We start from the raw sequence: 270,953 nt of genomic DNA, 5'->3' as shown, positions 1-270,953 counted from the left end.
GTTTTCATCGCTTCTTTTCTTGATGTTATCTTGCTGTTGCTTCGACGCGTGCCTACGAAAAGGCAGTGTGTGTGTCCTCCCTAAATGTTCCGTCTTTTTTTTTTGCGGTGGTAAATCTATATTGTACATCTTTTTCCTTTGAGAGTACATTGGGCCAGCGCTGTCGGCCAAGCACGGTTGCGGACTGCCTGTTTCTTTTTTTTTTTTTCACCTCCCGGCCGCTGCTGTTTCGCCTGTTTGCCTTGCCAGCAGCGTGTAAGAGCGCGGCCATGCGTTCGTATTGCAAGATTAGCGGCCACTCTGCTTCGAACTGCTGCTAGTACACAACTCTTCACCTCCCTGTTTTTTTCCACCGCGGCGCGGTTTCACTCTCTGCCGTTTCCGGTCGTTCTGAGCGCAGATGTTTCTTTTATCCATATCTTTACGTGCTTGAGTGTTTGTGTGTGTGTGTGTGGGGGGGGGGGGGTGCTGTATCGTTTGGAGAGCGCCGCGGCTTCTAAAGACGTCACCGATTTCACTACGCGAGGACACACTTCTCCAGAAAAGGATATAGCAGCAGCGCCGAGCGAGCAAGCGTGCTCAAAGTTCGAAGTCCACGTTGACGTCGTGTAGTGTTTTTTGAACGAAGAAACAGAGCTAGAACAAGGACGAAGACGAGGGGAGACAGAGATGGCGCTGACTAACAACCATATCTTATTGCGTTTGCACGTCAATATATACAGGGGAAACACAATCAGTATATACATCGGGGAACAAGATATCGCTGTAACATTGCGAAATCAGCGTTTTCAAAGGTACAACGTTTCATTTTTGCGAAGCGATAGCGACGCTGCGCTGACACAACATTCTCCACTTATCTGTATGCAAACAGCCTCAAAGATCTCACGTTGGCGTTGCTGTGCATAAATGCCTAGTACTTCACATTCATTGAAAACTGGTTCGCAATCACATTTCCTACAATGATCTACTCGATGACTACTCACTGACCCTTTTAGCGAGTACGCATATTCACGTAACCTCTCATTGACACATCGGCCGGTTTGGCCGATGTAGCACCGTCCGCAGAGACTACTTAAAGCAGTTTTTCCTTTCACCTTGCTTTCTAATGTTGCTGAGCAAATGATGGGAACATTATTATCACCAAGAAACAAAAATAAAGAAGAGGACCCTCATAGATGTACTGTGGTGATACCACACGTTCATAAAGTGTCGCGCAACCTAAAGAAAGTGGCACAAAAATCTGGAGATAGTCTTCAGCGCCCGTCATAAGCTATGCAGTCTCTGCAAGAGGATTAATGGTGAACAAGTACGAACGCTTTGCAGAAAGAAGCAGACGCAACAATTCGTTGGATACCGAGGGAACGTTGTTTATAAGATCCCCCTCACTTGCGGACGGTGCTACATGGGCCAAACCGGCCGATGTACACTCTAAACAGAAAAACGCCCAGATGGGAGTTTTTGGCTTGTCCTCTAGAACACTCCCATCTGTACATCTTTCTACGCCCTCAGAAAGGGCGTAAAAAAATAACTCCCATAAGAGGGCGTGTATAGAGTGTACGTTGGGCATAAATGTTACTCCTTTTGTGTTTGAATAGAATATTTCCACGAGAGACAAAGGGGGTTATGTCGTTCTCATTAGGGAGGGTTTTCGGTGTAATAATGGTGGCATATAAATCCCTTAGATGGGCATTTATAGGGATTACGTCGGGCATATGTTTTACTCCCTTTGTGCACGAATAAAATATTTTGCGAGGGACAATGGGGGGTTTTATCGTTCTTATTAGGGAGCATTTAAGGAGTAATGCAGTCGTTTCTAGGGGGGGAAATGGGAGTATTTGTTATTAAGCGAGCACGTTGTTTTGTTTTTTCTTAAGTTTGGGAGTGAATTCGGTGCTTTTAGGGTACTTTAGTTTACTCCTCTGGGGAGTGCTTGCGGTAGTAAACGGGAGTAACCTTTGCTGCATAACTCCCTTTAGAGCTTCTATGCCATTTCTAAATTGCCAAAATACAGTCTCGCGAAAACTGAAGCCATGCTAGCATTCTTGCAAAACTGTATCTCGACAATTTAGACATGAATAAAAGCTTTGGGGGGAGGGGGGATTTTCAGCAGAAGTGGCGATGCAGAACTTCCGAAAGGGTTCCTGCTTGCGCCGTTGAAGACACACACAAAACATTGACAAAAATATTTATTGTAGGTAAATGTCCAATAGCATATATAATACAAGTCTAGTGTTGAATTTCCGGCAGTGAGAACTTCTGCGGACAGAAACATACAAAATGCAGGTACTGTATAGCAGTGCCTTAACTGCCAGTAAATGATAAGCCTATATAAATGTAAAAGAAGGTGGCCCTATCAGATATCGATATCACACATTCATGACATTTCTAAAAACTGAAACAGCTAATTGCGCAGTACTATGTGTAAAGCACTTTCACACATGACTAGAGATCTGTGCTGTCAACTAAATTTAACAGCAATTTTCACGGCTGCAATTATTCTGTTCACCATGACTTAGCACAATGAAATAAATCGTGAATACCTTAAAAATATACTGAGACAGGCAACTGATCACATTTGTTTCATGACAAAAAGACTGTCAAACTTATAAACATGGATACCTTAAATATAACCTATAATATATGGCTACCACATATACCATACACAAACAATACAAATGCAAATAAGATACCTGTAGTCACCATTTTATCACTCATGATGTCATAACATTCAAAAGTGACTAGGCTTTCTCACTGAATACTCAAGACCTGGGTGGCCCATCTAAAAATTGCAATGGTGGATAAAACATTTTAGAGCAAGTATCCAACCTGCGAGGCCATGGGCACATTGTTGACATCACAAAATGAAAATTATTTTTATAAATGCTGCCAGGCATGGTTTAATAATAAAAAAAATTTAAGAAAGGGAAAATAGACAACCACCCATTTGTAGCCTGAAGCGACAAGGAAATCCATATGGATTTTTCAGAAAGAAAAGCTTTTTAGTTGCCGAAAAATTCATTCTTTTCTGGGGTCCCAGACCCCGGAGCAGGAAAAATTTTTCGGCAACTAAAAAGCTATGAGTTCTGTGGAATCCCGCAAGGTGGAGGAAAGGTGAAGAAAGCGAAAACAGATAACCACCCGTTTGTAGCACGAAGCCACAAGGCAATCCATACGGATTTATCCGAAAGAAAAGCTTCCTCGTTGCCGAAAAATTCGTCCTGGTCCGGGACCCCGAACTAGGACGAATTTTTCGGCAACGAGGAAGCTTTTTTTCCCCAAGAAAGCTGCATGAATTTTCTGGTGGCTTCATGATACAAACAGGTGGTTGTCTATTTTCCCTTTCTTAATCTTTCCTCCACCTTGCGGAATACCGCAGAACTACCGCAGCGAGAGAAAGGAAAATGAATGTGCACAAAAAAGGACTTGCCACAGGTGAGAAACACACACAATCTACTGCAGCAGCCATCCTTTAGTTTCCTTGTGATATATGTTCAGTTAACTCTGGGAATGTCATCCTGTGCCAGTGAGGGCCAAGGAAGCAGGCAAACATCTATTAAATGCAAAGCATTTCTCAGCAAACCAAATGCACTTTAACTGCTTAATGCACTTTAAAAGCCGCGTATGCCAGGGCGCTCTCGTGGTCATCTCCTTGCCGTGGCACATACCGAAATTAGCATATGAAATCGTAAGTATATGATAGACACGATTCACAGCTGATGTTTTGAACAAATGAACAGCACCAAAGAACAAGGACAAACAAAAGATGCTAAAAATGGCACAGGTTCTCATTTGGCTCTTCATTGTCGCAAAAGTGCTTGTAATCCACGTTTAGATAGGACAGAAATTTTGCATCGGCACAAGGATCAGCACATGCGAGAAATCATGGAAGCTTTTTACATGTCACTGGAAGGTCACAAGTGTATCAGCCAACCTTCGGTAGCCTTATCACAGGCAGATGTGTCATATCTCAGGAATAGTTTGCCTCATGTTCATGCATAATCAGCCACTTGGATATTTTTGTTACTTTTGTTACCTTGTGCATGCATGATGATTGTTTATAATCCTTCTCCAGTTGCTAATTCCGTTCATTTCAGAATAACGCTTTTAGTTGTGAGTTAGCACCATTGTCTGTCGTTTCTTTCATTCGTCCTTGTTCTTTCGCACTGTTTATTCGTTCAAGATGGAAGTGCACTAACTTGGCCAGTTAAATGTTCTGATGTCACAGCTAATGTCCTGAATAATGTGATAACTGGTCAACTACAGTAAAAGCACGTTAATGCAAACTCAAAGGGGACTATAAAACCGTTCCAACTAAGCGGAGTTCGAATTAGTGTGCGGGCACTACATTGAACAGATATTGTGCCACACCGTGTGGAGAGAACCCAGAGAAGCCACCTCTGGATTTGTTCCCGCATATTAGGCGATATTACACATTTGTGGCAGGTAATTTCGTAAGTTAAGTTCATGCTCAAACAACCAACCGAATTTATTGATCAGTCAGTGATATGCCAGAAACAAGCAGGCACTTACATTCACGTGAGCAGTGAGCCTTAATGCCAAAATATACGATGCTATTTGTGCTGCAAAACACGTTCATTTACATGGCACAGTTAACACAATCAAAATTTAAGGTCTTTCTTTCTTAGTTTAGTTATAGAACAATATTGAAATTGTCCAAGGGGACACGGCTAAAGGCAAACACTGCCTGACTGGGCCATGCCACCCATACAGCAGTAGCAGCAGACAGACGACATTTGCAACCATAAAATCATACATGGAAATCAATCACTACACTTGTTTTACAGATGAAAGTAATGAGTAATTTGGGTGATCATTCTGGGCCGATTTCTATGAGGAGGAACGAAAGCCAGAGGGCTCCCAGTATGAATTCACCATTGTAAATACCAACGCGTTTGAATTATCGGGAGTTTTCGCCGATAGAAATACATAGGGCTGTGCCGGAACCAGGGCATCAGTTCAAACTAACCAAGTTTGAATTAACGAGCTTTTACTGTACCTCATTAAACTCTTCCCACCAGCAACATGTGGCACATGCCTGCATACCACAGCCTGTGGTATCACAGGTGATACACTGTCTTTACTAGCGACAGTGAGAATAGACTTTGAAAATGTTAACATGATAGTGCTAAAGCGAAAACCATGTGCCGGCATTCAAGGCTTGAGCCAGAATCAAACCCAGGCATTCGGCACAGCATTTAAGTATTCTACCAGAGACACCAGTGCCCCAAGCTCTTTTGGAAAAAGACGCTGCAGAAGCATCATGTCAGGGCAATGCTAATTATGGTTGCAGTGCCTACGATCCACTTTTATAATAGCGTCGTAACCATTACATATGTACTCCTGCGACTCGGCAAGGTACGGTCAAGCATTGCTCAAATATGCCAGTCAATCACAACGCAGTGTGGACTTCATTGCAATGAAAGTGACATCTACGTTGTAACAATGTTACATAGAACCATGAGCTCACATTATTCTTGTCATTACCGATGAATCGTACTTTTCATACACTCATGTCTTCCAATGCCAATTTTAGTGTCTACCAAGGAGACATGATCACAAGAGTACCACGACATAGGGGGGTAGGTAGATAGGTAGGCAGATGAAACAGTCAAAGTGCCTGTGGTTCGCGAAGAAATGCGTTGCAGTTAAATAGCGCACAGAAAGAAAACATGCTGCAAGTGGAAGCTGCATCCACCAATCAAACATGTAGTACATGCCAAGCAGGTGAATAATAGGAACTGGGCTCAGGTCGCGCATGCATCAGCATTTTTTTATATACTTTCAGTTCACTATTATTTTTGTATTTAACTATCAATCATACATAATCGTGTAACCATGCTTCGCTTGGATTCACTGACTGCATTTTTACAGTTGCAAATAAACGTTCAAGCTCCTGGTCTCCTCCTTGCTTATTATATATTCTATCCTCAAAGTTGGCAGTATTAATGCCAAACGAGGATTCATCCTTAGTATTATTGACAGGAGGATAGCAATAAAGTAAAGTGGAGAACCTGAACACGGTGGATATTTCAGTAAAGCACAACACGAATTTGAACAATGCGCATTTGGCTGCTACTTGCAGAAAGCTGCCTTTTCATCCAGTTTGACTGCACTTTAGCTTATTTCGAATGAGAGTTTCCTAATCCCTTCTTTGGCATCATTGTTTTCGCCTTGCATGAACAGCCAATAAATATATCAGCGAGTATTTTTAAGGAGTTGAAGATATCCCACATTTACAAGGCAAATGAAGTTGTATGAATATTTGGACTTATCCACATTGCTGCACTGACTGAAGCACATGTCTTGGTGATTAGATGAACGCTAGTACTCTATTTCCTCAACCATGATTCTGTTTTTTACTAATGCATTGCAGTATCAGTCGATTGTTGTGCTCTGGTCTACATCCTTTATCACTGTTGAGAAGGTTTGACCCAGTACTCATCCCGAAGTACCATCCAGTTTTCATATCATATTTCATCACTGGAGCATAAACCCATGTTATCCTGTGATAAAAATGACACTGCAATTATGCCTGAGATACACAGGAGCCACTAAAACAGACAAACAAAAAAGAAAGCAAAGGGTCTTGCTCGAACTTACCACTGCCTCAGTTCCAAGAAATGGAAACAGTAAAAGAGCATCCGACAGGGTGAGGCTGCGAAGCTCTTTATGCCTGTCCAGTGCTGTTGCCCGCAACCTTGGCCTTCCTGTTGCTTCATCGTGGCAGGCTGCATTATTCTGGTGCCTTTCGTTATGAAATTGCAAGGACTCAACGGTTTCTCCATACGTAGTAAGATGGCTGCAGTCCTGAAATGCAAGAAAAATAAAATGAAATGGCGCAGTGCAACTACAAGAATGCAGACAATCACTCATCCAAAAATTCAACAGGTCCCACGCATCACGGGAATCTGTTTCATGCGAAGCAGACAGCAAGCAGCTGTCTATGCTGCTGTGTTTTTGGCTTTGTGTGAAGCATTACGAGGTGGACTGCCATGTTTTTGTAAATGAAGTAGTTGTGTGCAAATCGTGCTCTTACTGGGCAGGCTGACTACAGTGACGTTTATTGGGCCTGAGGTAAAGTCAGCACTCATGTTAGAGCAACTTGGGGGTTGACTTGGGGCCAGCCTTGCGGTTTTCCTGCGGTTGTGTGACCGCCTCCCCCCCTCCCAAGTCGCTGCTGCGGGCAATGAAAGGGTTTGAGGGCGGCTGCATGAGTCCGGGGGTCTTGCCCGCACGAGACTGCACGCATTGTCACACGAGGAGTGAAGAGCGTCACGTTTATGCCTGGCCAGGTAGCAGAGCGGCACAACTTTTGGAAAGTCTTACGGCCACTCGCATGTCCGGCCAACCGCGAGTCGTGGAAATAGCCGAGGGTGACTTTCCTTAGACTGCGGGGTACCCCCACCTTAAAAGACTCCTGGGGAGCTTCCTCTGGTGGGATGTGGAGCGCAGGAGAACTCCGCCGGCGACAAACAGATGCGAATCCAACGTGCCCGCAGCAGTACCAGACTGCGTAAACGGCACACGGCGCCGACAGCAATACCACACTGTCAATACGCGCCAGCTCCTTGGGAGCACGGCTCTTGGAGCCCAAAACGGATCGCACTGCTGTGCCTTTGGTGTCTCTTCTCTGCTTAACAGGATACCGGCTGAAGTGACGTGCTCACCCGAGGCGGTCGACTCGAAAGTGAATTCGCCGTCGGGGTTCGCTCCTTTCGACCCATTTGAGCCAGAGGCCCCGGAGTCTACTCGGTGCGATTGCTCTCGGGAGAGGCGGACACAAGTGTCACACCGAAACGGGGGCACGCGACAAGGCGTGAGCCACGACGTTTAAACTCCCTTTCCGGTAGCGCACAACAAATTTGTATCGCTGCAAAGTCAATGCCCAGCGCGCGAGGACGAGCGCCATGGGGTCCGTTTCCTCCACCAATGGCACTCCCTTGACATAGCAGACAAGCTTCCGGCGAGCGAATTCTCGTGTGGCGTGCCGTACTTAAAGGCAGCGGTAGCCACTACGAGGGTTGCAAATGGTTGTAGGGCGCCGAAAGGGACGACCCTGTAGCCACCGCTTGGGAAGTCAATCACGATACCCGTGCGCGCGAGAAAGACGCGACCGAGAATCACGGGCGGCGAAAGACCCGGGAGATGCACAAAGCGCTGTGGGCGCGCGCGATTCTCCCAGCGCACAACCAACCGCGAAGCGCCGCAAGAAACAGCAGTTATGCCATGAGTTCTGCTCGCGAGATGGAAGGCAATGTTTTGCTGGAGCCGTGCCGCAGTTGTGTGCAGCGCTGATTGCTCCGAGGCAGGTGCCGCTGTTGTAGGGTCGTGCGCCTGTTCTCCGCCATGCACGCCATACCCAAAGGGACCAATTAACGGCACAGAGAAGAAGGGTTTCCGCACCGACGGATGCATGATGCCTCATGCGACAGGCAAACGAATCGACAACGGAGCACGGTGGCTCACATTTGCCGAAAGCGTCGCCAAGGCGCGCATGAGGAAAATGATCGTCGGAAAACGCGGCGACGGTGTCGCCTATGCGAGCTGGCTCGCGGACGACACTGTCAACCCTTCACGCTCGTTACAACGATGGGACAGCGAGCGTGTGAATGCCAGCACCATGTGGCCTAAGTAGGGACGCTCCGGTGCGGCGGTTTGGTTACTCAGCTGCGCTGCTAACCAAGGAAGGCCAGCGAGCGGAGACGACGCATTGGAGGGGCCCGAAAGCACGTACTCCGCGTGTGTCTCGAACAGCTGAGAAAACCCGAAACTGGCTAGGCTAGGACTGTAGTCCACATTCGAGCGGTTATCACCAAAGGAGTCCCCAAAACGGGATCTCTCCCGGTGGCCGAAAGCCGAGGGCCGCTAAGGCGAGCTTACCTCGGGCTGCCGGCGTCGTCCGCATCGAACGAGATCAAGTCCGTCGCCACGGGATCCAGCAGGAACGAGCGCCTCGAGAGGCACTGCTCCGCTGCCATTCCGAAACCAAGTTGGGCGCCAGTTATGTGGAGATAGGTTTAGCACAAAGCTTACCCTACGAGGCGACCGTGAAGGGACGCGACGTTCTCCACTGCCGCAGCGAACAAAGACGCTACGGCCGGGTTCGTCGACTCCGGCACGGCGCAGAAAAGGCACTCGAAGCAGGATGTCAACAAACAACACGGGTTTACTAACCCAAGGTGCAGCACAGTACGACAGTCACGGGCTTGCAGGCTCTAAAGGGAACTCCGCAAGACCGATCGAGTACGCTTGCCAGCGGCGCTACGACTATCATACAAAGGGCAGCAGTCGAGCACACGAACGAGAAGCCGCCTGCTAGAGCAGCGCGTCAACCTCTCATGCTAGCCTGGGAGCATCTCCCGCGGGCAAGCCCGCGCGAGACAGAAGCGAGCTCAAGGGGGAAGGGGGTTGTCACTGGCGGCCAATGAAGACAGGCGTTGCGCAGTGACGAAAGCTAGCTTGGTGGCGTGAGCATGTGAGCATGTCGAGGCATGCCCGGACGCGTGCCCGCGCGCCGGTAAGCCGACGCATGGCTCGCACCAGACAAAGAGGCCTGGCGCTGCCGATTAACGGCGGTCCCCGGCGCTCGAGCCGCGCGGGGCCAACACACGCGCTAGCTGGAAAACGAGGCGCGAAAAAGGGGAGGGCGCGCTCGATTCCCACAATATACAAAGTTCCACTGTAGAGTGATGTGTACATTTCAGTAGACTAATGCAGAAAAGTGCATAATATCACAAGTATTAACGCGTTGCTCGTAATGAGAATTATTAAACCCACGTACACGATGCCGCACTAAATAGGTCTATGATGCTGTGTATATAGGAGGGTGATTCCACGTAAGATCGAACAAACGATGGCTGGTCGACCTCTCAAATTTATTTCAAAATTTTATATGTTATTGCCTGATGAGTGGAAAGAAGAGATCCGCAATTTGTTTTGCCGCCAAAAATTTTTTCGAACCACAGGAAATCAATAATGACGAAGAGGTGGAGTGGAGCGCTCATCCGCTCGGCTGTTTTGGCCAACTTTCGTTATGAATTTCACAAAATATATTAAAGTTAGGTAGCTGAAATTTATTTACCTAAATATATGCATGTTTTTGCTTCTGCTCAGGTATTTTTAGTTTTTATGTGTAGTGTAGATGTTTTTACAAAAAACCTCAAAATGGCCCAATCAGCAAAATTTTCTTTACTTTGAAGGTCTTCATCTCAAAAAAGGCTTGTAGCAGAGCGACAAAAATTCTGCATTACGTTCTTCGCATGCTTATCTACCAAACTGCCAAATCTTGTATTTATATAGCTTTTCAGTAAAGAGATATGATCGGGCTAAGTTCAAGAAAACACCGAACAATGGAAACTTCTGACGACAATTAAAAAAAAAACCCATTTTTTAAATTTCTTAACCTTTGTCCACTCATTCTCCTCCCCATCAGCTTTCACAATCATTAAAAACATGTTGCATAATGTCGTTGCACTACTAGTTACGACCCCTCCAATGAGACCCTTAGGCAAGGATGGGCAATTCCGACTTCTTGCCCAGCAAGTGTATAAAATGCAGGCAGGATTGAATTTCTTTTTATTAAAAGGCCAGCAGGTACCTAAAAAGGTGTCGCCGGCACTGAAGACGTTAATTTTGAAATATTTTGGTCACTGCAGCGGCCACGAGCGCGGAGCTACCGAGTAGGCGCGCGCGCACCCGAGATGCTCGTTGTAAGATACGGCGCAGTGAGAGCTCGTTCTCGCGTCCTCAGACCGATTGAGTTCGAAACAGCAACACCTCTCGGGTGACTTGAACGCACGCGCACCGGTAGTCGCAGTGATCTGGTTAATTGTGTCGATTTCTTTTTCAGGGGGCATAAGAATGTCATCGTTAAACTGTGCGTTCCGTGAAGATCTTTCATTGCAGTGGTAGCAAAAGCACGCGTAGCACAAGTAGTCCGTCTCACTGACAGTCACTGATCTTTCAGGCGTTAAACGTTCCTTCAAAGCATTTATGTCTAGGTCGGTAACTCTGCGAAATTTTGGCTTCTTTGCAATAATTAAAGGAGTACTGACACGATTTTGAGACATCGCAAAATGGACATTTTTTGCTTCGTTGGTATGCATGTGTCCACGCTGTCCACACACTGGAGTCGGAGAACACGTATAAAATATTTAATTTGACTTTGAAGTTTTCGTCGCTGAGCATTTGCAAGCCAGCCACACTGCAAGGACATTATCCCGACGAGTCAAGACAGTTTCTCCGACTTCGCGAGTTCTGCGTCCTGCATGCAGCCTAAATCGTAGAAATCACTGTCAGGGTCACTGGACGACAATTCACTCATCGTTGTCTATTGCACCACGAGCAGATGACGGATTTCCCACTAGTACGTCGCGAATTTCTGTATCTCCGTGACGACACACTGCTATGAAACGATACTGAGAAGCCACCCCCTCGATATCGAAACCGAAAGTGTCTTTTTAAGGTGGCGCTAATTAAAATATATAGGATGCATTCCCAGGCACCACAATAGTCGTTTTAGGTTTCTCGACACCAGTATTTTTATTTAGAGCAACAATCCCAAATTTTTTAAAATTCGTGTCAGTACTCCTTTAAGCTTCTTGTGCTTCGAAAGGTAGTCTCCTCAGTAGACTCATTCAGAGCTATACTTTCTCGTCATGAGACGCACAGGAGGGGTAGTGTAAGAGCAAAGCACAAGAACTATCCGCGCCGAATGAAGTGTGAACAGCGCACCGAACGCGAGGCCAGTTCACGCCGTCTGCTGCCGACATCTAATATAGACAAGCGCATCCGGTTACCGATAGTTTTTCTTTTCTTTCCTTTGACAATCCATATTTTGCTTTGCCACTGGAGCGCCACGTTCATGCTTTCCACTGATCGCAACTGGCGCAGCGCAGTTTCTGTGGCAGCAGCGTGCGTGAAGCGAGCGCTCATAGCTCCCTTATAGAGTTTTCATCTTGCTTCCATCTCCGCCGTGTTATCAGCGCCTAGCTGAGATGCGAACAGAGGGCGGATAGAATAGCGAAGCTCCAGTGCACGTGCGTTCAAGTCACCCAAGAGGTGTTGCTGTTTCGAACTCAATCGGTCTGAGGACGCGAGAACGAGCTCTCACTGCGCCGTCTCTTACAACGAACATCTCGGGTGCGCGCGCGCCTACTCGGTAGCTCCGCGCTCGTGGCCGCTGCAGTGACCAAAATATTTCAAAATTAACGTCTTCAGTGCCGGCGACACCTTTTTAGGTACCTGCTGGCCTTTTAATAAAAAGAAATTCAATCCTGCCTGCATTTTATACACTTGCTGGGCAAGAAGTCGGAATTGCCCATCCTTGCCTAAGGGTCTCATTGGAGGGGCCGTAACTATTAGTGAAACGACACTATGCAACATGTTTTTAATGACTGTGAAAGCTGATGTGGAGGAGAATAAGTGGACAAAGTTTAAGAAATTTAAAAAATGGGTTTTTTTTTAATTGTCGTCAGAAGTTTCCATTGTTCGGTGTTTTCTTGAACTTAGCCCGATCATATCTCTTTACTGAAAAGTTATATAAATACAAGATTTGGCAGTTTGGTAGATAAGAATGCGAGGAACGTAATGCAGAATTTTTGTCGCTCTGCTACAAGGCTTTTTTGAGATAAAGACCTTCAAAGTAAAGAAAATTTTGCCGATTGGGCCATTTTTGAGGTTTTTTATAAAAACATCTACACTACACATAAAAACTAAAAATACCTGAGCAGAAGCAAAAACATGCATATATTTAGGTAAATAAATTTCAGCTACCTAACTTTAATATATTTTGTGCAATTCATAACGAAAGTTGGCCAAAACAGCAGAGCGGATGAGCGCTCCACTCCACCTCTTCGTCATTACTGATTTCCTGTGGTTCGAAAAAATTTTTGGCGGCAAAACAAATTGCGGATCTCTTCTTTCCACTCATCAGGCAATAATATATAAAATTTTAAAATAAATTTGAGAGGTCGACCAGCCATCGTTTGTTCGATCTTACGTGGAATCACCCAGGAGGCTAAGGGAAAGAATACGCGCCACGACTCTCGAGGATAAGCCATTGGCTTACTTTATGGAAACCACACAAACGCATTGACTGAAACAATGTTATACGCAGTTACACAATACAGCGGCACAAAGGCAACAAACATATTTTCACACTCAAATGGAAAGTCTGAGGCTGTGGGCCACTCGCCAAGGAATGCAACAGACACTGGAGTGCACTCACTGAAGTAGATTTATTTACAGGTTCATAAAACTTCTTACATTTAATACCACTTGAAAGAAAGGAAGGTAATCGTGCAGTCCCACGGGCTACATGAGAGTTTCTAAAAATTCAAATGTTTTTCGTCGCGCTTTCCTTTGTTGTGGGAGCCTGTTGACACGTCGAGAGCGGTGGTGTTGCGTTGAAGTGTTGGCTGGCTCGTGGACGTCACCATGGGCCTACCATGGCACAGCACGACTTGGAGACGCAGCAGCGACAATAATCCCTCCACTGTAGCTTCAGGAGTTGCACAGAAGCTCCAGACGCTATGCTCGTTACTGGCAACAAGACCAGAAAAGCAGCAGTCACTCGCAACTGCAACCCGTACGCCAGCTAGAGCAGACTCTTGCCATTCGCTACCCCGAAAGAGTGAGCCGCCTGCGACCCCGTCTGGCTCAGGATTAGTTGAGCATCTTGCCTACATGGTGCCCTGGTACAGTAGACCACTTCGCCTTGTCCCTGGAACAGTTTCCGAACAGGAGAACAGCCTTTCAATTCTTAACAGCAGCATGTTGACATCTGGCTCTCTATTTTAGTCATTTATATATGAATAAACTGAGGAAATTTAGCATGCAGATGTGATTTGTCATACCGATGTCATAACCGATATTGGTTTTGAAAAATATCATAGTTCATACTTAATAGACTCTGTCATATCCAGATGAATTAGACACACGTTCTTCAAGATGGCTTTGGGTTGCATCACCATATTCCCAAAGGGCCCATTCTGTGCTATGATGCTATTGATTTACGTTTAGATGTTAAAATAAGCAAGAAAATATTCCTCAAACAACCTACACGTGCACAGAAAAATGGACAACTTTAGTACTCATCAATATGTCAGGATCTAAGTGCAAAGAAAGAAATGATGTTTTCTTTATTACACTGAAACAGGGCGTTACTAGAAAAAGGACAAAAGGACTGCACAGGACATGTGGTACACAGCTGAAATTTATTTTGTAAAATGCATGTACTTTATATGCGTAATTGTAACGTGTGGTAGGCAAAACAAAGGAAAATCAAAGGTAATAAAAGTTTGTACGTTGACGGCAAGAAGAATCTAAGCCAGGCCTATTAGGTTTTCTCTATCACATAGGGCCAGAGAGGGATGCTTAACTGAATATTTATCTCTCCTTACAATTTGGAAGGCTTCAACCATCGTGCGTGTTCTCAATTACTGCGTATAAATAAAACGTGCGTCAGCAAAACTTGCGCACCAACAACATTTGCAGCAATGCTTTGTCAAGGATTAGTGTCTGTCACTCCCTATATTGCTTTGGTGCTCACTAAGACACGTGTTCACAAGCCACCCAGTTTGGCCTATGTAGACAGCACTGCATGTAAAAATATACACTGCATGACCCCGGAATGGCAAGGGACATATTGAACAGAGCGTTTAATATCACGTCCAGTCCCTGGTGTCTACCTGACGCCGACGTTTTTCTATAAGGTTGAGCAGAGGTTTCAGAGCTTGTTAGAATATGTCTGTGATGATGTGGATTGTGTGGCCCGTGACGGGGCGAAGAGGGAACGACAGTTCTGCTCTGCGGTACGCCTTGGAGGGGAAGACGACGAAAAGGAAGCGCGAGCGGGGCGTGCGGCTCGACCAGTTGGAGCGCGACACGGTTGGAACGGCAGCCGCTGGTCGGCGGTTCAGGTCGCGACATCGCTTAACCAGGCGTCCGGCAGCCTTGCGGACCTGGTGAGCCTGGCTTCCTGCTTCGGGCTGCGTCACTCAACCAGGCGTCCGGCAGCCATGTGGACCTGGTGAGCCTGTTTCCCGCTCTGTGCCCGGTGCTGACACGGAGACCGGCAGCCTAGTCTGTTCCTGGCCTGAGGTCCTGGGGCCCGAGTGGTGTTGGCGACGGGCAGCTAACCTGCGCTGCAGGGGCCTGGTGATCTACCGGCCTGCAGTGCCACCATCACCACCACACCACCTCGCCACGGTCAAGGCAGCGTGACTGTTGACTGCACAAGGAACACCGGTGACGACCGACCTCGCCGCAGCGGCAACAGGCATAACGGCGAGTTGGACAGTTTGTGTGCCGAGGCGCGTAGGACGTTTAAAATGTAGATAAGGAATGCTGTAGTGTGTTGCGTGTAAATCGTCAGTTATCGGTTGTGTTAAAGTCTGTGTTGTGTGTACAGAATCACCTGACTGCCGGTCGAGTTATTTCGGATCCTGGGCCCACATTACACCATCACAATGTCCTCTGCACTTTCTTCCTGTCCCTTGTATAGTAACGCACTGTTTGAACAAAATGAAGTTCAACGAGCTTGCCCAACTTACCCTATTGATTTTATTTTCATTTGTGGCGGATTGGTACAGGGATGACTAGCAACTCCACAAAAAATGAAACTGAGCAAACAAAGCTCAAAGGTAGAAACAGAGCTAAGAATGAAGCTGGTTTTCTTTTCAGTAAAGACGGCACAGTGGTTATCCTCAGCTCTTATCCCTCCTCTATTCAATGATGCGAGGATGGCAGCGATATCTCAAGGGAAAGCTGCAAGATTTGCAGTGCAGTAGCTCGATTTCCTCAAAGTTCTTCATGACAGCACACTAGTAGAGCCCTGTTTTCTCAATTCCTACTGCATATTTTGTTCTAATATTTCACTACAACCTAAAAGAAAGCCCAAGGGTCACAAAAAAAGAAGAAATCGAGAAACAGAAAATGTACACCAAACTTATCATTACCGCTGCCACATCCGCCCTTAAGTTCACGAGACATAAATGCTACAGTGAGAAGACAAAAGCAGAATGAAAACTCGCTTTTTTATTTTGAGTGAGTCCTACATTTAAGTGGTCTGGGCAAACCTCCTTTGTCATTGCAGCGAATGTGCTTGTGGTCTGGGCAAACCTCCTTTTGTGTTTGCAGCGAACAACGCAATGCCACAATGCATCTGCATTTTCGTGCAACACCAGAAGAGAGCAGGGCTGTCCGCGCAATTCACCACGCACATGGCCGTTCTTTATTTGATCTCAAGAAACATAAATAAAAAAGTCACAGTTTCGCCGCAACAGCGAAGCAATGAATGCGATAGCAATAAATTGGAACGTAACGCGAAGAACGGAAAGCAGCTCGAAATTGTCAGCGCGTCGATCGAGCGCAAAGGACGCACGAAAAAAACGAATACAGGACGACCGCAAACTAATGCGTCACAACTCGACACTTGAAGCGCACTGCTCAAACATAAAGCAGGACGCACGAAACGAACGAACAGGTACACACAAAACGAACGCGAACTAATGTCACAGTTGTTATTTATTTCTGTTTGAAGAGCGCACTCCTTTCGCAAACGCGGCCGCTGCAGCGAGCGCAGTAACCTTCGTGCCCCCCACTCTACCCTAGAGGCCGCCCCTTCTTTCCTAGAGATAAGCGCACGAAGGCGACCACGCCCTGTAGGGCGAACAGCAACGGCGTCCGCAGGAGCGGGGCGATGATGTTTAAAGCATAGAGTTTCCTACAATACTTACTAGAGGGAACTCTGGCGCTAGTGTCTATGGGAGCTGCAATGCATCGCGCTTCAGCCAGCATGGGAATCATGGGTAGTACACGGATTTGTCTAAACTTCGTTCTTTCGGCTCCGTTTGGCTCCGCGTCGCCTGCATCCGCTTTGTCGCAAAACGAAGTTCAGCAAAAATCAGCAGTTTCACTTCACCACTTTAACTTCTTTAGGCTCACTGATTCAAATCTGGTAACGAAGTTCACAACGATCCATTCTTTTATCCGAAAGAAAACCAAAACATAGCAATAAACAAAGCCACAAGTGCGTTCGAAGCCCACAAGCACGAAGACTAGGCAAATCCGTGTACTACCCATCATTCCCATGGTGGCTGAACGATCGCAGCGCCAGAGTTCCCTCTAGGTCATTTTAGGAAACTCTATGGTTTAAAGCGCGCCACGCGCGCACGTCGCGCCATCTATGTGTTCACTAAGAAAGCATGCTGAAGTAGGTATGGTATGGTATGGTATGCTATGGAAAAACTTTTTTTAGGTCCGTCGGGGCGTGAACTAGCACGTAGCGGGCCGCTCCCACGTTAGAGTGACCTAGAATAGGGGGAGTGTCCAAAGCGCCGCGCGAATACATGGGAGGAGCGAGGGCCTTTTTCGGTGAACTTCCGCGCCGCGGCGCTGCCGTGCCGGACCCGTGGGCTTTCTCCGCGGCGGAAGCCGCGTCAAAGCGGCGAGCGTCTGCTACGCGCTTGATATTTTGGCCGCTATTAGCTAAAATTGTGGAAATTTGGGCAACATTTAATACTGGGTCACTGAAACGTAATACTGTAGCGACCTATCACACAGAGAACGCGTTTGTGTGTTGTGAAACGGTGTTTTTGTATATATCCTTGCAGCTGGTTTATCACCGCATTGGTCCACACTTCCGCGGCTGTTCCAGGAACGCATCCTGCGCGCACTTCATCATGAGAAAAGGCGCTTAGCTTACTTTCGTGTGGAATGACGAACGTAAACTTGCTGCAGGAGAGAATAAACTGGAGATAACCAGGAGAACGTAGCACATATTGCACATAGTAACTAGCTCATGCATGCTAACGCGTTTGCACCCTTCATATCCTATCTTTTATTTCGTGCATTCGATTTGTTTTACAAGGCTGCCTCCGGCGCTCTGCTGTTTCAAGCCATTTCATGCGAAGCCGAATGTGTCAGTCGGCGTGGCCGCGGTACGAAAAGTAAAAAAAATTGGGGGACGCTTAAGCTTCGCCTTTAAGAGTTGAACGCGATAGCAATATCGTGCCCCTAGTGCGCACTTCGAACACTACGAGTGTTTAACGGAATGCGCGCAATAAGGTGTGTGCCTTATGTAATGGGTAGCATGCTTTAAACCAGGAGCAATTATGCGCGAGAACCTTTTTCGAAGCTGCGATGCACCCACTACGGGGTCTTAAGGGAATACGCGCAGTAATGTGTGTGCCTTTTGTAATGGGTGGCTTTCTTTAAACCACCAAGTCGTTATGATATTGACGTAATGTGACGCCCGATGGCAATGTACGCTTGTACCACGCAATATTACTGCCATATTACATCTCGTACTGTGACACCTGTATACAGGACGCGTATTTTTGGGAAGCATCAAAGTTACTTTCAGTGCAGCTCCAAGCAGAGGCGTGGCTGTGTGGTAGAACACCTGCTTTCCACGCAGACGGCCTGGGTTCGATTCTCACTCGGACCGAGCATTTTTATTTTATTTGCAGGTTTTTCGATTTTTCGGTCACGGACAAGATGATGATTTATCGCTCACAACCAACGGTGCTGGCGCCGACGCCGACGGCGGAATTTCTGCGATACGAGCTCTTTAAGCGCGTTAAAATTACTCGCGTAACTCGCGTCTCGTTCACTTGGTATACACGAAAATTGGCACGGAGGGGCACGAATGTACGCATGCCCAACACGACCGATAGGTCATGGCATCACAAACTTTACATGCTTGCCATTTGCGCAACGACTAACAATAATGACATGGTGTGTGGCGCGCAAACCCGCTTTCTGTAACCAGAAATAATTATGACGATGTGTGGTCTGGCGATTTGTTTCGGTCAGGTTATAAAAAAACGTGGTGGTCACCTGTATCGATGTAAACATGTTAGACTTACCCATACATTTTGAAGAACTGACCGCATAGGTAAAATGTATGCGAAAAATTTACATGAAAAAAAAAAAAAACATTATGCATTCGCCTGAGATGACTCGAAAACGAAAGCCATCCTTTTCGTCAGTCGATGCATTGATCCTCCCTCGCCCCTCTCCGAAAGCTTTCTTCTGTACGTAACGTGCTTTTGGATTGCCGACAGGATCGAAGGCATTCCAAGCTTTCTGCACCTCACCTGCTTTTACATTGCCTCTGTGTACATTGCCGGCCCCGAACACGGAGGCAATGCAAAGCGACCGTGTCATGTGATGGCGTCATCATATGATGTCACGTTGAATGACGTCATAGTAACGTCACAAGTTCTGTCGACGTCATCGCGTGATGATACTGTGCATTACTCGTGTTGGCTACGCAGGACGCCGACGGTCAATTTTCGTGTTCCATGAGGCATCTAGGCATTAGCGTTAAAAAAAAGACAAACCAGAGAGAATGAAGCGATAACAGTGCAACATCGTGTATGCCTCACTTCATGTTACGAACGATCGCCCGAAAACAAACGTGATTCTCAGTTCAGAGCAGCTGATTGCACACGTCTGCGGGACAAAAGAGGCTTGCTTTACTCGTCTGGTCATCTCTTTATATTTATTGAACAGATGAGCAGACTCGCTATTTAAGTACTCCGGAGCTTCAGCACGAAATTGTGGTGGACGCTATATTGAGGTCATCAGGAAAAAGCGGGAAATTGCGGTCGGGTGCCCTATTGGCGCGCACTCAACTGCCGCAGAAACTTGTATTTTATGTAACTACTCGTCCACATCTTTTCGTAATGTCCCTGAACCGGGCGAACGCTAACCTCCGAGAACCGTGAAAACATCTGAAGTTGAGAATGAGTTGTTTGAAACTGTTTTCATTTCGTATGGTGATGGCTTGAAGCAATGCACGCATCTCGCGCGAACAATTCATACTGACGTTCAGCGATGCAGTGCAACATGCGATTTTATATATATATATATATATATATATATATATATATATATATATATATATATATATAGAGAGAGAGAGAGAGAGAGAGAGAGAGAGAGCCTTGTTTTACGCTTGTTGTACGCTACCTCAGAAACAAAAATAAGCCAACAGCATTGCGGTCGTATGGCCGTCTCTACTCTTTTTTATCTTTTTTTTTGTTTCCCTTGCGTCTTCCCGGTGTGCTACGTACATAATAAAGAGCTTGTGGAGGCTAATGAATTGTCAAATAAAGCGGTGTGCATAGGGCTAGCAAACCAGTGGCGACTATGAGCAAAAAGCTCGTGAAGTCACTGCGCGCAAGTATTTCAGCTGACTGCGCGTGCAATTTACTTTTTTTATTACTCTTATTTCGTTCATGCGTGATGCTATTGCCCGATTACTCGTGCGAATAGGGTTTTTTTTTGTTTTCGTTCTTTGCGTGTGCGTGTCCGTTTTGCGCGTTTTTACACAGGCACCAACGTTTTCGAACTCTGTGACCGGAACTATAGCCACGCTGATGCCGCTTGACACATGATTTTTTTCCAATCTGTTGTTGCCCCAGCACTAACACAACGCTTAAAGATGGATAAGCTTCATTCCACACCGCATTACTAAAGTTAAGTAGACTTTAAGTGCCCTGTGTAGAAACGCGGCGCAAAAAACTACAGCGCGTAGCAGACGCCCCTCGCTTTCCGCGCGCTTCCCGAGCGCGGAAAGCCCACGGGTCCGGCACAGCAGCGGCGCGGCGCGGGAGTTCACGGCAAAAGGCCCACATGGGAGCCGGCGCTTTGGACACTCCCCCTATTCTAGGTCACTCTACCCACGTCGGGACAGATAGGCCTAACTAGAGTGCCTCGATGCGCGCGCCCCCGCTTAGAGTGGTGTCAGCTTTTGAAAGGGCGGGTGCCGCCTCCTCGGCCTTGGTGACAGCGTGGCCGCCATTTTGAATCCCCCGCCCGGTCTCTTGTGCGTGGCGCGCGTGCTGTTTTACAGCGAAAGCTGTTATGAGGTCATTTCACCGGCCGTTTTTGATGCCGTAGTTGTCAGCCGCCGCCGCCGCCGGTGTCCGTAACCAGTATCGCTCGAAATAAGAAAAAAAAAACTATATAAGAAAAAAATTCCAGGATGGAACGAGGTTCGAACCTGGGCCCTCTGCGTGGGAGCCCAGTATTTAACCTCTGAGCCATGCCGGTGCTTGAAACTGCTTTGCAAAAAGGTCCTATACAGGCTTCATGTCGGACAGGAACCACATTAGCATATGCAATATAGCGTGGTAAAAGAGTAGAATAAGCACCAAGCGTCGCACAACGCGAATTCTGTAACCAGGCGTCACACAATGCGAATTGCGCAACGAGTAGGTTGTTTAATGCTTCCAACCCATTACAAAGAGCTCTTCCATAATTCTTCATCGTCATCACGCACGGCATCAACAAAGTGCGCATAATGCCTTACATGCGTTTAGCAGGTACCACGGCTGTCTGTAGAATGACGAAAAATGGCACAGTGCCTACTGCCCTACTTCTCAAAAATTACAATGATTTATAGCGTAGTGGGTTCCTCGCAAGTGCACTTCTGTCGGTTGCCAAGGAAGCCCATAAGGCTCCCATGATCCATTTCCTCAGGGTCTCAATAAAGTCAATTCTCTCTCTCTCTCGCTCTACGTTTCTCTGGTTAAAGTGTGTTATAAAGCGTGGTGGGACAGTTAAATAACGACCGGGCGTCACAAAATATGCATTACGTAACTAGTGGGTCGTTTAAAGCTTCCAACCAATTACAAAGGGCGCAACCATAATTATTCATCGTCATCAACCGCCGCATCAACAAACTGCACATAATCGCTTACATATGGTACCTCGCTTCTCCGCAGAACAACGAATAATGTCGTGCTGGGTGCTTCCCAACTTCCCAAAAATTACGCTTTGTTGCGTAGTGGGTACGTTGCTAATGTACCTGTATTAGTAGCCACCGGAGAGTTTATAACAGGCTCTAGAAATGCTGCTCTTCCAGCTTTCGCTGTGACTGTGCTGCGCTTTCCGCGCAGGCCTGGCGTTTTTTTGTATCTGCAGTTTCTTTCTCTGTATCTGCAGGTTTTCTCGCATGCCCAATTGCATACACATTTTATTGAGTGTTTCCAACCCTGTTTTACACTTCGTGCGGCAGATTCAGGGCGTCCCTTATTTGTCTCTTTTATTAATAATAAAATCTGGGGTTTTACTTGCCAGAACCATGATATGATTATGAGGCACGCCGTAGTGGAGGGCTCCATAAATTTTGACCATCTGGTGTTCTTTAACCTGCACTGACATCGCACAGTACACGGGCCTCTAGCATTTCGCCTCCACCTAAATGCGACCGCCGCGGCCGGGATGGAACCCGTGACTTTCGGGTCAGCAGCCGAGCTCCGTCACCACTATACCACCGTGGCGGACGTATTTTTTAAGGCGAACGCCTTAAATGCCTCATCAAACGCGAAATTTGATCGTCGGCGTCCCGCCTCTATGGCGTCAGCGCACCACGACGTCGGGGACGAGGGATGAAAAAAGTCATCGTCACGTGATGACGTCACCATATAACGTCATCATGGCTTCAGAAACTTGGGCGTGACGTCATATGATGCCGTTATCACATGATATCGTAGCTTGGTCAAAAGTGGGCAAATCACGGAGGCAGTGCAAAACCAGGTTAGGTGCCTCCGATCTTGGAGGCAATGCAAAATTGCGCTAAGTGCGCAAAAAAATTAAGAAGATGGCTTTCGCTTTCGAGCCGTCTTAAACGAACGCATAAGGGACCCCGTGAGTTTTTATTTCATTAACTGGTTTTTCATGACGTACTCATTGTACAACTTGACTTTGTTTCTTGTATTTTTTTACTGACATAGCGTGTCTACTGTACACAATGCTTCCCCGTCTTCTTGTTGTTTTCATGCGTCTTCTTTGTATAAACGCTTCGCGAGAACTGTTTGTATGCGAATTCCTGTATGAGCCTTCAGGGCTTACATAATTAATAAATAAATAGATTATGCTTGCTCAAAGAAATAAAATACTGAATGTGTGTGTGTTTGTGTGTGTGCGCGCGTTAATATCCAGTGTACAGGCCATTTATTTGTGCGCATTAATGCTGCGCTGACAGAAGCAACTGCACAAATAAAACGCAAATTACACAATAAAACACAACTGCCACTAGTAGATTCACAGTGATCGTAAATAATTAAAAAAACAGGAACTGCGTAATTATTTAAGAAAGGACGAAAATGTAACCTTGAAACACAGAAACAGGGAAGGATAAAAAACATTTAACTGCACACATACATACGTGGGGATCAGACCAGCACAGAAGGCGTACTTGAAACACGGAAAGGAATACAAAAAACAAGAGCCCGCCGTGGCTTTAGTTATGGTGCTTGACTGGTGACCTGAAGGTTGCGGGATCGAATACCGTCTGCAGCAGCCCCATTTCGATGGAGGTGAAATGAAAGAGGCCCGCGTACTTAGATTTAGGTATACGTTAAAGAACAACAGATGGTGAAAATTTCTGGAGCCTTCCACTATATACGGCGCCTCTCATAATCATATCGGATTCTTGGGACGTAAATTTTCACAAATAATTATTATTAGGAAAAACGAAGGATTTCATTTGCAGACAAACACGCATAATATATTCCATGATACATTTCAAATCACGAGAATAGCGAAAGCAAAAATCAAAGGCAGATACAGGACCAACCAAGTGCAGTAAAGAATGTTTGCGAAGAAAAATGCAGGATTCATGCACACGTGAACCAAAGCTTTTTAAGCATGCAGCTGATATCAGTGCGTCCATTTATTACGCAAGGTTAACACCGGCAGAAGTTATCCTTGCATGTGCATTCGAAATACCGGCCGGAAACTTACGCTGCAAGTGCATAATGTGTTCTTCGGATGCCGCTTGTCACATTTGATTTTTACAGTCCAAAGAAACCTCGTATCTTCTAAAACGATACAGCTCCCGGCGTTTCTGGAATGATTGGTGAACTGCGGCACGCAACACCCGGCCATGGTGACTGTAGCGAGCGCATAAAACTGGAGGGAAACGAGCGCCGACCTAAAAAAACGCCAGGCCTGCGCGGAAAGCGCAGCACAGTCACAGCGAAAGCTGGAAGAGCGGCATTTCTAGAGCCTGTTATAAACTCTCCTGTGGCTACTAATACAGGTACATTAGCAACGTGCCCACTACGCAACAAAGCGTAATTTTTGGGAAGTTGGGAAGCACCCAGCACGACATTATTCGTTGTTCTGCGGAGAAGCGAGGTACCATATGTAAGCGATTATGTGCAGTTTGTTGATGCGGCGGTTGATGACGATGAATAATTATGGTTGCGCCCTTTGTAATTGGTTGGAAGCTTTAAACGACCCACTAGTTACGTAATGCATATTTTGTGACGCCCGGTCGTTATTTAACTGTCCCACCACGCTTTATAACACACTTTAACCAGAGAAACGTAGAGCGAGAGAGAGAGAGAATTGACTTTATTGAGACCCTGAGGAAATGGATCATGGGAGCCTTATGGGCTTCCTTGGCAACCGACAGAAGTGCACTTGCGAGGAACCCACTACGCTATAAATCATTGTAATTTTTGAGAAGTAGGGCAGTAGGCACTGTACCATTTTTCGTCATTCTACAGACAGCCGTGGTACCTGCTAAACGCATGTAAGGCATTATGCGCACTTTGTTGATGCCGTGCGTGATGACGATGAAGAATTATGGAAGAGCTCTTTGTAATGGGTTGGAAGCATTAAACAACCTACTCGTTGCGCAATTCGCATTGTGTGACGCCTGGTTACAGAATTCGCGTTGTGCGACGCTTGGTGCTTATTCTACTCTTTTACCACGCTATATTGCATATGCTAATGTGGTTCCTTCCCGACATGAAGCCTGTATAGGACCTTTTTGCAAAGCAGTTTCAAGCACCGGCATGGCTCAGAGGTTGAATAATGGGCTCCCACGCAGAGGGCCCAGGTTCGAACCTCGTTCCATGCTGGAATTTTTTTCTTATAGTTTTTTTTTCTTATTTCGAGCGATACTGGTTACGGACACCGGCGGCGGCGGCGGCGGCGGCGGACAACTACGGCATCAAAAACGGCCGGTGAAATGACCTCATAACAGCTTTCGCTGTAAAAGAAGGAAGAACGCACTGATACTGCGCGCATGCAATGTTTTACGGCACACTACTCAACGACGTATTCATCGTTTTGATAAGGACTCAAGGTGCAACTCGAGTGCCGATACAGTAGCGGCTACAGATTGTGAGCAAGAAATGTCAGCAATAATAATGATAAAGAAGCTTTCGTTTCATTTTAGCAGGATATTCGCACCGTACTGCCCCTCGGCCCTTTATTCTGTGTACATGTATGATGCCATTTATAATAAACGAGTAAATTGTTTGCAAACTTAGCAAAATGAGCCAACTTATTCGCGCTTAGGTAGCTTCGCAACACTAAATTGTGTGTGTTCAAGTACATATGCTTCTGCTGTTGACATGTATACAAATACTTTAAACGATTATTTGTGTATATGAAATGCAGAGCTTACGGGAAAATTAAGTAAGGCTTTAGACTTTGTCGTTTCCGGCGTAATGATGGAAGCGGATTCGTTTTCAACATAACAGAGTCCACGTCTACCTCTCACGCATAACACATGCACAGGCCGCCAGCTTACATGAATTACATGCTTCCTTAATAGACATTTAGGCGACAATAGCAATAAAAGCTGCTCAAGCTTCAAAAAAGAAAAGAAAAAGATAAAGCTCACTAGCGCGCACTTATTTGCGGACGTATCCGCGCGCCGCAAGCGCTTTGTGTAGCGCGTTTCGCATGCTGCCGAGCTGCGGCGGGATTCCCAATGGCGGCCGTCGTAGCAGACGACGCGCCTGTCCTCACCCTCAGCGGAGCGCGCGGGCATCAGGGCACCCTAGGCCTCACCTGTCCGCCACGTCGTGGGCCCGTTAGACTGCCCATAGCTGCGTCCTGAAATCCGTACTGCGTAGCGCAGCATTCCACTTTGACGATGTAACGTGTTGAACCCGTAACGCAGGGTGGTTTATATAAATAGCTCGCCGTTATCAGGCTGTAAGACGTTGCTGTGCGTGGCCTGTAATAAAGTAAAAATAAAGTTGCTGTTCGTGGCCTAACGTCTAACGCCGCGCGCTGGCAAGCGAGAGCTCGCACGTTAGAGTACGCGCGTCGGACAGTTTCTCTGAATTATTTTGCTTTGTGGCTTTTATATTATATATATATATATATATATATATATATATATATATATATATATATATATATATATATTATTACGGTGAATGACGTGAATTTACGGTGGCCGCCGTCATTTTCATTACGGTGAATGACGGCGGCCACCGATGGCAAAAATCAGCCGAGACTCTCCATATGATTGCTATCTCAATTAAACTAGATACACCTCCAGAAACCAAGATCCGAAATGTAAGGAACATACTTCAGTTGTCATAAATCTTGCCAATAGATTTATGTTGATGGTGTGCACTTTCTCGCAATCCTTCATCCACTAGCAAAACTTCTTCCATGAAGACATGCAGATGCATTGAATCATCAAGCAGTTTTCCTGTCCTTAAATTAGCACCGTGGAAGAAGCAATCTATCAGCTGGAACTCTCGAAATCCCATTGTTGTTATTATGGGCACGCTTTTGTAGAGCAACGACAAACGCCCCAGCAATGAGCAGTGCTGGGCAAAGATACTTTGAAATTGTATCGCGTGTTACGGGGGGTTTATTGAGGATTCTACGAGAGCGACGATCGCAGCAGCAGGGAGCTTAGCAAGAGTGCGAATTGTCGGTGTGTGCCAGCCGATGGCGATGGACCTCCGTGCTTGCCAATCTTCATCCTCACAATCAACCCGTCATGGAGAGGTAGCCATCCTGGCGATCTAGATATACGCCAGAGGATCATATGCCTTGAGGCGGTCAATATGGACTGTCTCTCGCCCACGACGACGGAGATCGGAAGGTGGCCTAACGGGTTCGACCACAAATGACAGTGGAGGTTTGCGCAACCACGCGGTAGGGGCCGTGGTACTTTGGAAGGAGCTTAGATGATAGGCCGGGAGCAGCAACTGGATGCACCCAAAGCCACACGGGGGAGTCTATAGGAAAAGGGTCCGGAGGTGGCTTGTAGTCATGGCGCAGTTTTTGGCGACGCTGTTCATTATAGGTGAAAGATCGGGCAAGTTCTCGGCATCTCTCAGCATGCTGGGCGAGCTCAGACACAGGTTGGCAGTCGGCAGGGTCTGGTTGATACTGAAGAATTGTATCAATCGTGCTGGAGGGCTCGCGGCCATAAAGCAAAAATAATAGTGAGAATCCGGTAGTGGCTTCGCAGGCCATAATACTCTTAAGCTTTTCCTAAATCTATTCATTTACTTGGAATAACCAAAGGGCCCTCAAAGCGGCTTTGCATAAGGGAAAATAAGTTAATAATCGGCTGTCGCAAAGTGTCCTCTTTACACTGCCTGCACACAACCTTTGAATAGGAAGGCTGCTGGATATCTGCATGAGACTGAAACGTTTGCAAGTGCATAACCATGCGACATACCGGGCCTTTTGTTTTGCCCCCTGGAATCTTCATATAGTATTCCGTTCCAAATACGCAGACTTTGGGGTTTCCTTGACAACTCGAAACGGCACAACGTCCAGAGAGATTCAGCACCCGGAGTGGATCATGGAGAAGACGACATTGGCTGAAAATAAACAATAAAGACGATTTAATGAGGGCGCCTAGTTTTATGCATGGCAGAGGGCAATGTCAAATCTATATTTAGTTTGTTTTTGTGTAATGGAAGCAAAGAAACTTTAAAATGCGCTGCCTCTGTCAAGAAATTTTGGCTCTCCTCAACGAGAATAAGAATTATTATAATGATAAGTCACCCAGACTTTTTTGTGTGGTTTGAAGAAGTAACAACGTCAAAAAAGCACCATTTTCGATTGGACCTCGGGACTTTATTATAATACGACAAAAAGCTCGGCGCTGACGCATCAGCATCTCATATACAGAGTTCGACATCAGGCCTATGCCTTGCTCTAGACGTCTAATTCACACTTCTAGCAGGACCACGGATGGCGCACACGGCCGTTTACCGACATGGAGTACATTCACACTGCAAATAGTGTCTCGTGTTGCGCACGTTCGCTTTTTCAATGTTCAAAAATGCACAGATGCATACAAAACAAAAGCCCAAGCGCTGCTCTGCCTGGAATTCAAAGCATTTATGTAAACAGCACAGGGGCAGACATTAATCTTTTTATAAGTCACGATTAGCTTGCATGCGCGGTTCTAATTGTGACTGAAGCCGAAAAAGTAACAGTGAAGTTCCTATTACATTTACCAAAATTTTTGAAGCACGCGTCATGTCCTGGTAATCAGAAGAGCACTCCACTCAAACCGAAATAAATCAGTGCCAGGAAAACTCTGAACCGGTAACCAGAAAAATGATAACCCGATCTTCAATACCGCGAAATCGTTTGTCCTGTGTTGCACTAACCCTAACTGAAAACAAGTCGTTCTGCCGGGTTACTACTGCGTTTTTCAATGCTAAATCAACGCGCATAGCGACACATTAAAAAGCAATCAATACATACTTAAATTTAGACGACTAGTTGAGGTCTCTTGATGTCCGCACAGCATACCTCTCGTTGACGGCAGTCATAGACTTCTCATTCGGCTCATCGTCTGACTTTAGGTAGCCGTGGGAGTAGCCGTCTTCATGAGTATGTAACCCTTGGAGGTATTTTTCGATCACATTCTGTCGGTCAGAACAGTCGCGAATCGTTGCATTCCGCGCCTCCGGCCACAAGCGAAACAAGGCACCGTGAACGAAACTCGCTCCGCAAACCGAGAGAGAGAAAGAGGGAGACAGAAAAAAGAAAAAAAAAACAAAAATGGTGACCACCGCGCCGCCAAACGGAGAGAAAAAAAGAAAGAAAATGGTGCCTACGTCATCGAGGCGAGGCCCCGCCCTGCGCGGATTTGTTGTAAAAACAGTCTCACCCGCGGCGACGCAGCGCCGTGACTACGCCGGAGATATACAGCTCGGCGTCGCGAGGTGTCGAGACCAGCTCCAGATTTAATGGGTGCGGCGAGACGTAGAAACAGCACGACACGCTCATCCACGCAAACGTGTATATCAAAGGACTGAGGCGTAGTTGCTAGATCGGCGAACTCTCCGAGTGCGACACAATCGCCAACAGGCCAGCTCGAACACAAGCGGGAAGACTGACCCGAGCGAGGAGAACGGTTAGTTGCCTTGACAACGGTTTGCACACGGAACGTATCTCTGCACACGGCCTGCATCTCCCGCGCGCTTCATCCCTATGCAGACTAACTGGTCTGCGCACGGCACGCCTCCCTCTGCGTTTGCTCCTCGGTGGTCTATCCTAGAGTTACTGTATATGCTACCTTTAGGTAGCAGAGTTGCGCATAGGTCTGTCAAGCAACCACAGCTATACGGCGAAGCCGCTCTCCCTTTTTGCAGGCGGCATGTCTACCGCGTCGCCGATCGACATGTTTGGCTTGTCGAATGCCAGTGATTAGCTTAAGCGTCGATGTCTGATGTCAATCCGATTCGCTGCAGCGGCGGCGTAGAGAAATACAAAAACTGACCCAAGCGGCAGCTTCTCCGCAATGCATGGTTGCTAGCGGCGTTTGGAAGACAGATGCGCAACTCTGCTACCTAATTTTGCCGTAATTTCGCCATAGAGCGTACGAGGCGACCGTGAAGGGAGGCGACGTTCTGCACTACCACAGCGAACAAAGACGCTACAGCCGGTTCCGTCGATTCTCCGACAAGGCACTGAAAAGGCACTCGAGGCAGGTTGTCAAGAAACACGGGTTTACTAACCCAATATTCAGTACAGTGCGACAATCACGGGCTTGCAGACCGTATAGGGAAACTCAGCAAGACCGGCCGAGTACGCTTGCCAGCGGCGCTACGACTAAAACACAAAGGGCAGCAGTCGAGCGCACGGACGAGAAGCCGCCTGCGAGAACAGCGCGTCAACGTCTCGTGCAAGCCTGACAGCACCTGACGCGAGCAAGCAGAAGCGAGCTCATGGTTTGAAAGGGGGGTTTTCACTGGCTGCCAATGAGGACAGGCGTTGCGCAGTCACGTAGGCTAGCGTGGTAGCGCGAGCATTGTCCAGACAAGTCTGGACGCCTGCACGCGCGCCAGGAAGCCGACGCATGGCTCGCACCAGATAAAGAGGCCTGGCGCCGCCGCCATGGTCGCCATGCCGCCGATTAACGGTGGTTCCCGGCGCTCGAGCCGTACGGAGCCAGCACACGCGCTAGCTGGGGACCGAGGCGCCAAACGGGAGGGCGCGCTCTGTTCTCACAACGGCCACATAAAGGTGAAAGACGGGGCATTAAAACTAACGTTTACAAAAAGTATACAGACAGGCAGCAATACTTTCCCTTTGATAGTTGTCACCGTCGTCACTACAAGACGAGCATCCCATGCACGTAGCCATACCGTTTCAGAATTCGCCCTCGTATCGAAGACTTTGAGGCTAACGTAGAGAACTTGCGCAACGTAATTTCAAGGCAACATTAACACCCTCCTATAGTCAATGGCACCATACGTAAAGCGGCAAACCTAGATCGCCGGCAGCTGCTGTACCAGCACAAAGAAATACAACAAGAGGGACGGAAAAACTTGATTGTAACGCTTAGAAGTAACCCTCACAACGTGAACGCAACTCCAAAGAGACGCTTTAGCATCTTATAACAGAGTGTACCGCTATCTTGAATCTTCCCTTCCCTCCGAGAGTTGCATATAGACGCCCCAAATATACTAAGAACTGTCTTGTACGTTTAAAAACAAATAACACACCCATAAATGGAGTTCAACCATGCGGCAAGGCTCGCTGCAAGATACGCAAACACATAGAGAAAACCAGCATGGCTTAAAGCACACATTTCAATTTCAAATACTCTATTCATTCCAACCTTAACTGCGACAGCTGTAGTATATATAACTTTTCAGTTGCGGAGTATCCAGTATTCAATACATCGGTCAGACTGACACGGCCTTCCGCAGCCGCTTTAATCACCGTCGTTCTCATGTTCATTCGCTCCTGGATATGCCTCTGGCTAACAATAATATTCCGAAAACCACCCAAAGTTACACTCTTACAAGTTTACACTTTTACAAAGTGGTTTCTCCAGTACAAGGGAGCGTGAACCATAGGTCGGCAAACTCACTCATGAGTCTGCTCCCTCAGACTCACTCAGACTCAGATCAAGTTGTGATTCCGAGTCTAAGTGAGTCCGAGTGAGTAATATTTTTGTGAGTTTGAGTCCGAGTGAGTCCGCTGGAGAAAATAGTTAGTGAGTACGCTAGATGGAAGTTTTGGTGAGTCTGAGTCTGACTGAGCCCTAAGCACAAGATATATTTCGTGAGTGAGTCTGAGTGAGCTCCATACTTTTTTGCCGACTGGTAGTTTTATCTACACAACTTCAGCATTACTATCACACTTATGTAGGCTCACGTTTACACTCGCGCCGACTCACACATACTTGCAAAGCACAAGCATTCATACTGATACCAGACAGCGTCGCTGTGTGAAAGAGGAAGACGACGTCGTCTTCCTCTGTGTGTGGTATCACGTGCTCTGCTGGCTAGCTTCACTCAAGGATCCCACAGGACGACTTGCTCTCTGGGCACTACGCCTGCAAGAATACACGTTCTCTGTAACGTATAAAACAGGGCGATTGCATGAGGATGCGCATTGTTTATCCCGCTACCCTGTGGAGGAAGCAGCCGATACTAACACCATCGCAGACGTTTTTTCTGTGTCGCAGCTGCTCAAAATTGGCGAAGAACACGCCGGGATGCATCTTTACGAGCCATCATTGACCAACTTGAGTCAGCACCTCGTGACGCGCATCTACGAACGTATCTCGTCAAAGACGGGATCCCATACCGCCGCAACCTCGATACACTCGGCTCCGACTTTCTCCCCGTCATACCGGCACATCTGCGATCGACTGTCCTTCACCAACTTCATGACGCTCCCTTGGCGGGCCACTTGGGCGTTTCCCGCACATACGACCGTCTACGTCGTCGGTTTTTTTGGCCTGGACTTGCCCGTTCTGTTCGACGCTATGTCGCCGCTTGTGAGCCCTGCCAGCGCCGCAAAAAGCCGTCTGGCCTTCCAGCTGGCTGCCTTCAGCCGATCGAGGTTCCCGCTGAACCTTTTTTCCGAGTCGATCTCGACCTGCTTGGCCCTTTCCCACTTTCCAGCTGCGGAAATAAATAGATTGCTGTCGCCACAGACTACGCGACGCGGTACGCTATCGCACGAGCAGTTCCGACGAGTTGCGCTACCGACGTTACGGACTTTCTGTTGTACGACATAATTTTAGTGCACGGAGCCCCACGCCAACTTCTCACTGATCGTCGCCGCACCTTCTTCTCAGCTGTCGTTGAAGAAATCCTGCGGTCTTGCAATACCAAGCACAAGTTTACAACTTCGTACCATCCACAGACGAACGGTATCACGGAGCGCCTCAACAGGACCATAACCGACATGCTCGCGAAATACGTTGCGGCTGATCACCAGGACTGTGACATTCATTTGCCATATGTGACGTTCGCCTACTATTCCTCGCGTCACGACACTGCCGGCTACTCGCCATTCTATCTCCTATACGGACGAGAACCCGCGCTACCCTTGGACACTATGCTGCCCTCCGCCACCGAATATGCCGCCGAAGCCATCGCCCGCTTCGACCACGCGCGCCAACTCGCCCGTAACCGCCTAGAAGCTTCGCAGGAGCACCAAAGACAGCTCTATGATTGTCATCATAGAGACGTGCACTTTTCCCCCGGTTCTCTTGTGCTTCTCTGGTCACCCACTCAGCGTGTGGGGCTTTCTGAGAAACTGCTGTCACGGTACACTGGACCATACCGTGTCGTTCGCCAGGTGAATGACGTCACGTATGAGATCATCCCAGTTGATCCAATGACGTCATCGTCAGCTACGTGCGACATCGTTCACGTGGCTCGGCTCAAGCCTTATTACCCTCCTTCGACCACATGTCTGTAGATTAAGCACCGAGACGGTGCTTCTACCGCCGGGGGGTTATGATACGAGACAGCGTGGCTGTATGAAAGAGGAAGACGACGTCGCTTTCTGGTTGTTGCTGGACTACCGCCATCTTGTCCACCCTGCGCTGTGTATTGTGAATAGTTATTAAACAAGGTACCTGTAACATTATGCCAGCTCAGTATTTATTAATCAGAGGCGTGAGTTACGTAGAAGGGGGGGGGGGAAGGGGCAGGTCTAGCTCTCCCCCTCCCCCCCCCCTGCTGTTGAAAGGGGTATGAGTTACCCCTTTCAACAAAAATGTTCTTACTGGATTGTAACCACTGATAACTCATATTTGAAAGTTCGTGATCAAAAGGCGCCAAGTAGAGCACCAAATATGCGAGATATTGGTGTTCAAGAGCATTGACACCATTGTCAAAAAAGCCAAATATACGCTAACCGACTCATGAGTCGACTCACTCAGACTCAGATAGAGCCGTGAGTATGAGTCTGAGTGAGTCCGAGCGAGTAATATTTTGGTGAGAGTGAGTCCGAATGAGTCTGGCTCAGAAATATTTCAGCGAGGCTGGGTCCGAGTGAGTCCAGGCAAGGAAAAGTTTTGGTGAGTCTGAGTCCGAGTGACCTCTAAGGGCAAACTACATTTCATGAGTGAGTCTGAGCGAGCTCCACATTTCTCCCGACCTCTGGCGCGAACAGCGCGAATGAAATATTAGTTATAAATTTAACACGTTGCAGGCAGGACTAAGTGTCAGTCCGGGCATACTGTCTTCCATACGAGCTCTTGAAGATGCAAGATGATAATAATGTCAACTGACGCTCTTCCTTTGATATCGGATATCGACAAGAGTACACTTAACACCCGCACGCTCATTGCGAGAAAGAGTGGGGTGTTAGCTTTGAAACAATCCCCGTTACTACGAGACCACCACCCCGACGCTCGAGTAAATGAAAGAATAGACCCCCAGGAAAAATATCAGCAAAGTGGATTTTCCATTTATTCACAGTTCACTTATTCACAAAACTCCTACAGGCTACAGCCGGAATATTGTGTGAGGGGGTATTTATAGTGTATAAGATAACATAAGTAGATGCATTAAAACGCGATTACACATGTTATGGTATATAAAAGTGTAATACAACGTTTATGTAATTGTTATTATATGATATACATCACATAACTATAACATATTATACAATAGTTAGCGAAGAGCTGATATATATGCTTTAATAAACGGTAGAAGTCACTAGTCATGAAAAAAATGGTGGTTACTTCGTGACGAAACAATATAGGATTATGAATGTTAACAACATTATCGGGAAGACCATTCCATATTTCAAGTGATACTGGCAATGCTGATGAGTTGAATGCGTTAGTGCGTCCGAAAATGCGTTTGAAGGAACGGTTATTGTGTAAACAACGGGACGTTCGTGTCGGTTGGTAAAAGGGGAGGGCGGTTACTTGCTTAGCGGAGGCTATTTTGCGAAATAAGCAGATCAAAGCGATGTTTCTGCGGGAATCTAACGAAGGCAATGGTAGCGAACATTTATTCATGAGTGATACTCGAATCTCAGCTGTAATCTTTAGCAATGAAGTGCGCGGCGCGGTTTCGAACAGGTTCAAAGGCGTTGATTAGGCGGCCCTGATGAGGTGACCAAATTGATGAGGCAAATTCAATAAGGCAAATGTTAGATATGCAAGTGCTTCAGTCGATGGGGGAGCGTCATTAAAGGGACACTAACGCAAATATGAAGTCGACTTGATTTTTGAAATAGCGGTCCAGAAACCTCGTAGTGCTACTTTTATGCCAAGGAAGTGCTAATTTTGAAATAAAATCACGTTTTAGTGGTCCGCATCACGTTAGCACACTTCAAATCACCCGCCTGAAAGCGGTATTTCACACGCACTGTTGCCGTGCCCAACGTTGCCCGCCTTTACTGCGCGGCGGCGTGCACTGGCGGCGTGCACTGGCGGCGTGCACTATTCGGGCATCCCGCAACATCACATGCATGCGGTATTTTGACGAACTTTCTGTCAGAGCGACTTTCACGAGCGTTCAAAAGACGCGGCAGTACGCGATACCGAAACTGCCACTGCGACGCGACCGCGTGAGCGAAGCCGGGCGAAGCGCAGTTCGGCGAAAGCGGAACTTTAGAACCACGCGCGCCGTTCCCCATGGCAACGCCAAAGAGGTTCTTTTTTCCATGAATGAAACAGAAACGAACCAAGCATCAATTTATAACGTGTCTTGATGCACGGGAGGTTCTTTTTTTTATTGCAGCTAGTTTGATTACTGGTGAATAATTGTATTCAGACTCTGCCACGTCATCGGGATCACTTCCAAAATGTCCCACTCGTAGCGCTCATCGTGTGATACATTTTGCCTAATTTCTCGGTAAGTAGGGCACTGCTGTTGGTAATACTGCCGTTTTAGACGTTGTCATACACTGAGCTTTCACTCTGACATAAATTGCCATTTGCCTTTTGTGTCCCTTTGGGATTACGTTCGATGTAGCCGAGAGTGCGGGATGCCTGTGCTGAAACTTTATTTACATGCGTAGTCCATGATAGTATGGATGAAAGATGCACGCCAAGGTATTTGTAAGATGATGTGCCTGTTACATGATAGTTATTGAGGGTATAATTAAAGAGTGGAAACGATTTGTTGCGGGTGAAGGTCATTAGCTTACGCTTATCATTATTGAGTGCCATTTGCCAGCGTGAGCACCAATTATTATCGCGATAGCAATTATATGGACAGTCTCAACAGATTTTTGCTGTCGCCGTTGCCATCGCCGTCATGTCCTTCCGGTACAAAGCGCGGAAGCGGGGGCGACGAACGCGGCCGAAGCAGACAGGAAACGCCCCGCCCGTCTTTAACGAGCCTTAAGAGACGCGGAGACGCGATGGGGGGGGGGGGGGGTGTCGCGCGAGGAGCAATTTTGAATCTAAGAGCGCGGTCGCGATCGCTGGCGGGCGCGCTATCTCGAAAGCCATCATAGCGGGCGGCTCGTATACTTTTCTACGTGCTGCGCTCTCAACGCGAAGTGACTATGCGGAGAGCATCTCTCCCTGGATCGGCCGTATTCTCTTACACCAGCGTTTCGTAGTTACGCGAGATTGGATACAAAAGAGTTAGCTGCCAGCCTCACTTCGTGTAACACAACAATTTGCTTCTATCGCATTCATTGTTTCGCCCTTGCGGTGAAACTGCGACTTTTTTATGAGATATAGGTCTTCTTGAAGAGCGAGATGATCTGATGACGAATTTATCTTACGGCAGATTATGCAATCGTATGCGATAAGTCGCATATTAGAGGAGATATGCGATGGTGGGTCATTAATGTAAATTGAGGATAACAAGGGAACCAAAACACTACCTTGGGGGACGCTGGAGGTTACACCAGTTAGAAGGGATGAGAAAGAATTCGTAACGCTATACTGCTTGCGTAATGAAAGCTTTTGAGCCAGGATAAAGTTAAGGAACCTAGGTTTAGTGACGACAGTTCAGATACTACACAACAATGCCGGACACGATCTAAAGGCTTAGAGAAATCGACGAATATGCACTCAGTGTCAAGGTACTCATCCATGTCCATAAACAAATCATTGGTGAATGCTATTAGTTGAGCACCACATGAAAGTCGTTTTCTCAACCCATGTTGGTTTTGAGAAAAGAAATTGTTAGCTTCTAGGTCCTGAGCGATGTTAGAGGCAATTACATGTTCAAGCAGTTTGCACGGGACACTTTTTAGAGATATGGGGCGATAATTACCAACGTTATATTTATTGTCTGATTTGAATACAGGCACAATTTCGCCCATTTTCCATTCATGCGGTATTTCGCTCGTTCACAATGATTCTTTGAAGATGTGGGCAATTGTGGTACTAGAAAATATAATGGTCTGTTTAGGAAATTTAGCATTAGTACTACCAACTCTGACACGTGTTGATATCCTCAGATTTTTATTGAGTGCTAAAATTCCGGCAGTATTAACCGATTGTGGGATCCATGTCCCTGTAATAAACTTCTTCCGCACATGCAATGTTGGAATGGCCTTTTTTAGTAAAAAACACTCGTAAAATAATTAATGAACGCGGTTCCAAAATCGTTGGGGTTAACGTTTATTCCATCATCATCCACCAGTCAAATGTCATCAACGGTGTTAGTAGGGGAGATTGATTTCCAAAACTCCCTCGGGTTATTTTATTAAGCGATTGAAGCTTGCATATGGAGTAGGCTTCATGAATATAACATAAGACGATATTTGCACCGGTCAAAAACACAACACCAATCACTGGGGCGCGATACCACTAAAATGTTTCTATTCGAGCTCTTGACACACAAGCAGCAATCCAAATAACTAACCTGGATGAGTGAACAAGGTGAGTGCTTCATCCCAGCAGTGGTATCGAGCTCCGCTGGTTCCCGCTTGAGAAGCGCCTTATGTAGCGTCCAGCAAGTGCCAATAGCCGTATCTGTTCCTGTAGATGGTGCTGATTGTCATGACTGTGTATATTGAAATGGACTTCGTTAAATAATTAAATGCCAAGTGAATTTCTCCAAGAGAAGACGTTGCCAGACAGTGTGAATTCGAAGCCGCCCCCGTGAACAGGCCCCCCGAATCGTACAGCAGAAGGCGAAGTTGCCCCCTGCACAGGCTCCACTGTCCCGGTGCCGGGCAAAGTTCAGTATAAACGCCGCGCGCACAGGCGCGGCAGGAAGACAGGCTCCTCCCCTACAGTCGACCCCGAAGGAATCTCGGGAGAGGGCAGCAAACTTTTGAAGAAGCTAACCTACAGCTTCGGGCAGTCGAACCTTGGCTCCGGAGAAAAACGCACAGTGACTGTCTGAACCAACATCCGCTATGTTCCGGTCACTGGTTTCAAGCCGTTCCCCCGGCTACGCACCGAGGGCTCCAGCAAGTGTCAAGTGCAACCGCGGACGCCAGCTGCCACCAACAAAAGTAAGTTCGAGCTTTATTGTTTTTGTTACGTGCAGCGAAATTAAATCTTTATTTGGACTCCTAATTAGTAATGCCGAATCAGCCATTAGAGATGTAATATTTATGACAGTACACTTTGTGTGTATATTTTTATGCTCGTTCAAAAACTAAATGGTTCAAGTGAAATGTATATGTGTCCATCCCTCTGGTTTCCTTCATTCTACGAACGGTGACACTGATTGCCAAGTTGGTGTCAAGGAATGCATGGTTAGATTAGTTAACTTAGTTAGGAACGGCTGGGTTCTCGGTATAAACTACATCTATAGCTAAAGTCCAGAAATGTAGCTCTTTTTGTATCTCACTCTAAGATTGCGACTTGGACCCTTGGTTTGCCATTAGAATGCACAAAGTTACGCGAATGAGGCATGGACAGAAGAGAGACACGATTGCACACACGAAGCGCCGATTTACAACATTTGTATTTCGAAAATTGCGCGGCCTTTTGCATGCATGCCACCAAAACACTACGCATGTCCCGAAATTTCACATTACACATGAGCTCTGCCACTAAAATACGCTCTATCAGAGACTGTACCAATGTCTTTCATTGACTGCACCTAAGCTCTACACACTTCTCAGACTGTACTAAGCTTGTAAACCGTAGATCCTTTTTAAACGTTTATCCCATCTTGTGAAGCCTCACCTACTAATGCTCACGAGCAAATGAAGAGGGTGCAGCCGGAGAGGTGGGGCTTGACGATGGACGAAAGGAATGTACTTGGGGGATTATATATATATATGTAGAAGGTCTTCCTGGATTCGGTAGAATTATAGATGATCAAGTGAAGTGGACGAACGAACTAAAAACAATGCTTTATTGCCAACGTTGCGGCCGCGGACCGGCCTTCGTCAGGGCACACATGCATATTACTGTAATGCGTACGTCTTAAATAAGGACATGGCAGGGGGCGCCCCCATTGTGCATATTCACTGCTAACAAATTTTTACACAGAGGCATTCACTGTTAACAGACAGATATGCAGACATGCGCAGTATTTTGTATGGTGATAGCATAAATAGCGGAGTAGCAGTACATATTGAAATATGACAAAGCTAAGTAAACCCAAACATAAAATAGAGATAGTATGTAGGGCTGTTGAAATATCACCACAATTGTGACACAGTGAAAAAATAACAATGAAATCTGTACAATGTTGATAAGTCACATTTGTTTGCAACGAAATGTACACGAGCAAAATACCAGCGTCGACGTCACATTATGATATCAAGTTTACGTGCTCTTTCTGGTCACCTGAATGATTGGGCTGATGTCACCGAAGATTCGATCACGGCAGCAAACAACCGTGCAAGCGCACTACGATGATTAATTTATCTCTTTTACTGGCGAAAATGTTAACCTGCCTGGATTCTCGTTGATCCCAGATGCTATGGCATTAAATTTATGAATAAAAAAGATTCGCAAACTTCCCTTGCGTAGTGCGATTTAAACCCGGATTCGAGTATTGTGGCGGTTAGGTTGTCAAAAGAGTGGCCTGGCGTAGCGACGTGCTTGGACAGGGGAAGGCTAGGCAGGCTCAAAACATCCGACTTATGATTATTAAAGCGCAATCGGAAAGGTGTCTCCGTTTGGCCAATGTATTGAAGGTTACACGTTGAGCATTCTAGCAAGTAAATTACATTGCTCGTGTCGCAGTCGAAATTGCCTTTTATTCTTAAAGTAAAGTTTGATGCAGCGCTCCTAACTATTTGCGATGTCGTCATGTGGGGGCACACCATGCAACGGGTCTTGTTACACGGATGACGTCTCACGTGGACAGGCGTTGTTACTTTAGATAATGTTAGTATCTCCCGTAGGTTTCTCGATGGTCGATAGACTGCTCGTGGAGGCTCCGGAAAGACGTCTTTGAAGACGATTACTCTGCACTAGCGTGTTATACTGCTTTTTAAGGATGACGTTAACATTTGGAATCGACGCAGAATGTGTCAAAACTAAATTGGTGTGTTTTCGTTGCACAGTTTGTTCACCCGGTTTTAGAAGCGCCCTGCGGTCCATCGCATCGGCGCGCATGATCGCGTCATTCACTATCTGAGGCGGATATTTTTGTTCAGTTAGGGCATCGCGTAGCCTATCCCAGTTTTTAGCAAAGTCCACATTTTCAGAGCACAGCCTCTTGAAGCGAAGTGCTTGACTGTAGGGTATACTAGTCTTACAATGTTTAACATGGCTGCTTTTAAAATGAAGATATCGGTGAACGTCGGTTGGTTTCCCGTATACCTTCGTAACTATTTTTTCGCCACATAGCGACACTGTGACATCCAGGAAACATATGGATTTCATCAAGTACGATTGTGAGAATGAAATGGACGGATGAACCTTGTTGAAATCTGCAATAAAAGTCAGGAGTTCTGCTTCGCCATGGTGCCAGATGAGGAAAATGTCGTCTATAAAACGTTTATAATAGTAGGGCTGTAATTTACGCGTTGAAAGAAAACGAGTTTCTAGTTGGCCCATAAATATATTCGCGTAATTGGGACCGATTTCGGTGCCTATTGAAGTGCCACTGACTTGCACGTAGTGTACACCGTCGAACTCAAAATTGTTAAGCTCTAGGATGAGTTTTAGTAATGTGGCTAACGTAGAGCTATCAAGAGATTTGTCAAGCGATGAGTCGTCGTAAGCATCTACCACTGCACGAATGCCGTCGTCATGCGGAATGTTAGTGTAAAGTGAGGCGACATCTAATGTTACCAGCAGTGAGTCACCAGGCACATTTAGGTCGATAATGTCAGCCAGGAAATGGGAAGTGTCCTTAAAATAAGATAGAAAAGTGGGAGGAAGCATACTAATAAGGCTATCGACATAGCTTGAAAGCAGTTCAGTAACAGTACCAATGCCTGACACAATAGGGCGACCGGGGTTATTTGGCTTATGTATTTTAGGCAATAAGTAAAACCTTCCTGGAACAGGGCTGAGAGGGACTAGTGAATGTTTGCCTCATCGGGAAGTTTGTCGTCCAACATTAAGTGTTTGATTGTGTAAGTAGCAATGTCCTTAAACTGGTCGGTCGGGTTGTCATCGAGTCGTTTGTAAAATGTGTCATAATCTAGTTGCCTCCGAGCCTCACAGATGTAGTCCGTCGTGTTCATTATCACTACTGCGCCTCCTTTATCGGCGGGTTTAATAACGATGTCTGGGCGTTCTTGTAAGTTTTTAATTGCATTTCGTTCTTTGAGGGTCAGGTTCCCTTTGAATGAAATGCGGTTCCCATAAGCCTGTAGTATGTCACGTTGGACAGCGTAAATGTACATATCGAGGAATTTATCGCGCTGTGTTGGCGGCTTCCAGTGTTGACGGGAAGACATATTGCTCTTGGAAGAGGATCGTTGATGGAAAAATTCGCTTAATCTCGTATTTCGCGCGAATTCATCTAAGTCTTTTACCAAGTTAAATTCATTATATCCACCAGTGGCAGGGCGGAAATTTAAGCCTCGAGAAAGCACACTCATTTCTGAGTCGGATAAAACCGCGTTTGAAACGTTTACTACGTTAGGACTAGTTGATGGGCTATCTTATCTAAAATGGGATGGTTCGACGGGAACTGAAACATCACTCGTCAGCGGTTGCGGAAGGATGATATGGTCACGTAGCAACTTTTTCGCTTTCTTCTCTTCAATTTCTAACTGTTTCCTCTGTTCGTACTTAACGAGCGAGGGCGATTCAGAAGGATCCAACATGTGAGTTTTACGTAACTGTTGTTCACTGTTTAGTAGGGTGATTCCACGTGAGATCGAACATGCCCGTCCGGTCGCAATTTTTGTTCTGCCTGGGTTTTATATATGTTATGTGGGCACATTCAAATTGCACGGAAATGCAAATTTTATTTCCGAGGAACGCTCCCAGCGCGCCAAAAAAATATTTGAAGGTGGCGGCGCGGGTCTCCTGTTTTTGCTCACTGCAATGTTCTCGGATTTCCCGGCCGATTTTACCGCGAACTATAAATGATATATCAAAAATGTTTTTGCTGATTTTAATACGCATTACTGTGAATTGCATCCATGCTTTTTTATGCCGTCCTCAAAAAGACGAAAATGTGAAAAAATGGCAAACACGGCCGAAATCAAAAAAGGGCCCTAAATTTGAGGCGTCTTGGCGCCTTTGCTATTTCAGACAGAAACTTGAAAACAGCGTCAACTATAAAAAAGAGCCTTTGCAACATTTATGCGGAAGATCATTTTCCTACGGATAGCGCAAAAAAATAAAAAAATAGTTAAAGAAGCAAGTTTTTTTCGAAAAAGTGCATTTTCAAAAAATAAAATAAAAAAACTCCGGTCTCAATTTTGACGACAATTTTTTATCGAAGAGCTCTTATGTCAGTGAACACACGGTTTTAATATCATATGTCCTCATTTGCTTTCTTTACGAGATATAACTGGCCAAAATGGCCCTTGCTGTGTGTGCTCACTTCAGTGCGACTGATGGTTGTTATTAGCTTGCATTGTGCGTAAATCGCAGTTTTAATTATTCTGCTGCAGCAATACCTTGCTCTGGTGGCTTTTCGTCAAGAAAAATGTGTTCTCAGATTTTATTTGTGTCTAGCGTGTGCAAAAGTGGGCTGCTGCCGCCCTCTAAAGTGTGATTCCACGAGAGATCGAACATGCCTGTCCGGTCGATATTTTTGTTTTGCCTGGGTTTTTATATGTTATGTGGGCACATTCAAAGTGCACGGAACCGAAAATTTTATTTCCAAGAAACGCTCCCAGCGTGCCAAAAAATATCTGAAGGTGGCGGCGCGGACCTCCTGTTTTTGTTCACTGCAATGTTCTCGGATTTCACGGCTGAATTTAACGCGAACTATAAATGATGTGTCGAAAATTTTTTGTTGGTTTTAATACGCATTACTGTGAATTACATCCATGCTTTTTTCCAAGTATTTCAAGGAGCCTTTGCAACATTTATGCGGAAGATCGTTTTCCTACAGGCAGCGCTAAATAAGAAGAAAATAGTTAAAGAAGCGAGTTTTTTCAAAAAAGTACATTTTCAAAAAATAAAAAAACTCAGGCCTCAATTTTGACATTTTTTTTGTCGAAGAGCGCTTATGTCAGTGAAAACACCGTGTTAATATGTATGTCCTCATTTGCTTTGTTCACGAGATTTAACGGGCCGAAATTACTCTTGCTGTGTGTGCTCACTTCAGTGCGATTGATAGTTGTCATCAGCTTGTATTGCACGCAAATATAGTTTTAATTATTTTCCTGCAGTAAAACTTTGCTCTGGTGTCTTGTCGTCAAGACAAATGTATTCGTAAACTTTATTTGTGTCTAGCGTGCGCGAGGGTGGGCTGCTGCTGCTCTCTAAAGGGCTAAATCGTACGCAGTTTGCAGCTTATAACCTCAACTTACCCCGCCAGTATTCGCTAATCAGAAGCACACTTGACACCGCGAACACATGGTTTAGGTCACTTTGTCAATACTCTCCTTGCACACAGAATAAATCATCTGTATGCAGCGAAGGCCAACTTAATCTGTAACTAAATGCCACAATCAACAGGCGCGCTGCTATGTAGTTGTTTTCTCACTGCCTGCTTGCTTCCCTTCCATTACGTGCGTTGTACGCTCTAACCATCTACCCCATTCGACGCACACTGTGCCTAAATAACATTTGTAAAAAGTTAGCTCAATCATTTCCGATCCATTTATTTCACTTCCCGCTATCACATGTTTTCGGCGTCGCAGATAACGTCTTCCTGTATCATCTCGACCTTTACCTCAGCGTTTCAGCAGCCAGAAAACGTTCGGTGCGGCATGATTAAGCCATGAGTGGTCGAGGCTGCCCAATTTATGATGTTTTGTTGCCACTTTACTAAAGTGCTTTCCCACGTCGAGGACAGCAGAGGTCATTGGTGGCGCCAGACGGACATTACCCTTAGTTTCGACAACGAGAGCGGCTTACAAATTAAATATTACAGCCCAAAGCGCTTAGACACCCTTGGTCATAAAATGTTAAACCGTGAGCAGTTCTGGAAAGGCATTCATGACAGCTGCGCAGATGTGAGATAATTGTGCGGCGCCTTTCAGTATAAACGTTTCGACTTGCTCTAGGTCTAGCTGTTCACTACACGCGATTCGCGCGGCACATGGCTACGTCCGATTATTCTGTGCCGATTATTTACGCGTTTACAAAAAGAAGATTCCTGAGGAAAACGTTTTCGTTCCGCAAATTTTTTTTCTTTGCTCTTTTTGTTGTTGTCTACCTCCAGAAGCTACTGTCATAGGCTGAGGATCTTCGCGACACCTGCGAGGTCTACTTGCATTGCTTTACGCTCATCAAGGAAAACCTGTCTACATCTAACCGCGATGAGGTAGACCAGCCATTCCTTCAGGAAGAAGAAGCGATTGATATCTTGAACAGGCGCGCCCATCTTTCCTCTGATGATTGTAGGCGAGGTTGTAGGCTGCAAACTGTTTACACGTTAGCCATTTAGAGGGCGGCAGCAGCCCACTTTTGCACACGCTAGACTCAAATAAAATCTGAGAACACATTTTTCTTGACAAAAAGCCACCAGAGCAAGGTTTTGCCGCAGCAGAATAATTAAAACTGCGATTTACGCACAATGCAAGCTAATAACAACCATCAGTCGCTCTGAAGTGAGCACACACAGCAAGGGTCATATTGGCCAGTTATATCTCGTAAACAAAGCAAATGAGGACATATGATATTAAAACCGTGTGTTCACTGACATAAGAGCTCTTCGATAAAAAATTGTTGTGAAAATCGAGACCGGAGTTTTCTTTATTTTATTTTTTGAAAGTACTTTTTCGAAAAAAAAACTTGCTTCTTTAACTATTTTTTTCTTTCTTGCGCTACCCGTAGGAAAATGATCTTCCGTATAAATGTTGCGAAGGCTCTTTTCTATAGTTGACGCTGTTTTCAAGTTTCTGTTTAAAATAGCAAAGGCGCCAAGACGCCTCAAACTTAGGACCCTTTTTAAGTGCGAATGCACTTTATAAGCGACCCTGAATCCGCCGTCCCATAGCAACGGCGCGAGGAGCGGAGAGGAGCGTCTGTAGCAACGGCGCAGCGACGTCACGCCCCACGTGACTGCGCGCGCTCCGCCCTCCGCTCCGTGGCTGCGCGCGCCCCACGCATTGCCTGTGGTGATGAAGGCCGGCGGCGAGACGCCGAACGAAAGCGTGCGAAGCGAGCCGAGCACCCCGAAGGCGATCTGGCGCGGGGACGCGCGATGCGTGATCGAGCGCGGGCCATCGAATTCGATCGGCCGGACGCGCGCTTCAAGCGAGACTTCCTGGACCGCAGCTTCGGATATAGCTGCGCGGTGTGCTGATATAGCTGCGCGATCGACTGTGGTTCGACAACAACCTGAGCCCCATCTCGGGCGTGCGCAACGCCGCCAACAAGTTGAACGCGTTGCGGGTTCTTTGGAACGAGTTCGGAAGACAGATCATCATCATCAGTAAAAGTGCTTTGCACTTAAAAACGGCCAGACCTCCGTGGGTCGGCTGGCGCGTGCTCTCTCGCTGCCGTCTCCTTCGCTCGGCTCTGCAGTTTAGTCGCGCGTGCCCCCTCATAGCATCACTCCGTGCTTCGCACTTCCTCATACTCCCCTTCGGTGAAATGCAGGTTTTTTTTATTTGGGCCGTGTTTGCAATTTTTTCACATTTTCTTCTTTTTGAGGACGGCATAAAAAAGCATGGATGTAATTCACAGTAATGCGTATTAAAACCAGCAAAAAAATTTTTTACACATCGTTTATAGTTCGCGATAAATTCGGCCGTGAAATCCGAAAACAATTGCAGTAAGCAAAAACACGAGGCTCGCGCCGCCACCTTCAAATATCTTTTTTAGCGCGCTGGGAGCCCCCCCCCCCCCCCGGTTCTTGGAAATAAAATTTTCAGTTCCATGCACTTTGAATGTGCCCACACAACATGTAAAAAACCCAGGCAAAACAAAAATTGCGACCGGACAGGCATGTTCGATCTCGCGTGGAATCACCCACTAGCGTTTTGACAGCAGAATTATAATGGTCGATGATGACGCGCATGAGAGCTAGAGCGGCGTTGGCCCCGCCACGGTGGTCTAGTGGTTATGGCGCTCGACTGCTGACCCGAAGGTGGCGGGATCGAATCCCGGCCGCGGCGGCTGCATTTTCGATGGAGGCGAAAATGTTTGAGGCCCGTGTACTTAGATTTAGGTGCACGTTAAAGAACCCCAGGTGGTCGAAATTTCCGGAGCCCTCCACTACGGCGTCTCTCATAATCAAATCGTGGTTTTGGGACGTTAAACTCTTATTATAGCGGCGTTGTTTAACGTTTCGTTCCATTTTTCGACGTTGCTTTGTGACATTTTGGGAGTTGCTGGTTGGAGCGAAATCAGAAGTCCTTGTGGCACAGTCAATGCATTTAAATAAGTATTTAGCGTAGATGCGTGACGTTTGTATTTCACGCGTTTTTCTATTATTTTCCTAATGTTAAGGAAGCCACGACAGTGGACAGCGTTGTCTGTATCAGGCGGTATCAGTCAATCCTTCGAAGGTACAGTACGTTTCTCGCGATTACAATTTCTTAAAGGGTAGCGGTGAGACAAAGAAGCACTTCCAGACCTTTTTCGTGGTGAGCGTCCTTGATTCCTTGGTTCAGCAGCAACTGTGGCGTATGTAGAGTTCCGTTGCGCAAGTGGCTCGGTACAGCATTCTGGCACATGCAGTTGACGAGGAGAAGGTACACGGGGCGAGGACGCATGTTCCCCAAGACCAGGTTGGCAGGCGTCAGGGGCTTGCTTCATAGGACCACTGGGCATGTGGTCTAGCCAGGAGGAAGACGAAGCATCAGTCGCGTTCCGGAAGCACAGCTGTTTGATGTGGCCAGCCATCAGTGCAACGCCCTCGAAGTTTGGGTGAAGGCAGTCCGCCGCGAGGACGCGCACCAACGGAAGCCATTCCAAGGCATGGTCCAGAAAGAACACCCGGGGAGAGTGACGGCAGAAGCTCCGTTGGCGCTCGTTGAAATCGCATGCTTCACGGTTGCAATGGCGGACAAGGCTTCATTATGTTTGTCGTGACGGCGGTTGGTACCTCGGAGGAGTAACAAAGTTGCATAAATCCTGCCTATCTTCGGGTGTTCCGCCAGAATGAGTTCCAGCAGGGACTTGTACTTGTAGAATGTTACACGTCCGGTATTTTCAGCCAAATCGTTTGTTCCGATGTGAAGAACCAGATTTGTTGTTGAAGGCGGCACGAAGTCTAAAAGGCCTTGTACATCGCGTATCACAGCGCCAAACTGTGTGATGAACGCAGGAGTACCCTCTCGAAGAGGGTCAAAGTACTGGAACAGGTACTTGGTTTGGGAGTCGCCTATCACAGCAGTAGAAACTCTCGTCTTCGGAAATTTCCACTTGATTGTTTTCGATGTCGTCCTGCCAGAATCCATAGACACGTGGCTTGAAGCTCAAGACACGTGTCTTCGCGGGTCGTCGGCACTGCGGGTCTCTTCAACCAAGGAACGCCGTCCACGCTTCCTCGATCATGGACTCCATGACCCACCTGCTGCTGCAGCTCCCCATCGAACCACCCGCTGACGGCGTCCATGCGTCTTCGGTAGCTTCAGGGTACGACCTGACAGGCACCGTGCCACAACCTTCGTCTGAGAATGCGCACAACCTCATCTCGTCTAGGAACTTCGCATACGCTTTCCCTGGGATGCATCCCATGCCCAGGACTCTACCAACGTGTGAGCCTCCAAGGGACGCCGTTCAGGCTTCCTTGCACGTAGATGTGTCCGCCGTGAGTACTGGTACCACCCCATACTCTGCAGACGTGAACCATCGCTGTCTGGGCGTCCTATCCGACAGTGCCTTGGAGCTGGTGCGTACAATCAGGCAAGTCCGCGTCGAGATTAACGCATGGACAACGTCAATTTCCGAGCCAGCTGCTTCTATGTTGGTAGCATTGTGCACCATCAACGCCATGTTGGATGCAGCCGCCTCACAAGGTCTTGAGGCCAACTCACCCGAGTAACGCAGAGAGTTGTGGTGTACCCTCACGCAGCTATCCAACCAACTGGGCTGCTTGTCGTGCACGCTGTCAAGTATTTTGCCTGTCATCCCAACACCGCTGACGGCCTGCGAACTACCAGAGTTAATGGTTTTCAGGACGACGCGCCGGCAACTGGGTAGCGACCATCAATGCTACAAAAGAGATACAAACGAGGTAGCGCGCGCACTCTGGGCACCAGTAAGTGCAACGAGTGTACGAGCCTTTTCCATCGCCTGACGCAGTGAACGAGGTTGCTTCTGAAGGAAAAAATTGTAGCGCAAAGCAACACACGGACAGACAGAGAGGACGGGACTGGCGCTGTTGCAAAACGTATTGCAAAACGAGGTTGCTTCTGTCGAAACATTACAGCTGTGCGTGAATCGGTATTCGATTACTCCAGTCGACGCTCATTAAACTGCGTCTTGTCTATTTTGCTTAGAGGTGAAACTAATACAGCCAATGGCACTACGTTGGATTTGCATAAGTGTATAGTTTTTATTGCAATAACAATTATATGGACACTCTCGGCGGATTTTTGCCGTCGCCGTCATGTCCCAGATATATATATATATATATATATATATATATATATATAAAGGCACAAAGCAAAATAAAGCAGAAGAAAAAAATCTGAAGTGCCCGACCGGAGATTCGAACCAGCGACCCCTTGCTCCCTAGCGCGCTGCGTTAGACAACTCAACCACACCCCATGTATGCACCCGCGAAATAATAGCGAGCTATTTATGCTCACCATTTACCACTAGTGGTACGCCGATCTCGTAGGAGCTTGAGCGTGTTTTCTATCACGCATCGCTCCTACAGTTTGTTTCATTTTGAAAACTGCTCTTGAGACGCGCACGACAAAGTCGCCCCTTTCTGCACCCACTCGTGATGTGGAATGAAAAAAAAGAACACCGGGCACACCTCGCGTCAGACGCCCCCGTGTAGCAGGAGACGCAGAGGGGTCACTCCACGCGCCGCGGTTTAAAAGAAAAAAAATGCACAGCATATCCACGGGGTGAATGATGATGAGTAGGGCGAAGCTCCGGAGGAAATCCTCGGTAAATCGTGAATACACCGAGTAATTCGCCCAGTATATGATCAAGTAAACACGTGAGAAACACTGTGTATGTATTAAACATCACACTTTTATTGTATTGTTGGTTTACGTGGTCCCTTCATTACAACGGTCCCCCTAGCGTACGTCGCCGCACTAAATCGAACGATTGCCTTCCACCAATGACACGCGCCATATGTGAATCTTCCGCGAATTCTGCCTAGTACATCATCAACGACGTGAGATCGGGCGCGTTTATACTAAAGGACCGATGAGAGTCATGGCGACTTGCAGCTCACTTTAATTTTACATGTACGCTTTGAATTTTTATTTAATCACACACAGGAGAAATCTCACACAGGCACTACCTTGGAGGTCAAAATCCAGTGCCTATATATACGGGGTGGTCAGTGAACGGTTGTGCAGCGCGAGCAGTCGGTTTTTTCAATCAAGAAACTCGCTAGGAGACGCTTCCTGCGTCGGCCTCGCGAGGCGAGAGAATGGGGGGGACTAGAGCACGCACCTCCAACGCAGCGAGCGCCTCCGCGCCATCTAGGGATCTTTCTGAGAACTATGGATGGATGGATGGATGCTATGAGCGTCCCCTTTATAACGGGGCGGTGACAAGTGTGCCACCAGGCTCGAAAAAAAAAAAACATTTACTCTTTTTTTTAGCGTTGGCCTAGTGTCTTTACTTCAATTAAAACTATTTTACTCCAGAAGAAAAAAAAAACCTTAAGTTTTCAGCTCCGTTCTGTGCCCTTTACGGCAGAATGTCCTTATTTTTTTCTCATTATCTATTTTTGTCCTTTCTCTCTAGTTTTCTCTAGTTTTCTGCCACCAATACTCTAACCGTCTCTTACTTATTTCAATCGCGGGTGTGTTCAGCTTTCCATTGTCTCTAAAACCCAAGGCGTCATGTAGGCTCGTGCCCAAACGTACACCTGGGTGGATGTCTCCACATTCAATCAGAACCTGCTCCGCCGTTTCCTGATCTTCCCCGCAGCACGTGCATTGTTCTTCTTCTTTACTGAATCTCGCTTTATAACTACCCGTTCTAAGGCAACCCGATCTCGCTTCAAACAGTAAAGCACTTCCCATTGAATTGTCGTAAAATGCCTCCTTTCTTATTTCATTTTTGCCCTTTCGGTAGTTACTCAAAGCCGGTTTTTTCTCCATAGCTGCCATCCAGTAAATCCTCTCCGCCTCTCTGACATTTCGCTTAACGCTCTTTGTTGACATACTGCTTACACTGCCAGCCGTATATTTACTAGTGAGCCTCCTAGTTCTTTTTCTCCACTGTGTGTCCACGCTCTTCCTATACAAGTAACGGAACACCTTCTCTGCCCATCTACTCTCCTTCATATTCCTTAGCCTTTCTTCGAACCTTATTTTGCTCTGAGCCTCCCTCGCCTCAAAACCTGCCCATCCCATATCGCCCTTTACAGCCTCATTTGTCGTCTTCCCGTGAGCACCCAACGCGAGCCGTCCCACAGTCCTTTGATATATATCCATTCCCGATTGCACCTCTGCCCTCATGCACACCACTGAGTTCCCAAAAGTAAGCCCCGGAGCCATTACACCTTTCCACAGACCTCGAAGCACCTCGTACCTATTGCATCCCCACAATGCTCTGTGCTTCATTATTGCAGCATTCATCTTTCCTTTTGCTGCTGAGGCTTTTTCCTGTACCTCCATGTACCTGTCACCCTCATTTATCCATACTCCGAGGTACTTGTATTCGCTCACCCTCGGTATTTCTTGGCCCTGTATTGACACCGCCTGATCACAAGGGTCATTGAATACCATCAATCCACATTTTGTTACACTAAATCCTAGTCCTAGAGCTTCCCCTTCTCTTCCGCATATATCCGCCAGCTGCTGTATATCCTCTCGACTGTCAGCAGCATTGTCGACACTAGAGGTGGCTACGACAGCGCCATCTTGTGAACACTCCAAGAACTAGAGGTGGCTACCTACTACTTCTACTACTACTACTACATACTACAGAGGAGGGACAGACCCATACCCAAAGGAGCTTCGCCCCTAAAAGGAATATATAAGAGCGTCTAATTCTCTTTTGTCGACACGCAGTCTTGGCCAATCCCTCAGAGCGGGTATGTGCCATAATTTTGAGGAAACAAACAAACATTGTCGACACTTGCAGCGCGTTGCTCAAGCACAAAGACGTAACTGGGACAGTTGTTATTTCACGCTTGTCCTGTGTATACCTGTGCATTCATTTCAAGAGTACTTCGTGCTTCAGCGGTGCTCTGCAAGTATCGAGCTGCTTGTCGCTCTTCATGTGACATTCCAATTTCTTGCTATCGCATTTATCGCGACATTTTCTTTCAAAAGCAAGGACAGCTCCTCCCCGCAAATCCAGCATCAATCAGGAGACGATCGAACGCATCTTCAGCTATTACCCACCTGGTCAACACAAGCATTACTTGCATAAAAACGTAAGCCAGTTAAGTACCATACTCTTCTTCAAATATACTGGAACCGTATCATGACCTGGTGACAATGGTACGGAAAGCAACCACAGAGCTATCACTGGGCTGTGTGACGGACTTTGAACGCACAGTGAACGCTGTCGAGTGTTCCCGCATCTCTCCTTCCTAGTACATTTCTTCTCCCCTTTCCCCAGCATAATGGGGCAAGCAAGCTCTAGCCATGTTAAATGCCCCCCCTTTTCTGTCACTGACAAAAAAAACAAACAAAAACAAATTCGACATCGCAGCAGCCAGCGGCTAGCCGGGGGCCCCAGCGGGTTCTCCCCGGCTATTCCCCGAGGACTTCATTAAAGTTATTTGTCTGTCTGTCTTGGGTACTACGCGCTAAAAAAGCTAGAGGATTACAGAGGCGGTGTAGTGCGGGGCTACGGATTACTTTCGACCATTTTGGATTTTTCAAAGTGCTTCTAAATTTCAGCATCTAGATGTTCGTTCATTTCGTTCGTCCTCATCTAAATAATGCCGCGCTGGCCAGAATTCGAACTCGTGTCACCGAGATTACAAGAGCGATACCTTGTCCGCTAAGATAAGGCAGCGGATTCTCTTAGGAGCCATTCACGACAAAGATCAAAGCTAGCGCAAACGCCAATACACACGGGAAGTCCGGTCACTTCACCATCTAAGCGGGCGAAAAACCAGGTGGTGTGCTGCGGTTGGTATCAGACCGACTTCTGTGTCAGACGAGAAGCGCAATGGCTGCACCGGCATGTAAAAATCTGTTAACGAATAAACAACGGCGAAAATGTTGGGGGTGATTGCTATCATTGCAGCAACTATACCCGGTCCTGCACGAAGAAACTGACGGCCTCTACAAGGAAGTGTTTCTTAAGAGTCTGATACGGATGAAGAGGGCCGAGGAGATGGGAATTATCAGGAGGCACAGAAGGAATGCGTTGCCGTGTTCCAACATATCTCCTTTTACAGAGCCAGGCCATTCCAGAGCCGGCCGCTGCTAGCGGGGTGTCTGGCTATTTAGTTTCTAGCGATTTCTATCCAGAAAATGTTAAAACTGTTTCTTCGCGTTGCTGTACATGCGTAGCTAAAATTCGGTACGAAATAAAAGGCTCAGGAAAGATGCGAAATTACATGTATTCACTATAAAGCATTAGGTAGAAGTTGAGACAACAGCGGCAGAACACGTGTCGACTTCTTGAAAGAACGAGGAAAAGCTCTTCTTCTCGTTTAGTCTTTTCGCTGTCCCGCTAATTTCAATTATCATCTCTTTCACATCAACACCAGCGGTTCACGTTCTGAAATTATTATTCTTTTAGTATTTATTTACTTTTCCAAAAATACATCAAATTCTATGATTGTGATAGTGCTGGGACTAAATAGGCTCAAACACACCTGGCTGGAATCCTACCGCTACAGGATTACGAGAGGAACAAACAGAAATATAAATATTGACGCAGCTACGCATTAGTACTATGAAAACTGAGGAAGCAGCGGAGCTGGTCGCGTTGCACTGCTCCTTTCCCCCTCCTCACTCTCACTTTCCTTTCCCACCCATTGATATACTATAATATACAAGACTATTCATGATTTACCCTCTCACCTCTTCCTTTACCTCCTCCTCGCTCTAACTTTCCATTCCCACTTCTTGCTACACTATACTTTACATGGCTATGCTTGCTCTCTCTTTTATATCTCTCTTTTTGTGTCTGTTTCTTTCTATCTCTTTCCTTCTATGTCTCTTTCTTTGCCTTTCTACCTTTTCGCTCTTTCTTTTCTTTCTTTCAATCTATTTCTCTGTCTTTCTCTCTCTCTCTCTCCGTACTCGTTCTCACGCTTTCTATCTTTTTCTATCTTTCTTTCGTTTTTCTCTCTATTTCTACCTTTCTTTCGAATTCTTTCTTTCTCTCTCTGTGTACCCATTCTGTCGCCTATCAGAGTTATTGCACTCCACGCCGGACAATTCGGCCCATGTGTTCTGGGAGCGAAGCAGAAGATGAAGACGACGAAGATGAAGAAAGGTTCACGATGATGATAGTCTTCTTTTGTTGCCTCACGGCATAGTGAAAAGCTTAACAGCTCCGCTGTAATATTCCTAAGAAATACACACGATAGGCCCACAGCATACAGCAGCTTTCATACAATATCACATGGAACACTATTGTTTTTAAATACGCATAATGATCCAGGCCTCTGCACAAAGTGTAACACTGAGCTCAAGAGCAAGTCAACAACTTCACATAGGCAAAAAGAAACAATATACTCCAAGAATAAGTACAGACAATCTCGAAAGCACAATTTTGATCGCCTCCTGACTGCAAACAGAGAAAATCTTGTACAATGATGCCCATTAATGAAGTATGATTACCTAGTAAATTTGGAGCATGTCGTTTTATTAACTGAGTGGGATAGCTTGTTATAGTTCGCGTCATTGAAAATGTCCCGGTTCTAAAAACATTTATTGACTGTGTGTATGTAAAAAATTAGGAGAGAATCAGATATGTGAAGGTGGATTACCAGCCAAGTTGTTCAGCACACGAAGCAGAGGTCGCACTGAACTTTCAATGAAGGTATGAACTCGTTTATTCCCTTCATCGGCATTGGGCGGCATGGGCACGGCGTGTTCTTTCAAGGGTTCATCAGCTTCTTGAGCTAGCCCTTAAAAGGCGCATCGCGCGACCACCGAAACGCATGTTTGGCATAAAGTTGTCGCAAAGCTACCCCGAAAATCAATGAAGCCTTCACAGAAAGTATTTGATTTCTGCATTTCTTTTGCGCCACGGGTGCAACGAATTCGTATGGTTCAGATGTGATCACTTTCAGAAGGCATGGATATCTAGCCCAGTGGTCAAGACACTCATATTCGGAGCCTAAGGGCCCGAGTTGAAGTGCGGCCTCGCCAAAGAAATTTATATATGAAAGTTTTTTTTAACACACAGGGAAAAATACACGGAACTCTAGCTACATACAACTTGACTGTAAAACAATTATAGCGACCTGGGAGTCGCTCCCTGGAATGTTAAATTGCCGACGGAAAGCAGAAAAGCACACTGAACATGATGAAAAAGAACTTCAGTTTTAATAACGTGACTAACAAATGCGTTGTAAATCACAAGTGGTTCCTACATTGATGTTTGACACACTACAGGTGTTATGGTTACCTGCTTATGAGGTTTCGCACATTAGAACGCGTGAATTGCTTACAAATTCCACATAGAAGTGCTGACACACTCTTATTCCACCGGCTGAAGAACGCCAAAGTTACAAAGTGATAATTTTATGTTTGCAAATAGGAAAAAACAAAACAAGAACAATTTAAGTAAGAACAATTTACGTGAAATGGAGTCTAAGAGGACAGACTTTTGGGCTAGTTGGTTTGTTACGTTCATTGAAGCCATAGCGCTGATAAGACAGGGACCACGGAAAGAGGACAGGACGTGCGCTCGTCCTGTACTCTTTCTGTGGTCCCTGTCTTATCAGCGCTATGGCTTCAATGTACGTGAAATGGAGTCATTTGAACGAATTATTTCAATATTCAGTGGCTCAAACCTACTGGATGCTCGGAACGCAGGCAGCCTAAAGGCAATCGCACACACATTTACACAATGGAGCTCCATTGCGCTTTTCATATAATAGGCACCGTCAAAATTGCATATGCAATAAAATGTAGTAAATAAATGTTATCACTGGACTCTAATGAGAACTAAGACAAAAATGCCAAGGAAAGTATAGGGGGTGTTATTTGTAGCAATGAGGATATAAATGCGAAGAAAGTAAAGTGGAGGAAAGGATAACTTGCCGCCGGCAGGGACCTGCGCCAAATATAAACGAGCCTTTCAAATTCGTGTTCTTTCCTTCATTCATAGCGAGGGTCTCGTTCCGACAGACTTGATGCCTTCAGGTAGTATGCCAGGCATTATTGGTCTGCTGCCGGCTCGTAAAAAACATCACGTGCTACATGACGCCAACAGGCAGAAAAAGAGTGTTCACCACTCTCGCCACCATGGCTGCGATCGGCGCTGACGAACACTCCTAGGTTTAAATGCACTTATATACCCCAGAAAGCGGACGCAAGGATGACCACCGCCGTAGCTAGTGGCAGATCATCAGACGTGTCATTCGAAGGTCGCAGGTTCGGTCCGTCCCGGCGGCAAGTTATCTTTTCGTCCACATTACTTTCTTCACATTTATATCCTAATGACTACAAAAGAACACCCCCTATACTTTCGTTGACATTATTGTCTGTTAGGTCTCTAATATTGTGTCTAACAAAGGAAAACGAGCCCTTAAAAGTCGCCTTCTTTCCATCACTGGATTCTATTTGATGAAAACAGTAAAGCTTATAGATTTGTGACTAGTCTCAAAATACACCATTTCCGCTATGTAGGATAACGGATACAATCAGTGTCTTCCGATGGCACTGAAATTATAAGTAACTAAATTATAATACATTGAGCTAAGTGGGTTGAAGCCACCAACATGGTTGCCATGGTGGTTTGTCTTGTTTTCATGTTTTACGCTTATCTTTTATAGAAGATATGTTAACGATAGTACAAATCAACGAACTCACTGACTGCTCTAAGGTAAATATACAATGACTAAAATAGACACAGAATAGTGTTAGAACATGGTGCACACAACCTGCATTGTCTCATAAAACAGACCACTAGGCGTGCATGCACTCATCCGTAAACAGTTTCACAGCATAGAATTTAACAGGGAGGGGACAGTTGTGAGCAGCCATTTCTCTGCAATGGAATTTCATTAGCAGCTCTTGTTACAGGTTGTTGAAATTGAGCAGGAAAGACAACAGGGTTAACAAACGTCCATCCAACAAATGTCTATTCTTCTGACTGCAGAAACAATACTAACGCGATAGCGTTAGAGAGCTCGTGTCGCAGAAATTCCGTTGTCGGTGTCGGCACCGTTGGTTGTGAGCGAAAAATCGACCGTGAGCGAAAAATCGAGAAAGCAGCAAATAAAATAAAGAATAACAATTTCGGTTTCATTGAGGATCGAACCCGGGCCGTTCGCGTGGCAAACACGTGTCCTACCACGAAGGCACGAGGTTACTTGCAGCTACTTCGGAAAAAAACACTACATAAATGCTATGTAGTGGAAGGAGTCTCCTTAACGCATTTTGTTCGACAGGTGTCACGACGAAAACGAGCCCATTCGGCGATTTGTAGGCGCATTTGGGAGACCATCAAACTACGTCGAAAAAGGCCAGGATAGTGCAGCCATCGCCGCTAAAACACACACGAACTTTCAAACAGCTCTAAAAATGGACAACTATGTCCATCTAGCGGAAAACATTTCAACAAGCAAACAGCAAACGCTAGATAATGTGCTGCCATCTGTGAGGCATTGTGAGACTCTTCATGGCCTCCGAGATGGCGAGCGCGCGGAGTGTATCTTAGAGGCCATGCGACTCTTGCTTTAGATCGAAAACCTGTGCCATTCGCGCGCGCGCGCGCGCGCGTGTGTGTGGGTGTGTGTGTGTGTGTGTGTGTGTGTGTGTGTGTGTGTGTGTGTGTGTGTGTGTGTGTGTGCGCGCGCGCGTGTGCGCGCGTGTGTGTAACAAAACACATTAATAAGTATGCACTTAGTGGTTGAAGTGCGCACTAGGGGCCGGATTTCGCTATTGCGTTCAACTCTTAAAGGCGAAGCTTAAGGGTCCCCCAATTTTTTGAAAAATATGACCAGGTGCACATGAGTATATCCACGAGTCAATAAAGAAATACGGGCTTGAACAGAATACTGAGGGGTTACGGGAGAAATGGAATCAACACCACTTATTGAAAGTGTGCGTTAGAAGTGTAGCCACTCGTGTACAAAAGGTGTGAAGCCACAATGTATATTACGATAGGAAAGGAAATGCAGTTTTGAGCAAATACTTCTGTTGCAGATGCCTCTTAATGAGCAGGGCTTATCACAGTTATGGACATTGTAAAAAAAGGAGATATTTAATCAATGTTTTCATGTATTCTGATGGCTGCTCAATCAATATTGAGAGAAAGCCTAGACGTACTTGCAAACACCCATGAGCCAACAGCGTCTATATAACGTTGAGCATCTAAATGAGAAATTGCAACAGCTTTATGTGATGAAAGGGCACATTAGGAATGTGAACACTCGTATGCAAAAAGTCAGACATCACGATGCACATGAAAGCAAACCAAGGCCACTTTTGAGCAACTACCGCTAGTGCAAGTTCTTAATAACACGATTCGTTACACATACAAGAGAACTTAGAACAAAAACAATCGAATCAGGCGCTTTTTCATCTATTTTTGAAGACGCACGGTCAATATTGAGAAATAACGCCCAGATGTATATGTAAATACCCACAAAGTAGTGAAGAAATAAAGGCGACTACGAAAATCAGAGCAAGCGCATGAGAACCTCCGCCGGCAATATTTCCTGAAAGGGCGCATTAGAAATGCAAGCGCTCCTGCACCAAAGAATGTGACAATGTAGATAGCTGGGCCAGTTGGTATGGATCCATGGGAGTAAGCGCAAAAATCAAGACGACGCCTGTGTGCGTCGTCTTGGTTTTTGCGCTGTTTACTCCCATGAAAGAATGTGACTTCACAATTCACGCGGAAGGAATGTAAGGAAGGGCAGTTCTGAGCAAGTACTTCCATTTCCGATGCATTTTCATGAGAAAAACTCATCACAGCTAACGGAAATCGGAAAGGAAATGAAGTTGAAGTTGAAGTTTATTGCCACATAGTTACAAAACATGTATACACAGCAAGGATGGTGGGATAAAAGCTGCATATAGGCAGCTTGACTGGTCCCACCTCCCCATACAATAGCAGCAGCAACACGACAAATATTCCCACACATGACACATATGACACATGAGCATATTAAACCAACGTTTCCAGGTATCCTTCTGGCTGCTGAAACAATATTGAATACGCTCAAATGTATACATGCTGGTTATCACAATGCTCAGCCTGTCCGTCTCCACTGCCAGAACAAGGCCTCTACCACTTATCTGAAGTTTATCCTTCCCAGCGTGAGCAAATTGCATTTGATGCCTACGAACTTATTACACTCACCCCCCCCCCCCCCCCCCCACCTCAGATTCTACCGTCATGGGTTACGCTTTCACCCCCTGGGTGCACGTTTCTTTGCTTAATGCTGATTAGAATAATAGGCTACCCTTGTCTGTTCTCTGATTCGTTCCGGTGTCCCCCAATGTTAACCTTGAAATCTCTTTTTGCTACGACTATCATTTTCTGCTATATCACACACTCCGCGTTATGTAGCCGTTTCGCAAGTTTATGTGTCATCCTCCACATGTCAGCCCAGTATGTTAGCACTCACGATATCCAACTACTGTGTACGTCTCGCTTTAAGTAAAGCGCTAAATTACCTGTCATGATTCGGGAATGTCTGCCGTAAGCGCTTCAGAGCACCCTTATTCTTTCACGTATTCGCGAGCAGGCTCCTTTTCGCAAGTAGGCTTCCCTAATAATACCTGACCCATTTATGCACACACGCGTATACCCAAGAGCTAGTAAAGAACTGAAGCTGTCTACAAAACTCTGAGTGCTTAAATGAGCAGAGGCACCAGAAGTGATCCATGAAGGAGCGCATTAGAAATGCAAAATCGCATTCATGGCATCTTGTCATGTGTCATGTGAGAATTCTCGAACCAGCTTCGATCATTAGACCGTCTCATTGAAAAAAAAAACTTTGCTGCTAGCAGCAGAAAGAATAAATAATGGGAGCCCAGCAAGTACATTTGTTATCCTAGATTGCACTTCATCACACAAGAAAATGTATTTCACAATGAACTCAAGATTTCGTACCAGCTGCCTGCACAAAATTATATGAATATTTTTTTCCGGATATATTTGCGCTTAGATAAACAATGATCGTTTGCTGCGAACGGCTACGTGTTCCGATGGCAAGTCGACAATTTCCTGAACGAACGGAGTGATCCCTAAGTTTGTCATTGGAGGGTGTGCTCCAGATATATGCTACAGGCTGTCAAAAACGCGAGCCAAGCAGATGAAGAAGGCGCGTACCTAAATCAGTAAAGGCAGCGACGAAGGTAGTCAGGTAGTGATGGCGGAATTTCAAGGGAAAAGGGAGGCTAGCGGAAAGAGGGGAGAGTGGTACGGCTTCAGCCACAGATTTCAATGGAATACAAATGAGAGTCGGGTTCCCCTTGTTGGGGATTCGAACGTGGTGCTCAGAGCTGCAACAGTAACAAGAGAGCGATGACGGACAGAACAACGAGGAAAGACTATCGCGCTTTCGGAAAAACATTTAGTGGCAGTGGCAGTAAAGGCAAAGGCCAAGGAACATGTGTGGAACACAATTCATGACTAGAACCTCATGTTGGTAATCAGGAAAGTAATCCGCTTAATTTGGAGGTTGTTTGTTCGGATCCTATCGACGGTAAGGGTGATTTTGTTTACATTAATTTATTTCAATTTTAGTGATAATAATAATAATAATAATAATAATAATAATAATAATAATAATAATAATAATAATAATAATAATAATAATAATAATAATAATAATAATGCATTTTATTATTATTAGTTAACAGACAACTAGTTCAATCATTACTGAACTAAAGTGAAAGACAACAATTAAAGTTTTCTTTCATTCACAGTGCGCACATGAAAAGGAAGAATAGACCTCCCTACGAATGACATACTCGTAAACGGATAGCGATGAAAGAGGTCAATATAAGGAGTTCATTGATTTTATCAGAAGTGAAATTAACGAGAACCATGAAAGGTTACAGCGCACACAGACAGGCACGAAGAAAGAGCACATAAGACTTAGCGCTGATTTTCAGCGCTATGTCTTATGTGTAATCCCTTCGTCGCCGTCTGTGTGCGCCTTTCATGGTGCAGAACCAACTAGCCCATCGAGCCATCCCCGTGAAATTACGGAGTTCAGGCAAGCGGTTCAGCTGATATGATTTGGAGAAAGGAATGCGCTCGTCGAAGATTTAAAAGGATATGCGGAACGCAACGGCTCGCTTTCGGTGGATATGCACGTGGAACAGAACCTTATAATGGTTAACAGAGTGAATAACTCTCACGCGTAAGAAAAAAAGGAAGTTTTCATTTTAAGGGCTCGTTTTTCTTTGTTATACACAATATTAATGAAGACTAACAGACAATAATGCCAAGGAAAGTATAGGGGATGTCATTATTAGTAAATGTAAGGTAAATGTGAAGAAAGTAAAGTGAACGAAAAGAAAACGAGCCCTTAATATTAACACTTCTTTCCTTCATCCATAGCGAGGGTGTCGTTCTGGCAGACATGATGCTTTCAGGTAGTATGCAAGGGATTATTGGTCAGCTGCCAGCTCGTAATAAATTCACGTGCTACGTGGCGCCAACAGGCAGAGAAAAGAGCGTTCCACACTCGCCGTCATGGCTACTGGCGACGCTGACTGACGCTCCCACGTTTAGATGTGCACATATACATTATAAAGTGGACGGAGTGATGGCCGCCGTGGTAGCTCAGTTGGTAGAGCATCGGACGCGTTATTCAAAGGTCGCAGGTTCGGTCCCTGCCCGCGGCGAGTTATCTTTCGGTCCGCTTTTCTTTCTTCACATTTACCTTACATTTACTAACAATAACATCCCCTATACTTTCCTTGGCATTATTGTCTGTTAGTCTTCATTAATATTGTCACGCGTAAGTAGCATGAAAATGAATGGAGATTTTAAGTGGTGTATTGACTATAGCTTGCTCTGTGAAGCAGTTTTTATATGTAATGAACGAATTAGCGAAATCATTACATGCGAACACGGAAAAGGTAACTGGGGTGGCGGTCATAAACATGTAGTCTTAAACTTTGGGCGACATATCGGTGCTATACAAGCAGTGGCACCGGGATACTTCAAGTTGAATGAAGAGCAAGCAGCAGAAATTACAAGCGAAAACCCAGAGAGAAAAACGAAGGCATCGCCTAAATCACTCTGACAGTAGGAGGAAATATAAAACATCACGAAGCCGTAGATAAGTTACACAGAGCTACATAACTACTTCAGTGGAAAGAGACACTCACGTAAATGGTGCAATAAGACAAAAATGCCAGGAGTACAGTAGCATAAGCAAGCGTTTAGGCATCATAGTGAAACTATAAAGCTTGGATAACACGAATTACGCAGTCAAGAGAGCACTACTGTAAAAAATCAGCGCAAACGAGAGAAAAGCAGAAAGGAAGGACACAAAACGAGCGCCGTCTAACAACTGCAGTTTTAATGAAACAAAAAGAGAACACGACGAAAGCGAGCACAAGCCTGCGCAGCAAATTTAGGTGACCTCACAGAAATAATTGAGCTTGCGTACCTCGCAATCTAGTAGACAAACAGACGGTTTATATATACAATCATTGCCCTCGTTTCTGATAAGGGACGCTTCAGCGAGCTCGCGCGCCCTTTCTCGGATTCTCGAACCACGCATGACCACTAGGATCATCAGCATTGAATTTTGGAACTTTATCAAAAGATGAAAACGGGAACATCTACGAAGGTGAAGGCGCACTGCGTTGCATTAATGACGTTTTTAGAGATAGCACCAGTAATAATGCACTCTATGCTCAGCGACATCCTTAAACAATGTCTTGGTGCTCAAGGTTTATCATGGAAGAATTTCACTGAAACAAACGAGAAGGAGACACCTCAAACGACACGGTGGTGTAATTAAATGTAATCTCAATAAAATTAATCAAGTAGTTGGGTTAACATGAGCAAACTACAGCTCATTATTGACTAAAGATATTTATTCAAACGTAGAAAAGTCGCAAGGCATTGTGTCAAAGAAACATAATCATATCTACATGTGCAAAGAGGACAAGGATGAGAAAAAGTTACACCATCTCGCATTCAAGGGACTTTTTGAAGTTTCATATATAAATGTCAGTGTGGCCAATCCCCCTCGTGGGTATGAGCCAGTCTCCTTAGGGCAAACAAACAACAAACCATGAGGGGATGCGAAGCAGCATTGGGGGCGCACACCAAGTTTCCGTTACGTTCACTCGGCGTTTCCGTTAATGTGTGAAGTTTGTATTTAGTGTTTGTGTTATTACGTTGTGTTTTTGCGTTGCTTTCAGTTAGCGCCGAGTGAACGAGTGGCGCCGACGTTGACGTTACAATTCATGTGAACGAGAGCGAAGCGAGAATGACGGAAGCCGATCGAGCGCACGCGCTTATATACACAGGAAATGGGCAAGGGAGAGGAGAGAGTGTGTTACAGGCTGTATTTGGCTGCAGCGCGGCTGCATCACGTGGGAGGGGAGGTTGCGCCGTGGCTGCAGCGCGGTGGAGGAGAAGAGAGAAGGCGACCGAACACCTGCGTAAAGGAGAAGAATGGGAGAGAGAGTAGGCGCATGCGCAGTGGATCGCGGACGCCACCACCACCGTCGAACACAGCCCCGAGCAAAAGCTGCTTTGCATCTAAAACTCGATCGCACAAGCCAGTTACAGTGAAATCGATGGTATACGCTATGACAATGCAAGTAAAAAAATTAGAGCGGTTGAAGATTGCACGAAAAATTTGCCAGATTACTGGAAATGCAGAATAGATTGAAATCAGAAAGCAGTTTACAGGACAAGTTGTCTTTGCATACTGACTGCTAGAAATTCTAGCAGCTTTGAATAACACTAGTGAATGACATATCGAGATATAGAGAGAGATTACAACAATTCGCACTCGGAAGGTTTATAGGAGATTCTGAAAGGGCCTAGACGGCAATTTCGTCAAAATGCTGAAAGAAATGCAGAAAAAAATTTTGGCAAGGCCGCAGATGGACATTATTTGTCTAGATTCAGCGAGGGTAAAGTAAGGGTGTTCTCAATCTGTAATGCACTTTACTTTATTGGTTAAAGGTACGGAACGCTGACCGGAGAATAGTTGTTTAGGGCTTGACTTTTCTTACTATGTGTTATGGACAAATGGGGAATTAAGATCTATCGAGTGACGTCTGTAGACCAGTGGACTTGTGCACACTGCAAGTAATGTACAGCTGAAAGCGTGCTGCATTAAAAAAAAAAGATATTAAAGCCTGAATTTCAGCGCGGAGAAATCATAAATTTGTGATCAGAATTGATGTGATCGATCCAACAGCAATCGAATCTAAAAGTGGAGTATTATCTCGGTGTATTCATCAATAAAGGGAATACGTATATGAATATACACCATGCGTGTGCGAGAATAACATCCAAACTAAGGAGGAGAAGAAAAACGGAAAGACAGGGAGGTTAGCTAGTTCTCAGACTGGCTGGCTACCCTGTGCTGGGGAAGGGGGTAAAGGGAATAAATGCAGCCATAATGGGAATAGACCACTTGGATGTTACAGCAAATACTGAGTGGTGCGTGGAATTTTGAAAGGACTAACAATACCAGTGCTAACGGTTACGAATATAGCTGTGTGCTTGGAATCAGAGGTTTCGTCGTGGCTTGATGTTGGCAAAATATCATTGGGCCCGTTCGGGGCATTGAGTGCCCATGCAAAAAGCATAAACGTGCTAGTGCAAGGGGATATGAGTTGGGCTTTTTTGCATCATAAAGAAGTAGAGAGCAAAATGAGCTTTCAAAGAAGAGTTAGGAACTCGGATAGGAAAACGACTGCTAGAGTTCACAAGCATCTGCACTTCAAGAACAGTGGATAGAGACTGGAGGAAAAGGTCAAGCGAGTTGGCAACCAGGTATCGGGAAATTTAAAAGGTATATAGACAGTGAGGTGTCATAAAGACAAAAATCTCCGCCCGAGCACTCCATACAGATCGTTAACTGGCGACGCTGAAATGTGCGGCCCCGGTGTTTATTACAGTGTTAGCACAACGGTTTATTAATGTATTTCCCAATAATTGGTTATCTCTGTCCAGAAATCATAACCGGTAATTGTCACCCGTAAGTTCCCTTCCTTATTTTTGCTGGAGCAGCTACGAGTGGTGGGATTTGTCCAGTTTTTGTGGTCCATAACGTTTGTCCTCGCGGACGACTTTCGTAATTTCAGTGGACCAGTGGAAAGTAGTGAGGCTTGCCCAATTTCTTTGGCACATACGCGCCAGCAGTTTTTGCGTACGCAGAGCGGACGTATTTTGGTTTCCCTTAGCCGCATTCTGCTTCGCTGTGAAATGGAGAAACATAGACGGCAAACCGGACATAAAGGATGCAAAAAAGGCCACGTAGATTTACAATGGTAGCATACCGATATTAGAAAGAAATATTTGAATTATACTAGCAGCAGCGCTTCGTTATTTGAAGCCCAATGCAATTGCCTGATAATAAAAAAAACACAGTGAATATTCACAACAGAAGCAGGCATATATGTGCGGCAGCAAAATTTCAGAAACTACTCAATAAATTGTGATGTATTTACAGGAAATGCAGCCACAAATGCCCGTGTAAGGCAGGCATATCTCTGAGGCTCTGGGTTGCAAGGTGAACACAAGTCAGCCAGGGAATCAAGGAAGATAAAATTTGAATAATGGTGGGAAAAGCAGGAACAGGATAGATAGAACAGGAATCTTACAGGCGTAGAAATTAGTACAAGCTAAAAACAGAAGCTCGTGTGGCCAAAAAGAATAGACAGGCAGGATGTTAGACTGTAATAGAGGCATTAATACATGATTGAAGAAAAGCGGCTAGCAGACAACTGGCCACCACCCCGTTTGAAAGCGGATAATTAGGATGTGGTTTTCATCACCCTCGTACCCACAGCCGGGGCTTACAAGTGTGCTTAACCTTGTGTATAGATGTTGATATTTGGACGGATGGCATTGGATATATCTGTGGTTATGACCACTCATCTCACATACGTGGTAATGATAATGCTCTTTGAAGGTTTGTTTCAGTTTGACAAGCTAGACAGCGTTTATGGTTATTCGTAGCACGCTTCGCGCAAAGGATCTTTTTCGGCGCATTCGGCACCATTGGTGTAGCTTCGCTACTAGTGTGCTTATGGCGCTCAAACCTTCAATGAATAGATTAGGCGCTTCATGAAGAGAAAGAATGTGTCCCTCCGCTTTCACATAATTTTTTAATGTCTGCCGGTTGAGTATTCGGAGAAACTCTTATTGTTCAAGAAACTGACAATCCAAAATACAGAGAGCATGCGTATCTACTCTCCTAGAATGGTAGCGCTTATGATACCCAGTTTCTGTTTGTCGCAACCTAGAACTTAACGGTAGCAGGAAACAATGTACTTCTGCTTTCATTTTTTTCACAGCGGGAGCCTAATGTCAAGAGCATATGTTTGTACTTCGTATTTACCAATTGTATGGCAACATGTGCACTGATTCCACTCAAGTGGCTCTCCATGTGAGGCTGGTGTTGAACATAAATCTGGAAATCTCACAGGCACACTTCATGCCCCCGACAGACGTTCAATTGAATTGTATTTTCGCTGTTTCAAACAGGTTCAGGGAGCCAGGGCAGAAAAGCCGCAACTGCAGCTTCAAAAGACACCCTGTCCACTAGGGCCCCAGGATCACAAGATGTACGCAGCGCGGAGCTACCGCCCTGCCTACTTCACACACACAGGTTTACAAAAATACCTAGAGGACATACTCCAAAGACAAACACTTGTCAAAAGGTACAGCTGAGTGTATACCAGTCACACAAGATTTAGACATCACAAAATTTAAAACATAATGTAGATGTTTATAAGACGCTATTCACTAAATAGATCCGCACACGTCAAATAGGAGATAGTATCAACAAGAATTTTAGCCCTGATGATTAGGGCGGGAAAATTCCGATGAGGTAAGGGCAGATATATGAATTCCAGGTTTATTTTAAGCATCTATAAGCCTTGTGAGATTGTCTATTGTTATTTGTGAGCTGTACTCAATTCTGGAACGGTGTACGATCCAGTGTTCCTTGTTTCTTGTAGAATGTGAGGAGACCTGTTCTTCAAAACACGATAATTTATTAACCGGTGGGTCGTTTTTCCCTGTAAACTCGACTTACTGCGCAACCAGCAGGAAAGAAGAAGGGAGACAGGAAAGAGCGCTCTTTCCTGTCTCCCTTCTTCTTTCCTGCTGGTTGCGCAGTAAGTCGAGTTTACAAGTATGAACCAACTAGTCTGCAAAGAAGTTTTGTCGTTTTTCCCGTTTGTGTATAAGACTTCTGCAAAAGTCGACGGCTATACCTGGTGCATTCGCTTAATTTTTCGTTTGTGCAATAAGTGTTCGGTGTCCGTATTGTACAGAATATTTGTGAAGACACGCACTATCTTTTCCTGCAATAAAACCATCTGCTTAAATTCGTATCTGTTGTAGTGACCCATAATGGATGACAGTAATTGATATTGGAAGCGAATAAGACGCAAAATAGTCGGACTTTTACAGATGTAGGGAGGCCATATCGGTGGCTTATTATGGTTATTGCGTGACTAAGTTTTTGCTTTGGAGAGTTGGCGTCGTCGTTCCATAGTAGTGATCGAGAAAATGCACGCCTATGATAATGACGCTGCCTACAAGTTCAATCTGTGCATTATTATATATTATGTCATGTTTGACTAGGTGGCTGCTTCCTTTAGGACGAGCAATTATGCCTTCAGTTTTCTTATTGAATTTACACATAAACGATCTTGCTTTGACTGTCTTTTATGTTTCAGGAGCACCTTAATTGACATTGTAACAGGCTTCTTCTAAGAACTTGACGTTGTAAATAAACTGTTATGACCTGCATCCATCGTAAATTTAGCACCACTAAAAGAAATGTTTACAATGTCGCTGAGATAAACATTCAAACGGAAATCAAACAGAATTCTGCCATGTGGTACTCCAGAAAGTATCTTTCTTCAAGCCTGAAAGTATTTGTTTGTACATATTGGCGTCTGTTTGAAACGTAATACTTAAAAAATTATACTGTAAGTCATCTCACTCCACAACAATAAAGCTTCTGAAAAATATTGTTTTGGCTAACATAATGAAACGCTATGCTGAAGTCTAGAAATAAACAGAGAGCAGGTAGCTTGTTTTCGAAATGGTTCAGGACATATTCGTAATTCAGTATGTCTAAATCTGTCTTCTTATCTTTTGTAAACGCCTACTGAGAATCACTAATTATTTGTGCTTATTAGAAAAACAGCTTGGTATTAGAAAAAAACACCACGAACGTTGGTTACTCTAGAGATTTGGAAACGAGAGAAAGAACGAATATGAGCCGGTCATTATTTATGTCTAGTTTGTTGTCTTTCTTGCAGGGTACTCTTACTCGCAGTCTTCATCATTGAAGGAAATATGGCAGTTGAGCTGCACACGTTGAATGCGTGTAAAAGTAGCTCACCGATCTAGGATAGCACAAACTATACAGGTGTCATCTGTATCCCATCAGGATCAATAGCTGACGAGTTCTTAAGACTCCAAAGCACTTTGTGCATTACTTGAACATCTGTAGGCTGGTAAAAGTGTGTGTTCTGAATTTGCGGGATGGTTAGGTTAGGAAATTTTGTAGAAGTATCACAGGTATCGGGGAACGCGAACTGTTTATTGTATTGTTTGACTATCTTCTAGCGTGTCCTTCGTAAGCAATTCTTTTTTTTTTAATTGTGCCTTATCTGTCTCCCCAATACAAGGTTCAGATTATTTAAAAGTTTTTCGGACTAGGGAGCAAGAAGTAAACGTCTGCAGGTTATATGCATCTCAGGCTTTCGGTAACTCCATGGTTATTTTTTTTCTGTGTTCTATAAAAGCCAGTATTCTACAAGACGGTATTTTACAAGTTTGCCGCGGACCTGGCACGCTTCGAAATATTCGTAAGTAGGCATTTTTGAGCCAAGGCTTTCTGCTAGATTTATGCTTACGTTTTTGCAGGCAAAGTGATTTGAATATACATAAACAAACTTTATGACAAATTTATATTATGCCACTTCTGCACTAATATCCTGAATGATATCTAGTTTACTTCACCTATGACATCTTCAATAAATCGCACCAGGGCGCCTTGTTGCATCATTCGTCCAATCATCGTATTGCCCGGGCGGCCCAGGGTGATTTATGGAAGATGGCATTAGTTACGACTGAGAAGCCTGCAGCGTTTTTATGTAATGTATTCATACACTTTGTCAGATGTGCTTCTGCATATTGCGACATTTGCGCTTTCAACATGCATACAATTGGCATGTGGTCGCCGATACACTGAGTCAAAATGCAGCGGCTAATACAGGAAGTATGATAACTTGTCAAAAAGAGATCAAGCGTAGCTTCACTTCAAACTGCTTTCCTAGATGCTTGCTGTATGACATTAATGCAATGTTATGCCCAAATGTGTTTACAACATCAGGTGTCGTTGCGTTTTGAGAACCCATAGCAATGTCAATGCTGCCATCAATAATTACAGACTTTTGGTTCTAACTGGTAAAGGACAGCAGATCTACCATAAAATGTAAATAAAGCGTTTAAATAGTAATCCGGTGGTCAGTAACAAACAACAAACAACGAATGTTAAACTTCCACACATATTTGTACACTAGATGTTACCCGACGGATTACATTGTATAGGCTCCTTTAGTGGAAACATTACACACCTTCATCAATACTTCTTTTTGTGCGAGTTGGTTCATCATGGAGGAAGGAATAAAAGCGCGACCCCCGAGAGAAACGACACGCATACACAAGCGACAAGTACGTATGTGTCGTTTCTTTTGTGGGTGTCTGCTCGCTCTGGTACTTCTTTCTCTACACCTTCTCCAGGTCATGATAATTGAAATAGAATGCTTTCTTATTAAGTAAATGGAAAATGTTGCTAACATCAGTTTTCCATGAGGCAGTAACTGCAATTAAATCACGCCGGCTGTCTATTATTGAAAAGAAGCTTTCATGTTCTGTTGCTTTATAATAATTAGGAGATTCGACGTTAAGATGTATACAGATAATCCCTTTTAGTGCGCGTAGCGTAGAAAACCATTCTGTCCTTGATTTAGAGAATAGGTGCGTAATTATTCTAATATGCTCTAAAGATTTCTTGTTTAAGGAGCTAGAGCAGAATGGTGGTGAGGATATTTTACCACAACAGCAGGGTCACCGCCATTTTCGTCCACGAGGACTTTTCCATTTCAACACCAAACTTAAAGCCGGAGTTTTTGGCCACTTGTTTACCAAAGTGCACAATTTTTCTTGTACGAAGCGCCAGATTTCCATTTATGTGAACCTTGCAGTCACTGCTGCTTAAGTTTCTTGCGATGCAATAAGAGATGTGCAAAGCACAAGTGATTCTTCACGGCTGCTCAATTTTCAGGTGAGCTATCGCGATGCAAAGCTGGGGTTGTATTAGTTTGATCGATCCAGAGCTTCAGATCAGGGAAATACAAGGCAGTTTTTCACAAGCACTGTAAAGAGAACTTTTTAAGACGAAAGAAAGAAAGAGAGATTACGACCAAAACAAACAAAGTGAGATCTGACAATCGTTCACGACAATGTACTAAGAGAAGCGAGACACTGTGCATTCAAAGTTCCCGGCTAGCGTTCGAACGAAACGAAAGATTGAAGGCATCGGTGGGGCTGATGCTGGTGTCGATCAGAGCAGTGGGTACGTTGGAGGCAGATTGAAAGCTTGTGGAGCGAATGAGGAAATGAGTCATCCCTGAACATCAGAGCCAGAGGCGTTCGGTTACCGCAGGAAGGTGGCCTCCAAATGAGAGCTGAAAAATGTGCCCTAGTAGGAATCATGTTGGCGGGCGCTATGCGCTTGTTTTGGCCCCGTGTCTCGCCGCCAGCAGCAGAAGGCCGCTCGCAAGCTTTCAAGGCGAAGTGAGCCCTCCGCCGCCCCCCTAGGGCCTAAGCGGTGCAGGAGCAGGACCAGTGGCTGAGACAGCAGGAACGGCTCCAGATACTTGAAGCTCTCGGACCTCGGGCTGGAGCCCAAAACCCGACAACATGGTCTCTAACACCGGCCTGCTTCGATCCTGTTTCTCCGACACCGCCTTCTTATCTGGGTTTAAGCCCATCTCTACTGCTTTCTTTCGCGTTACAGAATTCTGAGCCGCATTCTAATGCGTTACTTCTCCTTCTCCCTCGTTCGCTCACCAATGCCAGCCACCGCCAGCGTCGTCATCTTCTATTCGACGTACGTGTCTGTTGCACAGTGTAGATGTCGTTCGGTCGATATCGCCGCGTCTTGAGCTACTCGTGACACCACAACTGTATCGTCAGTCATCGACCTATGTTAGCTACAGCGTTGTTCCGATGTTCATGAGACTCTCTCATGTAGGGTCAGTACAGAGAGAAGCCATGACCTCACTGTCCTTGAAAAAGAACGGGTTGTTTTCACTCTAGAAACAGCCACGGAACCTATTCACAAGAGATAAGTAAATATTACAAAAGAAAAAATAGCACCCATCATGAAAAACAAACAAACAGAACTACAGAGACGAAATAGAATGCGCTGCTGGGCAAGTTGGTGCACTGTCTCAAGATAAAAGCAGAGCTCAAAAAATACGGGACAGAATAGACAAGAAAACGCCAGTCCCGTCTTCTTTTCCCTTGTGTCCCGTATTTTTTGCGGTCTGCTTTTATTTTCATACACAGACGAAACATGGCGATTGAGTGCTGATGGCTCGAACACAAGATATTTATACAAAAATAAGGCACCGTTGCTTAGTTCTACAGAAACAATAGAGGAAGGCACACGCGCAGGCGTCGGTGTCAGGTGAGGCAGCGCCTCCTCAGAGGAGGCGTTGGGTGAGGTGTTGTAGACGCTGAACCGCTGCCTGTAGATGCAGAGGGAAGGCCCCGGCGAGCTGGCGTCAACGGCCGGACACCGTTTTGGCGTTCGGCAGCCGAACCATGGGAGTGATGTGAGAGTCGTCGGTCTTGGCTTGGTAACGCCAGGTGATGAGAAGCTTCGGTCTTGCCCAGGCGAGTGCCCGCAGCAGCCTTGACACATGAAATTTGCCCACCGCCACTCTCGCGCCCTCGTCGCTGTTTTGTCGCCACTACACCGCTCTGAATTACTGCTGTGTGCTCCTTTTCCAAACAAGTGTGAAGAATGTTCATTGCTCGGGCTCAATCACGTTCACCCGTGCTGAACCAGCGCGCAATCTTTTCCTTCTTCGTCTTTGGCATCCTCCCATGGATCACTGTATAAAAGCGCATTTCACTCAACACAAACGTACTGCTTACAGCAAAACGCAACCTGTATAGTTCGGACAATTCCGATTACTGTCCTGAACAGCTCTCCTCCCTGAGCCTTAGTCGCACAACGAATGTTCAGGTTTAGCCGCGTACTCTTGAATTCAATTCCATGCACGAAACTTGAACCTGAAGCTCAAGATACGCAGTTAGCTTGTGATCAATTTCGAAGACTTCAAAAGAGTGTTCCTATCAGGTAGCAGATTTTTAGCGGAAACACGGCTCTTGCAACCGACAAGCCAAACTGCCAAGGCTAATTGTCAACAGGTTCATCGCCAAGGCCTTGGCATGTTTTGAATAGACCGCACGCACAATCTCTAATGCAGCATAGAATTCCGCTTCCACTGGCTGTGGTAGAGAAGCCCGGGTTGAAGTACAATTCCTTCGCCCATTTATAAGTAACATTGGTAGGCGTCTGCCTGTTGCCGTCAGGGGTTGTACGTTTCATCACATCCTTGCAAACGAGCTCCGTTAGCTGAGCAAGGTGCAAGGTGCCAGCGTGTTTACAAAAAACGTTGTAGACAGATAATAAAAACCAGGAGCCAACACCCAAGTATGTAAAGGCCAGCTTCTCATCACTGGTTGCGTAGGCAATGTAAATGTCCGACCAGGTGGCTCTGCGCTCCTCTCTCGAGAACGAGGACATGAGCGCGGCAGGCATCGTCACTATGGCATCGGCCCCAGACCCAGTGTTTGTCGTAGCGCTGTGCTCCTCTGCGTAGAAGCAAAAACAGCATCACAATAAATGCACATCCTGCTGCTATCGCCACTTTATAAAAATATTATAGCAAATTACAAAAGGATAACGGTAAGGACACGGCCATGCTAGCAGAAAATATGGCGTGAAGTGCACCGACCACCAGAGCCGTTGAACATCAGATATGTCCTTAGGAATTCTCAAAGCACGCGGCCGTTCTGCTATGCACGGCGCCCGCCACAGTATGTCCGGGCCGACCGATGAGAATGAAGCTGCATGTCTTGAATGTGAGTTTGTAGCCGGGCCAGCCAGCTCCAGTCTTATACACTTACAAGAAAAATGTAACCGACTTGAGTTGTACTTGCTTCTTTTTTCTAAATTTAATGTATTGCTTACAGTACCATATACTGAATGAACGAAACAATTTTATTTCGAGATCCAGCTAGTTGTTCGTCCGGGCCAGACCGCTCAGGTGGAAGACGGAAGATATTGTCTTTCTGTTGACTACCTGGCCTCCTGGACAGCCGAGGTTTGATGCTGTAGATTAGAGCTGAGCAGCGTATTCGGCGATTGCTCCCAAGGAGGCTCCGGGGAGTGTCTGCTGGCTGAGGCAACCCCATAGTATGAGACTTAGGGAGGCCTCTTCTATGTTACATACTTTACATATTCAGTCCGAGTATAGTTCTGAGAACATCATGTGTAGCTGAGCTGGACTTGGATAAGAATTTGTTTGCCATTCGAGCCACCTTGTCGTCTGTTTTCTATCTATTTTTGGGTGAGGTGGAGGGAAGTCCGCCTCAATTCTCGATAGTGCTTTGTGTATACTGCATAGCTCGTTATTCGTCTTTGATTAGTAGTTAGTTTTCGGCAACGCCATCTCTCGACGAGGCTATCCCCTGTCCTGCGAGGCAGTTTAGTTCTCGCTATAGCACGTGGATCGTCTCGTTGGGGCTGCGTCTCCGTGTGGCTGTGTCTGTGTTTGCCAGGAACCAGATTAGGTATCTTGGTTTCTACGAAAGCGTCAGTTAAGGACTAGGCGTTACAATTCTCAGGGCATGTTGCGAAATACATCCGTGCACGAAATTCCTGATCACGACCTGTGAATTGCTCAGAAGGAAGCTATGTTTAGTGGAGGTGTGGTCCATGGCGATGACCACTTGTTATGCTTCCTAAGTTGCTATATTTAAGACTGTACATGCGGTAATGCATTTTCCGGTTGAGTCCACCGCCGATGCAGCATGTGTTTTGTGCTTGGTGTATGGGCTCGCGTCTACAAATAAGGATTTGTCGCTCGTGCCGTGTGTCTTCAGCAGCACTTTTGCTCTGTGACGTCCGCGTTTTGCGTTGGTGCTGGGGTTCATGTTTTTAGAGAGTAGATTTATCACGATTTTGGTTCAGATTTGGTGAAGAATGTGTCGTTTCTCTTCGTGTTGAACGTAACATGTGATACCCAGCTTTGCCAGTATGCTTCTGGTCGTTTTCGTCGCAGACAGCCTCTCTTGCTGCGAGACGCGCTGGGCTTCGGCAATCTCCTCTAGCGTGTTGTGAACGCCTAGCTGAGGATCAGGTCCGTGCTCGTGTATTCTGGAAGGCATAATGCCTGTTTGTAGAATCAACACCCTGGCTAGGGCATTGATTTTGTTGATTTCTGCTTTGTACCAATTCTGGAAGGCTGGCAGGTATGAAATGTGGCTAAATACAAGCGCTTCTATTAGGTACATGACGTTGGTCTCCCCCATGCCTCAGTATCTGTTTGTAACACAGCGCTCTAGCCTCATAGCACTAGAGACTTTGGTATCTAGCTTACGTACGGTTCCCCGTTGGTTCCCTTGGACTCGATTAGTTCGAGGACCCGTATATCCTGGACGTTGGGCATGATTCTGCCATCTGTCGTGTATACTCTAATCTCTTCATATTGGCGGCTGCGTACGTGCGATTTGGGTGGGCTAACTACTGAGCATCGGTTTCTATAGAAGGAGTTCCGATTTTTCTGGCGAACATCGATGGACTTCTCCACTGTGACCACGGCTTCTTGAAGCTTCTGCTTATGTAGCCGTCGCTACCGTCGCCTAGCCAGATGGTGATATCACCTAGGTAGATAGAATGATGAACTCGCGGGATATTTTCGAGTTCCTTCGGTGGGCCGCTATCCAAGTGAACACCATACACGAGATCACGGAGCCTAGTTCCATTGTTGCCCATCTCGTAGAGATCTGAATTAACATTCTCTGTGTTGATCCTGATTTTTCTGTTTGACAGGTAGTTTTTGACGTAGTTGTATACCCCTTGCAAAAATGGATTTGGACAATCTATGGAGTATCTGTACACTTCTGGTAGAGGAGTTCGCGTTTATGTAGATTTAGTATTTTGTCTAAAGAAAATCTTTTGATAATCTATAGACAAAAGTTCATAAAAGATGTCTTATTGTTTGTCTAATTGCGTTCTATAGATTGTCTATAAACAAAAGTTTTAAAAAGCGTGCGTTTCTTTTTCCTATTGTTATTCTATATATAATCAATAGACAAAAGTTAAATTCATAAAGTTTGTTGTTTGTCTAAACCCAGTGTATAGATTGTCTATAAAGCAAACTACATTAGACATCTATTTTTATTTGTTTAAATCTAATCTATTGCTCGTCTATAAAGAAAAGTTGATAAATTCGTGTTATTTATATTTGTCAAATATTATTTAATTTAAAAGTTATTTAATTTTTGCGGAATTATAAGGTTTTTTATTGAAATTTTATCATACGTGTGTACTTTATGCAATTTTGCTACCTTTTTATTTATATAACATCGAAGCATGCACTCCTTATTTCCCCATTCTGCCCTAGCTGTAAGGTATGTTAAAAAAGAACTAAGGGGGCTCGTTAATTAATTGAAGCACCATGTGAAGTTGAGGAGGAATGCGTTTTTGTATATCTCATTAACACATTCGGGCGTACACGGCACATATATATCTCCCCCCGTAACTCGCATGCTCGTATTAGAACTAAAGATGCCTCCAGTAAGTATGTCGCACTGTATAGCTAACCGACTGGATGTACTGCAAGGACTGTGTGGTTCCATGATAATTGATGGTAGCGCAGGCCAAAGACACGGACAAAAGAAGGCACATGAGACACCACAGCGCTGTGGTTCTTTCCGCCTTCGTTGCTACAGTGCAAAGGGCAATGTATTTCGTAGAATACTTTGAAGCGGGACGATGGACGAACCGAACACAGTACAACAGCTCTTTTTCAAGACGCAAATAGCAGGGCCCACTGCAGTGCTTCCATTTTTGTTACTATTCAATGTACAGTATTTCACCATTCTTTTCCTATACGAACAATCTTGCCAAGAAACGAATTTTGTTGACACTATTTTGTGAAATAGTTGTGGCCCTTTCGCTAGCTGATTATATTTGTTCATTTTGACGACATTTTGAAAACGCAATACGTTAATTAAGATGTTCTTCAACAAATATGTATTTCTCTGTTTTCATTACGACGACGTGCAATGTAATTCTAAATCGCGTTTCAGTAAGCGATTTCAAATTGATAATATGTGTATGCACTTTCTTACATCTCCCGCTTAGAATATAATAATTTAAATTAACAGGGAACATCAATAAGAAAGAAGTTGTAGCTGAATCGCCCTCAGCGCGAGGCATCGATGGTGACACTGGCTCGGTACAAATTCCGAAGAGATATCCATTGGCACCGCGGACACTTGCTGTCAAAGCTCAAATTTTCCACATGCTTGTGATCATACACACGGACACATTTAGTCAGCCGTAAGGGCAACAGCTGTTACAGATAGTAGTAAAAACAGACCGTTCGTGTACATATCCTGTATACAAACGGTCTGTTTTTACTACTATCTGTAACAGATGTACACGAACGGTCCACAAAAGGTATGTTTAAACACCAAGCACTGGAAATAGAATTGAAGAATCGCTCAGACGCGGTCGACATATCGGCCGCGTCTGAGCACGAAGGACTTCCTTTGTCGTTCAGGCACTGCCGTGAATCGTGAAGGCGTGCGAGCGAACACGATAAGGAAGGTGAGAAGAGCGAGAACCGGTGCGGCAAACAAACGGAAGAGGGCGCGCAGCTGCAACTCAGTTTCAAATCGCTCGCTGAGCGAGAGCCATTCAGTTCAAACCAGGGGGCGCGCAGGCGCACTGACGTTTAGGCTGTTGAAGCAGTTCAGGGTCGTTGAAAAAGAAGTTCTCGCAGCGCAGACAGTGTGTGTAATGCCGAAATACGTTTGTTGAGCGCATTTATTTTTACCGTGCTGATTAATATTGCGTACCGGTATCGTCGCTGGAAGTCGTGGAATGGACACGTACTTACACCGCGTATCGGGATGGACGCACCGTTGCTTGACATAGAATTGTTGACGGCCATGTGTTTCCGTAGACCCAACGAGCGCGAAGCTTTGAACAAGATCACAAGCGCGCGCCTTTTGATGAGCCTGTCGCCACAGCGAATATCGCGTTGCCGAATCGCGTGACTGTGCATGACGACTTTGTGTAGGTAAGATTGCCCGAGCGGCGAGCTGCCACAACAGAGATGGTGTGCAAGAGGAAGTGTTTGATACGAAAGTATGCGTTGTACTGCCTTCTGTGGTGCCTTCTGTGGTGTTCGCTATGCACTTTCGCGGAGCCGTTGCCGTGTGCGTCGATTACAGCTAAAAACAGCCTGAAGAATACGCGTTGCATTACGCGATGCTGTGTTTGTGTTATGCAGGCCTTTTGTTGCGCCCTTCTTCCTTGGCTGTATGCAATGCGGTATCCTTGCATGAAATGACGCGCACATGCCCTGTCACCATAAAAATGAGTGCTTTTAAACATAACTGGTCGTCCCGTATCCTTTCTATGGTGGAAATGCAGCAGACGTTATCGTTCAACAAGCATAGTTACCCGCCACGGTGGTCTAGTGGTTAAGGTGCTCGACTACTGACCCACAGGTCGCGGGGATCGAATACCGCCCACGGCGGTCGCTTTGCTTGAGGGCTCGCGAAGAGCTTGATACCCGTGTTCTTAGATTAAGGTGCACGTTAAAGACCCTCGGGTGGTCAAAATTTCTGGAGCCCCCCACTACGGCGCCCCTGATAATTGTGGTTTTGGGATATTAAACCGCATCAATTATTGTTATAGGCATTGTTATTGTTAACAAACGTGCAAATCAACTTTATAAAAATGACGGGTGTGCAGATAGAGAGACACATGTACGCACACGGCGCTGTCATGCATACGTCATGTTGCTCAGAGGCTATGCGTTTGTAGCTGCGTCGCCGTCTACGGTGCCACGCTTGGTTTTGAAAAGAATGGACGTAATTGTTCTATGATGAGGATTTTAGTCTGTCGCGGATCCTAGCTCTCGGGTGTGTACAGACACAACCAAATTAATCGATTAGCCAAGGGAAAGCAGAGCGGACTTTATTGTTGTCTTTAACTGTAGTGTAGTAATAATGGCCTAAATTGAAATGGAATAAAGTGAACGAAAAATCACCCTTTGCGTTGATAGTATCTGAACGCCCGATGCTTTACCCATTGAGCTACGACGGAAAGCGCTTCGCCGTACACTTCGCTGGGTATTTATGTATGTGTAGTTCCTTGAAGTGTTAGCCAGTGCCACTCGTACTCAAGGCGGTGAGTGTGGAACACTCTTTTTTGCCAGAGTGCGTCACGTGGCACGCGATCTTTCCATGAGGCGGCAGCTCACCGATAAAACGTCGCATGCGAACTTAAGGCATAAGTCAGCCAGGGCAAGGACTTCGCGGTGAATGAAAGAAAAAAAAAAAACATGCTCGTTCCCTCCGTCATAGGAATCGGAATAATACGAAAGTAAAACGTGCCCTTACAGAAGTAACTGAATGTTTATTGTCTATTGTACATTCATATAAGAAAGTTTGCACAATGTATATTGATGTCTGGCAGCTATAGCACCGTTTAACGTGGATATACCCACTTTTATGAATGGTGGTACATTTCCATCCCGATGACTAACGTCCATGCTAAGTGATTGAACAAACCCTTGTGGTAGCTTTTTTTTATTGGCGGCAGTATGCCCTACGGCATAAGTTAAATAAAGAGTTCAGTTTCACGGATAAAGGCCAGGAGCGGTCGATGCAAAGGCCCGTGCCTCCAGCGCGTTAAGTCAGGTGGTCGACTGGGGCCTGTCAAGGCCTCGTAGGTGGCGGGTGCGAGCCTTGTGAAGGCCCGGACAGGTCCCAAGTTGTAGTTAACGGTGAAAGCGTTATCAGAGAACTAGGTGTGATAGCCAGAAGAGCGTCGCATATTGGACGCAGAACTTGGTCGCCATCCCGCGGCATGTTAAAATGTGATTGAACATCACGGCCGGACCACTGACCTCCATTAAAAAGGCTGGACGGCGCATCCTCGCTCTGCGAGGCGGGCGCTTGTGAAGCCACCGGAAGGTGCCCTGTTTGTCCCGGAAGCCGGCGTCTTCTGTGCGTCTGAGTCGCGCTATTCAAATATTCTCGGGTGGCAGCTGTTGTTATGATCGTTTTTATTTTTTATTTTTTCAAACTCTGCGATTACGCCTCACTTTAGACGCCGACGAACCCTACACAGAAGATGACAGACGCCGTGCTGACACCGTCCGAATACGGCGGAGTGCTGCAACGTACAAAATGCGTAAAAAGTAATGCAACTTTGAGGTACTTGCGCGTGAAATGTTTTCCCTGACGACTTTTCCGGTCGATTCGTACAGTTTACTGCGCTACAAGCAGGTATTTCTTTAAAAAAAGAAAAGAAAAGCTCTTTTCCGGGACAAAAACGGCGGCTTCCGGTGGCTTCACGCCCGCGTGCTCGATGCGCCATCCAGCTCCTCCTAGTGATCAGTGGGCCGGACTAGAGGGAAACGCAAAGCGCGTCGTGCCGCCCCGGTAGCCCGGCCGCGATTTTTCTCAGGGCGAGCGCGTGAGCGCAGAACGCGGTGTGACAGCCAGGTGACACAGGCGCGCGTCGCAGAGCTATTTTAAAGACGATAGTCTTTCTTGGGGATCTTAAACGCAGAAGTTTTGGTCTGTCTTTCTCTTTGTCGGCACGTCCCTCGATTCAACCACTCGGCCAAAGTTGAACCACTTGCCCAAGGGCCAGCCATTGTGAACGGCTGACTAGGTTCATACTTGTGTACATTGTTCATCAAAAAGCAAACATTACGCATATCTGAGGCGCAATATTACGAGGTAAGTATTAGGTGGTGTGTTCCTTCAATAGAAAATACATAGTTACGTAATTCTAGAGACCCTAGCTTCTTAAAGGAGTCCTGACACAAAAATTTTCGCCCGCGTTTTTTTGCTGCAATGTGTTGCTGGGGGCCTGTTAGTCATAACACGGCACATCGTTTGCTGCAGCGCGCGACAGATAATTAATTACAAGCTCCTCATTACCAACACAGCCTCAGTTTCGGTTAGACAGAGCTCCTAAAACGACAAGCCGCCGGGTGTAACTATCACCACCTAGCGAGTAAAACGCTCGGTCACGTGAGCACACAGAACAGTGACGCATTTCCGCGCGCTCTGTCGTCGTCGGGCTCATTGTCATCTGATGGCGACGATTTTCTTGCGGCGGGGATGGAATAAATTTTCGACGTGGCGAATCACTTCAGGTTTGACCCGCTGGCGAGGAGCGATTCGTCGGGAAGTGCGTCAAAACAGAAATGGCGGCTACGACGTCATCGTAACTTGTACCGGCTGAAACTTTACGTAGAGGAAGTAAGGGGGTCACCTCCGATGGTGTCAATGCACCAGGTGCGGCCTATAATGCTGGATCACGCTCGCGAACTTCAAAATTCGTATAAAACACCTTCCAAGCTTTATTCGCTGTGGGCATTTTGCAGGTGGTACACGCACGTACACGGGAATCGATCCAGCAGGCTATCTCGGCCGCGAAATTTTGTGTCAGTACCCCTTTAAGCTGCGCTGAAAATGCGACTGCGCCGAAACTTGGCTTCCTCCGTGCCCTCTGCACGAGCTCATTGTTGTGTTTCGGTTTCGGTTCAGTATTGCACTGTACGAATGCCATGGGGCGCCGCTCTGGCATTCCTGCTTTACCCAGGCGACGTCAATATAAAAGAGTGTGTGGAGAGTACTCGTTGAGTGCGGACGTTTCTTCTGCTTCGGCGCTTCGCGCCAAACCGCGTGCTCGGGCTGGTTGGCGTCCCCGCCGGTCGCGTTGGTCACCGCCGGTCTTCGCCTGCTGCTGCGCCGGGACTACCAGCCCACAACACAGCATTCACGTTTCCCGACGTATTGCCAGATGGCGTTCATATCTCACGCAGCGCCTCTTCTATCGTCTTTAGACGACATTTGCAGCGAAGCACGCAGATATGCTGCCAATTTTTCGTTTGGATTAGCGTGATGATATCAGCGAGGCCGACGCTTCTACCCGACGCTAGGGCTAAGGTCGCCACCTCGCGGTGTGTTAATTCATTGACAAACTTGAACTTCTATTGAAAACGTCCCGAATGGGACGGACGTGTAACGCATTGCAGGTGCTAGTCACGGAGGCCACAGTAATGACGAATAAGTTTACCTTACCGCTACCAGAAGGCAACACCACCCCGCCGACCGGGAGAGTAGTAGATATAAAAGGAGCGTTTGTAAAGCCTCCGCAGCCTGTGACCATGGCGTAGTGGATAGAGTGCCGGGCATTAGTTGTTGCTGACCGCGCGGTCGTGGGTTCGATGCCCGTTGATGGAACTTTTTTCTTTGCCATCTGATCGTGTATATTTGTTCGACGTCATTTCCGTGACGGAAATACGTCACTGAAGTTTTGGTGGACCCCGGCATAAAACACTTTCGCGTTAAAGAAGGCGATTTTTCGAGCCAATCGTTTCTTTTTTATACACAACCAAAACAATCGCAAAGATCTCCTTCTTTCGTAGATTCAGGGAGGACGTCGCCCCGGTAGGCTTAAAGGGTCCCTCACCAGGTCACGTAGCAAATTTTAGTTAGACACTGGAAGTTGTGGTGTGCCGAATGGAGAGCAGTATGCCGCAAGAATTTTCCAAATCGGTTCATTATGAGCTGAGAAAAACAATCATTTGTAGTGGCGCGAAACCATGATGCGAGGAGGCGAGTTTCAACCTCTTGCCACTCTCCCCGTGTAGCCTTCGCAAGCCAAATCCCTTCCCTGCCCTCTTCACTTGACACATACGCATGAACACGTCATGCACATGCATGGTCACGTGCGCATGACCTGCCGGAGCCAGCCCGAGCACGCGAGCGGCGTTGCACGGCCGCTACCTTTTTCTTTATGTAGCGGCCGTGGGCGCAATTGTGTCGGCATTCTTTGTGGTGTACTGCCTGTTTCTGCGGGACGGGCATGAAAGTTGCCACTAAAGTCCCTAGATTTTTCCCTGTTCTTTCTTAAGTACCGACAACCATTGAAGCGCCGGCGACGAATCTCATTGGCTAACGCTCGTTTTCGGTAGCCATGTTCTTCCTAACTCTTTTCCAGCACCTGGTGAAACGCGTCCCCCATTCACTAATGACAGGGGGTTGACGGGAGGAGAAAGGCGCGTCGCGGTAGCGTATTGTCCGCTGAAAGGTGCGTGGCTAATGTACTTAGACGCACATGGCTTTGTAAATCTTCCAAGTTTGGAAGAAAATGGCGTAGGACGCCAGCTGCGCGTGGGAGAGGGCCGTGAAAGGAGGCAGTTGTCGGTACTTAAGTAAAAGCGAAAAATCTAGGGACTTTAGTTGCCACATTTGTACGGGCACGAGAGTGGCTGTATCATGAGCCGGTGCCGCATTAACGTTTACTTGAACGCGGTAGAATAAATGAGCATAATGAGTGCTCGAACGCGCCAGAACCTTACTTCCGTTTTCAGGGCTGGCGTCTGCTCGATGCGCTAACCGCGGGGACACGAACGCATGGGAAACGGAGGCACATTAGCCCCGCATTGCGCTGCAATTCTTGAAAAAAAAATCAAAAAGACGTGCACATTCCCTTTGTGTGTCTCATTATTTCTCTCAAGTTTTATTAACCCATTCAAGCAACAAATTACACAAATTACACACGTCGTGTCAAATAATTACCGCAGCGTCACGTGCTACTGTTGGCGACGTCAGAGCACAGTCGTCTACGTAGAGGAGCGACGTCACAGCACTACCATCTACGTAGGGCCATTTTCTCATGTACGTCTTCCCCTCATTCTCTGGGCGCGCCCGCGAGAAGAAGGGCAAGCAGCGTTCACCTTGAAATTTCACCCATTTCCGCGGCGCGTAGCGTTGCAAATTTCGGCAGACGTGATCGTGAACGCCCAGTGTATGCATTGCGCTCGTTAGCTCGAAATTGTCAAACCTGGTGGGGGGCCTTTTAAAGCATCAAGTTAGCATGCGAGGGTTTATTAATCAGCTGCTGCGTGGTGCTATGATCATGTGCCACGTGATGCCCTCTGTCAAAAATGAATGTTCCAAACACGCCTGGGCTACGTGCGGCGCTGGCTGCGACTCCTAGGGATTACACATACATAAGTACCCAACGAAGTAAACGGGGAAGTGCCAGACGCGTAACAAGAAGGTTGTAGATTCAGATTTCACAGACGGAAAGGGTGATTTTTCGTCCACTTTATTCAGTTTCAGCGTACGCCATTATTACTACGATACAATTAAAGCGACCATTAATGTCCGCTATGCTTTCCCTGGCTTAGTTGTCTGTTCGAATAATTTGGTTGTGTCTAACAAAGAAACGAGGCGCTTGAAAAAAATCCCATTCGCTCGTTCATTAGGTTTGTACACGAGGCTCACTGTAAGGCAATTCATTTGTGTGAAACACGTTTTGTATTGGTAGTAACAGTAAGTACACAGATACAACTACAAACTTAATTCATTCGAATTAGCACACCACGTATATGTAAATTATCATTGGTGGATATGAGTTTCAGTTCAATTAAATTTGTTAAGCGAGTGCATGCTCTCCTTCTTGCTGTATCTGTGTGAGAAAAATTGGGGCAAATATTGGTCCTGCCACTCGATATTTTCTTTGTTTGATGAACCATACATCGTCTGTCTAGTGAAAGTTCTTTTAACAGAGAAGTAGCATCGTTGCATTCTGTGCGAAAATGAGTCTGCATTAATTTTTCGCGCATGCTCTGTCGTAAGTTTTTATATTTCTGTATCTTTTTCTGATGAATGCTCTGTTGTAAGTCAGCGCTTGTGCTTGTCGTTCTTTTCTTCGTGCTTTGCCTCGTTTTCTTTTGCAGAATTCATTGGGATAAATTTATACATCACTAGTCTACAGGAGCTGCCTCTAGGCAATCTGTAGACCACAGTATATTTCTGAGGTAATAAGTCCGCAGGCACTCTATACACTGGGTCATAGGAATAGCCTATAGATAATCTACAGACATTTGTCTGTGGATATCTTAGAGACAAAAGTGAACCTGAGTAGGTTTATATAAGCCAATGCCCATTTGTCTATAGATATTCTGCAGACATTGGTCTAAAAGCATGAATTTGTATTAATCTACAGACCTTCTTTAGCCAATCTACAGACTTAGACTTTCTTGTAGACTAGTCTATAAAACGAGTGTGGCCACTATTTGATAGACTGTCTACAGACCAGTCTAAAGAACACAGTTATAGAACGTCAATTGATTTAGTCGACAGATGTCTACAAACTGTATATAGACTATCTAAATAATTTTTTTGTAAGGGTATACGCTCTTTCTTCTATGTTGAGTCTGGAGATTCGATCTTTAATCGCGCCATGTACTGCGTTATCGAAAGCTTCCTTGATACCCAGTTCGAGGATGGCCCGGATGGATCTGCATTTATTGTCGAGGATTTAGTCTTTGAGTAGCAGTGCGGCGTTCTCCGTAGATAAGTGCCGTCTGAAGCCTAGCATCGTGTCTTGGTAGTGACCACCGTCCTCTAGGTAGTGATTTACTCTAATGAGAATGGCGTGCTCCATTAGCTTCCTCACGCAAGACGTTGGCGAGATGGGTCTGCGGTTTGTCTTGCTGATTGGTGTTCCCGGTTTGGGCATTATAATCGTTGTGTCTTCTTTCCATGCCTTGAGCATCTCTGTTCTAAAAGTTATTATCACAAGTACGTAAGTGTAATTCGTCACTTCTACGTTAGTTCCCTCGTCGCGTTAGTTATCATTGCCCATACATAGTAAATAAGGCAAGCTGAGTTGGCTACTTCATTGACTAATGGCTTCAATACAAATGGCTTCCGCTACGACGGGGCAAAAATTGCCGACAACATTGCATGGCTTTGTGCTGGCGCAATGTTTAGTGTTCTTGCAATGCCTAGTAGTGTCAACATCGGCACTTGCGCGATAGGGGAGTGACTGAAACATGCGCACGTAGGCTCAAACAAACTAATGGCATCGTTGTCCCTTAAGTAGCCTTTCACGGCAAACACAGAAGTTTTAGCAAAAAAAAAGTCACAGTTTCGCCTCAACGGCGAAGCAATGAATGCGATAGCAAGAAATTTGAATGTCACACGAAGAACGGCAAACAGCTCGATACTTGCAACGCGCCGCCCGAGCGCAAAGGAATGAAGAAAAGAACACACACAGGACGACCACGAAATAACAACGGTCACAGCTCGACACTTGCTGCGCGCTGTTCAAACACAAGGAAGGACTCTTGAAAAGAACGCACAGGTACACAGGACAAGCGCGAACTGTTAGGGTTGTTACTTCTTTGTGTTTGAGCAGCGCGCTACAACCCAACACTCTTACCCCCGTATTCAGAAACGCTCCTTGACTTGAACTTGACTTGCCACCGCCTCAAGGGAGCGCGTTTGAAACGCGTTTGTGCTGCCTTGGCACCGCCTAAAGGCAGCGCGTTCCAAACGCGTTGAAGGCGCTGGCAAGTCAAGCTCAAGTCAAGGAGCCAGCGCTGGACAGTATCGAAGATACTCTCGGGTATCTTGTATCTGTATCGCGATACGCCTCGCAAGACGTGTATCAGTATCTGTATTTCCGATACATTGAAGAATGTATCGTGTATCTTAAGATACAAGATACTGCGATCGCAACACCGCGGTTCGAAACAATAAACGTTGCTTGAACTCCGCTTCTCAAGCTGATATTGCTCCCACTAAGCCACCAGATTAAAACTAAAGAGTAGTAGTAGTAGTAGTAGTAGTAATAGACTTTTATTCAGCGAAATTCATAGCCGAGCATTTCGACCGCCTGCGCGATCAGTCGACGCTGTTCTTCTAAAGACAATGACATTATTTTATCTTTCCACCAGATTTTTCCAACGAGGGCAGGTGACGAGCTCTGAGCGTCGCTGTTGAAGGGAGGGAGCAGAGTTACGTGGTGGCACTCGCGTCGTCTCGAGAAACGCGCGAACGTCTACGCCCAGACAACATTGTGTTTTCACGGTTTCTTTTTTTTTTATTTGTGTCAGTGCTATGGCACTTGTCTCTTAGGTACTATCCTGTGCCGCGTACTCCAGTGCGTGCGGCGTCTTTTGCACAAATTATGATGCCGCTGTATTGTCGTTATCGAAGTTTCTCTTGCGTTGTGCGTCGTTACGAAGTCTGAAGAATGCAAGAAAAGTGGTTGCTTTGCGTCTCGTGGCTTTCACACATCGGCGATTTGAAGGACTTCGTCGATGCATGTTCGACTTATACCCTTGTTACACAGGCAAGTTAACCGCAGTTACGACCAACCACGGTTAACCGCGTTGAACCACGGTCAACGCCAACCACGGTTCGCCGATGTTACACGGAGGACAAGCGTCTTCGGTTAAAGCGCTTTCCCTTCTTTGGCGTGAAATGCTGTGCGTCTAGCGGCAGTCCGGCGTTCAACTCGGCTGTTATTGCCGCGTCCACTTTCGCATTCCTTAAGGTGTTCCGTAGATGACGCAAATTGTTTTCCCAGAGCCTAATCAGGCCTTCTGTGGTTCGTGCAGTCCAATTCGTTCTTCACGAACGCTCGCCGGCGTGCACATGTCCTCCATGGAGGCCGCCATTTTCTCGGTTAACTGCCAAATCGAGGTCGCCAAGCTCGGTTTGGCACAACCGCGGTTAGCGGCATAACCGCGGTTTCGCATACCGTGTAACATAAGCGAACCGCGGTTACACTAACCGAGGTTTAGGCTGTCTGTGTAACGAGGGTATTACATGCAATGAGATGCGCAAATAAGATTCTAACAGCTGTAGCACCACCGGTACCGATGCGGAATTTAACAGAACAAGCATTCACTTAAAGGGGTATTCAGACGGGGGAGAAACGCTCGGGGGAGACGAGGGATTGCGGATCACGTGACCGCGACGTCACGGATTATCGAGTGGGCGTGACCCCCCCCCCCCCCGCGCCTCCTCGGAGGAGACGGGGACCTTTTCCCCGAAAGGACAAACAATCGACCGGCGGTGGGGGATATGGCGGAATTTCGGGCTCTTGTTTTGGCCACATTGTTGCGCTTGCTCCTGCAGAGAGTGGCAGCGTGTTTACAGTCTGCAGATGCATGGTCGTCTGCAGCTCGCCGTCAGCAGCTCGTCAAACGGGTGGTGCAAGCCACCAGAGTATTCCAGTAACACTGGTCCCCCCTCCGTTCGCCTCGTCCGTGCGGGTGGGGGACATTTGTGGAGACTTCTCCTCGCGAGCTGACGTCACTAGGCTCCGCCTTTATCCCCCGAGCGTTTCTCCCCCGTCTGAATACCCCTTAAGCTATCTTGGGGTACGTCTCCTTTTCTCTTATAGACATTTTTCCATGTGACCACTTAATTGTGTTTACGTCTGTGTTTTTTGTTTGTGTTTGTGTATTTGTGTTTGTGTGTATGTTTGTATTTGTGTTTTTCTTTCCTATTTTCTTTCCTCTTTCTTTCCCCCCAATCTTCCTTTTCTCTATGTTTCCACTTTCCCAAATGAGCAGGCAGGCGTTGTGCACTATAGGTGGCAGTTGTCAGCCTGTTCCCTCCCTATATCCTCTGTGTGTACGTGTTTTCTATGTATTCAAACCAAATAAATAATTCAATGAGTTTTCAAAATAATAATTGGATCGTCAGCACAAGTTCTTTCTAAGCTGTCCTTTTTCATCCCACACATTACCAATGTCTCTGTATTGCTTTTTTCGGGTCTGCTTAAGGCAATATGTCTTTAACGTGCTGGCAACGTAAGATCTCTCCTTTACTCTTACTTTTAGCTGTCTACATTATTTATGTTCCTGTTTACATACTTATATTCTACATAAGTTTACTGTTATGTCAAGGCGACGTTGAGAACAAATATTTAAAAATCTGCGCGCCGCGCGCTTGGAGTATACAGTAACAAAAGTTCTGCTTACTGCTTAGTAAAATAGCGAAATTGAGTTTTCATTATAATAACGTAAATTATATGGAGCCGTGAAAAAGTTGTTAGCAAAGGGATTGGACAAACATTGTTATACGAAGTGCTCCGTTTTTCTAATGACCGTCTCAGCGAGTCGGCTTACGCTATTTTACATTTCATCCCCTGGCTCACACCTTCGGAAGACACTGGGAGCTCCGTCAAGAACGATGGGAAGATATCGCTGCGCCATACTATCAAGGAGGTATACCTACAGCTCCGACTCGACAAACGTCTTTACCCTCCTCCTCATCCATCGCTCACTCTACTAGAGGCTCGAATTCTACGGCACATCCAAATGAACTGCCTGATCACCCCCTCTCGCCTTTTTCTTTATAAATATAGATCGGACCCCTGCTGCCCCAATTGCCCATCTACATATGCAGACCTGCCACACTGCCTTTTCTACTGCCCAACTGCTCAGCAATCCAGCTCTTATCCTCCCCCTTTCCTTTCCATCACCACCTGGCTCGACTGGATCGGCGCCGAAGGGGAAGAAGAACAGCGTCGACTGATCGCGCAGGCGGTCGAAATGCTCGGCCTATGAATTTGGCTGAATAAAAGTCTATTACTACTACTACATAGGCACTAAAGTTTCTGTGGTGCTAGCCTAAATGCCTAATTGTCATAGCTATTAGGGGTTACTCGACGCGGTGGTCTAGTGGTTATGGCGCTTGACTGCTAACCCGTAGGTCGCGGCGGCCGCAATTTGATGCCCGTGTGCTTATATTTAAGTTTTATAACACCACGTGGTCGAAATTTCCGGAGCCCTCCACTATGGCGTCTATCATTATCGTATCGTCGTTCTTGCGACGTTAAACAACAATTATTATTAGCTCTTGGGAATGCCGCCTGTATCGTAATAATAATATGTGGGGTTTAACGTCCCAAAACCACGATTTCATTATGAGAGACGCCGTAGTGGAGGGCTCCGAAAATTTCGACCACCTGGGGTTCTTTAACGTGCACCTAAATCTAAGTACACGGGCCTCAAACATTTTCGCCTCCATCGAAAATGCAGCCGCCGCGGCCGGGATTGGGAGGCGATCACGAGAGGAGGCGATAACGAGAGCACCCAGATGTAAGCGGCTAGATAGATAAATAGATAGATACGTAGATAGGAACGCTCAAAGTGCCAGAGGTTCACTAAGAAATGATTCGCATTTAAAAAAAGCGCTCAATATTAGGCGGTAATATAACAGATATGTGCGCTTTAGGACCATTTTCAAGTCCATAATTAATTCGCACATACTCTGTGAACGCTTTTTGTTTGATTACGCAGAGCAGGAATATCTACACCGGCACTGAAAGGCGATTGAAGATACTTTGGCTCTATACACGGAATAGTCGGCATGTCGTTGCGTAGCGCAAGCGATATTTCGCCTTGGTGTTTTACTATGCTACGTTTATGCGCACGGTTGGGCACGATATTGCACGGTATTGTATCCTTCGGTGCTGATGTAAATGAAATTTCGTTGGCTGGTAGTCTTTATTTTGCAATTTGTTCAGTTATAAGCGTGTTTAGACGTGGCAACTCCTCAAGATATTGCCGTTTTCTTTCGTGAAAGCGCCTTTAGCTAGGTAGAAGGGTGTTAGTTATAGACATAGTAAAGCCCACTTAAGGGTGTAAAGTGTTTTTCGCTGAAGACCAGTTCGCCGCGGTGAAAAAGTGTAAAAGGAAAGCAAACATTGTTGTGATGAGTAAATACCCTCACGTGGGCGACACATATTGTCGTAACGAGGCGTTCCATTCCGCTACGAACCGAAGCCATTTATACCAAGTTTTCTTCTACGCTTGTTTTGCACCGCGGTTGTAAATAATTTACATGGTTCATACATAAGGACGTTTTGCGAACGTGGGTGTGTAGACGAGATATTAAGATACTCGCTTTCCTGGAGTGCCGGGTTGGCTTTAACACCCAGTACCGCCACGAAAATTTATTCTGGTTTATACTCTTTCTTTATAGCGATAATTGTCTTATGTGGTAAATGGAGGGACGGACGGACTGACACTTGTCTTCTTCAGTCGGCATAAAAATGCTGGCACATTTGGATACTGGCCACCGTGAATGAATCTGCTATAATTGTACTTACTGCTTCTTTTTAGTGCAGTTTAAAACCGAACCTTTTGCATTTGCATAGTGTACGGCGGGTTTTTATGCTGCGTCTTTGTCAGACTTCGTGAAAAAAAACGGTTAACCTTGGTAAACATAATCTTGGGTAACAGGCAATTCTTAATAACGGCTGAAATTTAGTTGCGAAGCCGCGCAAGTGGAATGGGTGCGCTAGTATCGCTGAAACCAATTGCCAGGGTGCTGGACTTGAGTTGTTCAGGCTTTCCGTATAGAGGGTACCCAACGATCTCTAGCCAGAGTTTAAAAATATGCTGACCCACTCTATGAAGACGCGGCCAAGTGCATGTTGTTGGCAATTGCATGGAGTAGGTCACACTACTTTCTAGATTTCCGATTAATCGACTGAATAGGCATGTTTAATTAACTAATGTTTTTAAAGCTGGCCAAAAAACATAAGTGAGAAAATTTTACCTTGGTTCGCAATACATCCGATTAGACAGCTTCGAACTCTCTATCTATTGAGTGTTAGTGATTTTCTCCTTATTATAGATGTCCGCGAAATAAAAAAAAATACCACGTGACATGCCCGCTTTACGCGCCGTGATTGCAGCCCTCGTTAACGTACAAACAATATGCACGCAGTGGTTATCGGCTGTGTTGCCGCTGGCTAAACGTGCGTCATCGCACAGCCACCACGGTCGTCGCTGTCCTGTCGAGGCAGCACACCCGGCCAAGTGCCATGGCCATTTGCATGCAGAACGTTAGGGAGCGCTGCAAGCATGGCGTGCATAAAGTCCCTGGATATTTTTGGGAAAGTACCGTCTTTCTTTTAACCGAGCCGCCACGCCGAGCACCCTCCTCTCCCGCCTTCCATCTCCTCGTTTCACGGGCCATCGCTCGGGAAACGCGCACGTTATCAGCGTGACATAGCATTCTTGCTAGAAAAGTGGCTCGAGCCGGGTTATAGGGCCGGCGCCCGCACGGTGGCGGTTTAGGAAAGGATATAGATAAGGTTTGGACACTTGGGAGAGGAGCGTTGGACACATTGGAGAGGATATGGAGGAGACTGTCGCTACTTTCTATATATTAAGGGACTTTAGGCGTGCATAGGCGCGCAAGCAGGCGTCACGTGGTGTCTTTTTTTGTATTTCGCGGGAATCTCCAGAAAGCAGAAAAACACTAATAGTTAATAGATAGAGTTAGAAGCTGTCTAATCGGACGTTTTCCAAACCGATGTACAGCTGTTTTATTGAAATTTCTTGCGCAACTTCGCTGCTTCAAAAGTTGGGTAATTAAAAATGTCAAATTACGCAATTAAAAAGAAAACAAGAGGCCAAACTTAGCGTGACTTTACATGCAATAACCGTCCACATGCACTTGGTCGCGTCGTCATAGAGCGCATCGGCATCTTTTCAACGTCTGCCTACAGGTAAGTGCACCGCAAAAACTGTCCTTCAGAAGCACGAACAAGACAGCCGTAAAACTTACAGATGCCTGTCATTAATTGCAAATCGGTAGGAAAAGGACGTGTATACCACGGACATATTGATTTCTATTAAGGCACGGAGAGTGTGACATTAGCCAGAGACACACACTCTGACTATTTACCAGTCTACTTTTTTCTTTAGAAGCAATGTGTTGATGAAAAGCCTGGAGAGCGTTGAACTACGAGTGCTCTCCATGGTTTATCTTTAATATTTTTATTGCGATAGCAATAAATTGACACTCGATGCGTTTTTGCCGTCGCCGTCATGTTCCGTACAAAGTCCAAATCGCTAACGTCCCACCGCGCATCGTATGTTCCATCCCCGGGTAAAAGCGTGCGTGCGAGGGTAACGAACGCCGCTGAAGCAGAGATGAAACGAGCCGACCCGTCTGCCGTATGAGCTACAACCGTGAATTCATGCTTATTTGGCGATTACGTGTAATATATGTAATGATACGAATGTGACGTAACGAACTGCGAGAGGTATAGCTTTCCGCTTGAACATTTAGTATCATGAACACTCTGCCAACTGCGTTTTGCCACTATGGCCCTTAAAATGTAACCTCTGATTGCACATGAATATGGCTGTTCATATCTACAGTGTGGTCACGTGTAAGCCAACACGTGCAGCCACAACCGGGGGGCGTTCGTAAAATGTATACCATCCAGGCCCGTAGCCCGGAACTTTTTGCTGGGGGGGGGGGGGCACTTGCTGAAAACCTTGACTATTTTAGAAAACACCTATTTTCATTATATATTTTTGGTAAAAACACCTACTTCACCAAAGTCAGGGGGGGCTAGAACCGCCCCCCCCCTGACGGGCGCCTGCATCACCCCGCCTACGCACTCGGGGCGAGTGCGTAGGCGGGGAACGCGGTGTTACAGCCAGGTGTGAGGCAGGCGCGCGTCGCATATCTATTTTTGATTTGGTTAGCGTGATGCTATGAGCGAGGCCGACGCTTTTACGGCGCTTTAAAGTCCCTTTACGACGCTTGGGTTAAGGTTGCCACCTCGCGGTGTATTAAGGCATTGACAAAATTGCACTTCTATTGAAAACGCGCCGAATGGGACGAACGTGTAACACGTTGCAGGTACTAATCGTGGAGGCCATAGTAATGATGAATTACTTTACTTTGCCGCTCCCAGAGGGCAACACCAGCCCGCCGACCGGGAGAGTGGTAGATATAAAAGGCGCGTTTGTAAAGCCTCTAGAGTCCGTGACCTTGGCGCAGTGGATAGCGCGCCCGACATCTGTTGTTGCGGACCGAGCGGTCGTGGGTTCGATGCCCGTAGCCGGAACTTTTTTCTTTGCCATCTGATCATGTACATTTTTTCGGCGTCATTTCCGTGACGGAAATACGTCACTGAAGTCTTGGTGGACCCCGGCATAAAACACTTTCGCGTTAAAATATTAGAGTATGATAATGAATTATAACGATTCAGTTCACTACGGACGCCTCTTAGACAGTGCAGTTGTACGTCCTCACCCGAGAGTCAGGGGCGTAGTCAGAAATATTTTTTCGCGGGGAGGGGGGCTCAACTATACCTTATGTATTTTCGCGCGTGCGTTTGTATGCGTGAGTGTATATATACGCAAGCAAAATTGAAAATTTTCGGGGGGGGGGGGGGGGTCGAACCCAGCCAAACGCCCCTGCCGAAAGCGGAAAAAGCGCGCATTCAATGTGTCCGCTGCCGTTACATCGTGTAGTTGTAAAGGCTTTCCAGATGTTGACTAGCGTATTTGGGCGTGGTCCCAGCGTATTGTCCACTTTTCGATCTCACGCACTCACTGCGTGCGAGTTGCTTAAATTTAGAATGAAATTATTTTCAGTCGCGGGTCAATTGCGGTATACGTTGTTTCAGCCTCCTGAAACAGCTGACAGTTTTATTTGGGCATTCGCAGCTGCTCTGCGGACGCAGCCTGCCAGCCATTTCCAATGACAGGCTGCGTCCACATATATGTAGCGGGCGCTCAACTAAAACTGTCTAATAATGCACGGCACCGCTAAAACGACGCGGAACGCGCAGAAATGCACACAAGAAACGCGCGCAAGCGCCTACAGCAAAAGGGGTCAATGCTCCTGCCAAAATGGACGCTTCCTCAGCTCAACGCGGCTACGACCCCGAGGAAATGGCATGGTCGACCGTTTCGCCTGCCGGGAACCAAGATTTGACACCAGCGGAGCCCATCCGCAATGAAAATCTGTTCCGTCTTGTGGAGAGACGCTCCCAGCGACGAAAGGCCAAGCTGACGGCGGCCACCGCCCAAGCCGCTCCCGGCAAGCAGCTATCCAAGCCACAAGCTCCTACCTCGCGCAAGGAAAAGGGGCAAGCCAAACCAGCATGGAGGCCGAAACCTCTTCAGAAATTTCACCCGGACGACATTGTAGTTGTCCTAAAGCCCCGGACCGCCCTGGCACTCGGAGCCGCGTTCCAACCTGGTGAGCTCGGCCTGTCCTTGCGCACTTACCTTGGTGCGCAGTTGGCTGCAGACCTTAGCTTTGTGATCTCCCGTGAGCAGAACCTTATTGTCGCAAGTACCAAGAACGCCTACGTGGCTGACCGCCTTCTTGGGGACTTCGTCATCAACTCGGCGCAAGGGGATGTGTCCTTCCGCGGCCATCTCAAGCAATTTGACGATGATGTCAGCTATGGCGTCGTCTCCATAGCTAATCATGAGACCGATGAAACCCTGAAGGATAGCATTCAATGGAGGCAGGGCGCTATCCTCGATATTCGCAAGTTTGGGACGTCCAACAAGGCCCGACTCACCTTCGCCGGGAAGGTCAAGCCACGGACTGTCCACTACAATTCCGAGATCATCACTGTCCGGCCCTACCTCCGTACCATTCCGGCCTGCGGCGTGTGTGGCACCGTGGGACACAGGACGGACACGTGCCCCAATCCAACCAAGATCGTTGTGGCCTGTGTGGACAACACGCGCCATTTGTCGAGGGGGTGCGAGCCCTTCACGAGTGTAACGCGAAATGTGCAGTTTGTGGTGGTGGCCACGCCACGAACTCAAAGGATTGTGCGGCGAAATACCGCACGGCCGCCAAGTCGGCCAGCCCAAAGGGCGGCAAAAACAACCCGGCGTGGAAGTCAGCGACACGTCCGCCGGCACACATCTCTGGCAGTAGCGAGGACTCACCACGACACAGTGATGTTAACTCGACGTCGGTGCCACCCAGTGAGCGCACCGAGGGAGGAGCAGCACCACCGCCCCACACGGCGGCCATGGGAATCAGAGCCGCTCCCAGCAGCAACAACCCAAGAAGCAAGGTGCGGGTGACGCCTGGGCAACTATCGTCAAAAATGGCAAAAAGGTGAGCGGCGCGAGTAGGGTTGCCTCCTCCTCCCCCTCTTCTCCCCCTGCCCTTCCGCTCAACGGCTGACGCTGAGCTCCACAACCTAGTGGCATCTATCCGGGCACAAAACGAGATGCTCCTAGCCAAAATTGAAGCTCTTGAAAAGCAATCTACTCGCCCTCCCCAGCCTGCCCCGCATGCGGAAGCCATGGAGAGCGCGGCGGTGCCACCGACTACTCTGGAATCTTCCATTGCCGCCCTTGAGACCCGCCTCGAAACCAAATTTACCACCATGATGAACACATTGGCTGCGCAAATCATGGCTCAAATTACTAATCAGGTTAATGCTCAGGTTAACGCTCAAGTAGCGGAGACCCTTCCCAACATGCTTGCCCGCGCTGCGCGCAAGGGTAGCCTCAAGGATGTATCTGGCCGCCCAAGCAAATTCTCCCGTCGCTCGATCAGCCTCAACGACGATGAGGACAGTGGCTCCCTCTCTGGGACAGAGGTACAAGCCCAGGGAGCTGGCTCCGGAGCTACAGCCCTCTCAATTCCAATTCCCAAAACAGAGAATGGCGGGACACCCTCCATGTAGGCAATCCCCCAAGTCCAAATCGGCTTCCCCCACCCTAGTAACACAATGGAACTGTCGGGGACTCCGGTCCCGTACAAAGCGGGCCGACCTCCGACTGTACATTTCAACATTTGAGCAAATGCCCGCCGTGGTGGCCCTTCAGGAGCCAGGAAAGGGCGCCACCTTACCAAATTATACGACGTTCCAACAGGACCCCTCGTCTTGTCTTTGCGTCCATAAGAACTATACTGCCACCATGGTTGACCTTGACCTCCAACTTGCATATTCATATGTAATGGTGACTCTCCTTCCCATCCGCAAATCAGATCCATCGTTACATATCCTTAACGTATACTGCACTCCAAAACTGCCGAATGTTACATTCTCGGACCTCTTTAGTCGCGCACTAAGAGTTGCGGGTAGGGACCCCCTGCTGATTGTGGGTGACTTCAACGCCCCCAGTCGAGTTTGGGGGTACCATCGTGAAGAGAAGCGCGGGCGCAAACTGGCGGAACTTGCGTCAACGCTGGGCCTCACTCTTCACACCGACCCAGTCCACCCAACTCGGATAGGCAATTCTGTGACACGAGATACGTGTCCAGATTTGACATTTACCCGCAACATTCAGTATGCAGAGTGGATCAACACCGAGGAAACCCTCGGTAGTGACCACTGCATCTTGAATACAACAATCCGGGCCAAACCATTAGCACAACCCATATCACCACGCCCGGCTCCCAGACTGGTCCAAATTTAGGCTAAATTATAACACCGCAGCATCAATACTCGAGCAAGGCTACGACACGTGGGTCCCAAGAATTAGTTAGTAACCTTCGCTCCACTGAAACCAAAATTCAGCTTTCAGAGGCGGTCTCGGACGTGGACAACCACCTCCTCCACCTCTGGGAAGCGCGGCATTGCCTTGTTCGCCGATGGCGCCGACAAAAGCATAACCGAAAACTAAAAGCTCGAATCACCGAGCTCACCCAGAAGGCGGCCGAGTATGCGGCCCAACTCGCGGACGCCAACTGGGTGAATAGATGCAACATGGCAGCGCGCCAAATGTCCGTCAAGAATACTTGGAGGCTATTTCGTGCGCTCATAGACCCAACGCAAACCCGCACCGAAAATCAGAAGCACCTACAAAGGGCAATCCATAGCTTCCAGGGCAATACAACTCAGCTGGCGCACAAATTAAGGGACCAATACCTGTGCTCCACACAGGACCCCCGCGGATCGGCGTACTCCTATGCAGGTTCGGAGAACGTTGCGCTGGATCGACCTTTCCAGCTTTTCGAACTGCGGAAGGCCCTGTCTAAAATGAAACGTGGCACCGCTCCGGTCGGGACAAAATTACTGTGAAAATGTTAGCTAACCTTCCCGATCCGGCATATGAATCACTATTAGCTTACATCAACTCAATTTGGTCAGGGGAAGTGCCACTCCCCATAGAATGGAAGACCGCCCTGGTCACATTTATCCCAAAACCTGGCAAGGCCGTGAACACGGATAACCTTCGCCCCATTTCGCTCACATCATGTGCGGGCAAACTGATGGAGACGATGGTGCGGGATCGGTTGTCTGATTTCATGGAGAACCAATGTATTTTCGCAGAATCAATGCACGGGTTCGCCCGTACAGATCCGCGCAGGACATTCTGCTTCAACTTAACCGGGACATTCTAGACCCCGTCGAATGCCCTCGCAACGACAAGGTCGTACTCGCCTTGGACTTGAAGGGAGCATTTGACAATGTAACCCATGAGTCAATTTTAACACACCTTTCAGAAACCGGCTGTGGCTTGAGAGCGTTCGAATACATTCGGCAGTTCTTAACCGATAGACAATCTTACATCCGCATACAAGACAAGGAATATGGCCCTTTCCCCTTAGGAACTAGAGGTACACCACAAGGCGCAGTGCTGTCTCCTCTATTATTCAATCTGGCCATGATGCACCTGCCGGCCCAGCTGGCTGATGTCCCTGGTATACAACATGCGTTGTATGCTGATGACATCACCATCTGGGCCACTCAGGGCTCACTCGGAGACATTGAGGCGAACCTGCAACAAGCCGCGAGCATAGTCGACCGCTATGCCCGCCAGTGCGGCCTTCAATGCTCACCCTCGAAATCAGAATTCGTGCACATACGCCCCTCGCCAAAGTGCACGGCCAAAATTGAACTTTCGCTGGAGACAGGTCCAATCCCTGAACAAAAAGAAGTCCGGGTACTGGGGCTCTTTATTAATCAAAACAGAAGGTCAGACAGCACATTGGCTAAACTCCGTAAGGTGGGAGACCAGGTGGGCCGCATGGTCCGCCGGGTCTCTAACAAACGCGGGGGGCTACGGTGCAGAGATGCCTTGCGGCTGGCACATGCATTTGTAACCAGTAGAATTTTATATTCTACCCCATACCTCCACCTGCGGAAGCAAGACGAGGATGCACTTGAAGTCATCCTTCGCAAAATAGTTAAGCGGGCCCTCGACCTCCCCGTGAATACCTCGAACCAGCGCCTTCTAGGCCTGGGCATGGCAAACACGTTTCGGGAGCTTCGAGAGGCCCAGCTCACAAATCAGTACACTCGACTCTCAAAGACGGTAGCGGGTCGCCGCCTATTAGCCCGCTTACATATCCAACACACCAACATCACGGAAGATCGCGTTCAACTCCCATTCGAGTGGAGATGCGCCCTCCACGTGCGCCCTCTTCCAAGCAACATGACAAAAGAAGACCACAATGGCCGGCGCCTGGCGCGGGCGGAAGCCCTGGCCCGCCATTATGGATCGAAACCCGGCGTGTTCTACGTGGACGCCTCCGGCCCGCACCATGGGGGATGGTATACATCCGCTGTCGTCCACGAGAACCGAACAGTTAACGGGCTCACTTTCCGAGCCCGGGACATAATACACGCGGAGGAAGTCGCCATTGCATTGGCAGCTTGTCACCCCGCATCGCAAACCATCATCTCCGACTCGCGAGGGGCCTGTCGGAACATCGAAAACGGCTGTGTCGCGGACTTAGCCTATCGACTATTGAAACGTTGTGACTATCAGGGAATCCCCGCACCCCGCCGCATAGTCTGGGCTCCTGCTCACATGGGATTAGAAGGGAATGAGGCAGCCGACGCCGCCGCCCGCGCGCTCTCTTACCGGGCATTCCCACTCGCCTCCCGCGATCAGGACGACCTCGAATTTAATCCTGTCTATTCTTTCCGCGAAATTGTGCAGCATTACCAATCTGACCACAGCCTTTATCCACGCCCGTGTAAAGGCTTAAGTAAAGCGGAGGAGCGGCTTTTACTCCGTCTGTACACAAACACCATGCTGTGCCCGGCAGCACTAAAACACTTCGACCCCGCCTTTTCCGGCAGTTGCTCGCACTGTGGGGAGAAGTCTTCGGACATCTACCACATGGTGTGGGCCTGCCCCTCCAATCCTGCTATACCCCCTATCCCCAACCCAACCCGGGAGGAGTGGGAGGCGACCCTGCTTGGCTGTTCTGACCTTCAGGCCCAAAAGGCCTTGGTCCGACGAGCCCAGGCAGCAGCCGACGCCAATGGGGTCCCGTACTAGGGAGCCCCACCTACTGTTTGTAGGTGCCGTCCCCTTAAGGGGTAGTGCCTGCATACCTCCCTTGTTTTCTTTTTTCTAATAAATGTTTTTACCACCACCACCCAGCAAAAGGGGCGGCGCGACTAGAAAAAATCACAGCATATCCACGGAGTGAATGATGATGAGTGGGCGAAGCTGCGGAGGTTCATCGGTAAACCGTGAATCTTCCGTGAATTCTGCCCAGTACATCATCACCGACGTGAGATCGGGCGCGTTTATACTAAAGGTTCGATGAGTTATGACGACTTGCAGCTCACTTTAATTTTACATGTACGCTGTGAATTTTCATTGTTTAGAAAACCATTGCTTTAGAAAACATCTGGCGTCTTTCGTTAAGCAGCTGGCGTCTTTTCGTTTTGCTTTAGAAACATCTGGCGTTCTTTCGTTTTGCTTTTACAAAACATCTGGCGTCTTTCGTTGGTTTATTTCATCAATCAACGGCGTTTTGAACAAAATTTTTATTGTTTAATCACGCACAGGAGAAATCTCACCAGGCACTACCTTGGAGGTAAACAATGGCTGCTAATGGGAATGAGAGACAGAAGAAGTCGGCTTTTAGCTAACACTTACACTTCTACTTCTACTAACGTTTCCTACTGGAACATGCCAATGGCTGCTAATGGGGAATGAGAGACAGAAGAATTCGGCTTTTAGTTAACGCGCACGCTGCGAATTTTTTATTGTTCAACAACGCACAGGAAAAATCTCCCACCGGCACCACCTTGGAGGTCAAAGCGTAAGACTGGTTACGCACTACGACTACTACGACTACGAGGGACGAACGGGTGCCGCCTTAAGGAGCTTCGCCCCTAAAATCACAGCATATCCACGGAGTGAATGATGATGAGTCGGCGAAGCTGCGTAGGTTCATCGGTAAACCGTGAATCTTCCGTGAATTCTGCCCAGTACATCATCACCGACGTGAGATCGGGCGCGTTTATACTAAAGGTTCGATGAGAGTTATGACGACTTGCAGCTCACTTTAATTTTACATGTACGCTGTGAATTTTCATTGTTTAGAAAACCATTGCTTTAGAAAATATCTGGCGTCTTTCGTTAAGCAGCTGGCGTCTTTTCGTTTTGCTTTTAGAAAACATCTGGCGTCTTTCGTTGGTTTATTTCATCAGTCAACGGCGTTTTGAACAAAGTTTTCATTGTTTAATCACGCACAGGAGAAATCTCACCAGGCACTACCTCGGAGGTAAACAATGGCTGCTAGTGGGAATGAGAGACAGAAGAAGTCGGCTTTTAGCTAACACTTACACTTCTACTTCTACTAACGTTTCCTACTGGAACATGCCAATGGCTGCTAATGGGGAATGAGAGACAGAATAATTCGGCTTTTAGTTAACGCGCACGCTGCGAATTTTTTATTGTTCAACAACGCACAGGAAAAATCTCCCACCGGCACCACCTTGGGGGTCAAGATCTGGTACTAGCGTTACGACTGGTTACGCACTACGAGGGACGAACGGGTGCCGCTTTAAGGAGCTTCGCCCCTAAAAGTTGCACTGATGCCACCTGAATTTTTCTTCGCCAAGAGGAACACCTGAACCTTCCCGTTCGCGCCACAAGGAAGTTGGTTCTAGTTCACTATAGCAACGGTTGTTCTGCGTTCATGTGTGTTTTGTCGTGTCGAGTTTTGTTCATATGGTCGATTTTTACCGCGCTGCCTCGCATTGTGTTTTGTATGTTGTGGTTATTGACGTAAGCGCAAGTTCCTCACGCAGTATTATACGCGGTACCAGGTAAATAGTCACCAGATGCCGGCCGTGCGACTCCAATCTGCGACTTCTTTGTTCAGTACGATCGGCGGACGCGATTCATAGTTTTGAAGAACACCTTCTTCAAATGTTTCCACACGTTAGTAGGGTGCCTTGATGCGCGTTTTGTCCGCTCACATCGAGGTACACTACACGTCAGTGAGTAGCAGCGCAGCAATCCTTTCTCGACAGCGCGCTCTGTGGCCCTGGGCAATGCCTTGACGCTCGGGGACGGCCGAACGCGGAAGCTTGGCCATTCCTCGCTTGGCACACCGCTTGAAAACCGGCGGTCATACTGGAGTGTACGCTGCCAGCGTGCTTTCTTGCCAGAGGTAAGTGATATCGAACGTTACGCTTCGTACATTGTGCGTTGTTCTTATTGCAGTACACGTTGTCACCGAAGAAAATCGCATAACGTGTTGGTACTGTATGCGGTTGTATTTGTGTGAATTGTGCGCGCGCATGACATTTGTCAAGAACGATGTCGGTAGTGTTATAAATTTTGGTAATTAGCTCGCTTGCACACACTGCTACACGTTAATAATTTCTGAAAGGAGACAACATTTTTGTCAGGCACACCATTGTCATGCGTCTTATGCATGTCAAATTTATGCATGTCTCTTGTCAACTTACTTGGAGTAACGCCGTGAAACCGAAGTCATTTCTTTCGCACGAGCACTGAAGGAACAATCTTCAGCCACCGTGTTGTGCGATGAATCGTGAATCGGTACAGTGGGAGGAATGGAAGTGTATCTAGGTATGTTTTCTTAGGCGTGCATGTTATCTGTCATGAAGTAACGTGACCCTCAAAAGCGTTTCGGTTAGCTTTCTTTCTTTCTTTCTTTCTTTCTTTCTTTCTTTCTTTCTTTCTTTCTTTCTTTCTTTCTTTCTTTCTTTCTTTCTTTCTTTCTTTCTTTCTTTCTTTCTTTCTTTCTTTCTTTCTTTTCACTGTAAACGTCGTTACACAATGGCAGGGGCTAAGATAAAAGCTGCTATAGGCTGCTTGAGGAGCTCTTAGCCCGCAGTGCTATTGGCGGCAGCAGGTGGCTGAGATGGGATAGGTGACGAGATTGAGTTTTAAAATGAGGATTTCATCTACAGTGAGCGACATCAATTACAAAATTACACTTGGACATAGCTTATCATCTTTCAAGCAATAGATAACATATATTCGCTAAAAATGCAATTTCTGCAGCATGACACTGCATTTTGTTCGGTTGGTTTGCCCCATTATTTATCCTATATACACGTTGACCTAATTCGAGAAGCCGTAATTTCAGCTGAATTTTCGATTGCTTTCAGCACTATATATGCGTCCGTGTATTGAAGTCCCACCTCTCATCGCATAATAATAGCTTGTGAAGAACAAAGCTTGTCTTGAATTAACCATTTATCAGAGCTCTTCTCCCCTCCTCAAAGGGCAAGGTGCTGCTGGCACACGTGCCTCGGCTTTTCTTTTTTAATTTTTTTAATGCTTAATTTTTTCGCACCGTACTGTAGGTAGCAAACAGCAGCGCCATGACAAACAGTGGAGTGCTTACCATGCAGTCCAGAAGGTGGCTGAGGCAAGCATGCCATAGGAGGTGCTTATTCAGGCAGAAGAAATACGCATCTGTAGCCAAAGAAAAGGTAATGTACAAAGTTCCATTTAATGAAGAAGAATGTGGTTTTGAGCTAGTCATGGCGCAGGGAACCAATGAGTGCTAAATAAATGAGATGGAAATGCAGAGTAACAACGTGATGTGTGCCAGCAACCAACTTAAGTTTATTCATGCAAAAGGGTTATTTCCAACTTGTTCATTCAGGGGAAGAGCCCAATAGTTTCCACAAATGGGCATAACTGGTAGTCGTTGCACTTCCTGTTACACTGTTCTTGCGCTCACTATTATGTGCCACTTACTCTTGTGACGTTTCACCAAGGTCATATTACTTCACATAAACAGCAGCGAGAAGGCTCTTGCTAGCCAGTTCAATTAAGCTAGCGTTACCGTAGTGTTTAGTTCCAGTAAACCAGCTAAGCTACAGAAGAGCGTACTCCATGTGTTTGTCACCATAGACAGTGCATTTCGCCTGGGAACATCGCTTAGTTTTGTAAAGATAAACGTTGCCTTTCTCTAAAACGTGGTACTGGGAAATGGCATTGTGCCAAAAATATTAAGGTTTATGACTTCTTGCAGTAGGCATTGTTGTACAGGGATGTTCGCTTTTTCATAAATGCAATGCATAGTGCCTGAAGAATATAGCGGCCCACTTTAAAAATTAAAACTTCATGATTACAGTATCTCGGACAGACTTTACTGTATCCGGTTTGTTTCTAAAAAACTTCAACCTATCTTCTGCAATTCTTCAAGGCCAATTACTAAATTTGCTGTGTACATTTCACTGAACATTTTTATCACTTATGCTAAACAACATGCTTTAGTGATGTGTTGAATTCTTGTCAATGAATTTATTGATTACCTCGGACCACGTATTCTGCTTCCCACAATTATTGGGCACTTTGTGTGCACGTGCTATGCATGCCAGAAATGAAAACAGTGAATTCAGCTGGCAGCATCAAGGCGTACAATGTCCATAGGCTAGTATGAGGTGCGAAATGTTGTCAGTGCTAGACTTTACGTTATGTGTGCGTGGTACAGCTGATTGTGTAACTTAGCACTTTCCAGCTGCTCACGCAGTTGGAGCAGATGTCGATCATGTTTATTGTGGTATGGCACAGCCACCAAGTTCATGCATGTGCATTCTGCATACCAGGAAACCTCACCTTAAGCAACATTTTGTTTTGATGGCAGGTAAGTCAGAACAAATGGGTTTGTCTTGTCTGTCCATCTGTGAATACCATTACACAGGCTTGTTAAATGCATTCAAGCAGCTTTAGCAATGCACTTTCGGCTACAGATGCAGTTGAGGCAGCCAATTTCAACATCAGAGTTCACTCTGCATATCCCACTTTCCAAAAGGGCATTGTTTTGTGATACCTTGCTGATTTACACAGTTCTTGGTGTCTCACATTACAGGAATTATGAGAATTGTTATATCTCATGTGAAATTAAGCCATTGTTTTTTTTTTCACATTGTTACTTTGCATAAATGCTTTACGACTACGCCCTCTCCAACCGATGATTTACTAGTGCTACATTCTGCTATGGGTGAAAACAATTACTTAAATAACAACCAGGCCAGGGAAAGCAGTATCATGCCCTGTAATGTAGGAGAATGCTGCTGTCTCAGTGTTTAGTTTACAGCTGAAAATAATCAGAAAGGGCAGCAATGTAGGTCATTTGAGGATGTTTGCAGCCACAGTTGTGTTGTGCTCATTTTGTTATCGCAGGAAGCGTCTTCAAAAGGCCGTGCTACAAGGATGTGAGCAGCAGTTTCCCTTCAACGAACGGGTCAAATTCATGGAAGCCACGCGCCTGCTGCTTCTGGCCTAAACAAACATACAGCCACCATAGTAATGTTCTTGCAAAGGTTTGAGACATCCCTATGCTGCATGTATTGAGCATGTTAATTGCCTGTTTTTTTATAGCGTATAGTGATATGTATACAAGTGTACTTCCTTGCAATGTATGTTTACATTCTCTTAAAGGGCCAGTCAGCAGGCTCTGACATTTTTTTACACCTCCCAAACAAGCTCACAAATTCGTACAGAGGGCCGCAGCAAACACATTGTGTGAACATCACACACTCCACTTCTAAAAACAATAACCACGCCTCCTTTTCAGCGCTTCACCAGTCCCCTTTGCTAGCGAAGTGGCGTAACGTTGCCTATGAGCAACCTTAAGTAACGCTGACTGTCGAATAGTCCTCTGCAATATGAAACGGCATTTTGGTTCTGCGATGATGCAGTATAGGCTCTATGGTTGTCATAAGTGTTGCGAATTTGTTTATCTCGCCAGTGCTTTGAACTGTGCTTCCTCACCGCACCGCTATAGCACAGTGGCACATCGAGGAAGCCCATCTTCACGATGGTGAGGCTGAACGAGAAACAGAAACCAGCGGGAACGTTGGTTTTATCCCCTGTGGCTTCATTATGACACCATTTAATAAAAAAATGCTTCTGGCAACATGTTCACACTGTACAGGCCTGCACAAGCCTGCACTGTACAAGGGAGCGGTCGTCCGAAGGTTCTAGAAGATGGAGGCTTCTTAAGAGTAATATGTGTATATATAATACAATATGTCCCCCATACATGCACTTTTATATATGTGATTAAAATATTAAAAAAAGGAGAAAAAAGGGGAATATGGTTGGTGTATTATGGAGGCTAGTAGGGATTTTATGTTGCGAATAGAATATCGGTCAAGGTTATTTGAAGGCTGAACGTACTTTATGTCTCCTAAAATTATGCTATGGCTTTTAGTGATTCCAAATTACCACGTGCTAGATTTATTCCTGATGGGTGTAGGGATTGAAATTTGTGTATCAAATACGATTCCATGCACTTCCTCTCACGTGGTGGCCAGGAATTTGTTTGTAGAATGTAGAGTTTGGCTTGATCGAAATTGTGGTCTTGTTGGTTTAAGTGGCTTGCTACTGCTTTTGGTAAATTGTGCTTTGTGTCTGCGCGGTGGCCGTTCAGTCTTACATGAATTGGTTGTCCAGTTTCGCCTATGTACTGTTTTTTACAGGTGGTACATTCAATTCAGTAGATTAGATTGTTTGATGTACATGTGAAGTTCGATGTTACCTTGTGAATGTAATCCGATGCTGTGCTTTTTACGTTGGTGGCTGGCTGTATATGTTTGCAAGTGGAACATCTCGGGCGCCCACAGGGACCAGATGCTGGTGTAGTTCTTGTTGCGAATTTTGCATGAAGGAGCATATCTTTAAAATTGGTGTTGCGTGTGTAGGCGACCTTAGTCGGTTCGGGGAAGATTTTTTAGTTTTTGGTTGGTTGTTAGAATTGGATAGTATTTTGGTTAGGATGTTGCTTATGTTCGGGAGTGCGTTTGAAAATTTTGTAGTGAGAAGAGGCGTTGTTGTTGTGGTTTTAGGGCGTGGTTTGAGTGTCTCAGTGCGGTCTAGTTTTAGTGCGTCCGTGTAAGCCTTATGAAGGAACGCATTGGAATGGCCTCTGTTTGCTAGTGTTCCTTTTAGGGTAAGTCTGTGTACGTAATCCTCATTTTCTACGCATATGCGACGTAACCTTGTTGCTAATATAGCATAATATTAGGAGACACAAAGTACGCTCAGCCTTCAAATAACCTTGACCAATGTTTTATTCGCAACATAAAATCTCTACTAGCCTCGATCATGAACCAACAATATTCCCCTTTTTTTAATATTTCAATCTTACGTATATATATGTGCATGTATGGGGGACATATTATATTATATATAAACATATTACTCTTAAGAAGCCTCCATCTTCTAGAACCTTCTGACGACGGTTCCCTTTCCTCTATACGCGCTCCTACGATCGCTCCTACCCCGCATTCCTTCCCAGGAAGTTCTCCGCGCATTATTTTGATTGTTCCTCCGGCTCTTTTCCTTTTTTTTCTTCTTATTGACCTTTTCGTTTGAAGTGTATCTTGGGGGATATCTCTCATGCGTGTATTGTCTTGAGAGTTTGTTTAGGCGTGAGAATATATGTTGTTTGCCAGCCTAACCGTGCACGGCTCCTTCCTTCACCGCACCGCACATGAATAAAAGTGACGGTCCGCACCTCACTGTTTAAACTAGACATGTGAGCTTTAAAAGTACGCGGCCCGCTTTCCCCGCCTGTAGTTCCTTCCCCACCATCTTCAGCAGCCCTTTCTGATGGCTAGACGCGCCGCCCTTCTGCTGCTTTTCCAGGTAGCTTGCATACTCCGCTCTTTCCTAGACATAAGACGGTATAGCGCACTAATAACCAGAAGAATCCAAAGCTAGCCCAATAATCCACCCTCCTAAGTTACTTGCGGCCTTCCCAAGTCGCTTTCATACTGCGATTTGTTTTGTAGTCCCTTTTGACGGCTCTCCCTTGGTAGACCCCCCCCCCCCCGTTTTTAGTTTTTTTTCTTTCTCCATTTTTTCTCTCTCCTTTTTCCTTCTCTTTTTCTTTTTCCTCTTTGCAGCTCCCCTGATCTTCGAGCGCCGTTGCAAACTTTCTTGAAATAATGTGGCAAGGTCTACACTCCTCTCTCGCGTTTTCTCTTTCCAGGCTGGAATCACCAACAGCGACAAGCGCCACCGCTGGACATGACGTCAACTCTAACCCTTTAACACTAACACGCCAAGGATGACAAGGCGCCTTTGACAAAGATAGGTCCACCTATCGAAACGTCGGCCAGCCTGTTCTGAGGCACTTTCTCCTGTTTGAAACCTATCCCACTCCGTGTATCCATCTATCGGCTCCCTTCTTGATATTGGACCTCATGGCACCAGAGCCACCTTCGTTTTGCCCTGTGGCAGCTACATGGAAGTTCATTGCTATGCTTCTTAGTTTAACTGATATCGTTTCAATCAATGCGTTTCAGTGTCCAGGGTGTTTGGTGTATTTGCATATTGAGGGGTTTAATATCATACAAATAATTGATTTTTTTCTGTCTTCTAGTGTTTACTTTTCAGCTATTTAACGTGGTTTTCAGAGCAATATGTAGACAGGAACATCGGTTCCGATAAGCTTTGGTTCCAAAAGAGATGCTGAACAGGAGTTCCTTAGGTGAATGCTCTGAGCACCAGCCCTTTGTATAACAGAAATATCTAAACTGCATGTCTCCTTGCTTAATTGCATGCCTTCAATGTACAGCTCTTCCCATAATCCTTAACTTTAACCTACATTACCAAGTGAACATCCCGCGCAGTAATGCAGTGGTTATAGTGGTCAGCTGCTGATCTGAACTGTGCTGGTTCGATCCTTGTTGCAGTGGTTGCACTTTCGATTGAGGTGAAAATCCCAGACGCTCGTGTGCTTTTAAATTGGCGTTCACATAACAGAACACGTAACACTGTTATTATTTCTTCAGCAAGTGGACAGAGTGGTAATTCTAGATTTCTAGACTGTATATATAATTAGTATAACAGACAGCTGAGCTAGTTGGTATGTATTCATGTTAAAAAGCCAGGGCATGAAAACATGGCCACCAGAGAGAAGTCATGTTCGACAGTGGCACAAAATAAAGTAGACACAAAAACTTATCTGCGCATGCCCAGGCAAGAGGCTATAGCTATCAATCTGGCACACGTGATAGTCTACCTGAGAGATAACTGCTCAAGCATTTGATTTCTTCTTTATGCTAATTAATCGACGGTTGGCTCCCTTGTGCACTGTCATTATCGATATGCCAGGCCTCGACCATTGGACGCATTTCTTCATTCATGTGCTTGTACAAAACTGTGCATTCATTGAATTCTGGTGTGCATTTACGCTATCGACAATGTAACGATAGATTACGTGATGACCCTCCGGTTACCGATCTCGGCGTTTTAGGTGTCTTGACTCTCTCTTGTGTCCGTATTTGCATGCCCCATCTATTTAACATGTATTCATATAGTGCGTAAGAGAAATAGGTTATCTAGTGACTAATTTGGATAGTAAGTTTATGGCGAACACCAAAATAGCAGTGTAAATTAAATTTAAGCGATGAATCCATCGGGCTTGATTAGAAAACGATATAATGGCGAAATATAGCCGCTTGCTGTTTGCGTACACTCGTCTCTGTTTCTTGCCTCATATGATTTGCCAATGACCAGGTGTCATGTTGGATGTTGCTAATTGGTTATGAGATATACATAGACAAAGCAGCGGCTGTTTGGACGCTTTCTAAACAGCTACCTCAAGAGGCGAAAAAAGTTAATTTGGGTTACGTGAGGCATGCTAGAAAAAGTGAACTTGTTCCTGATGTTCTTGTTTTAATAGCAGACATTCTACACAAACTTGCCCAAAGGCGGAAGGAAGGCACGCACAGATGGACGTACAGAAATCATGGGGCTGCCATAGAGCTGTGAATGAGCATTAACCTGTGAGTATGTCTCTTAAACTTTTTGCTGATGCCTTTTATTTTGGCTGAACATTTTTATCGATGCTATGTATTCCCGAATTTGTAGTGCAATATTGTTACACTTTATACCATACCTATTACATTGTCCTTTTCATAGCCTTATTGTTATTTGTGAGCAATTTTACATTAAACGTTTTTTTTAGTAGCAGAGTTATGTCGCGTTCGTTCTTTATATTGCTCCTATTTTCATGTGCCACATTTTGTTGTGTATATGCGCTGTCGTGATTGAAAGTGTATGTTTTCCTTGTATCTCTTTATTGTATAACGCAATGCTCACTACGTTCCCGCATGTGTTTCTGTAATATTTCTTTCTGTTCTTATGCATTTCTTGAGTATTTATACGCGTTCATTTTGTACACTGTTCAAACGTAACATTTCTTTTTTTTTTGGATTACCCCCCTTACGCAATGCCTCCAGGGGCCTGTAAGGTACTTTTAAATAAATAAATAATGTTACACTTTGTTGCTTTCACAGCTGCATTGCATAGCAGAGCACTTTAGTCTGGTACAACGCCCAAAAAGTTCCACCTAGATGATCAAATCGCGGCAGCCATTGCTTCTGCAATCAATGCATTAGTGAAAAAAAACCGCAATAGACGGAGCACAAGAAACAGGAAGACACAAACAGTGCTGTGGTCGTGTCCTCAGTCTTCTGCACTGCTTTGTTTTCGTTGTCGTACCAACACACCCAAGCATCCACTTAGCTTATGTAGTAGTCCAGCTCATACACCTGGTAGTGTTCTCCAACGGCAGGATTACTGGTTACCTAGCTCGTGAAGTCAATCTAAAGTGCATGTCTATTGGTGTAGATTGTGTGCATCTACCATTGAGATGGAAATGCAGTTGCGTTTTAATATTTTAGCCAGTATAGCTCGTGGATGGCATTTGGAGCGGTGACAGCAACACTTTAGAGGGGGCGAGGTACTAAATTATTGTGTATTTATCTCTGTTTGCATGTTATAAAAACATAGCTGGTTAAAATTAGTCCAGACTTTACGCTATCTCTTAAGATATGACCTTCCGTGCTGTTTCAAGGCATCGAACCATATGAAATGCATTGTGTCTTTGTGTGTCTGCCAAAGGTTAGGAGTCATTATACTAGAGATAGATAAAAATAGGTCAGAGGTTAAAGTAATTTTTTCACAATCAATTTATTGTGGGCAGTAATTCAGAGCAGGGTTTTGAAGTAAGTTAGCAATTCAAGCAGATTAGTGCTCAGTTTTTGGTCTCACGATGCACACAGTTTTATTTTAGTGCCTATTCGGGTCATTTCACGCCAGTGTGTCAGGTCGTTTCTTGACCATTTCCAATATTTTGAAAAAACTGCTGCTGTTTTGTTTCAATGTGGGAAGTAGTCGTTCAAGCGCTATTTTTGGGGAAAGAATTTCGTGATGCACGGAAGACCTTTCAAACTTTGCACGCTGAAATGAAGCTGTGTCAGGCAAATAATTTACACATGATTATTGCTTCGAGCTATTACTAAAAAATCATTTGGTTCTTTACCATAGTCACCAATCTTTCATGACTATGATAGTCGAACTTATTTTAATTTCAATTTATGCTATTTGCAGTCGTCAAGAAACACTGCAAAATGCAGCACTTTTAAATTTATTGTAAAAAAGACTAAATGTTTCATGTGAAATATATTCACAGTATGAGTTAAGTGAATTTACCAAGGGTTGAAAATGCTGCTGGCAAAAAGAAGCAGAAATGTCTTCAAAATTGGCACTTGCATGAAATGGCATTTGAACCCATATTGCGTGTTCTCTTTCACAGTGTAGCATTTTAAGCAAAAATATCGCCTACACATCATAGTGTGGTTTCCTCTTGCGATAATTTAGACGAAGTTTTTAAGGTGTAATATTATCCTCAAGCGAAAAATAAATATTTCAAATGAAAATTAAGGCTGTGTGAAGTTTCTTGGAGCTTTTCCTTCACTGCAGAGCGCATCACTGTTCTTGCATGGTATTTCAGACAGAAGTATTGCTTAAATCTGCAAAGTTTGGAATTGCACTATATGAGCACAGGGGCACCCGCGTGAATCCTGTGCCAGTGTGCTGTGCAGCGAAGGTCAAGGAACGAGACTCATTGTGCAGGCTAGGGATTATTCACTTCAGTAAATTATTCCTTGCTTACAACTAAGCAGTACATTTTTATGGAATATAGATTGCCAGCAAAGTATACGACACAATAATATCTTGGCGATATTTCTGTTCGGAATGCTACATAGCAAACGTTAAGCTGCAATATGGATCAAAAAGCTATTTTTTCTGGCTCTGTTACAGTTTGGGTGCAACGTTCCTGTTTAGTTTGTTTTCACAGTAGTTTTATGACAGAGTGGATATCTATCTACTTATTTATTTATTACCCTACAATACTGCTCACACCAGTAAGCAGTATTGCAAACGAGTCTATAATGATAAGTTACACATAAAATGATCTTGCTAAGCAAAAACAGGAGCATAACATATAGAAAACACAAGATAAAGCAACATCTATACAACCGTCTTAAGGAAAATGATAAGGTAACAGCAGAAACTACAAAGGCAATGAACTTTGGACAATCAACTGTGCGTATTCCATATGAAAGAATTGGTCTTTCTCCTGATAAATGTTAACATTAGAACATCAAAATTTTGCAATCTTTCCTTATGGCTGAAAAATGTAACTTAAAATTCAAGTTAGTAAACTATCTTACAAATGAAACACTGCCACCTTCAGATTAAAGAAAGATATATTTTGCATTAAAACAGAAACAAACAGCGCTGGACACGGGACGAAGAACAATAGACGAGGGTGCTGTCGCCCTCGTCTACTTATTTTTCCGTCCCGGGCCCTGCGCTCTTTGTTCCCGTCGTAATCATGTACTAACCAGCCCAGCTAGGTGCTCTCCTGAAATATTTCGCACTAATTGCACAAAGCAATAACTTTGTATAAGTTATCTTGTATGACACAGTTTCACATGAGTAGATGGATGGATGCTATGGGTGCTCCCTTTAAAGCGAAGAATTCACATGCAAGTGGCCAAGCTCAATTTCTGAATTGGCTTAATACCTTTCTTACCTGGATTAAATTTCTTTCCTTTAAAAAAAACTTATAAATTGGTAGCTTATCTTTTGGCATTGTACATACGGACCCTTGTTTTTGTGCAAGTTTGTTTTTGGCTGTCCTTCCTGCTTTCCCACTACCAATTCTCCATCTGTTTTTTACTGATTTCTCTTGCGGAGATGTTCATTTTTATCAAGCTTTCCCTAAACCTAATGATTCATGAGAGCTAGTTCCAAACATGCACATGGGTGGACATTCTACGTTTATTTAAAAGGTGGTCCGTCATTTTCATATCTCTCTCACAACCAGTGCATGTGACGCCTACTTACTGGATCTCACTTTATGACTGCATATTCTAAGGCAAGATCACTTCGCTTGAAACATAGCACTAGCTTATCATAATATGCTTCCATCCTTACTTCGTCCTTATCCTTCCGATAGTTACTCAGAGCTGTTCTTTTTTGGTATTTGCTATCCATTAAATCATCTCCACCTCTCTGACATTGCGCCTAACGCTTATCGTGCACAAAGTTTAATTCACGCTCTCAGCATCACGAAATTTCGTCCTGGCAATTGTGACTTGACTACAGGTATGATCCTTTTAGCAGCATGATCTTCTTCAACAGCAAAGGAGTTAGTTGAAAAAGCACCTTGTATATTTAAAATGGGGATGACTAATTCATATCTTGTTTATTAAAGTTAACTTTTTTGAATTTCCTTATGCTTGTTCTTTGTGTTGTGCTTGCCTCAAGGTTTGTAGTCTTTATGGATCTGGTATATTAAAAGGGTTGAATAGCTGGTGACCTGCTTATGACACTGCAGCTTAAGTATTGTAATGAATGTTGTACTAAGTATTGTAATAAAATTGTAATAAGTATTGTAATGAAGGTTCGTAATGAATGTAACGAGATGTACAGCTCATGAAAAAATTGTTGAACAACAAATGTGGCTGGAGCTAGTGATTCGACAAGAGGACTCATGTTTATAGGGGCAGCGAATCGCATCAAGTTTGCTGCCACAATTTATACACATCATTTTGTTGAAACGTCGGCTCAAACAACACGCTTTGTTCAATGGCTGGACATTCATTCAAGACGCTATCTTCAGCTCAACTTCTGTCGCGTTAAGATGTAGAGGATATACAACTGTCATGTTGTGTTCTGATGGAATTCAAGAGCTATTGACAGCAAGCCTTGCTTCTCAATTTAATGCTCACCCTTTACGTTTGCGCTTTAATCTTTGTCATCTTCAGCCTTACTATATGTCCACTGCAGCAGTAGCCCTTCGCAGTGGTCTACAATTTGCCTCGTCTTGTTCAAGAATGATTCCATTTTATACATGCGCAATTCTTCATTTTTTCACCCACGTAGCTCTCGGCCTTCTCAACAGCATTAAGTAGTTACGAAAAGTGTAACTGTTAAGACATTTGCTGCAACATCATGGCAATAATTGAATAGAATTGGTTATACATGTACATAAATACTCTTGCAGTTGGAATGTAGTGTGTTTAACCCAGAATTTTTGTGTACTCTAGCAATGAGTCTTCGTGAAATCATGCTGCTTGTTCTTCATATGATCAGAACGAGTCCAGAAATATCTGCAAAGTACCGTTTCTGCCTTTGTGATTTCTAAAACAGTGATGCCAAGTGAGGTCATATACACATGCACCATGGCAATTTTTAAATGGGTGTAAATTCTGAACATTGCTGTTGCTCTAGGTGTTTTCTTTCACTTCATTTTTAGACGTACAGAAACGAGAGAAGTGGAGCTGTCCGTGGGCCGTGCACAAAGTTTCATAAGCGGGCTTGCAGCACCTTTGACAATCATGCTCCTGAATACATCTGCCAAAGTGGCATTTAAAGAAGTATGTAGTAGTGTACTTCATTGTCTATTTTTCACGAAGCAGCAGGTATGCTTCACTCATCTGCAAGTTCACACGGTACAGGGCATATATACATGGCATACTACCCCCACTTCTACCAGCTCGGGATGTGTAGCTTGATTGTAAAATGCTTACTTTTACTTAACACAACAAATAATAACAAAATGACATGACAGTTTTGCCAGCTATGCAGGCGACATTCTCAGTATGCGCTGGCAAAAAATAAGCGGAGTTTGGCCGGTCCACTACTCGCACATTTTCTTGTAAACATCTGGTAGGGGGCCGCTGTTGTTGCAAGCCAATGCGCCGCAACGAATGAACCACGATTCCAGGATTTTTCCTTTCCTCCCACCTTTGTACACGAGGCAGCGTCGTCGAATTGATAAGGTCGAATTTATGCCTCGTCATTCAGCAGCGTTCAACAAGCTACGTCTTAGAACACGTTGCCCGGGTGGTTTTCGCAACATCCTCTTTGTGTTCTTTAACTTTTGATGACCTTCTTCCACCCGTTTCGCCTATGCAAGTCGTGTCGCAATCCCCACATTGTACTTTGTAAGTGACCCCACTCTAATCTTCGACGGTTTTTGGGTATACCTTTGGACATGACTGTGTTCACAAAGCCCAAAGACCGCACACCTGTGGGTGATCAGAGCAGGGTCATCTGCAAAGTACGACGCGGGGATCGCGATACCACTTACATCGGCGAAACGGGCAGGAAAAGGCCAAAGACGCTCAAAGAACACAAAGGGTGGATGTTGCTAAAGCCACCCATGCAGCGCATTTTAAGACAGCTTTTTAAATACTGCTAGACGACAGCTTATTGGCCTCGAGGCCCACCACTGGAAACGCCGGCGCCACCGTCGGCGTGACGTGCTTGGCAGGATCACGTGGTCTCAGCGGCCGCGTCGGCTGCTTGTGGAGCGCTGCCGCGTGCTTTGAAAACGAGTTTCAAGTCCCACATGTGCTGCGGTCTGTTCAAATACGGAAGTTTCTCGCATTTTCTACTCAGTTGAAAGCATTGAAATGGAGTGGCTGCCTCCGAAGTCGACGACATGGGGCTCTACCGCTCGGTGCCACAGCGCCGGGCTTACGCAATGGAGGCCAGTGTCAGCCTGCACCGGCAACCGCGGGACACCTGCGTGAAGCATGGGCTGTAAAACTAAGAACCGGCAAGTAGCCATGAGCCACGAGTCTTGTGTGCAACAAGCACTTCCGCGACGAAGACCTTCGTTACTGCGCCGGGCCTGCGATGTTCGGTGAGTAGCAGACCGCGCGCACTGAGACGATGGCTCGCGCGCGCTTGCCGCCGGCAAATGACGCTTATCTGCCACAGGAAGGAAAATACGCTACCTTTTACCACGTGCGATGCCATCTCAGAACCTTCCCGTGCGACCTCTTGATCGTCGGCCTCGTGCTCAGCGTCCACGAAATCGGCTGCAGATGCGCAAGTCATTGTTTAGATACGTTGAATTAAAAAACGCAAGGGTCCATTAGGCATTCGCTAAAGATGACTAGAAGGCGAAAGCCATCTTCTTCTTGTCAGTGGTTGTGCTGATTCTCCCGCGCCCCCCTCCAAAAGCGTTCTTCTGCACCTAACGCGGTTTTTCACGGCCTCCGTGACCGATCACGGAGGCAATGCAAAGTGACCATGACGTGTGAATACGTCGTCATGTGACGTCACGTTATGTGAAGTCATAATGACGCTACATATTTTCGCGATCTCTGGCGTCATGATTACGTCATATGGTGACACCATCACGTGACGATTATTTTTTGCATCACTCGTGTTGACGCCGCCGACACGGTACGCCGACGGGCAATCTTTCCATTTGATGAGGCATCTAGGGCTTTCCCCTTCATAAGCTTCATAAGTTTTGCATTGCCTCCGTGATCGGCCCACCGATCACGGAGGCTATGCAAAGAGATCATGTCGTGTGAATACGTCATCATGTGACATCACGTTATGTCACGTCATGGTGATGTCATAATGGAGTTACAAATTTAGATCTCTGACGTCATGATGACGTCATATGGTGACGTCATCACCGGACGATTATTTTTGCGTCACTCGTCTTGACACCGGCATATTTGCACAGCGCTACGTGAACGAGGACGTATGAAAGGACACAACACAGGCGCTGTGTTGTGTCCTTTCATACGCCCTCATTCACGTAGCGCTGTGCAAATACGTCGATTAGAAATCACCAACTAGCCCATGCTGCCGTTTTCTCGTCTTGACGCCGCCGACGGTGAATCTTCCCGTTTGAAGAGGCATCTAAGGCTTTCGCCTTCATAAGCTACGCGACGTTTGCTGGTGGACTAGCGAGAGTTATGTTGGCAGTAACATTTTTTCAGTCGAGCTTGCGTTCCCCTGACGCAAACAGAATGTGCAAAAAAGCCCAAATTTATTTGTGCCACTCTCAAACTCATTTTGGGCTTCTCCAACCCCATGTATTTTCTTGGAGCCTCATTTATTTACGTGGGCAAGATGCCACCCTGTTGGCGTTAGACACGACACTGCTGCCAAAATTACTCGGGTACTCGCCAAATAATTCCTATCCTGTTTTGCGGCTGCTGTTTGCTGCAATAACTCCTATTTTATTCACCGCTATTTCAAGTTCATGTGGGTCCTAGTTCACAGCCGACGTTTTCAGAACAAGTCCGGCAAACGTTAGTGTATTTTCTTTCTTTTCCTTGGCATTGCATGCTGCTACATGCTCGGTCTCGTAGACTGCTTCTCCTTTCACCAGCAATCTCGAAGTGGTGAAGCTTTGGTCTATGAATTTGTTGATGACAGAGAGCGGCAAGTTCACTGGAATGCAAAGGGATCGATAATTAAAGAGCATTAAAAAAGGCGTCGCATTTGCTCACGTTTTGTGTGAGCACCAGACGAAACGAATGCACTGAATAAAGAAACAAAAGCAGCGGCATTTGCCCGCTGAGAAGACCGATCAATACGCAGTGCGAGACAACTTGTCAAATGACAGTGAAACGTACACGAATTTAGACCAAAAAAAAAAACACTGAATCGTCGGGACGGCACATCACAAAGTTGCCATGCGCACCGAAGCCGTAGTTGTAACGAAATTGTTCTTGAACTGCCCTGGTAGCGTCCGCGCAACAGTAGTTGTTTGTGTACTCACGAATTCTCATATTTTGCGGCCTAAAATTCACAGCGCGGTGCCAAAACGCGCTTGTAGCAAAAGCGAAACCAACAGTACGGGCATACATGCAGACGCTCATACATGCAGATGCACCGTCGGTCGTCGCGAAGCCGTGCAATCACTGACTTGAGGCTTCTTTCTGTTATGCTCCGTTTGGTTATACAAGCAGTCTACTCTTACGAGATATTTCACATAGTTTGCACTCAGCGAGTGACTACCTTTCACGCAAGAGGCTGGTTCAGGTGTCGAACGCGGTGACCGCGTGAAGCGGGTGCTCGGTTTTCTGCAAAGAGACAGCGACTGTAGACTATCTTGTGCTTTCAGTTCGTCGAAAGTGATTATTTTGGCAGTAAAGAACACAGTTCCTTTCGAAAGTACTTACAGAAATGCCCTGGAGGGCTTCCGCGAGGTGTTTTTGTAGAGCGCCGACAGAAAAACCTATGGGGAGCGCGCCGGCGGTATCCTACCTAGCACGCAATCGAGGCGCGTCCGATAGAGGGCGACTCCGTAACTCCTCGCGGCGAATAGCTCCGACCTAAACAATGCGGCGATGCTGGCTCAGGAACGAAGGCGAGGGAAAAGAACACTATTGGAATTATGCTTCACACGTCACGAAGCATCTGCTTGAAACAACAACCACAGACCCATACCGAACGTGTACGAGGACGTATGTGGCTAGTGGACTGGTCGACCTCCGCTCACTTTTTACCAGTGTATACTGAGACTGTCACCTGCATAGTTGGGAAAGCTTCTATGGGATTTTATTCATAAAGACAAAGCATTTTCATATTTTGGAAACAGATTTTATGGTGCAGCTGTGGTACAAAACCATTATTTTGCAATAGGGCAAACTTGCCGTATTATATTCGACAATACGGGTTGACCGTGCTGCAGTATCTTAACGTAAGAAGTACGTAAGAGGACTCTTTTTGAAGAAAATTGTTGTATTCTGGTCACGGAATAGTGTTCGCATTCAAACGAAGTGACGGAGTGCTTTGTCTTATCTGTGCTAACGAAAGCACTGCGTAAGAACACTCCTTTTTAAAGAAATCGTTTAATTAAGATCACGGAATAGTGCTCGGGAACGCTATAGCTTCAGCTTTGTCCATAAAGAGGGGCCAAATTTTTTGCAGTGTGGAGCATCCTGTATGTATAACAGCTGTGAAGAGGTGATTATTGTTGTGGTACGTAACAGTAACTGTTGTTGCCTGTTACCGGGTTCGCAAATGATAGCTTTTTGTGTGTTATTGAAACAAGGCTAACATGTTTTAATAAATGGATACTCTTTGTTCATTTCAAAAGTTATCTTTTTCACAGTGCCGTTGTCTATCAGCAATTTTAAAGATTCGTACACATTAAAAAGTATATAATTTAGAGTCGCAAAGCTTCGCGTGAAAGCTCTGTTTTTGTTATAACAATGTTTCGATACAGCGAAGTAAATTGAGAAAAATAAATTACCTCATTAAACATAAAGTTTGCTATGTCACTGTTTGCTATGTCAACAAAGCCCTTCGTTTGATTATCTTACGACCTTACAACTTCTGTTCCACTAAGCAATTGAAAGTCGTATTAAATGCGGAGCATTTCTTTGTCGCACCTGCGACGTCGGCGGCGCCGTCCACACCCCCACTGCGCATGCTCGGCTCGTCTCGTGCCGGTAGCAACCTCTCCTCTCCCTCCCTCCTCTTCCTCGAACGCGGGCGGTGTGTATATAAGCGGCGGAGCGCGCGTTCGGAATTCAGTCAAGGGCGTCTTTACGTGGCTTTCGCTTGACTTGACGCTTTGTTTGACTCGAGTAGATGCGATGGAAGCAACAGTACCTTCAATCAGCGTCCCACCACTCGGTGAAGGCAACGTTACCCCACCCTCACCGTCGTTGGCGTCAACAGCAAGCAATGCAGAAGACAAGGCTGCGAAGAGACGAGCATACGACGCTGAACGCAAGCGTTTGAAGCGAGCTGCAGACCCGGAACTTCGTGCACGCTGGAGCCGTTCAAGTCGTACTTGGTGTGCGCATCGTGGGACAATTAAGCATTCCCAAACCACACCCAACTGCGCAACATTCACGCGATACCCCCACCACTCTGCGACACATTTACTCAAGTTCCCCCCGTGGGAAGATGCGGGCGATTTTTTTTAAGAAATTAATTCGCCGAACCAATAAAGTACTTGTTTTCAAGCGTTGTTTGGAACAGTTTCCTGCCACTTAATTAAGCAGGTATGGCGTTAGCTTGGAATTACCATTAGAGGTGCAAGGTTGCCATTTTGAGACGATCCGTTCGCGGGCGTTGGCATGGGGCGTAAGAAGAGTACTTGCCCCCCGCCCCCCCGCCCTTTCACACAAGCGCCACCCTCCTCCCCCACCAAAATGCAAAACGGGTTTGCACCCCCGGGACAAAATCCACCCGACGCCCACGGTTTCATTTCATTTTCTGTGGCCTGCGTTGCGCCGAGTGACCAATGCCAGAGATAACAATCGACGTCCGGGCCAATAATGACGGGAACAAAAAGATACGAGGGAACTTGAATGTTAGAAACTATGAAATTAGAAACAATAAGAAAGAATAGAGGAACAAAACACCACGCACTGGCCCGACATGCCTGGATGAAGAACACCTTGGGCTTTCCCCGAAGGGCTGGGCAGTTTTCGTCGTCGAACAGGGAGATGATATCGTTCTCCAAGTGCAGCTTCCCACGATCCACACCGTAGATCATGTTCTGCTCACCGTGCGACATGAGGATGACCACGAGGCAATCAGCCACCTCATGCTCTTTGAGTGCGGCTACCTCCTCCACCTTCTTTTTCATCTCCTAGAAAAAAGAGAGAAGATGGGTCTGTCCACAGTTTTGAATGCAGCAAACATTTTGCACTAATGACATTGCTCAAGAAACAGCAACACAATTCTACAGCAATTAGTGAATGCTGTAGAGATGGGCCGGTGTGTGTGCCATGGTTAATTCACCAAACTAACTAGGGTATGTGAATACGCAAAATTCCAAAATACATAGAATACGCACATACGAATTGAAAAAGTGAGCCTCTAATACTGTATATTTCAACATTCTTGAAGAGATTTCAAACATGAAGCCTCCCTTGAGCCGGCAGCAGGGACACATTATAAAGTTTCGTCTCTTTCTCTCTCTCTTCAAAAATACGTGAAAAATGCCCCCACCTCCCCGAAGGGAATCGTGAGGAAATGCGAATGCATTTCTTGCGCCGAGAGTACACCGCGTAGTAATTTTAATGGCGTAAAGCTGGACATATCGACGCGCTTAAGTGTCTCCCTTTTGGGCGCCTCTTTCAACGAACGCTTCCTACGTGCGTTCGTAATCACCTCAGGGATGTTGCCACCGCCTTCAATGCAGCACAAACGCGTTCAGAACGCGCTGTTTTCAGGCTGTGCCAAGGCAGCACAAACGCTACAAACGCGTTTCAAACGCACTGCATTGAGGCGGTGGCGCAGGGAGGAGATAGAGCGAACGGCGAGAGAAGGAGCGGCGAAGCACTGCACCTACCCTCTTCTACACTCTCTCCACACACGCGGGAGCTCTGCCGAGCTCCCGCGATGCGACCGCCCTCACACGCCAGAGCGCGCTCCTCCTGTCCACTCACTCTCCGCTACTCCGCCCGCACCACCCGCTCCGGTTGCTAGGGGCGAGGATAAGCGCGCGCGCCCGCAGCTGTTGCTATGGGAGAGGGAGTGAGAGCGGAGAGGCGCGCGGACAACGCCGGATGCCTGACATAGCCCGACTAAGAAATGCATTCGCATTAAAAAAAAATCCGAAGCGCGCCAGCGAGATTCGATCCTTCGATCCGCGGCGTGCTGCTTTAAACAACTCGGCCACGAGCCACCCGCTGTTTACTATAACAACGGCGAGCTCATTTATATACACCATTTAACGCTAACTGCACGCAGAGCTCGGAGGTGCTTCGGTATGTGTAGTATCACCCGCGAGATTGCCCGAAGGGCGCGCTTTAAAGTAACGCTCCTACATTTTCTTGCACACGCGCACTAAATAAACAACGGCAAGCCTGCGCGGAAAGCGCAGCACAGCCACAGCGAAAGCTGGAAGAGTGGTATTTCTAGAGCCGGTTGTAAACTCTCTTGTGGTTACTAATACAAGTACACTAGCAACGTACCCACTATGCCACAAATCATAACTTTTGTGAAGTTGGAAAGCACCCACCACGACATTATTCGTAATTCAGCGGAGAAGCGCGGTACCATCTTTAAGGCATTTGGTGCACTTTAATGATGCGACGGTTGATGACGATGAAGAATTATGGCTGAGCCCTTTGTAATGGGTTGGAAGCTTTGAACGACCCAATAGTTACGTAATTCGCATTATGTCACGCCCGGTCGTTATTTAACTCTCCCACCACGCTTTATGGCATACGTTAGTGAAAGAAAATTAGAGAGGGGGAATTAACTTTGTTGAGACCATAGAGTTTCATACAATAACCTAGAGAGGATACTGGCGCTGCGATCGTTCAACCATCATGGGATAATGGGAAGTACAGGCTTCGGATTGGATTTCGTTAGCTAGCGAACTCTCTACGGATTTTTTTCTACAGTTTCAGTTTCGTTCTTTGCGAGGCGTGGGTAGTGGGGTGCGTTGCAAAGCACTCAAGCAGTGCCTTTGTTGTTCAAAGAGGCTGAAGACCGCTAGATTTCGTGGTTTGCTACCATGTTGCAGCTTTACAGGTAGTATTTGACAGTTTTAGCAAAGCGTCGGGCACTCACCGCTGTGCATAGATGTAGCGTCCCAAGCCAGTGCAGGAATTTGCATAGAGTTCACGTTTTGTTATAAGCGCTACTTGTCAAAACTCTTTCAAATCGACTGCAAAACGACGGCGAAGCTAAGTAGACGCACCGTCACGCTCCTCTGACTCGACTTCACAACAAAACGAGAGATGCGTTGGGGGCAGGCCACTTGGACAGACGCATCTGGCGTCGCAGCAGATGATTCGTTAAGTGTTTCTCACTACACGGTACTGTTATTTCCATAAATAGACAATGCCTACTTTCGAGAGTAAGACAAGCGCGTTTGTTTGAAGTGTTGTAAAAACATAATTCATTATATTGTGATGCCAAATCTGGAACACAATTGCAGAGCAATGCATACCCCGGTGGTTGAAATTGTCCAGGTTTCAGTTCCATCTCACGGTCACGCAAACTTTTTGCAATAAGCTTTACGTACAAAAGAATGAAGCAAGTTTTAATTGGAAATGACTACATATCGCTTTGTTTTACACTCGGCAAACAAGCTTCGCGAATATCAAGAACCTATAGTCGGTGACAGCCTAAGAATAAATATAAGCTCAGCCCATGAGGCCGCATTGCTCATATTTTGCCTCCGCGCTACAAACGAATTAGTTCCTAAACAATGGCAATAATTTTCACGCATGTAAGCCGTGTTTTGCAATACTGCACTGATATTGAAATGAAGAAAGCAAAGCTAGATAAAATAAATTGTGAAGGCACGGAGTTCAGTGTCAGCATAATAATATATGTGTTGTTTAAATCGCACCCCTCGCCGCGTACATCTCGGAGTCTATACGAAGAAATAATGTACATCTCAAAGGTGATGTTTCTGAGCAGTACCTATTATGGCATTAAAACAAAGAATGCCAGATTTAACATAAAACTTAAATAAAGGATTCGTTATTTTACAGTTTCACAGAACAAAATAGGGACATTATTCACATTTAATAAGGTCGTTTGTAATTCTTTTGCGAAACTCTCGCCGCCTGTTTTCTTCACTCTCTGCTGTAACCATGGCAACTGTGATTCAAAGCGTAGTATGAAGAAGTGGTCTAAGATTGCCTTTGTGAATTTCGACTCTTGTGTTGCCGCAAATACCGCATTTGCGTCTTTATTCCCCGAGCTTGTCATCGTGTTTGAGGAAAACGTCAAGGCTTCATTTGACGTCTTGCTTCAACGAAACAAAAGCGTGTAGCACACATGGCGTGTAACTGTGGGGGCCATTGCATGCGTTGCCGTTACGTTCACGCCAAGGAGATGTACGTGGCTAAAGTGGCGTTGACTAAAAGCTTTACGAAGGATTGTTTCTCACTTCGACAACTTGCACTGGCACTGCCATTACTCCTTAAGCGCTTAAACGTTAAAGTTTTTAATTAATTTATTATTTATTTATTACATACCTGCGTCGCCCCAGTGGGCATTACAGCAGGGGGGCCCAGAAACAAAAGACCCCCTCCCCTTCTATATATGTGTCTGTCTGTGCGAAGGTATATATATATATATATATATATATATATATATATATATATATATTTACGTGGGTTGTGAAGAGGCTGTCGTCGGTTGCCGTAAGACCAAATAGGAAAAGGATACACGCTTCTCAAAAGACAGTTTATTTGTGAACGTTTATATCGGAGACCGATCTTTATGAAGGCAACATTTACGAAGCTTCCATGCGATTTTATAGCACCGTCCTCCGTGCAGGTAGAGCGAAAAAAAAAATGTAGAAATGAAAAAATCAGTAGCCAGAACACCATACGCTCGGACATAGAAAAAACACGTGCATCCTCGAAGAAAAAGAAAGGAAAACATATAGATGTCTATATAAATAATCTCGATGGACACAATCAGAAAGTACATTCCTTTCGTACATTGTCAAGCCCCACCTCTCCGGGTGCCCCCTCTTCATTTGTTCGTGAAGCATAGTGAGGGGGTGAGGCTTCACAAGAAGGGATAAGCGCTTAAAAAAGGGTCTCTGCCCTGTAAGCTTCACGAGTTTAATATAAACAAATTATCATTGCGTAATACATGCTCACAATACACGTTATATGCTAAAAAACGCACGTTAGACAAAAACAAGAATTCCAAATATGATATCGCGAAGTGTGATGCAACGCCATTAAAAACTAGAGCTTTTTTTTTTTACTCAATAATAGTTTTAGCGGCGTCACTTCAGTTACGATCACAATCCATGCAATCAACGTGTCACAGCGAGCGCATCATTTCACGGTTTGTAGACAACGATAACCTCGCACGGCGTTTCTCATTGCAAGGCGTTCGTGCATCGAGCGCGATACTTACGCGACGGGCACTTTAAGCTAGCACATCATTCGGGGCTGGTGGAACTGAATTCCGTTAAGACGACGCAACTGCGCCAATAGCCACACATCACATAACGACACACGCACCGGATGACGACCGCAATTACCTTCCTATAATGCACACCCCACTGCATATTCTCCACACCTGGTTTGTTTACTTTCGCATTGTGTTGCGCTAACGGGTTATGTTGGTCGCTTTTTTTTCTCTCACGCTTCGTCCGCACATACATCACTCATATAGGCACACAGCACGGCGCATATCACAATAGGTCACCAAGATTCCCACGTTGCGAGCTCCAAGTAACACACACAAGCACTTGTGGCAACGCTATGGCTTTTGCGGGCGGTAAATCGTACACAGACGCGCACATTCCGACATCACTTTCACCTCACTGCACACGAATGAACGCGACGACTATCGCCGATGTGGTGACCCTCAGGCGATATGCTTGGTGCATCCGTGCGATGGAGGGAACACACGCCGTGTTGCAACTTGACGCTGCCAAAACGACGGAACGCGCTAAAGCGTTGTACTCCGAACTGCTGCCACTTCGGTGCACTTCAAACGCGGCACATTCACTAGCTTCTACTGCATCGGATGACGACCGGCGAGGATGATGCTGGGTACGTGCGGATAACAGCAGGAATTATCTTCTTCTGGAAGAAACAAACACCGCAGGAAATTCGAATTGACGGATCTCAGTCTCGGTGCAGCGGTACCTCGCCTCTCGTCGCGAACGGCGCCATGTTGCATTTTAAGTGCGAATGCACTTTATAAGCGACCCTGAATCCGCCGTCCCATAGCAACGGCGCGAGGAGCGAAGAGGAGCGCCTGTAGCAACGGCGCAGCGACGTCACGCCCCACGTGACTGCGCGCGCTCCGCCCTCCGCTCCGTGGCTGCGCGCGCCCGCGCATTGCCTGTGGTGATGAAGGCCGGCGGCGAGACGCCGAACGAAAGCGTGCGAAGCGAGCCGAGCACCCCGAAGCCGATCTGGCGCGGGGACGCGCGATGCGTGAGCGAGCGCAGGCCCTCGAATTCGATCGGCCGGACACGCGCTTCAAGCGAGACTTCCTGGACCGCAGCTTCGGATATAGCTGCGCGGTGTGCGATCGGCGCAACGCCGCCAACAAGTTGAACGCGTTGCGGGTTCTTTGGAGCTAGTTCGGAAGACAGATCATCATCATCAGTAAAAGTGCTTTGCACTTAAAAACGGCCAGACCTCCGTGGGTCGGCTGGCGCGTGCTCTCTCGCTGCCGTCTCCTTCGCTCGGCTCTGCAGTTCAGTCGCGCGCGCCCCCTCATAGCATCACCCCGTGCTTCGCACTTCCTCATACTCCCCTTCGGGGAAATGCGGGTGTTTTTTCATTGGTTCGTCTTAACCGTTACGTCATGGTAAAGACCGGCCGTAGTTGGACGCGCATAATACAAATGGACAGCGGTGCAGTTTACTTTTTATTCTTAGCTTGTCACCGACTATAATCCATCCGAAGCAAATCCGAAGCCTGTACTTCCTATCATTCCCATGGTGGTTGAAGCGCCGCTCAAGCAGCCCGCGTAGACACTAGCGCCATATTCTCCTCTAGGTATTATTGTACGAAACTCTATGATAGAGACCATGAGGAAATGGATCATGGGAGCCTTATGGGCTTCCTTGGCAACCAATATAAGTGCACTTGCGGGGAACCCACTGCGCTATAAATCATAATTTTTGTAAAGTAGGGAAGCAGTCACTTTGCAATTTTTTATCATTCTGCGGAGAACCGAGGTACCCGCTAAACACCTGTAAGGCATTATGTCCACTTTGCTGATGCTGTGATTGATGACGATGAAGAATTGTGGCAGAGCCTTTTGTAATGGGCTGGAAGCATTCAACAACCCACTCGTTGCACCTTTCGCATTGTGTGACTCCGTGTTACAGAATTCGCATTGTGTGACGCCTGGTTGTTATTTTACTCTTCTGCCACAGTGCATTACATATGTTAATGTGGTTCCTTCGCGACATGAAGCCTCTATACGGTCTTTTAGCAAGGCTGTTTCACGGCTCTGAGGTTGAATACTGGTCTCCCACGAAGAGGGCCCAGGTTCGAATCTCGGGCATTTTTTATTATTTAGTTTTTTTTCTTATTTCGGGCGATAGTAGTTACGGACATGGGCGGCGGCGGCGGACAACTACGGCGCCAAAAACGGCCCTTGTCGTGATCTCATAAGAGCTTTCGCTGCAAAGTGGCCCATTGCTGTACCCACTGACGATGTGGAATGCCGAGTAAACGTGAAGCCCCATGATCAAGGGGCTTTAAGTAAACGATGCGTTGAACTCCACCGCGCGGCAGTAGACGCGGAGGGCGTTCGCGCCGCAGTTTTTTATAAAAAGAAGTCTAAGAGCGTTGGGTTGTTGCGCGCTGCTCAAACACGAAGAAGTAACAACCGTAACAGTACGCACTGGTCCTGTGTGCACCTCTGTGTTCTTTTCGAGTGTCTTTCCTTGTATTTGAGCAGTCCGCTGAAAGTGTTGAGCTGTGACCGTTGTTCGCAGTCGTCCTGTGCGTGGTCTTTTCGCCAGTGCTTTGCGCTCGAGCGGCGCGTCGCAAGTATCGAGCGGCTTGCCGTTATTCGTGGTACATTCAAATTTGTTGCTATCGCATTCATTGCTTCGCCGTTACGGCCAAACTGACTTTTTTTTTTGTGGTACTCAGCCACCTCAGTTTACGTCGGATTTGCACCATCGCATGAATAATAGGAAGCTTGTTGACAGCATCGCTCATGTTTATGCGAAAGCATTTTATTCAGTTACTCACTGTAGGCTACGTGCCCATCATTCTTGCCGATTAAAGCGGCTTCGTAACTTGTATAATCGTGGTAATCTATACCTCTTGTAGCGTCACTTTTAACTCAAGTTATTGTATTAGGTGCTCTATTTACGTAATTAATATTAATTGCTACCTCAACAGTATCTTCTTACATACGGCTTTCATCACATGATTGCGGAATCTCTACAACAATTCACTATGAATACGAAGATCCAGGGTTGCAAGTCCCCCGTTTCCTAATAAATAAGTGGTGCGACCTCTGAAAATGTGCTCTGAATGCTTCTCAGCGCTGCATAATTTCTGTCACCCGTATTAGATCAGCTTTTAGCTTTGATGAAATAAATCTGTTCATCTGAATTTCACGGGCCTCTAATTGAAAAAACTTGAGGTTGATGTCTCTTCTGATCTATCTTCGCATGCTCACGTTAAAGAGGCATGCCCTTAAGCTAACAAAAGTCCGTGATTGTTGCCTAGACATCTGCATCATTCGCCGCTTATCATTTGGCCACATGTAGCCTTTATGCGCCAACAACTCCAATATACTTCGTTGATTTAGTCGCCTCATTGCAAGTACATGGTATATAAACCGAATCTGTGAATAATCGATCTACTCGTTTTATAACAAGCAATTTTAATCGCCAAATTATCATTACTGCAGTTAACCAATACATGACGCTTATAACTGATCCCCTGAGTTCTGGTTCTCTTCTATGGTTTGCTGACCTCCCTGCCTCCTCGCACTCTATTTTTGTAGTCATTACTGCCAGGATGTTGACTCGCTGTATTTCTCGCAAAGGGATCCTTGAAGGCACTGTGTCTCCGAGCCGCAGTATGCTTCTGCGGTAGCACTTCCGTATTCTTCTGGGTGGAACGGGACTATGCTGCGTATGTTGTGCGGTAGGATTGCTGCCTATTCTCTTTGTACCGTGATGCATCCTGCATACCGCGAAATGGCCAAAACTTTTCCAGAGGCTCTTTCTTGTTGTATTCACGCCGGGTACAGATCACGCGCGATCACGCGTGTACAGATCAAACGAAAATTCTGGCGTGACGCCATGTTATATAACGCCTTCATCATATGGCATCGTAGCTTGGTGAAAGGTGGACCGATCACGGAGGCAGTGCAAAACCAGAAGATGTGCCTCCGATCCTGGAGGCAGTGCAAAACTACACTAGATGCACAAATCATTCGGTGGGTGGCGGGCAGGATCAATACATCGATTGCGAAGAAAAGAAGGCTTTCGCTTTCGAGACGTCTTGGGTGAATGCAGAAGAGATCTGTGTTTTTGCATTGACGGTAGCTTGGGCTGCTTCTGACGTGTTGATTGTCGTATGATGCTAAGATGAGCGCGAATTTCTTGAGCTTGGCTTATAATACAGCTTGCACGTAAACAGAATACCAATCCCAAGGGCTACGCATTGTCTTGGCTGCAGAGGTGACTCTAACATAAAAAAACGCAATAGTAAAGATCAATAGCAACCGCTTCTCCGATGAAATACTTCAATATTGGTTACTGTAAAAGAAACTATATGGCAAGCTTCTTCGATTCGCTACAAATATCCTGAAGGCGCTGAGACGTCCTCGGCTACCAACAGCCATAGGGAGGAAAGGCAGTCAATCCCTTCCCTTGGTTCCCTCTTGGCTATACGTCTGAACAACTTTCTACACAAAGGAATCCGTGCTACGGCCGGGAAGTGAGAGACGCTACGACATTTTCTTCACTGCTGTCGCATTTCACTTAATAGTAATTGCAAATGGCATACACACATGCTGCCCACATTCAACAACCGCTACACAATATTATAACACATGAATAAAACATTCGTGATGTGCGACACAGGATACATAAGCAAAATAACTGCGACAATACAGTGGCGCGAATAATCAAGTGTATAGAGTTCTTAAAGAAAAACATAGCGCAGAAACGGGACTTTGGAAAGGAAACACAAAAGGAGGACGCACAATATTAAGTGATTAGTTAATAAAACTGAGCAATGTCTCAACGCGCCGCCTCCCTTCCCGCAAAGCTCCGTCTAAATAGAGGAGATGAAGTTCGTCTGCCGAAAGGTCCATGTTGTCGAAGGCCCCGGAGCTGGCTGTTCGAGTCGGGGCTCGTGGTTTGTTCCTGGGGTCACTGTCCAATTCGTCTCCTGGGTCGTCGCGGCGGACTTCTTTGTGCTCCGGGCGCCTAAAAATTGATTTCTCGAGACTTCGAGCGACCGAACCTAACCAGGGGATGTTCGTTACCCCGGGGTCTTCTTTTTGCTGAGGCTTGGGTTGAAGAAATGGACGTAAAGCTCCTGAGAGGCCTGGGGTCCAGTCCGCGTTTTCGGGAACGTCACAGCCAGGGTTGCCAATGGTGGCTACTTTTCGCCAAATTGGCGAATTTGAGAGGCCCGTGGCGGCCTAAAATTATGAATGGCGACATGGCGAATTTTTGGCGATTTTCAGCTTAGGTCTCCACTGAGTTATGCATCCTAAGCTCAGTGCCTTCCCAACGAATGAGCGGCACTATTCTCTGTATTTTTCTGGGTTTTGAGGTGCACATTACGCGCCGTTCTGTATGTCCGTCCTGTAACTCGTGTTTGTCTCCTCAATTCATCTAGATGCTTCTAACTCAATTCATCTAGATTCATCTAGATGCTTCAGAGCTTCGCTAAAGTTACGCTTCTGAAGGGGCTAGATGACGGGTTGGTCGTGTGTTCCGGCCATTTGTTCCGCCAAAGCTCCAACTACTCTGAATAGCTTGGCGACCTATTCACCGCTGCAGTATCCCCTAATCGAGCTCGTATAGCGAAGATGGGCGGATACGCGCGTGTTCGTGCAATAAAAAATTATTTATTCAGGCATTTTCTACTGTTCTCGGTGAGCGTGTGCAATGAAAACAATTGCTATATAACATTTTACAATGTCTACCTGTTCAATTATAACACACTGGATCGACGCGGGTAGATATAAGTAATTATATATGAAAGGGACAGTGGCGTCCGGTATCATATTAGTTCACACTGAAAGGTAAAAAAAACTCACTAATGAACGATACCTGTAAGAATTCTGTCTTACTACTTTCAATAAACCTGTTAATCCTTTTTTTCATATGAGGGGATGTACAGCTGTCTAAAAACAACGCCTTCGCGGCTTTCGCCCAAGGTTTACCACACTTTTACCTTTGAAACGAGCGGACAGGGATGGAAGGATATCATGAGCGTTTTATCCTTTCATATTTGCGCCTCCGCGCACATCTTGCGGCTAGTCGGAGAACCAGGTGCACCAAGCACTCCCATGGTGAAGGGGCGATGCGCCTGGCATTGAGAAATGTCACGATACTTTAAGGGCTTTGAATGGCACTGTATTCTACGGGGCTATACATCAGTGAAAATTTCTATTACTGGGATATGCCGCACACATATAGAATGGCGACTTTTTTGGCGAAATTTATAAAGAAATGGCGACTTTTGGCGACTTTCTGCTCGTTGTTTGGCGACATTTACTCGAAAGTCAGTGGCAACCCTGGTCACAGCGCTGTGTGTGACCATGTGGCCTGAATGAACTGCGCGCGGCAACTGATGAGCCACTCGACACGGGTATTAAATCGGTTGAAAACACCTTTCTCGTGCATGCGCAGAATACTTTAGCAAAGTGTATGTTCGTGTTGCGGGTTATTCTCTAAGGTTTCCTGAACATTGCTGCTTACACAATGAATGCTTCATGTATACTTTACATAAATGTAGCATTGAAGTATGAAGCACAATCTTTACAAGAATAGAATTTTTGTAAAGATTGTCCTTCTAACAATTTCCGCTTTGTTGACGTAGTTTCCCGAGAAGCAAAATGTGGGACCACTAATGGTACGATAGGTCTTAGTGACGCTTGATTTTTACAGGAAAAGCTGTTATGAGACCACAAAGACCGGTTTTGTCGCTGCAGTTGTCCGTCGCAGCTGCCGCCGCCGCTGGTGTCCGTAACCGCTATCGCGCGAAATAAGAAAAAAAAAAACGAAATATCTGGGATGGAACGGGTTCGAACCTGTGTCCTCTACGCGGGAGCCCAGTATTGTACCACAGAGCAATGCCAGTGCTTGGAGCTCCTTCGGAAAAAGACCCTATACAGGCTTCATGTCGAGAAGGGACCGCATTAACATATGTAGTATAGCGTTGTAGAAGAGTAATATAACAACCAGGTGTCACACGACGCAAATTCTGTAACCAGGCGTCACACAATGCGAATTGCGCAACAAGTGGTTTCTTGAATGCTTCCAACCCATTACAAAGGGTTCTGCCATAATTCTTCATCATCATCAGCCGTGGCATCATAAAAGTGCACGTAATGCCTTACAAATGTGTAGCTGGTACGTCGCTTCTCCGCAGAATGACGAATAATGGCGTAGTGGGTGCTTCCCAACTTCACAAATATTGTGATTTATGGCGTACTGGGTAGCTTGCTAGTGTACTTGTATTAGTATCCCCAAGAGAGTTTACAACGGAATCTAGAAATGGCGTTCTTCCAGCTTTCGCTGTGACTGTGCTGCGCTTTCCGCGCATGCCTGGCGTCTTTTACTGTCATTACGGAGCTAGTCCTCCAACCGATATAGTCTAGACAAGCCGTGGATCTAAACCACGTCCTCGTGCTCTGCAATTGAAGCTCCAGCCAATGTGCACGAAGTCAGGAGGAACGACAACAAAACGATCGGTCTCGTCATATGCACTGTTCGTACATTCAGAGCACGAAATTTCTTTTGAAGAATGAACATCGTGACTATACTCACAGATTCAGGAAGGTCCCAGTGCACAATGCATTTGAAGTGGAGCGCTTCGAAGAGATATCTCATGCGGCGTACATCGTGCTCCGATCCCTCGCGCTTTGAATCTCCAAAGTCGTGGTTGTTGATGATGAGGCAAATGCCCCTTGGTGAGTGAACCATGGGGTATACCTGCATAAGCGGAAATTCCGGCAAAAAGTAAGGTTTTGGTAATATAACGACAGAAATGCAATGCACTCGCTAGTAATTGATTAGGTCTCCTTTAGAGTACCTAACTTCCACTTCAAAAATTTGCACAAACATAATATATCTGTTACGCAATAAAGCTAGGCCAACGGGAATAAAGAAAATGATAATGCTAGGTAACATCGGTGAATAACAAATTACGTCATGTTCCGCAATATATGTGCATGGGTCATGAAAATGATAATTCACTCGAATGGAATATTTATTCAACCGAAACGCGTATATAAGCTATTAAGGATAGTTTCTCAATATCAAAGAGCAGCTTTATCATAAGAATAATTTGATATTGTGAGTTTCGGTGTAGATTTCATTGAAAATATCTAGCAGGTTTGAACATACGTGTGAACGCGCAATGTACATTCCAAATTTCGTGTATACCGTCTTTTTTTTTTAAAATCAACAATTATGGAGCTGTATGTTGGCTTTTGCCTTTTCAGGAAGAACTTATTGGTCAACGTTTGTTTCCGATCATGTCAGTCGCCTTCTGGGAAATCACGCATTTCACTAAATCCTGGTCGGTAGCAACGACCAGCATCTAAATATATTCCTTTCATCTAAGCTAAGCCGAGACAGTATTCCTATTGCAAACTTTTTCTGGAGCCCACTCCATCAAAATAGAGCCACCACACTGGACTTGACCGAAGAAAGAAAAAAACATGGTTGATCCCTCTGTCATAGGAATCGGAATAACACGAAAGTAAAACATGCCCTTATAGAAGTAACTGAATGTTTACTGTATATTGATATAAGAGAGTTTGCACAATGTATATTGATGTCTGGCAGCTATAGCACCGTTTAACGTGGATGCACGCACTTTGATGCTTGGTTGTACATCTCCATGCCGATGACTAACGTCTATGTTCAATGATTAAACAAACCCCTGCGGCAGCTATAGTAGTTAACGGTGAAAGCGTAATCAGAGAACGAGTTGTGATAGCCAGAAGAGCGTCGCATATAACGCAGAACTTGGTCGCCATCCTGCGGTATTAAAATGTGATTGAACACCACGGCCGCACTAGAGGGAAACGCAAAGCGCGTTTCCGGTAGCCCGGCCGCAATTCTTCTCGGGGCGAGCGCGTAGGCGGGGAACGCGGTGTTACAGCCAGGTGAGGCAGGCGCGCGTCGCAGAACTATTTTTGGTTTGACCTCCTTGGTTTGATTAGCGTGATGCTATGAGCAAGGCCGACGCTTTTACGACGCTTGCGTTAAGGTCGCCACCTCGCGGTATGTTAAGGCATTGAGAAAATTCCACTTCTATTGAAAACGTCTTGAATGCGACGAACATGTAAAGCGTTGCAGGTACTAATCGCGGAAGCTACAGTAATGATGAATTATCTACTTTGCCGCTCCCAGAAGGCAACACCACCCCACCGACCGGGAGAGTGGTAGATATAAAAGGCGCGTTTGTAAAGCCTCTAGCGTCTGTGACCGTGGCGCAGTGGATAGCGCGCCCGGCATCTGTTGTTGCGGACCGAGCAGTCGTGGGTTCGATGCCCGCTGACGGAACATCTTTTTCTTTGCCATCTGATCGTGTACATTTTTTCGACGTCATTTCCGTGACGGAAATACGTCACTGAAGTCTTGGTGGACCCCGGCATAAAACACTTTCGTGTTAAAAAGCAAGAATGGTAGTACACTTCGATAGCTTCATCTTGCTAAATCGAACAAAACTGTCACAAATGCCTTTGTAAGTAGCTATGAATGAAGGAAAGAAGTGTTATTTTAAGGGCTCGTTTTTCTTTGTTATACACAATATTAATGAGCACATTGTCTGTTAGTGCTCGTTAATATTGTAAGTAGCTAGGAATGCGCTGAACTGTGAGTGAAACACTTCCAGTCGAGAGATTTCAAGGAGGACATTTGCAGGGCATTAGGGCGATTAACTATCTCGGCCGAAATTAAAACGTTTTCAATCGTTTCAGTTATTTTATGCCAACCGCGCTGTGAGCTCTCTTCGCAGTGCTGATCAGCAAGAATGCCTCTCTCCAGGGCTTTAGTATTTCTTGTATTAGCACCTGACCAAATACAATGCAACTTCACTTGAACGAACTACAAGGCGCCCCGGGCAAAGGTTCCTTAATAAGAAAATTCGCTGAACTAAAATATATATATGTTGCAACTTGTTATCAGGAGCTCAACAACACATCAGTTGTTGAAATGAAATTTGAACCTTTTGATTTGTAATGCTGCGTCTTTAAATCTGAATTTCTGCTTATTTAGCGTGTTTTGAAAAAAAAATGTAGTAATATTTTGCTGCACTTGTGCACTTAGGACTGCAGTGGTTATGAATTGAGTCACTGTGTCCAAGCTCTCATCAACCTTCTCCGGCACAACACTCTGCTGGTCAGTGAAAGACTTCACTTTTTTCTAAGTACGTCACTGTTTCTTTAGCTGAAATTCTTGGTACTTCCTCTACAAGGGTTACTTCTTCCTCCTCCTCCTCGTTTTCCTGAGGTAGGTCGGTCACTACAATATCTTCGGCAGACAGAGTAGCGCATATCTCAATGCGAGAGTCACAGGTGACATAGTCCCCAAAACGCAAAGCGCTGTCTCAATATATGTTCAATATGATGCGAGAGGCATTAGATGGCGTCACAGAATATGTTCGTAGAAATGGAATGCGCTCTGCACTAATTTAGTTAAACTGAAACGCGTAATCATTGCGCCCAATGGCGATCCGGCCGGGGAATTTAAAAAAATGGTTCGTACCACTGAACAGTTCGTTTAACTGACGTTCGTTCAAGTGGTATTTTATTGCATAATCTTTGTGGCTGCCGGGTAATGAAAACAATGATGATTAAGTTCCTGCATTCGTCAGCTCAATCGCTGAGATTAAATTTGTCGCCTTTCTCAAAAACGCTGTTGCTAGGGGCTGCAGGAGGAGCCGATCACATGCTGACCTCTATCATTAATAAACCACTTTGTCTGCGATGTGATTTCCAAGTCTTTTACAGCTTTACGTCTTTTAAATGAGCATAAGAACCTTGCTTGCTTGTTTTTCTTCTCAAAATTACGATGTAGATACTGAAATGTTTCGGAAAGATATCAACCCAAATGTTAAGAGAAAGCTATCAGCAAAATAGTCACCATTATAAGACACAATAATACAGAAAGGGTCCTTACATGTCTTCCACGTTTCTGTTCCTTGGCTGGAACTACTCGCAGCTCACATGCGCCGGGTTCACCTACAGTACGATGACCTGCAAGGAGAAATCAACGTTTAACAGAACGGTAACGAAATACGTTATTGGTGCCCTGGTTGCTTGCAGCAGCTCGCATACCGTCAACGTCGCCGTGACGTCATATCAGCACGAAAGTGAACAAAACATGCACGAAGACATAAGGAAGTACTAGGGCTGGTTTGCTTCCATTCATCTTCAAACCTTCGCCTCATCACGAGCGTTCGTGGGAACTTGTTTGTCAAACTTTGAAGTCAACCAACAAAAACTCCCTTGAGAGCGATGCGGACAAAAGAAGGCTCGCTAACTGTACGCGCATCCGAATTAAACCCTATTTTTTCTAGTGACAAATGAAGCATGACTGCAAAGTACTCAACAAGCTAAGAGTACTTGCACAGCAGATCCGCCGGCACCATGCTAGTTATAGCTCTTGCCGCTTACCTATTCGTTTTGCCCTGAATCTGAGTAAGATACCATAGTTGACATTTGGTACATTTCAAAAGAAAGTCTCTTTGACATCATAGCTTAGATATTTGCTTGTGCTACAAACTCATTCCTTCCGATGTTGCTCTTCATCCTGCGGTGAACTAATTGCCACAGTCATTATTTACGCCAGTGAAACGTGTCAATCAATGAGTATTTTTGTGCAGCTTCTACAATAAGCGAGTGCTGGTTTGTTACCGGTTATGTTGAGTTCTATGCTCAAGAAGTGATATCAATTTTCTTTTTTCAATTCCTGTGCATGCTACTTGGGTCCTTCCCAAGCGCATAGCCGATAGCAGTCGCCTTGTAGCAGACAGCAAATGCAGCTTGTGAACTGATGGGCGGCCATCTAGGAATTGCAAGCTCCACGTTGAGGGAACTGCACAGTTGAAGCTACGCGATACTGTTAGTTTACCTGGAGGGCTGTAATGACCTAATGAAACCTCGGTACTGTGTAGTGTTTGGGCATGGTCCTTGCCAGCCTGCCAGCCGTTCATTGGCTTGAGCGTCTGCCTAACTGGTATGCTATCTGTTTGTTCTTTAGTGTCACCATTTAAAAAAACGTCTGCATGTTCCTTGAAAGAAGGTTTTGAAGCAGGAGAAGACGCACATGGTCTTCATTATGCTACACCTCGGAATTACACAGGTATTCCCATTTGTACTAATTTTGCGTGGGTTAGTTGAAAGGCGGAAAATGTCTCCGCGAAAGTGGTGCCTCAGACTAACAAAAACGTGGGCTGTCCGGAAACAAGTGCCAGTGAAGAAAACAAAGCGTAGTGTCGTGAGGAAGTTCCTTCGTGATCTGTGGATTATGAATTGATCACCTTGAAAACTGCACCAACACACTGTGGAGCATCTCGATTTCTGCTGTAAAATATCAAACAGTAAACAAGCAACCTTAAAAACGCGTGTGTTACGCGGAAAACACCAAACACTACACGCAGGTACAATAAGCGCCTCTTCACTTTTGCTCTTACGATCTGTGTCGACGGCTGCCTGCTTAACTTTTCGTTTTTTTCTGTTTTTTCTTGTAGTGTTAGCTACAATTGCCTAGCCGGAGCCGATTTAGCGTGGATCCTCATGAGCAGTCCTGTGCATCCGCGAGGATCAGTGATGTCACACAGCTGGCTCACCGGAGCCGTGCACGCGCTCTCCGCCAACGCCGCGCGCGACTCGCCGCTGCTGGTCTGCGCATTCGAGAGGAGTGACGTCGTAGCCATGGCAGACACACTGGTGCCGGCGCGCGCGCAGCTATTCGCCTTCGCTGTGCAGTCGCCGTCTGACACTGCGCTGGAGCCGCATGATAGCGCCTCTGACTGGCGTTTGCAGGTGGGTAACGCCACGGAGAAGGAGAGCGCAAATGCTGCTCAACGGCGCAGAAGAGCCGAGAAGCTTATCTCATCAGATCCCGAAGTAGTTGCCTGGCAATTAGAGGTTCAGCATAGGAATAATGAACAGAAGAAGGCTAATAATCCTAGACAATCTGGAAAGCTAAGAATAATCAGCTGAACCTTTGCTAACGCTACGTATATCCTGGCATAGCCAAGCTAAGCCACTGCACATTTTTTTTGCTGCGATTGTCTGAAGCAGTACAATGATGCTTGTTTGTTTCGATACTCCGTTACCGAGATAGTTACTTCTATGGTTCTGAGCCCAGTGAGGCCGGTATTGGGAATAGTGTTTGTGATTTTGCCGTCCCCCTGCCGTTTGTCACCACGCAGCTTCCAGAGAATCTGTGGGGTTGAACGGGAAGAAAGAACATGTGAGGGTGTGATCGCCACCTACAGCGCCGCCTTTGAATTATCTGAAAAAGTTTGCGAAAGGACATTCGCGAGGCCATCCATTAGGAATATTAGGGTGATTTCGTAATTGCTTAGTAAAGCGTTTAAAAGTTTGTTAAGCGCTCATAAATCCATGCACATGTTCTGTAGCTGCATCCCTCTTGTCAACAACGTTTAAACATCTTCAAAGTTCGATAACAATACATTGGACAAGAACTCAATGTGGCCATGGCGCCTTGCTTCTGACTGGGAGAATGAGAGTTCCGTATCTGGCCAAGGCCACTGTTTAGTGAAGGGGGGAAATGTAAAACCATTTTTTCGCTGAACGCGGCCCCAATGCCTTTAATATAACACATGACACCAGAATTAGTGCAGACTTCTTCACTAGTCTGTCTTCAAATAAATGTTGTTTCTGAGTGCAATGCTCATCAGCATCCATCACTCAATCAGCAAGATGCAAAATTTGCATTTCGCAGCAGTGACCAGTCCATATCCTACGTGAATGAATACAACTTTCTTTGTCAAGCATCCAAGGCTGCTGGGCTACGTCGCGCATGTGATAGCGGCACTGAATTCAAATTACAAATCGCATATGAATTCAACTATCCGCTCATATTTTGCCGTTGAATAATGTGGCGACGCACTCATAAACAAGGCAGCCTCTTATGCACAGGTTCATCGAGAAATTGCTGAGTCTTCAAGTCACCAACAGTGTACATTCTAGTATACCCAAGAGTTCCTGGCAAGTGGTCGCTTTCTGTAAGTCTATCGAGTGCCTCCAACTTAAGCTGTTAGTTAACAGGGGACGCGCATCGATACAATAAACCTTTTTCTCTTTACTATTTTTGGCGTCTCGATTTTTTGTAATTTAACATTTTTAGAAATTTAGAATAAACAACTCAAATACACGTTTGTTTTTTTAGCAGCGAAGCCGTTTAGCGAATCGTCCCTTGTTCACCCCGTAACAAAAAAAACTATCATCATGATAAATGGGTCTGCTCCACAGATATTAGGTAAATTCCCCTACTCGCCACTGGTCTACTAAAAATGAAGAAAACAACAGTTGTCCCAACAAACGGGTATGTGCCACAGAAATTTGTGCGGCCTATCAGAAAAGTATCATTATCATGAACGGGTATGCGCCTCAGAAATTGGGCACGACTTCCACTGAAAGGAAGGAGGCAACATTTAGCCCAACAAATGGCTGCGATGCGATATTGGCGCACTCTACAATACTTGTTTTCACCTTGTACCTTCGAATACGAGTTCTCAGTGGTTCCTATCCAGTATGACATTTTTATTAAATACGCGACACACACAAAATATTTTTACCAAAAACTTCTCGCGAAAGAGTTTGCGTGGACAAGTCATGGCACCCCTCTCCCCCAACTCTAAACATCTGATCAATAAATATTGAGGTGGCCTTGAACGATAGTGCGTCGAGATATGTGTGAATAGACTTGAGCTAAACGTAAGATGGTATAAGGCTGATAGCAATGCTGAAGATCAGAAGATAGGAGTCATTACCATACTTAAGGTAACACCAACAGTCACAACACTGGCTGACGCCAAGGGACATGGGTGCAGCATTCTGCAGGACCGGACGTTCATGATGCTATTGGACAAGGGGTATTTGGAGAATTTGAAAGCTAATCATGCACATAACCTTGAAAAGGTGGCTAATAGGTCCAAACTAGCCTGGGTGTTTTCTGCTCCAAGGAAGCTGTCGGACCTGTGCCCACAGGTATCAAGAGGACCCTTGTCTGCCCTGTGTGGTAAGAAGCATGCAAGGCCCTACGTTACCTGTGCGTTGGGAGTGGTCGACAAAATTCCGCTATCCTGTGGGAGGGTTTACCTCGGCCAGACCGGACGATGTGCTAACGATCGAGCGACGGAACATGATATTGCGAACAAAAATAATAATTCGGCACATTTAGCTGTGTATTGCAACGCTTGTAGATATGAGGCAAGATTTCTCAGTACATCATTTTTAGTGGGATCAAGGAGGTCATGGAACGAGAAAAGCTAGAAGCGTACTACCATAGGTCGGCAAACGCACTCATTAGTCGACTCATTCAGACTCACTCAGACTCATAGCCGTGAGTCTGAGTGAGTCCGAGCGAGCAATATTTTGGTGAGTTTGAGTCCGAGTGAGCTCAGTTGAAACAAATTTTAGTGAAGCTGAGTCCGAGTGAGTCCGGTTGAGGAAAATTTTGGTGAGTCTGAGTCTGAGTGAGCCCTAAGCACAAAGTAGACTTCTTGAGTGAGTCTGAGTGAGCTTCAAATTTTTTTGCCGACCTATGGTGACAACTACTAAGCTTCAGCATTATTATCAGCCTTATGACAGCTCACGTTGATACTCACTTCTACTCACAGATACTTCAACGCACTATCGTTCATACGTCAGCTCAATATTTATTGGTCAGAGGCATGCCTTGACCCCCCCCCCCCCACGAAATTTTTCAGAGGAAGTTCTTGATATTGGTATCTCATATCTTTCAATCAAAATGTCCTTACTGGATTGCAGTCACCGATAACTTGTATGTGAAGGTACGAGATCAAAATGCGCATCGTAGAGCACCGAATATGCGAGATATTGGCGTTCAAGTGCGTTGACATCGTGGCTGAGAAAAGCTAATTATAAACTAAGGAACCATGAGTCGAGTCACTCAGACTCACTCAGACTCGGATCGAGCCGTGAGTTGGAGTCTGCGTTACTACGAGTGAATATTATTTGGGTGAGTCTGAGTCCGAGTGAGTCCGGTTGAGAAATATTTGAGTGAGCCTGAGTCCGAGTGAGTCCGGCTGAGGAAAATTTTGGTGAGTCTGAGTGCGAGTGAGCCCTAAGGGCAAAATAATTCCATGAGTGAGTCTGAGGGAGCTCCAGATTTTTGCCGACCTATGCGTACTACATAAAAAAACAAAAAGACATCTGTATCAGTGATACGGCGGTTGCGCTGCGATCAGCTGAATGCTTGAAAGTTTTTTGGTCTAGCATTTGCATTGAGAGTGGCCTATATCGTTGTGATCTGACGCGTTGTATGTTAGTGCGCATGTGTTGCTCGGCTTACATGTTGCGATGTTGTTTCAAGAATGTAGTTGCGAGTGACGCTCTTTCCTTTTGTCTGTCTTTCTTGGCGGCTGGAATCTTGTAATATTATAAAAATTTGGATAAAAGTTTTTCAAAATCCTTGTACGCGGCATAATAACGCAGCAAGGTTGCGTGGTGCGACAAGCCTTGCTTTGTGATCACCGGCTTGGCAAACTGGAGTAGACGGGCCTTAGCGGCGGCCGCTCAAGCCTGCAGGCGCTCACATTACATCAGCGCCGTTCCGGTTGTGGGCAGACTCCGGTTGCGCGTGTACACGACGCTCAGAGGGTATATGAGATAAGCAGTGTATCACTGCGAAAAGCAAAAGAAGTTAATTGCCAACACCCCACACTCGCTCCAACGAAACGGACACACAAATAGATGTGCTTGTCTGGCTCTCCTCTGTAGACATGCACTTATGCGCTAGCTGCGCACTTGTAGCATTGCGTGCATAGCCACAGAATGTTGTCATCTTAGTTTTTCACTCAAAAGATTCACCTACCATCCTCAGCAGAGTGCACATCCGAAATAACAAGGCTGCCGCCCAAAGGACGATGGCAGCGAGGAGAGCGTGGCCCAACAGCGGAGGTGGGCGGCGCTGGCCGAGTGTTCTCCATCAGCAGGTTGACAATCTGGAACATGATGTGTGTCTTTCTAAGGATGACGGAAAGCAGGTGACGTTCAGTGGACTCCTAGTGTTATACGGGTGCAGTTGCGCCCTTGCAGGCTTTTCTTTTCTGTTGTGAAGTCAACGTGGAAACACAGATTATTGCGATTTAAGAAACGCATGACACTACCGATGGCAAATTTGATTATGCATTTTAAGATAACCCTAGATGCAATGGCGGCGAAATATAAAGAGACGACAAAAATTAATGCAAATAAATTAACTTATTTTATTGCTTTGCATACGGTACGCATAAAAATATGAAAATATGCAAACGGGATCAAAGATTATAACTAAGGCGGAAGGGCGTGCAGTATAGTTAAAAAGAGGCACGAAGTGGATATATATTAAGTGGCTATAATCGTCATCCTCGATTTCTCCTGTTGTTTCAATTCACTAAAAGTTTATTTCATCATCGTCATCATCTCAATTCAGGACGTTTCCTGGCCACCTGGAGGTCGAATGTATTCCTCCGCAGCTCTAAAGTGCTTCTCTTATTCCTGAAATTATGTGTGTTTATTCCACAAACTGTAGACAGAGAAAATGTTATGCTTTCTGGGCTTCCCAACGCAAAATACACAAATAAGAGTCTGTACTGTTACGAAGCGCTGTCCTGGTAACCTGTAGCCGCTAAAGGAAATAATATAAGTTGAAGGCATTCCTCATCGGGAACATACCAACACATAGAAACTACCTGGCTATAGAGCGCTTGTAAAGATCTGACGAGAACTGATTGACAACATATACACATATTCGTGCTTGCAAACAATGTACCAGTTGAGGGTGCACACAACTGCGCCTCGTGGCAATGTTTAAAGGGGCACTGGAATAGTGATGGAGTGTGTACATTTTATTCAATATAAGTAGTGTATAGATCTCTTATATGCCTTCAAACGACGACCAGAGTGCTCTAGCAAGTTTGCATTTAGTCAGAAATGCATGTACCACATGGGGAGTGAATATTCTCTATTCACTCCGCAAAATAATATAATAAAAACACTTAGTTGGGAGCTTCCGAACAGGGACAGCAAGAGCTGGACAGGCGCAGGCAGCGTTGGAGCAAACACAGGCTGGGCAGCTCCCGCTCGTGCCTCCAGCAGAGCTGGCGATGTGGCTGCAGTGCTGGGCATTCCTCTTCGCTACAATAATAATAATCTAAGACATAGCGCTCATATAGTCCAATTGGAAAGTGCAATAATCGGGTATATATTAAATGCGAAGCATTTCTTAGCGAAGCTCTGGCACTTTGGGCGTTTCTATCTATCTATCTATCTATCTATCTATCTATCTATCTATCTATCTATCTATCTATCTATCTATCTATCTATCTATCTATCTATCTATCTATCTATCTATCTATCTATCTATCTATCTATCTATCTATCTATCTATCTATCTATCTAGCCGCCTACGTCTGGGTGCTTTCATGATCACCTCCTTAACTTGGTGTAGACCAAAATTTGCATGGGAGGGTAAGAGGATTTGACGAATATGACTACCGGGTCATGACATGATTAACGTTAAAATCTTGTGGTGTACGTCGTCAAACCCTTTCCACTAGACACGTGTGGCACATACCCGTTTACCACGGGCCGCGGTGTACGGGTATGCGCCACAGGTAATTGGCAGTTTATATCTACCCAGGAACGGCGAGAACAGACATTGTTACCTTAAATGCTAGAGCGTTAAGGAAAACCAACATCGGCAGCGTTGACTCAACGAATGGAAAGAATGAAAATTAGGATCCCAGCAGGAATCGAATCCAAGCATTCTGCGCGGCAATCAGGTATTCTACCACTGAGCCACGACAGGTCTATAAACTGGTTTGGAAAAACAGCCTACGCAGGCGTAATATCGGTGCAACGTCAATTGTTGTTGTGGTGCTTGCTATCTAACTTTACAAGAAAGCAGTAAACACTAATGTAAGACTTGTTGCTGGGCGAGTTGGTTGGTTCCTCTACTCTTTTCCCGTGCTTTCTTTCACAGTTTGCGCTAAAATGTACCCCATACAATAAACACTACATGATACTCCTACGATGTTTACTCCTACGATACATGCGTCATATCAGATTAAAGTCTGTAGTTCCAGTGTTGGCTCCGCTTTTATAGCAGTCTAATAAACATTACGTTTGTATTCCTGATTCAGCAAGCTATATTGAAGCATTGCTCGACCCCGGAGGAATACATTAACGAAAGTTACATATGATATCCACATCACAGCACCGTAAAGTGCACTTAGACCGCCAGAACGACGCAGTGTCCTCTTCATTTCTTACGAGGCTAGGGGATGGCCTCATGCTGACCGAGGATGATGCCATATTAATGGACAGCCGCTTTGTAGACTAGGCTACGTAGGCCACATACGCCCAGGTAGTCTACAAATACGACAAACACCATCCACTGATGTTGGTCTACGTAGCACTATCCAGGCCTACCAGCCTCGACGGCCTATACCTCACCAACACGAAGGGTGGCTTCAGGTTCCGACATATCGCCGGCTCTGTCGACAGACAATCTGTCGACGAAATGACCGAGGCATCCACGAATTCCAACAGCTCTACTATACCACGTACTTCACTACACATGGACCCCTCGTCACCACGATCACGACCGGATCCTATAACAATTCATGACCAGCTGCTGGTGCTCACTGATCACGGTGATGATGCCCTTGTTCATGCGTGGTGTTCTCGGGACACGTATAAGCACTGCATATCAGTTTACCGCTTCTGCTGTTGGTAATACCCACGTTGCCATTGGCAGCGTTACCCAATCGTAAACAACTGGTTATATAACACATATGCGGCTCTTCAACATATATAAGTCTATCTATAAAGTTTATACAAATGTTTAGCGTCATTTTGTAACGTGTCGCTCAGTAAAAAACCGTTACGCCACAGCCGCCTACCCGCCGCATGCTTCGCATAGCATCGCCTCCCACGTTACGTGGGATCTGCCGAATTTTTTTGAATACTCAGGCATCAGATAAAAGAAAAGAACAACTAATGTCCCCTTCTAAAGCAATTCCAGGAGATAGCAAGTGCAAAAAAATATATGCGAAGGATGAAGTTCCACCTAAAAGTTACAGGGAGGCCTATCCACATACTTTCGCTCGAAGTATGTCACGCTTTCACAGCGTGCTTCTTCAAGCAAACATCTTCCGAGCCCAATTTTTTATTTCACTGTACTAGACGCTAACACAAAAACTTAGTGTTCCGGCTGCCGCTCGCCGCTTTTTCCTCCTAAAGGAATAAGCTGGAATGAGAGACTCCCTAGGGATTTAAAAAATATACTATTACATTTATGAGAGACTGAAACTGACATAACATTACAGCTTCTTATTGCCAGGTGAATGAGGTTTAGGGCTATATGTCACCTGTCAAGATCTTATTCCCGTGCACTACAAGTAGCACCTAACAGCGCAGAAAAACACGATAACCAAATTTTCAAAGTAATATCAAGAAAGAGGAAACCATTACTGCCATTTTGCGTTATACCATCATCTTTTGGAAAAGCCCACAATGCAGATTCTATAAAAAGATGCAGATTACACTAAATATATTTGATACAGCGCATTCATTTAAAGCTTAAATCAGATGTCACCACGTATTTAATGAAGAATCGCAAACTGAGTCTAATAAGCTTAATCAGTAAGCAAGTGGTGGCCGTGGCGGTGGTCCGTGTGGCGTTACAGCAGACAGGGTTAGCCTGGCCTACATGGCCACGATTGCACCGCCTAGCAGATTTCAATTTCCTTCTTTGAGCACATACACTGCTACAAGACAAAGTAATTTTGCGAACTCCAGCGCTAATATTGAGAAAGTGTGGTATGCCATGAGTAGGAGATAACAGCCTTACATATTCACCTGATCAGCCCACAAGATCGGCACTTCTCGCATGAGTCGTGATGAAGTACAGACGTTAAGAGCAATGGTGATGCAACCTGGATACCAAAGCTTCAGTATTTGGTAATGAAAGTGATACTCCCGCTGAGATAAGCTTACATGATCACTAGGCGTATAAGCTCTGGAAAAGAATATATTTCTCTTGTTTCGCGCTTGTATTGATTTTTGAGATTCATATATTTTGCTTGTACATGTTAATTCTCTAGCTTCTCTTTTCTTGGGATTGAGGATACACACTCGGAATGTTTGGAGGTAAATGATTTGCGCTCATAATACTGTAGTCGCTCCTGTAGGCTGAAAGGCTCACCATCACAACAAATCACATATGATCCCTGTCAGGCAAAACGTTTCACCGCCCGAAATCATCAGATGAAATTCTAGACGAGGCGATGTATACTAAAACATGGATCAGCATTATACAACCAACATGGAAGAGATAAGTTCTTTAAACACAATGCTGTCAATCAGGGGCGTAGCCAGAAATTTTTTCGGGGGGGGGGGGGGGGAGTTCAACCATACTTTATGTATGTTCGTGCGTGTGTTTGTATGTGTGCGTGTATATATACGCAAGCAAAACTGAAAAATTTCGGGGGGGTTTGAACCCCCCCAACCCCCCCCCCCCCTTGGCTACGCCCCTGCTGTCAATCACAGAATTCTTGTTTACTCATGCGCTTTCCTCTTATGACTTGAATGGCCACCTCAAAAAATGTGCGTCAAAAAGTATTCAGGAAGGCCGAGAACATTGAATGTATTTCGTATCTAAAAACCGGGAAGAAATGTTTCAGCACTCCTTTAGTGGTGCTTAGTTGTTAACAAATTAGCTAGCAAGTGAAATATTTGAGAATGAACGTGGCTTCTATGGTGGACAACGTTTCATTAAACAATGTCTTTCTGTTACAACGGTAGCACATGGATGACACTATGTTAGACAGATTGCGTATTGTTCATCGGGCACGGTGGACCCGCAATTACCATGGCACTGACTAGAGCCGTGTTGTTCATTGTGCAGGGTATTCTTAGATTCGCCGCGGTATCAATCACTGCTTATGAACCACACGTCGCCCATCGTTTCTGCGATGCATGCATGCGTGCCATTGGCGGCGATATGGTGCTTCCTACCTCATCGCTATCACCAGATGCAATCTTGCTCCCAGCGACCCCTTTCAAGCGCAATGCCGTGACGTCATCGGTGGACTAACATATCAAAGAAGCACCGCACGACTTTGCCTCTTGAGGGTACGGTGGGCCCGGAACTGCCATGGCACTGACTAGAGCCCGGTTCTTCATTCTGCAGGTTGGTCCGAATGCGATTTCCTTGCGAAGTCATTATCGTGGTGTTATGGTCCTGCCGTGCCTACGGCGATGTCTTGCTATGGCTTATGAGTGTCTCTTTGTGTCTAAACTACTGCTTTTCGGCGATATTGAAGCTAATCCTGGTCCTACTCAGGCCGAAATGCTTAAGCAGTTAGTGGAACGGCAGGCTGCTCTTCGTAATGAAATACAGGAGCTTCAGTCGCATTTTTTGAAAAGAGGAGAAACTGGTTTTAGAGCTTCGTGGTATGTTTGACAGAATACAGACACAGATCACTGAGACAAAGGATGATCCGGAAGCAAGTGACAATAGTTTACTATCCATTGAACATATTATAACATTCCAGGCTAAGAAGCTAACAGATCTCGAGGATCGTAGACGGCGTTAGAGCATAGTAATCCATGGGATACCCGAAATCCCAAACGAGACAGAAGATACACTCAAAGATAAAGTAGTCAAGGATATTTTAATGATAAACTAAACGTACAGTGCCAGTCTGTCGGTCGTATTCACAGGTTAGGCAGGCAAGGTGACAGGCGACCGATAATTTTATATCTTCAGAATTTCAATGAAAACAAAGAAATACTTCAGAATACTAAATAATTGAAGGGAACTAGCAGCTTCATTAAAAATCGCTACTCGCAATCCACCTTAAAGAAGCGCAAGCTTCTGTGGGAAGTGCAAGAAATGATAAACTACAAGAGAAGAAGGTGGCGCTTATACATGACAAACAGCTTCATTCAAAATGGCTACTCGCAATCCACCTTAAAGAAGCGCAAGCTTCTGTGGGAAGTGCAAAAATGATAAAAAACAAGGGAAGAAGGTGTCACCTATACATGACAAACTCAAGGTAGACACGCTTATTTACTTTTGGGACGAATCGCAATATAAACGCGTGCAGGCTGCGCAACACCACCTCGGCACACAGAAGCGTGAACTAACGTATATCCGCGAAATAAACATCTGCGATTAAATGCTGTTAACGCTAGGAGTATAGCCTAGGGTTGCCACCTGTCCGGTTTTAGAACGGCCAGGCCGGTTTTGCAGATGGCGGGCCGGTTGCCGGTCCGCACCTGCCGCCATTGGTCGGTTTTTTTTTTGTCACAATATCGCGACTATTTATTTTTTGGGTGTTTTATAAGCGTCAGCTCAACAACTACGACGGTAAATATTTATTGTCAATCACCAAAACACTTACGCTATTATTCAGCCACTTTCTGGGATCCCTTCAAATCTAGCGATCATTAGAATAGAGCATATTATTGCGCGTGTATGGTACATGAATATCCGTCATTTTTGTGGCATATATACATTTTAATTTTCCTTTGCGTCTATAATGCCACTGGCCTGTTGGATTCATACGCAAAGAAGAGCTTTTTTATGGACGAAGCATTGTGGTTCCTTTGCAGTGCAGCACATTGAGAGTAATAAGCGAAGCGTCATTCCAATCACGGGTACTTTTATGCCAGCAATTAGGCTGGTTGGTTAGCTGAGTGTGCTGCTTTTGTTTGTGCATTGGGTTTATTTGCCGCAATGAAAGCAATATTACATTAAGTGGCGCTGCATGCCGAAGAATTGACGTAGCGTCTATTGTTCAACATTATTTTAATCTCCTGTTAACCCCATGCCCCCCCTCCCCCGTCGAAGGGCCGGTTTTTTTTTCGGTAAAAGGTGGCAACCCTAATTACGCCTGCGTAGGCCGTTTTTCCAAACCAGTTTACAGACTTGGCCTGGCTGTGTGCTAGAACGCCTGATTGCCACGCAGAATGCTTTGGTTCGATTCCTGCTGGGATCCTAATTTTCATTCTTTACATTTGTCCGGTCTACGCTGCCAATGTCACCTTTTCTTAACGCTCTCGCATTCAGCTTTACAATGTCTGCTCTCGCCGTTCCTGGGAAGATAGAACTGTCAAACACCTGTGGCGCATACCTGTACACCGCGGTCCGTGGTAGAGGGGTATGTGCCACACATGTCTGGAGGAAAGGGTTTGACGACGTACACGACAGTCATATTCAGTCAAATGCTCTTACCCTCCCATGCCACTTTGGTCTACACCAAGTTAAGGAGGAGATATCAGAGCACCCAGGCGTAGGCGGCCAGATAGATAGATAGATAGATAGATAGATAGATAGATAGATAGATAGATAGATAGATAGATAGATAGATAGATAGATAGATAGATAGATAGATAGATAGATAGATAGATAGATAGATAGATAGATAGATAGATAGATAGATAGATAGATAGATAGATAGATAGATAGAAACGCTCAAAGTGCCGGAAGTTCGCTAAGAAATGCCTCGCATTTAAAAAAACCGATATCACAAATGACAGTGAATAGACAGATGGTCATTGAAAACATAGAACTTGCCAATCACATTAATACATTTTTTGACAGTGTTTTCTCCCATTGTTGTAATTGTTCACAATAATGTGCAAGTGCCACAATTTTCTGATGTAAATTTTATATCAGAGCCGGGTGTACTTACTATGCTGCTAAATCTCAAGCCCATATGTTCCAGTGGACCTGCCAATATCCCCAATTTGTTTCTTCGTAGATACGAGGTAACTTTATCAAAGGTTCTTGTTATATTATTTCGTACGTCACTGCTGCTGTAAGAATTACCGAGTGACTGGAGGACAGCCCGCATTGCATCAATTCATAAGAAGGGAGACCGTCTTCTCGTAGAAAATTACCGTCCTATTTCTTTAATGTCATCATGCTGCCAACTTATTGAACATATTATCGCAAAAAGCATAACTACATATTTAGATCAGCATTCTTTTTTAGCTAATTGTCAGCATGGGTTTAGAAGGGGACATTCGACTGTCACACAGCTGATCACTGTTCATTTATTTGCATCAACTCTTGACAAAAACGGACAAATCGACATAATTTTTCTAGGCTTCAGAAAAACCTCTTATACTGCCCCACACGATACATTATTTCTAGGGGTGTGCGAATATCAAATTTTTCAAATACGAATCGAATACGAATATACACCTTCGAATATCGAATCTAATATCGAATATCACAGGAAAAATGCCTCCACAGTAACAATATTTTATTCAACATGTAGCTATTTGAAAAAAAACAAACATTAACATCCTGACTGGCAACACAACATACACTGCTATCTCCAGAACACCTTGCACATCACAACGCAAGCAAATATCAAGGCACAATGAAAGTAATCACTACATGTTATCATGAAGAAATATGAGTTGCTCTACATGATCAGGCAGCAGGCGCTCCCTTGTAACAGGCAGCAGGCGCTCCCTTGTAACGCTCGCTTGGAACAGAAGTGGCTGGTATAGGGAGTTACATGGGGCAAAGCTTTGCCAGACTGGGGTATCTGAAGGTGCCGACAGTCCGCCACCAGTCACGTGGGTCACTGACTTTCTTCAGAAGTGGTTCCGCATAGTGAACGAGTGGTAGTGCGGCACGTTACGGCCGCATAATATTGCAAATGCACGGTTACATGATCGCCAACAGCGCTGCACGTCGGAGATGCACCAGCAATAAATCATACGTACTGGGGCGCTCGTCGCAGGCAGATATCGTGCCTCCGTGTACTTACGATGTTTATCGCTCCTCTCGGCAACGTTTTTAGCGATACGAACGCAGCAGAAATGTGGAAGACGAGTTATTTTATGCATGATAATCGAATGCATATTCGAATTTTTCGAATATTCGAAGTTATCGAATATTCGAACCTTTTCGAATACACGATTTTCGAATGGAATACGAATATTTCGAATGTAATATTCGACGAATATTCGAAACTTTCGAATATTCGCACACTCCTAATTATTTCTGGAACTTAAACATGCAGGAATTCCGGAAATGTTTATTTCTTGATTTGCTGCGTATTTGTCTAACTGGAATCAGTTCGTAGAGATTAATGGTCTTCGACCGCTAAACCATTGGGAATTGTTTTTCATGAGCATATGTTATGGGATTCACAAACCGAAATGGTAAGAAACAAGTTATGTAAGGCACTAGGCATGCTTAGGAGATGTCAGTCATTTTTACCGACTACTCAGATGTTAATGATATACAACACGCTTTTTTCTTCCCGGTTACGCTATGGTCTTTTGGTGTGGGGTACTGGCACCTTGCACTCTAAGCAGAAATTACTCACACTTCAAAAAAATGCATTGCGTTCTATTGCAAATGCTGAATATAATGCACATACCTTGTCTTTATTCAACAAATTCAGAGTCGTAAGATTTGATAACATGTATGAATATTGTTTACTAGCGTCTTTAAAAACTGAAATTAACAAAAGAAATAACAATCTTATCTCCATAGCATGCTTAGAGCGCAACACCTCGTCTCGACCTACTAGACAGAGCGATTATTGGAAGGTTCCTCGATGCCGAACAAACTATGGTCTACAAATGCTGAAACATTCACTCCCCCACATACTAAATCAATTTAATTTTTCATTGGAGCGATTGCGCCTTCTTTCGCGACAGGATATGTCGAATATTTTTTTACCTTCATGACGCAAGAGGAAAAAAGAAGGAAAATATTTGGCACAAATTTAGGCAGTTCCGAAGATTTGTTTTCATGTTCTGCTTATTTCTATTTTTCGTATTTCTTCAAAGAGTGCGATCCTGTGAACATTTCTTAAAATTTTATGTACGTAATATTTCTTATTGGTGCCACTTTAAACTATGTATTTGTGTCCGTTTATTTGTTTCGAGGACTTTATGAATGCTGTCACTTTTTCTGCCTTGTATTGATGGGATGTGGGGCTAGTCAAGCTACGTTTTGTATCGTAGCTTTTTTCCCGCATTCCACACCACACATGGTATCTTTGTTTCAAGAATGTCTGGAAAAAAAATGGTGTAACACTGTGGTGAAATAAACTTCAACTTCAAAAAATCGGGCTGCCTTCTAGTCACATCGGGTGTGCCGCAGGGTAGTGTCCTCGGCCCTCTTTTTTTATTATATATATATATATTAACGACATTGTTAACATGGTTGAAGTTGGTGTGCAGATTCGATTATTCGCTGGTGATTGCGTTGTTCTTAAAGATATTGATTCTGTCAATGACGAAATTAGTTTATGCGGTAGTTTAAATGATATTCTTGAATGGTGCATGTGCTGGCGAATGACACTAAACACAGACAAACGCATACTAATGCGAATGACTCACAAGAAATCACCTTTGCTTCACACGTATAAATTAGGTTCATCCCCTCTGCATGAAATAACCCAATATAAGTATCTAGGAGTCAGCTTTAACAACATGTTAACATGGAACGACCACTCAGCCTTCAGAAAATTAGGGCTCTTGAGGCACGAACATAAAAAAGCCCCTTCCGATGTAAAATTGCGACGCTATAACACCTTAATCAGAACTAAACTGGAGTATGCATATATTGTTTGGGATCCGTGCACTAAAACTAATATCAATAACCTCGAGAGAGTGCAGAGAAAGACAGTCAGATTTATATTTAACAAATTCTCAAGATTGAATTCACCCACAAAACTTATGAAAGCTAACCATATTGAACCACTCGAGATGAGAAGACAGAAGAAAAAGGGAGTGGATTTTCTTAAACTGGTTTAGACGAACAATTCACCGCTAGACTCATCTCTATATCAATCAATCCTATTAACTAGACCCACACGCCACCACAAGATGCATTATCACCTTACTTCGCGAGAACGAACATATTTAAGAATTCTTTTTCCATCGTACTATAACCTAATGTAATGGTATAATCAAATCGACATCATAATTGTCATTATTATTGATTTGTTTTATAGCGGTTTGACACACATATTGACTTTATTTCTGTAATATTCTTTTTGTTTCCTTTGTTATTTCCAAGTGTTCTTTCCAACTCACTGTTCTACCATTCTTATCGTCCTCCCTGCTTGGATTACATGTCCGGAGTATTTGATAAATAAAATAAAAAAATAAATGACCGTAGGTCGTGAGGTTAGTACACTGTCTTGTACGTTTCTTGTTGACCGTCGTTTGAATACGCACTAACTAAATTGGTTGGGGCATCAAAGGAGTGGTAATAAAATAACAGAGGCTACACGGGCTGTCGCACGGGCCCTCGATGTTTACAGAGAAGGTTTCCACGAAGTACTACGCGCATCAGAAGGCGAAAAGTAATCTGTTTGAAGTTTACAGTATAGGTAACAGGTAAACATGGCTTCCTCCTGCACACCCTTCGTGCTGACATCATGAGAACGTCATTCTCACAAGCAAAATGGCGTTACGTTTAGAACAGTCATGGAAATCCTAATCCGAGAGTCCTGCAAGCTGCATTTTCTAAAATACACCCAGCACACAGAAGTGCATGTCTCTCCTTAGAGTCGTCCAACTTGAGGGCACATGAAATAAAAGAGATGCTGGGATGAGTTTGCAATCCCCAATGATTTCACGTTCACGTAATGTCAATGGCATTTTCTTTTTCTTGATCTTTAAAATGGTGATATCGTGGGTCTTGTGTATCGCTCATCAAAATCAAGTTTCGTTGACTGTAATGTAAAGCACCATGATTCCCATCGTGGCCTCTAAAGCAGCTCTTATTATTTACGGCGATATTAACATCTGCCTGTCTGCAGACACTTCTTAAAGTTATGCGCTTTTACAAGTATAACTTAATATGGAAAATGTTATTTCATTGCCTGATCGCATGACATACCAATCGTAGTCGATTATTGATCATGTGTTGCGCAATGCTAACTTCAATTTATCGCTATGTGCATAGAGTGTTGATATAGCCGGTCACAATCCTACTTTTCTATTTTTACCTCAAAAAGAGAATTGTTCTACTGGTATTCCTTGCCATCAAACGGAGAATACGTGTAGACTACAATTGAGTGCAAAGATTACTTCAGGCTACGAATTTTCAATCCCTCTATAATGAAGACGTGGACATCGAGTGTGAAAACTTTGTTCAATACATTGTGGACGCTATCTAACGGTCAACGCGCAGCTGTTCGCGCCAAAATTATGACCATGTCATATGTCTATGGATGAATAGAAATATACTTGAGGTTTTCAAGTGAAAGAGTTCTACTGCCATAAACAGAAAAACAACAGGCGTAAAGAATACCAACATCAAATTTTTAAGTTGTTCAGAAATAAGTCAGTAGTAAGGATTAGAAAATAAAGAAAGTTCTACTGCAGCCACCGAATTCAAAACAATGAAGGGAGCACGAAAATCAGGAAAATTGTTAAAGCTGTTGCTGGCACGGTTGGCAAAGGACGCATTATGTCTGATAATCCAGCATGTGAAGTGGCTAACAACTTTCACGATTACTTTACTAATATTGGTCGCAGCCTTTCGAGCAAGTTCCCTGCTCTTATAACCAGCTCAAATGCACCCTGTACTGTTACCAATAATCTTCATTTACGCGACATAACTAGGGATCACATGTTATTAACAAGCGACCGGGGGACATGGCGGCTGGATTACGAAATGTTGATTAGCAATAGGATTAGAATAGAATAGGAAAGGAATAGGATTAGGAAATATTTATGTTGATTTTTTGAGCAATGTGTTATGCCACTTTGATCATGGATCTTCTTCTAAAACGTATCATATAATACTAACGACTGCTTTATTAATCTTTGTATACAAATCTGGTGCCCTGGATCTTCCAGACTGCTACAGGCGAAAATCTGTCCTGAGTTGTATTAACACCACATTTCAAAAATTAATATCGTCGCAATTAAAGCACATCCTGCGCGATCACTATGTACGTAATCCCCAGCAGCATGGTTTTGTTGTCAACAGGTCATTTAACCATTATTTAGATGCTTTGATGAATTAATTCCGTTCTGTATGAAAACAACACAGTAATTTCAGTATTTTTAGATTTTAGAAGGGCATTCGATGCAGTTAGCCATTCCATTTAAATGGGAAAAACGCGTTTTCAAGAAATCACACATTACTGACTAGATTTCTTTTCCAGTTATTAAACGACTCGCAAACAGAATGCAGTCACTGGTACATCAATGCATCCTACAGTTATATTAACTTCAGGGTTGCCACAGGGTTCACTCTTAGGCCCTATATTGTTTTATTTTTATATAAATGATGTCCCACAATCGTAATAATGGTCAAGGGCATTGCTGTAGGCGGCCGACTGCTTAAAAATTTACAGGCCATTCCCTAGAAACTCTGCAAAATGACATGATGACGATCTGTCAAACTTTTCAGAATGGTTTACCAAAAATCAGGATGCTAATACCTGTGCTAAATTAATGTATGTAGTTTTTCACTCTTGCAGAAGACACATTGATACTGCATTTTTTAACATATCATTAAACAGCACTCCCGTCCAGCAAGTCTTTTCTTTCAAACACCTGGGGGTTATTTGATGGCAGTTTACACTGGCTTGAGCAAGTACAGAATGTATGCGCAATGTCGTCACAATTAAAGCACTTCCGGCGCGATCACAATGTACGCTGTCGCCGCAGAATGGGTGTTATACTCTAATAAAAGATCGCTAATAATTTCCTCAAGCAATACTTCGTACATTACTTTTCACTGTGCCACTGTCACATATATTACTCTATGGAATCATGGGGTGTCACATACAATAGTTCTACAAAATCTCTTGAACGACTTCAAGAGCGACTGTTGATAATCATAAGCCAAGGTGAACCAGCAGATAATATTTTGCCACCAAAACGCGTTTTTTTTTTTTCAGTTCCGATGTTGCGCGACAACAAAATTGATGTTTCAAGAAATAACACAAATAATAGAAGCTCACCTCTGCCTGTTGATCTTTTTGCTATGCCCATGCGGAATACGCGACCTGCTTCAAACGGCAACTTCAATCTGGCCGAATGCCACAAATTTTTTGGCGAAAGGCTAATAAAATTTCATGGGGCGAAAACATGGAACCTGAATACCCTTGAGAATGAAACTCCACGTAATTTCAGCCTAGCAGAGAAGTCACTTTTATATCAATTCAAGACATGTAAACATGGGGGTATGTTGGCTGAAATTGTTTGAGTTGATGTTCATTGTCTTCTTTTTAATAAGTACATATGCACAGCAAGCTATAAGCTAGAAGCAAATCGGCACCTATGTATTACACGAGTGTATATGTATGCATTTATATGTTGTTTTTGTTTTCTTTCTTCTTAGGTAACGTGTAATTTCATTGTTACATATTGTATTGGATTGATCACTAGCCCCTTTAGGCTCTTGGTCCAAAGAATCCTGGTATATGTTCTTTTGTGTTCATGAAAATAGAGTTCCATTGATTGATTGACTGTTTCGCTAGTCCTCATTTATGCCGCTTGTAATCTATCCACCCCTGCGGCTGGAAATATACAAACATGCACATCCGAGATAGAAGCCGTCTAAAATCAAGGTTAGTGCGGTCAAGGTTGTGCACAACCTAGCCATTATTATTACCGGCATACACACTATCACGATGTACATAACACTCTCACATTGCATATTTTCGACTTTGACATAAAGTGCTTGACTTAAAAGAAAGGAATGTCTTTATTTGCTTATTCCCGTTAACCTATGCGTCTGGTAACATGCTAGGGAAATTTGTGGAGAACGATTAGCTAACAGTTTCGAAATTTCGTACCCTTAGTTTCGCTGGTGTTTTTGTACACAGAACCGAGAAATAACGCTCACCGAATAGTGTTTCGTTACTGTGGCAGCGACTTTGGACACTTTGTATAGTAAGCGTCCTGAAATAATTCAGTTACGCTTTTACTTCTTCAAGTCACTGCGGTACATGTCGTTTCGTATGTGTCCAGCATTGCGAATAGTACATATACACTACCCTGAGTGTATATGTGACTTCGAGTATGTGCGCGTCGCTCGACAGTATTGAGACACCATTTAAAGAAAAGTCAGTGCAAAATAACCTAGGCATGCTACTCCTTAAATAGTTGCTCATCACTTTTGCGAGCGATGTGCTCTTGCATGCCTGAACGCGATTAAGACGCGGTAGACATTTTAGAGTTACGTGAATACGAACACATTCTCCTGGTTGTAGGCTCCCTTTGAATTCTTTTGTGCTCAGCGAGCAAAGCAATAAATGACGATCTCACCGGAATGTCGTCGGCTATTGCAGTAGTCGGGATGTCATTCGAGCGCGAAATGAGCACCAGAAACCTCGATGTCGATGCACGTCACCGCAGCGTTGGTTAAGTTGGTATCGTTCAGCTTCCTGCAATATTCAGGATCAATCGTGCGGGCACGATCACACACACCGATTTCACTGCGGAACATAAAAAACTGGCCATGTGGCACAAAACACAGCGCTAAGGAGAAGCCACAGCGTAAGGTAAATACTTTATATGCGGAGAGAGACGATGGCGGCCTTGCAGAGCGGTCGACCAGATAAGGCAGCAACGAAGGGCGCCATTATTCCCTCCAACGGCAGCGACTATCGGTGGACCGCACTGGAGTCTGTACAGTTACAAAAATTTCGCTCGCTACTCACTTGCGTGTCTGGAAAAATACTATTGAAAAAAAAAGTCCAACAAAAACATCTCAATAATTACGACGACGTTTAAGGGCTGGACGGGATGACGCAACTGCGAAAACGGAAGCAAGAATGGCGGAAGTTTATCACGTTGTTATAGCAACGGCCACTCTACGGGAAAATCTAGACGCGCGTCCAAAGTGGCCGACTGGCAGATAGAGAAAGAACTCCACGTCTCACGCTCTCCGTGCTTTAATTACACGCGCCCGTGCAAAGCCATAGTGAGAGATCGGTGTTTCATCACACCACCCTCGTGAAACTTTTTGCAGCCATAGTATGTATTGTCGCGGAGAAATCACCCCCGCTCTCTTTTTTTTTCAGCTACCGTCCCACTCTTGAGTAAGCGACTCAGGGTGGAGGCAAGAGCCAAGCTGTACGATTCAACAAATATGCGTGATTAACTTAAATAATGATGCAGCTTTTCAAAGCCGTAATTATGGGAATTTCACGGTTGAAACACTTGAAATAAGCACCTGTGGAGACAAGATGAATGTGGTTTGTGTAACAGCTCTTAAATATTCTTCAGGCCTGCACCTTGAGTTGTGACATCATCACTCCCCATCTGACAGAAGAGCGGTACATTGCAGGGGCCGTATTCTCTAACGATTCGGTTTCTGAAAAGCGTGCTTTTCCAAGCACGCGATTGGGTGACGTCGCCGTCACGCCCCCGCCACTCCCCTGCGGCGACGGCGTCGTCTAATCGCGTGTTGGCACAGTGAGCTCTTCAAGAACCCAATCTTTACAAAATATTGCCTGAGCACTGGGCAAGATTGTCGTTCATCCGAGCTCGCCGAACGACAGTCAGTGACGAAGACAGCGCGGAAAGCAGCAGGCAATGAATTTAGAAATAAAGCCACGTATGTCAATAAGAGCGCAACCCCACGCACGCAGCTTCCTCTTTTGAAACGCGGAAGACTTCGTAATACAACACTCCAGAGCCTTTTGTGGTTACCGATGAAATATTGCAACATCACAATACCGTGAATGAGCCGCTATCTACTCCACGCTTGCCGCAATCCGCTTGTCGCACCTTTCTCTGGCGGGCCAAGGGCAGCGTCTCTTCTTTCGGTCGTTATCGCCGCCTCCGAGATTAGCCTCGGGAACGCGCCGTTGCTAGCAACGGCCCGTTGCCGGAGCTAGTCGCAGAGGCCACAGCGTTATCGTGGAGTTTCATACTACAAAAACTAGAGGGCAATCTGGCGCTAGCGCCTATTAGAGTCACTGGAAAATCAGAGTACCGCAAAGGTAGGCTGCACGCGGGCAACATTGGGTGGCGGCGGCCATGTCCCTTCCAGACCGTCCGGCGCGTTACTAGCGTGTGTTGAGAAGTGACCGATCTTTTAGCCTCAGTGCCGTGTTACCCTCAGCAGAAGGCATTCTGTGTGTGTGCTTCTTCAAGAGGATATTAGAAGTGATTTCGAGTCATCGACAGGTATGGATCGACTGCGCGTTTAGCGGTGTAACTAATGAAACGTGCGGCAAATGTTGCCATGTGCTCGCGAACTCTCTTCATGGCTTCATCGGTCTCTTTTCGAGTCACGCTCGCGCGTGTTCGCTAGGTCCAGATCTATAAACATAGTTGCATTAGCGCAGTGAGATCGTGCGAGATGCCATTTACTTCGACATTTGGTGAATCTTGACTGTTTGCGCTAGCTTTGCAGTCGGTGTTCAGGTTCACTGCACTCGAGAACGTTATAAAACATCGAGAACATTCAACATTGCGTACTTCGACTGATCGCTGACGCATAGCTTGTTTGCGCACCGTGCTTGCTGTTCAACTGGTTGATATGTGTAATAGAAGTTGTGTGTGTACGGTAACTGGAAGTTGTGCGCGACGCCTTGATTCGGAACGCCAGCAGCCGAACGCACGGGCGAATCGGCGTGCGGTAGGTAAGGTGCATCTTATCTTAGGATACGTAGAAAATAGGCCATCAAAAATGATTGACATCCCTACTTAATTGTTTTATTTCCTATTTCTTGTCTCCTTAATGTTCCCAACGTTGCAATGAATTTGCAAATATTTTGCTGTGCTCCGACAAACAGTTCTTTTTTTGGCGTTGCCAGCGCGTAAACAGCTGGGGTTCGGTTTCTGCACTGCTGCACTTTTTTTTTTCATAATGCACTCTTAATAAATCTTCCTCGGCACGGTGCTTTGTGTTCTTTTGATCAGAAATAGCACATCCCGGAATTTTTAAAGCGCATGCTACTGCAACACAGTATGTATAAGACCTAGGGCTCGCATAAAATCGACTCCCTCAATGCGCGGGATCAGCTTTTTTGTTTTTTTGCTGTGACCATTTCTCACCAATTATACAGTATTTTAAGGGTACACTCGGTGCAATGCAGCATTAGCAGCATTTTTTTGCAACAAATTTAAAAATGCGCTTGATAGCATTACCTTATGCCAAGTTGATCGACAGAGTTCCACGCTTCTGTTTTGTGCAATGCCAAAGATCATGCCACAATTGCCTTCAAGGTATACCAGTAAATAGTTATTGGGTGATTCCACGTAAGATCGAACAATCGATGGCTGGTCGATCTCTCAAATTTATGTCAAAATTTTATATAATATTGCCTGATGAGTGGAAAGAAGAGATCCGCAACTTATTTTGCCGCCAAAAATTTTTTCGAAGCACAGGAAATCAATAATGACGAAGAGGTGGAGTGGAGCGCTCAATCGCTCTGCTGTTTTGGCCAACTTTCGTTATGAATTGCACAAAATATATTAAAGTTACGTAGCTGAAATTTCTTTAACTAAATATATGCATGTTTTTGCTTCTGCTCAGGTATTTTTAGTTTTGATGTGTAGTGTAGATGTTTTTATAAAAAACCTCGAAATTGGCCCAGGAAACGTTAGTTTCTTTACATTGAAGGTCTTTATCTAAAAAAAATCTTTGTAGCAGAGCGACAAAATTCGCGCATTACTTTCTTCGCATGCTTATCTACCACACTGTCGAATCTTATATTTATATAAATTTTCAGTAAAGAGATATGATCGGGCTAACTTAAAGAAAACACCGGGCAATGAAAACTTCTCACGACAATTAAAAAAGAACCCCATTTTTTATATTTCTTAAACTTTGTCCACTTATTCTCCTCCACATCAGCTTTCATAATCATTGAAAACATGTAGCATAATGTCATTGCACTAATAGTTACGACCCCTCCAATGAAACCCTTAGGCAAGGATTGGCAATTCCGACTTCTTGCCCAGTAAGTGTATAAAATGCAGGCAGGATTGAATTGTTTTTTATTAAAAGGCCAGCAGGTACCGAAAAAGGTGTCGCCGGCACTGAAGACGTTAATTTTGAAATTATTTCGTCACTGCAGCGGCCACGAGTGCGGGGCTACCGAGCAGGCGCGCGCGCACCCCAGATGCTCGTTGTAAGAGACGGCGCAGTGAGAGCTCGTTTTCGCGTCCTCAGACCGATTGAGTTCGAAACAGCAACGCCTCTCCGGTGACTTGAACGCACGTGCACTGGAGCTTCGCTATTCTATCCGCCCTCTGTTCGCATCGCAGCTAGGCGCTGATAACAAGGCGGAGATGGAAGCAAGATGAGAACTCTATGAGGGAGCTATGAGCGCTCGCTTCACGCACGCTGCTGCCAGAGAAACCGTGCTGCGCCAGTTGCGATCAGTGGAAAGCATGAACGTGGCGCTCCAGTGGCAAAGCAAAATATGGAATGTCAAAGGAAAGAAAAGCAAAACTATCGGTAACCGGATGCGCTTGCCTAACTTAGATGTCGGCAGCAGACGGCCTGAACTAGCCGCGCGTTCAGAGCGCTGTTCACACTTCATTCGGCGCGGATGGTTCTTGTGCTTTGCTCTTACTCTACTCCTCCTGTGCGTCTCATGGCGAGAAAGTATAGCTCGGAATGAGTGTATTGTCGAGACTACCTTTCGAAGCACAAGAAGCTTAAAGGAGTACTGACACGAATTTTTAAAAATTTCGTATTGTTGCTCTAAATAAAAATACTGGCGTCGAGAAACCTAAAACGACTATTGTGGTGCCTGGGAATCCATCGTATATATTTTAATTAGCGCCACCTTAAAAAGACACTTTCGGTTTAGATATCGAGGGGGTGTCTTCTCAGTGTCGTTTCATAGCAGTGTGACATCACGGAGATACAGAAACTCGCGACGTACTAGCAGCAAATTCGTCATCTGCTCGTGGTGCACATAAACAACGATGAGTGAATTGTCGTCCTGTGACCCTGACAGTGATTTCTGCGATTTAGGCTGCATGCAGGACGCAGAACTCGCATACTCGGGGGAACTGTCTTGACTCGTCGGGATAATGTCCTTGCAGTGGAGCTGGCTTGCAGATGCTCAGCGACGAAAACTTCAAAGTCAAATTAAAATATTTTATACGTGTTCTCTGACTCCAGTGTGTGGACAGCGTTGATACTGCACACCAACGAAGCAAAAAATGTCCCTTTTGCGATGTCTCAAAATCGTGTCAGTACTCCTTTAATTATTGCAAAGAAGCCAAAATTTCGCAGAGTTACCGACCTAGGCATATACGCTTTGAAGAAACGTTTAACGCCCGAAAGATCAGTGACTGCCAGTGAGACGGACTACTTGTGCTACGCGTGCTTTTGCTACCACTGCAATGAAAGATCTTCACGGAACGCACAGTTTAACGATGACATTCTTATGCCCCCTGAAAAAGAAATCGAAGCCATTAACCAGATCACTGCGACTACCGGTGTACGTGCGTTCAAGTCACCCCAGAGGTGTTGCTGTTTTGAACTCAATCGGTCTGGGGACGCGAAAACGAGCTCTCACTGCGCCGTCTCTTACAACGCGCGCCTGCTCGGGATCCCCGCGCTCGTGGCCGCTGCAGTGACGAGATAATTTCAAAATTAACGTCTTCAGTGCCTGCGACACCTTTTTCGGTACCTGCTGGCTTTTTAATAAAATGCTATTCAATCCTGCCTGCATTTTATACACTTGCTGGGCAAGAAGTCGGAATTGCCAATCCTTGCTATAAGGGTCTCATTGGAGGGGTCGTAACTATTAGTGCAACGATATTATGCAACATGTTTTCAATGATTATGAAAGCTGATGTGGAGGAGAATAAGTGGACAATGTTTAAGAAATATGAAGAATGGTTTTTTTTTTAATTGTCGTCAGAAGTTTTCATTGTCCGGTGTTTTCTTTAAGTTATCCCGATCATATCTCATTACTGAAAATTTATATAAATATAAGATTCGGCAGTATGGTAGATAAGCATGCGAAGAAAGTAATGCGCAATTTTTGTCGCTCTGCTACAAGGATTTTTCGAGATAAAGACCTTCAAAGTAAAGAAAATAACGTTTCCTGGGCCAATTTTGAGGCTTTTTATAAAAACATATACACGACACATCAAAACTAAAAATACCTGAGCAGAAGCAAAAACATGCATATATTTATTTAAAGAAATTTCAGCTACCTAACTTTAATATGTTTTGTGCAATTCATAACGAACGTTGGCCAAAACAGCAGAGCGGATGAGCGCTCCACTCCACCTCTTCGTCATTATTGATTTCCTGTGCTTCGAACAAATTTTTGGCGGCAAAACAAATTGCGGATCTCTTCTTTCCACTCATCAGGCAATAATATATAAAATTTTGAAATAAATTTGAGAGGTCGACCAGCCATCGATTGTTCGATCTTACGTGGAATCACCCTATTATTTTATTAAATCTTCGATTTCGCTCTCGTGCGTGACACGCTTATAACTCAGAAAAATTTGTGTAGTTCACTGCAGGAAGGTGTGTTAATCGAGGGTGAATTCGTTCAGGCCAACTATGCAGCCACGTATAACGGCGCTCTTTGACATTAATTTTTCCCACACGCAAACGAGATTCCCAAAGTAGCTCTCCAGTAACGTTCGACTGATGGTGAGCTACTCTCTTCTGGCGTCTGCATGCAGTGGCGTAGCCAGGGGGTGGCACACCGGGCCCGTGCCCCACCCCGAAAAAAATGTCTACTTACGCCCCTGTCTGCATGGCGCGTTTAAAAAATCGACGAAGTACTTCTGGGGACCGTGGTACTGCTAAATGTCCGGCCACGCTCTGCATTCAACGCGCCTGCGCCCAAAGCGCTTGGAAGGGATATGGCGGTGAGAGGTCACGTGATGCGAGTAAGGCAATCGCGTCGGCGGCGGCGCGCGGAAAACAGATGCGATAGTCTGAAATTTTTCCAGTGACTCTAGCGCCTATGGGGGGCTCCTTGAGCGCCATGGAAATGATGGGAAGTACAGGCTTCGGATCTGCTTCGAATGTATTTCGTTCTTGAGATTGGCGGCGCCTGTTTACTGAGCTTTAACGAAGTGATATGAAGCTATGTCTGCATAGCATTTGCTTCATCCTTCCGTGTATAAAACTTATTGCAGAATGTTCGCGTGCCGAAGAGGTTGAAGTGGGGCATGAACAAGTCAACCACAAAGGTATGCATTGCACGGTAATTTGGTTCTAGGTTTGGCGTTACGAAGAATTGACTTATTTCTTATTAATAAAGTGAAAACAGGCATGCGTCTTTATCTCTCGAAAGTATGCATAATCTATTTCTCGAAATAAACATAACATATCGCATGAAAATTATTGCGTATCTCAGAGGAACACTAAGTGTATCGTAGATTTAGTGTTTGCCAAATACAACCACGTTTGCTTGTTTCCGTAACGTCAAACGCTTTTGCGTGTTTAAAACAGTTAACCTTGCCATACAGACATACATTCCTACCGCTGGTATTCGGTAGAAAATTTGAACATTCCGGTAAACTTTAATCAAAGATTTTGGCATCGCTTTACTCAGTGAAATCTAATATTTTAAGCGGCGACTACAATACTTTACTTCCTAGTACGCCTATAGCGTTTAAATTAGCTGAGAAAAAGTGTTGAAGTTCTAACGGAAACCAGCCAGCACGACTATCTCAGACAGGTGAATTGCAGGCGCGGCGCTGTTCTGTGGGTGGCGTTTATATTGTTTCTTAGGCTCTAACCGATATTAAGACCCTGAAATAAACAAAGGTTACTAGACGGCCGCACATTTGCTTGCAGTTACAGTCACTGCGATGCGAGGCGCGTATACCACACTGTTAATCAGCAAAGCTGGACAGAAAAAGCGCTCAACACAAAAACGTCGTCACCGCAGAGTTAATATACAGACTCCTGAGGAAAAGCTCTCCATATAGCATTGCACTGAAATCTTCGACCGCACGGGCGCCGCCATTGCCGCCATGACGGAACGATGAGAACGTTGCCAGCTCCATAGTACGTCGCTAGATCTGACAGCAATAGTCAGTCTTAATCTGCCAACCTAACCTGTGCGTGCTGTTTGGTGCGCGAAGCTGTGTGTTGGTGTAGTTTTATCCGTGCTGGTGATCCAAATGATTACAGTTACAAATTCCAACTATTTTTGCATGGCTTTCAGCAGGTACGCACTACCAACACAATACATAGCTAATAGAACGTCTCTTATCGCTGTCGCAAGGCTCACTCGACAAACTTGCAGCTCCAAGCAAACAGCGTAGACCGTGGTTGCGCGGTGCCTCGACTAACAGTGACCAGATATTTTACACGCACCTCCATCCACAGCCTTTTTTTTTTCGAATCGGCGCAACGTGCTTCAGCGCAGAGAGCAGTTAAAGCAGAAAAATATCAGGGGTGATTGCAGCATGCAGTGATGAATGTGAGTGAGACGTCACCCGAAAGATTCAGTCAAAACTATAGTTACACGACATAAATATATAGCGTGATTTACCATAAGGTTTCATCGCAGCTAAAAAGGCTGTGTCGCATCAAGTCGAGTAGTTGAAATCTGTCTAGTTGAAACGCAGAAGACGACGCATTGCGATCTACACGACGCGCAATGTGGCTCGATCGGGCGCGTCGGCCCCTATCTCGGAGCTTGCTGATATGGTGGCTCGATCTAATAAGTCCACCTGCAAGTGCTCCTTTCTACGCACATTGCATAAATTGCCGTCGGATATTGCCTGTAAATATTCGAGGAAAAAAAAAACATCAAAGTCCGCACATTTGCAATAAAAGAAAACGCTTGTTTATGATTGAGATTGGAGGTATTGTTAACGTCATATACCGCGACTTTTGGCATTTCTGCAAATAATTGTAATAGCAACAGTGACAATGTACCAACGCGCTTGTACAACCGGTGCTCTTGTGGTCGCCGATTTCGGTCCAGCGTTTCCTCTAGAAGTCTCTTATATTAGCTCTATGGTCGTCACTAAAACATTTGTCATTATTGCCATCGAAAGTATTCACAATGAAGCTAAGCATGGCGCTGTTTAGCCCGAGTAATACTCGCAATCTAAATAATAAATGAACATTTGCACGTCACACTGCTGACAGTGTTTTATGTATTTTGAGAATGCATTTAGGTAAGCTCCGACGAGTACTTGTACGCTTTGCTATACGCAGTAAGGAACGTTTGTAGGCGCCCATGGCAGATGGCGCCACCACATCAACCGAGTTCGAGATCAGTATTCCCAGCACTTTCACCGGCAACACCGACATTCCAGCAGTGCTACCGGCGGCGACCAAGGAAAAACCTGCAAATCAAGGTTGAACGAATTTGTCCCCCTACAGCCACAACGGTGAATTACAGCAACGTGAGAAATAGTATATATGGCATACTTCGAACAGACAGTTGGGCGAGTTGGATTTATTCACCACGTTCTGAAAAGCCAATTTTGGATTTTCGATCCAGCCATTCTAAGCTAGTGAAAAACGGGGTGGCTGTTTCTTGTTTGACTGCAGCCTCAAAGAAAACATGCCCACACCTTCTTGCAGAAAGCCTCAACAGGCACGTGGGGCGGCTTAGGGAGGCCCGCTTCTTTGTGCTTGTTCTAGCTAGCCTTTGTGAAAAGATTTGGCGCAACCTGAAGTCTGAACGGAAAGGTTCCAGCTCTGTTGCGAGTAATCCGGATAAGAAGGCACTGGTCAGGATCCCCTACCTGCAAGGTGTGTCGCACCACCTCAAGAAGGTTGGTGCGAAGTACGGAATGCACGTAGTATTTTCCGCGAGTAATAAGTTCGGGCTGGATTTGTGGGGATGTCGAAAGAAAGGTGGAGGGAGCATCTACAAAGTGGTTCGAGTGCGGGGTCAAACACAGGGACAGCCTATCAGAATGTGGCAAGGGTGTGATATATTCTGTTTCTCTCTCCTGTGGAAACAGTTATATCGGGGAAACCGGCCGCTGTCTCACTGAGAGATTGAATGACCACAGGTTATCAATGAAAGGAGAGCCCTCTACAAATCTGTCATTACACTGTCGTTATTGTAACTGCAGCCCGGTTTTCCGGGGAACAAAAGTTCTGGCACGGCACAAGTAACGCACTATACGTGAGGTCGTCGAAGCTTATTTTATCTTCAAAGCTGGAGATAGTTGTGTTGCCAGGCCATCTGTGGCGTTGCACGAGGCGGAGATTGCGTACCTTGATGCCCACATTTAGTTCCTGTCTGCTGTTTAATCTTGCACAGGTGGTTTTATTGCTCCTCATATTCTGTGTTTTTTTTCAATAAACTTTCAGTTGTTAGTATGCGCTGGTGTCGTCGGTTTTTTCCTTTGTCTGCGTTTTTCGCGCACTTTTCCACATAATACATGGCATACATCGACAAAAACTTACGTATGCGCACAATACATGCAAGTAGCATGTACAACCAACACTTTCCATATAGAAAATATTCGAAATCCAAACAAGCAAATATACGCATGAATTAGCTTATGTTAATACTACTAACAACCGACAGGTGTTGTCTTAAAGGAAACGAGCCCTTAAAACTCTGCTTACTTCGTTCACCTATGTTAATAGTGCCCTTCGCAGCAGTAAATTACGTAAATAATGTATTGATATTGCTTAAATGTCGCAAACTTATTCACTGTTATTTGTGATTTGTAATGAGGTAAGCAAGACTGTAGCTTTTATTCTTTACAACTAGTAACGAGATTGTTTACTGGCCAGTCTCCACGTTTACCTGTACTATATATATTTTTTCTTGTCTGCTTCTAGTCCAGCTAGTGTCTGGTGGGTTATTATGTAAGTAATATTCACAGTATTAATAATATTATTGACTAGTTGAAGCATGTATTTCGGAGCGGAGACAGTACCCTCCACCACACAGAAAATTAAGCGGAACACAGGCTCTGACACTCAGGCTACTTCAGGTCGGAGCGTACCCTAACCCCGCGCTGTTGCACAAGATTTATCCAGGAATACAGCCAACTAATGCATGTTCATTATGCGCGGATATCGCGAATGTCGAACATATGCTCTCGCGGAGCCCCGGGTTACGCGTCCGCGAAGTCATCACGCCGCCAAAATTGGAAGGTGCTATTACTAGCTCTGGACTCGTAGAACAGCTATGGGTAGTCCAACGGGCCCGCGACGCAGCAGAGAGACTTTGTCTTTCTGTTCAGACGTGGGAGCGGCCCTCAGCGTGCTAGCGAGCGTTCCGAGGGACGTAAACAATGTTGATTCATCCATCCATTATCAATGTATATGGAAATGGCGTTAATAATATTGCGTTTTATTGATAGTCACTTTGTGAACTGGTATAGGAGTGCGCATTTTATGACAACGCTTTCAATGGCTTTGTCTTGTTAATATTTAAACATCGGAGCTGTTTAAGCTTGGAAAATTACGTGGTTGACCAATGCAAACTCGGCCAAGCAGCTCCTATCATAACATAGCCTGAGTGTAAAATCGTGGGGTACATCAGTTCGGTCTATGCTGCAGCTCTACAATGCCTTATTTCTCGGTTTTGCGAGATACAGTCTTCCTGTGATGGGACATACCTGCAAAAGAAATTTCCATGCACTCCAGGGCCTGCAAGCTCAAGTTCTAAGGACATGCCTCGGTCTTCCGAAATGTGCGTCTACAGCGGCAACTATCGTCATTGCAGGAGACCGTCCTATGTCAACGTACGTAACAACTGGTACTCTCAGGGCGCATCATCGGCACCTTGCCCGGTGACCTTCGCACCATCTCGCATCTTTACCTGCAAAAAGGCCGCATACAACATTGAGCCACATTATTGCTCCCCATAGTACTTCTTTGCCCTCGAACTATACGCCTGCAGCAAGACCATCCTCGCCTTTATGTTGCCTACATCGACCCGAAGTGCGCCTTAGCATACCTGGAGTTACGAAGACAAGAAGCATGTCATCAGTTGCCCTTAAATTGGCGGCACTACTGTATTTACATGAGGTGTACAGTGCTCACACCCATATTTACACTGATGGTTCAGTTATGACTACAAGCTCAACCGCCGCCGTAATAATTACAGCAAGATCTATCACAATACAGCTCAAAATATTTCACGCAACCTCAACTACAGCTGCGGAACTAGTAGTCCTCTGTGCTGCTCTTCAATTTGTCATGGAGCAGATAAATAGTTCATGGTCTATCATCCGCGACAGCAAAGCAGCCTTGCAAAATCAACCCTACGCTTTACGTCATGGCTCACATGAGCAGCTCGTTGGGGATGTCAGGCAAATCCACCACGAAGCAATAGAAAGAGGGCACCAAACAGTTTTCCAGCGGCTTCCTAGTCACTGTGGCATTCAGGGAAATGACCAAGCGGACGCAGCTACCCGATCTGCTCACGACAATGTCAGTAGTATCGCTATTCCCCTGTCAAGATCGGACACCGCAAAAGAATTTCGTGTGCTAGCCCGTCGTCTATCGTTGGACTTGTGGAAATCAGCGACATTTAGAAGTGCACGGCTTGATACTTGGACCATGATCCTGAACTATGCTATCCGTCCATCTTATCACGACGTGACTCTACCCTGCTGGTCCGTCTATGGCTGGGAGTGGCCTTCTGAAATGCATATTCGTTCTAGCAAGTATTGGAATGGCTTAGAGCCCGTCATGTGAAGTCTGCGGGTGCAGCGAAACAGTCGCGCACCTTCTCTGTGAATGCACCTGCTTCAACTCCGCAAGAGCGACCCTCTCAGCCACATTAGGCCAGCTGGACAACCGCCCTCTCACGGCGAACAAAGTCTCAGGGCCCTGGCCTACCCGATCTTCAACACAAGCCGCTCTGAGGGCGTTGTTGCGGTTTCTTCAAGCAACCGGACTCAATGTCAAACTGTGATTGTTGGCAGAAAGTGTTGCTGCGTAGTACTTAGCCTACGATCATGACTTTGGGTTTTGTTTCTTCTTTTGTTTTTTGTTGCGTGCTGTAATCACAAACTCTTCTTCTCTTTGATTCTTTTACACACCTTTTCCCCTTTCCACGTACAGGGTAGCAAACCGGAGGCTTCCTCTGGTTAACCTACCTGTCTTTCTTTTATCTCTCTTCCGCCATAGTTTAGTACATCAAGGGGGTGCAAAAGGGAAGCGGCGTGAGTATGAGCGATGTTAGGGTAAATAATTAGCAAATATTGAAAAGGGTAAAGCATGACATAGCCTAGCACTGTACAGCTTACGCGCCACAGACAGCGGGTACGTGCCAAGCAGCTTCCAGCATAGCATAGCCATTCATAGTACAGTATGTCAAGGTGGTGAGAAAGAGAAGTGAGGATGAGGAGTGCTGATGTGAAGGTGAGGAGGAAGGGATAGGGCAAAGAGTAACGTAGCAGTGTATAGAATAGTTTATGGGCCACACACAGCATGTGCCAAGCACTTCCTAGCATAGCACTGCTGTTCATAGTGTAGTACAGTGAAGAGAGTGAAGTGAAGGTCAGTAGGAGTGACGTGAAGGTGACTAAGGTGAAAAAGAGGAGGGAGAGGGTATAGTATGGCATAGACTTGTGCGCTTTTACACAGAGGCATCTCATATAGGTAGGTGTGGGAAAAAGTGTATTAGTCAACCTTCGGTGTCGCTTAATGATAAAGAAATGTCTTTTATTGCGATAGCAATTATATGGACAGTCTCGGCTGGAAAACGTCCGTCCCCGTGGCCGTCATTCACCGTATATGCATAAGTATGTATATATATATAGAAAAGCCACAAAGAAAAATAACGCAGAAGTTCTTTCCGACGCGCGAATCGAACGGGCGACCTCTCGCTTTGCAGCCCGCCGCGTTAGACGTTAGGCCACGACAGCACCGTCTTTCAGCCTTGCTAACGGTGAGCTATTTATATACGCCATGTAATTCAGCATGCTTTCTTAGTGGCCACATAGATGGCGCGACGTGCGCGCGTGTGGCGCGCTTTAAAGATCGCCCCGCTCCAGCGAACGCCGTTGCTCTTCGCTCTACAGGGCGTGGTTGCTTTCGTCAGCTTATCTCGAAGAAAGGGGCGGCCGGTGGAATGCTTCGCTTCGCTTGCTGCAGCGGCCGCGTTTGCGAAAGGAGCGCGCTGTTCAAACAGAAATAAGTAACAACTGTGACAATTAGTTCGCGCTCGTCTTGTGTGTACCTTTTCGTTCGCTTCGTGCGTCCAGCTTTATGTTTCAGCAGTGCGCTTCAAGTATCGAGCTGTGACGCATCATAGTTCGCGCTCGTCCTGTGTGCGTTCTTTTCGTGCGTCCTTTGGCCTCGAGCGACGCGCTGGCAATTTCGAATTACTTTCCGTTCTTCGCGTTACATTCCAATTCATCGCTATCGCATTCATTGCTTCGCTGTTACGGCGAAACTGTGACTTTTTTTGAATTGTGGTTAACTTGTTATATTTTGCTCATATGCCTCATGACGTGCTCCACGCATGCTATGTGATGACTATTTGCGCTTATATGTTTAGTCCCTTTCAAAAACAAAAATCAGTTTTGAGTAAGCGCTCGTTTGTACTTTCTTTCTGTGCCCCCGTCTTGTGCGCGCTAAAAAGTTTCAAACATGAATTCATACCAACTCGTCCAGCCATCAGTTTTACTGCTAAACTTGTATAGTATAGTTAAGCAAGGGGATGAAAAGGAGAAGTAAGGGTGAGGAGTAGTGATGAAAGGGTGAAGAAGACAGAAATCAGGAGGAAACTGAGAAGGCGAAAGGGTAAACCATAGCATAGCTATGTACAGTGTAGAATAGCAAGGGGTGAAAAAGAGAAGTGAGGTTGAGAAGGAATGCCGTGAGGGCTAGAAGAGGGAAGGGAGTCGATAGGGCAATATAGGAAGACATAAAGAAAGAAACAAATATGGAAGAAAGAAGAACCAAGGTGAAGAAAGATTGACCGCGTATCTGCGTGCTTCGCTGCAGATGTCATCGCAAGACGATAGTCTTCTGCCGGCCGTACTACATGAGTCGTCCTCCTCCTCTATGTTGAATCGCCGCATCTGGCTCATAGCGTCGCCGCGTCGCATTTGTAGCGCAGGCCAAAAAACACCCGCATTTTCAGCGCAGCCTAAGAAACACTAGGGTCTTCAGAATTACGTATCTATGTATTAACGCGATAGGCGTTAAAGAGCTCGTATCGCAGACATTCCGCCGTCGGTGTCGGTGTCGGCGCCGTTGGTTGTGAGCGAAAAATACGTTTAGATATGTTTATAATGTAGAATAATGCATTGCATTTATTTCTCGCTTGGAATAGCAAAGAGAGCTTTGCCCGATTCCCACCGGTTGCTGCATCAAAAAGCGCAGAACCCATGCATTATTCGATGTCCTTGACAGGTTTGCGATTAAGCGACAAAAAAAAAACGATACGAGATGTCGTAAAGTTCCTGCGCGCTTTTCTGAGGCTATGAAGATAAGCGCCCTCCAAAGCGCCGTGCGTCCGCGGCCGGCAGACACAAGCGAGGCGAGCGAGCTGGACCATTCTGTGCCGAAGCTGCTGAGAGAGCGAGGCGGCGTAAGAGGAAAGGAGTGCGGTACTTTTCCCGTTCAAGTGACTTTATGGTGATATCTGGAGTTTAACGTCCCAAACCCACGATATGATTATGAGAGACAGCATAGTGCAGGACTCCGGAAATTTGGACCACCTAGGTTTCTCTTAACCTGCACGTAAATCTAAGTACACGGGCCTCAAACAGTTTCGCCTCCATCGAAAATGCAGCCGCCGCGGCGGGGATTCGATCCCGTGACCTTCGGGTGAGCAGTCGAGTGCCATAACCACTAGACAACCGTGGCGGGGCGTTCTAGTGACATTAGGCAGCTCAGATGTTTACTCAGATTTCACAGGCGTGGAAGGGGCTTTATTTTTTATTGGTGCCCGTTGTTCAGAGCAACAAAACGAAATCCGAAATCTCACAGGGTCATTTATGCATCACCTAAGATGCACGGAAAGCGAAAGTCATCTACTTTTCCGTCTCAATCGATGCCCGCCACGCTTCGAAACCTTTCTGCACCTAACGTTCTTATGTACCGCCTCGAGGATCGGAGGCACCTCACATGGATTTGCACTGCCTCTGCGAGCGGCTCACTTTTGAGCAAGCTACTTAATGTAATGACATCATCACGTGATGTTACGTCACAGTGACGACATGATGACGCCATAACTACGTCACGAGTTCTGGCTATCTGTGATATCATGATGACGTCAAATGGTGGCGTCATCACGTGATGATGATTTCTCGCTTCACTCGTGTTGTCCACGACGCCGCCGTCGCTGGATGCCGACTATCAATTTTTGCGTTCGATGCAGCCTGTAACTGAGTGTCTAAAATATGTAATTTTTAAAGAAATTGCTTTTCAGTGTTTTCACGGAGCGTGTTGGTAGGTATTGGAGAAACATAAGAAATGTCGCACAAAAATGGTTTAGAAAACTTTGCTAATAATTAGCGCTCCGCGTTTTCAGGTAAATACGAAAAAATACGGCAAACACTTGATGTTAAAATTTTCGCAATTCTGATTTATCCTATAAAGAGCGATTTCAAGGGCCAATATAACCCCGTTCCGTTCTTTCTCGAAAGGGCATGTACTAAGGGGTCATTGATATATCGGCCTGCTTGGCCCATATAAGTTGACCTCACGTCCACAGTATCTTGAAGACAGCACCCATCACACCATTAACAAAAGCTTGTCGCGCACGGAGCGAGAAACGTCAACGTATGTAAGGCACCCGGGAGCGCGAGACGACATCTTGATATACGGTCACCTATCGGCACTGAGACGCGTCGGACGACATCGAATATACGGACCTCGTAAAGTATGCTTGCGTCTATTACTACAAGCTTTAAGGTTGTAGTACGGACAAACGTAGGTGTTTTGTATACAAGTATTTGTGCTTGTGTGTACATGTGTTTGTGCGTTCAAACCTCCCAGACAAATAAAATACGTTTCTTGCGTTTTGTAGTTTACGTGTTCAGATATCATTTCATCGAAGATATTAATGTATCGAGAACAATGTAAAATTGAGCTCCGAATTCCGGAGAATGGGGGATTTACGCAAAATCAACTCCGATAAACGCCGAACTTCGGGCAAAAAATACACTTCGAAAGACACCCTCCGTATTTCAAGCAAACTCCCAAAGCACGGAGCCCTACTAATAATACTGGTGGCGTGTTCATCACACGTTATGTATGTGTCCTCCAGACCCAAACTTTTTCGGAGTAGTCTGACAGTGCCTTGTTCCGAACAGAATAGACGACGGCCGCCCGCGGAACACTGATGCAGTGGTTAGTCGCAAGGGCTTGCGGGAAATAAATTAGTTGCGTATAACGAATGTTCTCAGGGTTTGTAAAACGCTGTCGAGGCGTTCGCGCGTATGCGAGATCGTTCTGTGAACCCTTCGTTTGCTGGGGATGTGTCCTAACGCCTTAAAGGGACCCCGAAACGGTGTCGAGGCTTTTTTATGAACGCATTGAGCCGGTAAAGCAGCTCCTGAGGATCACTTACAGACCGATTTAAGCTCTCTGCATGAGTTGGGCAACTTATTAAAAGACTTTTCAATCAGCCAATGAATTTGTTTATTTCAGACATACATATACGTTGTGAAATATGTCCACGAGGTAAGGCAAAAGGACACACATATGTCTCCTGACGAAGCCTTCACCCCGGACTTACATATATGACAGCCAGCAGTGAAACCAGTTAAATCGTGTTAACTATAAAAATAATTACACGGCTTATTACACCGCATACAAACAAGAAAAAAAAACACTTTAACATCAATATTGAGGGAAAGGTTTATACAAACTCTAATAGCGCATGTAAAACCGCATGTAAAACATGAATCACGCTCAATATCAAGCACAGAGCTAATTATCAGCATATTATGAGACATCACTGTAAACCTATCATAGGTCTGAAGGAGGCAGCTTTACTTGTTTTTCCAAACGAGACATAGACGAGTTTTCATTGGCGAGTTTGGTTAAGGATGGGTATGGCTTACACAACGAAATTATTTGATAATCTATAGTTTCAGTACCGTAGTTAGTTCTTGGTCTTGCTCCCGTCAGCGAAATAGGGCGTAGGTCGTATGCCACTTGCCTGTTTAAATATTCCTTTGAGAAGGCGGCATAATCGTTTTTAATTTCGCGAAATATCATTGTTGCTAACCAGAACTTATACAACTGGGAGAATGGTAGTGCGTTTAAGGTTTCATACAGGGAGTCAGTTGATGAGGTCGGATGAGGGGAAATCATTTTTAAGCTTCTCTTTTTGTAGAGAGGAAACACGTTCGGCATCCGTCTTATTACACGTACCCCAGACAGGTGGCAGTACGTAAGGTGGACATGGACAGATATATAGTTGTTTTCTAACACGTAACGGCAAAATATATTTCAGCCTCTGTGACATACTGAGAGATCTAGATAGCTTAACACGAATATAATTCATATGCTAAGAAATACTGAGGTCAAACCTGAAAATGACTCCCAGAAATCGACAAGGACTTACGGGCGTTATTGTAGAATTGTTGATACTCAATTCTATGTCATGAAGGAGCGGTTTATTTTTCCGACGAAATATTACTTACCGTGTCTTCTTTACGCTTAATGAATGTCATTCACATTAAGACAGATGTGAAGTTCGTTAAGCCAGGTGTGTTCGCACGTTTAAATATGCGAAATTCGCATAATTCGCATGTTTGAACATGCGAATCGCTACACATGGCAGCGACGCAACATAAATAGTTTTCAACTTCGCGCTTCCATTCCACCTAGCATTGTTCCTCGATACGTAACACCGGCGACTGATCTGACTGGATAGGTCCAGTATACGTCACAGAACCTAGATGGACAGCGAGCGTCATCTGCGAGCGTTATAACTTGCTCCATGTTGACGTGAGCTGCGGGTCACTGTTTATCTCGCGGTTCGTTTTCTCAGACACCAAGAATTTCCCTAGTTTGGCTGCAAATCTAGCGACTGGCGAAATGTAAATCTGCGACATCGTGTGAGTCTTGCAAGGCAACTGGCGAGCGGAGTCGATTCACCTCGTCGCCGCAGTGAGCGTCGAGCTCTCGCTATCCGATCAACGCCAGCAGGCCCGTAGCCAGTAATTTTTTTCGGGGGAGCCCATTTGCTGAAAACTGCGACTATCTGAGAAAAACACCCATTTTTGTTACTCATTTTTGGTGAAAACACTTACTTCACCAAAATTTTGGGGTCGGGGGCGGGCCCCTAGCCCTCCCCACCCCGCCTGGCTACGGGCCAGAACGCCAGTATCCACGCGCCTGCGGCTGTACGTACATCACCCATGAAGACACGACCATACCACCCGAGTGTAACCCAATCGATGATCTTTCTCAAGTACTTTTTGCCCGCGTACTTGGTGTTTGCAGATTGTCACTGTACAATGTATTAAACTAAGGGTGGCTGGTAGTGTTCCGGCCCATGCGGAGCAAATCTCAACCGCCACGAGCGCTTCGTCGCCGTTGCCCGATGGCGCGCCGGGCACGCTGGCGGAGGGCACGGACAGGCCAGCGCAGCTCGATCCGTCAAGTCTTCTGCCTTCGCCAGCGACGGCTTCGCGTTTCGGTGAGTCAAGGAGGCAAGACAGTGGTGAGAAGGAGGGTAACCACATAACTTCCCGTAGCTGCCTCGATGCAATGTCCGTCACTTAATTGATGGTGCGAATTATTTGATGACGCTTGTCCTTGAACGGTGACAAAATTTTAACAACCATTTCAGGGTCACTTTAATGCAACCCGCCGCGGTTGCTGCAAACCGCGGCGTAACAAGCAAGGCGAACCAGATTAATCAGAGGCAGAGGCGTAACCCTCAACCACCGGAGTTCTGGTTGAGCTCTGGCCAGCTAAAACACTCAACACTTCAGGACGCTCATCGAGTCACAGCAGCTGAGATAGAACAAGCAATGTCGCATGCTTCCGAAGAAAACAGAAAAGACTTCCTGTAAACACAACAGCAATTAATTGACATCTTGAATAATAATATTACCTGGGATTTAACGTCCCAAACCCACGATATGATTATGAGAGACGCCGTAGAGAAGGGTTCCGGAAATTTAGACCACCTGGGTTTTTTAACGTGGACATAAATCTAAGTACGCGGGCCTCAAACATTTTCGCCTCCATCAAAAATGTAGCCGCTGCGGCAGGGATTCGATCCCGCGACCTTCGGGTCAACAACCGAGCAGGGGCGTAGCCAGAAATTTTTTTCGGGGGGGGGGGGGGTTCAACCATACTTTATGTATGTTCGTGCGTGCGTTTGTATATGCGCGTGTATATATACGCAAGCAAAACTGAAAAATTTCGGGGGGGGGGGGTTGAACCCCCCCCCCTCCGGCTACGCTCCTGCAACCGAGCGCCATAACCACTAGACCACAGTGGCGGGGCTGATTGACCTCTCTATAAAGCTTGTTAGATCCCGCCCAGGCTTGCCGCGTCGAGCATGTAAATTTGACAACAATTTGTAAGCACCAAACAGGTGCCGTCGGCGATACGAAATCGAGACTGCGTAGGGTGCTTTGATGCCCGCTCGCGCACATCGAGTCATTCGAACACTGCACGCTCACGCACTACCGCATGTACGATTGGTAGTCGGTGCGACAGCATAAAACAAACCATGGGTTAAAAAAAAAACAAACTAAAAGATTACAGTCCAAGAAAAAAAATCATTGTTTCTCCGAAGGATGCCAACGCTTGCTTGCCCTACTAGAACGAGTCGCAATGTTTGCTCATTTTTCCAACAGAAAGACAACGCCGCAAATATATGGCATCGACCACTTGCAACACGTTCGCGCAGCCATATTTTACCGTCATTGACCCTGAAGAGACCAAACCTTTTCAGGACACCTCACATACTCACGTCCTACCTAGACTGCATCACTTCATACGAAATTCAGCGCGCCAGAAAAAAAAAAAAAAACGACTGCAACTGCAGCCGCACTGATACCTGCCAAAGAAACGCGGAGCTTCGCACAAGCCAGTGGGTTGCCAGAGGAGAGGCGGCGCCGCCGGCTAGGCAACATGGCGGCACCCGCCCCCCCAAAAAAAGGTCTATAGAGGGCGAAGAAGGTTACACTTTAATACTTCAAAATACACCCTTGCTCCTTAGGTGACGCTAGGAGTTTTTGTCTACCCACGCATCGATCCGCTGGAAGCAAGCCCAGGCTATAGCAGCCCAACTTTAAAAACAGCATGTATTAATGCAATATGACGCTGGAAGGAACCACGCACAGGCTTCCAGATTAGCATCACCAGAACGGTAGATTTCTACCTCAGTCTCGTCTCAGTTGACGGTTAATCTGGCTTGCCTTCCCGCTCCCCGGTCGACGCCTGGCAAACGGTACCGGTTCTGGCAAATTCTCACGCTGGTTGTCGTGTTAGACTGGGTACCGTAACGTGACTATAAAGTCACTTCACATTCCCCGAGACTGCCCATTGCGAAATCGCACGACTGAGCATGCGCGAAAATCCTTCGCGTCTGTGGCCAATAATTTCGTTTATTATGAATAATGATGCGGCCACAACTTTGTTTCTTTGTCGTTACTTTTTACGACACGTATGTTGCGTAATGTCATATTTTCATTTTCAGAACACGCCACTCTTTCTGTGCATTATCTTAACGCTACAAATCGATGTGCCGACTACGTCAGCCGAGCTTTTCCTGCTTCTACTACCAGCTACGTGCTCTGCAGCAGTGTCTGCCACATGTGCGCCCATGCTTAATAGATGTGCTGCTTCGCCATCTAAGAGTCTCGGGAGGTTTATAGGTTCGTATATAATAATAATAATAATAATAATAATAATAATAATATGTGAGGTTTAAGGTCCCAAAACCACGATATGATTATGAGGGATGCCGTAGTGGAGGGCTGCGGAAATTTCGACCACCTGGGGTTCTTTAACGTGCACCTCACTCCTAAGTGCACGGGCCTCCAACATTTTCGCCTCCATCGAAAATGCAGCCGCCGCGGCAGGGATTCGATCCCGCGACCTTCGGGGCAGCACTCGAGTGCCATAACCACTAGACCACCATGGCGGGGCGTTTGGAAGTTCGTGCGCGTAGCAGTTTCTGAATAAGAGGAAAAAAAGCTGCAAGATATTCACGACCAGCCCTTTTAGAAACTAAAATGGATTGATGCTTCAGCTTCGTTCTTGCGTATACGCAAGAAGATGGAACAAAGGCACTCGACAAGGTGAAACAAAGGCTGCTCTCAGTGAAGCCACGTAGCTATCCCAGTGGATTGTTAGTTCTAAAATAAGTAAAAAAACAATGTGCCTTGTACACACAAACAAAAGGAGCGCTAGACTGGCAACCCAGTGACAATTTAGCTCAACGCGGTGAGCATTGGCTTGGAGTATAGGTAGCAAACCACGGCACTGCGCATGAGGCCGAAGCGCAGTGTTCGAAATTCGCGCTGTATGGTCGAAGACGTGCGGCGAAGCTTGGCGACGAGTGCGTCACGTTATCTTCTATCATCGTGGCGTTTTCTGGCAAGTACACCGCTTTTTCTCATGCACAGCGTGTTCTAAAACATGTGCCAGCGTTTCCCATTGCGAATACCGAGGGCGATGAGAAAGGTCATTCGAGCTGATCCGGGCTCTCCTGGTTTCCGAGTATATGGCACTGAAGAAAACTGGCGCTCGCCCATGTGCTCTTTGAACCTGCCTTACGCAACGTGGCACGCGCAGCGGTCATCTCAAAGTGGTAGTTGACATTGACGTGATAGAAATAGGGGGGCGCGAATATTCGAGTTTTGAATTCGAATCGAATAATACCTAATCGAATAATTCGATTCGACATTCGAATAGCTAGTATTCCAGGAGGAATATCTGAAACGCGACAAAGGCCAATGCTGCACTTTGCTTAGGGTGTGGTAGTTAAAACTAACGCTAACGTCGGTACAGTAGACTCCGTCAAAGCTTTCACCTATATCCTGGTTCAAAAGCGAGCGCATGGATGGGCAGAGATACTCGGAAAAGTATTCCGGAATACAGATATCGAAATACATGGACTGGAAGCCTAAAATACAGATACTGAGATGCATTTGCCTTTAGTGTAACGGGATATTTTGGGGGTACTTTTGCAATAGGACGAAAAAAGTATTCCGGAATACAGATACAGCAATACAGATACTGGAATACTTTTTTATTTCAAGGATGTTCATACTCCGCAAAGACATTTATAAGTGCACCATAGTTGTAATTAAAGTTGCAGCGCATTGATATACTTATAATTTTAGTTCATTTATTTATTTATTACAGCACCCTCAGCACCATTAAGACATTACGGACTGGGGGTTACAAAGTACATAACTAGTAAGAAGACATAATTGCACGTATCAATTGCAATAAAAAGTACGCAATTTCACAGCAAGAGTAACAAGCATTGTACAGCGAAATCGACATACTTGGTGACAACAAAATGACCTATGCTAGAAATAGCAGAGTTTAAGCAAATCGCTCCAATCACTAATGAACACCAGCGAACTGAGAAAAAGTATGCATTTATTTTGCACATAAATTCTGCTATGCTGAGAAGGTTGAGGTGTGAGCATCTCAAATAGGCTGTCTTTTAGACAGCATCGGTTTGACCTCAGCGCAAGACTCGCGACAGAAGGAAAATCTGTCTACCGCTGCAGACGATCACAAATTCGCGTTATAGCGAATAAATACCGCCTTCATAGCCAGATAGCCCTGCAGCGTGGCGATATCTCTTCTCGAGTCATCTAGATACCGAAACACTTACGTCCTCACGTGAGTTGTTCTGAGCGTTCCGCACCGGGCCAGACAGCTGAGGATTCCCCTGCCCACATAGGCCGGCCATAATTACCTAAGCGCAATAGAACCCAATGCGTCAAAACTGCACAATTCACACATTGGCTTCCTAAAATCACGTTGTTTGGGGTTGAGAGGGTTTAAGCCCTCCCAAGTCGCTCCTGCCAGCTCTCTAAACAGACGTGGAAACAGGGACAGCTGCTTAGAGTGCCCCATCGGAAACTACAGCAAGCACTGGTCGCCTAGGCCAAAAGGGTCACTCTTCAATAAAGCTATCACCACCACCGACGCTACCAGCACCCATTTCAGCAAGCCGCAACAGGCGAAGTCGACTCCGACGGTGGGGGAGCCTGGCACCACAAAAGATCCTTTCACGTTTGTGATCAATTAGGAACGCACCACGACACGCTGGAGCGGTGGCTGAAAGCGCGACAAAGATAGCCATCTTCTAATCACTTCAGCCGCGACAACGGGAACTGCTTTTCGATGTGCCGCAGCATTGAGAATTTAACGCACGCGGAGCATTGCAAAGGCTCTGTTCCAAGGCGGTATCCGCGCGGGGAGGTCACGAAGTAATGGCTTGCCACCCGAAAAAAGTAGGCGTGCTGCACTGGCCTTGACAGACCGCGACTTTCGTCGCAGAGGCCGACAACATTGTCTCCGCGATTCTGCCGTCTGTGGCGTCGCGCGCTTTACCACACGGGCAGTTCCGCGCATGAAGGGAAACCATTGCCGCCCTTTCTGTCGGCGACCGGCGGCGCGCCTTTGCTTGTCTTGGCTCAAAAACAAAACAAAAATTGGGGGACCCTTAAGCTTCGCCTTTAAGAGTTGAACGCGATAGCGCAATCCGGCCCCTAGTGCGCACTTCAACCACTAAGTGCATACTTATTAATGTGTATTGTTACACACACACACGCACGCACGCGCGCGAATTTTACAGGCTTTCGATCTAAAGCAAGAGTCGCATGGCCTCCAAGATATACGCCGCGCGCCGGCCCTCTCGGAAGCCATGAAAAGGCGAGACATATTTCTCACAATGCCTCACAGATGGCAGCACATTATCTAGCGTTTGCTGCGTTGGCTTGACATGTTTTCCTCTAGATGGACATAGTTGTCCATTTTTAGAGCTGTTTGAAAGTTCGTGTGTGTATTTAGCGGCGATGGCTGCACTATCCCGGCGTTTTTCGACGTAGTTTGATGGCCTCGCGAATGCGCCTACCGTATGGGCTCGTTTTCGTCGTGACACCTGCCGAACAAAATGCGTCGACTCTCCTTTCCCTACATGACATTTATGTAGTGTTTTTGTCCAAGCAGCTGCAAGCAACATCGTGGCTTTGTGGTAAGACACCTGCTTGCCACGCGAACGGCCCGGGTTCGATCCTCATTGGGACCGAAGATTTTATCGTTTATTTTATTTGCTACTTTCTCGGTTTTTCGCTCACGGATGATTTTTCGCTCACAACCAACGGTGCCGACGCCGACAGCGGAATTTCTGCGACACGAGCTCTCTAACGCTACCGCGTTAAAAACGTCATTCCCTCTTGGAAACACGCCTCAACTCATTCCCGACAAAAATATGTAACGGGATACTCGTGTCCTGCGTATTATCGCGATACAAACGATACACCGTAAAAGTATTTCACTACTGAGATACAAATACATTTTTCAAATGTATCTCGATACAGAAATACAGATACTCAAAAGTATCTCTGAAATACTATCGCGATACTCTTGTATCGCGATACTGCCCAGTCCTGAGCGAGCGTACGTTTCTTTTAAATGGAGAATATGTGATTTCCGCACGTAAAAAAAAAACACGCGAGAAAACTCTGAAGCCTTTCCCAACTTCGCTTCCGAAACGAAGGCACAGACTTCTTGCGCAGTTCGGTCGCGTACGCCGCAAAAGCCGTAAAACGTCCCAACTTTGGGCCGGAAACACTCGTTGATTGGCTTCTCGCTCTGCAGTGGCCACTGCGGCACCGCACCACTCGTTCAGAAACTCCCATCTTTCTGGGGCGCAGTTAAAACGCTGATGTGAACGGGCGCCCGAAGATTCTTGGGCCCGGAGCACACATGAGGATGAGGCACAACATTGCCGTTGTCAGATAAGCCGTATTGCACGACCATAAGGAGAAAAAATAGCTACCGCGCCTCCCTCTGTTAGCCGTTAAGATGTGAGGAGTGCCGCTGCTGACTGGAATGGCAGCTCTTCTATCAGCATGTTTGCGCACCCATGAAAGCTGAAAGAAAAAATAAACCCTCCCAAACAAGCACGTAATAAAGCTGTCACGACGCCGTATCGTTCCTGGTTTTTCATTTCTCTTGCCGCAACTGGCTGTATACGTTTAGTGTAAATATACTATTCGATATTCAATATTTTTGCCACTATTTGGCGCTATTCGGTTCGACATGAAATTTCACTATTTGCACACCCGTCGTGGGCAAAAATATTGCAGCTAAAACGCAGTGTTCAATAGTTTCATGCGCCTTACAAAGGCAACGGGGATTTTATACACTCTTAGAAAAAAGGGAGTGCCCCGACGCCCTTTGCGAGAGTTTTGGCTTGTCCCGCTGGGCTCTCCCTTTTCCGGGGTGAAACAACTCCCTCTAGACAGGGAGTGATTCAACGCCTCCTCATGGAGTACAGTACTCCGTCTGCGATAGAGTGAAAGCACTCCACCGAGGGAGTAAAGCTATCACGTTGAAACAGCTTTGAAATAAAATTAATCGAGCACAGAAAATGACACATTTATACGCGCACACATTCACGCAACCAAAACACGTAGAGCGCTCGCAACCAAAACGCATACATTAGAGGATTTTAGTCTGTCCAGCACACCGCTATACGCAAAATGCTTTGCGTTTACCAGAATACCGGGTGTGAACTGCACATGCGCACGCCTGGTGAACATGGCCGCGCCGCCGAAAGCGATTGCCATCCACCTCGAATCAAGTGGCCGTCGCGCGCTCTGCCGCTCGTTATCTCCGAACTGATGCTTTTATTTGCTTTAGGTTCACGTCCTTAAGCTTCGACAGCAAGGTATTGGTGTCGATTCGGCACCGTTTTCAAGAGCCATACTCAAATAATCAATGATGTAGGCTTAGCGAGTGAAAATACTAGAATCTCGGAGGTCATACATTATGTGTTTGTTAGTTGTTTTCATCCTCCATAGCTGGCGCAACTTGGGCCCCCCCCCCGCTTACCTCTCACTATAAGGGGTCTCTCATCACTTCCACCAGTCCAGAAGGGGTCTTCAAAACATCCATGGCTCAGACCCACGACCTATATGTCAGAGCCTGAACAATTTCTTTCACATGTACAAGGACTTTTTCGTTTAAATGCATTACAAATTCTTAAACTTCAAATGACACAATAAATGCTGGTTGTAGCACTTTATTGGAATCAAAACAATATCATCTACAATGTCAATATAACTTATACATTTTCATCTACCACAGAACCTATGCTCATTATTGAACAGATGAAACAACATACACAATGCAACTGGAGCGCTAATTCGCAGCAGTAATTCACTAATTCACAGCATCGTCGGCGATCCCCTTCAGCACATGCCCGACCTTTTCACTTTCCGTCATGTCACTGTCGGCCTTTCGGCAGAGAGCGAGCACGTCCTGAATATAGGAGAGGTACGATTCCGTGGAAGATTGGGCACGGCAGGCCAGTTCCTTTTTGGCGGCGATCTTACTGCCGGCGGCTTTGCCAAATACCTCTCGCAACTTTTCTTTGCATTGGTCCCAGCTAGTGAGTTCTTCGTTGTTTTCGTACCACACCTTCGCAGTGCCCCTCAAGTAAAATAAAACATTGACCAGCTGAAGTGTGGGATCCCATCTGTTCGGTACACTCACGCGTTCAAACATGGCCAACCAGTCTTCAACGTCGACGCCATCGGTCCCACTGAACGTACCGGGATCCTTAGGTGGTACAAAAACAAATGGTGGTGATGGCGACGTTGATGGAGACAGCGACGTTGATGCAGAAGGCTCAAAGTTACCCATGGTTGGGAGGGCGATGCGACGTCCGCTGTGGAGTTCCGTTGCCTGCTGCAGCACCCAGCACCTCCACCAATATGATACGGGGTTGTATGAGTATATAAAATATGTATTTACAGAGAGGAATTAGTAAAAGAGTCAAGGTGGCTGACCGCCACACTCGCGCCAGTCAGGCTCTTCTGCCCTTCGTCTTCCTTCACTTCCTCTCCGTAACCATATTATGAAAGTATAGTTCAAACATTCATCACAAAGCACGACACACGCTCTTCACAATGCAAGTATGCAAGTACAATCCAAAGAGATGGCATGCACAGCAGTGGCATAGCCAGGAGGGAGAACCGCCTCCCCCCCTCGAAATTTTTTTTTGCTGTGGCATACAGAGCCCAAAATGACAATCGACTACATCTGCCTGCCACTTCAAATCAAGGAGATGCCCCCCCCCCCCCGAAAAAAATTTCTGTCTATGCCCCTGATGCACAGAGAACTTGGTGCCTGCTTACACACGAAGGCAACTCGATAAGTAATTAAGGCTTGCAACACTTAGGCATGTTGGTGTGCCATTTTTCTTATATATTGCATTAGTTCGCCATCAGGCATGAAAACATGTTACACATGATTGTGCAGTTCAATTTTTCGTATACAGACCTGTGGTGTCGACCATAGATCCACCTGCCAAGGTTTGTAAACACAGTCGCCTTTATTCACATATTTTTAGGAATAATGTAAATTTATAAAGTTAAGCTTGGGAACATGGCATTATTTCACAACCCTATTCACCCGTATTATTATGCATAAGCAGTAGACCAATGGTTACAATGTTTACACGCCAGCTAGTGCTCGGAGTTAACCAATAACATGCTTTGAATTAAAAATTGCCTATCAATACTCGTGGTGGCTTGGCACATTAGAGCCAAGGACTGGGCATGCCATGAGGTTGAATAAAAATTTAACAGGGAATAAATAACGGCTGTAAAACAGTCAAGAACCATGCTTAGTAAATTCAATGTGTTTACATTCAGCATCTTTTTTAAGCCATGCAAAATTTTCAAATGCACACTGTTATTGGAAAGTTTGGACTCAGCACCGTGCGTAACACAGTGCAGCAGTCCAAGTGCTCACAATCCCACATACTGAGAGATGTACAAGATCATATGTATAGTATACTGTAAGGCACACGAGTGCTCACAGAAGAGACCGTCTTGTAGACAAACAGGTGGGCCAAAACTGTTGCTGCTTTGCCAAAAGTGTTCAGTCTTCCTGAAAAAGATATCAAGCAAAGAAGTCGATTAAGCTTTCTGCATCCATACAAAATACCAACTTGAATTCTCTTACTGTAGACTTTTCCGAAAACACAAAAATACAAAATTAAGAAGCTGCCAAGTATTTTACCGTAAGATATGCAGTGAGTGTGCAGCACACTTTCATTCTTGCAACATCTAGAAAGACGCAGCATTATAATACAGAAAGACGAGGCTCATTTGCTTGTCCATGTTTTGCTGCCATGTTTTTATACACGTAGCAAAAGAACAAGGTACAATAGCTAGTGTGCAGTGTTGCTTGTTGTTTTGTGGAGGTAACTCCTATTACAAAAATAAGTCATTTATCCTCAAAACTTACTGCAAGTTCTCCCAAATAAATTATTTAAAATACTAGGCTAGACGGGACAAAAATATAGATATATAGTACTTATGAGGCATGCCACAGTAGACAGCCTTGATTTTTTAATTTACCTTTAAATATAAAACTCTGCTTATGCCAAAGCAGCATCTAGACGTTGTCTTTCTCACAGCACTCCGGACTAAACCAGCGGTGCACATAGCACCTGCCTGTAAGCACTGCACCATCCTGCTTCTGCCGACTATGAAATGCGTGCACACTGAAAATTTCCTATGGTGCTTACTGCTTGCTATTACCTTAAATGTCCCCTAGCCAACACAAACTAGAAAAGCAAATGATATAACTATCAAGTGGAAATGCATGTAAAAATTTTCCTAACAATGATAACTTAAATCACAAGGCGCATGCAGCCCATCCTATGTACTGTTCACCTCTGTTCAGCACATTTACTTATTTGGAAAGTCGAAGAAACTTGGAACAAGCTGGTTCAACCTTGTGATTTCAATATAGAAATGAGAGCAGGGAGGCAGTGCATTACCTTTCAAATTGACTTTCTTAATACAAGGTTTTGAATAAGCATGATAGCCAAAAATATCTGCCACTGTGAATTGAAACTTACATCTAAATTTCATAGTTCAGGGCTAAAGCCTCATTTCAAGCAGTCACAACCATATGTTGGCAAACTCACACATGAGTCGACTCACTAAGAATCATATCAAGGCGCGAGCCTGAGTGAGTCCTGCTGGGTAAAGTTTTTGTGAGTCTGAGTCCGGGTGAGTTCAGTAGATAAAATTATGACGAGTCTGAGCCTGAGTGAGCCTGAGTGAGTGCAGGTGCAGATTCTGCATACTGTATCGGATGACTGAGATAAGAGCTACCACGAAATTGGACTCAAAATAGTGATACTCTCAATGTTTCCAATGTATCAATGACTTGCTTCATTACACACAGGTATGCACTGCACAATTCAGAAATGGATTTTATTTGATCACACTCTCCTAACGAGATTGCTGCTACCAACCCAGGTTCTGTGAAGCATCCAGATGAGCTTCAAGAGTTCTTATCAAGCTGCTGGTGTCCACAGCTGCATAGCGTTGCATGTGCCATCTTGAGCACGATCTGCAAAGAAATAACATTGTACAGATTTTTAGCAGTGACTCACTATTTCATGCTGCACTAAACAGCTGTAAAGCACACCAATACTTAATTCAGATAACCGGCATAAATTCAGTTAGACGTCCATGCATGAAACAACCTTTTAACTGTAAATTAACTATCCTAATGCACTCGAACACCAAGAAGTAATTCAGTACACAATACAAAACCGGCAATGTAGGTAATGCGTTTTTTTTATCTCAGGGAAAACAGATTACTGAGCTGTTTCATTGCGGGTCCCGTTTGATGTTAGCACTGAAAGTGCTGCTGTGCTTCTTACGCAAAAGTAAGCTCAGAGACAGACTTTACGAGGCATCATACTCTTCTTTCCTGCTTTGTTTTTTTTTCTGTAAAGCTTCTTTTGTATTATCCTTTATTCCTCATACCCTCTTCCTTTGCACAGCATGGCCAGCCAGTTTAAGAACTGGCTAACCTCCCTGTCTTCCCATCTATTTCTTCATTTCCTTCCTTCATTTTAAGTCTTGCAGCATTTACAAATATACAGGCCAAGTTGAGTAGTGTGGTGTTGCCAACTGCACAAACATTCATAACCTACAGTGAACCTACAGCCAACATAACCTACAACTACAGCCAACCACAAATTTCACTGCCTGTGCGAGACTAGAAACCAAATACTTGCGGTTTCAAGTTCACTCCACACCTACCATTTAGTCAAAAACACAGCACGGAGTAGGTGCACAGCATCACATCCTTTGAGAATTTGCGATAGAGTCATCTGGTGATCTGCGTGCCATTGTCTACTGTTCTGCTGCTGCACTAAACACAATATTTACATTCATCAAGAAGCATGAAGGTAGGAAGCTTACATATGACTTACAGAAGTAAACCATAAGAAATGACGAAAGGTTTTCTGTTCTTGCTGAACATTAGTTTTTTTTAAACTGCGATAAAGTTTAATGGCTGCTTAGCCTTGCTTCAAAGCTTCATAATAGTCTTATGAGAGTCACATTTTCTTAATGATTGTCCCTCTGCCATCAGTATTGCATTGAGCTGACTTGCAGTCATGTGACTGAAAAAGCCTAGCACAGCTCACACACTTCAACTGGATGAGAATATTCACCTGAAATCCAGGAAAGTTCAAGATGTCACTAATTATGCCACAAAATTGCCACTAATTAAGTGACAATATCGTAAAATGCACGTGCTTCACCATAAACGCTGTCACTTAGCAGACAACTTTCACATAATATGGCCATAATCATATACCCGCAGCATAATTTATTCGCTCTACTCCAACCCAATTACGTAATTACCCTATGGCATGCTGTTTCTTTTTTTGTCTTAGAGACGCACAAAGTGCGCAATGCAAAATTGTTATCGAAAAGTATTCCCACTTATTAATATTAGGGAGTTTTGGAATAGCGTACGCCAGGACCGTAGCCACAGGGGAAGGGGGGGAGCGAAATGCTGATGGAGGGGGGTGTTTTACCGAACATTAGTTATGAAAATAGGCGTTTTTCTAAAATAGTGAAGGGCGCAACGAAGGGCTCTGGAAGTTTCGCCCATCTGTTTTTCTTTAACGTGCACTGACATCGCAGAGTACACAGGCCTTTAGCGCTTCGCCTCCACCGAAATGCTACCGCCGCGGCCGAGATCGAAGCCGCGACTTTCGGGTCGGCAACCGAGCACCGCAACCATCGTACAACCGAGGCTCACAACTACAACTGAATCAAATGAAACAAAAAGTTAGCCTTAATGCACACATGACGGAGTGATAACCGCGGCCTCTCGCTTGTTTATATTTTCTGAAAACACGCTGCCGCATTCACGCTTTATGGCAAGTAAAGAAATTATATAGCACAAATTGTCTTCATTGAGGCGTACTCGCTGTTCGATAGACTGGCCGTGCGAAGCGTGTGCCTTTACAAAAGCTTTTTAAACGTGCATCAGGCATCACACGTATGTGCGCGTAATGCTTTTCCATTCTGCTTTTAGGGGCGAAGCTCCTTAAGGCGGCACCCGTTCGTCCCTCGTAGTCGTAGTCGTAGTAGTCGTAGTGCGTAACCAGTCTTACGCTTTGACCTCCAAGGTGGTGCCGGTGGGAGATTTTTCCTGTGCGTTGTTGAACAATAAAAAATTCGCAGAGTGCGCGTTAACTAAAAGCCGAATTCTTCTGTCTCTCATTCCCCATTAGCAGCCATTGGCATGTTCCAGTAGGAAACGTTAGTAGAAGTAGAATTGTAAGTGTTAGCTAAAAGCCGACTTCTTCTGTCTCTCATTCCCATTAGCAGCCATTGTTTACCTCCAAGGTAGTGCCTGGCGAGATATCTCCTGTGCGTGATTAAACAATAAAAATTTGTTCAAAACGCCGTTGATTGATGAAATAAACCAACGAAAGACGCCAGATGTTTTGTAAAAGCAAAACGAAAGAACGCCAGATGTTTCTAAAGCAAAACGAAAAGACGCCAGCTGCTTAACGAAAGACGCCAGATGTTTTCTAAAGCAATGGTCTTCTAAACAATGAAAATTCACAGCGTACATGTAAAATTAAAGTGAGCTGCAAGTCGTAATAACTCATCGAACCTTTTGTATAAACGCGCCCGATCTCACGTCGGTGATGATGTACTGGGCAGAATGCACGGAAGATTCACGGTTTACCGATGAACATCCGCAGCTTCGCCCACTCAGCATCATTCACTCCGTGGATATGCTGTGATTTTTTTTATTGTACTTTCCACGCGACACACTGTGCAGCACTACACACGTGAGCGACGAGAAACTGAGAACACAGAAGCACCACTTACCCTTCGCATTTCCGACTGTGCCTAACCAGGTGCTGGCCGAACACGCATACACGAAGGTGCAAGCTCGCTTGAGTCTCCAGACCATCATGAAACCAATACGAACACGCTCACATTACGGGATGTTGCACTGCCGTCGCTAAATGCCGTTCACGTCCAGCGTTGAGATCACAGTCGCGCGCACACAGGACACGGGCACGCACAGCCGACACAGCGGAGCAATTCGGAAACTTCGATGACCGGGCAACGGGAGAAAATGGCGAAGGCAGCGACGGGCGAAGCACGCACGCTTCTGCTCTCCTGGTGTGCCTGTGTGTGTGTGTGTGTCTGTTTTTTTAAATGCGAATCATTTCGTAGCGAACCTCAGGCCCTTCGGGCGTTTCTATCTACGTATCTATCTATCTAGCCGCCTACGTCTGGGCGCTCTCCTGGTCGTCTCCATAACTTCTAATGCGCCAAACTTGGCATAGCAAGGAATCAGTGCATGACGAACACGATTCACTGGTCATGACATGAATAACGCAAAATGCCTGTCGCGTACGGCATGAAACCCTTTCTCTCAGTCACGTGTGGCACATACCCGCATACCAGAGTTTATGTTATGCGGGTATGTGCCACCGGTGATATAGAGTCTCAACGAACACAGTAAACGCGAACACACACAATGACACGCAAGGAAAGTGACAATAATAAAAACTGTTAGGGTGTTACGTCCCAAAACCACGATATGATTACCAGAGACCCCGTTGCGAAGCGCTCCGGAATTTTGACCATCTGGTATTTTTTAACGTGCACCGAGATCGCACAGTACGCGGGGGTCTAGCATTTTGCATCTATCGAAATGCGCCCGCCGCAGCCGGGATCGAACCCGCGACCTTCGGGTCAGCAGTCGAGCACCGTAACCGCTACACCACCGTGGCGGACACAAGGAAAGTGAGGAAGCTGAAGACAGAACACCCCTGGAAGACGCTCAACTACTCATTCACGTGGTCCGCAACGTGGACCGCGTCGATTACGTAAAAACCGGGGTCAATGCTTCCTACAATAAATGATCCGAGCGAACAAGGCCTCCCATCATTACTGGTGACTTCAACATTGATTTATCAAGACCCAACAACGCCTGGTCCTTATACTGCGTGAAAGGGGGCTTCAATGTAGATGGGGCATCAAAAGACCTCGCTGCCACGTGCAGGGCAGGAGGTGCCATATATCATTTCATCGTGAGAGGCATCCAGGATTTCCACCAGCTGTGCTTTACCTCGTACTTCACTACACTTAGACCCCTCGTAGCCGCGATCACGAACGGATCCGATTAACAAGTCCGGCTTAGCTGCTGGTGTTCACTGATCACGGTGATGATGACCTTGTTCAAGAACTGTCAAGGACCCCTTCTACACATACACACGGTTTCGTGAAACGCGCGTGCATTCTCCGTCATAACGGACAAGTATAAGCATAACAACTGTAACTCAACTGTCATAACTGCATCTGTGACTGTAACGTACGTGCAGAGTGCCTGCGTATGCCACTCGGCTGTGTTTATATCCAGAGGAACTTTCCTGAATGAAGCTTAGTTGCGAGTAACGCCTGCCCTGTGCATTTGTGTTTCTTTGTGCTGTTTGGATTAGCGCTATCCAGTATTGAAGAATATAAGCACTACATATCAGCTTACCGCGTCTGGTGTTGGTAACACCCATATTGCTGTTGGCATCGTTACGCAACTGTAAACAACTGGTTATATAATACATATGCGACTCTTCAGCATATATGAGTGTGTTTATACCACTTCCACATTTCTCTAGCGTCACTCGGTAAACTTTCGCTCAACATGAAAAATTGTGCCACGGTCACCATCCCGCGCATGCTTCGCATAACATCGATTCTCACGGTACGTGGGATCTGCCGAATTGTTTTTATTTTGTCTTTCCTCGCTCGCGCATGCGTCGTAAGGTTGCCTTAAGTCACTTGCAAAATTTCAGAGTATCACATCTGTTTTCCGCGCGCCGCCGCCGACGCGATTGTCTTACTCGCATCACGTGACCTTTCGCCGCCATATCCCTTCCAAGGGCTTTGGGTGCAGGCGCGTTCAATGCAGAGCATGGCCGGACATTTAGCAGTACCACCGTCCCCAGAAGTACTTCGTCGCTTTTTTAAGCGCGTCGTGCAGACAGGGGCGTTAGCAGACATTATTTCCGGGGGCGGGGGGGGGGGGGGCACCTCCTTGATCTGAAGTGGAGGCCTGGCAGGCAGATGGGGTCGAGTGTCATTTCGTGCTATGTATTTCACGGGAAAAAATTTCGGGGGGTGTGGGAGAGGGGGCACGGGCGCGGTGTGCCACCCCCTAGCTACGCCACTGCATGCAGATGCCAGAAGAGAGTAGCTCACCATCAATCGAAAGTTACTGGTGAGCTACTCTGGGAATCTCGTTTCCCGTGTGCGAAAAATTAATGTCAAAGAGCGCCGTTCTACGTGGCTGCATATTTGGCCGGAACGAATTCGCCCCCCTCGAATAACACTCCTTCCTGCAGTGAACTACACTAACTTTGCTGCAAAAGATCTTATGCGACAGGATACTTCACCTTTTCGGTTCGCTATGGTCAGCGATATTGAAAACTACATACCTTTCTATTTGTTCGGCTGTTTATATCTCGATCTGTTGAACAGATTACGCATGCTATCCGAGTTATAAGTGTGTCACGCGCGAGAGCGAAATCGAAGATTTAATAAAATAATAACTGTTTACTGGTATACCTTGAAGGCAATTTTGGCATGATCATTTGGCATTGCAAAAAACAGAAACGTGGAACTCTGTTGATAAACTTGGTATACGGCAATGTTATCAAGCGTATTTTTAAATTTGTTGCAAAAAAAATGCTGCTAATGCTGCATTGCGCCGAGCGTACCCTTAAAATACTGTATAATTGGCGAGAAATGGTCACAGCAAAAAAAAAAAAGGCAGATCCCATGCATTGAGGGAGTCGATTTTATGCGAGCCCTAGGTCTATATACATACTGTGTTGCAGTAGCATGCGCTTTAAAAATTCCGGGATGTGCTATTTCTGATCAAAAGAACATAAAGCACCGTGGCGAGGGAGTTTTGATGAGCTTGCATTAAGTAAAAATAAGTGCAGCAGTGCAGAAACCGAACCCCAGCTGTTTACGCGCTGGCAACGCCAAAAAAAAGAACTGTTTGTCGGAACACAGCAAAATATTTGCAAATTCATTGCAATGTTGGGAATATTAAGGAGACAAGAAATAGGAAATCAAACAATTAAGAAGTGATGTCAATCATTTTTGATGACCTATTTTCTACGTATCGCAAGATGCACCGTACCTACCGCACGCCGATTCGCCTGTGCGTTCGGCTGCTGGCGTTCCGAATCAAGATGTCGCGCACAACTTCCAATTACCGTACACACACAACTTCTATTACACATATCAACCAGTTTTACAGCAAGCACGGGGCGCAAGCAAGGTATGCGTCAGCGATCTCTCGAAGGACGCAATGTTGAATGTTCTTGATGTTGTTCGATAACGTTCTCGAGTGCAGTGAACCGGAACACCGACTGCAAAGCTAGCGCAAAGAGTAAAGATTCACCACATGTCGAAGTAAACGGCATCTCGCACGATGTCACTGCGCAAATGCAACTATGTTTACAGCTCCGGACCTGGCGAACACGCCTGGGCGTGACACAAAAAGAGACCGATGAAGCCCTGAAGAGAGTTCGCGAGCACATGGCAACATTCGCCGTACGTTTCATTAGTTACACCGCTAACCACGCAGTCGATCCATACCTGTTGATGACTCGAAACACACACACATAATGCCGTTCTGCTGAGCGTAACACGGCACCATAACGGCACTGAGGCTAAAAGATCGGTCACTTCTCAACACACGCTAGCAACGCGCCGGACGGTCTGGAAGGGACATGGCCGCCGCCACCCAATGTTTCCCGCGTGCAGCCTACCTTTGCGGTACTCTGATTTTACAGTGACTCTAGGTTGCGTTATCGTGTTTCTCTCTCGGCGGCGCATGTAACAGCCCTCCAGTATAGACCAGAACACAGAGAATTCCATGCGCATCGCCATATTTGCATCGCGCGTCGCGCCATCTATCGCACACGCGGCGAAACAACATGCGCGGGCTGCCACGCCAGCAGACGCTACACAGAGCAAACGTGAAACTCCCGAAACTCAGCCCGTCGAAGAGCGTGTTTCGCGTCTTTTCTAGCCTGGACATTTTCGCTGATTTTATTGGAACATCAAGAACATCTTGCTCATGCAAGTCCACAATGTATACAGTACGTGCTGAGTGGGCTGCGGAAGCAACCTCTGCAGATACGTACGCTGTTACATTTGTAAAAAAAACGTTCTCGCTGTAATACGCGTGAATCCTAATTGCCGTGCAGCTCGCGAAAGAGTGAAACGATGTTTTGTTGCGCCATATTACAAGCCATATTACACCATATTTCAGCATTCATCGAGTAATAATTAGAGTAGGCTTTACGGGTACAGCTTCGTGGAACGTAATTTTTGTTTCATGAGCGTTCTTACAATAATGCGTCTTGCTCACAAAAGCGTGCTATCAGAGAGTATAACCTGCAGTATCGTTCAGCGTTTTTTTTGGAAGCTACCTGCGCGATTTTATTCTTGTAACGATGGTGCTTTACAAGCGAAACTGTGCTACTCTTAGTTAAGCCGGTTAGCTACGCCTGCGACGTAAAGGACACTGGCGCGAGTACTGTTTACTTACGTGCCAATACATGTATTATGTGGAGCTGGATGCCTCGTGTCCAAATAAATTTGGGGACGTCAAACACTGCATTGAAAGCACGAAATTCTGACCAGCTGTTGAGGAGCACCGTGCCATTTATTACCTTTTGAAGAGGAAATCTCGAAGGCGTGGATGCCATCAAATCACTAAAGCTTAATACTACGTTGAAAGTGGCAAAGCATGCTGATTGCTTGTGCTTGAAAGCACTACCTTGCACTAGACTTTCGTCAAAAGAAACGCTCAAAGGTATGAAGTGCACCCCCACACAAAGCTCGCGCCTGCCTTCAACCCAGCTGCGTGTCACGCAAATTAGGTTCGTAAAATGAAATAGGTGGGCATCACACTGCAGAATACACGCAGTTAGTGTACTTACTCGCGCATTTTCACTCGGCTCCTAGTTTTTTTGCTTGAATCACAGTTATCCACTCGCGGCGAAGCTGAGAACACCACACCGGCACTATTTCCGTGGCGCGTCGTAATCGTCGCAGACAACGCTAATATCCTCTTGTTGCGCTGCTTGTTTTGGCATCCAAAGACGACGCAGTAGTGCCCAGACGAGCTCTTACACGCTGAAGTGGCGTGAACGGGCACTTTTCCGCACTTTAAAGCCTCAGAACTGCAGCTTGCCCTGTTTACTTGGTGCAGTCCGCGCGCGTCTCGGCAGCCCGGTCAGCCCGGCGTTTGGGTGCGAGAGTATCCGCTCGGCTCGCCAGAAGCCTGGGTGCGAGACAGGCGTGCTCTGGTGTATAGCGGCCGCTTGAAGGAAGTCGCGTTTATATATATCTTTTTTTACGCGATAGCGTCAAAGAGCTCGTTTCGCAGAAATTCCGGTGTCGGCGGCGCCGGCGTCATTGGTTCTGAGCGAAAGACCAGCGTTGGTCCTTGGTCGTGAGCGAAAATTGGAGGTAGATGCAAAGAGAGAGAGGGCGTTTGCCCTTTGGCTTTCCTTGTGTGTGTGTGTGTGTGTGTGTGTGTGTGTGTGTGTGTGTGTGTGTGTGTGTGTGTGTGCGTGCGTGCGTGTGTGTGTACGAATATCGCGCGTTTTAAAGGCGAAACGTAAGAGTCCCCCCGCCCCTTTTTTCTTTTTTTTCTCGGGCTTTCTGTCCCCAGCATTTTAGTGCGTACGCTGCGGGGGGCCGCCTTTAGTCAGTTTACAGCTAGGACCTGACTCGGAGGGTGCGTACGTGTGAGTATAATCGCGTGCATCTATAATCGCAGATTCTTTGTGCATGTCAGCGGTTTTCGTCGCAATAAGTTGACGAGGAATGTATCACCGTCACTTCATCGATTCAGCTACTGCCAAAGATATTAGACTGTAGGAACTTTTCTTTACAGCTCCATATATTTGGAGAGTTGCAAGACTAAAACAAGCTCTGAAACAAGCTCTTATATGGCAAGAGTGTAAAACAACCTTTTACTCTCTCGTGGGATGCGGGACTGAAATAGGCACTTTACTCTCTTTCGCCAGGAGGAGTGAAAGGCCTTTTCACTCCTCCTGGCAAAAGAGAGTAAAGCGCCTCCCTGAGAGAGAGAGTATAATGAGATCTGCGGGAGTAAACTCTCACTGCAGGAGTTTCAGTTTTTAGAGTGTATGTACAGAAGTGTACCGAAAAGTATCACACAACTTATCACAGTATGGTAACTTGTACCTCGTGACGATGCAGCATTTCACTTATTTTTACTTGTAGCCTTCCATAGCCAAGGGAAAACTAGTATAGCGATGCCGCGCAACGTGTGGTTTCCTTAAGACTAAACTCAGTTAGATCACCGTGCCCATGAAGTACACTTACGAACAATAAACTTAGAAGACAGATTGATACGCACTTTTTCTTTCGGTGTGTATTATTCTTTAAGTTATAGTTAGGGCTCCGTGTTATCGGGTAAATCCGAAAAAATCCGGCAAACACCGCTTTTAACGGTCAATATGACCCTGTTGAGTTCTTCATCGAAAGGGCATGTTCCAAGCGGTCTTTGATACATGAGCCAGTTTGGCCGATATAAGCTTTACCACGCGTCAACAGTATCTCGTAGACCTCACCCGTCGCACAGATGGGTCACGCTTCAGTCAATGGCGCGACCCATCTCAGGTCTTCACGTAAGTTTTCAGAAGTCTGCTGGACCTGCTTGACGAGAATGACCACTCAATGACAGTCGCAGACCTTCGTGGTTATTACGCTGCTTTCGCTGAAAAGCGGAGACAGACAACTTAGAGGAACCTTTGCGATGCACTTCAGTGCACGAGTGAATCGTTTTGGTACCGTGTTCAAACTGGCCCGTTTGAATCCTAGGCGCTGATTTTTAAGTTAGTATACCTTGCAATTGACGACACGATGCAGCTCATGAGTGATTTTGAGAACTATCAGAGCTATGAAATAAGTAACATTGTTAAATCCGTGTCGTTTTGGAGGCTGCACACCGTCGGGCGGCCAGTGCTTTCTCGCTGCGCGTTGAGTCTTCTGGCTGCCCCCTTTCTAGCGCAAACGTCGAAAGGGCATTTTCAAACCTGAGGATCGTCAATCGAGACGATCGCGCTTTCAGAAGTGTCAGCAAAATCGTACAATATGCTTGCGTCTTTTACAACAAGCTTTAGGGTTGTAATAAACACAAACGTAGGTGTTTTCTATTCAAGTATTTGAGCTTGTCTGCATATGTGCTTGTGCGTTCCCACCTTCCAGAAAACTAAAATACACTTCATGTGTTGTGATGTTTTCGTGTTCCGGTATCATTTAACCTAAGATTTTGTAGTATTGGAAATTCAAAATTAAAAGGACACTGTAGAGAAAAACGATTTTTCTTTAATTAGTAAAGTGTTCTTTCAGAATACCAAAATCACCACGCTTGCCGCGTAAACACGCAAGAACGCTCAAAAAGAAAATGCGGGTGGCGACGCCACCTTGAAATTCCCGCATTAATCACAACGATGTCATACATTTTGACGATGTGTACTGGGGCCTACGTAGTTCCTAATCGGCAAAAATTAAGTAAGTTGTCCTCAAGAGGCGAGAGCCTTAACATACGAAGTTTGAATAATTTTGTTGAGCCAACCTGGCCAAAATAACAAAAGTTCACTGTGAAATCCGTGACATCAGAGATTTCAGCGCGAAATTTAAAATGAAACTTTGACCTTCATGTTCTTCTCTAATAATATGCCTATAATGGTGGAATTATTGATATTATGTTTTGAGAGTTAGACTTATCCATCTAAACCGACTCATTGTTTCACTTTATAGCCCTTTTAAACATCGAATTTTGGAGAATTGGGGATTTACGAAAAATAACCTCCAGTAAACGCCGAATTTCAAGAAAACTAAACTCCGAAAACACGGAGTCCTAGTTATAAGTGAAACCTCGGTGATACGATCGCGGCTCGTGCGAATTTCGGGGTGATACGAATTTTTCTTTGGTCCCGGCCAAGGCCCATTGGCCTGCACTCTAATGGAGTACGGCTGTTGCGAACAAATTTTCACCCCGCGCCGTTTGATACGAACGTACGCTACCGCGCTGGTAAGAAGAGGTGCTGTCCGCGCTGTCGCGGAAGACGCGCCAAGCACGTGCGAGCGCGGGAACGCAAGCGTGGACATGCGCGCCGCGCCGCCAATTCGTCAGAATCACGGTGTAAGAAAAACACTTTTCTTACACAATTATCGCGATAAACATTCAGTGATGCGTCATAGCCTCCGAGATAGTGTGCGCAAATCTTGGAGGCCGTAATGTGCGTTTATATTACAGGTCAGATTTCGCATGTTATATTTCGCGTTTAGATTACGAAGTCATGTCCTTCATACAAACGGCGTCGTCGCGCATCAGACATCCTATGAATGGCGGACGAGGACCGAAAGAAGAATCTCTGAAAAAACATCCGAAAAACATTTCGAGGGTCTCTCGAAAAACATCCCCAACACCACCGCGATAAGAAAATAAAAACATAGGACCGCGGTTCTAAAATTATCCGGCCTTCATCTATCGCGTCTACTTTGCTGTCACGCGGAAAAGCATACTAAAATTTGGAAGGGGCTACTAGCTGTCGCGGGTCACAATACACCTGGTTCAATAATTCCACACGCGCGCACGGGCCCTATATTTAGGAGTGCAGATGTGATCGTTGACGTCTAAAAACTTCAGTGGGAATCATTCGGAACTGTTCGTGGCTTTGCTGCGCCCCTGAAAAGCAATAACTGAAAATGTATACCGGCTTTCTTTTGTTGCATGCTAATTTTCCATACTTTCTGGTGATACGAATTTCGGATGATACGAATACTTTTGGTGATCCCGCGAGATTCGTATCACCGAGGTTTTACTGTAGTGTGATAGAGGGTGTTGCCTTTTACAGGCTTAATTTTCGGTGTACTAATTTTTTGTTCCGTCGTACGTTACGAGTCTGACATCTACAGCAGTGGTTCTCGAATGGGGTTCCGCGGATCCTTCTTAGGGGTACCGCAACGTCATCGTTCGCGAAAAAAAAAGAAAAGCTTTTGAAGACGAGTTTCGACCTATTCCAGAGTCCATGTCCTACTCCAGGAACTACAGCAACATTCTCAACAAGATCACCTCGGCTGCCCCAACGCCTCAATTAACAACTAAGCCTGCTGCATCAGCCGCAATGGCGCTGCAGTTCCTTCGCCTGTCCTCTCTTCCTGTCAATACGGTAGCGAGCGCGTAAGCTCCCCCCCCCCCCCCCCCGGTTTGTCAGACCATCATATCGACCAGTCCACAAAGTTTTCCCGACACATCGACGGCTGAGGATTACTGATCTACAGTGTTCACAATATTGCAATGTGTTCCTGTATTCGCGTCACTTTATTCATTGTCAGAAAGATTGAGAAAAGGATACTATTACAGCATCGCCTAACAACGACCAGAGGAGTTGTTTTGCCTCCATGTGAACTAACTTTCATGAACATTTGTAATGAATTTTGTGAAAAAAAAATGCCTAGCGTACTTACTTCAATCAGGCTGCCCTGCTGAGAGACTAAGATTTGATCCCACCATCGAAGTCCTAAAAAAGGTTCTTTTTTTTGTTCTACGTGTGACGTTTTCTGTAGCATAGCAGAGCGCAGCGGCTACTGTAAGGGGAGCCTGGGAGGCTAGGAAAACACAACAGATTCCCTAGTATAACCTGAAGAGGCGAACACTTTCGTTAAAGGAAAAAATGAATTGCAGAACGCCGATTTTACGAAGTTTAAGCGAAACTGCTTAAAGCCTTTATAGGTTGCGAGTAGGAGCTTGAAGGTAAAGCATTACACCAAGTTACACGAAAACTGCCTAATCGAAACAGCACAGCGGTGTTTAAGCTAATAATAATATCTGGGCTTTCGCGTCCCAAAACCACGACATGATTATCAGGGACGCCGCAGGGGAGGGCTCCAGAAATGTTCACCATCCGGTGTTTTTTAACATGTGCCTAAATATAGGTACACGGCTCTCGAGTATTCCGCCTCCATCGAAACGCTGCCGCCTCGACCGTAATTCGATCCCGTGGCCTGCGGGTCGGCAGCCGAGTCCCAAACCACTCGGCCACCGATGTTTAAGCTAAACTGCTTAGTCTAAGCATGCATAAATAATAGTCGCTTCCTTTCTCTGCGCCGACATTGTCTCGCTCTAGTAGGCACCTGTTTATCTGAACGTCGCATTCGACGGCCTACCGAGCTCCATTTTGTCCTCTTGGTGTAAACAGCAATATCAGCCCACTGTGTATCATTGACCTCCTGCGATAACGATGGACGCGGTATTTTTCGTGCCCCCTTACAGGCCTTTGGATTACCGATGAATGCCACTGCGTGAAAGCGTGCATCTTGTAATCTGATGCCCTGTAACTCCCAGCGTGAACTCTGCAGAAGGGCCGCTGCCCGATTACATCGACATGCAATAAAAGCAAGCGTGTCGAACAGCTCCCTGTCCCAAGCGCGGCATAAGCAGGCGACGAAGGCTGATCTCCTCCTGCTACCCTACTTCAGGCCTAACCGACGGCAGAAATTTGCGAGTTAGCGGATAGACCACCGAACAAGAGCTCGTGCGAGTTTTCGACGCGGCAGGACCACGAGAAGTCCGGCATGTCTTTTGAACTGGGGCAAGTAGAACTTTTGGTGCCTCTGTCGTCAACTGGGCAAGCTATGAAGAGCGCATTAAGGAATTTCTACGAACTGACGATGTGGAGGATTACCTTGTAGTTGGCGTCTTTATAAGCGCAACTGCACCGAAGACCTTAGTGCTGCATAATTAGTAACCAATAAGCCATTCGATTAATTAGTTCCATCGCAACGAAATAACCACAGGCCCCAAATACGCTATCGTTGTTTCTTTTTAGAAATGACAATATCTTCAAGAGATCTAGGTGAAAATTTCGAACGGGTTTCTTCAAGACTAATTTTGCCTTGCAATTCCTTGACGGCGAAAGAACTTTCGTCATCAGGCGCTGTACAACTTCTCATTTTATCGTAAGCCCTTGAACGTCAAAAGGCTCACAAACCCTCTATTTTTATGGCGAAATGCTAAAGGAGATTAGGTGCTAAAACCAGACGGCAAGCTGACTGCAGCATGCAGATTTGTGTGCTTTCAAGAATCTCTGTGAGGAGTTTTGATACAGAGCAGGCGGCTTCATGATCATTTATTTGAATTTTGAAATGTAGAAATGAAGTTTGGCACCCTTTCTAGACTTGTCGCGATAACGATCAGCAGTAACGTCAGCAGAGAGCTGCAAACGGCTTGACATTGCAGGTGTGTATTAAAATAAGACAACGGTCTTGAGGGGAATATAACCGCCTGATTGACAGTGATGACGTGTATATGAAGACATTTCCGCGTCCGAGCCAAGGGCTCAAAAACTTAAATGGTTGTCCACCATTTCGTTTTGATTTTCTGCCTACCATCATTTCGTTTAGTAGTGGACACTGCGCAGGATAATAGCGCAATCCTTTTCTAAGACGTCATATGCGTGAATGTGCTCTAGCGCTTAGTTTGTTATCATTTAGGTGGTGTACTGGGAATGTTTATAGCAAGTGATATTTGTCTATATGTGGCTTCCTGTTTCACGTCTAATTTTTTTCTAAGAGATAGGCGGTAGTGTGATCCCCGTGCTTAAAATTTTATGGACGTTCTAATAAAATATGAAATTGGGGACAATACGTTTTGATAGATTGCTACACGTGGAAATAAGCCAGGCAAGTGGTTTCATTTCCTTAACGCGTGAAGATTTGTACGTACCTTTTGAAACAATGCAGCACTGGTGGAAGCCATCGACCTGTCCGGGTTGTCCTGATAACCGGCTCGAGCGGACTGCTGGGTCATCATGTGGTGCGTGAACTGCAGAGCCACCCAGTCGTGCAAGAAGTGCGCCTGTTCGACATCAAGCCTTTCGAGAACGAAATGGGTAAAGCGCAATACTTCGCGGCTGTTTCTACCATGCACATATACCATTTGCGCCTGTCTCGCGCCACTATGCAGTCGACCGCAACTATCCCAGTCATGAGCACTCCGCGTAGTTATCTGCCAATAACAAGCCTGAGACTGATTCTCGCCCATCAGTCATCAGAGATGGGCGGACAGCGTTTAAAACATAGACCTTTTTGTAAATGAATTACTGCTTATGCAAGTGGGCCTGACCGCCGCTAGCAATATGCTGCCTTAATGAAACGTGGATTCCACTGGGCATATATTCTTACAGCGGACCTGTTTAAGCCGGGCGGAATGTGTCTGCTAAACTCGAAAACTATCATCATCATGAACCGGCACTCGCTCCCTTCCAGGGGGCTGTAGGTGTTTCAGAGGTAAGCTAGCCAGATACGCAGCTCTAGGAAGCTCGCCAACGCGAGCCAGAGTTGAAGGTTAGTTTAGCTCGTTGGTATAATTTGATAAACACGGGCAAATACTAGGATGAAGCTTGTATAAGAAGGGGGAATTAGGAATAAACATTGTCTAGCTTTGTATAGCATAACCATTGTAATAGGAACGTTAAAGCTTGATATGACTAACCTAGAAAAACTATAGCAAAACTACAGCAAAACTATAGCTAAACCTAAACAAGACGGCTGAATAACACAAAATACAGCTACGCTGTGCCTTTAGCCTTGCAACAGCAACGCCATGCAAAGCTAGCCAAGGCCTTTTCTTTAGTTTTTTGCGATTGTTACGGGTGTTTATTAAAGTATGCAGCGAGAGCGACGATTGTAGCAGCAGCAGGCAGGGCATAGCCAGAGTGCGAAATGTCGGTGCGAGCCAGCCGATGGTGATGCGCTTCTGTGCGTGCCGATCTTCTTCCTCACGCAATTAATATCCTCCAAAAACACATTTACCAATCCATACCCATTCAAGGGCATCGCTAAGGAGCACCACTGCAACGCATTTTACACATGGCCAACAACAGCGACCCAGAATGAACGCACAACAATGTTCATAAGATTTGATTTGCCACGGTGCACCGCTGACAAACAATTAGCACCTTTTGTTCCTGCGATGTACAAAATAAGTGGTGGCTAGGTTCACGCACAGAACGGCCTAACGAACAAGCCACGTCATATGTGAGATTCTGAATAAACTCACCCAGCTGCGCACACCTTGACAACGCTTCCATCATTTTGAGAATCCACAATATTTCCAACACACTTGTTGGGTGTCCCCCAGGCAAAACGCTGTGCACAACAGCTTGACGGGACCTGGGGGCCTACAGAGGGCAGCATATGCAGTGCATTTCACACAGATGTACACTTGAAGCGAAAACAAACAGCATAATGCAAAGAAAATATAAAATCACTATATATACAATGAACATCAGAACACTGTTTCTGTATGATGCACAGAACATGACATATTATTTAGTTTTCAGCAAAGAAAAATATTTACGGCTTCATCGAATAATCAGGCACATCTTATTTGAACACACGGAATGGGGCACTAAAGTTATTATGGGTTTTTAAGGAGTTGTCAAGTGCTCGTTTGGCTCTACCGTAGTTTGTGCGAGTATCTGGTACTGGTATTTGCCTGTTACGTATGCTGTAGTTATGTCGCGTGTGTTCTTCGTCATTTGGAAGCTTGTTTTTATACATATAAAGCGGCAGTTTATAGTCGTGTAGCTTGGAAGCTTTTAGCCTATCATCTGTAATGAATAGCGGAGCAGTGGGTAGTAGACTTGGGTGTCCACTGAAATTTTCAATGATTCTTAACACCTTCTTTTGCAGCTGTTCTATTATTATAGTTAGTAGTAGTTGTACCCCAGACTAAGGTAGAATATGAAAGACGTGAATAAAAATTTGAATAATATATAGCACTCTTCAGACTTAGAGGAACTAATTCTCTAAGTTTGTAGAGACATCCAACTGCTTTTCCTAATTCAATCGTTAGCTTGTTGACATGCGTTTTCCAAGACATGGTATCTTCGAACCAAACACCTAGAAACTTTTCTGATGAAACACGCTGAAGGACAATTTCTTGAAAATTAAGGGCAAGTTCAGAGTTACATTTTTGTTGAGTGGTTTAAACATAATATATTTTGTCTTCTTAGCATTTATAGTTAATCTGTTAGAGTCCAGCCATTCTTCAAGTTTAATTAGGTAATTGTTTATTGTAGTGTTTAGGCTTGTTAAAGTTGGTGCTGAAAAAATATGTTTGTGTCGTCAGCATACATGACCAGTTTAGGTGAATCGGGCACATCACAAAAATCATTGATGTAGAGCATAAACAACAAAGGCCCTAGAATTGACCCCTGAGGCACCCCAAATTGTACAATAGCAGTTAGACACGCCGAGTCACCGACCTTCACACACTGCTTCATGTTACAGAGATAGCTTTTCACGAGATCAAGGGCAATGCCACGTATACCATAATCATGCAGTTTAGACAGTAGAATACTGTGGTTCACGCAGTCAAACGCTTTCCTTAAATCGATAAATAAGCCGACAGTAAAAAGTTTGTTTTCCATGTTGCTGAGAATTTCATTCTTAATTAGCAGTAATGCCATTTCGGTAGATTTTCCTTTCTGGAAGCCATACTGTGAATCATCCAAGACGTGATACTTAGCTAAAAAGTTCACGAGCCGTGCATTGATCACATTCTTAAAGACTTTCGACAAGATAGGCAGAACGGATATCGGCCGGTAGTTCGATATCTCTCTAATAGCTCCAACTTTGTACACGGGGATTACACGTGCAACACTAAGATCAGAGGGAAATATACCGGATTGTAGCATTTGATTAATTATAAATGTCAGCGGACGGGCTATGACTGAAGTAACATGCTTAACAGGGACGGCGCTCAGCCCAACCAACCCAGCAGCGACATTGTTTCAAGTTCTAGAAATAAAGTTCGTGCCTTCCTGTTCAGTAACCGGAGAGAGAGTAATTGAATTTGCCAGTGTTGAACGTGCGAACACCGGCGCGTTAGTGCAACTACTGCTACGAATCGGACGCACGTAGTTTCCAACATTCGAAAAAAAAACTCGTTCATTTCTGTAAGGGCTTCTACATCTGTCTTGTCTTGAGCAAAAGCTGCAATGTTAATTACACTTTGCTTTAGAGGGGTTAGATAAATTATTATTTTTCTCGCCATAATTTTCTCGAGTTGTACACTCTAGCAAACAATGAATCATAGTAGGAAAGTTTTACCTTTTTTAAGTCAGCGTTTAATTTATTGCGGTATGATTTGAATTCTGCAAGCACGACAGCACCACATGTTAAAACGAACCGAAGGTACATTTTGTTTTTGGTTTTTATTCTTTCGGTGCAAGCTGGTCGTTATTGAAGGCTTACATACTCTTTTGCTTTGTGTTGTATTGCGTACTACAGGAAAGTGTTTTTCGTAGCTGGCTACAATTTCCTTTAGAGAAAGACGATACGCTTGATCGGGATCGCTTTCTGCGTAAACGCTGTCCCATATTATCGTTTCAGCACCAGAGTGAATATTCTTGAGCGAAATGGAGTTGATATCGCCATAACTCGAGTTCGCGGTATTTGCGTCCTTTTGGAGGGCTACTGGTATGAACGCAAAAATTGGAGAATGGTCGCTGATATCGAGGGAGAAAACGCCTGTTGAACACTGAATAGAGGGTAGGCTAATGACACAGATATCAAGAAGTGTGGCGCTATTTCCACTAATACGAGTAGGTAACGTGATTACATTTGTGCAGGCGTAAGTACGAAGGACAGATCCAAATTTTCACTGGATGCGTCACCGCTGAGCATATTGATGTTCACATCACCCATTGCTGCGTGGACTGAGTGAAGACTAGGCAGCAAAGTTTCCATAAACTGAAAATAAGTCTTACTATTAAGCACTCAATATTGGGTGTAATAGAAGTAAGTTCATTGGAAACGTCGCACACAATGGAATTTTCGATGTACAGCGCAATTCCTCCTCCGCAGTTTGCGGACCGCACAACTCCATTATAATTGTACCCTGGTATTTCTGGTGGGTTATCGCTCGAAGAAAGCCCGGATTCTGTCAAAAGTATGGCATCAAATTTTACCAAGTCATATAAAAAGAGACACAAGCTATTCATTTTATTATTAATGCTACGAGCGTTTATGTGAAATGCACTGAAGGTGGGTGGTGACCGCTTAATTTCATTGTTGAAGTTGCCGGTGTTGTATCTACATTCTGCCGCGGCAGCCATACCTTAGCTGGGTCATACACTAAAGAAAAGTGTGTCGTGAAGGCTTAAACACAGCATTTTATCCAAGTCCTCTCGGCAGGCAATCTTAAAATTTGTGATGTTGTATCTACAACATCACAGTGTTGTATCTACATTCTGATATTGTGTTGTATCTGCATTCTGCCGCGGCAGCCATAGCTTAGCTGGGTCGTACACTAAAGAAAAGTGTGTCGTGAAGGCTTAAACGCAGCATTTATCCAAGTCCTCTCGGCAGGCAATCTGTAAGATTTGTGATGTTCGCAAGCTAACCTCTCGTCGTTAATAGTAACTGACTGAATTCCAGGAGAAGGCAAACGCGCGAGTGGGAGATAGAAAGTTAGGTGGGCAGATGAGATTAAGAAGCTTGCTGTTATAACGTGGCAGCAGTAAGCACAGGACCGGGTTGATTAGCGGAACACGGGAGAAGCCTTTGGCCTGTAGTGGGCGTAATCAAACTGATGACGACGCTACGCCTGCAATGCACAGAGTGGTGTGCGTAGCACTCGAGCGCTGGCAGTATTTGCGCCAATATTTAACGAATGTTACATTGCCACAACTGCGGATAGCCAAAACTTCAAACACAGTTGGCGTTGCGCCAACATGAGCGGCGCTCAGAATTCGCACTAGGCAGTATCGTAATCGTCGGTGAATTTTTAGCGAAAATCCTTCTCATGATAAGCTCTATCTCCTGTTAATGTAGATTAACGTACATTTAAATACTCTGGCAGAGATTGTAGTAACCTTGATCTATCCTTTTCTTGCTAGGTTGTTGAGTATTACATTCGTCTTCTCGATATATTTATGTTCCACACTCCTTGACACCATCTCCGGTGGAGTTCCTCAATTATTTGTTGGAATTTGTCGCAGTATTGAAGAGTACATTTTCATATGGAAGCCTGTAAGGTGCCGATATATTTTGCGTTGAGCGTTATTCCTAAGTCTGGCCCATCTATTCGTTCGAATGCTCCTAAGCATGCGGCGGAATATGTAGGGCGCAGCTTTCTTTAACGTTAACGCGAATTTTTAAGCGCCCCATGTGGTATATAGCAGAGGCCTACTGATTGAGCTTGATTACGTGATCTGGAGAACAATATTTAAAACTGAAATTAACATGTATCTGTGACCAGCTGCAAAATTTTCTCAATGAACATTATATATATTTGCTTTTGCGCACTATATGTATTATATGCATTCAAGGTAGTGGCTTCTTAACGCACATCCACTTGGAAGAAATGTGCTGTTAACAAAATCTTGGGGTAAGCGCTGCCGAGGCTACGGTAGACACACACTGCTGTTTAAAAAAATACGCCTATCGCTGAATGGAAGGTAAGAATTTCTGCAACAGCTCAGAGTTTTCGGCAACGCGTATATCGCAAAGTAGGTTACTGCTTGAGGATTCATTTCAAGAGTTTATCACACTCGAATGCACGGGGTTCAATTCGTGCATTGCTATACCAGCCAAAAAAAAAATCAACCACTGTTTATTGAAACTTCTTTGATTAGACGAAGTATATTTGGTCAAGTGATTTTTGTTTCGAGGATAAGTGCACTACAAACAAATTTTTCAGGACGTTAACAAGCGAGTAGAACACCTCTAGGCGTTCGACAGTTTATCGGCCCCGCTATCTTATTTCGCAGGGCACCCAATATACAAGACGATGAAACACGTGGTTGCCAGCTTGTGCGATGCGGAAGCCGTCCGGGAAGCCGTGAGGGGCGCCGACGCGGTGATCCACTGCGCATCAATGCTTCCTGTGACGGTGGTAGAGGATACAGAGGCCGTCGGTAAAGGTCAACGTCCAAGGTAAGTGCGGGAGACACACAGATACACCATCTCTCCTACAGTCTCCTCTCTCGCTATCTTCTACTCTGAGGAAAACAATATAGGACGAATGAGCGCGGTTTTGTCTACTCTCTGAAGACAGTTGCCCTGCTTGAGGCACTTCTTCAAGCGACGCTTGTAATAACTGACAAGTGTCGTTGGCGTTGTATGTGTGAGTGTAAAAAACTTGGCACGCGAACACAAATAAATGCAGGCGCTCGAAGGTGCGTCGGTCACATCCGCATTTAATGAGCCATCTCCAATAATTCTTGAGCTCTAGATTGTTTGTAGGCGATAAGCCGCTTTTCATACGACAATCTGATCTTTTATCGGTGTTATCGATGTGATTTGTAACTTCATGTTGCCACATTTCATTGTTGCCTGGATATGAACGAATGACCATCGTAGTTGCCTGTATAAAGTAAAGGTTTGCTCTGCTAAGCACGTGGATGACGGTCCGATTCCCGACATGTAGGAAGGAAACATTTACGAAGGGAGCACTGCGCAATGAGATAGATAGATAGATAGATAGATAGATAGATAGATAGATAGATAGATAGATAGATAGATAGATAGATAGATAGATAGATAGATAGATAGATAGATAGATAGATAGATAGATAGATAGATAGATAGAAGAAAAGAGCTTCGCATTGTACGTCAGCGTCGCACACGCGAAGCCTCGCTTGTACCAGAGTCCTTCAATGCTTTTCTGGTCATCAAACTCCTCCGTAACGCTATGGGGAGAGCTTGCTATGTCGCCGCAGCTGCCGCGGGGCGGCGCTAGGAGCACGCAGGGGGTAGAGTGCCTCGATGCGCGCGCCCCCGCTTAGAGTGGTGTCAGCTTTTGAAAGGGCAGGTGCCGCCTCTTCGGCCTTGGTGGCAGCGTGGCCGCCATCTTGAATCCCCCGCACGGTCTCTTGTGCGTGGCGCGCGTGCAGTTTTTAGGTCGGCGCTCGTTTCCCTCCACTTTTATGCGCTCGCTACCGTCACCATGGCCGGGTGTTGCGTGCCGCAGTGCACCAGTCATTCCAGAAACGCTGGGAGCTGTATCGTTTTAGAAGATACGAGGTTTCTTTGGACAGTAAAAATCGAACGTGACAAGCGGCATCCGAAGAACACATTATGCTCTTGCAGCGTAAGTTTCCGGCCGGTATTTCGAATGCACATGCAAGGGTAACTTCTGGCGGTGTTAACCTTGCGTAATAAATGGACAAACTGATATCAGCTACATGCTTAAAATGGTTTGGTTCACGTGTGCATGAATCCTGCATTTTTCTTCGCAAACATTCTTTACTGCACTTGGTTGGTCCTGTATCTGCCTTTGATTTTTGCTTTCGCTATTTTTGTGATTTGAAATGTATCATGGAATATATTATGCGTGTTTGTCTGCAGATCAAATCCTTCTTTTTTCCAAATAATAATTATTTGTGAGAATTTACGTCCCAAGAATCCCATATGATTATGAGAGGCGCCGTATATAGTGGAAGGCTCCCGAAAATTTGACCATCTGTTGTTCTTTAACGTACACCTAAATCTAAGTACGCGGGCCTCTTTCATTTCACCTCCATCGAAATGGGACCGCTGCGGCCGGGATTCGATCCCGCAACCTTCGGGTCACCAGTCAAGCACCATAACCAAAACCACGGCGGGTTCTTGTTTTTTATATTCCTTTCCGTGTTTCAAGTACGCCTTCTGTGCTGGTTTGATGCCCATGTATGTGTGTGTGTGTGCAGTTGAATGTTTTTTATCCTTCCCTGTTTCTGTGTTTCAAGGTTACATTTTCGTCCTCTCTTAAATAATTACGCAGTTCCTGTTTTTTTAATCATTTACGATCACTGTGAATGGACTAGTGGCAGTTGTGTTTTATTTTGTAATTTGCGTTATTTTCGTGTAATTGCTTCTGTCAGCGCAGCATTAACGCGCACAAATAATGGTCACAATAATGGTCACAATAATGGTTCCCAATGAAATGGTCAGCACTGTATATTAACGCGCGCGCGCGCGCACACACACACACACACACACCACACACCACACACACAACACACACACACACACACACACACAAACACACACACACACACAACCACATTATTTTATTTCTTTGAGCAAACATAATTACTTATTTATAAAATGTAGACCCTAAATGCTCATACAGGAATGCACATACAAAACAGTTCTCGCGAAGCGTCTATACAAAGACGCATGAAAACAAGAAGACGGGGAAGCATTGGTGTACAGTAGACCACGCTATGTCAGTAAAAAAATACAAGAAATAAAATCAAGTTGTACAATGAATACGTCATGAAATACCAGGTAATGAAATAAAAACTCACAGGGCCCCTATGCGTTCGCTTAAGACGACTCGAAAGCGAAGCCATCTTAGTTTTTGTGCACCTAGCGCGGTTTTGCATTGCCTCCAAGATCGGAGGCACGTCACCTGGTTTTGCACTGCCTCCGTGATCTGCCCACTTTGACCAAGCTACGATTGTCATGTGATAACGGCATAATATGAGCACGCCAAAATTTGTGAAGTCATGATGACGTCATGTGGTGACGTCATCACGTGACGATGACTTTTGCATCCCCCGTCCCCGACGTCGTGGTATGCTGACGCCGTAGTACGCGGGACGCCGACGGTCAACATTTCGCGTTTGATGAGGCATTAATACTTTCGCCTTAAAAAATACGTTTGTCATGGTGGTAAGTGGTGACGGAGCTCGGCTGCTGACCGAAAGTCATGTGTTCGATCCCGGCCGCGGCGGTCGCATTTAGGTGGAGTCGAAATGCTATAAAGAACACCAGATGGTCAAAATTCATGGAGCCCTCCACTACGGCTTCCCTCATAATCATATCATGGTTCTGGCAAAGAAAACCTCAAATATTATCATTAATAAAAGAGACAATAAACGACGCCCTGCATCTGCCGACAAAGTGTAAAACAGTATTGGAACGCTCAATAAAATGTGCATGCAATGGGGCATGCGAGCAGACCTGCAGATACAGAAAAATAAGGAAAAACACACTGATACTGCGCGCATGCCAAGTTTTACGGCATACTACTCAACAACGTATTCACCGTCTTGATAAGGACTCAAGGTGCAACTCGAGTGCCGATACAGTAGCGGCTACAGATTGCGAGCAAGAAATGTCAGCAATAATAATGATAAAGAAGCTTTCGTTTCATTTAGCAGGATATTCGCACCGTACTTGCCCCTCGGCCCTTATTGTGTGTACAATATGTATGATGCCATTTATAATAAACGACTAAACTGTTTGCAAACTTAGCAAAATGAGCCACCTTAATCGCGCTTAGGTATCTTCGCAACACTAAATTGTGTTTGTTCAGATACATATATTGCTGCTGCTGACATGTATACAAATAGTTTAAACGATAATTATTTGTGTATCTGGAATGCAGAGCTTACGAGAAAATTAAGTAAGGCTATAGACTTTGTCGTTTCCGGCGTAAGGAAGAGGATTTGTTTTCAACAAAGCAGAGTGTACGTCTACCTCTAGGCTCTAGCGCATAACACATGCACAGGCCGTCAGCTTGTATGAATTATATGCTTCGTTAATAAACATTTAGGCAACAACAGCAATAAAAGCTGCCCAAGCTTCAAAAAAGAAAAGAAAAAAGAGAAAGCTCACTAGCGTGCACTTATTTCCGGACGTATCCGTGCACCGCAAGCGCTTTGTGTAGCGCGTTTCGGATGCTGCCGAGCTGCGGCGGGATTCGCAATGGCGGCCGTCGTAGCAGACGACGCGCCTGTCCTCACCCTCAGCGGAGCGCGCGGGCATCAAGGCACCCTAGCAGGGGGCATTGAGGAGAGCTTTGCTGCGGGAGAGCTGGGGGCCCGAGGAATCCGGCGGCATCGGCGTTCAGTTTTCCTCGTTGTTTCTTAATAGAGAGTTTTAGCAAGTTACGGAAATACGGTACGCAAATACGGTAAGGACGTACGGTAGCGTTCCTCCTTTCCCGCTCGTTGTGCTTTGGCCGTTCAACGACCGGGAAAGGAGGAGCGGTACCGTACTGCCTTACCGTATTTGCGTACCGTATTTCCGTAACTTGCTAAAAGACTCTAATTTGTGTGACTGACGGGTGTGAGAAATGTGTGCAGAGACATGGAATGTGTACGTGAGTGACGATGCCGAAGACTTGCGGTCTACCGGGGTCCGGGTTGTCGCTCCGGCTACAGAGGTACGAGCGGAAAGGTGTCATTGTTTAGTTTGCCAAAGGGCGGCGATGAGAGGGATGAATAGAAAGGGGCAATACCGCGACAGGAATCTGGCGGATTTACATTCGATTGTGAACACGTTACAGTATGCGAGAAACATTCTGACGCCACCGACGTTATTCGAACGGACGACTTCACAGTGAATGGAAAACATGTGTCTTTGCAATGCGAGAAGGCAAAGTTGCGGGCCGGCGCTGGCATTTGTGGTGTCATCACTTCTTTCTTGTGTCCGTGTTTGCACGCCCTGTCTTTTTAGAATAGTGTTTAGGTCCTTTCCAGCTTATTAAATGCTTTGCATTGTTTCCTTGTTTGCCGTTGGTAAAAAAAAGCGTTTTTTTTCTATTTTTATTCACTGAATGGCAACTAAGCTATCTTTTTAATATTTGTATTGTACTTCAGAGTTCTCCTTGTTTTTTGCATTAGCTTGCTCTCTCCATGTACTGGCCGTGGAGAGAGTTGCCCCGCCACGGTGGTCTAGTGGTTATGGCGCTCGACTGCTGACCCGAAGGTCGCGGGATCGAATCCCGGCCGCGGCGGCTGCATTTTCGATGGAGGCGAAAATGTCTGAGGCCCGTGTACTTAGCTTTAGGTGCACGTTAAAGAACCCCAGGTGGTCGAAATTTCCGGAGGCCTCCACTACGGCGTCTCTCATAATCATATCGTGGTTTTGGGACGTTAAACCCCAGACATTATTATTATTATATTAGAGAGAGTTTCGATATGCTAGGAAACTGTCGCTCGTAGCTTTCTGTTTTCTGAGGTATTTTTCCAATAAAAGTTTTTCTATCTTTCTCTTGAAGTCGTCGCATTCTTGCTGTAGTTACTGCAAATTAGTGGATTGACAAACACTCAAACATGTGCATTGAAATAAGCAATTATAGTGAAGTATGGACGCAAATGGCATTAACGCTTCCTCAGCTTGACACGTTTTTGGGTATTTTGTCCCGTGTTGCATTTTCCACGCTCTGAATAATTCGAAAGCGCTACAGAGCTCTGCTTGTGATCACATGTGTTTATTTTCTCTAGATTAACGAAACGCAGTTTCGTTTCAGTCAATCAAGTCTCCCGTGTGCAGTATTCATTAAGAAAATCGTTGCATCACACGGTGCAGACGTAGTCTATCTAAGCAGTCTAAGTAATGCACGTTGTGATTTGTGAAGGTGCTGCGAGCGCGAAGATTGGAGATACCTGAGTGCCTTTGCGACGCAGCACACTGTGAGGTGCGACACACTTTCGCTCGTGTAATGTCCACGCAACTTGAAATTGTCAATGTTACTCGTAGAAAATGGACAAAACGCGGTTACAAACTCGGAGTTAAGGTTAAGTTAGGTCCTAGATATCAGCTGGTGTTCAAGCGGCACACGGACGTTATACATTGCAAAAGCTTCGTCACTCCCGATTTCAAATTTTGCCGAAGCTCTGTGAGGTAGGCTGCAGCGCAGTGCAGTTAGCTTACATAAAATGTAAACACAGGAATATAGAGCTTCTCTTTTTTGTAATGCGGCCGTGTTGAACTCCCGCGGCGTAGACGGCCTCATTGTAAATAGCGCGATCGGCGCTGGCTCAACTCCCGCTACGAGACTTCAGTTTGCGAGTTGGTGGGTTTGTAAGGCTTGTGCAGTGTCACAAGTCTAGGTAAATATCCCGTGCTTGAATAAATACTCTCGTGCTCCACTGCCTGAGGTAAGGAACCTCTCTGGAGCAACATATACAGCTAATATTGCTGCGTCGGCACGACTGTATCCATCGCAGCCTTGATATTAAAAAAAAATTCGGCAGATCCCACGCACTGTGGGAATCGATGTAATGCGAAGCAGCCAGCAAAGAGCTGCATACATCGCCTTGTTTATCTTTGAGCCAAATGAAATCATTCATGCCATGGATTCTAGTCCACCATATATCGCATGTTTGCCATGCACGCATGCATGCACAATCTAGTGTACACCATGCCAATGAAACGCATATTCTGGTATATAAATGCATAACCTGTCGTTTATGTTCATCACGCACTCGTGTCACGCCATACCAATTTTGGTATATATCACGTTAACAAAACGGCCGGAAGCGCACCATGACAGTGACATGTAAATCATACCGTACATGACATGCATAACATGATTCACATGTTAAGACCTCTCATTTATGTTCGTCATACAGTCACATCGCGCAATACCAATTTTGGTGTATATCAAAGGAGCGAAATGGCCGCGAGTGCACCATGAGTAGAGCATGTAAATCATGCCATACATGACATGAATATTATGGTTTTTCATGTTACTACCTGTCACTAATGTTCATCATACAGTCTCGTCGCGCAATACCAGTTGTGGTGTATATCAAGCTATCGAAACGGCCGCGAATGCACCATGAGCGTGGCATGCAAGTCATGACATACATGGCATGCATGTCATAGTTTTCATGTTACCACCTGTTATTCATGTTCTTCATACAGTCACATCGCGCAATACCAATTTTGGTGCATATCAATCTAGCGTAACGGCCACGAGTGCGCCATGAGCATGGCATGTAAATCATCTCGTACATTTCATGCATGCCATGATTATCATGTTACCACCTTTCATTTACGTTCGTCATACAGTGGCGTCGCGCAATACCAATTTTGGTGTATACCAAGCTAGCGAAACTTCCGGGAATGCGCAATGAGCGCGGCATGTAAATCATGACACACATAACCTGCATGTCATGATTTCCATGTTACCACCTCTCATTTACGTTCGTCATGCAGTCGCGTCGCTCAATAACAATTTTGGTGTATGTTAAGCAAGCGAAACGGCACGAGTGCGTCATGAGCATGACATGTAAATCATGTCGTGCATGTCATGATTTTCATGTTACCACGTCTCATTTACCTTCGTCATGCAGTCGCTTCGCGCAATACCAATTTTGGTGTACATCGAGCTAGCGAAGCGGTCGCGAATGCATCATGAGCGTGGCAATTAAATCATGACATACATGACATGCATGTCATGGTTTTCATCTTACCAACTGTCATTCATGTTCTTCATACAGTCACATCGCGCAATACCAATTTTGGTGTATATCAATCTACTGAAACTGCCGCTAGCGTATAATGAGCGTGGCATGTAAATCAGGTCGTACATGACTTGCATGTCATGATTTTCATGCTACCACGTCTCACTTACGTTCGCATACTGTCGTGTCGCGTAACACCAATTTTGGTGTATACCACGCAAGCGAAACGGACGCGAATGCACCATGAGCGTGGCATGTAAATCATGACATACATGTCACAGATGTCATGGTTTTCATGCTACCACCTGTTATTCATGTTCTTCATAAAGTCACATCGCACAATACCAATTTTGGTGTATATCAACCTAGCGAAACGGCCGCGAGTGCGCCATGAGCGTCGCATGTAAATAATGTCATACATGACATGCATATTATGATTTTTAGGTTACCAAGTGTCAGTTATGTTCGTCATACAGAAATGTCTCGTCAAACCAGTTTTCGTATGTATCCCTTCATTTAAACGGCCGCGAGCGCCCCGAGACCATGTCATGTAAATCATGCTGCACATGACATGCGCGTCATGATTTGCATGTTAAGACCTGTCATTATGTTCGTCATGAACTCTTGTCATGCCGTACCAATTTTGGTATATATGAAATTAACGGAACGGCCGCAAGAGCCCAAAGGCCGTGGAATGTAAATCATGCTGTTTATGACATGCGTGTCATGATTTTCATGATATGACCTGTCATTTATGTTCGTGATAAGGCCATGTTTTGACACAGCAATTTTGGTACACATCCGATTAACGGAACGGCCAGGGAGCCCAAAGGCCGTGGAATGTAAATCATGCTGTTCATGACATGCGTGTCATGATTTTCATGATATGACCTGTCTTTTATGTTCGTAATAAGGTCATGTTATGGCACACCAATTTTGGTATACATCCGATTAACGAAACGGCCAGGAGAGCACAAAGTCGTAGGCGGCTAGATAGATAGATAGATAGATAGATAGATAGATAGATAGATAGATAGATAGATAGATAGATAGATAGATAGATAGATAGATAGATAGATAGATAGATAGATAGATAGATAGATACGCTCAAAGTCGCAGAAGTTCGCTAAGAAATGCTTCACATTTAAAACAAAAAATACGCTAAACTAAGTTTTTTACACGCGTATGCGACTAACACATCGTATGTGAGGTGAAGTATGAGTGGTAGTTGAAATATTGCGGCTTGGTGCAGGTCAAACCATTGCCTCTAACCGGCACAGCACTCAGCCGAGCGTTGCCCCCGCGTTGACCGCGGCGACCCTAGCGGCCGCCACTGTCCCTGTATGAAACTGCGGGCGGAGTTTCGTGACCAGAAAAGCATTGAAGGACTCTGCTTTTACCCATTTCCCGATAGGGCAGGGAAGCCTGAAGTTTTGGTCACAACAGTTCGTCCCGTGTTTTGCATTCTCTGCTTTAGGGCCTCACGTCCGGTAGCTCCAAGCTAGGAACGGAGTGCGAGCTATCGTCAGATATATCATGCTCTTGAAGGGACACTAAAGAGCAAAACGGTTTTTCGCGCATTAGTAATGTAGTCTTCCACGATACAAAAAACACCACGCTTGCTGCGAGAAGACGCTTAATAAGCGAGCAAACGCGCTAAAAGAAAATACATGTGCGACGCCAGCTTGGAAATGCCGCACCATTTGCCGTGACGTCAATATTTTTGACGGCGCCTGCTTGGATCTACGTGGTTCCTAATCGGGTAAATCGAACTACATTGTCCTCTGAGGGGGCCAGAGACTTGATATAACGAGTTTGTGGAAATTTCGTCGAGCCAGTGGCGCCACAATACGTTAAATGCTCTTTGAAATCTTTTACGTCACGAATTACAAAGTTCGGCGCGAAATTTAAAAATGATACTTTGAACTTGGATTTTCTTCTCTGATAATAAACATATGGTTGTGAAATGAACTACAGAATAGTTCTCCGAGCACACTTTATCAACTTAAACCAATTCATTGTTTCTCTTTAGTGTCCCTTTAAGAAAAGGCTGTCCTGGCAAATGAAAGCGCGCCTCGTCATCGTTGCCATTGCCGGTTTGGAGGCAGCAAACGCCCCTACACTATACTGCCCCCCTCCGCTGACACGGGTGGGGCACGCTCCGGGAGTTATTCATAGAAGAGTAATAGATGTCCGCGGGTGGCGAAGGTGGTAGGATGACCGGTTGGTGGGAAGGGCAGCAGCAAGGGCTCCTTGCGCCAGGAGTTGAGGACGCATTGAGTGGAGGACGCATTGAGTGACAGCGGCCTCGATTGCGGCTGGCACAGGTCGTTGTGGCGGTGGCTGGGGAACTGACTGCCGAATATAGGCGGCTCGGAGTGGTCCTTGGTGCAGGGAGCCGTTTCGGTGGGTTCGCCATCAGATTTCTGAAACACGACAAATGGGCCACAAGATGCGAGCCTCCTCGGGCGTGTACACAGATGCCGTTTCCAAGGTTGAAAATAAGCAGACCCCGGAACAGTTCTGGAGTCGGGTGTGGTGAGTTGCCTATGGGCGGTCGAGGATGGCGCTCCAATGGGAGGCGGGATATCAAAGCGGTTAGGTGAGCCGTGCAATAAAGCGCTGTCTAAGTCGACACCATGCGGTGGAGGCCTCTTGGTGGAGGGAAGTGAAGGAGACGGCCGACACAGGGTCGGCCACTGTCATCCGATCGGAATTGAGGTCGACGGGTGGAAGATGGTGAAATTTGCCGTCCGCAGTGCATCTGGAGAGCGCGCGGAACGTTGCTTAAAAGTGCCGGCGTGCAAAGCTACAAAAAAAAAAAAAACTTGAACTTCACATCTTCGACAGTGAATGTTCAATGCACCAGCAAAGTGGGCCACGGCCGCTGAAGTGAATAATCATGTATTATAAAGTTTCAGTTTAGAAATATGTGCTAACAAAAGCTCTTAGCTATGTTGATCAAGTAATTGGTACGGCGTAAAGCTAAGTAACCAGCCTCGAACTGAATGTTGCCACGATGGGTGTTGTACTGAGAGGCTTGCTCGAGCCTAAAATTACCCCCTTCCTCACGAGCAACAACGACAGCGTTTGTAAGTCGCTTTCGCCGTGCTTGAGTGAAAACAGTTATCAGGGGAGGACGAATGCGGCGGTACCAGGGTGTGGCTTAATGGGAATGAAAGTTCCCTCTCAAATTTCAAGAATGTGGGTGTATAACCCGTGTACCTATTGAGCACACGCATCGAAAACGGCAATTCTTAGAGGCTAACGGCTCATTTCGCATGATCCCTTCTCTGTGCCCTCATCATTGATTTCAGTTTTGAATTGAAGCGTTCGGTGACGTTAGCCTGTGGATGGCACGGGGATGTTTCTTGCGCTTGACGCGCCAGGCAGAATATTTCTTCACGGATGTGCGACTCGTGAAGTACCTGGCGTTCTCGGCTATCAATCGTGATGGAAAACCGAACCGCAAAACACATCAAGAAGATAATTACAAAATTCTGCACTATGTTACTGCACGTAAGAGGTATAACCCAACCTCCTTTGTAATGTAATCGGTAACAACTAATAAGTAACGGTTTCGCCGTGGTAAGAGGCCACTGCGTGGCTTTACTCGTTGGCACACGAAGCAACATCGTGCATAACATATAACGGCCTTGCGCATGGCTTGCCATGGAGCAGTCTAACATAATTTTCGTAAGTCTTAATGGCAGACCTGTGACCGGCTAAAGCGGAATCGTGGAAGTAACGAATGTAATCTTTCCTGAGACTCCGTGGAATTTTTATTGAAGTTGGAGTTGAAGTTTATTCAAAATATATACATTTGTTATATACGTTCGTTTTGCATTGTAATTGAAGAATCAGAGGTCCCAAAGTAAGAACTGTTAGGGGGACGTCCTAACAAAAATAAACAGAGGATTAGTTCATCGGTCAGCAAACAGTGGCGAAATTGAAGCAAAATATAGAATAAAAATGTGGGAAAAAGATTGCCACGCTGAAAGGAGAATTACAGTAATTGTCAACTTTGGGATGTACCGCAGTAGGGGGCCGTTGCCAACGAGGACACAAGAATCTGACTCACCACTGGTGGGTGCATGTGTGTTATCGTCACATGCTGCGTCACATAGTTGGATAAGGATCCGCCGACAAACGCCGTCTTTGCATTGCTCCTCGAAGAGACGCTTTCTGCTGATAAGAGTACCCCACTGCGTGTCTGTATCCAGAGCGGCGACCAGCGAAGGTGCCTCCTGTGTGAGAGAATGATCGGGCATGACCGCGCGATACACGCGCGCTGTATATGTATATATGATTGCCAACTATGCGTGGAATTTTTAACGCTCTACCGCATCATATGAGCTTGCGAAAGCACACCACAACCCTGAAACATAATTGATCCCACCACAAGGCAGCGGGAGGCAGTGCTGTCCAGGTCCCCCTCGACGGACCAGCTAGCAGGGCAAGTCCTGTCGCCGTTTGTGGTCAGTGTGTTTTCAGCGCTATGGCTTCATTTAATGTACCGAACCAACTAGCCCAAAAGTATGTACTGTGGGGCCAGCTAGAGCTGGTCTACGAAACGAGAAGAGCAGGTGATCCCCCTGGTCTACTGAACAGGGAGGCCCACCCGATACAGAGCGCTGAAGCTGGTCACGTTCCCTTCGCCCGCGGGCCGTTCGTATAAAGCACTTTCTCGCTTTGCTAGCAATCTCCAATTATATTTTCTTTGCGCCAGTTTACCTAGCATTACGTCTGCAGATGCCCTGAATTCCCCACACCTCCTAGTTCTCTGGAGTCGATAACTTCATCTCCCCATGGCCACAGCTGCACTCGCGCGCCTTTCGAGACCGGCCGTGTCATGGCACCCAGCATTGCTGCATATATGTCTCAAGTATGGGCACGAAACTCCTTTAGGTGTAAACACGAGGCGATGGCCAGAAAGTGCCCTCTATACAATGCTGCATTGCGCAGCACCGTTCTGTCAGCGCCGTACGAGTTGACGCGTTTCAGCAGGAGCACGCTTTCTCATCGTTGGAGTCCATTTGCCAGCTGGAGTTACTTTTGCTGGAATTCTGGCGAATATTTATTTGATGAGGCGTAAGTGGCGTTCATTGTGTTCTCCCACTGGTGGACCTGTGCGGCAAGAACTTCTGGTCATATAAATTTCCTCCATCTCAGTTCGGTGACTCCTATTAACGCCGCTTTTTCGAATCCGAGTGCTGATCCCGTACACCAAACGTGCCTATAAGAAATTTTTATTTATATACGAGGAATAGTTATCGGTCACAGCGGCGCAGATGGTAGCGTACGGCTGTGGTGCCGCAGCACGCTAAAGGGGACAACACTGCAAGAAGCGGGTTCTTCTGAGTAAGCTCTGCATGATAATGCACTGCTTGAAAAAGGTAGTTTCCAACTGAAAACCGACCCAGCGCCAACCACAGTATAGTCAAAGCCATGCTTCTTAACACTGGTCCAAAGCTGGCGTCGATGAGCTCCGATCAAATGCATACTTCACACACTTCCAGTATACATCCACGAGGCTGCATTGTAAAAATGAGAGTCAGTTATCCATATCTCTAACTATCAACTGTTGTCAGCAAAGGACTGCTGTGGCTTCGTCAGTGAGGTTGTGTGTATTTCGCCAAGGCCATAAACAGTAGTGCTCTGACAGTCGTGTTTGTTTTTTGTTTTTGTTTCGCTCTCAGCTGCTGATATATGAGACCCTCCATTTGCGGCACAAACATATTTGTTTTCGGTCGAGGTAAAGAGAATTTTTTACATTATCAGCGCTTTCTCGGTAGTTTGCGCATTGCACTACAGTCATTCGTTTATATTTCTCCGCGATCCTTGAATTTACTAGGCAGTCTTTTGATTTAGTTCACCATAGAAATTACTTGCCGTTCTTTAGCAACATTACTACATAACCTGTTTGTTCTTTCTCTATGCTTTCTGAAACATTATGCCACAAACCTTATTATTTAACGCAGAGCGAGAAATAGAAGTGAAATACGCGTACGTTAGACGTATTCGTTTTCATTGTTTCATTTCGTACACTGTACCGTCCATCATTGGCATGGTCTTGCACACGGGTTCTGAGGCTACTTTATTTTGCAGGTACACGGAATGTGGTGGATGCCTGTGTGGAAGAGAGCGTTCCGTACCTCGTCTACACAGGGAGTATCTGCGTGATTCAGGGGGGAGAGAAGCAAGCCTACGATGGTCCGTACACTAGGACAAAAGCGCAAGCAGAACAGATTGTTCTTCAGGCCAGCGGACGCTCATTAAAGGACGGTACGTTCGCTTGCCACGACACAAGCGATAGAGTAAGCTTTATGAACCATATAGAAAGCTGAGCGTTCAATGATTCAGTACTGATCAACTTCCTTATTGCCTTTTCTTTAATATTTTATTACTCCTTCATGCGTTCACATATGACATTGCCGCGGCGTCTTTTTTTCGTATTTTATGTAACCGGTCTGCTGCACGTATAACTGCCTTTCGCAAGCCGCGCCCCAATGTCTCGGAACCTTCCACATTATTTAAGAATGCTCTGATAGGCTTGAGCGCGCAAACGCGAACATTTGACTTTATTCTGGAGCTAGCGTGGCCACCAGCGATAACACTCGAAGGTTCGATGCCGCATGTATAAGTGCCGACGCACCCAAACGCAGATCAGATTACGCGACGGCCAACGGCTGTTCTCGCCGCTATCAGTGCACAGCGCGAATCGCTTTTACGTTGGGTTTTCATTTTGCGGGCGCAAGTTCGCCCAAATAAAGGGTTTCGTCTTGAGCACACCGACTGCTGCCTTCGTCAACGCCACGACCACGGGACAAGATGTACGCTTACGCGACAGAGCCACGCACAATGAACCACCAAGTAGTTGAGGCGCAGCGAAACACGAAAGCGCGACAAAAGATAATCCAACGTGCTTACCGAAGAACATAAAACCATACCATAAACAAGCATTGCAAGAAGTTTCAGTGTGCTACGCAGCTGAAATTTCAGAGAATCTGCGCACATGAGACCCAGTTGTGTAATGTGACAAAATTTTATATTTAAAACACAGATATGAAGTGAACGCAGATCACTGTTTCCATTTCGTTCGGTCTGTTGCCATCCTCAAGTACTAGGGATGATAAGGAACATTAACGAAGGACGAGTATTCACAAGGAGCCGTGATTCGCGGGAAGCAAGCTTCTATGCTTGTTTCGACTTCATAGGGCAGGCTTAAGCTTCCCGTGGTGGTTTAGAGGCTATGGCGTTCGGCAGCTAAGAACGAGGGCGCTGGGTTCGATTCCCGCACGTGGCGGTGAGATTTGAATAAGAACGGAATGCTAAAACGTCATGCCCGTTGCGTCTCACCAGTTGATTTGTATAAATAAGGAGTCCCCGACTATATGACGTGCCAAATGACTTTTTTGTTTGGGTGAATGAAACCTCCCGTGTACGTAACATTGTTAACGAGCCCCTTTCATACTTTCATAGTGAGGGCATTTAGACAGACTGCACTGTGGATGACAGCGTCAGCAGATTCCCGCGACGTTCTAGTTAATATAGAGAAGATAAATATAAAGACGCCGAGTTGGACAACTCATGCAAAGCTTCTGATGGACTGCTGTTTCTTGGGCGAGTTGGAAATTCATACTTGGAAGGGTAGCGCTAGTAGACACGGACTAGAGGAAGACACACGGGCACGCAGACGGAAGCCTCCGTCTGTGTGTCCGTGTGTCTTCCTCTAGTCCATGTACACTAGCGCTACCCTTCCAACTTCTGATGGACAACCATTGGTTGACTAGAGCGAATGAACTAGAACAATTGTTTCACTTGCCACCGAACAAATGTTTCATTCAGGCTCGGACACAGAAACCGATTGAACAAAAGAAAGCCGAGCTGATGGGTACGTATTCCTGTATAAAGACTGGACGGTTTTTGAGGTGTCTTGACTTCTCTCTTGCGCCCGTGTGTGCACTCCCAGTCATTTACCATTAGGACATTGGATAGGCGATGTGCGGCGTCACTTGAATATCCCAGGAAACACGGTCGCAGTGTCGACATACCTGCCGCCAGCTGCATGTGGTTCGAGCACTGAAGGCGTTGATAAAGAAACAGGAAACGAAAACATCAAGAACACTTGAGCTTCGCCTTCAAGAGTAGAACGCAATAGCGTAATCGGGCCCTGTTCGCATCGCCTTCTAATCGCTAGACAGGCTTCGCGTCTCGATGGACACCTCAATCGCGCCGCGAGTAAAGGAACGGCTGTGCGCGCAACATTGGCCCTTTGAAACTCTCCTAGAATTCCTACTACAACTGCACTTGCGAAGTGTCAAGCACGCCACATTTCATTACCTTGCGAAATAGCGAAGTACCTACTAGCCGTCTTGCAAGACAATACGCAAGCCTACATAGCTGCGCACTATGTGGGTGCTGTGCTGACGATGATGAGTAAATTTGCCTGCACGCTTTGTAATGTATGGGCCTTTAAACCACCCATTAGTTGCGCAATTCGTATGCTGTTAAGACTGTTGCGATTGTACTCTTCTGCCACGCATTACACGCGAACACATGTAATGTGTTCACGTGACTCCTCCCACTATATGACGTCTATAAAGGTATTTTTTTTCTTGCGAAGCAGTTTCTTGCACACGAGTGGCTCTGTGGTAGAACATCTGCTGCCAACGCAGTCGGCCTGAGTTGCATTCCGGCTCCAAGCCGTCATTTTTAATTAAATCTATCGTGATTTTTCGCTGACGGACAACACCGAATTTTCGCTCAGAACCAAAGACGCCGCCACCGCTGAAACCGACATTGGCATTTCTGCGACATGGGCTCTTAACGCTATCGCGTTGAAACACTGCAAATAAGCGGTCGCTGCAGAATTGACGAGGGTTGTCGATGCATGTTGAGCGAACTGCCAATGGCTTCCCCAGAGCTTTTCACTTCATCATTTAAGAAACATACTTGAATAGCATTTGCATTCGGGTATATACATATGAAACAGCTCTCAGCCGTCTATATTGAGGTCTCTGTTTCCCGGGCGCTGCATGGCCGCCATTGAAACCGGCAGACATCACGCATATCTCGACTTACTGCATGTGTATCTTGCACAGCTAAAACAATTACTTTAATGCATGCGCGCCACGTATCGTTGGGGAGATAGCTTCCCACCATAAGTTCGCTGAAAGCGCCCCACAAAAGTTAAAATGTCTTGAAACAAGTCCCCGCTAGTGTAACAAAGTGGACGCTGAGGAAATACAAGCGCAGTCCTGGGCAATCACGGCTATATTTGTGCTGAGAACGAATGAAACTAAGCAAGCTTTTACCGTCTCAAGTATTGTATCTCTTAAATTCTATGAATCGGTGTATCGACACTGCTGCAAAGGCGCTATGGCTGTCAAATGCTGCTTAAGCTAACAGTCACCCGAACGAGTCTGTTGGTGACAACATTAAGTTACACGATAAGAATTATTGTACTATACGGACCACTTTCTATCCGTGCATAGTGTGGTCGCGCACATGCGCTTTTTCTTTTGTTGATAGGACTTTGCATTACAGGAGTCATACTATTGGTGTACTTATGTTGGGGGTATGTTCCGAGCAGAGTGCCCTATGTGCATTCTGCATGCACATAAGGCGCTCGTGTACTCTTACGCTGTCACCACAGCAGTTCAGTTCTCTGCCGATCTAATAATATAGTAACATTTTTATTCATTACTAAACAACAAGCAAGGTTTGCAAGGTTGCATGTACTGCACTTTCCTTTACTCTTATTTTGAGAGTGCGCAATAAGTTACTCTTCGTCATTCCCTACCGTGCCCTCCTCTGAAGGATGATCGCATTTTTTTCGAACACTTATTTTACTCCTACGTCGTTTGAATACGCATGACTAGATGGAAATAATAAATAATATTCCTACATATACCATATATTACGAATCTAGCAGGCATAAAATAAATCGGGTGAGGGAACATTGCATGATGCATGAGGATGCGAGAACTCTCTGGATTCATTAGGTTTCTATCGCATGCCCGATATACCATAATAGCCTTGAGAGTAAGCAGAGAATCTTTTCAGGGCGACATCGGCTTCAAACTTTCGTTATTCGGTCGCTGCCACTTTATGGAGAGCTGGATCACAATTTTATACCGAGCATGATCATGTGGTCCAAGAGAGCGTGCAACATCATGCTTAGACTGGGAAATACGTTTTCGGTAAGTGGCATTGAATTTTTTTTTTCAAAGCTGCGAATCCAGCAGATAGACACGATGTGTCGGTTGTTATTGCTGCATGCTTGGAAGGCGTATCCAATATGCTTGGGGAAGGCCGGAATAGCGGTGGTGACAGTCTGTGCAAGGCCGAATGTAATTTGGCGGAAATGTGCACATGCCGAGCCAATGAAATCTGAGACAAGTCACTGAAATCTAAGTTTGCGCACGCTGGTGATAAACATGCAAAGTTCACATACATAAGCGCCGAGTTATCTGGCAGTGACTAGCAACCAATTGTGGGTAGTCGGACTCTATAGAAGATACGACTACAGAAGACTGAATAGCCAGTGGCTTGGTGAGCACTCGCAATGGTGGAAGTGCGGGAGAAACGGCGAGGTAATCGACCAAAGCCGATATCTACGAGTTATTAAAGTGCTTAAAGGCTATGGCGGATGTAGGTGATGTGTATCAGGTGTGGGCCAAACGGTATTTTCTTCAGCCCTAGTAGGAAGTGTGGCTCTGTGACTGTGGGAGAGGGGGGAGGCATCGTGGGATAAAAAAAAGGGGGAAAAGGACGAAAGGAAGGTCGCAGTGAATATTCAAATCAAACGGCATCGTACTGCGGCACCTAATGAAAGATCGCTGCCCGTGTCAATGCCACACCTCACTATATAGTAGAAGGGGCGTTAAAAAATGGCTGGCTTTCGCGTAATCGATCGAGAGTATATCTAAGCATGAAATGGACCCAGGCAAAGCAAATTGGTTGGGGATTATACTAGCCACAATCTTGTGCAAGTTCGCATGGGCACACTCCACCAAACTACACCACCCAACACTGTGCACTCGTCCGTATGAAAGCCACTGTTTCCTGTTAGTGAGTAAGATAAATCTGGGCATTTGCCAAGCGTATGCGGGCATGACGCGACACCATGCTGGTGCGCGCACGCAGCATGGCGCCACCTCTCGAAGGAAGCGGCAACCCGCGCCACGAAACCATTGCCTCCACAATTAGCTCCTGCAGCACGCCGTTTACTCATCGACCGCTGCCGTTGAAAAGAGCACAGGCGTGGAGCAGGAATTTAAAAGAGCAACTGTATTGTGCCCTAGCTGCCTTTGGAACGTCGCTATTGAACATGAAGAATGAAATTTCAGTGTACTAGAAGTTGCAGTTTCAGTTATAGTGTGATCAAGCACTACGAACCCTGAAGCAATACTTTATGTAATTTGTTTGGGCCACAACTAGTGTATGTAATGCGGTTCTGTACAAAGGGTTGGCAGCCAAAGATCACATTTTTAAAACCTTTCGCTGGCTGCCCGGATGCTCATTTCGTTCTCGTAACGAAGCCCGGATTATGTCGTTTGTGTGTGCGGATGACCTCTTTGAATGACCGGATGTCTCAGTGCTCGGATGGCCTTGTTTGAGTGCCAGGATAAGGGCGCTGGCTTTTGGCTAGAGGTCACTTCAAGGCTACCGACGACGGGATCTAACAGCATTTCATGCTTGAAAGGCTGTCACATTTCTGTGTAATTTGCAATTTAAAAAAATCAAATAAAACGCGTTAGCATGATCTTCTATTGAGTGACAGATCGAAGAACAGTTTCCTGATAACAGGTGACATTGTTGTAGAAAGCGTCACGTTTTGTCCTCTCGGAGAGGCGATACTTGGTCACTAATTAAAAATGACCTGTATTTAGCAGCCGTCTGACGCTGAAAGAAGTTTACACATTTTCGACAGCGTCTTAGCCTCCATCGATTGCATTCGCACTATTTTTTGTACAAAAATGTCGTGCCTTGTAAAATATGCCAGGGCCCTCTCGCGGATAGCGCTCCTGCATTCCAACTGATTTTTTCACCTCGACGTACAGCTGACTAACTTCATTGATGGAATGAATGAAATAATTAAAAAATTAATAAGCACGACACACCTATTGTAAATAATGCACTTGCTTTAGAATCAGTTTTCACCCTTTGGGGAGTCGGTCTCGCAGTCGCCATCTGGCTTCCTTACCTTTCCTTTCTCGGAAACTCGCTGCTCGCCACTTAGCATACTGCAATAGGACTTAGGACATTGTATTAGAATGTCAACACGTCTCACAGCCATAACCATAGATAAGTAGGAGTGTATCTTCCAGAACCTGTTGTGACTATCAGTGATGGGAGCATTAACTGGTGACACAATCATGCAGGAAATGAGTTCATTGTTGCTGCAGGCATCTGTAGCTCTACGGTATAGAGATAACCGACGGTATAGACAGAGACGGACGCCGAAAGCACTAATTAGGCTTACATGACAAATAAGAATGTCTCGCCTCCTAGTATCAAAGCACCATGCTCAGAGAAAATATAATCATAATAAAATTCAGCAGCCCTTGCCCTAACAAAAATAAAGGCAGCAAGCGACGCTTGGCGGGTGCGTGCCTGACGAATTACTTCCCCACCCCCTCTTTCTTTCTTTATTTCTTACTATGGCATTGCGCAATGCTCCCTCCTGACCAGAGCTGGGCAGAGATACTCACAAGAGTATTCCGGAATACAGATATCGAAATACGTGAACTTGAAGCCTAAAATACAGATACTGAGGTACATTTGCGTTTAACGTAACGGGATATTTCGGAGATACTTTCACAATAAGACGAAAAAAGTATTCCAGAATACAGTTACAGCGATACAGATACTGGGATACTTTTTTTATTTCAAGGATGCTCATACTACGCAAAGACATTTATTAGTGCAGCATAATGTTTAATTAAGGTTACAGCGCATTGAAATATTTATTTTTACAGTACCCTCAGCGCCATTAAGACATTGCAAGAGGGGGGCGGTACAAAGTACATAATTAGTAATAATGACATAACTACAAGTATCAATTGCAATAAAAATACACTATTTCACAGCAGCAGTAACAAGCACTGGACACCGAAATCGACATACTTGGTGACAACAAAATGAGCTATGCTAGAAATAGCACAATTTAAGCAAATCACTTGAATCGCTTCTTAATCTCATCTACCCACCTAATTTTCTGTCTCCCCCTCACGCGTTTGCCATCTCTTGGAATCCAGTCAGTTACCCTTAATGACCACCGGTTAGTGGGTAGATGGGATTGCACAGGTGGGTGGATGAGATTAAGAAGTTTGTAGGTATAACGCGGCAGCAGAAAGCACAGGACCGGGTTGATTGGCGGAGCATGGGAGAGACCTTTGCCCTGCAGTGGGCGTAGACAGGCTGATGATGATGATGATGAATCACTAATGAACACCAGTGGATTGAGAAAAAGCGTATATTTATTTTGCACATAAGGTCAGCTTTGCTGAGAAGGTTGCTGTGTAGGCTTCTCAAATAGGCTGTCTTCTAGACAGCGTCGGTTCAGCCTCAGCACAAGACTCGCGAAAGAAAAAAGTCTCTCTACCGCTGAAGGCGAGCACGAATTCGTGTTACAGTGAATAATTACCGCCTTCATAGCCGGATTGCACTGCAGCGTGGCGATATCTCTTCTCGGGTCATCTAGATACCGAAACACTTCCGCTCTCACGTGTGTTGTTCTGACCGTTCAGAAGCTGAAGTCGGTCCCCATTTTCGGAATCCTCAGCTGTCTGACCCGGTCGGCGCCGGGTCAGACGGATGAGGATACCACTGCCAATATCAAATAATAATAATAATAATATAAAATAATAATAATAATAATAATAATAATAATAATAATAATAATAATCAATCAATCAATCAATCAATCAATCATTTATTTAACGTGCCCAGGAACAACCGTAAGGTCTTTGTGCAGGCGCACGCAAAAAAAAACAATAAAAATAAACTATACAATACAGACAGTCTTCAGAAATAAAAAGAGCAAATACACGTAGACAAAGAGAAATGAACACAAAAGGGGAGGAGTAAAATAAGACAACACGAGAAATATTGAAGGGGAATGAAAAATTAGATTGCATATATACAACTATGCGGAAAGGCGGAGAAGGGAAGACTTTGTACATTGTGCCATACTATGTCAAAACAGTACAAAGCTCGGATAAAAACAATGATTGTGGACTATGAAAAATGTCAAGATCAAGAAAATTAACATTATAGAGACTTTGTATTCTGTGAACGGTAGAGTGTTGGAAGAAGCAGGCGGGTACATGAAACGGTCTGTTCTCTCTGGTTAACTTACGCGGAATTCGAAAATTTACACAATTGAGAAGTACAGGGCAGGATATGATACCGTGGACTAGCTTGTAAAGAAACAAGAGATCAGAACGATTTCGTCGGCAGTGAAGTGATGGCAATGATAATAATTCAGCAGTATTTGAACGAGATTTTTTAGCAAAGCGATGGTTATATATGCTAAGGAATTTTTTCTGGACTCGTTCAATGGTGTTACCGCTGGATTGAGCAATGCCATTCCATATCACGGACGCATACTCCAGTTGAGGAAGACATAGCGCGGTGTACAATTTTCGGAAGGGCATAGGAGAACGGAATTCTCTAGACAATCTGCAAACACAGCCTAGGGTGCGAAGACCCCGCAAAGCAACACGCTTAGCGTGAGCAGAAAAGTTTAACGTGCTATCAACAACAACACCAAGATCACTGATTTCATAAACCTTGCATAAGGACACAGAATTGACAGAGTATTGAAATGACACGCTAGATGTTTTGCGAGTGATAGACATGAATTTTGTCTTCGAGGTATTCAGAGAAAGGTTATTAGCGTTGCACCATTCGGAAAAAGAGCGCAAATCTGACTGCAGCAAGCGACAGTCGTTAACTGAATGAATTTCCTTAAAAATCTTGATGTCATCGGCATACAAGAGGAAAGAAGAATTACGAATGGCAAAAGAAACATCATTAACGTAAATTAAAAATAGGAGTGGGCCTAATACTGACCCTTGAGGGACCCCACTAGTCATTTTATACAAAGAAGACGTTTGGCCATTTACCGCTACATAACAATATCTATTGAGCAGATAGCTCTGCAGGAGATTCACAACCGACAAGTCAACATCAAATTGCGCAAGTTTAACCATAATCAGTGTGTGGCTGACTACGTCAAAAGCCTTGCTCAGGTCACAGTAGAGTACGTCAACCTGTCCTCTCTGAGAAATAGGTGTGGAGATCTGCGTCATGAAACTAGCAAGATTTGTGGTAGTTGAGCGGCCAGCGAGAAAACCATGTTGATTAGGAATCAATGAGCTTTTAACACTAAAAGACAATATTTTGTGAAGAGCCAGCTCGAAGATCTTTGATGTGGCACATAGTAGAGAAATCGGGCGATAATTAGAAACATCTGTTTTAGAGCCCGACTTAAATACTGGGAAAACACGAGCAGTTTTCCACATGCTAGGAAATGTGGAAGTGTCCAGGCAGTTATTAAATATCGTAGTCAGTACTGGGACAAATATACTACTATAAGCTTTTAGTATGGCGGAGGGGATGCCATCTGGGCCACATGATAAGGATGGTTTTAAGCACTTAATGCATTCGCAGATAAGATTTTCATCCAGCGACAAAGCACTGGGTGAGCGAACTGCCTTAGGCTGTCTGATATTAGTGCTAGAGTCTGAGGCCTTATAAACGGATGAGAAATGTGCGGCAAAACAGTCAGCGACGGCATGCACTTCTACCCCATTTGAGTCTAGTAGTCTGAAAGACTCTCCGCTTTTGCTGGACCGTTTACGTACATACTTCCAAAACTCAGCTGGCCTGTCAGAAGCGCTTTTTTCTAAGAATTCAATATACGAACTATGATCCCGTTTATATAGGCGTTTAGCGAGAGTTCGAAAAAAGCTGAACTCTTCCTTCCACTCGCTCGATGGAGAACATTTAGATTTCTTGTGTGCGCGATCTTTATGCTTCAGTGCACTGATAAGTTCAGATGAGAACCAGTGGGGATAATAATAATAATAATAATAATAATAATAATAATAATAATAATAATAATAATAATTATTATTATTATTATTATTATTATTATTATTATTATTATTATTATTATTATTATTATTATTATTATTATCATCGGCCGGCCATAATTACCTACTCGTAATGGAGCCCAATATATCAAAACTGCACAATTCAAACATTGGCTTCCTAAAGTCACGTTCTTTGGGGGTGAGAGGGATTAAGCCCTCCCACGTCACTCCTGCCAGGTCTCTAAACAGATGTGGAAACAGCAGGCAGAGCTACTGAGAGCGCACCATCAGAAACTACACCAAGCATTCGTCGCCTGGTACGAAAGGGTCACTCTTCAGTAAAGCTGTCGCCACCGCCGACTCTACCAGCACCCAATTCAGCAAGCCGCAGCAGGCGAAGTCGGCTCCGGCGGTGGGAGAGCCTGGTACCACATAAGACCGTTTCACGCTTGTAATCCATTAGGAACGCACCCTGACACGTTAGAGAGGTGGCTGAAAGCGCGACAAAGATAGCCATCTTCTAGTCACTTCCGCTGCAACTACGGGAACTGCTTTTGGAAGTGCCGCCGCTTTGAGAACTTAACGCACGTGAAACATTCCAAAGCCTCTGTTCCAAGGCGGTATCCGCGCGGGGGGTCGCGAAGTAATGGCTTGCTACCAGAGAAAATTTACACCATCTCCCGCTAAAGGGGACCATGAGGCGATGCGAAGCCGTAGAACTAGCACGATCGCGTTCCGTTGGCGTTCGCTGGGCATGCTACCGACCTCGGTCAGATTGTTATCGAACCAAAGTCGGTCGCACACGTTGCTGCTGTGCTCGAAGCTCCGGTCGAGGAATTCGCACTGGAACCGGGCGTCGGCACCGTCGAAGCGCGGGTGTTGAAATTGTCTAGCGAGGTGTTCTGCACGGGCCTTGGACTCGCGTCGTCTGTCCACAGCCGACGCGTTGGCTCGACGCTGACGCTTGGCTTCGACGTCGGCGTTGCGTACGGCGGAGTTTGCTTGCCGCCGCTGTCGTTGCGTTTCGGCATGTCGAGCTCGCATTTCACCCGTAGAAGTTTCCCGCCGACGTTGCCGTCTGAGCTGGGCTTCCCTAGCCCTGAGCTCGGGGTCCGCTTGCCGAAGTTTACGTTGCGCTTCGGCGCGTCGAGCCTTCCGCTGCTCCGCGATCTCGGCAAGCCTTAAAGTATTACTGCAACTGGCGCAGACGTTGGCGTTGGAACTTATGACACCGGCGCAGTGACTGAGCGTGTGTACGACCTAACGCGAGCCTTTTATCTAAACGAGGAGAGGGAGCGGAGAGAGGGTGAGAGGGAAATGGGAGAGGAGGAGTGGAGAAAAGGAGGGGAGAGAGGGAGTGGAGAGCGGAATGTGGAGAGGGGGAGGGAGTGGATAGGAGAAAAGGTGAGTGGAAAGGGGGAGGGGAGAGGAGGCGTGTGGAGAGTGTTCGCGCATGCGCAGTAAGGGTGGTCACAGCGCACACCTTTTGAGCTCCGCCATAAGATGCTTCGCATCTAAAAAATTGGGCGTGCTGCACTGCCTTTGATAGACAGCAACTTTCGTCGGCAGAGGCCGACAACACTGCCTCCGCGTTTCTGCCGTCTGCGGCGTCGCGCGCTTTACCACATGGGCCATTCCGTGCTTGAGGGGAAACCATCGCCGCCCTATCTGTAGGCGGCCGGCGGCACGCCTTTGCTTGTCATGGCACAAAAAAAACGTCATTCCCCGTTGGAAACACGCCTCAACTCAGTTCCGAAAAAAATGTAACAAGATACCCCTGTCCTGCATAGTATCGCGATACAAACGATACCTCGTAAAGGTATTTCTCTACTGAGATACAAATATATTTTTCAAATGTATCTCGATACAGAAATACAGATACTCAAAAGTATCTCTGAAATACTATCGCGATACTCTTGTATCGCGATACTGCCCAGCCCTGCTCCTGACTGTCCATCCATGCCGGGAATGAGACCTTCATACATGAGCTTAGCAGCGCAACACTTCAGTTGCTACAGGCAACAACGACGGTCACGCGTCCATATCCAGGCAACAATGAAAAGTGCCAACGCGAGATGACAAGGGATCGCGATAAAAGATCAGATTGCCATGTCAGAAACGACTGATCACTGACAAGCCCACTCTCGAGAGAGCATCAATTATTGGAAAATGGCGCATCCAAATACGCAGGCGACCGGTGCACGTTCGAGGGTGGCGTTTTTGTATTTCTCGCCGGCGCCGGGCATTTCGGGTACGACGCCTAAATATGTGAGTTAGGAAGCCGTCGCTTAAAAAATGTGCGTCGCTGCTTATTTATTATCCCCTCGCATGTGTTGCACCGCTTGAAAACGCACGTAGGAAAAAAGTTGCCGCAACCGCATGTATGAACTTTATTCGGGTCTTGAAGATCAACCCTTAGGTTGGCTCCCACGTGAGGACAGTGTGTACTTGAAAACTAATTTGTAGTCAAGAGAACACTCTAAGCACAAGCAAGCGCATCCATACCTGGTGCACACGCACACACATACGCACGTTCACGTCCACACACACGTACAGGTGGGGACAGGCGCAAGACAACACCACGCAACAGCGCGCGCCGACGTACGCAGTAATGACACCCAACTTCACACGAATGTTCGCACGTAGACAGACCGAGACGCACGCACGTGGAGGATCAGCACATGCTAATCACGCTCTCTGCCTACTCTTGCCTCTCATAAACTTTCGCGTACAGGCGAACTGAATGACACTCGCTATGATGTACTACCTTTTCGGGAACTAACTCGAAAAAGTATATTTAAAGCTTTAATATAGAAACTTTCGAATAAATACGCCCTCTGCTGGGAGAATGAGAAACGATGAGCTGCTGCTATGTGACTTCATCATTCATATCTGAAAAAAAAAAGTTTGACGCAATGCGGCACAGGAACTGCTAAATGTCGCCAATTTAGTCAAGCTGGCGCATTCCTGTGAAGTACCAGATGGTTTAACAAAGCTCCAAGAGAACTTACTCATGGCTTAGTTGGTGTATTTCTCAGACCTAAGTGCCCCTAAAACGACACACATGTCGCTGAGCAGAAAAGCGCAAAGGACACGCACGACCACCGGCGTCGTCGTGTCTGTTTCTCGCCTTCACTTCAAGCGTCGTTTTGGCGGCACTTTTTCCTTCGCGGTTTCAAGCAACACTGTCCCAAATTCTTGGGTACGCGTGTACGCGCACGCGAAAAGATATTCATGCACACATATGCAAATACAATCAGAGGCGCAGGTGCACGTGCGCACATGCAACCACACACTCACGTAGACTGCACACTATGGGAAACAGAAGCAGTGATACAACGTCAGCCGCAAAATAGGATGTGAGAACTCATAAATAGTTTCTGTCCCTACTGCGCGCCTTTTAAAAAAATCGCAGTTTCGCCGCAAGGGCGAAAAAATGAATACGATAGCAAAAAACTGAAATGTACGAAGCGAGGCTAGCAGCTAACTCTTTGGGATCCGATCTCCAGTAACTCTACAAACCGTTGGTTGAAGGGAATACGGCCGTTCCAGGGACCGAAGTGGTTTTCGTGCTGTCAGTCCTCTAAACACGAAGCGTTGACAACACAGCAAGATTACGAGCCGTCTCCTGGTGCGCGCGCGACAGCCCTCGCGACCGCGCCCTTATGAGCAAAGTATGCAGTTGCAGCTCGAGCAACGTCCCCCCCCCCCCCCCTCCCACCGACACTCCTTCGCCTGGCTCAACACGGGCGGGACGTTGGCTCTTTGAGGGGCCATCGACTGTAGGCCTCACACGTAGGGCGATGTGATCGCATGCACCCTTCGTGTGACGGAGATGGCCGGCTTGTTTCATCTCTTGCTTGCATGGTCTTGCTCGCGCGTAGAACATGCGATGCGCGGGCTGATGTTATCGATTTGGTTTTCATACGGAGCATGACGGCGACCGCTGTGATGGTGAGGGCAAAAACCCGCCGAGAGTGTCCATATAATTGCTATCGCAATAACAGTTGCACTACGGGGAGAATATGGAACCCTCAGCTCATCTAATGGTGGCTTCTTCGCATATACGTGACAAAAACATTGATGCAACAGCGCAGCACAATTACGAGGGAGTTCCATAAATGCATATGTTATTAGCAAGGATTATTCACTCGTCGATCTAGCTTGGCACGTCTTGAAGCTCTGTTAATGTGCTGAATGCCGTTTTTGAAGGTGCTACCGCATTCAGTTAACCTTATGCAGTTTTTATATGCTTCAGAAATTGCTGAACGCACAGTATCCAAAAATTTCTGGACATCCTCGTAGTGCCAATGCTTTAAAATGACAGCATAGATGGTGTATTGTCAGCTTTGCAGCAGAAAGGCTGCAGTACACTTATGCACATCAAATGTAGGTGAATTACAGCTATGCAGAGTGAGGAGGCTCATATAATGCACTTTTCGTGTGTATAGAACTGTCTGGTTTTCAGTGTGTTCGTAGCGTGCGCACTGCCGAGATACCTTGCTCCCAAATGGTGCAAAAGACGGAAAGAACAACGTGTTGTTATACTAAGTTTGGCACCCTTTTACCGAGATTACCCCGTACAGATGAATTCGGTTACAAAAAAAATGAAAGCTCCTTATCATTGCTTTCTATTCAATTTCTTATCGTTCATTCTTTGCAGGCGATCTACGCGGGCAACGCGGCGTCCGTTCACATTCGCGCTCTGGATGCCATGAGCGAGGACCCCACGCTCTCCGGTTGCTGCATCGTGGCCGCTGATGACACGCCCACCGATAGCGTCGCTTTTGTGGCGCCCTTGGTGGCAGGACACGGTATTCTTCACGTCAAAATAGCACTGCCCTACTCGTTGGCTTTAACATTCGCTGTGTGCATCTCAAGCGTTGCCAGGCTTCTCGCGCTGCTCTTCCCCAGCGTCGGCTTAGCCAGACTGCCGAGGCCTTCGGACGTACGTTACATATACAGAGGGCCCACGTTCGACAAATGCGAAGCAGAAAAAGTGCTCGCATGGAGGCCTAAGTACTCGCCACAGGAGGCGGTCAAATTGTCGCGTTCATTTTACGATGCACTGTGACAGGCAGATCACCTTTAGTAAATTTTGTGCCGAGCAGGCTTGACGGTGCGTCGAAGTAGCGTGTATTGACGGTTTCACTGTTCACAAACACAGACCCTGGACGGCTTCCGGTTTCGTGCACTGACGTAGCACTGACGGGGAACAAAAGCCTTGGCGGGTAGCCCGCAGATTTTCAACACTTCCCAGCCTGTGCCTAGCCAAATATTTCAAATAAACGTGCTTCTAATCTATACCCAACGTTATAAGAGTTAGTCCTTAACTTATGCGCCTTCCTTTTATCTGAAGGCGGGAAAAGGGTCTTTCCTTACTTTGACGTAACTTAAAAACATGATTTCCGCTTCGGTGTTGAAATGAAGAACCGGAAGTTTCTTGGGGAACAACACGTGCTGCTACTATCGCAGTCTTGAAACCGTCTATAAAGCATGCTGGTGATGCTTCCCAACGAAAGAGTTCCGTGACAGCCCGGCAGATGTGAGCCGAAAAATCTGCAAAGGGTAGCTCTCCAGAATGACGTCACGAGAAGACTTCTGTTCACTTCAAACTAAGTGGAATCGCTCTTGAACAATCCTCGAATAAGCAGTGTCAGATAATAGAAAAAATGAATACTCTCAGTCTGAACAGCGCTCCTGTTGCAAAGGCGGCCGAAGCAGCGAAGGAAACTAGCGTGCTTCAAGTGTCGAGCTGTGACACTTGATAGTTCGCGCTCATCTTCTGTTTGTTCGTTTAGCGGCGCCCCTGGAGTTCGAGTGACTTTCGTACGCTCCGAAACATGAGCGCGGACATTACGCTGAAAGCGTGAAACATCCCTCTTCCCCTCAGCACGAGAAAACCGCGCGAGCAGACAGCGCAAGGGCAAGGTTCTCCCTGCGCAAACATAACATGAAGCGAGCGAGCTCGCTGACGACTTTTAAATGCGCCTGTCGTGCTCCTAACGCCATCTCGCTGGTAATGAAGAAACGCTTATAAGCGCAGCCGTCTCTGAGTCCGTCAAGCGGTAAAGGGTGTGTATATAACGCTCGCTGTTACCTACGTGGAGGATCTGCGTTTCGTGGCGTAGTGGCCACGAAAGAGGTCCCTGAGAAAGAGGTCCCTGGTTTGACTCCGCGCCTCGGAAGCATTTTTCTGAATGATTTTTCTTTGTGGCTTTTATATATATATACATACTTATACATATACGGTGCATGACGGCGGCGACGGCGACACACAATCCAGCCGAGACTGTCCATATAATTGCTATCGCAATAAAAAATCAGGACTCCCTCTCCTATCGGAAAAACGGGGCTAGCGAAGCTTTGTGTGTGTGTGCGTTATGTACAACTTTTCTTTCTTTCTTCAATACTTCTTTAACCCTCACGTAGGTCTAGTGGTTATGGTGCTCGACTGCTGGCCTGAAAGTCGCGGGATCGAATATCGGCCGTGGTGGCCACATTTTCGATAGAGGCGAAAGTGCGGCGCGTTAAAACCCCAGGTGGTCAAAATTTCCGGGGCCCTTCTATTACGGCGTCCGTCATAATGAAATCGTGGTTTTGGGACGTAAAACCATGATAATAATCAATCAATCAATCAATCAATCAATCAATCAATCAATCAATCAATCAATCAATCAATCAATCAATCAATCAATCAATCAATCAATCATTTATTTAACGTGCCCAGGAACAACCGTAAGGTCTTTGCGCAGGCGCACGCAAAAAAAAACAATAAAAATAAACAATACAATACAGACAGTTTTCAGAAATAAAAAGCGCATAAACACGTAGACAAAGAGAAATTAACACAAAAGGGGAGGAGTAAACACGAGAAATATTGACGGGGAATAAAAAATTAGATTGCATATATACAACTATGTGGAAAGACTGAAAAGGGAAGACTTTGTACATTGTGCCACACTATGTCAAAACAGTGCAAAGCTCGGATAAAAACAATGATTGTGGGCTATGAAAAACGTCAAGATCAAGAAAATTAACATTATAGAGACTTTGTATTCTGTGAACAGTAGAGTGTGGGAAGAAGCAGGCGGGTACATTAAACGGTCTGTTCTCTCTGGTTAAGTTACGCGGAATTCGAAAATTAACACAATTGAGAAGTACAGGGCAGCATATGATACCGTGGACTAGCTTGTAAAGAAATAAGAGATCAGAGCGATTTCGTCGGCAGTGAAGTGATGGCAGTGATAATAATTCAGCAGTATTTCAACAAGATCCAGAGTCATTTTTAACAAAGCGATGGTTATATATGCTGAGGAATTTTTTCTGGACTCGTTCAATGGTGTTACCGCTGGATTAAGCAATGCCATTCCATATCACGGACGCATACTCAAGTTGTGGAAGACATATTGCCGTGTACAATTTGTGGAGGGCCATGGAAGACCTGAATTCTCGAGATATTCTACAAACACATCCGACAGAACGAAGGCCCCGCATAGCAGCACGATTAACGTGAGCAGAAAAGTTTAACGCGCTGTCAACAACAACACCAAGATCACTGATCTCATAAACCTTGCATAAGGACACAGAATTGACAGAGTATAGAAATGACACGCTAGAGGTTTTGCGAGTGATAGACATGAATTTTGTCTCCGAGGTATTCAGAGAAAGGTTATGACCGTTGCACCATTCTGAAAAAGAGCGTAAGTCTGACTGCAGCAAGCGACAGTCGTTAACTGAATGAATTTCCTTAAAAATCTTGATGTCATCGGCATACAAGAGGAAAGAAGAATTACGAATGGCAAAAGAAACATCATTAACGTAAATTAAAAATAGGAGTGGGCCCAATACCGACCCTTGAGGGACCCCACTAGTCACTCTATACAAAGAAGACGTTTGGCCATTTACGGCTACATAACAATATCTATTGAGCAGATAGCTCTGCAGGAGATTCACAACTGACAAGTCAACATCAAAGTGCGCAAGTTTAACCATAATCAGTGTGTGGCTGACTACTTCAAAAGCCTTGCTCAGGTCACAGTAAATTACGTCAACCTGTCCCCTCTGAGAAATAGGTGTGGAGATCTTCGTCATGAAACTAGCAAGATTTGTGGTAATTGAGCGGCCAGCCAGAGAACCATGTTGATTAGGAATCAATGAGTTTTTCAAACTAAAAGACAATATGTTGTGAAGAGCCAGCTCGAAGATCTTTGATGTGGCACATAGTAGAGAAATCGGGCGATAATAATAATAATAATAATAATAATAATAATAATAATAATAATAATAATAATAATAATAATAATAATAATAATAATAATAATAATAATAATAATAACAATAATAATAATAATAATAATAATACTAATAATAATAATATAATAATAATTATTATTATTATTATTATTATATTATTATTATTATTATTATTATTATTATTATTATTATTATTATTATTATTATTATTATTATTACCGAGAGGGGAGATCACTTCCACATGCCCTTTATAATAGCGTCATTAAAGCTTGACGGCTTCGTTTCCCTTGGCATGGGATAGATAGATAGATAGATAGATAGATAGATAGATAGATAGATAGATAGATAGATAGATAGATAGATAGATAGATAGATAGATAGATAGATAGATAGATAGATAGATAGATAGATAGATAGATAGATCCTCTATTGTAGTCTACACAAGAGTGTCAACGAGGAATTGCATGTAACGACGCCGCCAGCTTGTGCAGAACGGCTATTATGCACTGAACGTGAAATGCGCCCTCTACATTTTTGCTTCATTCTGGCCTGCGAAATGTATGTATAAGCCATCAATCTCAGTCTCCGTGCCGCACATCGCATTGGAGTAATGAGCCATAAGTGCTTCTGAGCGATATTCGACCGGTCGGCTCCCAAGTCCACGTTGTCTTGCTGGGATGGGCTCGAATCCCAGCGGAGTGATGAAGAAAGATCAATTTTCTTCATGCCCTGGCAATAGCAGACCTGCAGGATATGACGATGTGCCCTGACGATGACAATTCTCCCTGGTTTTTGTCGTCCGTGGCGGTAGGGGTCGTCGCCGAACTAACGCGACGGACGAAAGGTACGGACTCAAGGCAACCCCAATTGCGAGCCCATCGCTGCTGACGCACTCAAAATTAAACGCAGGCGCCATCACGAACACAGGGTTTTTCTACACCAGTGACTATCGACATTTCTTGCGAAATAGTCCCTGAACATGTCAACAATCTCAGCACCACTGTATCTGCTATACGAAATCAACGTGCGTGGGCAAAAGCTAGTACCGCCACAAGCCGCATTAGACGAAGTGAAACATTGTAAAAGCTAAAGGAATCTTCGCGCACCTCGACCCTTCAAAATCAAGCTAGAGTTGATGCATCGCTTCTCGCACTTCGGGCGACCAGTTCTGTTTCTCCCTGTCAGCAACATATACATAGGCCTATTTATTTCCCCGCGTGGCTTTTCCGAGTTATAATGCACGGGTGGAATTATGGACCATAGCCCATAGGGGCCGCATTGCGACGGAGTCAACTCAAAAACACCTGAGTATACGTTTCCGAATATATTAAACAACTCCTAGCGGTAATGATAAATACAGAGTACCCCGCTACGGCATGCCTCATAGTCGTGTCGTTGGTTTGGCAGTTAAATGCCGTGAACATCTCTTTCGTTGCCAAGTATACGGACACTCCAGGTATCTTTCTGCCTTCGTCCTTGGTGGGACGTTCGTTGCGTCACGCCATGTACAGGCCATCTTATTCGCAATGCCCACGAACTATAGGTGGCGCGCTGTGCGATTCAAGATGGCGCCCGGAGGAGGGTCAGCCCGTTTGTTAGCATATGAACAGATAGGACGTGCGGACGTACGACCTTTGTCACTTTTCCCGGATGAAGTCATGAGCTGCACTGAAATGGATATGTGACCAAAATACTTTCCCAAACCATAATAATATAATAATATCTAGGGTTTGACGTCCCAAAACCGCGGTATGATTATGAGAGACGCCGTAGTGGAGAGCTCCGGAAATTTCGACCAACGGGGGTTCTTTAACGTGCACCTAAATCTAGGTACACGGGCCTCAAACATTTTCGCCTCCACCGAAAATTTCCCAAACCATGGAAAGTGCTAAGTGCTCACCGCCTACTACGAGCTTCGCTTAATTTATGCGCAATTCATGGCGAAAGAAATAAATTATTTCCGCAGTGACAATGGCGGAATACGTCCATCAATAAATTCACATTCAAAAGCAACCAATTACACCTTACAATTAACAAACTTAGTTGATAATATTTCTTTTTATCTTGAAATCATAAAATGCAATATAAATTTGAAGCCGCCCAGTTCCACCACATGTAACGGCTTCCTTTCCGCTACATCTGAACTGTCTGACTTTATTATTATATGTCAGCAAAACACTCTGGTGAAGAACACAAGCATGTCAACTTTCTTGCCCTTCAGCCTGCTCCTCTGGCTCCACAATGTACCACGCGCGCGGAAACCAAGTTTATTCTACGATGAGTTCGTGCTGTTGATATACTATCGATAGTACCATCGAATTTTTTGCTATCGACAGCGCTATTGATAGTATTTTTTACCACCGATAGTTCGATAGTGACTCAGCTATCGATAGTATTGGTAATACCATCGATAGTTCTGCATCATTACACCATAGGCGTCGTGTGTCATGGGGGGCGAAGGTTCATCGCAGCGCCCCCTTCCCTACTAAGTCAATGTATGAGACAGACTCGGTAACTAGGGGGCTGGCCGCCCCCCTGACACCCCCCCCCCCATGCGCACGCCTATGCACGGCGCCGTGTGTGATTTTCTGCTGTCATCCTCGGTCTTTGTGTTGGGACACATTGAATATATATATTATAAGGGGAGTAACGCTGGCCACAGATCACCAACCCCTCATCGGCCTGTGGATACCCTAACGCCAGACAATGACCATGTCGGTTCACATATCCTGCCCTTGGCGCCATAGACCTGAAGCTACAAGTGAAACCTTGGCTATGTCCATGGGAAGCAGGTGCTCAGTTCAGACGTGTTGAGCTGGTGATCAGAGCGGGTAACCTTAGGCGGAAGTCATGGTGAGCCTCCGGAATAAGTTCACGTGCTCGAAACCTCACACGAAGGCGTTTCGTCAACGCGTAAACTGCATTAACCCACAGCCGTCTACGGGTCAATGATGAGCTAAATGAACTTGAACATCTTGAAAACAGCGCAAATTACGACAAGGAGAAAAAATATGAACACTCAACAGTGCTGAACTCACAACTGAATTTTATTTGATACTACAAACACACCTATATACCGACAACCTCTCACCCATGTGACCACTTCACACATGGCGTCAGAAGGCAATCATTCTGAATCCTAACAAAACCAACAACAAGCATAGCGATTCCTGGCACTTCAACGTTAACAGCAGCATATAAGAATTGCTGTGGTCCTGAGCGTTCACAGAAAAGGCGCTCGCTATCTTGTAAGACGGTGGAAGGTGAGCTAATGCACTGCTCACCATATTTGTAATGTTACATGACTCCTCTTTCTAATGTTAAATGCCTCAATTATCTCAGAGGGTGATCTGATTTTGGTGACCTAATATTACCTCAGTTTCATGAAATGTGGGCACGCAGTTCAACGGCGAAACGTATTGAGCCACTGGCTAGTAAAGATTATTCTGCAAGGCACGCTTGTGCTGTAACAATCTAGCATTATTGCAGCGACTTGTCGGACCATCGGAAACACGGCCACATGAAAAAGGCAGTAGGCAGACAAAGTTGGTTTTGCATGGCACAAAAGGGGTACACTTGCTTTGTCTCACATCCTGTTTTAAAAACCCCTGACACGTGTTTTAGCTTCCTCTCTACAATGCCACAAAAATATGCGCAACCTATTAGGTGCTCTAACGTCTCTAACACCAAAAATAATGAAAACTTTCTTTACCATGGAATATTTTGGGCACATACGGAAACAGAGCTAAGAGTCTCTTATCTTCCTGCACTCGATGAGGTGGCAGAACGTATGTGTTCATCTTCACCCTGTTTTCTTCTTTTCTTTTTTTTTTCGGTGACACTCCATAGTACTACATGTGTGTACCGGATGGCCTACCGGAAATGCCTTCAGACAGATATCCTGGGGCCCGATGGTATTAAAATGGTGTAGTGCGCCACTTGCGAACTACTAAAAAGACGCGTCTGTTATCAAATTGAAAATGCGCTGGCATTAAAAAGTCACAGCTTGGCCTCAAGGGCGAAGCAATGATTGCGATAGCAAGAAATTAGAATTTAACAAGAAGAACGGCAAGCAGCTAGAAACTTGCTGCGCGCTGCTCAAGCACAAAGGACGCAGGAAAAGGAAACAGGCAAGACTAGTCCGAGCTAAGAATTGTCACAGCTCGACACTTGCAGCGCGTTGCTCAAACACAAAAAGGTGACATGAAAAGAACGCACAGGCATACATAGGACGAGCGCAAACTGTCACAGTTGTTATTCTAGCAAACTCCTACTTTGGCTCTTCTAGCTAGCAGATCACTCCTTTCGCAAACGCGGCCGCTGCAGCGAGCAATGTGACCGCGTGGTCTATAGCTTCAAAGGAAACTTTGCGGTGAAAGCACAAGACGTACAGGGGTGGTCAAAAGTTCCCAGGCCGCAACGCCCGGCCGAGGAGCGGCAGCTCGCTGCTATCGCGGCGCTGTTATCGCAATCACGCCTTGGCGCACGCTGGCGTCGAGCGTGTGCGTGGAAGGGGGGGGGGGAGTGCATCCCTCTCCCTTTCTTGCTCTCCTTGATAAGAAAGCGAGGTATAAACTTGGTTCGTCATGTTTCCCCACTGTTCGCTGTTCGAATACTGTGCAGCGTGTAGCGGTGCGACAGCGTTCCGGAAACTGACGCATCATGCGCCTTGCGGCCACCGTCTAGCAAATCTCAAGGGGAGGGGGGGGTGAAAACGCATTACCATGGTTTTCGGCTTCCTGGAGAACAATTTCGTGCGCTCAACTTTCCATTGGCACTGCGGGAGCTCTCTCAGACGTCTGCGCAGGCGAATTCGCTGCATACGAACATGGCCGGAGCCCGAAATGCATTCAGAAGAGCTTGTGTTGGGGATAGTTGTAATAAGCAGCGCTGCACAGAAGTATACAATTCGAAGAGCGAAGAGTGAACGAACAGGACGCACCGTGTTTATTCCTCGCTTTCATATGAACGAGAGCAAGAAAGGGAGAGGGCTGAACGCCCCCCTCCACGCACACGCTCGACGCCAGCGTGCGCCAAGGCGTGATTGCGATAACAGCGCCCCGATAGCAGCGAGCCGCGGCTCCTTGGCCGGGCGTTGAGGCCTGGGAACTTTTGACCACCCCTGAACATAACTCCCCCTCAAGAGATAGTCGCGCGAGCACGGTCGACCACGCCGTCTATGTCAAAGTACAAGTCGAAGGCGCACACCCCAACTCCAGCGAAACACTAGACAGTTTTAAAACTGGGGACCCAAGCAATTTGCGAGCCGCCAGGACGCATGCGCTCGCGTTGTCCCAAACCCTGCAGCGCCTTCCTTTGGGCGGCAAACAAAACCGCAGAGCGCGCGACCTGAAGAGAAAACATAAAGACGGCTCTCGGCAGTGGCACGTGAAGCCACGGCCCGCGCTCCCTGCGGGCGTCCATCCTGGTCACTAAGATAAATCTTCATTTGGCTCTAGCTGGTACATATTCCTCAGGCTAAAATTACAGCCAAAAGGCACTTCTTTGTCCTTCTTACTTCTTCTTTACTTCTTCGTCCCTGCACCCATCTGAATATAAGTTTATGTCTTCGCGTATTTAATACACTATCATTCTTGTTACGCGTTTTGGTTTAGAGCTATTGTTGTGTGCGCGTGTGCGGTAAGTTTGCCTTGGGCTTATATATGCATTGGCGTATGAAAGAATAAAGCAGTTGTTAGTCAGCGCTTGTGTCGTACGTTTCTTTTCTTCGTGGGTGTCTTGTGCGTTTGCGCTGTAATTTTAGCCTCGGGATTCTGGTCGCGGTGCAACATATACGCTGTGATGCTCATTCAGCCGTCTCGTTTCTTCTCTCGTGTGGCATAAGTGCACAAGAGCCAAAGCGTTCCCACTAGCTCGCGCCACCACGAGCCACGGGACGGTCTTCTTTTAGGGGCGAAGCTCCTTAAGGCGGCACCCGTTCGTCCCTCGTAGTCGTCGTGGTCGTAGTAGTAAGTATTACGCTGAGTATTACAAGTCTTACGCTTTGACCTCCAAGGTGGTGCCGGTGGGAGATTTCTCCTGTGCGTTGTTGAACAATAAAAAATTCGCAGCGTGCGCGTTAACTAAAAGCCGAATTCTACTGTCTCTCATTCCCCATTAGCAGCCATTGGCATGTTCCAGTAGGAAACGTTAGTAGAAGTAGAAGTGTAAGTGTTAGCTAAAAGCCGACTTCTTCTGTCTCTCATTGCCATTAGCAGCCATTGTTTACCTCCAAGGTAGTGCCTGGTGAGATTTCTCCTGTGCGTGATTAAACAATAAAAATTTTGTTCAAAACGCCGTTGATTGATGAAATAAACCAACGAAAGACGCCAGATGTTTTGTAAAAGCAGAACGAAAGAACGCCAGATGTTTTTCTTAAAGTGTAGTAGTAGTACTTGTATGTAGCCACCTCGCCCGTTCGTCAACGGGCGAGGTGGACCGCCAACGGCGCGAGGACCCTGCCGTACGAGAGTTAAATCACACTAAAAGACATACTTTGCGGGCGATACACTCTAGTGAGCTTTCAACTTTTCGTCTTAATGTACATGATAAAGAAATTATTTCTACGAAAAACGCAAGGCACACCTTGAGCAATATGTTTGGTTTTGGGACGCTAAATGGAACCATGAGGCGATGCGAAGCCGGAGCACTTGCAGGATCGCGTTCCGTTGGCTTTCGTTGGGCATGCTACCGACCTCGCGTCGTGGAACGCGCGTCCTGTCTTCCCTCTAGCCTTGCCTTTAATTCGCACAGGGCGAGCGGGGAATGCGGTCGCTCTTGGCGCTCTTTCGCTCGGGAGCGGACTTCTTCCTTGCATTTCACCGATCACAAGTGATAATGAAGGGACCACGTAAACCAACAGTACAATAAAAGTTTGATGTTTAATATATACACGATGTTTCACACTCTTTATATTATGTACTGGGCGCATTTCACTGAAGAGTTTCACGGTTTACAGATGATTCCCTCCGTAGCTTCGCCCCACTCATCATCATTCACCCCGTGGATATGCTGTGATTTTTTTCCCTGGCTGTCTGGCCACGAGTGACGGGGCGTTACAACCCCACAATGGAAAACTAGCGTGGGTCGTCCACAATACGATGCAAGCGCAGCGCGTGCAACGATGCAGCATGGCCTGCGTCTCACATAATTTTAATTTCGACGCCTGTGGCGACCCGTGCGTTTCACCCAACGCCGCGTGCGTTTGTATTCTGCCGTTAGTATCCTAGAGAACGAATGAGGCATGGCGTAATTGTCTAAGGCAGCCAGCTGTGGAGCGAGGGGTCGCAGGTTCGAAAATACGGCCGAGCGCTTCTGATTTCTTTCTTCTGAATTATGTACTACACGCCATACACTTTCTATATCGCAATTTTCGTGTGGAGGGTGACACGGCAGCTGTGCACAAGACTTATGAAAGAGACACCTCGGTCCGTTTAAAATTGTAGTACTCATAAAACACATCCAAGCACCACTAACATAAAAAAGTGGCAATTTTTTTTCATTCCTTAGACTACATTCCCAATGACACTGGGGTAATCTCGTATCGAAAATATCGTAGAAAAATGCACGTTCCAAGCTCCTAATTTTGACACCAACGAACGTCCTCTATGCCTCGGCTTACACTCGATTTTCTTGGACGAAATATCAATATTGAAGCCAGATCTTGCAAATCTCGTCGGTAATGAAGGGACTGAAGCACTTTGCGGTGAGGAAGAGAAAGAAGGGGGGGACATGTGGAGGACACATCATATATGCACTTTTTACGACGGTCTAACAAGACGTGATGCCGTGGCTGGCGCGTGTCTCGTTTGCGGACACTAATCACGCCTGTAGAGAAGCCGTCAGGTGATGACGGGCCTCGTGTTTTCACCACGTGTCAAAGCGGCCACTGATCCACCGTTGGCTCCACCACGGCCCACATGGTTCAGCTCGGGTCTTGCAGGCGTCCTACTCGTACAAAACACATAGACAAGGACGAAGGGCAAATACCCCCACATCGATAGAAGCATGGCGTGCACGACAGGAATCACTACAGCCAATATCCAGGAGAAGCCAGTGTTCTTGCAGAGGACGCTTCCGGGGCCATCTTTCCGTGTGTAGACCTGCCAAGGCAAGACATGAACCAGGAAGGATTATTTGGTAAAATGATTGGATGTGTCAGTTTATTACAGTTTGTTTATTTACCGCACAGGTTCGCAGTAAATGGTTGGGAAATGGAAAAAAAGCTGCATTAAAGCAGCTTCAAAAGTCCCACATCCCCAGATTCACTGCGGCAACAAGACGGCAAAAGCAAAATCCACCTCAAGACAAGGTAAAGGAACAATACACATGGCATACATTGAAAAAAAAAGGAAGAATAACACCTTGATATGAAAAGCGAAATATTGCTACGGACATATTTAACAAAGCATATTCAAAATAGACAAAGTGTACGCAACGAGAGAGAGAGAGACTCTTTATTAGAAAAACAGAGATTTTTGCCGGCGTCTGTATACCGCTGGCATGCTACTCTGTGTAGGGATTATTTCCTTCCCTCTCTTCTTAAAGTGTACGCACATTTTCATGAGTAATATTAACATTGGTGTATTCCTCAAGCAATACCTTAATACTTAAAAACCGCATTAGTACAAGACCACAAAATATGTGTTGCGAGCCTCGGTTAAAGCGCGAGAGATTTAGTTGTAGGTTAGCTTCACAGCCAACTGAGTATGAGCTGCACTGACGATGTAGCTCAAAATCCCACTTTGATATGTTGTTGAGGCACTGCGCTAAAAAATGGAGTACCCTTGGATGAATTTATGCGCGTAAGGTGCATAACCAGCTGAACACTCCTTTGAGGCCACACCGAAATTTCGGTGCTCTGCACCTGTCGAGGAAGCAGACATCACAGTTGGGAAGTGATTACCGACCAGCTTGCAATCAGGGACGAGTTTGAAAGTACTTTCCGCGGTCAGTGGTCTTTGCCTTTAGTCGGCAGGATTCCATAATAGCGCGTGTACCGGCGCAATTTAGTTATTCTATAAATTTTTGTTACGTACCACACGTCCTAGACAAGCTGAGCCAGCGTGTCAAAAAGAAGCAAGAACAAACTAAGGACGTCTGCGACTTTGCGGCAGAGCAGGTGAAACGAAATACATGTAGGTAATATCTCAGACCGCATTTTCAATGCGAATTCCTGGTACATGGTTTAGTAAGCTACATTCTGATATTGTTTCTTTTTTTGTAAACGAAGCGTTTTTAGAGGCACCAGTTCTGACGTACTGTGATGTAAAGCTATGTGGTTTAAAATGTCGCTTTAGTCAACCTGCCAGTTAAGAAAGGTACCCGTTGGGTGTAGATAGCGCTCTTAATGGTGAGGAGGAAGCGTACGAATTGAAAGCACTGTGATTTTCGTGAAAATTGGAGTGGCGCGGTATATCTGTCATTAGATGGGAGGGGCAGTCAATCGCCAATCAAGCAGTCACTGTTGCTAGTCTGAGCTCGTCTTGTGTTCCTATATCGTCGCTAGAAGAGATGAAAAATTCGCGAGCACGGGGTGTCGCTGGAGCCGACTTGTCTTCTTCAAGGCTGCGACTGCTTTCCTTAGCGCGTGTATGTATATAACACCTTGAAGCCTTGAGGAAGGCAAGCCCGTTTGTCGAAACGTCGGCTGCACCGACACACCGAGTTCACAAATAATTCATCTGTTCACGCTTCCACCTTCCCCTGAACTTCTGAAATTGTCGTCGCTAGCTCCTTTTTCTGTTTTTCTTGCGCAGGTTTTCGTTAGTGTGGGTGTGACTTCTGCACGTTAAAGAAAGTAAGCAACCGATTACAATTAAGATTACTTCCGTTAAGATATAATTGATTACAGTGGTCAATTACAGCCCCAGAAAAGTAACTGAGCAATTCAGGGGCGTAGCCAGAAATTCTTTTTGTGGTGGGGGGGGGGGGGTTCAACCATACTTTACCTATGTTCGTGCGTGCGTTTGTATGCGTGGCAACTGGCTTCGCCCTTGAAGCAATTGCAGAAACGTAATCGACTACTTTTGCGTTACTTTCCCTGAAAATTTTGCTGCCGCAAGACTATAACTCAAGTCTGCTCAAACTACAACGAACTGCTGTGGAATGCATGGTAGAGAGAAGGCTGAGAGGCTTACTGTGGATTCTGCGATATAGTCTTACACGTTGTTAACTTTCAACATGAGTTCTTCTTCAAGGTTTTCGTCGCTGATTTTTCCACGTTTCCTCGTTAATAGGTCAGCTGCTACACTGAACACTCTCTCAATGCATGTGCTGGAGGAAAGGGCTGAATTATAACGTAGGAACACCTTGCTTACGAGTACATGTCCTTTAGGCAGCGTCGCGCTTTGCAGGTGCTGGCGCTCGGGTAAGGCGTTCCAAGTAAATCCAAGGAAAAGGTGAGCAAATAGACTCTGTAGGGACCCTTCGTCCTGTCAGATGGGCGGTCCCTACAGAGCGGTCGCATATTTTTCCGGACGAGAATTGCCATAGAAAACTGGTTACAACTTGATTATGGAAAGAAAGAATAATTGATTACCGGTAATCAGTTACAAGAAAATGTAATTGAATTACGCGGAACGTTACAGTTTCGAAAAACGTAATCGATTAGATTACAAAAATTATAAGAAAACGTGATTGATTACAAGCAATCGATTACTTGTAACGCTTTAAGTACAACTCTCGTGTGGATTACGAACTCGCTGAATTCGTGGAAGCACATCTGCCTGGCGGTAGGAGTGACGCTCCAAAACATGCATTGCTCCAAATGCAGGGGCGGTTAAATACTAGGTGTAGTTACACCGCTGCGACCTGTAGCGAATTTATGTACTTGAAGTCTCATATTGAACTAGATACTTTAGATATAGCGCTTGTACTGGTCTAATAATGATCCGGATGACTGACGCTAGCGGTTTAGCGGGTCTGTACAGATATGGTCAAAGCCGGTTGAGGTACACTTCAGAGGAGTGTAGACACCAAAAGCATGCACGACAATTTCAAAAACTCCCTCCGAGAGGTAGAAAACCGCCGAGTGACTACATGAGTTGGTATCACGTGAGGGCAATATCACGTGGAGTACCAAGGTGGTGACTTTAGAAAACATATGTTCCATCTACAACCTTTGTAATGCCCTGACACGGGTCAACATTTGTAATACTCCTTATGTAAGACTCTGAAAAGGGTTTTTGAGGGACAATAAATAATAATAAATGATGATGAGCGCATACGTGCGCCTCCGCTCTGCTGCGACACATCTACTCACACGCGCAGCTTCGTCTCCCGGCAACGAGGCCATGTCATCATCGCTATCGTCGTCGGACGAAACCAACCATCAGCGCATGCCCAGACGCGCGCAAGTGCAAGGTGGAAATCCATTTCAATTTTGATCCCTTGGTATCGGAAGCTGTAATGTTTTCTTACTAGATGTGGTGGGGGTGTTCATATTCCTTCAGAAATGCCACCATAGTTGCCGTGCAAGTCTCCAACGTCACGCGTTTTCCAACTCTCTCCTAAAGTTATGCTAATGGTTATCGCGACCAATCTGCAAAAGGTACTGAACGTTTCTATACCTTCAATTTCAAATAAAGTAGCTTTAAGTCACCTGTTCTCTGTAAAAATTAGCATTTCTTGCAAGCACGCAAGGCCTGTGCTGCAGTCAACCTCGTGCCAGGTTACACTCTGATTATGGTGTCCACACCTGTAAGGACTCAGCTTCGTACCGTGAAAGAATCTCTGGGCTCAAGCAGGGAGAACACGTTGCTGTGATAACGACGACGCATCTTCAGGCATTCGGCCCTCTCATTTCTGTAGAACACGCAGCGGGGCAAACGTCTCAGGCACCACGTGTCGTTTATTGTCGGGAGCGACGACGAGAAGTTGCCGTAGACGCTCTGTAGCTGGTGGTGCTGGTCGTCCGTCAGAGCGCAGCAGCGAGGCATGTACTGCGATAGGTCAGAAACGCAGCGTCACACAGAAGGGGCGTTTCTCCGCTGAGAACACATTGCTTCAAACTCTTATTCATATTTCGACAATGAAAATCAGGAGATGTGTCACCTCTGTTTGTACGGTGAATGGCTTAGGTTAAAACAAACAAAGGTGATGAGGTCCTGAATATTACACGGTAATTCGTGTGTTATAGCAGCACACGTGCTTGCAGCCTCTGGGAAACGGCTCCACACGTGCATATCAGTTTTGTAGCCAAGCTGTCTCATTCTCCCTGTACCGTGGTCGTCGTCGGCATAGTAGTAGTAGTAGTAGTAGTAGGCGTCACACAGGTCACGTAACTATAGATGAGAATGTGCGGCTCAGCTGTGAGAGGGAAAAGACAGCGCCGGACCTGGAGGGGCGTGTAAAAGCACTCGGTATAAACTCCATATCTATTATCGACATGCTTGCTTTGAGACGGTTCCTTTGAGACATTCGTCCTTTGATATCCATCGCAAAGGTGCGTGTCAATAAGAGATGTTTAGTTGTGCCTTACGTGCACAAAACGTCGCATCACTCTGGATAAAGCCTCGCGAGAGGGGGGGGGGAAGGGAAGGAGGTCATGCGGTCGACCGGGAAAAGGAGGTGTAACTGAAGGAGGGTAAATAAAGGAAAAAATTCAGGAGCCCTTCCCCTGTCGGGGAAATGGGGGCAAGCGAAGTTTGGCGCGGGCGTGCCTGATGTACTGCTTTTAAATGCGAAGCATTTCTTGGCGAAACTAAGGCACTTTGAGCGTTTCTATCTATCTATCTATCTATCTATCTATCTATCTATCTATCTATCTATCTATCTATCTATCTATCTATCTATCTATCTATCTATCTATCTATCTATCTATCTATCTATCTATCTATCTATCTATCTATCTATCTATCTATCTATCTATCTATCTATCTATCTATGTAGGCGCCTACTTCTTGGTGCTCTCGTGATGGCCTACTTAATTTGGTGTAGACCAAAATCGACATGGGAAGGTAAGAGGTTTGACGATTATTACTGTCCGGTGATGACATGAACAACGTGAAAATCTTGTTGCGTACGTCGTCTCCAGACACGTGTGGCACATGCCCCTTTACCATGGGTCGCTGTATACGGGTATGCGCTATAGGTATTTGACAGTTTATATTTACGCAGGAACGGCGAGAAGAGACATCGGTAATATAAATGCGAGAACGTTAAGAAAACCGATATCGATAGCGTTGACCCGACGAATCCAAAGAATAAAAATTTGGATATCAGCAGGAACCGGCCACAAGCATCTGCGTCGCAGTCACGTGTTCTACCACAGAACCACATCAGGTCTAGAAACTGCTTTGGAAAAACACCCTATGCAGGCGTGATGTCGGTGCAATGTCAACTGCGGTTGTACTGCTGGCTATCTAATTTAACCCATATGTGCCCAAACTCCCAAAAAATGAAAAAAAAATTTTTTTTTCTCACAAAAAGTGTACTTCTACCATCAAAAAATGCAGACGTTCTTTATTTACTGCCAGGTAAACGCAACATGTTTTTCAAGCCGTCCTATACAAATAGGACACTGGGCATTAGGGATGATATGTGCGGGTGCGGAAAGCCATGAAACATTTCACGTGCACACCGACATTGTACTTCTTCCTCTCCATGACGTTTTTCATGCAAAGCACGCGTTTGCCCGGAGAAAGCGGTCGGCACGTGGCAGCATGAAAAGCAAGCAAGCAAGCTTGCACACATTGAGAATGAGGCCTGCTTGATGTGCTGTAGGTGGCGCTAGTCATCAGCTAAAGAAATAGCGATGTTAGTGTGCGTCAAAGAAGCGTCCTATATGTAGGACACTGGGCATATATGGGTTAATAACACAGCAATAAACACTACACATGTACGCCTACGATACCGATACTCTGCCTGTAATCACGCGGTACAGACCGTAAATAAATGCATTACAACATCAGTTGTGGCGATCATTGCTTAAAATCAGTTCCGAAGTTGGTGCTTGTCTAGCGTCAATTGTGGTTGCAGCGTTAGCAATGTTATAAACATAACATATATGTACTCCTTTGACTCGGCGTTGTATAGTCAATGGCTGCTTGTCCCCGCAGGAATACACCACATCAGCGCACCATATGGACATCAGTCCACAGTAATATGCACATCAGCGCACCGCAACGAGCACTTATTTTCAAATAAACCTACGTATTTACTCTAGCATGAGTGCCAACATTATATCGAACCACGTCGACTACACTAGCACCCTTCAGGCGTTTGCGTAGTCGACGAGCCTGGTAAGCCTAGAATATGCATACAACTACTCAAACCTAGGTGCAAGCTTGAGAGAACCATCTGGAAATAGTTACACAACCGTACTAACTTATCGTAGGCGAACTTGTGTTGTTTTAGTATTGACACTGCTGTCGAGTATTTTACTGCTTTTATAATCGATGCCGATTCTAACTGTAAGCCAGAAATAACTAGTGGGACAAGCAGACGTCGTGTCCCCTGGTGGAACGACGAGTGCCGCAAAGCTCCGAAGAGACAGAATAAAGCGTGGGGGCTTCTGCGCGATTTGCCCACTGCAGAAAGTCTTGTAAATTTTAAGCATGTAAAATCCCAAGGCAGAAGAACGCGCCGGCAGGCTAGGAGAGAGAGTTGGCAGAAGTTTCTTTCAGGTGTAAACTCCTACACCGACGAAGGTAAAGCCTGGAACCGCAATAATAGAATAAGAGGGCAACCGACATTTTCACTTCCCTTAGTAAACCTACAAGGCGACAACTTGAAAGGCCAAGCTAACTTCCTCGGTGCGCACTTTGAACATGTTGTCGTCCCACTATTCGCAAATGTTTAAAAGGTACAAAGGAAGAATAGAGCGGCAGAAACTTGAACGAAAAATTGGGGGACCCTTAAGCTTCGCCTTTAAGAGTTGAACGCGATAGCGAAATCCGGGCCCTTGTGCGCACTTCAACCACTAAGTGCATACTTATTAATGTATGTATTGTTACACACACACACGCACACAGACACACACGCGCGCGCGCGCGCGAATGGTAGAGGTTTTTGATCTAAAGCAAGAGTCGCATGGCCTCCAAGATACACGCCGCGCGTTTGCCATCTCGGAGGCAATGAAGAGTCTCACAATGCCTCACAGATGGCAGCACATTATCTAGAGTTTGCTGTTTCCTTGATCAACGCCTCCGCAAGCTGGCGTTAGCTTGATATGTTTTCCGCTAGATGGACATAGTTGTCCATTTTTGTTTGAAAGTTCGTGTGTGTTTCTAGCGGCGACGGCTGCACTATCCCGGCCTTTTTCGACGTAGTTTGATCAGGCTAGTGAAAGAAACCCACGTGACTGGTATGGCAAATTGACCCGCCATCTATGGAGTGGGATCAGAGTTAAAATCTGCGTTCCGTCTCTTTTCTCCCAACTCTCCTCAACCCCCTCTCTGGCGGGATCAACTCCCTCTCCTCCGGGAGGCGCGCTTTCCGCCGCCTTGCTGGCGCCGCCGACTTTGAAATCCGTTGGAAAGTTTCGTGTCTGGCGTTGGTAAGGCGTGCGTTAGCCGTCGTTGCTCGTCCGTTTGACGGTGCGCGCTCGCTGTGTGCTTGTGCGACGCGATGTTTTACGACTCGGGATGTTCGTGCATAGTGCTTTGTTGTTCGAATACTTCCAGAACACGTCCCGGAATATATGTGCCGGCCCCCAAAAGAACAACAGGTGAGCGTGCCCTTTGAGTTCCGGCTTTCATTGTGTCAGTTTGAATTGACGTCCATACCGAGTAGCTGTTCTCTGCAGTGGGGCTACAGTTATTGTTTTCAAAAATGACTGATTCGAAAAGGGCACGATGCTGCGTTTAAATCGTTATACGAACAAGCAGCGGACATGAAGCCCATGCGACGTAACTATACAGTTACAGGCTTACAACTCTCACAGAACCGCGTGCTTGAATGTGTGCTTTGCATTTATCTCCGGTTAATTACTCGCCATCGCCTATAACCGCATTTCTAAGGCTGTAGGTAAATGTATAAAAACTTGCGCTGCTCTGAGACGAACAAACGAATTCACTTTTGCACGAGTCGACGGCGCTCTTCATCTGATTGGAACTTGTTCCTTTTCTTCAGGGCGGAAGTGTTTTTAAAGTACTCCGGAACGCCAAACAGCTGATTGGTGCGCCCAGAGAAAAGCGAAGAATTGCAGAATCGGCGCATTTCAAGAAGAGATGCCATGAATCCTGCGATACTATCTGTTCATTTTCTTCGCGTTTATCATCACTAGTTTTATGAAAATCAACGTTTTTGGAAATGTAGTCAATAAAGTGCGGAGTTGTGGTATATGTGGAGTTCGTTTTCACATCTTTAAAATGATCTTTACATGATTATTCTATTTTTAGGTATTCAACTGCTTTCATTGTTTTTGCATTGCAGTGAATGTTCAATTTTGTTAGTTATGATAATTTTGTGCAATATCGTGCGCATATATCAGAAGCTCTTCTGCACTTTTGTCAGTATAAAAATTGTTTTTTATTATGTGCCCTAATGTTATGCTGTTTTTTTATTCCACTGTTCTTTAAGTTCTTAACTTTGCCGATACCTTTTGTGTTGTTTAGTGGTCATGAACACGTCTATGTGAATCTCCTGTTCATCACTTCTGTTAATCTCCTGAACCTCTGTCGCACCACATTTGATGAAAATGTTGATTTTCGGAAACGAGGACAATAAAACGAGACCAAAGATATTTTGTGTTGTGAGTGCAATTCATTCTTTTGCGTTCTGGCACATGCTGCACGACTGCAGTGTTCAGAATGCTTGATTGCAAATTGCGTACATTCAAACGCGCAACGAACGCGCGGCGCAGCACGCGCAAGCGGATGCAAAAAAGAAAAAAAAAAACGCCGGCGCAGCACGCGCGAGCGAGCGGGTTCATGAAAAAAAGTGGGGGAGGAGGCTACGCAGCACGCGCACGCAAACAAAACAAAAAGAATAAAAAACGGCGCTTGCGAGAGACCTAGGAGAGGAGGTGCGAGGCGCGGCTGGTGTTGCCATGACGACGCATACCGTGTGCGCCGCCATTCTGCAGTTTGAGCTTCTGAATCCCAGCCGCCAGGATAGTAACTGAAGGGACGTTTGGCGCTGCAAGCGCTGACGTCATGAATTAAGACGTCCTATGGGAGGTATACGGAGTAACCTCCCCCTGGTTTGATGGCCTCCCAAATGCGCCTACAAATCGCCGAATGGGCTCATTTTCGTCCTGACACCTGCCGAACAAAATGCATTAGGAGACCCCTTCCACAGCATGGCATTTATGTAGTGTTTTTTTCCGAAGCAGCTGCAAGTAACATCGTGGCTTTGTGGCAGGACACCTGCTTGCCACGCGAACGGCCCGGGTTCGATCCTCAGTGGACCGCATATTTATTATTTATTTTATTTGCTTCTTTCTCGATTTTTCGGTCACGGACGATTTTTCGCTCACAACCAACGGTGCCGACGCCGACGACGGAATTTCTGCGACACGAGCTCTCTAACGCTATCGCGTTAAAACGAAAATCCGCAGTTCACGAAGCATATAACAAAGCGTTCTGCCTAGCTGAGCAGCAGGCGTCGCTGAATTCCTGCCACAATTCTGCGCCTGGCTCTGACGGTGTGATGAACGAAATGTTAAAACATTTATCCTATGAAACACAGAAAACTATCCTTAGCCTCTACAACACCGTATGGTTTTCCGGCGAGATGCCTTCTAATTGGAAAGAGGCCGTTGTCATTGCAATCCTGAAACAGGGCAAGGACCCATCTCTCGCTTAGTTACAGGCCAATAGCCCTGACAAGTTGCCTTGTGGTGTATTTGAAAAGATGATAAACAGGCGGCATCTACGTTTCTTAGAATCAAACAATCCTTTCAATCCATACCAGTGTGGATTTTAAGAGGGTCGATCCAGAACTGACCATCTAATACGCACTGAGGCAGCAATTCGCGATGCATTATTCCATAAGCAGTACTTTCTCTCCGTATTCCTTCACATGGAAAAAGCCTACGACACAACATGGTGGTTTGGAATACTGAGAGACCTCTCACACTTAGGCATAAGTGGTGGAATGTTGAGTATTATAGAAAGCTATGTGGGAAACCTCAGATTTAGTGCCCGAGTGGCAAATATCTTGTCACGTCTATTTGTCCAAGAAACTGGAGTACCACAGGGCGGAGTGCTCAGCTGCACTCTTTTTATTTTAAAAATGAATTTCTTGCGTCTTTCCTTCCCGCGTAACATGTTCTATTGCACGTATGTGGACGACATACACATAGGTATTAAGTCCTGAAATCTCGAAACGTGGGCGGCAAGTACTGCTTGGCCTGAACAAGGTGTCCAAATGGGCAGACGAGAACAGATTCAGGTTAAATCCACAAAATAGCACCTGTGTTCTCTTTTCAAGAAAGAGAGGCATCCACTTAAATACCGAAATTGACCTGCGTGGCCAGCGGTTACGGGTGTTCCACCTCTTGAACACAAACTGATGCCTCCTGCAATGGAGCTTCCACCGTGGCAGTGGCAGACTATTCACTGTGACCTATCCTTTGTAGAGGTTACTAAGCACGCACCACTCGCACATATCCACACGTATTTTCTTGAATTACAGCACATATATTCCTACCCTGAATACTTTACAGATGCTTCGAAATATCACAGTGGTGTGTCTTATGCGGCGCTCGGTCCATCTTTCTCGGATTCCGGCGTTCTGCACCCTAATACAAGTATTTTCACCGCAAAAGCCTACGCGATATATGCTGCCGTTAAACACATTAAACTCAGTGTCTTGGGATAACGCGAGCGCGAGAGTCCGAGAGTGGCTTGCGTTCTGCGCATGCGTCCTGGCGGCTCGCAAATTTCTTGGCTCCCCAGTTTTAAAACTGTCTAGTGTTTTGCCGGAGTTGGGACGTGCGCCTTTTACTTGTACTTTGACATACAGGGCGCGGTTGACCGCACTCTCGCGATTATATATTGAGGAGCTTTGTATGTCTTGTGCTTTCACAGAAAAGTTTGCGTTGAAGCTATATACCACACGAAGGTTCCTTTGCTCGCTGCAGCGGCAGCGTTTGCGAAAGGAGTAATCAGCTAGCTAGAAGAGCCAAAGTAGGGCTTAGTTGAAGTAACAACTGTGACAGTTCGCGCTCGTCCTATGATACCTGTGCGTACTTTTCGTGCCTCCTTATTTGTGGTTGAGCAGCGCGCAGCAAGTTTCTAGCTGCTTGCCGTTCTTCCTGTGACATTCCGATTTCTTGCTATCGCAATCATTGCTTCGCCCTTGCGGCAAAACTGACTTTTCTCTGGCACCATCGCGTTTCTAAGCCGGCAGCTCCACTAGCGCTCATAACGCAAGCGTTTACAGAAGATTAGCCTGATTACAAACGCGCTAATTCTGCTTCAAGCAACACTTGCCTTTACAGCGGCGTCGCAAGGACGTATATCTGCTACGCATTGTTAGAACGCCGATCAAGAAGCTGGAACGCAGCGCGTAGCAATTGATAGGACGCTTTGCTGGGCGAATTCATTCATGGTCTCTTAATCGAAGCAGAGCGGGAAAAAAAAATTCACCACCTCCCGCTAAAGGGGACCATGAGGCGATGCGAAGCCGGAGCACTTGCACCATCGTGTTCCGTTGGCGTTCGTTGGGCATGCTACCGACCTCGGGCATGCTACCAACCTCGCGTCGTGGAACGCGAAGAGGAACACTACGCGCGTCGTGTCTTGCCTCTAGCCCGGTAGTTAATTCTCACAGAGCGAGCGGGGAACGCGTTCGACAGGCGCGCGAGAGGGAGGCAGCGTAAGAGAGGAGAGATAAGGGGAGGGAACGCGCATGCACTGGCACTCATAGAGGCGCTGCGCAGGAGAGAATTTCGAACGCGGTCGACAAGCGCGCGAGAAGGAGGCAGTGTAGGAGAGGAGAGAGAGGGGGAGGGGACGCGCATGCGCTGGCGCTCATTGCGGCGCTCCGCAGGAGAGAGTTTCGGCATGTCGAGCCCGCATTTCAGAGGAGTCAACCGAAGCAAGCGCAAGACCGAACGCACGCAGCACTCTACCTCTTGAAGGAGTGGAGGCTAGAGGAGGAGAGTAGCGCATGCGCCGCGAAAACAGAAGCGAGAAAGCAGGAGAAGCGCTAGCAGGTGCTGGGAGAGAAGTGGAGAGTAGCGCGCAGCTGTTGGAGAGAGGGAAGGACGAGAGTTGCGCATGCGTAGTATGAGTGCGGACGCCAAGGCCAACGACGCGAAACCCCGAGCAAGAGATGCTTCGCATCTAAAAAGATGGCATATAAAAAGACAATATGACAAGCGTCGTCTGGTCTTTCGATGCACCGTCGTGTTTTACAAATTTATTAATTAGGTATCGATTTTAAAATTTTACCTTCCTCTAATAATAATGAGAACCATATCATCAGAACAAGGTATGTCTCATTGCAGTAACTAGCAGTTTTGTTTTCTGGCCATGTAGAGACCAACTTGAGCCTTTAGTGCGGTAATTTAACCTTCCAAGGCGGCAGTCCCGAGGCAGACAGATTTAAGTCACATCTTACTGCCGCAGAGAGAGCAAAGCCCCTATTCTTTTTCTAACCATCTACAATAGCGTACCTGCTATTACCTCCGGGCATCTATACTAAGATGAAAAACAGTACCAGCTGCGTCTCATGGGGCGTTTGTAGTTGTGTTAAGACTGCCACCTTCGAATCAAACTCAGCATACAAAAGATTAAGTTTGCTGATGACGTTTATTAAGCCCTAGGGTTAGAGAAGATTGACACAGGATGAGCGCCAATATACCCATATACGTCCTCGCAAAGTGTGCAAACACTTAACGTCCTTTAGTATCTATCTGTTGAGGCACTTCATCGCGGATATCCCCTGAAATGCATATAACAGCTTTGAGCCCCATTACCTACATATCTTCTGACAATATCTTTTCCAATAATATTGCTGGTACTTCGTGTTTACCACCGCGTACATCTATTCACATGACTATATTTGTGCGTGTAGAGCGGCATCTTTCAGTTGTACGTTCACTGAAAACTAAAGCACGGCTGCCATTGAGTAATGGACGGCGTACTCGCTCGTGCTACTTGCCTGCTTAGTGACGCTGTCCTTGACCTCGCAGTAGATGACCGGTAGAAAAAGGCGAGCGAGGCTCACAAACATGTGCGCAATCATGATCGCCAGTACGATGTATGCTACTCTCGAGGCATAGGACGAAAAGACGCCGCCTTGGTCCCGTCGAGGACCTCCAGTGCGTGTCGTAGCCCCTCCAGTGGACGTGGGTCGTCGGTCGTCTCGAGATGCAGCAACGTTTCCTTGGGCACTCATGGTGCCCGAGTTCAGGTACTCGGAAATCAAGACTGGCAGGCGTCACTCATTTAGCACGTCATCGCGGCCTTGTCACGACGCAATGTAAACATCGACTCAGGAGCTGCTTCGTAAACGGTGTCATTCCTCTGATATGTTCTAAAAAGCATCGAGTTCGTTGGTTCGCTAACTGGTTGATGCATGATGATGTGGTTGAACCCACTGCAGGGAATAAAGAAACCACTGTTCGAGAGGTACCATGGGGGAAGGAGATTGTAAGAAAATCTAAAAAAAAAGATTTCACCTACTAGGATTGTATGGGTCACTGGCTGTTCATGTTTATGTATCACTGTCGAACCTGTTTAACCAACTTCAGAAATATACGATGGAGAGGTGATATTAGTGGTGGTGGTGGTGGTGGTGAGGCTGGCATGCATAGTCAGCAGGCCTCCTATGATTTTATGTCATAAGTGCGCCAACAGGAGGCGATCAGCGCACCGCCTCACAGCCGCGGTTTCTCAAAGGAACACGACGTATTCGAAAGTCTCACGTGTAGCACCACTCCCTTGCTGGCTATGGAGCACTGCTCTCATTTCCGTTTTGATAAGGCGGTTTAGCGAAATGGAATGCTCTTTGTTGTCGATATCAACGCAGTAGGCATAGAGCAGGCAACGCATTGTCGAGTGCTGAACAGCCAAGCCGGCGTGCACGCGTTGTCCGTTGTCCTGTGGTACAACAGCGTTGATTCTTCGCAATTGAGTCCATGGATACCACAGGCCTAATGGGTGTATATAAAGAGGCTTTGGATTGCGCCCTAAGAATACTGAAAGAAGAGCTCCGTCTTTTGGGGTGTAAGCGCTTTGCATACAAGAGCGTCAGCCCTATCGTTTCTTTCAATTCCTGCGTCTGGCGGAATCCGTGTAAATATTACGATACGTCTCTTGGTCATTAGAACTTCATACTGTGTACAATATTGCCCTGCGAAGTTCTCTCTAGGTAATCGTTATAACGCTGACGTCGAATCCACCAGTAGTACACTGCGCAGAGTGGGCGCGTAGTTTTCGCAAAGCAGTGGCATTGTGGCGTTTAATACTGTTCTAGACGATCGAACTACGCGAAACAGGCGGCCTTACTACAACGTGTCGTGGGAGGCTGTGCAGGCTGGCACTTCACGGCTACATGTGTGTGTACACATGTAGCCGTCTTTGTAAACCAATAGGTGGCTTTGATACTCGTGCCTCAATTAGCTAAGCGAGAGACCTCAGCTCCGGCAGCTGAAACTTAGATTTAGTGCGTAGCTGAGCTACACTACACTTGCAGGTTATTATCACCGTTGTCGTCAGGGTATCTTATGCCGGTTGCAAGACGAAGAGACCTCGCAATGTTCTCCAATTCTAACACGAAACTTTCATTTGAATGAGTGCATATCGGGTGCCAGGGTTATGTGCTTGTTAATGCCATCTGTGCGCGAGATTCTGGATATGCTGTGTCCAGGTGTATGTTAACTACTTAAGCTACCACAAGGGTTTGGAGTTAGGGATGAAGATGTACTGCTGACGTCAACGTGGGTTCATCCACGTCCGACGGTGTTATAGCTGCCAAACACCAATATATATAGTGCAAGATCTCATACATCAATGTACAATAAAGAATCAACTATACTCCGGCGAAGACTCGGTTCATATTATTGTTATCCCGGTTCCTACGACGGAGGAATCAACCATGTTTTTTTGCGATAGCAATTATATGGACACTCTCGACGGGTTTTTGCCGTCGCCGTCATTTCCCTCCCGTATGAAGTCTAAATTGATAAGATCCCCCGCGCTTCGTATGTTCTACCGCGGGTAACAGAGCGCGAGCGGGGGCGAGGAACGCGACCGAAGCAGAGATCGAACGAGGCGGCCCATTTCCGTCACTCGGAGGGTGCATGCGGTAAATCACCCCACTCAGGAGGCCTGCCATCGAAGCAGACAGGAAACGTCCCGCCCGTCTTTAGCGAGCCCGAAAAGACGCGAGGGGAGGGGGGTGTCGCGCGAGCAGCAACTTTGAATCTAAGGGCGCGATCGCTGGCGCGCGCGCACTCACGACAGCCACTACAGCGGGCGACTCGTGGTGCTCTTCTACGTGGCGCTCTCTCAACGCGAAGTGAGTATGCGCAGAGCATCTCTCCCTGGAGCGGCCGTATTCTGTTACGCCAGCGTTTTGTATTCACGCGAGGTCGGATACAAACAGTTAACGGCCACCCTCACTTCATATAACACTACAATTTATTGCTTCGCATTCATTGCTTCGCCCTTGCGGTGAAACGGTGACTTTTATTCTTCCTGTCTTTCTCAAGCTGGTGCCATTGTTAGCCTGCAAAATTCTTGACCTTATCAACCCTACTAACCTCGTACCCTTCTGGGCTGCGTTACAGTCGGCTAGTATTCATTCCGTCGCTCTACCTGGTCATATATTTCCACTGCATTTTCTATGAAAATACCTTCAACTAAACAGCAATAGCAGGAATAATGCTGCGGGTGACGTCCGCCAAAAGCATTGGCGCGTCCAGACGACCCTTTTTGGGCAGTTGCAAAACGGAAAATAGGAAAATGTTCAGCGCTGCATGGAATCGCGTTTTTCAATTCCCTGTGCTGCCCTTTTCCGGTTTGGTAGGGGCCGGAACAACCGGTTTTACCAGAAGCAAAGCCTCCGAGATGAAGAGGGTTTTTGAGACTTTTCCGCTAGGGGAAGAGCGCATGCGCCGAGGAATCCTGCAAAAGGCGGATAAGGAGGGAGTTCTTCGTCGCTGGAGAAGCGTCGTGCCTGCGGGGAACTCGTCAAGCTTTAACAGCTGAGCCAACAAAGCCTGAAATTCGAAGAGAAAGAGCTAAAGAAACTTCTTAGTAACCTCAGATGAAGGCGTTTGAGTACCTTCCATCACCGAGCGAAGGCCTTATCTGTGTATTGCTTCGAAGCCCTCGACTGGACTCTGTGGTGCTGATATGATCAGAAGCTGATAGATAATGGTGATTTCTATCAGGACGATATTCTGTTTAAGCATACATGTAGTATTTCTCCCCTTGCGTACACCTGCCATACGACGAAGTGTGAATCTGTATTGGCTGATGCAGCCGCACCAACAGGGGAGGGAGGAGGGGAGGGAGAGGCCTGCTGCCGGCACGAGACGAGCCGAGCATGCGAGGGAGGGAGAGGAGAGGCCTGCTGCCGGCACGAGCCGAGCCGAGCATGCGCAATGGGGGTGTGGACGGCGCCGACGCCGCAGGTGCGACTAAGAAATGCTCCGCATTTAAAAAATACAGGCCTTACTCTAAGAAAAGAGAAATGTTATTTGGGTTGTGCTGAAGTAAGCTATTAAGGCGCAAGCCTTTCGTGTTTGATACTCGCGGCGTCCATCATCCGTCCGTGCCCTGGAACGGTGCCAGCTGAGGCCTCTTCTCCTCTCTCTCTCTCTGCAATCACGTGATGGCACATAGGGAACCCAAGCTCAAGTTTGCGGCGCGACGGCAGCGCCGCGCTGGCCGCGCTGCGGCTCTGTCGGAAATCTCTGGAGCTTATCCGCGGCCGACTCAGCCCCTTTCACGGTAGCGGTAGCGCACGTGCGCACGCGTTCTTCTGTCGGTGCGGGTAACTGGGGGGCCGTCAGCTCGGCACGTTGAACCGAGAGGCTTGCTGTGCGAAGCTGCGCATTTCCGCGATGGCAGAAGCGACCCCACGGAAGTGGACGTGGGGTCGGAAGTACTGCTGTGTCGTGGGTTGCTATAACAGTGCAGACAACACCAAGGCACGCGATTCACGTGTGAATCTGTATTGGTTCCCGGTCGTGTCGCACGAGAAATAAAGGCGGCAAGCGTGGATAGCTGACAGCGCTGTCTCGCCTTCTATTTTGGCTGTCTGAGTTCATCGCTTTCGTTTGTTTCGACTACCTGAATCGGAAAGTAACGTGGCGCATGCAAGCAGCAAATACAGTAATGATTACTCGCTCTCTTCTCGCATTGTGAAACTCCGGTTACGGCTGTAGGTGAAACAACTTTGTGTTTTGATTCCCTGTGTTCGTGAGACCTACCCGTTGTTGTTGAACGTTCACACTCGCGTTATACCGTTAGCGTTGCGGGGTTGGTTGAATTCAACTGAACTCGGCACATTGTCAGAAGTTCGGCGCCTGCAATTCACGCGTCGGGAAGGCTGCTTTATCACGCCGGAACGTAGGTCTGTGCATTTTCAGCAAGCTTTGACATCGTTCTGCAGGTTTGCTGTGTTTTTGTTACTTTATTAGTGTGATATATATTTAAGCCGCTAAATATAACTGGCACTTAATACATGCTTTGCAATTGCAACCTTGATGTAACCACCTTCTGACTGTGCGATTTTGTAGCCGCGTTCGCGCAGCAGGTTTTATGCGCCTGTCAAGTCGATATCATAAAAAGAGACTGCAAGCATGACGCGAGAGCCGAAAAAACGAGGCGAGCAGTTCATCTTGCTTCACAGTGGTTGAAGCTCAGCTAGCTGCCTCGCGTCTTAATCGGCGGGTGATTCTCTAGCGGTACGGAGGACTTGGCTCTAACCTTCTCGGGAAACAGTGCCATGGCCGTATATAATTTCTTTTTTTCGCACGCCGCAAACGTTTGTTCACGAAAGTACACGGCTGCTACTGTAAGCATGCCATATCAAAACAACAATCATATGATTCGTAGTCCACACCGCAGAACATTGATAGCGTGTACGGCTTCATTTCGGAGTGCACGTGGACCATTATTCATCTTTTAACATGACAAAATGAGACTTACCTGGAGGTATACGTCCTACACGGTGTAATCGCGACTTGGGAAATGCATTTCGCTCTGAGTCGGGCGTCGTTGTCGTCGATCGTCTGCTCTTCACCGTTAACGTGATTGACGAGCCTTTCTCATTTTATCAAGTTCGCCTTTCGGAAGTGCTTGTCCAGCTGCGAAATCTTTTTGAACCCGCACTGCAGGCGGTACATTGTGAGGCGCCGCGAGAGCTCTGCACGTGCACAGAAGCGAGCGGCAACGTGGTGGAGAGAAGGGAAAACGCGCGCTGCTTACACCCCAGTTTATATTTTTCTACCAGAGATGGCGCTGCCTGTCAAGAGCAGCAGCACCGCTAAGCGTTGCTTGGGAAGCCTATTGGCCACGAGATCGAACACAGTCGGCGCCTAGCGGCGAACGGGCGAAACACCGAAGTGTGGATGCCGGTCAGCCGTGCCACTTCAGCAGCATTGGATGCGGTGTTTCTACTTCGCGAACTTATGATGGAAGTTGACGACGGTTTGGTCGACGGTGAGTAGCCTACAAAAATCTTATTCTTTGCTTTTTGCAACATAAATTCGTAACGTGAATCGTTATATTTCGTAAATGCGTCGACGCGAAAAAGCATTTGCTTGATGCGACTGCACAATATGCGCGTGTCGCCTAATATGCGTTCTCTTTTTCGTTTCCAGTGCCCTCGCTTTCAGCCCCCTCCTTAACCACGTTGGGGATGGTGTCAGGTGTCTCGTTGAAGGCGACGAGGTCGTTGCAGCGGGCCACATTATTGAATGTAGTGCCATCGCATCCACGTGCTACTCTGACGCTCCAGTGCACATAAACGCATTAGTGCAGCAATCGTCCGGGCTTACGAATTTACATCGAGTCGACCTGAAGTTGGCCGGCGATGCGAACATAGGAGAATTGAACTGCACATGCCCTGCAGGGTAGCAGTGCCAGTGTCACACGGCCACTTTTATAGCGATCAGGACCGATGCGGATCAGATTCTGCTACAGGGTCACTCTAAGCAGTGGTCAGGCCAGTCGGAATTCCGACGTTCGCAATCTACGAATCTCGGTCTGGCTAACCGAGATTCGTAGATCGAGAAAAGCGGGAAAGTGTATATCAAGATCAGCAATGGCGATAAACTCGCTCGCGCATTTTCATCGCTTACGTGGCGAGTCAGGGCTCACAGAACGATACTCTTTACTATGCCCCAGATCATGCACACGCACCGCGTTTCGGTGCTCGTATTAACCCTACCGATCACTGAGAAGTGTTCCGTTAGCTCCGTAAACGTAACGGAACATGCGCAAACTACAATAGGGCTCGGGCACACTCGTTTAAGCAGACTCGCAGCTGTGCGCGAACTAACATTGCATTCGCAGCGCAGACTGTATATGAAGGACAATAAATTTTGTGAACTGATTTTCTTATTCTTTCTCGATTGATTCTTATTTATTTTCTTCCGGAAGTGTACAATCAAAGCACAGGGGAATCATGACTGGCACCCCTGGCGAAGTTTCCCCGAGCGTTCGCTTAATGCAACTGTCGCCACGCTCGTAGTGCACAGCAGCAACAAGCACAACTGCACACAATACCGAAATTATCGCTCACTACTCACCATCCTTTCTCGTCCGCGAACGCTTTAATTCGCCATCGTCGAAGCGTTTGCTGCACACCATCGCGTACTTCGAAAGCGTCTTGCCGTTACGAAACCTAACGAGCCAAACTCGACGACCTTCCGCGTCGGTGGGATAGAAATGGAAGCTTATCCCTGACTCTGCAGTATGTACGGCATCGTGGCGCCGAACAAAACATCACCATCGAAAACGAAGAGTTTTCTGCGGATACGTAACAAAGAATCACGATGTGAAAACAGATGCCCCGCACACTTCCACACACCGCACGAAACCCGTATCCACACTTGCGGGGCGGCGGTGCTACCACCTATAGGTCGATCTCACCGCCAATAGCAACAGTTGCACGTTGCTCCTTCCAACGCGTGTTGAGCAACTGTGGCGCAACGGGGCGGCGTCTGTCGGCAGCGTCCTTCCGTGGCCCGTCACACTCTCTCAGCAATCGCGTGATGGCACAGCGGCGCGCGTGGCAACGCTTCTTCGTCCGACGCCTCGTTGCAGCCGTCCAGTTAGTCGGATGGCTCCCTAGCTGCCCGGTGATGATTCCACGGCATGCGGTTCGGAAAAGCGCCCTGAGAATGTGGATTCCCCCGATACCATGGCATAGTCAGTCGAATAGCTACATGCTTTCGCCGAACACACTTTGGAATGTACAAAATGTCCTTAAATTTTTTAGGGCACGTTGTAGGAAACGGGTCTCGTCGACCGTCCGAACTCAAGGTAGCCGCGGCGGTCGGCCACCGCCGTCCCAGCACTAAGACCGAGATGAGAGCATTCCTCTGCCTGACAGGTTACTGTCAGGATTACGTTCCGAACTACTGAGAGATTGCCAGCCCTTTAACCGATGTTTGCGCAAGACCGAACCTGTAGCATTCAGTGGGACGCTAAAAACGAGACTGCTTTTCATAAGCTGAGGCACGCATTGAATGAGAAACCCGTTCTGAGGGCGACGGATTTTGCAAAACCTTTCATTACTCAATGTGACGCGAGCGAACGCGGTTTAGGAGCAGTGCTATGAATACGTCGGGAAACATGAGTGCTGTGTTGCGTGCTGGTAGTCCCGGCGCTGCAGCAGGCGAAGACCGGCGGTGACCAACGCGACCGGCGGGGACGCCAGCCAGCCCGAACACGCTGTTTGGCGCGAAGCGCTGAAACAGAAGAAACGTCCGCACTCAACGAGTATTCTCCACACACTCTTTTATTTACACGTCGCCTGGGTAAAACAGGAATGCCAGAGCAGCGCCCACAACCGGCAGCCTGAAGGCCGCCCACAACGCTGCTTTTTCATTTTTTAAATATTTTTTTTACCTTCTTGGCCTTCTCAAAACTAAAGTTTTTCAACACCAACCCATGGCATTCGTACAGCGCAATACAGAACCGAAACCGAAACACAACAATGAGCTCGTGCGAAGGGCACGGAGGAAGGCAAATTTAAGCGCAGTCGCATTTTCAGCGCAGCTTAAGAAACTAGGTTCCTTAAAATTACGTATGTATGCATTTTCTATTAACGGAACACGCCACCTAATAATTACCTAGTGATGTTGCACCTCAGATATGCATGATATTTACTTTTTGATCGACAACGTTCAGAAGTATGAAGAGCCGTACCAGTTCAAGACGGCTGGCCCTTGGGCAAGTGGTTCAACTTTGGCCGAGTGGCTGAATCGAGGGACGTGCCGACAAACAGAAAGACAGAAAGACAGACCAAAATTTCTCCGTTTAAGTATCCCAAGAAACACTATCGTCTTTAATAAGTGTCACTTAATATTTTATATGTCGGCAACCATACCAGCACTCGTAAATATACGGCCTCTACGCGCGCATTTAATTAATGAATCACGTACGTTGTGACCCGCGACAGCAGTAGCCCCTTCCAAGTTTTAGTATGCTTTTTTGCATGACAACAGAGTACTGCAGCGAAAGTAACAAAAGAGGCGCTTTGACGTGATGGATCAAGACCACAAAATTACAGAACCATGGTCCTGTGTTATGATTTTGTTATCGCGGAGGTGTTGGGGATGGTTTTTGGGTGATTTGCGGCCGTGCCTAGAGTTACTGTATATGCTACCTTTAGGTAGCAGAGTTGCGCATCTGTTTTCCAAACGCCGCTAGCAACCATGCATTGCGGAGAAGCTGACGCTCGGGCCAATTTTTGTATTTCTCGACGCCGCCGCTGCAGCTCACTGAATTAACACTAGTCATCGACAGCCAATGTTTATCGCCGGCCTTCGACACGCCAGACATGTTTATCGGCGACGCGGTAGGCATGTCGCCTGCAAAAATGGAGTGCGACTTCACCGCATAGCTGTGGTTGCTAGCCGGACCTATGCGCTACTCTGCTACCTAAAGGTAGCATACACAGTGACTCTAGCCGTGCCCACACAAGTGCGACCTCAACGGTCGCGCTTGTTGATGTTGTGATGCCTGACTCCTTCGCCAAGACCGTCCTCGCCTTCTTTCGGTCATCGTCCACCTTTCATAGGATGTCTGATGCACGAGGCAGGCACGTGTAAACACAGTACAATGACAGCAGCTCGCGGCGACGCGTTCGAAAAAATAAGCATGGCGTTAATGTCCTCTGTTCTCTAAACGCGAAGGCACACGGAAGCACATAAGGGCCTCAAAGATTAGCGCACGCAATCTCGGAGGCCGTGACGCGTCTCTCAAGATTTATTCTGACCGTAAGAAAAGTGTTTTTCTTACACCATGATTCTGACGATTTGGCGGCGCGGCGCGCATGCCCACGCTCGCACGTGCTTGGCGCGTCTTCTGCGACACCGCGGACAGCACCTCGTCGTACTTGGGCGGTAGCGTACGTTCGTATCAAACGTCGCTGGGTGAAAATTGGTACGCAAAGACCGTACTTCATTACATTGCAGGCCAAGGGGCCTTGGCCGGGACCAACGAAAAATACGTATCACCTCGAAATTCGTATGAGCTGTGATCGTATCACCGAGGTTTCACTGTATATGTATATATTATAAAGAGGCTTTTTAGCGGGCACTCGGTGACGATACTCGACAGCGACAGTCAAGGCGGGGCCGACTCTCAGCACGAGCTGCGTTCTCTCGGAAAAATCCGAAGAGGGCGACCCACTAGAAGGTGCTCGAGAGGACGACCCTTTACCGAGTTCGAATGCTTCGCTACAATTGAAGAAGATGGAGCTCAATAAAATTGATGCCCTTATCAGGACAGGGGTTAAACGGGTTCTTAATCTTCCAAAAAGCACCAACACGAAGCGGCTATTGCAGCTTGGACTGCACAACACAGCAACGGAGCTCTTTGAAGCTCAACGAACAGCTCAAATTTGCCGATTGTCCCTCACAAAAGCAGACACCAGGACACCCGGTCCCCAGGAACATCCATCCCGTACACAATGAAGGGCGAAGAAAAGCAAGAGCCGAGGCCATCCTGGGGAAGATCGATTCCAGCTCAAGCGCCCTCTTTGTTGATGCAGCCAAATACTGGAAGAAGGACGCGTATGTCGTCACAGTCGTCAATGTTAAGGGATCACTAGTTAACGCGGCCACGGTGGTCACCGGCTTCACTCACGAAGCCGAGGATCTGGCTATCGCGGTAGCTCGGCAAGAACGAAGAAGGGACGTCACCATCTTTTCACTCACGAACTGCCATCAGGTCATTTTCATCCGGCTTCGTCTCCGCCGCAGCCGCAAGCATTGTTAATAACACGACTGCTCAGGCTAACGAAGGGGAAGATCCCCTAACGCACATCATATGGTTCCCGGCCCACACGGGTGACATCTCATCCTCCCCAACCGGCAACCCTAACGAAAGGGCTCACCAGCTAGCGCGTGAACTAGCTACCCGCGGCGGTGACCGGCCATTTCAGACGGGACGGGAATGGGGATGCATGGACTTCAAGGATCCATTAATATCGTTCCACGAGATCAGCTCAGCTTATAGTGTACTAGAATATATAGCTCAGCTCACAAACTATACCTGGCGACAACTTTCTGTGGCAGCACAGCGAAGGCTACGCAACCGAACCACGCACTTTTTTACTCCGCTTCTGTATGTAGTTCGCGAACGCTAGCTTTTGTAGAATACGTAGCATAAAAGAAAACATAAAATGAAAAGAAATGGGTATTACGTTCAAGATCGCTTGCGTTGAAAGTAAGAATGATAATCCCGTAAAGGATTAGCGATTTTCGCTCTTTCGAGTTTTCAGGTTTTCCGGTGTCCGTTTCACGTTTTCCGTCCCCACTCAACAACGATGGCGTCGCTCGGCTGCAACAGGTGCACATCGAAGCTTGCAAGTGAGCATAAGCGCGTGTTCGTTAGGTGATCTGTGTTCATCGACCAGAATGAAACGAAGACAGCGGTGCGTTGTCAATTATTTTGTTGATTTGCCCATACTATCACCGAGAAAGAAGTGTGCAAGTGATACCACCATCACAAGTGGGTCTCTCATCGCGATAGCTTCCTTGACAGTGACGACTGACTGTGACCTTCAAGTTTTCAGCAAGAAGAGCCGCTTGAAA

The 270,953-nt window shown here is 45.9% G+C and overlaps 2 protein-coding genes across 2 annotated transcripts; one reads left to right on the top strand and one right to left on the bottom strand.

Moving 5' to 3' along the window:
• Nucleotides 1-106,182: 106,182 nt before the first annotated feature.
• Nucleotides 106,183-204,921, bottom strand: LOC119391547 (caspase-8). The gene is made up of 5 exons (XM_049415321.1): nt 204,856-204,921; nt 200,933-201,064; nt 131,246-131,410; nt 119,186-119,395; nt 106,183-106,329 (listed from the first exon to the last, which is right to left on the bottom strand). Exons 1-5 carry the CDS (start codon nt 204,919-204,921, stop codon nt 106,183-106,185), a joined length of 720 nt encoding a protein of 239 aa, XP_049271278.1.
• A 2,086-nt stretch (nt 204,922-207,007) lies between these two features.
• On the top strand, nt 207,008-235,736 carry LOC125758286 (3 beta-hydroxysteroid dehydrogenase/Delta 5-->4-isomerase type 2-like). The gene is made up of 3 exons (XM_049415320.1): nt 207,008-207,134; nt 220,515-220,666; nt 235,179-235,736. The coding sequence occupies exons 1-3, from the start codon at nt 207,008-207,010 to the stop codon at nt 235,587-235,589; spliced, it is 690 nt and encodes a 229-aa protein (XP_049271277.1). The 3' UTR covers nt 235,590-235,736.
• Nucleotides 235,737-270,953: the final 35,217 nt, after the last annotated feature.

Source organism: Rhipicephalus sanguineus, chromosome 4 (genome assembly GCF_013339695.2).
Source record: "Rhipicephalus sanguineus isolate Rsan-2018 chromosome 4, BIME_Rsan_1.4, whole genome shotgun sequence".
Lineage (NCBI taxonomy): Eukaryota > Metazoa > Arthropoda > Arachnida > Ixodida > Ixodidae > Rhipicephalus > Rhipicephalus sanguineus.
The sequence above is the reverse complement of the archived record's forward strand: the minus strand, read 5'-3'. Positions and strand labels throughout refer to the sequence as shown.

What these genes read in the sequence shown, in the direction of transcription:
- LOC119391547 (XM_049415321.1), bottom strand. Translation starts at nt 204,921, where the DNA reads ATGGGTGATGTGAACATCAATATGCTCAGCGGTGACGCATCCAGTGAA. An exon ending in GTGCTGCATTGTTTCAAAAG is followed by an intron (nt 131,411 to 200,932) that starts GTACGTACAAAT and finishes CCGCTTATGCAG; the next exon opens with GTATACCCCATGGTTCACTC. An exon ending in CCAAGGTGTTCTTCATCCAG is followed by an intron (nt 106,330 to 119,185) that starts GCATGTCGGGCC and finishes TCTTATGTCTAG; the next exon opens with GAAAGAGCGGAGTATGCAAG.
- LOC125758286 (XM_049415320.1), top strand. Translation starts at nt 207,008, where the DNA reads ATGAAACACGTGGTTGCCAGCTTGTGCGATGCGGAAGCCGTCCGGGAA. An exon ending in AGAGGATACAGAGGCCGTCG is followed by an intron (nt 207,135 to 220,514) that starts GTAAAGGTCAAC and finishes TTTATTTTGCAG; the next exon opens with GTACACGGAATGTGGTGGAT. An exon ending in CAGAACAGATTGTTCTTCAG is followed by an intron (nt 220,667 to 235,178) that starts GCCAGCGGACGC and finishes CATTCTTTGCAG; the next exon opens with GCGATCTACGCGGGCAACGC.